Genomic DNA, 257,532 nt, shown 5'->3' with positions numbered 1-257,532 from the left:
AGTCCTGCAGCCAGTTTTCTTTAGGGGAGAGACATCTCGGGTGCCCATAGCCGTATTCCTCAAATATGCACTCTTTGGCTTCCCGCGAGAGGAAGGAAAAAAGCAAACGCAAGATAAATATTGGGGAAGCATGCGACTTTTGACCGTGCTGCCAATCTGGAAAGAGTGGCAGTCACTGAAGTGAAAGAGAGCTTGGCTTTTCAAGACTGTGGGAAGCACGGACACTGTCTCACTCATGCATCCATTTATTTGCTTAAGGATAACCACACAGCCCCTTGGGGTGTGCCAGGTACCGGGATGGGCACCAGGGTACCCTGATGCGTAGGAAACACATCCTGCTTGAAGAGTTCCTCCTCCATAGACAAACCCTTCATCCAGGACAGGGTTTCTCAACACCAGCACTACAGACATTTGGGGCTGGATCATTTTCTGGGGTGAGGGCCGTCCTGTGCACTGTATCGTTTTTAGTGGCATCTGTAGGCTGTATCCTCGAGATGCCACTAGCATCCTCCCCTCCAGGGCTGACAATCAAAGAATGGCTCCGGGTATTTTCAATGTCCCCTCATCACCCTTAGTTGAGAACCACCACCGTAGATCTAGATACAATTTGATAGATAGATAGATAGATAGGAAGAAAATAGGTAGATGATATGATAGATAAGACAGATAAATGATAGATAGATGAGATAGATAAATAGGGGTGTGGATGGATGGATAGATGATTGATAGATACGTACATAAATATAGATGATAGATATGATTGATAGGTAGACAATAGATGATAAGATACATGAGATAGATGGTAGAGATAAATAGATATGTGGATGGATGGGTGGATAGATGACTGATAGATACGTAAATATATAGTAGATAGATAATAACTAGCTAGATGATGATGAAGATAGATTGTAGACAGATACATGACATACATGATACATTGATGATAGGTAGATAGGTGACTGATAGATACATCAGTAGATGGTAGAAAGATAATAGCTAGATGATGATGGTGGTGATGATAGATTAGATTGATGATAGATATATAGATAGGGAAGATAGATGACAAATGGATGGATGGATAGGTGCCTAGAGAGAGACCAACAGATTGAGTCTCTCATGCTAAGGCTGTCTCCAAACCTCACCACCCTTGCTCTCTGGGGCTGAGTCATCCTCCATGGTGGGGACCATCCTTCACTGTGGGCTGTGAACAGCATCCCTGGCTTCCACCCACTACGTGCCAATATCACATTCCACCCTCCTCTCCCCCAGCTGGACAACCAAAAGTGTCTCCAGACGTTGCCATGTGCCCTGAGTTGTAGAATCACTCCTGGTTGGAAATCACTGTGCTAGAGAAATAAATGCAGCAAGGAATTTTAGAAACAGACTCATTTGGACCGACTGCCTCAGAAAATGAGACCCAGGGGGGTAGAGCAGCCAAGGCATAGGCTGCTACATGCACATCACCTAGGAAAAAAATGGTCCCATCATTCTGGGTTCATGTAAGGTTAAGAACTGGTGGTAAGTTTCTGTGAGTGACCTCAACATACATTCTTTTTTTTTGGCCGCGCTGTGTGGCTGGCGAGATCTTAGTTCCCCGACCAGGGATGGAACCTGTGCCCCCTGCGGTGGAAGCACGAAGTCCTAACCACTGGACTGCCAGGGATTTCCTTCAACATACATTCTTAAGGACTTGCCTTGTCCTGATGTAGGTGAGGTAGCATGACACGAAGAGGTATATGGTGGTCTACACTCTCCATCTTCTCAAAAGACATAAGACTACAAGTCAGGTTGCTACAAGGCTGAGACACTCAGAAGCATTAATGGTGGTTCTAGGGGGTGTTCCTGTCCCAGGGGACTCAAAGGCCACGTCATATGGAAGTCTAAGGGCTAGTTATTTGATGGAGAAGCCATTTTTACTGGGCTAAGAAAGAGGGCTGTCTGGGCAGGATAACATGCATAGGAGGGAAGCACTGCTCTCCCTGCAGCAAAAACATTTCTGAGAAAGTTCTAGCCTCCAGCAAGGTGACCTCGGGTCGAGCAACAGATAAAAAGTAATAGGCATGTTTGGACTAGAGTTTAAATAGGTGTTTCCTTTTTGGTTGAAAATGCTATGATATCGTAGTTGGTTGAATAATGTTCTCCAAAAATCCATGTCTACCTGGAATGTCAGAATGGGACCTTACATGGAAATTGGGTCTTTGCAGACGTGATGAAGTGAAGGGTCTGAGATGAGGTCCTCCTGGAGGAGGGTGGCCCTACATCCAGTGACAGGGTCCTTCTAAGACACGGAAGAGGAGAGACACAGACACAGAGGAGAAGCCCCGTGAAGACAGAGGCAGAGACGGGAGGGATGAGGCCACAAGCCCAGGGACGCCCGGAGCCCCCAGAAGCTGGAAGAGGCGGGAAGGACCCTCCCCTGGAGCCTCCAGAAGGAACCGACCGTGATGACTCCTTGATCTTAGACTTTTGGTCTCCAGGACTGAGAGAGGATGAATCCCTTTTGTTTTAAGACAAACCCGTTTGATATAATTGGTTATAGCGTCCGTGGAAAACAAAACACAAATCTTAAAAATGTTCTGGTGGAGACAGTCACGATGACAGGTACTCGAGTACTTTGAGATTTAGCCATCCTGAGTCTTTTAACAGTTCGCTCGGAATGGGGGTGTATGTGGTTGAGATCTTTCATCGCAATCACATACGGTTCTGTCGCGATTTGTAAATAATACACTAACTAAAAGATAGGGTTTTTCCCCTCCCAGATGACCGGCGTCTCACATCTGGTATATGCGCTTGTAAATCTGTGCACACAAGCACAAATCCTCGCTTAGCAGTCAACTGTCACTCTTCGGCTGTTCCCAGGTCCTCACTGAAAAAACAAAACCCAAACCAGGCTTTTAAACCCACTCTTTAAGACTTGGTGTGTCATTGCAGACGCAGCTCTCATTCTGAAGAATCCGGACAGGACTTGAGTCCCGGTGAGGGGTGACCTGCTACTGAATTCACACTGCAAGATGCCGAGCCTGCGGGAGATTTTGCGGGCACTTTTAATCGTGTCAGACCAGACTAAGGATGGGCAGCGTGGTGAGTTCCTGGATCCCAAGAGGACCTGAGGTTATGGGGGGTATGTCGGGGGGTGGGGGGAGCCCAAGGGTCCTTTTAGCTCCATCCTGAGCGTCTGCCTATTCAGCGTCCATCCTAAGAGACTCTACTGTACGTTAATCTTGTTATGACAGGGCAAACCAGTGGTCCTCCTTGGCTTCCAGTTATAATCACCTAAGGAGATCAAAAATTTCTCATGCCCTGGTATGTGCATTTCCTGCAGCTCCTGGAACCAATGACCACAAACCAGGTGGCTCAAAACAATTGAAATTCATCCTCCCCCATCCTGGAGACCAGACGTCTGAGGTCAAGGTGTCCCAGGTCCATACTCCCTCGGGAGACTCCAGGGGAGGGTCATTCCCGCCTCTTCCAGCTTCTGGGGGCTCCGGGCGTCCCTGGGCTCGTGGCCGCATCCCTCCCATCTCTGCCTCTGTCTTCACGGGGCTTCTCCTCTGTGTCTGTGTCTCCCCTCTTCTGTCTCTTAGAAGGACCCTGTCATTGGACGTAGGGTCACCCTCATCCAGGAGGACCTCACCTCAAGATCCTTAAGTTAATTACATCTGCAAAAATCCTTTTCCTAAGTAAAATCTTATTCATAGTTTCCAGGTATTAGGATGTGGACATATCTTTTGGGAGTCCACTGTTCAACCCACTAACTAGACCAGAATCTTTGAGAGAGAAGCCCCAGCGATAACATGTTCATCGAGGCTGAGATGAAGACGTGGAGGTTTTAGTGCTGGGGTCCTGCCAATGGTTTGGCAAATCTGTACCGGGATCCACTGCATTTCTTCATGGTTCAATGCTCCATGGGACATTCTAATGTGCTGATTTCCACCATACTGCAGGACCCCTCTCCATCCAGAAATCAGAAGCTTGGTGCGCGTTGCTTAAGCTCTCTATGCTTTTGTTTCCAGACTTCTGAGAAAGAGGAATTACTGCACACCCACCTCATAGGGTCATTGTGAAGGTAGGGAATAAGGTGCTTAGAACACAGCCTGATCCATTGGCCTGTTCTTAGTATGCATTGCTATTTCCATGATCCTTGCTACTTTTCTCCAAGGGTTTAAAATATATAACTGTGGTTTTCCAAAACACTTTCACACACTGGATTCCACTGAAGCTTCACCACTGCTCTTGGAAGAGTTGATTTCTGGGGAAGGGTGCATAGAGATGATATGGTTCGATCCTACACCATGCGACATTGGCTGTGACTTGTCCATCCAAAGCCATGTTGCAGAACCAGAATCAGAACCAGAACCAACCTGTGTACTGTGCCGGGCTCTGCGCAAACCATGGGGCTGATTAGAAGTTTGTGGCAGAACCAGCGAAGGCTTGAGTAGCTGAGAAGTGGGCTGGAATTTAGGCTCTGCCCCTTAACAAGCTGTGGGAACCTTGGTGTCATCTACAACTTCCATTTCTGTATGTGTCCGATGGCACTGATACCACTCACTTTATAGGATTACTGGGAAAACCGCTGAGATAAACATTGGATGGTGGAACAAAGGTTCAAAAGTCATATTTTAAAAATCCAACAGTTGTGCCCCCCCCGCCGCAAGTAGGGTGGCATAAATCATCGGAAAGATACGTTTTTGTTTTAGAAAACTCGCTAGGACACTGTTAGATTATGTAAAAAGTTTCCCATGGCTGAACTGTCAGAAGGAAGTTGAGATAGAGGCAAAGTAGTGAGGACACAAACGGGAAATCAGAATAGATAGAGATAGATAGACGATAAATGCATAGATGACAGTTACATTGATAGATAGATAATAGATGATAGATACATAGATATAGTTACACAGATACATGCATAGACACAGATAGATACATTGATAGATAGGTGACAGATAGATAGATAGATATAGATAGACAGGTATAGTATATAATATATAAATGTATACAATATATACAAATTAATATAAAATTGTATATGTGAATATGTATTGGAATTCAAGGACTCACATTTAAGCATGCTATACAATCAATTTTAAATTACCGGCCGAATTGTTTACTACACAAAATATTCACATAGATCTCACACTCTGCTCACCCACTGCCCACCTGGCCTGGTCCACACACCATAAAAATATCATACAGGATCCATTTGTCCCAGTTACAGCTTCTCATCTGTTTACAAAAGCTCTTCCATCCACAGAAGAGAATGTCACAATCCTTCATAGTATCCAGGTCCTTTCTCACGTCCTAACATCATCTTAAAAGTTATTTCTTATTTTAAATGTCTTTTCTCTTTGTCTTTGGAGTGTCTGTAGTGACACATGGAGAAGTAAACAGATGGGATTCCAACTGTAGAGTCGGATAACCCAAAAAGTCACACAGAGGAGGGAGCACGTAAACTTAGGGGACATTTCAACCCCAAAAAATGAATTTTAAAAATCTCGGTCCTACTTTTTTGGTATGCCACTCACATTTTAGTGCCAGAAGACGTATTTTTCAGAAGCAATCCTACCACATTGTAGCCTGGGTCTAAAATCTGGCTCCTAGTTATCTCAGTTCCTTCACTGCTAAAATGTTAAGAGCAATGCAAGTTCCCTGAGGCAGAGGTGCTTGGTTACCCGTCCCCCAAGCCTCAGGCACCAGCTGCCGGATGACAGAATGTTCGTGGGAGTACAGCATCCCAGGCAGAGTCTATATTTCCCAGGATCCCTTGCTTGGAGGTGGGGTCCCGTGACTAATTCTCACCAATGACGTGTGTCCCTTCCAGGCTGAGAAGGTGAAGATGCAGAGATGCCCTTCTGGCTCTTTTCCCATCCCGCAACTGAGTGAAGGGGTTACAAGGGACCAGGGAATGGAGGAGCCACAAGATAGGAAGGACCTGAGTTCCTGAATCACCATGGGCACAGACACCTGGCATGGGCTGCCCTGTGGGTTCTGTTGGGCTCTGGTCTCCATCACCTTTCCTCTTATGGCCACCATGGCTCTTGAGGACCATCCTTGCTCTTGAAAGTGGAAAACCGTGCTTATTGTGTTACGCGTCTGCAAGCCTGAGGTTTATCTCAGCCGTACCATCATCCCACGTGAAACATTAAGCCATTTATTTATCTTACCTATAGCATTGTCCCACGTGACATTAAGCCATGAAAACGCTGTGATGTTTAAATAAGATAACATTTCTCAAGGGCGTGCCATGGAAATTGTTTTTTAAAAAGTCAGTATTACTGTTATTATCATCTTGACGGATTGATAGTGGGACTCAAATTGGCACAAGAGTGGCAATTTTCAAAATCTTTCATATACACTGTGACTTTAGCAACGGAACTTTCACTATTATGTCTTTATTCAAGTTCATGGGATTCCGTGGCCAGCCCCAATTCTTGCCGTCTGCGAGCGGCAGAGAAAGACTGTCTGAAGTCCAGCTCAACATTTCAGTTGTATTATGAAACGTGGCATACGTTAAAATTTTGTACAATGTTGCAGTGAAGACATCTGGACTCTGAGGACCCCTTTATCATTTAAGAGACAGAACGAGTAAAGTATATTTTAATTCTTACAAAGTCCTAGAAAGACTGGGAGTCACGATGCATTGTTAGTGAAAAACCCAATTCAGCTTTTTGTTATTAAAAAAAAAAAATGTGGACGTGCTGCTTTTGGAAGGAAAAAACAAGGCTATTTTCCATTAATGTCTGGCGACGTGCATTGAAAAACAATGATAAAAAAAACACCAACAAGCACATCTAAGAGAAGTCATGTGTACCATGAAGGTTCCTGCAGTCTCTTTTTACTATTTTGTGTTGTATAGCATCTATGAAATATGTCAAAACAATTCAGTGATACATTTTCTGGGTCTGGGTGAAGAATTGGAGTTTATGGACTTCCTTGGCTCTGAATAATTATAAAAATAGATTCTGAATAAAAGCTCTCTTTCTATTTTCTTTCTGAATGATGGCAGGAGCTGGAGGTCTATTTTAAATCAATAGTTAAAGGAAGAGACTAAAAACACAATTTTCAGAGAACTGGATTAGTATCCACTGCCTTTTCATTTTCTTATTGTTGATTCTGGAAAGTGAGACATTTTGTCAAAGCTGGGATCTAAGCTAATAATTAAAAAAAAATAACCACTGAGATTTTTCCTGCAGAAAATACCACATTGAGTACATTTCAAAATGGAGGAAAATCATCTTTCTTGACATCTTTCCAGCAGAAACCAGAAAAGTGCACATCAGGCCACCCACCATGAGGCCACGTTGCTCAAGGGACAGAAGGAATTGGCCGGAAGGAAGGTGGATCTGGGAGTTGGGGGCCTTTGGGGAGGAAAAGACCAAGTTTCTAATGTTGTCACATAGCAAGCTTGTACTCTACTGAGATTTAAACCCTTATTTTATAGTATACATTTTATAAATAACTAAAAATAATATAGAAATATAGGAACAAATGGAAATTATTCATACACAAAAATTCACAATCCCATTACCCAAGGATAAACTCTCTGAACATGTTCAGATTTTGTGAAAATATATACCTATATATTTTATATATATATATATATTCTATTTATAAGCTTAACTATATGGTTTTAAGTCCACTTATTTTCCACGTAACAATATGATTTGCATCTCCCCATGTCATTAGTCAGGCTAATACCCCATTCAACGGATGTGCCATTAAGTATTTAATCCTATCTTGGTGGATATCTACATTGTTTTCCATTTTGGGCTGTCTCTGCAAAGACGGTCCCATAAATCTCTGAATTCTGAGATATATCATTGCAACAGTGAAGGGTGTGAACATTTTTAAGGCTCTTGCAAACCGTTTTGGAAGTGCTGTCGAAAACCTTAAAAGGCTTTCCACTTCCCGTGGCCACCGTACTGGCATGTAAGGATGCTACCTTTCCACCCTTTGTGCCTCAGAACTGCTCTCGCTTTAACAATTCCTAATTTTATACTCAAAGGTGGCTCTGTATTTTCTGTCTTTCATTCTTTTTGTCTTTCTTTTTTTTTTTGCGGTACGCAGGCCTCTCACTGTTGTGGCCTCTCCCGTTGTGGAGCACAGGTTCCGGACGCACAAGCTCAGTGGCCATGGCTCACGGGCCCAGCCGCTCCGCGGCATGTGGGATCTTCCCGGACCGGGGCACAAACCCGCGTCCCCTGCATCGGCAGGCAGAACACTCAACCACTGCGCCACCAGGGAAGCCCTGTCTTTCATACTTTTGAATTAATGGTCAAACTACATAAGTTGGCCATTTCATGGAGGAATTAGTTATTAGTTTTTGAGCTGTTTATGCTTTCTTGCTTGAGCAATGGAATAATTTACATAACAAGGCCTTAACGCACCCTAAGTGCAGCAAATACACAAGGCATCAATACTTGTTCTAAATATAGCACATGTTTTTTTTCCACTCATCATTTTTTCTTTCAGTTGTTTGGAGAACTGCAGTCATTGGAAGTACAGGCCTTTTGAAATTGTTTGTAGCTGTATCTCTCTTTTTTTCCCCTCTATTTTTTTTAATCCTTTTGTATGTTTAGAAAGTCCTTCTTCATTCTGAGATTAGGTATTCTCCTACATACTTTAAAAATATTTCTCATTTTTAAATATCAAAACTCAAAACATTTGTAACTCACTTGGCTCTACGGTATGAGATGAAAAAAACTAACTTTTTTGACTCATTAAGCCAATTTTTCTAACGCCATGTATTGATGTGTTATTTTCCCAGTAATCAGAAGTTTCCCTCACATTAAATACCCCTGCGGGTTTTGGTTCTCTCGCTTATTGGAGGGTATTTTATATCATATTTTAACATGACAAGGCAAGTTTCTTAGTATTTCCCATATTTTTTTTTTTTTTTCGGTATGTGGGCCTCTCACTGCTGTGGCCTCTCCCGTTGCGGAGCACAGGCTCCGGACGCGCAGGCTCAGTGGCCATGGCTCACGGGCCCAGCCGCCCCGCGGCATGTGGGATCCTCCCGGACCGGGGCACGAACCCGTGTCCCCTGCATTGGCAGGCGGACTCTCAACCACTGCGCCACCTGGGAAACCCAGTATTTCCCATATTGCCATCTGCATTCTGGCTCAATTTTGCCTTGAGATAAATTTTATTTTCCAATATTTCATAACGAAAAGTCATCGACATTTCAGTTGGAATTTTTAAAAAATATGAAGTAGTTTTGCAATATTTGTATTTTATGAGATTGAGTCTTCCCACACAAGGACGTGAATTGTTCCTATTAATAAGCTGCTTTTTATATCTGTCAGAAACACTGTGATCTTTTTTTCATGGAAGTCTTGAATCCTTTTGCTAAATCTTCTCATGGAGGTCTTTTTTACATACATCATTTTCAGCAGAGCTACTTAATTGATCGCATTGTCTGTGAAAAAATATAGCTTATTCTCTTCCCCAATTGTTAGATCTCTTTTTTATGTTTCTTGTTCTGTTCTATTGACTATACGTCCTAAAGCCACCGGTTGACAACATTTCTGATTGTTAACAGAAGGACAATGTGTCTGGAGCAGCATTTCTTAGGTAGAGCTCAAAACTCTGGTTTTGACAGATGCTCTAAAAAAGAAACAAGGGCTTTTCTACTTAAGAAAATCTGCATCAGGCAACACAAAGAAAATATTTATTTAAGAAGAATCTTTCTAGAGATACAAATGGCCAATAGGCACATGAAAAGATGATCAACATCACTAATTATTAGAGAAATGCAAATCAAAACCACAATGAGGTATCATCTCACACCGGTCAGAATGGCCATCCTTAAAAAGTCTACAAATAACAAATACTGGAGAGGATGTGGATAAAATGGAACCCTCCTGCACTGTTGGTGGGAATGTAAGTTGGTGGAGAACAGTATGAAGGGTCCTCAAAAAACTAAAAATATAACTACCATATAATCCAGCAGTCCCACTCCTGGGCATATATCCAGACAAAACACTAATTCAAAAAGATAAATGCACCCCTATTTTCATAGCAGCATTATTTACAATAGCCAAGACATGGAAACCACCTAAATGTCCATCGACAGATAAATGGATAAAGAAGATGTGAGATATATATATATATATATATATATATAGAGAGAGAGAGAGAGAGAGAGAGAGAGAGAAAATGGAATATTACTCAGTCATAAAAATGAATGAAATCATGTCATTTGCAACAACATGATACAACTAGAGATTATGATATTGAGTGACGTAAGTCAGAAAGAGAAAGATAAATGTTATATGATATAACTTGTACGTGGAATCTAAGATATGACACAAATGAACTGATCTACGAAAGAGAAACAGACTCAAAGACATAGAGAACAGACTTGTGGTTGCCAAGGGGGAGGGGGGAGGGAGGGATGGAGTGGGAGTTTGGGGTTAGCAGATGCAAAGTATATATAGGATGGATAAATAGCAAGGTCCTACGGTGGAGCACAGGGAACTATATTCCGTATCCTGTGATAAACCATAATGGAAAAGAATATTTTTAAAAAGGATGCTTATATATGTATACCTGAAACACCTTGCTATACAGCAGAAATTAACACAACATTGTGAATCTACTATACTTCAATTAAAAAATTAAATCAAGAAGAATCCTTCTGGGCTTCCCTGGTGGCGCAGTGGTTGAGAGTCCGCCTGCCATTGCAGGGGACACGGGTTCGTGCCCCGGTCTGGGAGGATCCCACATGCCGCGGAGCGGCTGGGCCCGTGGGCTATGGTCGCTGGGCCTGCGCGTCCGGAGCCTGTGCTCCGCAACGGGAGAGGCCACAACAGTGAGAGGCCCGCGTACCGCAAAAAAAAAAAAAAAAAAAAAAAAAAGAATCCTTCTGACCCTAAGTTACTAACCATGTTCTTTTGTTGAGAAGGGGTGTTTCCGTGCCCCAAAGACCTTTCTCACACACTGTGGATGAACTGCGTATGCAGTGGCTCACCTTGGCTCTGAGAAGCCAAGTCAAACAGGAATTCTGAGAGCCATCTGGTCAACCATGGATAGCTTGGCCTCAGCTCTAGTGGAGTATTTACACCATGGAAATTGTCAAGCTCTACAAATCTGAGTGCATGTGTTTGAAAGACAGTCCACTTCACACACCACTTATTATATAGCTTATCTCCTTCATGCATTCATTAAATGCATATTTTTGAGCATATCCTATGTGCCAAACAAGGTGAAAAGAGCATAATAAAAACGTCAAAAATGGAGGCGAAACTTTAATGAATAACTACACAGTAATCCATGGATAAACACAGTCGTGATACATCTCATAAAGAAGAACGGGACGCGATCAGAGTTTGTAAAGCAGGTATCTCGCCAAAGCTGAGCTCCCAAGTGTTCCCCGAGGACATGACGCCTCGGCTTTGACCGAGTTACTCACCAGAACTCTGGACCTTATAAATATATAAACAGTTCTTTTCTGACTGGAATTCCCTACATCAAACGCAGAGAGACCACTTTTTTTAAAAAAAAACAGCTTACCACAATAAACAGAACCCGCCTCAGTATGCAATCCAAGCCTCAGAATTGAATAATAAAGATTCACTCATATGGGAGAGATCCGAGATCAAAGGACGGGACAGAGCATTTATAGTGGACTCTACAGGAGATCCTCAGAACCCACCATGTTTCCTGAAAGATTCTCCAGGTCTAATTCTCACACATCAACCTACCACCAATTCTGATCCTTTTGGTTCCCAGATACATTATTGTCTCTGTGTAGCAGAGTGCTCCATGGAAAAGAAATCTAATGAGTTCCACATGGTTTGAAAAGAAGCAAAATAATAAAAGCATAACTTGGAATACTTCATATTCTCTCACTTACTGCCCAAATTCTGCATGTGTCTGCGTTTAGGAACTTGGGAATGTTTCTTTCCCCCCTGACTCTGTGTCCTGGGTTTATAAGCAGTACAAGGTAGGTTTCGCCCTATCAAGTGTTGTTTACGTTAGCTTTATGTGACAGAAGTACCATTTTTATTGTGTTTGCTATTAAAATAGCTGATAAAATGCTGTGCCAACTTGTTTACGATTTGAGTTTCCTTTTGAGATCCAACCTTTATTCTTAGCTGTAGAGGTCCACGGGCAGTCAGATTCACATGGACTTCTTAGAGAGAGATGATAATTCCATGTCCTTACGTATGTATCAGTGACATTGCTTTACGTCTTCTCATATTTAGTGAAGACCTACTATTGATCATCGATTCACAATTTGGTGGAGAAAAATGAGTGAGATAAACCAATGACCCCAAGGACAGAATAGACCACCAAGTAAACGCTCATTAACAGGGGTAGTTGAAAGAGTTTTAAAGAGGGCATACAATTGGATGAGAAAAGGGTCTTAGAAGAAGCGTCAATCAAGGAGGGTTACGATTCGATCAAGCACAGATGGCAGACAAACATCCTTGGAAGAAAATGACCTTAAGGAAGACACAAGGATGTGGATTCCTGGGTGTCTGAGAAACAGTGAGTGGCTCGATTTAGCTTAGGGCTGCGGTTCACGGAGTGTGGGGTATAAGGGGAAGCTAAGTGTACCCGTTGTGCTGTGTTATGACGAACTGTCCGTGATAAGATGAATGGAACAGTCGATATGGAACAGTTCTAGGGGTCTTGTTTGTTTTTTGACGACATACCATAGATTCTTTGACTTCTAGGAAACTTCAAGAAAGTTAATGGGGACATGGTAAATTGGCATGATTCCCACTGGGAAAAATTAATGGGGCTCCTGGTAAGATTCGTTGGGAGGTGATTGTCATCATCCAGACAAGAATTAATGAAGTCTTGATTGAAGGGGGTCGACCAAAAAGAGAAAGGAGGAAAGGTGGTTGTGAAATAGGACAGGAAGATTCTCTAAGATGTGGTGATTGCTTGCGTGTCAAAGAGGAAATATCCCCACCTAAAAACAGTTGGATGAGTGACTAACAGGAATGTATCTCCTTCAGCAAGAAGGGGTAAGTCCCAAGGTGAAGCTGCCTTTTTCCAGATGGTGAATTGAAGTTATCTGGCCAATAATTAGAAATTAACTAGATTCTATTCAATATCACCAGATTCAGAAATAATTACATCTTTTAAAATGTATCTATTCCATTATTTCAAAGTTTAACATTTTTGACTGTTAGACACTCATTGATATGATCTGAGCTAAAGATACCAAAAGAAGAATGGATAAACAAGAGGACCTACTGCACAGCACAGAGAACTCTATTCAGTGTCCTATGATAAACCATAATGGAAAAGAATATAAAAAAAAAGAATGTGTGTGTGTGTGTATATATATATATGCACAACTGAGTCACTTTGCTGTACAGCGGTAATTAACATAGCATTGTAAATCAAATATAATTCAATTTAAAAATATATATGTACCAAAAGAAGGAACATAGAGGTATTGGGGTAAAAATCCAACCCTAGCTGGCACGGTAGGAATGCGGAGCATCGGGCCGATGCATACAAGGGGGTAAACTGGAGATTTTGATTTTGATTTCAAGCTGCATCGTCATACCCCCAAGTGCATGCTGGTCGGAGATTGGTGAAGGGTTTCTTAGCCTCCTATAAAGCCTTTGTTACTTGGCCCAAGTGGGGGCAATAAAGACCCAACCCAGAAAACCTACGCAAAGTTGCTGCAAAGCCCAGTAAAAATCCACTCAGAGCACAGTCCCAGCTGGCCTGCAGAGCTGTGTGCCTGGACGTAGAGGACCCAGGGTGATTGGTTGCATATGGGGCTGGCGGGTGAGACCGGCTGTCCACCAGGAGGCCCGGACGCAGACCCCCTCCCCATTCTTTCTTTTCCTGTCGGCAAGAAGGAATCGCAGACGCACAAAGACAGCTCTGGAGCTCGGACTTCCCTCTCAGCACATGGCAGCGATGTGCTGACTGCTGCCGCCACTGCCCCCAGACACAGAAGCCAGCAAGAGAAAACACGCGGGGAGGGGGGCGGATCACAAGTTTCCTTTGCCAAGCCAGGGACACGAGCAAAAGAGAGAAGACCCAGTAGGTACAGATTTAAGAATCACAAAGGACCATGAATTCCATCCATGGTCGATGAATGGAATTCTCATTAGGCTGAACGTCGAAGTGACCTGATATGGTCGCCGTGCCAACTAAACAGCCAACTGCCAACCAATTTGCCAGGATAAATAAAGCAGGCTGGGCCCGTCCAGGTTTGGTGAATGGCTTTTGTCCTAAGGGTGGTACCTAGGAAAGCTTGGGCTTCTACCAAGAGCTCATTAAAGCTCGGTCCACATGCCTATAGGATGAATCAGGCTGAAGCCAAACCTACGATAGACGCACCGGCAGACCAGGAAACAGGATGACTTATACGCGTGGGCAGTGGCAGGCCTGGCAGACTTTTTTTTCGGGGACTGTCCCCATGGGATCACAAAGGAGGGGTCAGGCGGGACAACCGATACTGCCATAAGTTTTGGAAAACCCTCCATTATAATTTTCTTATCTTACTACGAGAGTAAAACGATGCATAATATCAGAAGCCACAGACACCAGGGACACCACAGACACGTAAACAGAAGTGCAACAGAGCACGGGGAGACGTCAGTAACCCAGGAGAAAGGAGGCGTGCGTTCCGAGCGACAGAAGGGAACGCTGTGATTAGGGGATAGACCGGCATTATTCAGACAAAAACTTTCATCAGAATCATACCTGTAAATACTGCAAATCGTTACCTTCATGAAGCTAAGATTGCCGTGTACATAGCTGACTAATGAGAGGCTTGAATGGCCGTGGGCATGGCTGACGTTAACAAAATGTTTGAAACCTAGGTGAATGCTGTAACATTGTACCACAAATCAAATCGTCAATATATTCTTTGGACAACAAAGGGGTAAAGCTTTTCTCCATTTGTAAATTGTATAATTTATAAGGGGCATTTACAACAAAATATCGTGCCACACCATGTGTTGCTTTTGGTCAGAGGTCATTAAAAAAACGACTACATAATTCACGGGAAAAGCGGGGTCCTCAGATTAAGACAGTGGGCGGTAACTCAGGTGTCCTGAGGGGCCAAGGCTGGCTCAACCCCAGGCTCACCCTTTCTCTAGATTCTCAGGAATGCCTGGTACAAGAGACATTATTTCCCTGTTTGCCAGGTGGGGACTGGGGCTTTCGGAGGCCAGGTGATACTCATAACGGTCAAACCTGGACCTCTGGAGTCAGAGCTGGGACACCTAAGCTCTGCCACTCCCCACGTCGGTGACGTGGTCCATTGTCGAGCAACGGGCACAGCCGTGAGCTGCAGATCTTGAATCAGAAATGAGGTCACACCAAGTGCAGACACTCTGCTCTGTCCACTGTACCGTGATGTCCCTGCAGAGGGTCTGAAATGGAAACAGGAGAGTTAAGGTCTGTACATACCTCTGCGTTTTAGTGCCATCTACCATCAGTGCCTACCAGGCTTCCCAAGACTTAAAGCATAGAGAAGGCTTCTAACCCTTGCCGATCAAATAGAATGGCCACATTCTGCAATTTTCCTTAATTCCCTCTCTCTCCCTCCTTCCCTCCCTCTGTATATTTTTAGGAAGGATTTACAGTCCTACAATATTATTCCAGCTTCTCACTGCAGCTCCACTTCTTGCCTGCACATACGGTCATTCACTATGGAAAATGTACGTAGAACTGACCTATGTACCGGCTGTCCAGAGAACCACACAGGCATTTCTTATAAACTGTCCAGCTTCAGCTCACCTTCCCCGGGGTTGCCTTTTCACTAAGTAGCCAGGAGAGCTCCCATGAATCCCTGACTACACAAATGCCCACAGGCACGGCTGCTCTGTGATCTTTATTTGCTGCATCCCACGTAACCTCTTCTTCTACTCAAAATATAAACCCCAGGCTACTTCGGCCAGATGGCAGGGATGACAAGCTTCAACACGCAGGGTGCTGTCAGTTCAGGGGCTGATTTTACCGCCGGGACGTTTGATTGTGCGGTGATTCAGGGCCGCTGAAGAGACACCACGGGAAGACAGAAGGTCACCTTAGAATGAACGTTCCTTCAGGGATTATCTGGGTGAGGGCACACTGGGAAGGGCTGTGTCAACATTCAGTTAAGAATCCTTCTTGCATGGCTCTAACACCAGCTAACGGGCAGAACTCGGGGCTTCTCTAGCAAACCAAAGGGACAGTGAATTAAAGACATTGCCAGAGATGTTGGGGAAAGCCTCAAGAAGAAGCATGTATCTGGAGAAAACCATAATTCAAAAGGATGCATGCACCCCAGTGTTCACAGCAACACTACTCACGATAGCCAGGACGTGGAAGCAACGTCAGCGTCCATCGACAGAGGAATGGAGAAAGGCGTGGTACATATACACAATGGAATATTACTCAGCCATAAAAAAGAATGGAATAATGCCATTTGCAGCAACACGGACAGACCTAGAGATTGTCACACTGAGTGAAGTAAGTCTGACAGACAAAGGCAAATATCATAGGATATCACTTCTACGTGGAATCTAAAAAAAGGGTACAAATGAACCTATTTGCAAGACAGAAATAGAGTCGCAGATGGAGAAAACAAACTTACCGTTACCAAAGGGGAAAGGGGGTGGAGGAGGCATAAACTGGGAGATGGGGACTGGCATATACACACTAGTATATATGAGATAGATCACTAATAAGGACCTACTGAATACCACAGGCAGCTCTACTCAATACTCTGTAATGATCTATATGGGAACGGAAACTAAAAAAAGAATAGATATATGTGTATATATAACTGATTCACTTTGTTGTACAGCAGAAACTAACACAACATTGTAAATCAACGATAGTCCAATAAAAAAACTAATTAAAAAAAGAAGCAAACCTGTCCATGAGAGGGATGCCTGTAGGAAGATGCTGACAATGTCAACTTCCCATCTTCACCCACTAGGGCGGGGCACGAACACCAGGGTTGTGGCTGGACCTGTAATTCATCTCGGGGTTTGACTGTATTACTCAAGCAGGTTCTAAGTGACAGCGTCCAACTTACGAACGGTCTAGTTTCAACAGGAAAGTTCTAATTACAAACAGGATGACACTGGGTTCGCACGCTGGGAAAAACATGGCACAAGAAAGGCTGCGAATAGGACACTTGTTTTCAGTAGGAGACCTGATACAAGGTGTCACCCCGTTCAAACTCAACTGGGAACAACAACACCCACTTGGGGAGACAGACAACAGACAGGGCATGTATCAAAACAAAAACAAAAAGCCAATAGCACAGGGAGATCAGCTTGGTGCTCTGTGATCACCTGGAGGGGTGGGATAGGGAGGGTGGGAGGGAGGGAGACGCAAGAGGGAGGGGATATGGGGATATATGTATATGTATAGCTGATACTAACACACCATTGTAAAGCAATTATACTCCAATAAAGATGTTAAAAAAAAAAAAGAAACTAACACGCCACTGTAAAGCAATTATACTCCAATAAAGATGTTTAAAAAAAAAAGAAACTAACACGCCATTGTAAAGCAATTATACTCCAATAAAAATGTTAAAAAAAAAAGGCAAAGACCAATAAAATATGTTAAGCACATAAAAAAGAATGAGGTAGTTGCAGCTGTATGGTGTTGACACTGCACAGACTGAGATCGGTTTGGAAAGGGACAGCTTATGTGTACTTTCTTTACTAATAAGATGGTACAACTGTCATACTTATTGAAACAGAGCAGGACCCTGTGGTCCTTGCCCCCCACATCCTTGGCCTGCCTTCTGTCTGTGGAAAACATTTTAGCCAAAGAAAAGGTTTAATCAGAGAAGCGAGAAAATGCAGGGACAAAGGAAACCAGTCCAACAGGACAAAATAGTAACAGTTTAGTCAGTCAAGGACCTTTAGTTCCTCCTCAAGGGCTATAGATCATCTTCTGAGCCACATCCTGTGAGCTGTCTTGTAAACACCGAAACACCCACCACGTGGAAGAAGTGAACTGCATGATGACCAGGCTGTAGCCATGATATAACCTGCTGCAATTCCGAGAACTGGCCTCAAAGAAGTGGAAACAAACCAACCCTGGAACTAAAGATTAACTGCACTTAAAACAGTCAAGATGACGCAGATCAGAGCACCGCAGGGCCAGTTTCAAGACGACGGGCAGAGCTGACTGTGCTGTTTCTGCCTGGGGCCCCCTCCGTCCGCCTATAAAAGCCCTTGCCCCCTGATTGTCGGGGAGGAGGGGGGGAATCGGCCTCTGGACTGGCGTCCACACCGTCCCCCCACCCTCGATCGCCGGCCTCCAAAATAAAGCAACCTTTCCTTTCCCCCAACCTGGCCTTTTATTGGCTTTGGAGGGGCAACCAGCCAGACCCGACTTTCGGTAACATTATAACAACAAAATCTTAAGTTTTTACCTTATCCAGATGTTTCGTGTGCTAGAAATAAGGCACCTTAACTGATTATTCAATCAATCCATTCACTTTCGGGCAAAAGACTCCGTTTAGTGAGTGGGGATACCATACAATACCCCAACCCTAACCCTAACTATATCATATGGTATCCTGACAATGCTTCTTCTAGGGGTTCGGTCACCTGGATGAAGGAGGCTATGAGCTCTAAGGAGGAATTTCCATCCTGAAGAGAAAAGTGCTCTGTTGCAAAGACCACTATTCCCCGGAAGACGCCCGAACCCCACCCTCTTGGACAAACAGATAAAGCGGGGAGCTATGAGTCCGAACCCTCCCCCCAACCTCGCCTGAAGCTTAACTTTTAATCTGATATTTTGAGCGAGGACAGTTCTTTGTTCCCGTAGAACTGGTCTGCCTGCCCTTTGCAGGACTCTGGGGCCGTATTCAGACACAGAAATCCCTTCACCAATCCCGTGAATACACCTGCCAATGTCAAGATTCTTTTCACTGTGTAGAGAACACTCTATGCGTGACTCCTCTTGGGAAACACAGGACACTGGGAGGACTGTTTAAATTTGGTCTTGACAGATCAGTAGGTAATTCAAGTAGGTTCTCAATCCTTCTTCCCTCACTTTTACCTGTCTCTTCTGCATCATCCTCTAGAAACTCCCAAACTAGGCAAGAGGGAGGAAGAGTCCAAGTTGAAACTCACTATTAGTTCTCTCCAAAACTCACACACATACACGCACACACACACACACAGTCCATCCTCATTATTCATGGATTCCATATTTGGTTTTTTTTTTTTTTTGTAGGGGGGAGACTTATTTTTTTTTGGTCACACCATGCAGCTTGTGGCATCTTACTTCCCCAACCAGGGATTGAACCCAGGTCTACCACAGTGAGAGTACAGGATCCTAACCACTGGACTGCCAGGGGAATTCCTGGAGGTAGACTCTTTTTTTTTTTTTTTTTTAAGAAATAAACATACTTACCTTATTTATTCCCACAGAGGTTCACAGGAACATTTGCAAATTTTAAGAAGAGAAATGTAAAAGTTTATATTTAAAAGAATATACAATCATTTCCCTGATTGACTATTTAGACCTAGCTATCCTTCTTTTGTTTTCATTGAAGTATAGTTGATTTACAATGTTGCGTTAGTTTCCAGTGTATCGTAAAGTGATTCGGATATATATATTCTTTTCAGATTATTTTCCATTATAGGTTATTACAAGCTATTGAATATTGTTCTCTGTGCTCTACAGGAAAAAAGAAATCAATGTTTGTGCCTTCACTTCTTCTCTAAAATCCATTCGTAACGCCCAAATCAATACTATTGATTGCACAGCTGTTTGTGACCATATGCTGAGTAGTGAAAAGCTTGTGTGGCCAAAGCTGAGGTTAAATGGTGACACTGTCTTCTTGTGTCATCTCTCTTACTGAAAACAGGTGTCCCTGTTGCAGCCTATGGAGTGCATTGTTTTTCCCATTTTTTGGTGCTTTTTTTTTTGGTGAGTTTTGCTGTTTAAAGTGGGCCCCAAGCATAGCACTAAATACCTGCCCAGTGTTCATGAAGCATGAGATGGTCGTGATGTGTCTTAGGGAAAAAAAAGGCTTGTGTTAGAAAAGCTTCCTTCAGGCATAAGTTTCAGCGCTGTTGGCTGTGAGTTCGATATGAATGAATGAAAATATGTACTCTATACAGTGTCTTTAAAGAGAAAAACACATAAAACCAGGGTGTGTTATGGATCGGCTGACGAAAATATTGTCACTGGAGACTCACAAGACCCTAACTCTGTATTTCCCCAGAAGCCATGGTTTAGTATGCCTGAGTTCAGAGTTTGCAGTGATCTCAGTGAACATAACTGCTGTGAATAATGAGAAAAAATATACATATTCTCTCATTTGTATTCTCATGTATATGCTCATGTATATGTTGTAATATATATTCTCATATATGTGTTTTAAATTATATGTTGTCATACATGTTCTCATATATATTTTCTCACATATTTTATATCTTTCTCATATATATTCATGTATATATTCTCATACATATTTTATATATATTCTCATATACATTTTATATATATTGTCATATACATATTCTCATATACATTTCTCCCATATTCTTATATATATATTTGTCAAATATATGCTCGTGTATATACTCTCATATATATTTTATCCATATTCCTGTATATATGCTCATATGCTTTTCTAATATATTGTTATATCTTCTCATATGTATTTTCTCATATATTCTTGTATATATTGTCATATATTCTCATACATATTCTCATATATATTTCCTCATATATTCTCATACATATTCTCATATATATTTCCTCATATATTCTTATACATATTCTCATATGTATTTTCTCATATATTCTTGTATATATTGTCATATATTCTCATACATATTCTCATATATATTTCCTCATATATTCTCATACATATTCTCATATGTATTTCCTCATATATTCTTTTCCTCCTCATATATTCTTATACATATTCTCATATGTATACGCTGATGATATAGGCTCATGTATATTCTTACATGTATGTATATGCACACACCATTTCATACACAGATGAATGGCTCTGAAGCCCCACCGTGATCGTGATCTTCACAGCCATTCCCCGCTGAGATGTCTCCCGATTTTGTAGCAATAACACAACCGTCACATCTTGGGTGGCCCCCTGCTGACTAAGGATAAGTTCCCAGCGCTCACCCCTGGGGCTGGCACGCCCTGGCCCCCAGCTCATCTCTTCTCGTCCTCCCAGCTGCCTCATGTCTGCCCACTGCCCCGAGCACACTGCAGCTCTCCCTGTGTGTGTTCTGAACAACTCAGGGTCACTCCCAGCTGCAAATCTCACGCGTTCCTCTGTCCCGGACCTTCTCGCCCAATGGCTCCATCTCGTAAGCTCCAGTTCATCCTCTGAGGTCTGGTAGCAGCAGGGCCTCTTCCGCAAGCTCGCATCACACCCACCCTGCTCGCTTTCCCCTTGACGATGTCCCTCTTACCTGTGTGAACGAGTCAAGTGTTCCTGCTGTTCTCCCCCTGTTGTGTTCCCAGCACTTAGCAGAGTTCCCTCTAGGTATTTTATGGCCACACTGATTCTAGGTACATTTATTGTCTTCTCTTCTTGGACCGGCTATGAAGCACACATCGCAAAGATTGCTTTCAAGGGTCTAAGACCCAAGAGAGTCCCCAGAATATGGTACCAGCAATGGTCCTATCATGGGACCACATCACCTGTTTTACAAAAATCAAAGACAAGGTCTTTGGGGAAAATATAAAATGCTATACGTAGGAGTGTAAGGTAAGACCAGGAAAAAGTACTGTGTCACCAAATGTATCACATCACGTCGAATGTACACCATCTGGGACCTAAGACAGTGGGTTTGTTAAGGAAACTGTATTTGAAATATCTTTGGATGAAGCCCAAATTCCAGTAACTTTGCTTCCCTTGTGAATCACACGGCCTTCGTAATCCGTGTTGACCATTTTTCACATTACAAGACGTTTCGTGTGTGTTTGGATCTTATATCCTAGACCAACCTCTAAGCCACCAGAATACACCACCCCCAAACAGGCCACTTTAGTTTAAGGATTATTTTGAGCTGAAAACAATTGAGAAACAGCAGATGCAAGACAGACAAACAAAAACAAACAAACAAACAAAAAAAACAGTAAAACAACTGTCTACCTTCCCCCTGTATGCCAAAAAGGAGGGCATTAACTTCCCTTTGTGTTAGAGCAGGATGAGAAGATTATAGACTTTCATCACCCCCAGAGACAGCACCGAAAGGAATCTGTATAACAAACCTTACTAAGATAACCCTTATCTCCTATTCATGTCCCCCGTATACTTACCTTCCCCCATTTTGCTGTCCCTAAAGCTCTAAACTTCTTCCCCTTTGCCTTGTGACTTCTCTACAAATGTATGGTTCTTTGTCAAAATGGTATATTATCTCTCAAGCCTAACTGCTTCTCTGGGGTTCTCACTTCTTTCTAGAGAGGTCTCCATGCCACCTAAGACTATTAATATCAAATGAAATGGGTATGCCTTTTCTCCTGCTAATCTACCTTTTGTCAGTTTCATTTACAGGGTCCCAGAAATAGAACCTAAGAAGTTAGGGTAAGTGTTTTTCCTTCCCCTAATAGGCCTCTAAAGGATGAACATCGTTATGTACGTGTGTTATGTGTTACGAACAACGTGTTATGAACATGGTTATGTACGTGTGCACACATGTATATCTGTGTGTTTTCATGCCCTTTACAATCTTCAACAATTTACACAAACTTTTACACTCTTTTTGTAATCAGACCCAATAATCAAATGTTGGAGTGATCTAAGAATGTTCTTCTGGAACTCTGGAAATGTGCTTTAATTATATGGTGCGTTTCTGCTGTCTTATTTTATACAATTATGTACTATTTAAAAAAAAACCCTCTTGATCTATTGTACGCTTAGATATTTTGGAAACCTCAGCATTTTTGTATAGATTATCAAGAATATTGGTCCTATCTTCCACTTCTCTGAGACCTCGCTATATATCAAGAGGGATGAGAGCTTGAACAAGCATTTGAATTTTTTTCTCTCCATCAGAGCTTAGGGGTGTGTCTATTTGAGGTAATTTTGGTGGGTAGCTGGCTTTTGTAACTTCTGCTAGGTTAAGGGTAAAGGTTATACAAGGTTTCCAGCTAGAAGGTCAGGAGAATGTCCACAAATGTTTTCACGTTGGCGTGTACAGAATTAGACTGACTCAGAGAATATGATTCATCCCTTGGTCCAACCCTTTTTCCCCCTTCCTCTTCCCTGCCTTGTCCTAGCCAACACCCCGTTCTTGAATTAGAGTTTAATAAGCAGCTTTGCCTTCCTTGTAGCCTACAGATACACACCCACATCTCCTCCTTGACAGGGGTGACTATGCCATCTTCTGCTTTTGAATCTTTGTGGAATGTCACACGTGAGGTAGACCAGTATTTTAACACAGAATCTGGTGGACGTGGGTGGCATTTTAGAGTACGCAGCCCCTACCAGCAATGCCCACATTTATACTCTGAGTGGTATATACCGCGTGTCTAAGGAGCAAACGCTTCTTTCTGAAAAGTTATTAAAAATAATTCTTTTCACTTTTTAAGGAGCAAGCATACATTTAGAAGTAAATTGCAAAGGGGGAGGAGGGATAGATTAGGAGCTTGAGATTAACATATACACACTACTATATGTAAAACAAATAAGCACCAAGGACCTACTGTAGAGCACAGGCAACTACATTCAATATCTTGTAATAACTAGAATTGAAAAGAATCTGAAAAAGAATGTATCTACATATAGATACAGATGTATACATCTGACTCACTTTGCTGTACGGCTGAAACTAACACAACATTGTAAATCAACTATACTTCAATAAAAAAAATTAAAATGAAAAAAATGTGAAAATGAAAGCAAATGGCATGTGTGGGTATAGAGTTTCCTGTTTGCAAGAGGACACATGTATGGATTAGGCGTTAACAGTGCAGTACTGAACAGTACATATAAAAATGGTTCAGAGGGTACATTGTATGTTGTGTGTGTTTTACCACAATTTAAAAAATGGGCAACCCTGAAAAACCATGACACATTGTAACAAAACAAAACTAAACTAAACTAAAAATGTCCTCCCTCTGGCTCCACCCCCACACACAAGATAACAGCAGATATATGTTACTGTGTGCATTTTGCTCTCAACGCCCCTTGGAAGATCGCCCACCAAATGCTTTAAATCCCCCTTTTCTGGTTCAGCGAGAGACAGAGAAAAGAATCCCGTGCTTCTATCAGAGCCAAGGAGACGGTGATCAATGCAGGTGTGTGTCACGGGTCAGAACCCGCAGAGACACCTGGATCTCATTGACCTGAGCACATAGGTGTTCCATTTGACAGACTCCAATGAAAAGCCAATTTTGAAAACCACATTCATTTCTTTTAGCCTAGCAGTTGAAATCAGAACCTCCTTTCCGATAAGGTAAGACAGCTTTAGAATACGTGCCCCCCAGGCAAACAATCGTTGTTAATATGATACTCACGGCTGCGTCAGCCAACACGGGCAGAGTGCGCGTAATACAAAAGGCAGTGTAGGCGTGTGACGCTTACCTGTTCTCTTTTAAGTCTTACGGTCAACGGTGAGGTAGGGGTTCTCGCTACCTCTCTTTTTTGGTTCAGTAGACTGTTCTAAGTAGCCCCGAGTCACCCAGTCAGGAAATGTGCGGTCAGAATTCCAACGCAAGGAGCTCGTGTTCCATCCCAGGGTCTGTAACAAGTCCAACGGCATCCCGGTCTTCACGACTCCAGGTGGAAAAACAGTCCTTTGGTGGCGTTTTCCCAGGATGCATAATCATACCCTCTTCCTCATAGATGAGGTGATTTCACATATGTGAAACCTGGAATTAAGGGTTTTGAGCCCATGCTGCGTGTTTCTGTCTTTACGATGTTAGGTTTCGATCAGTGCAACAAGTATGCGGGACTGCACGTATATTGTGACGTGTGAAGAGCTTATCCAAGCATGCACAACACAAACATTGCCTCTGCAATGGAGTCACCTGCAGACAGGTAACTGACACAAGGGAGACTGGGGTGGACCGTGTAACGTGTGAGTGAAGCGTATGGAAGAAGGAAAGAGGACAAGTTTATTTGGGATGGAGGAACTTGGTAAGGTTTCAGGGGCAAAATGATTTTTGGAAGCTGGGACTTCCAATTGTAGGAGTCGGTCCTCGAGAGAAGAGGGTGTGGTCCGAGAGAAGGGGCAGGGAATGGGCAAAGCAAATGGACCCCAGGAGGGCTTGCAGAAGTGAGACTGGGGGAAAACCGACAGGAAACCTAGAAAAGCAGACGGAGGTCGGGGACCCTTTCATCCCTAATAATAACTTCTGGGTGTTTGTCTGACCTGGGGTCGAGTCCCAGAGCAACCGCTTTCAAGGTTAGCCAAGTTTCCTAATTCCTTCCGGTGTCATCTTTAAAAACCAAAAAAAACAGTAGCGACTATTTCACAGAGTTTGTGTGGAGTAAATAAAAACAAGCAAACAAACAAAAAATGGCATGTAAAACGCTTAACACCATGGCTCTCACAGAATAGCTCAACACAGCAAAACTCCGAAGGCGTAGAATTGACTAACAGCCCAAACAGTTAATGATGTGTATTTATAAAAGTTGACGGAAAAAAAAAAGTTGATGGACCTGAGCTTTATGGCTATTCTCTAGTTGCTTTCTAAACACAACGCATCCTTATTATTCACAGATCCCATGTTCGTGAATTCACCTACTTGTTAAAGTGGATTTGTAATCCCCAGATCAATACCCCTGGTGCTTTTGCTGTCCTTGGCCGACACACAGAGAGCAGCGCCCCCCCAAAAAACAGAGAGAGAGAGAGAGAGAGAGAGAGAGAGTCTCCTGATACATTTCCAGCTGAGGTTGAAGAGGGTAACTTCTACCTTCTTGTTTCAGCTCTTAGATTGTAAACAAGTCTCCTTTTCAGGGGCTCTTGAGCGCCATGTTTTTCTCAGTGTGGTGCCTTCTGTTTATGATTTTGCTGTGTAAGACTGCCCCGCGCATCGTGTTGAAGAGCTGTCTGTTGTTTCTAAGCACAAGAAGGCTGCCACGTGCCCAATGGAGAAAATCCACACGTTGCATAAGCTTGGTTCAGGCTTGAGTGATTATCTAGCACTGTTGGCTGTGAAAGCAACATGGATGAATCACTAATATCTATTCAATACGCTGTCTTTAAATAAAAACACAGGTCAAACAAGGGTAGGTATTGGGGCGTTCCCTGGTGGTCCAGTAGTTAGGACTCAGCACTTTCACTGCCGTGGCCTGGGTTCAATCTCTGGTCGGGGAACTGAGATCCCACAACCCCACAGACAAAATTTAAAAAAAAAAAAAAAGTTAGATATTGATCATTGATGAAAATGTAATCAGAGGCTGTAGGAACCTAATCTTGCATTTCCCTTAAGGACACCGGTGGTAGCTTTATAGGACTTAACTACTACAAATAACAAGAATTGACTGAAATCCCAGTTTTTCTTTCTCCTGAACGGTGACCTCCAACATGGGACGTGTGGAGTCTGCACATCCTTGCAGTTCCGGTGCCCAAGCTGGGCTCGTTGTAGGCACTTGATAAATATTGGGTGACACAGTCAAATTAATGGTCTACATGCAGTCTTACAAGAAACATCTAATAGCATGCAAAAGGCGTCGCATTTGTTGAAGAAGCGGGATGCGGAGAAACAAAATGCACGGAATTTCTGTACTAAATCATGGCTGAATATCACATGAAATAGCCATGACAGGAAAAGAATGGTCCTTTGTGCACCGACATCATGACAAACGATGCTTGAGGGAAGCAGTCACGTTATTCCTATTGACTTTCACCAAGCGTCTGTTTCAGACAGCAGAACGCATGACATCAGCACAACCTAAAGAATGCAATCACCTCCCGTGTTAGTTTCCTGCTGCTGTGGTAACAAATGACCGCAAACAGGGTGATGTAAGACAGCAGGAATTTATCCTCTCACAGCTCTGGGAGCCAGACGTCTTCAATCAAGCTGCGGGTAGGAATGCACCGGCCCCCTGGGGACCCCAGAAGTAGAATCTCTTCTTTGCCTCCTACAGCTTCTGAGACCTGCTGGCATGTTTTTTGACTTGTGACCGTGTCACTCCAGTATCTGCCTTCACGGCCACATGGCCTTGTCCCGTCTGTCTTGTCCTCTGTGCCTGTCATATAAAGACGTTTGTCATTGAATTTAGAGCCACCTGGACAATCCACAATGATTTGTTTGTCTAAAGAGCTTTAGCTGAATTACACCTGCAAAGACTGATTTGTCCTAAAGTCCCATTCACGAGTTCCGGGGATTAGGAGAGAAACATCCTTTTAGGGACCGTCATTCAACCCACTACACCCCCTATGCAGAGAAACACAAAAGTATAGGAAAGGAGCACATAACATGTATTGGTTTTTTTTTAATTGAGATACGTTGACACAAAACATTATGCAGACGACATTTCTCTTTTTAAAGCTGAGATACAACTGACATAAAACATTGTATGCGTTTCTGGTGTACGACAGGATGATTTGAAATTTGTATATGCAGTTGATGTTTACGATTCAACACAAGAGTAGAGAGAACAGGCACACAAATGCCCAGAGAAGTAAAAGAAAATAAACCCAAGCCCTTCCAGCAGGCAACATGGGAGGATCCCATTGCAGTGCCATACCAAATTCCTACCCTCGTGTGTTCCCAGAATCTAGTTAAAACGGCATTCATTCCACAAAAACTCATTCAATGACAGTGTGTTAGAGCGAAAAGGAACGGGGTAGAATGTAAAAATCTGCATTCAGTGGAAACTACACCAGAAACACATGCGGACCAGTTCTTATCATCGGCGTTTCAGAATCGTGGCTGACAGACGGCGTGCATAAATCACGTCCTCTTTTTCGAAGACAATAAATGTAGAAGCCCAGCTAACACACAGTGAAGACAAGCCAGAAGGGTCTGGAAAGGATAAAGGTAAAATCTGGACTTGTCCTCAGGGGTGGGAACTATCAATATATTTAGAGAGAGTGCCTGGTGATCACTTTCACATGTTTGGTTTCTGGCAAGGAACATGTTTACACATTGGGTTGACGTGTGTGAACGCTGAACGCCCTGTTTGGAACTGTCTGCAATGCCTTGAAGGGTTTGGGTTATGTGATGCCAAATGCATTCGTTCGTTGTTGGTTTGACTCATTTTATAGGAGCTCCTGGAGTATGTCAGATACACCAGCATCATTCTGGACAGCTCAGAGAGACATGGATAAACACCACGAAAGGGTTCCATGCCCAGATCAACTAAGTCTTAACTGTGCGCTCCATCCAAGGTACATGGACTCCTTGACCTTCTGTCCTCCAGGGGATGGATGAGGGTAGAATCTTTTTTTTATTTTAATTTTTTACTATTTTTTAAAAAGTTTTTATTGGAGTAGAGTTGGCTTACAATGTTGTGTTAGTTTCAGGTGTACAGCAAAGTGAATCAGTTATACATACACATAGATCCACTCTTTCTTAGATTCTTTTCCCATATAGCTCATTACAGAGCATTGAATAGCGCTCCCTGTGCTATACGGTAGGTCCTTATTAGTTATCTATTTTATATATAGCAGTGTGTATATGTCAGTCCCAATCTCCCAATTTATCCCTCCGCACCCCTTCCGCCTGGTAATAATAAGTTTGTTTTCTACATCTGTAGCTCTATTTCTGTTTTGTAGATAAGTTCATTTGTGTCACATTTTAGATTCCACGTACAAGTGATAGCATGTGGTATTTGTCTTTCTCTGTCTGACTTACTTCACTTAGTATGACCATCTCTAGGTCCACCCATGTTGCTGCCAATGGCATTATTTCATTCTTCTTTATGGCTGAGTAATATTCCATTGTATATATGCACCACATCTTCTTTATCCATTCCTCTGTTGATGGACACTTAGGTTGCTTCCATGACCTGGCTATTGTACACGGTGCTGCAGTGAACATAGGGGGGCATGACTCTTGTTGAATTATGGTTTTCTCAGGGTATATGCCCAGGAGTGGGATTGCTGGGTCGTATGGTAGTTCTGTTTTTCGTTTTTTTAAGGAACCTCCATACTGTTCTCCATACTGGCTGCACCGACTTATAGAGGGTAGAATCATTTCTAAGCACAGAATTGGACAACCACCCAGAGACCACGCACGGAGAAACACAAGGGCTCGCGGAACGTGCCACGGCCCTACGCAGCCCCACCGCAGGCAGAGGTGTTGCTGGAGGAGCACGTGGGAATGCGTCTGTGTTTTCTGGGGGGAAATTCCTCTCCTGAACAGCGTCCAGGTTGGCGAAAACATCTCCCTGTTCCGCCACCTTAGGAAGAGCTAGGACTCCTTATAAGAACTGGGCAATTATTTGGGCCTTCCCAGCTCTGAAATTTAGATCTATGGTCCTTCAGTTGAATTACTTTATACTCTGGGCAAATATCTAGTGCTACCAAGGTGCAAATCTTTATAAAAAACTCTTAGACACCCATTTCCTACTCTAACCTTGCAGTGACCGTAGTGGATGATTTTGGCAAGTGGGGAACGTCATCTAGATTTAAGACAAGCTGACATGTCATCGTTGCTTGTGCTGCTGTTATTATTGTTTGGTTTCAGTACAAGGGCATTGGTGAAAAAACGGTGCTGGTGGTGATATAATCGACTCTGACGATGTGTGACCTACTCCTCGGTGAATTACCAGTAGTGTAGACTCCCCAGTGTGAGAAAAAAGGAAAGAAAGCAGGAATATTAAGACTTCACGTCATTTAAACACATCCTTGGGAGAAGATCAAAGGAGAGAGTTCAGTAAGAGCTAAGTTCCTTAGAACGGGTGGAGCCTTGAATGGGAAGATGCCCTCGTATCCCCAAAGCTTGCAACCTTATCAAAGCACCGGGCAGCCTGTATGCACATCCCTTAGTGAGCAACCAGAGTACAGTGTGTTGAATGGTGGCCCCAGAGAGACACATGAACACCCTGACACCAGGGACCTGGGAACGGGACCTTTTTAGGAAACAGAGTCTCTGCAGAGGTGATGAAGTGAAGGGTCTGAGATGAGGTCCTCCTGGAGGAAGGTGGCCCTACAGCCAATGACAGGGTCCTTCTAAGACACAGAAGAGGAGAGACACAGACACAGAGGAGAAGCCCCGGGAAGACGGAGGCAGAGAGTTAGAATCCCTCTGTGGCCACAAGTCAAGGAGTGACTGGAGCCCGGGACAAAAAAAAAAAAAAAAGCTAAAAGCCTAAAATTACTAAGAAACATAAATCCAGTCATATGTCTAAAGACACTTATTTCCAGTTCTTGAAGCATACTTGGTATGGCCTCGTTTGTGGGACCTCACCAAACACACTGCTTGCTCTTACCCTGGAGAGAGAGTTCCTTATCACTGCATCAGTAGGAATGCAGGCTGTTGAAACCCCACCGAGGCAGAGAGGCACACATATTGTGCTAATTTAAGATGTTTCTGGCTCCCCTACGTTTCATAGGAAAAAAGAAGGCACAGGACCAAGAAAGATTTTTGCCTGGCTTCACTGATTTTTATCTGGGACAGAGGATGGAGGATTAACCTCCCCGGTGAGGACCCCATTAACATCAGTTTGTCTTTGGAACCAGATTTTTGTGATGTGTCCCAGGGCCTTGCTCTTTCCTTTCTGGAGAAGTTTGCAATTCGCTTTCCCCTGAGATTCTGGGGAAGGAGAAACCGCGGTTCCCTGCCCGGCTCTCTCACATGGCTTGAGCAAAACGATAAAATCCCACAGCCCAGGGTCTCAGAGCGCTGGTAGAATGCCACGGACGGGAAAAACGGTTAAAGGGTGATCCCCCAAAGGGCAGCCACGTGGTATAAAAGATTCTAGTGCTTTTGGTGCCGGAATCCTTTTCACCATCGGTTATGGGTCGTTGAACAAAATATTTCAAAGCAAAGAACTTGAGTTGTTGCTTTTTTAATGGGTTCCGGAACTCGGCGGGGAAGAGGTGAAAGGATTCCATTGTCCACTTCTGATCATGTTTCATTCTTTCGAGGCACGTGCAAGAGTGTGACTCCACGCAGCCTTCAGGGATTTACATGCAAACAAAACCTAGACAGGAGTTTTCTGGCCACATCCATGAGCAACCAGCCGAGCCTCAACTAACATCAAGTTTCATGACCATCAAAGGCAATGTTTTCAAGTAGCGCACGCGCAGTTTTCAACCTGGACCCGTAGACCAAACAGGACAGGGGACCACATCCTCACCAGGTCAGGTCTCTTCTCTATATCAGCTGCAGCCTCCACAGCAGAGAAATGACCCAAAGCCCTCATCTCACCCAATAACCCCCTGTCCTTAAAGAGAGGCATCCCCGATCTGAGCAGACATTTCACGTCCTGCAAACCAGCCCCAGTTCCTCACATCAGCTCCATCTCTGCTTGGTCTCGAATCCACCACGCTGGCCTCTGCATCTCCCCTCTCTAGTCCCAGTTTGAAGAATCTCCAGCCTTCTCATATTATTGAAATTTAAAAACCCAACCGTAGAGGCTTAGTTAGTGCAAGCTCTTCCTTGAAATGTCTGCTAATCCCCCCAAATCGGGATGAACTTCTCTGTCCTCCTAACTCCCTCCTAACTCTCTTACTGCACTTGTGTTCTTTGATTACTTGCCGGTTGCAGAAATGCCTCTTTTTCCAGCTAGATTCTAAGACACTGAAGAATAAGGGTCCTTTCTTCTCTTCAGGACCTCCGCTGTCACCATCGTATTCTTGCTTTGAATCTGTGCGTTGTCACATACACGTATTCTGGCATTCACTGGCTTTTCTCTGGGGGTAGGACAATGACATTCGATCAGAAACATTAGCAACTGGATGGGAAAGGTCATTGCTCAGAGGTGTGAACCCAAAATAAACATGACTTCACTTCCCTGGGGGGCAACGTGAAACAACACAATCGCTAAATGTAGCACGAAGCAGAGAGGAAGAAATGTTGTCATTCCCATTGAATCAGACACTCACGCCCTGCTTCCAGGGGTCATTTTATCCCTGGCGGGATGCTGGCCCCATGGTACCTCCGAGCAGGGAGCTGACACGTGGCCACACTCACAGAGGTGTCACAGACACACGTCCTCTTTCTTCCCTCCAATCGTTGAAAGTATATGAAGGTCAGAACGCACATCGTAAAGGCAGCTTTAACACAAGCCAACGGATCCATATCAGCCTCGGGTAAAACCTAAACCATGAAAATGGGTGGTTTTATGGTGAGCGACGCACCAGATCCCTCCCTGAATTAAAAGTTATTTCACTTCACACATATTTTATTATCCGTTATGGACTAGACTGAAATTCAGGCAGGGAACAGGGTCCCACCCTAGACTTTTATCTCCCAGATGAAGACCCTGTAGATGATTTACTACGTATTACAAAATGATGCTCAAAACCAAAGGCAAACTAGGATCTACTGCATTACCCCTAAATTCACTGTCGATATCGTGTGTGTGTGTGTGTGTGTATCATGCGTTAGCGTATATAAATATTAGTATACACATTTATATATTTATTTATATTACATCTATGTATGTAAATATTTAATATGTGCATATTATTTTATATATGTACATGTATATAAATATATTTATATATGTTGCATATATACTTCTACCTATAGATAATGTACATATAAATTTGTTACTGTTCCTATTAATTCCAATTTATACAGGAATTTGTCTTTCCAACTAAACCTCTGAAATTTTGCCCAAGAAAGATTTGCAGCTACAAATAATAAAAAAATGGGTTTAAATTAGGTTTAAGGCTCTAGGGGATGTAGTCATGGCATCCACCACTTTTAATGAAATGGAACAATGTTTTTATAAAAGCTACCCTTAAGAAATGAAGGTTGACACAACCTTGTAATTTATAACTGCATCTCAATTTCTTACGGCTGGCGGATTTTCTCTGATTATCTCTGAAATGACTCTTATTCGACTCCTGCCAGATGTTCTTTCCAGCAGCCATGGGGGTGGAGAAAACATGGGCTGGATTTAGAGACTAGCCTTCCATCTGGAAACAAGCCAGCTGACCTCTCTTCCTAGATGTGGGACGAGCCATTATGTTCTCAGGGGACTTTTCCCTTCCTAACATTTTGGTGTGTGGACATGACCTCTGTGATTTATCTTACCCTCGCACAGCAGGATTAAATAGAAGGGGTATTTTTATCGGCTCTGCTCCAAGAGGACTCACTTCCTGAGACCTCAAGATGATGTCTTATAAGGTTATTTCAGCCGGCAGGCAAGCCCACCACCTACAGCCAAGAGATGTTATCCCAAAGCATCCCCATAGAGCTAGGATCAGGTTTCTTTCCAGGTATGAGAAAAAGGGATCTGACAGCCAAGCAACCAAAGACATCACTTCTCAAGGTCATCTTCATGACATGGTCATCGGAAAAGAGGCAGCTCATGAATGTGGTCCTATTGGTCTTCTAGCTCTAACCAAGCCTCACTCCATGCCCTGCCCTGTGACGAAAGTTAAACAGCTTGGGATTCCAATCCAAGGAAGGTGCGGGGTGCAGGCTCCCCTCAGCTGCTCACCCTGTTAATCATACATCCAACACGTGCCCCTTTTGCCCCTTTTCTAATTAGTCAAGGAAGCACGACTTTCCTTTCCTCCAAAACAGATCGGAAAATTCAGCGAAGGAATCAGTACATAGCATGAGTCGCACGAGACCTCTTTGTGTATGCCACACCTCGCTGAAAGTTCGGGGAATGACGGAGAGACCAATCGCAAACCTGCACATGTAGTTAAAACTTGAATATGAAAGTGTCCTTTCCGATCCTTTCAGCTTCCCTGTGAGTGGCAATTCGTCCTGGGTGCCCTCACCCCAGGACGGTCCCCTGGCATCCGATGCCTAGCTATTCCCCCCAGCCCTCCTCTGCCCTCCTTTCACGCAGATGCAAAACAAAAGCAGAGAATACCTCCAGGGACATCCCTGGGGATTCCTCCATCGGTGTTGCCCACGTGGTCCACGTCTTATATTTTCTTAGCCGTGTCATCCCTCAAACAGGCTTTCTCAACACAACTCACACATTGGCCTGGATAATTCTTTACTCTGGACGGGAGGGCGGGGGGGTCCCCCGTGCATGGGAGGGTTTTGAGAGGCATCCTTGCCCCCCCCCCGACACCTATGAAACGCCAGTTGGTCAATGATGACAGTTGTAATGCTTCTAAACTGTCCCCAGATGTTGCCAAATGTCCCCTGGAAGGAAAATTTGCCCCTGGGCTGTGAATCGCCACCATAGATAAATAGACAGATAGCAGAAGAGTCTCCCGTGCTAAAGCAGGGTTTTGCAACCTCAGTAAGGGTAACATTTAGGGCCAGATGACGCTGGGGTGAGGTCATCCTATGCCCTGTGGGCTGTGGAGCAGCATCCCTGGTCTCCACCCACCACGTGCCAGGAGCACCCCTCCCCCCAGCATGACAGCCACAAATGTCCGCAGACATCGTCACGTGTCCCAGGGAGGTGGAAGCACAGCTCCTGCTTGGGGACTAGTGCTCGAAACCCCACAGAACTCCTTAACAGCCATAGGCAGCATCTCTGTTCTGTTTCTCAAAACCGCACCCTGAATTTTTTCAACTCTGGGGGTTGAAGTGACCTGGTAAATGTCCTCACAAGTTTTGTGTACATTTGCCAAATTAAAGACGACACAGGGTGAGCTCTCACCCTTCCTAAAAGTTTTCTGCGTCCCTTATTTTGATTTCGTGTGACAACAAACACGTCTAAACCAGGCTTGCGTTCGAATGTGTGTCGCTGAGGGGATGAAGAATGTTTTGCTCTCCACATGTGACAAAGCCCACAAGCATGACACAGCTGTGCAGCCTGGTCAAAGTTCCTTAGAATTTTCAGCTAATTATATAGATCTCCTCTTCGCATACCGGAAGAGCAGGCTTTCAGGAGAGCTAAACAACCCGCGTCCAGATGTTACACTCAACCCTGAAATTGAACTAATTTCTGCCAGGATGAAAGAAATCCACTGCATCTGCCTCAATCCCACAGTTAAACTTAACCACGGGGCAAGAGCTCTCCAAGACCCCTGGGCATGGGTACTGACCCACAAGGGGAGTGGAGAATTGGCAGTTATCCATTTAACCCGCTGCGAATCGCCAAATTGAATAATTCAAAGCCCCAAAATAGATTCACGCTACCCTGTAACCACTTGGGTTTATCCTTCTCAAACGCCCATGTGTATGGGCTCCATTGTAAAGATTTGAATCCAAGTTTTTGTAATGTTGTCAATAGGTTTCACGAACAAAGACCTACAAGATGGATGCTTTGAAAATTCAGGGGCTATGGGAGAGAAACACCCCGTCCCCATTTCATTTCTGTACAAGTTCAGCTTAAATGAAGACACATCCATCAAGGAACCCCCCAACAGGGGGAGAAATCCTATTTTTCCATTGGGTTACTCTTGGGTACTTGTTAGACTAATGAAAGTAACTGATCCTCAGAAAACTGGCATGTCATATCTTTAAAAGCCCATGATCCCAGCAGGTCATTATTCCGTAAAATAAAACCGTTTTCTACCCCAAAATCACGTGGCCAGCGTTTTTGCTATGCTTTTTTTTTAATGCAAGAAAAAATATACACCCATATACACTCAGTAGATTTATAGATACGTAGACATAGATGATATACTATATTTAGATGGATGGTTAAATAGATGGATGTACAGATAGATGATAGATAGATAGATAAATAGGTAGGGATAGAGAGATATGATTGGGTGTGTCTCAAAGTGCAAACAATTACATCTCTCTTTATTCTCTGTTTTGGAAACTACATTTGATTTCAAAGTGGGTTTTTTCGATTAGAAAAAGAATCCAGCTTCTACGCTACATGCCATTTAGTAATTAAGTCTGTTAGCTTGAAGAGTTGGAAGTCAGTAGGTTGAATCTGCTTTTATGGACAGGACATCTCAGAAAGTTTAAAAATTCAGCTCCGTGTGAGACAGCCATCCAAGCGTGAGCTACAGCGCTGAACGCAACCACGGGCCGTCGAAAAATTCCACGCACTCTTCTATTTGGGGGAAATGTCTCTACGTGGCCCCGAAAATAAACACTTTTCTCTGAGGAAGCATTGCTTGTGCACTTACAGACACAAAATGTATTTGATTTAGCCAAACATAAACGAAATAGCTCTCATGGTCTGAGGGATAATGTGAAACAAGGAGGCCGTGCAAACGTTTTGGGTTCTTGGTGCATGTCACAAGACTGGTTTCCTCTGGGTTATATTTAGTTTGCAACATGTAATTAAAATACCATTTCGCCTGCATATTTTCCATCTTAATAAGTTCCCCCGGAGTCTAATATACGCCCAGCGACGGGGAGAAGCCACAGACCATCGTGCCTGCGGTCGCCAGCTTAATCTCATGAAAACGTACTTTTGATCACCTTAATGCAAGTGTAAGTCCTTAATCACCACCTGCAACTAACAGAAACACAACCACTGAACACAACCATTACCTCAAACTGTCCACCGTAGGGTCTAACTCATATTCTTTGTATCATCCTCAGTTTAGTGACCCCTGCAAGGATCCACCACCAGTGGCCACCTAGACCAGCCTTGAAAACTCAGAACAGCCGGGCTGAGCAAACCCAACCTCTCCTTCTATGCGAGGATGAGCCAGATGCATTTCATTTTGTTCCCTGAGGACTCTTCCTTTCTGCTAACACTTCTGTGAATGGAAGTGACCTCCTATGATTAGCTCACCACGGTACAGCAGAATTCAGTATCGGGTATTTTTACTGGCTCCTAGTCAAGAGGTTTTTATTTATAAAAATGTCAGAACAGTTTTCCTAGAAGGTTATTTCAGCCACAAGGCAGGTCTGCAATGGACCGTCATGCTATTGCCTCTATATCACAGGTCCCACAGCTGGGAAGGTGCGTGCGGTGAGAACGTTGCGTGAAGAATCAAGGAGCATCACTGAAGGTCAGAGGGAAGCCAGAGAATGCAAGGAGCGTTGGTGGAGGAGAGGGACCTACCTCGTCAGGAACGCCAGGGCCCAGGTGTCAGCCCGACCACGTGGCAGGACATGCTTGTCATTCAACGTCCCACGTCCTCGTTGGAAAACTCAAGCTGGGCTGTTACAAGGAGACGATATCAGAGACACAAAAACTGACCACTGAAACAACAATGCATTCCGCCCAGAGGCAGCTCACCAACCCACGAGCCCAGGCAGGGAGAGACGTTTGGGCTGGGAGGTGGACACCTCATGTCAGGATTGAAGACACACAGTGAGGAAGACGGCTTCCGTCCTCACTCATGGCTGGACAAGTAGGGGCCATCAGCCTTGCCTCAGCCCTCAGTGACCTTGACTCCTGTAGGACATTATCCTTTCCCGTCAACCCCCTTTACCTGTCCAGACCTACACTGATCTGGGCGTTCACAAGAAGCTCCAAATTCCCCGTGAACTTGCCCGTGGTCTTTGTAGCAGCATGTACCCTCACCCTTCTCCAGACTCCTAGAATACTTACAGCCAAGTCCATAAATGCCCCTCTCCTTACCTCCTGGAAAGTTCAAGATGTTTCATCTTTCTTACGTCTTGAGTACACCACCACCGGCACCCAGTTAGAGCCTGGGGTTTTGTAATGTGAGACACAGAAATGCAGCCACAGACCAGAGGACACGACTCTGAAAATGAAAAGGGCTCTGACGACCACCGGGTTCAATGCATTTTTTTTCCACATGAGCTTTCATCACTGCCCTTTCATTGCAATGCACGGCTGGAGGGGAGCAGGGAGGAATTCTCCAATGACTGTGGCACCTGCGTTCTCACCCCTACAACCACTGTCTCTGAAATCCAACTTATGACGCTGTATGCCTGGTATTTCTTGAGGACTCTTCTGGGGGAAGCGTATGTAACTGGTGTGTTAAACAATCATGACGCATTGGGTGTAAACATAAAGCAAATTTAATTTTGTCTCCTACCATCCCTTTCGAATTCAAGAGGTGGGAGGGATTCTTTGTACACCTCTGGAGGAAATCATAGGAGGTCTGAGAACTTTCTTTTGCTGGCTCTCCGTCCGCCCTCTCTCTCTCTCTCTCTGTCTCTCTCTTCCTGCACCTGCAACAGGTGTGCACTCCCATCCCTTTCCTCCTGCAGGGGGGCATCACCGAGGCAGAGGCAGTTGTGAAGGGAAGGACTTCACAGAACTGCCCAGCTGCCCCAGTTCCACCTGGGAGAATCAGGTCACTGTGGGGAGAAGGGGAGCCTGTTAGGTCCGTGCGCCGGGCCCCCTTTCCAGTCCAGCTGGAAAGGCGATCAGCAGAAGCCTTTATTTCTCTCTGACACCTGTGTGCACTTGGCAGTGGGCTTGCAATCCAGTGGGGAGGGGTGTGCATTAGTTGGCTTCTCAAAAGACACAGGTGAGGGTCGCACAGGCACCCCCAAAGTCATCGCAGGGGAGCAACAGACTCTGTACTGTGTTGAAATACCAGGGTTTCTCTTGTGGTCAGGCAGAGGCTGCAAAGACTTGTGCCCACGTGAGCCTGTGACCTTGCAGTTTGCAACAGCTCACACCGTGACTGGGAGTGTTCAGGGAGATTCCTCCAAACTCATAATTGGTGTCAGAAGTGAGGACGGTCACATGGAAGGTCCCCTCCTCTGAGGGTCCACCTGTTTCCTTGTTTCTTTGGCCTCAGGCATCTCACTGCCTCACCAGGATACGAGTGGGTACGTAGGTTCAGTTCTGCGGGGAAACAAGGAAAGTCCATCATGGGTCGTATCCAAGTTTTTTCTCCTAAACTAACTCTGACCTTCATGAAATAGCTGTTTGCGTCATGACCGCTGCCCCATAGATGTCTCCACTGGCCAAGCCCAGATTTCCCATCTAGGTTACTCTGGAAGCTAACACGCTGCAGGGTTTGGGAAAGAGAGAGTAACATAAATGTTACTCTTTGTTCATAACAGGGGTAAAAAACAAACACGCCACAGTGCCCTGTGGGGTCCAAACACTAGGCTCTGCTAAAAGAAATCCTGCCCAGAATTTGACCCAGAGTCTGTAGACTTGTTACCGACTCTTTGAATCGTAAGTAAAAATAACTAAAATGTGGTCTAGACACACAACGGGGTATCATACAACCACAAAGAGAACGGAAGCACCTTACAACCTGGATGAACCTCAAAAACGCGCTCTGTAAAAGAAGCCAGTTCAGAAAGGTTTTCGTCCCATTGATTTGAAATATCTGGAATAGGCAAATCCATAGAGACAGAAAAAGCAGATTCACGGTTGCCAGGGGCTGGGGTGGGTGTGGGATAGAGGGATAAAGGGGTGAGAGCGAAAGACTGGGGTTTCTAGTTGGGGTGATGAAAATGTTCTCAAATGAATTGCAGGGGATGGTTATGTTACAGAGAAGAGCACACGTGACTCCGCATCAGATCTGTTCCTTTAGCTCTAACCTCTGTGCTCTGTTTGCTTCTGCCTAGTAATGCTGGCTCTGCACCTCTGGTAAAAGAATGTTGCCTTTAGCTTGAAATATACATCATTGCTCATCTTCCAGGCTCCGCCTCCCAGGCTTGACATTTAAAGGTATTAACACTCTTCATTCATGTAGAGATAAAAAGTTGCAGAACAGAGAATAAGTCTGTCTTGCTGGAGGCTTTTAGGAGCGTCCTGACCTGACCCACGTGGACAGCTGCAAGAACAAGGGATTCCTGCGCCCTCTCCCATTTTAGCATAAACGAAGCCTGAGGGCTTCCCTGGTGGCGCAGTGGTTGAGAGTCCGCCTGCCCCAGCATCTTCTTTTGATTTATTGGCCTGTCTTAGCAAAATGAGCTTGGACTTGGTAGCAGTATCACAAGTCTGTGACAATACGAAAAACCATTGACTTGTGCAACTTCAAGTAGGTGGGCTGTGTGTTGTGTGAGTTATAGTTGTAAAAAGTTGTTAGAAAAAGAAAATACCATTAACTCTCCCTTACCACGTATCCACACTGCTTATTAGAGACACCTGCCCCTGGACATCCCAGGCTGTGTGTCCCCTCCTGCACTGTCACACACTGACACACACACACACTGCAATTCTCTTCCACAAACCAAAACACTGCCTATGACAGCCAAATGCATGCTCGTTTAGACGTGATTTCGACGCCACCTACTTCCACGTGGGATCAATGCATTTGAGATGGCTTATACTGAAATCACATCCTCGCATGCTTGTTAAACTAAAGACACAGCAATGCCACAGAGCAGGTGTGAGAGAGAGAGAGATGCTATTTTCCAGGCACCTGGAGGAACTCTCGTTTCAATCTTTTAAACCTCTTAAACACACACACCTGAAAGCCTTGGTATTCCTCCCATATTCTTGGGAGCGGCTCTGCAGACCTTTTCCCTGACATGCTGGAGCCTCTCTTCTCCTTAAAGCTGACCTGTATATTTATATACTAAAAACTGTGCATTGCTCTTTAAACCCTACCCAGAAATGCAATCTCATTCTCTACCCCAGCCCCGCAAAACTCTTCCCCAACAGGTAAGGCCAGCCTATGCAAGGAACAGAATTCAAGGTGATGATGGAGGGTGAGCCTTCCATGTCACAAACATTACAAATGATTTCAGAGTGGCGATACACCTTAAAAGTTATTTAGTGCCGGGCTTCCCTGGTGGCGCAGTGGTTGAGAGTCCGCCTGCCGATGCAGGAAACACGGGTTCGTGCCCCGGTCCGGGAAGATCCCACATGCTGCGGAGTGGCTGGGCCTGTGAGCCATGGCCGCTGAGCCTGCGCGTCCGGAGCCTGTGCTCCACAACGGGAGAGGCCACAACAGTGAGAGGCCCGCATACCGCAAAAAAAAAAAAAAAAAAAAAAATGTTATTTAGTGCCTATATTCCCATTGCAGCAAAATAAATAAATAAAAGGGTACCACTAGAAGTTAAGTTTCATAAAGACACAGAGGTAATAAAAGGGCAGGAATTCCTGCCTGGACATACCATGCTTTCCCAAAACTGCTGTGAGGTATTTCAGTGCCACACTTCAAACACTTCCTAACTTCGGTGGAGGAGACCCTTAAAATAAGCTTTAAAGAGACTGTAGAGATATAGAAAACAAACTAGTGGTGACCAGTGGGGAGAGGGAAGCGGGGAGGGGCAAGATGGGGTCAGGGATTAAGAGGTACAAACTACTATGTATAGAATAGATACAGCAACAAGGATATACTGTACAGCACAGGGAAATATACCCATTATTTTGTAATAACTTTGAGTGTAATCTATAAAGATATTGAATCACTATGTTGTAGACACTGAAAGTAATATAATATTGTAAATCAACTATACTTCAATAAAAAGAATAAAAAGAATGTCTAAGCAAATTCCATTTTCTTTTATGGAAGTGGTAGATCTCAGTACTGCTCATCACAGGTAACCCTTTGTGTATACGGGAGATAACTGTGTTAATCGCAGATGTACAACGAGACATATTTGCCCTAATTTTGGCAATAGAAGGCGAAGTCATGGTCTAATGCATTTTCTACTGCTGTGTAACAAATTATGACAAACTCAATGGCTTAGAACAATGCCTGCTAACTATTCTTACTTATTTATCTTTTTTTAATGCTTTAAAAATTTTTTTTATTGAAGTAGAGTTGATTTCCAATGCTGTGTCAGTCTCTGCTATATGGCAAAGTGACTCAGTTATACACACAGAGACATTCTTGTTTTATATTCTTTTCCATTATGGTTTATCACAGGATATTGAGTAGAGTTCCCTGTGCTCTACAGTAGGACCTCGTTGTTTATCCATCCTGTATATACTAGTTTGCATCTGCTCATCCCAAACTCCCATTTATCATTCTCTGTGGGTCAAAAGTCCCAAAGATTGGGTTTGGCTAAGTTGTGTCTTGGCACCTCACAAGGTCAAAATCAAGGTGTTGGCCAGGTAGGTAGGGTCTTTATCTGAAGGTTCTCGGCAAGAACCTGCTTCCTACTCATCCCTCTTCCCTACTTGTTGGCAGAATTCATTTCCTTGCTGTTGTAGGGCTGAGGTTTCCGTTGATTTCTTGGCTGTCAGCCGGGGTCTGCTCTCAGCTTCCAGAAGCCACCCTCATGTCTCGCCATGCAGCCCCGCCATCTTCAAGTCCACAAGCGTGGACAGAATCCTTCTCACCCTTGGAATCTCTCCCGCCTACAGTCAGCAGAGAAAAACACTCTACTTTCAAAGGACTCATGTGACAAGACTTGGCCAATCTGTATAATTTCCCTTTAGAGTACCTCTAAGCAAAGTTATTCCAACCTTCATTCCATCTGCACAAAGACTTGTGCCATGTAGTATCATCATGGGAACAGAGATCACGGTGGTCTTAAATTTCCACCTCTCACACCTACTGTAGGAAGGCTTAGTGGGGACAGGTGACATCTCTCTGAAAGACTGAGGCCACCCTGAGAACAGCCAAGGGTAATTGGATTTAAATGACTTGAACTTGGGCGGGGGGGGGGGGGATGTTTCCAGGACCTCTAAGTCACGGTGGAGGCCAAGTCAAACGATGGATGCCAAACCAGGGAGCATGATGAGATAGCATCTCCAGGGCTGTCCCTGGGATTTATATGGTGGCGATGAACAAGGACCAGTGCTTTGCCATCTGCAGTGTCTCCTCTTTGCCCTACTCTAGGCTTCTGACCTCAGTCATTAGTCGCCACCCACTGTTCCGAAGACGTCCTGGGGCTGGTGGGATTCTACAGGCTTTCCTTCCTAGGGTTCAATCACAACTCCATCATTAGCCTGCGTTAGAACTGTAAGATTTTTCATCTCAGTTTACTACGGAAACTTAACTAAGTCTGAGCTGCAGAGAAAGGAATAACAAGAATTCCTTCCACAAGTCTGTGGTGCTTTCAGTTAAAAGTGATTTTATACAGACAAAAATAAAAAATCTATGGGCTGCGCAAAAAGTTGGAGAGAAACAGAAAGAGAGTCTATCTTTAAGAATTTCTTGCCTTTGGAAAGTTAGGTGTGGGGAGAAACCCCAACTCAAGTTCTTTCCAATTAAAAGAGCTTTGAAGAGCTGATCTTATCTCTGGCCTTATCTCACTCCCCAGGGCAGCCAGGAGACTGCTGAGAGCCAAGTGTGAGCCCCTCCCCCATCCCAACATCTAAAGGGGAAGGGGGGTCTCCTCTAAAAGCCATGGGCTTGAAGCAGAACACGGCTGTTTTTGGGTAGCAACGCATGTGTTTTCTGGCAGCATGGGTTCTAACTAATGGTGAAAAAAAAGCCCAAAAGAAAACAAGAGGATAGCAGGGTTATCTTTCTTTATTAAAAAATTAATTTCTTTAAAAAAATTAATTTCTTTTTAATTAAATATAGTTGATTTACAGTATTGTGTTAGTTTCAGGTGTACAACAAAGTGATTCAGTTATATATATCTGTATCTGTATATAGAAATATCTATATAGAGAAATAATTTTTTTCAGATTCTTTTCCCTTATAGGTTATTACAAAATATTGAGTATAGTTCCCTGTGCTATCCAGTAGGTCGTAACTGGTTATCTCTTTTATATATACTAGTGTGTATCTCTTAATCCCAAATTCCTAATGTATTCCCCTGCTTCTCCTTTGGTAACCATAAGTTTGTTTTCCATGTCTGTGAGTCTACTTCTGTTTTGTAAACAAGTTCATTTGTGTCATATTTTAGATTCCACCTGTAAGTGATATCATACATTTGCCGTTCTCTTTCTGACTTACTTCACTTAGTATGACCATCTCTAGAGATGATCAAAGTCATCTTTCTTAAGTTACTTAAAGGATAGGTAGCAAAAGTCTAGGAAAAATATATGTCAGATGCTGTACGTAACCCCACTGAAAGAAGAATAAAGAACAGAACACGACTCAGACTTCAGGAATCTTGCAATTAGTCACCCAACCGTCTTTGAACGATGTGGCTGGTCTTCTGGTGTGTGGAGCTGGAAACCTAGCTTGAGCTTTTACCAGAATAAAGGAGAGACAAGAGACCCAGGCCTCCTGGCGACAAATCCACAGGCGCTGTAGAGCTCTGCCTGAAGGATGATGCAAAGGTTTTTTATCGCAAATGTTGATAGAGCCGCTTTCAAGTTCAGCTAAAGAGAGAGGCCAGAAACAGGCTTTTCGGCAAAGAAGCAAAAGCTCCTCTGGGGTACGTAGGTTCCATCCAAATGCTTGATGTCTTCTTCAGAATAAATAAACTCCAAAGGACCTTTTTCTAAAGCCAAAAAAAAAAAAAAGCCCTGCTGAGAGGCAGCATTTCACAACCCTGGTCTGCGATTTAAAATATAAAGCAATGCTAACCATTAAGGAAAAAAAAAAGACTGTGTATCGCCTGCCATTTGGAATGAGCGGAGTGTGTGTGTGTGTGTGTGTGTGTGTGTGTGTGTGTGTGTGTGTAGGCAAACACATAAAAAATCAGGAATTTACCAGGAAGAAAAAAAGAAGGGTTGTGGAGAAAGCAATGCGTTCTTTCCTTAAGGTTAATTGGTTAGATTCCCCCCTTAATCATCTAGTTTTCAGGGAACCCCTGGGTATTTTATGAGAACCCGTGGGGATGTAAGTCTTCAGATATGGTCAGGCATGTGGGACACAGTTCCAGGGGGAAAATGCAGTGTTTATCAATTACACATCTGGTCTTGCCTTGGTGAAGGATTAAGATCCCTATAATGGCACATTTTCTCTCTGAGTATTTTCCATAGATGCCCCCAGATTATTCCCTGAGAACGGAATTGAAGTAGGGCCTTCTCAGTAGTGATGGAAATGCATGCATACGGGCAGGGCCCTCAGGTTTCTTCCCCCTTTATTTATTTTTTGATTGAAGTATAGTTGATTAACAAGGTTGTGGTAGTTTCAGGTGTACAGCAAAGTGATTCAGTTATACGTATACATACACATGTATTTTCCATTTTAGTTTGAGCAGAGCTCCGTGTGCTATACAGTAAGTAGGTCCTTGTTATTCATCCATTTTAAATATAGCAGTGTGTACATGTCAATCCCAAACTCCCTGACTGTCCTTCCCCACCCCCTTCCCCCTTGGTAACTGTAGGTTTGTTTTCTACATCTGTGACTCTATTTCTGTCTTGTAAATAAGTTCACTTGTATCATTTTTGTTTAGATTCCACATATAAGGGATATCATACGATACTTCTCTTTCTCTGTCAGACTTACTTCAGTCAGTATGACAATCTCTAGGTCCGTCCATGTTTTATATTCTTTCCTATTATAGGTTGCTAGAAGGTATTGAATATAGTTCCCTGTGCTATGCAGTAGAGGGCCCCTCCGTTTTAACTAGATGGGCAGAAAAATTTTCCAACCTGGAGGCAAACCCAGCTGGGACTCTCCGCATCCCAGCATCCCAGCCATTGTGGGTTTTCTCACTTCCTTCCTTTATCACGCCCACCCTATAGCTTCTTCAGACTTTGCACATCAGCGGGACCACCGTCATCAACGGCCATGCCTCGCCAACAGCAGCAGCTGTCCATCATCGGTACCAAACCAGACACCGTGTGCACCAGGGTGAGCCGAAGTGGTGCCTTTACAAGGAATGCAGTCTGCTTGATGCTAGAAATGGCGAAAGAAAAAAACACAACAAAAAACAAACAAAAAAAAACAACATCTCCAGCGCTCCTCGGCACATAAATACTGTTCGTATGGAATCGTGCATGCTTTTCCAGAAAGCCAGCGTGCCTACACTGATTCTCTCAAGGCTACTGTGGAAAAAATAAATCCAACCCGTGAGTCAGTCCTGTAGGGTCTGGACATCACGGCTTTAGGATCTGAGTCAGAAACACACTCTGCTCGGCAAAGAGAATCTGTTCTCATCACTGCTATAGGATGGATCAAGGGGGCTCAGAGGTTTGCTAAGCGCTGAGTTCTTAGAGCTGTTATTGTAGATTACTGGAGGATGAAATAAGGATGATAATGATAACAATAACAGTAATAATAAACCTTTGGACTTGAGAGGACTGGGCAAAGGAAGAGAAGTCAGGAGATGTTTATCTGTGCTAAGATGCAGCTTCCTAAACCCCTTAAGGATTTGGGGTAGGAGGAGCGTTGCTCGGCCGAGGCTCTGGCTATCGTCAGCATGTGTTTGAAGCAGGGTTGGTGTATTTTCTATCAGCTGGTCCGTTAAACTTTGCAAAAGAAAACATCGGGGCAAAAAAAAGATTTTAAAGATGCAGTTTTTTAAACTGATTTTTATTGGAGTAGAGTTGGCTTACAATGTTGTGTTAGTTTCAGGTGTACAGCAAAGTGAGTCAGTTATACATACACATAGATCCACTCTTTCTTAGATTCTTTTCCCATATAGGTCATTACAGAGTATTGAGTAGAGGTCCCTGTGCTCTACGGCATGTCCTTCTTAGTTATCTATTTTATATATAGTAGTGTGTATATGTCAACCCCAATCTCCCAATTTATCCCCACCCCGCTTTTCCCCTTGGTAGCCATAAGTTTATTTTCTACATCTGTAACTCTGTTTCTGTTTTGTAAATAAGTTCATTTATACAATTGTTTTAGATTCCACATATAAGCAATATCATATATTTGTCTCTCTCTGTCTGACTTACTGCACTCAGTGTGACAGTCTCTAGGTTCATCCATGTTGCTGCAAATGGCATTATTTCGTTCTTTTTTTATGGCTGAGTAATATTCCATTGTATACATGTACATCTTCTTTATCCATTCCTCTATCGACGGGCATTTAAGTTGCTTCCATGTCTTGGCTATTGTAAATAGTGCTGCAGTGAACATTGGGGGGCATGCGTCTTTTTGAATTAGAGTTTTCTCTGGACATATGCCCAGGAGTGGGATTGCTGGGTCGTATGGTAGTTCTCTTTCTAGTTTTCTAAGGTACCTCCGTACTGTTCTCCATAGCGGCTGCAACAACTTACATCCCCACCAACAGTGTAGGAGGGTTTCCTTTTCTCCACAGCCTCTCCAGCGTTTGTTATTTGTAGACTTTTTAACAATGGCCATTCTGACCGGTGTGAGGTGATACCTCATTACAGTTTTGACTTGAATTTCTCTAATGATTAGCGATGTTGAGCGTCTTTTCATGTGCCTCTTGGCCATCTGTATATCTTCTTTGGAGACATATCTATTTAGGTCTTAGATACAGTTTTTTAAAAGCCAGGCTGCATCTGAAGATTAAGGTAAGCCAGGGTGTCTCAAATGCATATGAGACTCTTTGTGAAGAAAAACGCTGTCATAACCAGGTGCAGACTGGTCAGTCAGAGAGGTGAACCCATGCCAGGTCTCCGTGTCTGGGTCTCTGTGTCCAGGTCCCCACACATTCTGCTGCCCCAGTGATACTCAGCCACGGGTGTGCCCGGCGGGGACCCTCTCCGGGTCCAGCTGTGGTCTCTCACTTGGCCTTCCCTGTGGTCATGGTGGTTGGGATGATGGGACCGGCATCCACAGCACCTCTGGCTAAAGGTCCAGACAGCCTCAGGGCGGAGGAGACACCGGCCGGCTGATGATTAGACCCAAAGTGAGAGACGTACCCAAGCATCCTGCCCAGGTTCCCCAGCCCCATGAGAGCTCAGAGGAGCCAGAAAGAGAACTGGCGCCCATCTTTATTTTGTTTTATTTTGTTTGTTTGTTTTGCGGTACGTGGGCCTCTCACCGTTGCGGCCTCTCCCGCTGCGGAGCACAGGCTCCGGACGCGCAGGCTCAGCGGCCATGGCTCACGGGCCCAGCCGCTCCGCGGCATGTGGGATCTTCCCGGACCGGGGCATGAACCCGCGAGCCCTGCATCGGCGGGCGGACTCTCAGCCACTGCGCCACCAGGGAAGCCCTGGCGCCCATCTTTAAAGACAATAAAAGAACTCAGCGTGGATGGCTCTATCTCTAAGAAAGCACGATGCTTCCTCCTGATGGACCTTTGGGGAAACCAGTCACCATTCTATCGTAAAGCACAGGCTTCCTGGCTAGATTGGTGCTTTCTGACCACCTAGAGGGGTGGGTTAGGGAGGGTGGGAGGGAGAGAGACGCAAGAGGGAAGAGATATGGGAACATATGTATATGTATAACTGATTCGCTTTGTTATAAAGCAGAAACTAACACACCATTGTAAAGCAATTATACTCCAATAAAGATGTAAAAAAATAAAAATAAAAAATAGAATCCTAAAAAATAAAAAGATCGACACATGTAACACCTGCTTTCCATAATCTGTTGTCAAGGAAAATGCAAATAGCCCCTCATCAGAAACACACATTGAACAACCTCAGAGTAAAGAGCTTAGGAAGGGCATTCCAACGCACAGCTTCGGTAACCGAGTTTGGCATTCCCATTTGGGACCTCATCACACCCGGCATCCTTGTCACTGTGTAAAGAGAAAGTCTAAGGGATTCAGACAAATTCCTGGGCTCCTAACCCGATAACGAGGTTGAAGGAAGATGCTGGCTTCTGGTGGTACTTTGGAAAATTGACGGTAGAAACGCTAAACTCATTCAAAAATAATCCCCTCTACTACGGGACTGTCGTTCCCATTCTTTCCATGTCAGCTCACCCTGTTTCTTCCCGAAAAAGACCTTGCCTTTCGAGTGACCTCTCGGAAAGCCAAGAGCAAAGGATTTCAGAATTGGTCTCTCGCAAGCGACACTCTGAAGTACATAAGCCTCTGCTGTGGGATTTTTTAACTTATCTGGTGCCCAAGTCTGACGCAGACGTCGGAAACATTCACCTTATCTTTATCTGCCCACGTTACACATCTGGCACCAACAAAGACCTCCGAGCTCCCAGGCAAGAAATGAGGCAGGCTCCCTCTGCTGAGTTGCTTTGAAGACAAACACCAGCTCATAGCTCTTCATTTCTGATATTTCACTGAATACACATGCTTAATATGAAAAGATGTTTATTATAAGTATAATCATTTTATTTTTTTAAATTTATTTATTTATTTTCGGCTGCGTTGGGTCTTCGTTGCCACACGTGGGCTTTCTCTAGTTGCGACGAGCGGGGGCTACTCTTTGTTGCGGTGCGTGGGTTCTCACCGCGGTGGCTTCTCTTGTTGTGGAGCACAGGCGCTAGGCGCACGGGCTCAGTAGTTGTGCCTATTGGGCTCAGTAGTTGTGGCGCCGGGCTTAGTTGCTCTGCGGCATGTGGGATCTTCCTGGACCGGGGCTCGAACCCGTGTCCCCTGCACTGGCAGGCGGATTCTTAACCACTGCGCCACCAGGGAAGTCCCTATAAGTATAATCATTTTAAAAGAGCATTGTGAGGGTATGTTCTGTCAACCGCTGCACATCCTGGGTCATGTCCTTAAGCCTGGGGTAGCACGGTGGAAATCAAATACAGTACAGCAAGATGGAAAAGAATTATTGCAGAAATGTATTCTTGGTTTTGTGATGAATGGGCGGTTTAGCATAATCTAGAGATGATGTATTAATGGGATACGAAGTGAGAATAATGAGCTCCATCCAAAGATTCTGTCCCAGAAAGTGGTGAAGTGACCTAAATTGTTAAGTATTAGGACATTTCCAAATCATCTGCTTTTATTCTTCACCACTGCTATGGTTCAACCCAGTTAGAGAATCCTACACGTATTTCGCACAGGAATTTGAAAAGGAGGTTAAAAAATCCATGCTGTAGGCATCCTTCACCCTGCACATGATAATGCAAACCCCTGATGTCTTTGGTGTGCAGTGAGGGCGTTTCTGTTTGCAAAAATGCACAGATATTCATTTTAAAGGCTCTGGACACCTAAAAACATCTTCCAGATGAGCAATAAAATCCTGGTTACACCAAGTTTCCTGGTACAAGTTCAGTGACTTGTTTTTCCCAAACCTGATTCACAGGAGACCTCAGATCCCCAAGCTCTCCCTCCGTTCTCCCCAACTGCAAGAAAGAGTCACCCCCCGACAACTGTTCTGACTCCCCCTCGGGGCTCTCTCCGTTTCCTGTTTCAAATGAAGGAAAAGCCCTCCCAGATTTCTTTAAAGACCAGTCTCATGTGGTTTAAGCCACCATCCCAGCAATATTCCCTCGTGCTCCAAGGGAAATTCCAAACGCAGGTCTCTCTGCCAGGAGAAGATTTTACAATCCACCCCTGCAAAGAAGCATCTCACTTTAATGATGACATGGTGACTTTATCCACAAACACAGCAGGAACTCCGTGAGACGGGATATAAATTCCATTTTCAGAGCATCCTGGAGGATCAGGGCTTTTGGGAAGTGAACCATCCTGGCCCCCCTGCTTGGTACGTAGAATAAGGGTCGCCAACATTGAACACGACAAGTGGACGATAAATCCACACTAAAACAAAAGGTAAAACCAACATTTAGGTGACTCCTAAGTACAAGAGAGTTTGACAGTCTGGTTCAGAGCAAAGTTCTCCTCCCTGCTAAATGATATTTGTGAAAATGAACTCATGTTTTGGATGTAGAGATGACATACACCATTTATATCTGCTTATCTTGGCTTAGGTATTTGACATGTAAGAAGAAACTTGCTACAAACAGGAATGCTCGGTGTGACTGTACTTGGTAGGGTGAACGAGGGCAGGACAGGTCTTTTGCGAGGTAAGTAAGTATCAAGGCGGTCCTCAGAGTGAAGTCTTAATCTGATAGGACTCGTGTCCTTATAAGAGGAAGCGAGTGTGTTCTCTCCCTCTCTCTCTCTGTCTCTCTTTCTCTGTCTGTCTCTCTGCATGTACCGAGAGGCACGACCACGTGAGGACACAGGGAGAAGACACCCTCTGCAAGCCAGGAAGAGACCTCTCCCTAGAAACCAACCCTGCTGACACCTTGATCTCAGATGTCTAGCCTCAAACCTGGGAGACAGTAAATGTCTCTTGAATAAGCCAGCCCGTCTGGGCTCCCCTGATGTGGCAGCCTGAGCCGTCTCATGTGCGAGTCTATAAGCGTCTGATGCTCAAGCTTTCCTCTCCGTTCTCAACATCCTCTCCTCCAGGACAGCTAGTCAACAGTCAGTCAACACTCTTCTGAGTTTTCTGGGCCATGGCTGCCAAGAGAGGTTGAGGGAGCTGCTGAGAATTTTTTAAATGTTGCAGTTCTATGGCACATTACCCTGGACCCTGCTCAGTCGCTCAGACGTGGACTAAAGACTACTCCTTTAATCAGTCCCATTTCCTCCGAAGGGTGTTTCTCTCTTTAGACGTATTCTAGTAGCCTTTTGCCAAGACTTTCGTCATTTTCCGTTTCTCCCTGGAATCCGCCCAACCTCTCCAGGTCTCAGTTGGCTCTGACCCACCTGTCAGCTGAACGTCTACGAGCCGGCCCTTCTTGGAATGGAGATCTGAGGACACCAGAGATATTCTGAAGTTGGTGAGAGCTCTGAGAACGTGTCTCTTGTGTGTACATGGCTTGGTCTTGCTGTAGGACGAGGCTCATGCTTCAGTATCAGGAGTGCGCTGACCCGAAGAGGTTTAAGCCCTACAGACTCATTCGGTTTGTATCTGGTACTCCATGATATTTTCAACACTTAGGAACTGACTTTAGGTTACATGCTCTTGGCATTGCAGTCAACCCAATGGACTCCAATATCAGGTTTTCCCTTCTTCTATGAATTTATGTTGCTGTGTTGTTGTTGCTTTGTCTCTCATACCTTTTATTGGGTGGACTGTGTCCCTGAAAAAGGTTGAAGTCTGAAGCCCCATATTTATGAATGTGACCTTATTTGGAAATAGGGCCTTTACAGATACAAATAAGCCAAGATGAGGTCATCAGGGTGGGACTTGACCTTATAAGAGGAAGGAAATGCCATGTGATGACTCAGGCACACGGGGAGAAGATTGGAGACATGCAGCTACAAGGCCAGGAGCGCCAAGCATGGCCGGCCACCCCCAGAAGCTGGGAGGGACAAGGAGGGATCCTCCCCTACAGGTTTCAGAGGGAGCGTGGCCCTGCCAACACCTTCTTTTTGCACTTCTAGCCCCCAGATGGTACATTTCTGTAGTGCTAAGCCACTAGGTCTGTGGTACTTTGTTACAGCAGCCCTAGGAAACTCATCACGGTGCTCAACTCAGTTTTATCCAATCACATCCAAGTATTTATTGAAAATACCTTACATGCCCCCCGTTTTTCTCCGTGTGGCTGGTGAACGTTAAACAGCAGCTCTCCCTTGGACTGGAGGAAACGAGTGTTTCATTGATCTTAGACAAAATTAAGATGCAACCTGTCCGGGGTTTATCGGGAGACAGCTTACGATAACTGCTCCTAGCCCCGGGGCAAGGGGTATACGGTGGCGGCGAATGAGCCTCCAGGCTTCGCCCAGACTCACTCCCCCGAAGAAGGTGAGCAGCTGCTAATTTGGGGGCCATGTAGCCAGGATTCCTAAGGCAGCTCCTACTTAAAATACTCTCTCTTACTGATTCGTGGTTGCCAAGGTGGAGGGGGCGGGGAAGGGAAGGAATGGGAGTTTGGGGTTAGCAGACACAACTTACTATACATAGGATGGATAAACAACAAGGTCCTACTGTAGAGCACAGGGAACTATATTCAGTATCCTGTGATAAACCATCATGGAAGAGAATATGAAAAAACGAATGCATGTATATGTGTACCTGAATCACTTTTCTGTACAGCAGGAATTAACACAACTTTGTACATCATCTCTACTTCAATAAAAAATATTGATTAAACAATTACTCTCTGTCATTTTACCCACCGGGAGAAAGACAAGGAAGGGAGTTGCCCATAGAAGAGAAAGGGAGATGGGATGAGAGAAGAAAAAGAAGAATGGAGATGCATGTTTACTGAACCCGAACTCATGCCAACCTTACAAGGAAAAGGAGAAAGCAGATAGAATGGTGACCACTTTATAGATGAGGTGACAGGAGTTAATGAGGTAACCGGAGAGTCAAGGACACAGAAATGGTCAGTTCCAGGACCGTTTTCCTGGCCTCAACATCCTTTTTTATCCCGGTGCCCCCCACTTCCTCCTGGTGCATGTGGGCCAAGTATGATTAGGAAAATATAGCCACCATATTGCTGGGAAAGGACTCAGGATGAATTGTATCAACACCAGAGAAGACTTACTCCATGTTTATTTTTTCCCTTGAGTTGAAAGGCTCAATGCTTTCACTTCAGATGAAAAAAAAAATTTTTTTTTTTTTCAGAGAAAGGAGACACCCCAAGGGTAGCTGTCATGGCTCTGTAAACCCAACATTTTAGTCATTCAAAGAGAAGCATCATTGATTGCATATTTAGAAGAGAAACAGAAAGCCTCAATTACCCTTTATTTCTTTTAGGAGGACAGCAGAGAGAAACAAAGTGACAACCAACCAAGCAACACCATCTCCGTGATGGAGCTGTGTCTTGGTCACGCCACGTGTGTCTCCCAGACAGCACATGTAACTCACGGGACAGCCTGAGTAGATGGCGGAAAAGTCAAGCCATTGCTTCCAACACAATCACTGCAATATTGATTGCTGAAAAAGAAGGATGTACACCAAGAAAAAAAATCGACAGCAACCCACGGTGGTGCCGATAGGAATGCCCGTGTTTCACATTCTCACATTTTCGTATATTTAATTGTTTCTACTGTAAATAAGCTAGGAATAAACTGCAAACTTGGGATAAAGGTTTATATACACTCCCTTCAGTTATCAGAATGTAGTTTGCAGCTCACTAGAGTAGATAGTATAGACATACGTTTATCCAAATGTAATAATAGGAAATTCAAACATTAAGAATGGATGGACAGGCACTTCCCTGGCGGTCCAGTGGTTAAGACTTTGTCTTCCAAGGCAGGGGGTGTGGGTCTGATCTCTGGTCAGGGAGCTAAGATCCCACGTGCCTCACGGCCAAAAAAAAAACAAATAGCGAAAGGAAAACCTAAAACAGAAGCAGTATTGTAACAAATTCAATAAAGACTTTAAAAATGGTCCACATCAAAAAAAAAATCTTAAAAATAATTGTTGGACGAAAACTTTATAAAGTATCTCACTTTACATGGAAAAAGGACTAAGTTGACAGATAATAATGAACCCTAACAATACGACATTATGCAAGGTTGAAGGACACAGATGTGAATTATTACACTTTCTTGAACTCTTCGTAATAGCATCTAATGTTTTTCTTATGCTTAGTTTTACAGGCTGATGTCAGGCAATCAATTAACCCAAAAGTACCTAGACTCAAATTTGGGAGAGTTAGAAAACACGATTCAGAGCCCCAAAGAACTAAAATCTAACAAGATATTTTTTAAAAACACTGATTGTATCTTTGTGGTCTATTTCTAACAGATACCAGTATGGTCACAGATGAAATGTGAAACGGAGATTTCAATATATGTCTATTAAAATTACGTAGAGTAGGTTGACAGTTTACTGACAACAGCAGAATTTAATTTTTCTTCAATTAACTTTTATACCTGTAACTATCCAAATAATTGCATAATTTAATCTCTAACATTGAGACTGTTGAATAAAAATTATATATATATATATATATATATATATATATATATATATATATTCACAACCTAAAAGTTGAGAGTCATGTTTTATTTGGCGAAAATTTTTAGGACTTCAAGCCTGGGAGGCAGCATCTCAAGTAACCCTGAGAGAACTGGTCCGAAGAGGTGAAGGCATAGCTATGTTATATCGAAGTTTTGCAACAAAGGGCAGGTAGTGGGAACAAAAGATCACTATTAATGGAAGAAAACCAGATATCTCATGTTAAGAAATTTAGGGCTTTTCTATGTATGAGAAGATGCAAGAGAGTCTGGGCTCCTTTGATAGGCACCTCGGCTCTCTGGGGCAAGGGTCCTGTGTTTTCACATCCTGAGTTTCCTCAGGGCTCACCGTGGAGAGCGGCTGCAGCCTGATGGCTGCTAGACGGCAGGCATTCTTTCTTTTCCTTCCTGGGTTCCCTCAGGGCTCAGCGGCTCACCATATGCTGCGGCTGAAATTACTGATGACTGACATTCTTTGTTTACTGATATGGCCGGCAATATTCCATTTCTCAAGACACAAATGAAAATGGAATCACATGGAGGGTTTCTGACCATGTGAAATACTGTTGCTGTATTACTACGTCTGACCGGCCTATTCCTACACCTCAACAGGGATTTTCATAAGTAGAAAATTCTTTTCTTTCAATTTTTGAAAGGACAAATTCTCCCCCGTTTTCATCCAAAGATAATAAATGGTAGGGATTCTCCTTGCTTCTACACAATGAGACCAAATAGAAGTCACTCTATAAGGTCCAAGGGCATTATGAAGAAAGCAGTGCTTCACAAAAAGGGAATTTGGATGGAGTCTCTTCCTCTCTGCACCCAAAACTGACCTCAGAGCTGGGCTGGCTTCCCACACTTCGGTTCTGACAAAAGATAGGGGCTACCAGTGAAACTAAACAGATCACAAGATCTACCAACTGTGAAATCTCCCTGGGGGAACGACCACAGCCTTGTTGCCTGTACCTGTGGACCACAGTTATTCAGACCGATAGGAATTGGAATTTCCGTGATACTGGACGCACACCAGTTTGAAATTAGCCGAGGCAAGTGTTCGCACAGCTGTCCTGGCTAATTTTAACAAATTATGCAAGAAAGGAAATTGAAATAGGCCAAAGGATTTCTGAAGAAAGAAGCAAAAAAAAAAACTGTTCATACTTGAGTCTTCATAATCAGTTGGTACTCACAACTCTGGAGTAAAAATGATTGTTTTTTCAGGATACAGGTCCTATATCAATTTAGGAAACTCTTATTGAGTATTTGATGCCAACTTGCGTCCAATCTCCCCTTATTTATTGCTAGTAGACATCAGTGTTTGGGGGGGTATCCATATCTCCTTCCTGAGGTCATATATTCCAAGGGAGGATTTTGGTGAAATGCTGATTGTATCAAGGTAACCATGGGTGGTTCCATTTTCCACATCATGTATGAGTTAAGTATAGGCATATAACACAACTTTACGTAAAAACAGGAGATCAGGTCTTCCAGGGAGCTATTAGATAAGTTCCCTCTCCCTGGAACAGGGACACAGGAGAAGAGGGGTCCCTTTCTGCCACCTGTGGACATCCCCAGGGATGTCCAGTCTACATCTCAAGACCATGAGAGAAGCTAGCCTGTAGACAAAGCCACGATGAGGAAGATGGCCAAACCCAATGATTCCGTGCCTAGAACTCCTCATTGTGTGAGAGCATGCATTTCCTTATTGTGTGACCCTGTAAGGATGATTATTTTCTGTTAGTTTCCGCTAAAACTGATGAAAAGAGTCCAACTCTTCATAGGCACAATACTCGTTTGTGTAGACCCTCTGGCTCGGGACGGGATAGGAGGTGACAAGGAGGAAGGAAAGGTAGATTTGGGATGGTGATGACCCCAGTGCCAAAGGCCACTGCTTTTGCCACCCCAGGCAGAAACACCCAACTGTAAGGATGGTGTCCCCACCTTACCTGCTTTGGAAAAAGATGCCCTAAATTAATGAAGTGCTTTCTTTTCCAAGATTTGCCTTATCCCCAAAGATCTCGCTCAACTTGCATCTCTTCCTCGGGGTTTTCTTGGTGCCAACATATGTGACTGTTCTCCTTTCTGGATCTCTCACTTCTAATGTCTGAATGTTTTCATGTCCTGTTCAAGTCATTTGCAAGAACCCTGAATGTGTGGTTGACATCTACCTACATCTATTGGCTCCCTGGCCTACAGAATTCCAAAATTAGTGGTTGCTTAACTCACTATGTAAAACCAGAAATCAGCAAACATTTTGAGGCCTGATAGTCAATATTTTCAGTTCTGTGGGTCGTGTGGTTTTATCTATTTCATCATAGCAAGAAAGCAGCCACGCATGATTCATAAATGAATGAGCACAGCCGTTTGCCAATAAAACGCTATGTCAACAAATATCACCCTTCCTTTGAATTTTTAAAAGTATTTTAACATTTAGAAACCATTAGCTCATGGGCGAGTCTGATCCGGCAAGTTGTCGATGGCGGCAATACACCCATAAAGTTTAAACATTTAAGAAATCACGCAAAACTTCAGGCGACTAATGAAATCAGCTGAGCTTCGGTTCTCTCTCAAATCACGCTATCATTTTCGGAGAGGTATTTTGTTATTCTCATTTCCTCAGGTAGTAATAAAAGGCAATCATATCCGTGGGCGAATTGATTCCAAAGTAATGTTAGCTTTTCAGGTGCGCTGTAAAAAATTAAAATTCCCCTTCAAATCTATTCATGGAAAATTCCTCGATCCATTTTGCGTCCAAATGTCAAAACACTGCGTCAATGATTTAAAACGACACATACTGATGCCAACATGTAACTCCTTTTCTCCTCAGGTTAAAAAATAAACAGTTTTATAGAAATGCTAGCTCAGCGTCTGTGAACTTGCATATTCCTGAGGAACCACCGTGTTTGGTGAGGCTGGAGGAGTTCCAGGAGCTGTAACAAATTCATCATTTAGTCATAAAGCTGTGAAGAGTCCCAAGGGCACGCTTTCAAGCATAATATACTTTTATAAGTTTAAAATCTCACAAGAGGGCTTTGTTGCAGGGGAAACGCAGAAGCCAGTGCAAATATAAAAGATACACGCTCTCTTGGAAATGTGTCCATCACCACCGTGAAAGCAGAAAGTCGCCCATGATTTTTTTTTGACCTCGTCCAACGTTTTTTGAATTCATAGACATGGTCAAATCCTAACCGTTTTCAAATCTTCAAGATTGTTCCAATTCAGGGGCTCGGGATCTGCATCCAATGGGTTCCTTTAGGGCAAAATTGCCTGCAGCCTCAGGGAATCCACGTTTTAGGTAAAACAGATTATGTTTATAGAGCATAAAAGTCCTGGAAGTCAACACTGGTTCTTTCCAAAGATTATAAGTCAGCTATAACCAGAGCTTGTCACAGCACCACACACCTGTGAAATATTTGCCTAGGTCCATAAAAACGGTCGTACTGGAGTGGATGCATGCGTCTTTCTCTGCTCTGCGAATTAGAGAATGTTTTATATCGCCAAGCGTCGGCTTGACCGGCCACATGACATGTGGGTTTAGGGATTCCCGGGAGAACCCATGTCTTGACATCCCAGACTGTGCTTTCAACCCAGGCGACCACAGGCTGCCGCCCTGCTCACGGCCTCACCCACCAAAACCCTGCGTCTGCGAAAGTCCTCTAGATTTTTGTCCGTTATTTTTCTTGGAAAACCAGAACCCCAGCCATACCTTATAACTCATTTCCAATTTCACCAAACGCAAAACAAAGTCATACAGAGAGAAGACAGGTCTAAAGACAGTCTCCAAAATGATTCGGTTTCGGTACAAGTGCTTCTTTGTTCCTAAACTTCCCAACCGTTCAGAATCAATCACTTGCACCAGAAGACACGATGGGTCATAGCGGTGTATCACCTGTCCTGTGAAAAGTCACAGCCAGGTTGGGATTCAAGTTTATTTGGAAGTAAGTTGGATCAATGACAAAAAAAAAAAAAAAAAAAACACAACTGGGGCTTCCCTGGTGGCGCAGTGGTTGAGAATCTGCCGGCCAGGGGACACAGGTTCGAGCCCTGGTCTGGGAAGATCCCACATGCCGTGGAGCAACTGGGCCCGTGAGCCACAATTACTGAACCTGCGCGTCTGGAGCCTGTGCTCCGCAACAAGAGAGGCCGCGATAGTGAGAGGCCCGCGCACCGTGATGAAGAGTGGCCCCCGCTCACCGCAACTAGAGAAAGCCCTCGCACAGAAACAAAGAGGCATACACAGCCATAAATAATAAAAAAAATACACAACTGCCTATGGGGTGCTACAAGCGTGAGCGATTCAAATGTGCCTTGCGATTAACCGAGGTCAGTGTGACGGGGTGTTTGTGCCCTTCCTAACCCCCCATGAAAAACTGCAGGCATATCTCATTTTACTGTGTTCACAGATATTGCATTTTTATTTATTTATTTTTACAAATTGAGGTTTTGTGGCTACCCTGCTTTGGGCAAGTCGATCAGTGCCATTTTTCGAAAAGCATTTGCTCACATCGTGTCTCTGGGTCACATTTCGGTAATTCTTCCAGTATTTCAAACTTTTCCACTCTGACTGTGTTAGTTATAATCACCTGTGATCACTGAGCTTTGAAGTTAGTACTACAACTTACTGAAGGCTTGGAGGATGGTTAGCGTTTTTTTGCCATAAAATCCTTTGTAATGAAGGTACGTTGCTTTATTAGACGTCAGGATACCGCACACTTAATTAGACTGCAATCTAGCGGGCCGAGAACCAAAACCATTCGTGGGACTTGCTTTATTGCGATAGTTACTTGATTGCAGTGAACCTACAATATCTCCGAGGTCAGCTTGTAAATGAGAGCCTCCCAAACGTGCTTCATCTGGATATAGATACAAACAGATGTGTGGCTACAAGTCAGCAAAAAGGATAAATCGCCAGGAAGATAGGAAAGCCGCCAAAGGTCCCATCCACTTCAAGGCTTCTGGTGGACATTTATAAATTCCAATCATCGGACAACGTTATTATTAGAATCTCAGTAGATGGCTGCAAACCACACAAAAATAAGAAGGGGTCTGTCTTGCTAATCTCTCTCTCTCTCTCTCTTTCACAGACACACACGTATTTGTGAAGAAAAATAGAAAAGTATGATCAAAACCCCAGGCTCCAAAAAGGGAACCTTCCTACACTGTTGGGCATGTAAATTGGTGCAGCCACTATGGAGAACAGTATGGAGGTTCCTTAAAAAATTAAAAATAGAACTACCATAGGACCCAGCCATCCCACTCCTGCGCATATACCCAGAGAAAACTATAATTTGAAAAGACACATGCACCCCTATGTTTATAGCAGCACTATTTACAATAACCAAGACATGGAAGCCACCTAAATGTCCATGGACAGATGAATGGATAAAGAAGATGTGACACATATATACAATGGAATATTACCCAGCCATAAAAAGAATGAAATAATGCCATGTGCAGCAACATGGATGGACCTAGAGATGATCATACCGAGTGAAGTAAGTCAGAGAATGACAAATACCATAAGATATCACTTATATGTGGAATCTAAAATATGACACAAATGAACTTACTTACAAGACAGAAACAGACTCACAGACATAGAAGATAAAATTATGGTTACCAAAGGGGAGAGGGGGGGCTGGGGAGGGATAAACTGGAAGATACACACTATTAAATGTAAAATAGATGATTTATAAGGACCTGCTGTAGAGCGCAGGGAACCCTACTCGGCGCTCTGTGACGACCTACATGGGAAAAGAACCAAAAAATAACAATAATAGAGTGGATTCACTTTGCTGTACACCTGAAACTAACACAACACTGTAAATCAACTCTACTCCAATAAAAATTAAAAGAAAAACAAAACCAAAAACCCAGGCTCCAAAGAAACCTCCAGGCACTGCATTTCATTAGATCCAGCCAAGACAGGGTCAGTGCAAGACTTAGCCAAGGTCGGACTCAGAAGGAACGGTTCCCACAGACCACCGGTTGCAACCTTTGCGGGTCCCCAAGACCACGCTTGAGTTTGATCATTCACTAGAGGGACCCCAGAACTCACGGCAAGCTGTTATACACTTACGGCTCTCGTGTATTATATGCAAGGGACACGCAGTGGAGTCAGCCACAGGAAGAGGTGCACAGCTCAGGGTCCAGGGGAAGGGGTGCCCCACGCAGGGTCCAGGAAAGCACCCAGCGCAGAGCCCCTGTGGTCCTCTCCCCGTGGAGCACACACTCCTCCTGGTAACCCATGGTGATCATACATCTGCAGGAAGCATCGCCAACCAGGAAAGCTCACCCCACCCTCAGTGTTCAGACTTTATCGAGGGCTCCATGGTCAATGGCCTGCATGATGGACCTCAGCCTTCAGCCGCTATGGAGGTCGGAGCTGAAACTTTGGGCAGGACCCAAAGCTCCCACCCTACATCACAGCATCACTGCCAGTTTACCAGCCCTCACCCCCAAACTCCCTGGTAGCACCTGACCCCCGCCCACCCCATGTCACATTTTAGACCCTGAATCCAGTGATCCAAGGTCCCCAGGCAAAGAAAAAGACACCTCAGGCAGGACACTCCAAGGACTTCGAGGTCATCTCCAGAGCTGAGATCAGAAGTCAGGCCTCTGTTTAAACAAGGTACCACTGATGGTTAAAAAATCATATAGATGTGTGTGTGTGTGTGTGTGTGTGTGTGTGTGTGTGTGTGTGTGTGTGTATATATATATACACACACACACATGTATATACATAATATATACACACATATGTTTATACGTATATACATATGTGTATATATATAGTTGGTTACAATGACATCTGTTTCTGTACATACATATTACATTTTATACATATAAAAGTATGTATTTACTTCTGTATGGCTGGTTAAAATATACATTATATTTTATACATATTAAAAACTGTATACATATGTTTGTATGTATAATATGCATATGTCTGTATATATGACTGGTTAAAATTATATCTGTATATACATATAGTTAATACATATAAAATATATGTATATATAATATATTCATACGTGTATACTATATAGCTGGTTAAAAATTTTATACACATACACACAGGGGCACACACATTATAGTTTGATACAATTAACCAGTGTGGTTAATGTAATACATACTTATACATTTAAAATTTATATATTGATATAAATGTATGTATAAAATATCATATATATACATAAATATATTTTTTTTGGTGATTAAAATCAGTTTGTTGATGGCTAACAAACACAAGGAAAAGCTGATATAAATCTTGATGAGGCCCACAGCTGCTTGTCGACAATCACTCAGCTCCCAACCATGCTTTCTCTGAAGCACGGTGTCTCTCACTTTCCCCCAACTTTGTTTTGACCTAGTAATTCTATCCTGTTGCACAATTGCTCATCCTTTATCCACCTGTTTTTGATTACCAACTGTTCTTTATTTTAAATGTAGTTACTGGCTAATTAAATAGAAATTAACTACATTTAGAGACAGGGTTCCCAATTATTGGATTATTGCTTCTCCCTGTGGCAAATATTCATTCTTCTTTAGGCAGTTCTGACAGCAGAAATCCCAAAGGCAAAGTCCGACACCCTTTGTCAAGGCCCCTTAGGAAAACTACCTGCTATACCCAGAGTTTCGGGAAGTAGGGATGGGATGCTCTCTTCACCCATTAGGACCTAAGCAAGCTGGGCTGTAACCAGAGCTGTTTCCTGTTGTGATTCGGTTAAACCATTTCCGATTTAAGACTCTCCTACCAGAAGGTCAGGTTTATTTCACTGAAGAAGGGGGAAAATCTTCTGATTTTCTTCATTTTTGGAGACAGCTGGAATGCATCTTCCTTTCCACCCAAACACTGAACACTGTTTGGTTGAGTGAGGCAGAGGCTGGCTCCCTTCCTGGGTTGGGTGGAGCACGTGGACTAAATCAGTCAGATTCAGGGAAGAGCTGAGCTGAAGGCTTCCTACTTTCAGGTCAGATCCATTGTGCTAATCACCTAGATAATCTGATGCGGATATCATTTATTCTAAAATAAGAACCAGAAACACATCGGTGATAGAATTCAATAATCCAAGCCTTTTTCAATTTTTTTTAACATCTTTATTGAGGTATAATTGCTTTACAATGGCATGTTAGTTTCTGCTTTATAACAAAGTGAATCAGTTATACATATGTTCCCATATCTCTAAAAATATATGTATTCATACATAAATGCATTGTAACCAGCTATATATAACTCTGTGTGTGTGTGTGTGTGTGTGTGTGTGTGTGTGTGTGTGTGTGTGTGTATAGATAGATAGATATAATTTTTTAACCAGCTTGGTGCCCAGGGCAGGGCTAGGGTGAGGTGAGAGAAGCAGTCACCTTGGCAAAATTTTCAGGGGGCAGCAAAAAATTCAGTAGTCAAAACACGTAATATTTTAATGCAATATTATAATAAATCGGATGAATGCAAAAACAATCCAGGATGAACAAACCGTCAACATTTTAAGCAAAGACCATTTCCTTACTCTAAAAGAGACTATTTTTATGTTCACCCTGAAGGCTCACTGAATACCCACAGATGCCTGGAAAATGACATACTTTCCCCCTGTACTGCCTCGGGATCATTACTGGGGGGAAAAAACGTGATCTGGAGCAAGAAAACCATAATTGGATTAGAACGCTGAGTGCTTAATTAGGCTTCAATTTGGCCTAACTGCATGGAAACCAGGGTCCCTGGCATTGAAATGACCACATTAATTGCCCTTTTCGATGGCTGTTCATGGGCTGGACCTATACTGACATGGTCGCCTGGGGTTGACTTTCTGTGGAAAGTGAGCTCTGGCTGGGTCCCACCAACCCAGGAAGGAAGGCTGATTTCTGAGCAAAATTTGGAGAGAGAGGATTGGTTGGAAAGAAGTGACAGAGTTCTAGGACCCTTTAGCTCGGAATGGATCTTTTTTTTAAAATTTTATTTTGTTGAAGTATAGTTGATTTACCATGTGTTAGTTTCCGGTGTACAGCAAAGTGCTTCAGTTATACACATATACACATTCTTTTTCCTATCCTTTTCCAGGAGTTTGGGATTAGCAGATGCAAACTATTATGTACCGGAATACAGGTTCATCAGGAAACTTGGAAATAAGACCTTTCTCCAGTACCTTCTTGAACAAATCCAGAGAAACAGCAAACAATTGTTCTGTTCCTTGGGAAGCGTCCGGGAGCGCCACTGGAGGTAAAAACCATGGAAAACGTGGAACCAAGAAGATTGCATCTCTGAGTCCTCGAAATTTAAGAGCACGGAGAAGACTGGCCTGTCTCTCAAGCATGATGTTGGAACGTTGCCATCGGAGTTCTGAACCCTGAAACGTCAGACACACCAACGCCATGCATGCTTCTGTCGTTTGCTTATAACCGTGCTGTGTGTCAGCTGAGATTTACTTGGGAGCATGGGATGCCCTTCAGCACAGGCCGCCACAGACATGCCACGCGTGCATGAGAAGGAAGAAAGACCACCATAGTGAGATGCCTGCAGGGTCCCCAGAAAGGACACCATATAAGACCCCGCACTCGGAGTCGGCATCCCACCCCCATCCCTGACCACGTTCAGGGGAACCAGGAAAGGAGGAAATGTAGTCGAGGAAGCCACCCCAGGCAGAAGATGGAGGGTCTTGTTGGCAGGGGACCTACACTGGAGGACCACCCCATCTTTCCCATGGCCACATGGGGACCGCCCTTCCTCATGTAATAATGCAAGGGCACCTGTGCTCAGCGTCGCAAACGTACCCAATACCATCCAAAGCGAGCTCTGATTCCCTGGTAGAACCAACAATTTCTTGGTTACTGGGAAGCAATGACCCTGAGTGTGAAGAATTAACTCCTGCAAACAATCCTAAAAGGTACACAGCACTGTATCTGTCCTGTAATACCCTTGACAGGAAATCCTTCCAGCTTACAGGGCTCTTCTCTTGGCAAAGAGCAACTACCACGGACACGTTCCTGCCAAAGACAACTTCCCTTGAGAATGTGTATCTACTTAACTGTGGGATTTCTATTTACTAAACTTTGAAAGCTGATCCTTTTTCCCATAACCACAACCTAATACCCTCTAAACAATCATATTTAATTCTATACACCATTTTCTAAAGTATCCCATAAACTCCTCTCCCCCACCCCTTTTTTTTTGCTGTACTAGGGCCTCTCACTGTCGTGGTCTCTCCCGTTGCGGAGCACAGGCTCCGGACGCGCAGGCTCAGCGGCCATGGCTCACGGGCCCACCCGCTCCGCGGCATGTGGGATCTTCCCGGACCGGGGCACGAACCCGCATCTCCTGCATCGGCAGGCGGACTCTCAACCACCGTGCCACCAGGGAAGCCCCACCCCTTTTCTTTTAAATCGACCAACTTTAAGGCCAATATTTACAGAAATTCTAGGCATCACTTTCAACTTTTTCAATAGTTTTAGCTCCTAAGGACACCCAGAATGACTTTTAAGGTAATTTTTTTTTTAATGTATCACGATTTGTCTTTGGGTCTTATGCGATTTTGCCGGCAAAATTGACTCACTGACGGCATTATTGTCCTGAATAGGAAAAACACGAGTTACTCCCATAATGCTGAGGGGTGGTTGTGAAATGCCGTTGTGTCCTGCAAATAGCTAGTCGTCAGGACAAGTGCCTCAGACTCCCCGGGAGAACAAGGAAGTAGCCAGGTTAGGAGATCAGACACATCCCTTCACTGTCTTGCATCTTTGAAACCACAGCAGTGGTTACTTCACAGGAAGTGAACAGACTCTTGTTTAAAAAAAAAAAAAAAAAAACTCTTAAGTTTGTGAAAAAAAAAAAAAAACACACTTTTCATGCCAATTTCATTACTTTTCGTCTGAAATGATGCCCTGAGTCATCCACCACCAACAGAATCCCCACAAATAATTAACCAAATGAGAACGAAAATCGTGCTCTGAGCTCCAGAGAAAAACAGATGCGAGGCGCGCGCGCGGCTCCACAAAAATGGAACTCTCCCGGTATCTATGGAATCGCAGAAATTCATAACAGAAAAGGTAACCACCCAAGAGCAACCTTTGAACCCACACTCCCTTTCTCGATACACAAAAGGGAGGGATTTTGAATTATGCACTCTTATCATTTCCAAACAAAATTTAGAACTTCTCTAAGGGAAATCCACGCGGGCATCTGGCTTCAATCTGCCCTAATGTAATTTTTTGTGGGGACCATTGTTTTTGTTTGTTGTTTTTTTGTCATTGGCAAGACCAGTGTCTCTGTAAATTTACTCATTGGGAAGATGGTGGTGGCTCATTCCCCCATACATGTATTAAAATTTTTTTTTTAGAATTGATACAAATCTCAAAGATAAGCTTGGGATCTGAAGTGTGCATCATTCACGGAGGAAGGAATGGACACAAATGTCCATTCGTGATGATCTGAATGTAGACTAGAAAAAGAAAGACAGTAACATTGACCAAGAGTTGCCTGTGATTGGCATTTTTTGTGGTCACTTTCTGAGTCCCTTTTTCTCCCTTCTTCCACTGGGACGCAAGTATAAAGATGACCACAAAGGCATTTCTAAGGGTTCTGTGGCTGTCATGTGTGTGCTGAGCATCAAATATTTCCTGCTCTGTGCTTCTAGGTCCACAGCACCTCTTGTAGATGAGGGTGGCAGTGACCCTAGTTCTGGACCATCCCCTTTGAGCAGAAGTAACTCCAGAGAGCAGAATCCCTGCTGATGGCTTCATGCGTACAGGGTGACCTGAAGGAAATGAATCTTTGCTGTGGCTTCAATATAGACATTTAGGGGATGTGACCGCCGAAACCCTCTGTGTTCACATAGCTGCTCATGGCATCAGTGTTCTGGTCTTGACCCTTGAAGATGCCAGAACTTAAAGACCTGGAATGACTTATCCTAGGTCAGGAAACCATGGTGGTAGAGACACAAGTGGAACTCTCACTTTCTGATGGAACCTTTACATAATTACATGATGTCTTCTGTTACAAGGAGCTGTGATTAGGGAAGCTTTAGACACTGAGAAGGATCTTCCTTATACACTTCAACACACTTGCCCTTCTTGATCTTCCCTTCCCATGGAGCCAGACAAATTCTTAAACAGACATTGAACCAAAATACAAGTACTCCTGGCAGTAGAAACACACTGGCTTAACTTCCAACAAGGTGGTGGTCATCCAATCCCTCTTGGGGGAAAGCAGCATCTCAACCATCCCCCCATCCATCCATCCATCTACCCATCATATCATCTATCTATCTACCTACCCACCTACCTACCTACCAGGGAGGTGAGGAGGGACCCATACAATTTGGAAGGAGCCAAAGGCACCATGGCAGTAAGGCTAGTAGTAGGACAGAGTGAGGATAGGGGAAGGAGAGAAATAACATAGAGCTAAAAGATCCTATCAGTGCTGGTAGAATTTAATCTTGAGCAATGTTTTGTAGGAAAATATAGATGCTCTGGGTGGAAGCAATTTGGCCCTGCGTCTGACAAAGCCATGTTCTACTTGCCTTTGGGAGAAAGGATTGTGTCAGATGTGTAGACGATTCATTCCAGACTGCAGTTCCAGGCGGAAGGCACTTGAGGGTGAGCAAGGACTGTAAATGCATATTGTGGACTGCGTTGGGGAGTCCTCTCCTGTGTCTCCATGCTGGTAATCCTACAGAGCGAAGAATTTTCCTTGATGGATCGGATGCATGAAAATGGAAGGGATATCTCAACAATGGCTAGGGGGATGAAAAACATGTGCCTACATCCACATAGAGAACACTGTTAATAATAGATGATAGGTAGGTAGGTGGGTAGGTATATAGACAGAAAGATGATTGATGATAGATATTGATAGATTTAGTGATAGGTGTTGTTAGGTAAATAGATACATAGATGGGTAGATGGATAGATTGATAGATATTGATACATACTAGTGATAGATGTTGATAGGTAAATAGATACATATATACATACATACATAGGTGAATAGATAGATTTGATAGATGACAGATAGCTAGATAGTTGAATATAAATATATCGATCTCTAGCTAGCTAGCTACTTAGCTACCTATCTATCATCTGTCCATCTATCTTTCTCTTTGGTCTCTGTCCTTATATGTGGAATAGAGGTCTATTCAGAGCATTATGACAGGTCAGTTGGCACATAGAAAAGGGGAAAAACTACCTTCACCATGGAGAAATCTGACAAACACACCTGCACCAGGTGACAAAGGTCAACATCCACAGGGATAAGTCAGGTTGAGAGCAGGCACCCTGGACACAACGTGATGAGAAGTGCACTTCACCTCTGTGGTCTTCCTCCCAAGAACCCATAACCCTAGTTGAATCATGACCAAAGCATCAAGACAAATCTCAGTTGAGGAATATTCTACAAAATACCTGCCCAGAGTCCTCTTCAAAACTGTCAAGGTCATCAAAAACAAAGGAAGTCCTGGGCTTCCCTGGTGGCGCAGTGGTTGAGAGTCCTCCTGCCGACGCAGGGGACGCGGGTTCGTGCCCCGGTCCGGGAAGATCCCACATGCCGCGGAGCGGGTGGGCCCGTGAGCCATGGCCGCTGAGCCTGCGCGTCCGGAGCCTGTGCTCCGCAACGGGAGGGGCCACGACAGTGAGAGGCCCGCGTACCGGAAAAAACAAACAAATAAAAAACAAAGGAAGTCTGAGAAAATGTCACAGCCCAGAGAAGCCTGAAGAGATAGAAACACTCAATGTCATGTGCGAACCTGCATGAGCTCCTAAGACAAAAAAAGCTCATTAGGGAAAAACAGAGGAGATCTAAATAAAGTATGGAGTCTAGCTAATAACAATATAGGTTCATCAACTGTGATAAATGTACGACCTTCATGCAACACCTTAATACAGAAAACTGGGTATGGGGTATATAACTACTCTCTGTACAAGACAGTACAATTTTTCTGTAAATCTGCAACTGTTCTAAAAAGTTTATGTTTATTTAAATGCACCCAGGTGCATTTAAAGGTGCTAAAACAACCCAGAAGCTGTACCCCCGCACCGTAAGTCAACTAGAGACAGAGGGAATCCCCTTGAGTTAACCTTTGCCCTTCCAGAGATCCACGTACATTTCAAAGAGTCCCTCGGCAGACTTGCCCTGGCTCTGCACCCCTTTCATTTTTTATCTCTTCATCACCACACCACTTCCAGAGAAAATGGATTTCTCCACCCTGACGATTCCCATCAACATCAAAAAACAAATCTGCAACAACTTGCCTCGTGTACCTTGTCGAAAAGACGAAAGTGATTTTGAAAGCTGAGTTGGGCATCATTGCAGAGTGATTTAAAGATACTGTAGAGGGGCTTCCCTGGTGGCGCAGTGGTTGAGAGTCCGCCTGCCGATGCAGGGGACACGGGTTCGTGCCCCGGTCCGGGAAGATCCCACATGCCGCGGAGCGGCTGGGCCCGTGAGCCATGGCCGCGGAGCCTGCGCGTCCGGAGCCTGTGCTCCGCAACGGGAGAGGCCACAACAGTGAGAGGCCCGCGTACAGCAAAAAAAAAAAAAAAGATACTGTAGAGGACTTCCCTGGTGGCGCAATTGTCAAGAATCCTGCCTGCCAATGCAGGGGACACGGGTTCGAGCCCTGGTCCGGGGAGATCCCACATGGCGCGGAGCAGCTAAGCCCATGCACCACAACTACTGAGCCTGTGAGCCACAACTGCTGAAGCCCGCGCACCTAGAGCCTGTGCTCTGCAACAAGAGAAGTCACCGCAATGAGAAGCCCGCGCACCGCAACGAAGAGTAGCCCCCGCTCGCGCAACTAGAGAAAGCCCACGTGCAGCAACGAAGACCCAACGCAGCCAAAAATAAATTTATATAAAAAAGATACTGCTGATATTGTTTATACGTGTTTCATGTACAAATGAACCCAAAATATATTTCCGACGTTTCCCATATAGAGATTTTAAGCCCAAAGTGGGAGAAAAAAATAGATCATCCTTCTTCAACCGTTTTAATCATCTATTTCCCAAACCTTTCTCTTTATAACCAGTTTTGACAGGCTACCTGATCTCATACTTTGGAAGACTTGTCTTCGTAAAATATTTTAAACTCTAATTGCACACAACTTTCTTTTCACAAGTCCACCACTGGTATAAAAGTGCAGATAAGATTAATTTAGAAAGAAGTATAGTCTTATTTTTTAACTCATCATATATGAGTGATTTTATAAAATATTATGGGGACGTTCTACCACAAGATCATTTCTTTCACTTAGCAACTGGCTAAAAATAACTGAAAATGAAACTAATGTCTACATCTGCCATTTTGAAACTTCTGTCCAAAAGATCCGTAGTTGAAACACAAGAGTCGGCAATTTAAAAGATAACATAGCCATTTATATTAAAAGCTCATTTCCAGCCCCAAGGTCTGCAGTCAGAGAACCGAGGACTAGGGCAGAATATGTGTAAATGTTCAATCATAAAAAACAACATTAACTGGAGTAAGAAGTGTACATTTTTTACAAGTCTCCTACAGTTTGCAAATACTTTTCACATATGCAATCCTTTCCAGGGTCCTGAGATACATGTACTATTATACAGTTTGACACTCGACCAAATCTTCCAACAGTTAAATGGCTATAAGTGCAAAGCTGTAAATCCAATCCCATCTTACAATTCTAAATGCACGGCTGCATTTATTCTAATTAAGGGTCAGGCTAAATGGGAGATGTGCTTATATAAAGCTGAACATGAAAAGCCAGCTCTAGAATTCAGCCCTAAAAATTAAGAGCCCAGGCTCTGTAAAAAATAGATTCAGAATTCCACTGATATTCCTTTACTATTTGATCGATCCCAGCGTGACACTTGCCAGACGAGGTGATCCCACCCGCTTTCTTTTAAACAATGGAAGTGTAATTTACACTCCATCCAACTCACTTGTGTGGAGCAAAAGAGTTACTGAGTTTTAGCAAATTTACCAAGTTGTACAGCCATCGCCATAAAACAAATTTTTGAACATTTCCATCACTGCCCCCAAATTCCCATGTATTCCTTTATAGTTATCCCTGTTCCTAAGCGCCCCACACCCAGTTTCTGGCAGTCTGCTCCCTGTCTCTACAGAGTTGCTTTTTCTGGACGTTTCATAGAAGTGAAATCTACAACGTGTGGTCTTTTGTGACTGGCTTCTTTCACTTGGCATTGTGTTTTCATGATTAGTACTCTATGGCGTAGATTGTCTATGACGTAGTACTCCATCCCTTTTTTTTCTCTCTCTCCTTTTGTAAAGAGACTTTTTGAAGAGTCACTTTAGGTTCACAGCAAAACTGAAAGGAAGGTACAGAGATTTCCCATAGACCTCCTCGGTGCGCACACACACAGCCTCTCGCATTAGCAACGTCCCCCTCCAGACGGGGCACTTGTTACAACGGACGAACCTACACTGACACGTCATCTTCCCCCAAAGCCCATAGGTTTCTTTAGGGTTCACTCTTGGTCTTGTACGTTCTCTGGGTTTGGACAAACTTATGATGACATGTATCCAGCATCACAGCATCATACAGAGTAGCTTCACTGCCCTAAAAGTCCTCTGTGGTGCCCCATCCATCCTTCACACCTGCCCCTCCTAAACCCCTGGTACCCCCACTCATCCTCTGACGGTCTCCCTAGTTTTGCCTTTCCCAGAATGTCCTAGAGCTGGAATCACACAGTCTGTAGCCTTTGCAGGCTGGTCTCTTGCACCAAGTCACACTCATTTCAGTTCCTCTGTGTCTTTTCATGGCTCGATAGCTCATCTCTTTTTAGCCTTGATTCACTCACATTCCATGGCCTGGATGGACCACAGTTCCTTGTATGTATCCATCCAGTTCCAGTTCCAGTTATGTATCCATCACGTCCTGAAGAACATCTCGGTTGCTTCCAAGCCATTTCTCACTCTTGCTGCGTAAACTTCCATTGCATTTACGTACCACCTTTTTCATGCCCGTTCCCCAAACTCCGGCCCTAGTGTTTGCTGCTAACCGTGCACAGCCGTAACCTCTCCAGCAGGTTGGGGGCCACGCCCCCAAGGAGGACTTGATTCTCTGCAATCCTCTCTCTGCACGTCAGGAACCGCATTTAATCTTGCCGCTTTTTGACCCCAGCAGCAAGCATCCTTCCGCCCTCTGGCTTGGGACAGGAGGAAACAGCTTGCAGCCGAAGGAGTGCAGCAGACCTGATGCCATGGAAACCCTGGGGATTCTTGGTTTCTTCCTCATTCCTTCCTTAAGTGCATCTGGCAAGGCACATCGAAGTCCCCCACCTCTGCCGAGAGAAGCACTTTTGAAATCCTCCGTCGCCTCCCACTGTATGTGAGCTCACGGGCGTTGCCGCTCTCCGTGGATTCACCTCTGCGGTTTTGCTTCTCTTCAAGTCTTCAAAGCAGTTGTCGTTGTGCTGTGGATGGGATCGGCTCGCTCCACCCTGTAGGTGGCCGGTCCCAACGTGTGGAATTTGAGGGTCGCTGGACAGGAAAGCCGCGTTGTAAACAAACCGAATGTTAGTGAATTTCAGGGCAAACATATCAAACGTCTTCAGAGCTGGTGATGTTGCAATCAGGCAAGTTCACAGAGAGGACATTCAGAACAGACCATGCGGAGACTGCAGGAGGAAAACGTCTGTTTCCATAGGGAGCAGGGATGGCTACTTAATTCTCCACCAGGAAAAGAGTGAGAGAAACTCCTTCCTGTCTCTCTCCTCTCCCCCGCGAGGGAGAGGACGCGACCTGTTCCCTTGGCGAAGCCCGGGTTCAGACCACGCACATCCTTTCTGAAGTGTCTCCAAAAACAGGCCTGCATGTTCCTGTTCTGCGTTCATCCCGAAAGCAGCGGGTGCTTCCCTTAGACTCTGTGTATCTTTTTCTAACTAAAGTGATGAAAATATGCTCTCTGGCATGATTTCTTTTGCCCACGATTGTGATGACAGATCTCACTCTTGATGTCTCTCCTGTCTTTTCATGTCTCACCTAGATCAACTCTGGGGGACATTCATGGCAGGAGAAAGGATGCCAAGATGCATGTCCAGACCAACGTATGGATTTAAGAATGGAGAGGACAGAAAACTTTCCATGGGAGAAAGTGTAACAGGGAAGAACCAATCTGACTTCATGTTGGATCTGTTTTTTTTTTTTTTTTTTTTACTTTAACCTTTGCATTCTACTGTTTTTGCTATAAGTTAATCACTAAAGGGATGTTGCCTACAGCTTAACATATACATAATAGCCAGTCTCTGGGAACCCTGTCTCCCCTGCCTGAGGGTTAAGCTAAAATACCTTTGTTCAGCTCACAGGAAAGATACCAACCAGACCCACCTTGAATGAGTGCAGGAGAGAAGAAATTAACATCCCCCCAGGAGTCTGGCTAGAACCAGGAAATATTTGCAATAAGTTATGGCTTTTTTTTTTTTTTTTTGAAATTTACCTCTTCACCTCCTGCTCTTTGTTCTATAAAAAGAAGCCAGCATTCAAACCAGGGCAAGATGGTTCTTTGGGACACTAGTCCACCATCTCCTAGGTCTGCTGGGACTTCCCTGGTGGTCCAGTGGTTAGGACTCCACACTTCCGCTGCTGGGGGCCCGGGTTTGATCCCTGGTTGGGGAACTAGGCTCCCACAAGCCATGCGGTATGGCCAAAATGAATAAATAAATAAATAAGCTCACTATTCCTTGCCCTAACAACTCTCCTCTCAATTTACTGGTCTGTTGTGCGGCAACGGTATGGGCTTGGTCTCGGTAACAAAAGGTCTGAACAAAATCGAACACGGTCTCACTAAAACAGCCAAGTGGAAGTCGAACAGATAGATGCATGTCATCCACTGGTCGTTACAATGGATGGGCATTGTACTTGGACATCGTCAAGTTCAGCAGATATTTTTAGATATTTGCCATCTGGTTTTAATAATATCTGCTGTTTCTGCCTGGTGGTTCTACTAGGTTGAACAGTATTCCCCCCAAAGATGGTGACCCTAGGTTTAACAGTGTTCCCCCCAAATTCACATCTGCCCAACGTCTAAATGTGATCTGATTTGAAACGTACAAGTGTAATGAGTTAAAATGAGGGCATCCTGGAATAGGATGGATCCTTAATCCACGTGACCAGAGTCCTCATAAGAAGAGATGAGACAGGGAGCAGACATGCGACAATCGGGGCAGAGATTAGGATGATGCATCTCCAAACCGAGGTGCTCCAAAGATTGCCGGGAGCCGTCAGAACCTGGAAGAAGCAAGAAAAGGTTCTCCCCTACAGCCTCCGGAGAGAGCGTGGCCCTGAAGTACCTCGACTTCGGACTTCTGATCTAAGAGAGAACAAATTTCTCTTGCTTTAAGCTACTCAGCTTGTGATCATTTTTTACAGCAATACGAGGAAACGGGCGTGGTTGTTTGGTCCAGGTGTTAATGGAAACTTCTAAAAAAATTTTGACGAGTCTAGCTGATTTACAATGTTGTGTTAGTTTCAGGTGTATAGCAAAGTGAATCAGTTACACATATATCCACTGTTTTTTAGATTCTTTTCCACATGGGTCATTGCAGAGTATTGAGTAGAGTTCCCTGTGCTCTACAGCAGGTCCTTATTAGCTATCTATTTTATATATACCAGTGTGTATGTGTCAATCCTAATCTCCCAACTTATCCCTCCCCCCACCATCCCCTGGTAGCCATAAGTTTGTTTTCTACGTCTGTGACTCTACTTCTGTTCTGTAAATAAGTTCATTTGTACCCTTTTCTTTTAGATTCCACATATAAGCGATATCATATGATATTTGTCTTTTAATGGAAACATTTTAAACAACAGATAATACGTATATCTTCAATGGCCTGAAGATATGAAAAAGACAGCCAAATTACAGCTTCAAAGGAAAGTTACTTACTGCATACGGTGTGCTTCTTGTCATATAAGATTCTCTCACATTGTGGGATATGGCAGAAGCTTGGGACATGAGGTCCCAGGATGTTGAACCCAATGGAAGCAAAAGGGTGATTGATGAGCTCTGCAGCCTGTGGGTGGTGGGATCCCCGAGCCCTGTCCTTGGCACCTCGGTAAAGGTTCTTCCTGGGAATTAGTGTCTCCCATGAAAACGTAATTTGCTGGCTGAGATAGGATGAAGCTGGGCTGTAGTTACCCTAAGTAGCCCCTGCAACACCATCAGACTTTTCCAAATTTAATATCCATTGTTCAAAGCTTGGGGTTCTCTAAGGTAGCGTTTGTCAACGTCTGAACTCCTAACATGTGGGACGAGGTAACTCTTTGCTGTGCGTCCTGTTCAATAATGAGGTGTTGGACAGCATCCCTGACCTCCACCCACCAGATGCCAGGAGTACCCTCTCCCCCTCCAGCTGTGAAACCAAAAATGTTCCCAGGCACTGCCCAGTGTCCCCTGAGGAGGGTAGTGTTGGGGATCAGGACAGGCCACCCCAAAATAGGACTCAATGGCGTATTGATTATTTTGAATTCAAGTTGCTTAAGAAATGGCCAATGTACGAGGGACGCTCTGAACTTCCTCTTTGTCTCTATGAAGCAGGAAATACATCTCCCCTGTGAAAGGTGACCACCTTCCATCTGGAGATAGAAGGACATCCTTATTCCCAGAGATAGGGAATTGGGGCTGAGAAGCCTGTATCAACAGACTTGGCGACTTTATTAATTGAACACGCCAAGCCCAAACTCTGCTTAGATTCTTCCTTAATGAGGCATCCAATCTAAGCTTGTCTTTTCAATTCCTCACCAGTTTCTTGTTTCTTTGTCTAAATAGTGTAAAAGCCGCCTGCTGTGGCCACTTCTTAAGTCTCATTTCTATGAGAGCTCCAAGAACACGAATTAAAATGTGTTTCTTTTTCTCCTGTTCATCCGTCTTGTGTCAATTTTACTCTTAGCCCAACCACAAGACCTCAAAAGGGGGAGAGGGGGAAACTTCCCAGTTTCTCTCCCCCCAGTTGAGGACCTCTGCTCCGGAGAAGGTGGAACACAGGAATGGGGTGAAACACAAGAAGGCCAAGGACATTTCCTCAATTTCTCACACGTTAACTGAAATTCAAGAAATACTAAAAATTCAAACCTTGGGCAAGATGATGTGCGTATTAGTTTTCCAGGGCTGCTGTAGCAAAGTGCTATAACCTGGGTGACTTCGACACAGAAATGTATTCTCTCGAAGGTCTGGAGTCCAGGAGTCCTAAATCAAGGCATCTGCAGGGTTGGTTCTTTCAGGAGGCCCTGCGGGAGAATCCGTTCCACGCCTCTCTCCCAGCTTCTGGTGGTTTCCTGGTGATCTCTGACAATCCTTGGCTTGTGGACGCATCACCCCACTCTCTGCCTCCGTCTTCATATGGCTGTCTCCTGTACACATCTCTGTGTCCAAATGTCTCCTTTATATGAGGACATGAGCCATAGTGGATTAGCGTCCACCATAATAACCTCATTTTACCCTGATTAAGTCTGCAAAGACCATACTTCCAAATGCAGTCCCATTCTGAAGTACTAGTCCTTAAGACTCCAGCGAATGAATTTTGGAGAGACAAAATTCAACCCATAAAAAGAGGTTATCTGTAAAGCATATTGGGAATTATGCCAAATGATGGAATTATTTATATATATTTATATAATCTCACAATATTCCATCTCTAGCTAGGCAGTGATTTCTTTCTGTGTGAGTTGTGCTCCAGTGAACATGAGGAATCTGGTATTTCCATCTCTGGCTGGGGAAGGAACTCCAGGCCGGCTCTGTGATCTCATAGGACAGTTTTCAACACGTATGAACATATCAGAGCCGGCAGTTCCAGCAACGTTTCTCCTGGGGCAGCCATAAGGCTTTGCATATACTCCATCCTTTTCGTGCAAAGGGCATTCGTGAAAAAAAGATCAGAGACAGAGGGCAGAATGACGAGACTCCTCATTCAGAAACAAAGATTGGGACTTTCTAGAAATGGATTTTTTTTTGGAAAGAAATAATCATTTCAAACAAAACGATAATTCTAAGCTAAACTTTCTATAGACACGGCTCTTTGCTTAAAGAAAACATTCTATACAAAGAGAGAAAGAAAAGGAATCTAATGTCTTCAACCAAGTTCAGTCCTCTCAGCGATTTAGAGGAGAACGTCCCACCTCAATCTGGCTAAAGAGACTGAACCACGAGCAGCGGGGATGGGATGGTCAGAGGGGTAAAAGCATCTACGTGGACGGATTTCAGGAGAGACTCAGATGGGCCCCTGGCCCTTTGCCGTTCCACCTTCACAACCACCCAAGACAATCAAATTTCCGAGATTAGAGGCAAGCACACCTGTAAGCACGAGACATTGATTCAGGAGCCACCAGGGTTATTAGTGAGAACGTGTTTGCAACATTGCTTTGATCCTTGATCCGGCACCTGAAGACACAGATCAATGGGACATGTACAGACTGACCTGAGGAAGAAAGGGAAGCATGTGTAGAACATGCAAGACTGTGTAGGCAGCCCAGGCAGACTGAGCATCTCAGGTGGGCAGGGGGATGCCTGAAGCTTCTCTTTTGGGGGAGGGCAGAGTGATTGCAGGGGAAGGAACTACAGGAGTCCCCCGGACAAGCTCAGTCTTCTCTCTACTCAGCGGTTTGGCCAAGCGTGCACTTGCCAGGAAGTGTTGAGCCTGTTAGCTAGTCAAGCATTCTTGGACGAGAGGATGAAACGGAAAGTCCCACATTTCAAACCCCTGTTGTAATAAAACTCGGAATAAGATTATCACCAGCCACCGTCTCAGTCATGGACTATTTCTTCTGACTGAGGTGAGCGCAGTGATCACGGATCATTATCTTGGTCACAGACTGTTTTTCCTAGACAGAGGTGATCACCACCCATTATCTCTGCGATCGATTATTCTCCCTGGGATCGTAAGATCACCCCTCAATATCCAGGTCACAGCTTTCCTCCCAATTCGTAATGTTAAGTTCATCCCTGATTTTAGAGGTACAGTTGTAAGAAAATGACCCAGTAAGTACACAACATTATTTTTGTGTAGGAAAATCTTCCACAAATTTTCAAGTACGTGGTTGCCATCATTTAGAATCAGACGGAGCGTTCGTGAGTTTTTTTGAAGCTGGCTCTGTGGGCAGGATACATGGATACTTGGAAATAAAGAATTGCAAGAAGGAAGATATCAGAACAGAAAGAGACAGAGATCTTCGCCTTAAGGAGACAGAGGGACTCATAGAACAGAACCAAACTTGAACGTAGGTATTAGCATATCCAGAAAGAGACAGTGTGTCATCCAAGGAGTGTGGTGAAATAAAACAAAGGAAAAATAAATCCGTAGAGACCAGGTTGACAGATCACGCGTTACCCTGCCTGCAGGAGAGAACACCGCCCGTCTGAGGTCAAGTCCACACTTCCAAGGAGGTGCACCCCTTTTAAAAATAGAGATGGGGCTTCCCTGGTGGCACAGTGGCTGGGAATCCTCCTGCCAATTCAGGGGACACGGGTTCAAGCCCTGGTCCGGGAAGATCCCACAGGCCGTGGAGCAACTGAGCCCGTGCGCCGCAACTACTGAGCCTGTGCTCGAGAGCCCGCGAGCCACGACTACTGAGCCCACGTGCCACAACTACTGAAGCCCGCGCGCCTAGAGCCCGTGCTCCGCAACAGGAGAAGCCACGGCGATGAGAAGCCCGCGCACCGCAACAAAGAGCAGCCCCCGCTCGCCGCAACTAGAGAAAGCCCGCGTGCAGCAACAAAGACCCAACGCAGCCAAAAATAAATAAATAATAAAAATAGAGATGAACTCTGTAATCCTGTTGCATCTCAAGTCAGAAAAGATTCGCTTCACTTCCATCACGTGCCTTTGTGAGCACAAAATGATCAGCCTGAATATCCTTCAGCTTCCCATGTCCATCTCCCAGTTGGAGAAAATGGGTGGATCAGGCTGATACCTGACAGTGACCGTGAACACGTGTACTGAATTGATTTTACAAACTAATGGAAATACACGTATACAGTAGCCCTCTGGCTGGCGTTCTGTTTTTTGCCTGCAAGTCAATGGGTTCAGCTGGAGACAATGGCATGGACTCCAGCACACGCTCTAACCACATGACGTTTCTGGACGAGGCTCACCCACCCATAACTAACCCATCACACCACCGCTCCACGTCTCTGTCCAGCACTGGCCAGAAGCCTTGTCTCAAACGCCTGCATCCACCGATCAAGGCAGTGTGGATCGGTGACCTACTAGAGCCTGCCCGGTTCAGCAGCGTTTGCGTGTGGTGCAAGTCAGCTCACGTCATTGAGAAGGTATGGACCACTTAAAAGTATACGGGCTCGGGCTTCCCTGGTGGCGCAGTGGTTGAGAGTCCGCCTGCCGAGGCAGAGAACGCGGGTTCGTGCCCCGGTCCGCGAGGATCCCACATGCCGCGGAGCGGCTGGGCCCGTGAGCCATGGCCGCTGAGCCTGCGCGTCCGGAGCCTGTGCCCTGCAACGGGAGAGGCCGCAACAGTGAGAGGCCCGCGTACCGCAAAAAAAAGAATAAAAAGTATACCTGCTCCAAGAGTCTTGTGATAATCCTTTGGTCGACTTTTTTTTTTTTGTTTTTTTTTTAAGTTTTTTTGGCTGTGTGCCGGGTCTTAGTTGCGGCATGTGGGATCTAGTTCCCTGACCAGGGGTGCGACCCAGGCCCTCTGCATTGGAAGCGCGGAGTCTTACCCGCTGGACCACCAGGGAAGTCCCCTTTGATCAACATTCTGTATAAAACGCACTGTGGTTAGGAACAGATCCCAATTTTAACTCCATGAAAAATTATTCCCTAAGATGAGGATAGATAAAAAAAGAAAGGAAAATCAGAACAATAACAGAGTCCTTGGCAGGCATAGGAAATAATCATACTTATAGTTTCAAATCTTCTCTCTGTAATTACTTTGGAATGGAGCAATGCATACTGTCACATTTCAAGGAAATCAGTAAGTCAGGCTACAGGGTAACTGAGGCCAAGATAAAGTCAGAAGAGCAAAACGAAACGAAACAAAACAAAAACCAATTCCTAAAATACGGAACGTATTACCATGTTTCTCATCCCTTTTATGCTTTAGTCATAGAGATCAGTACACACACAGGTCAAACCCGCGACCGAGCCATAATTCTGCCTTATTTATTTATTTATTGCCAGAAGGCTCGGTTCTGGGGCTGAGAACTCGTAAGCAACAAACGTTTAAAATTCCTAGCACTTAACACATCAATCATTGCTGATCATTTACAACGTAGTATTTTACCCTTCTGTCTGTGGTTCGGAAGAGTCCCTTGATTTCCCAAACTGGATTTTATCCTTCTCTTAGTGGGAGCCACTTTGTTGGATACACAATTAGCATTCAAGGCCACTTCTTTTTCCTCTCTTTTTAAATTTAAGCCTGTTTCTATCAACACCTGGATGTTCTTTTTTTTTAATGTATTTTATTGAGGTATAGTTAATTTATGACGTTGTGTTAAATTCTGCTGTACAGCAAGGTGATTCAGTTATACATATATGTGCATTCTTTTTCATATTCTTTTTCATTCTGGCTTATTACAGAATATAGTTCCCTGTGCTATACAGTAGGACCTTATTGTTTATCCATTTTATATATAATAGTGTATATCTGCTAACCCCAATCTCCCCATCCATTCCTGCCCTGCCCCACCCCTTGGCAACCACAAGTTTGCTCTCTATGTCTGTGAGTCTGTTTCTGTTTTGTAAGTTCATGTGTGTCATATTTTAGATTCCACATATAAGTGATATCATATGGTATTTGTTTTTCTCTGTCTGACTTACTTCACTTAGTATGACAATCTCTAGGTCCATCCATGTTGCTGCAAATGGCATTATTTCATTCTCTCTTATGGCTGAGAAATATTCCATTGTATATATGGACCACATCTTCTTTATCCATTCATCTGTCGACGTACATTTATCTACCTGGATATTCTTATTACACGATGTTTACATTTTTTAACATGCTCTGTCCTTTCTTACTAAAGAGTCGTAGGTAGTAAGTAATCAAAACCTGGGTGAAGACACTATACTTCTTACTCTGTCCTAAAATCTGGTGGCAAATGAGTCATTCAACATTTCTCTGCAATGAATCATCCATTCTGATCTTTGAGGGGGAAGTCACCTTGAATAACCCATAGAAGTCCAATATCTCATTCCCCAAATTTTATTGGAAACAAAACATAGAAAGGAGGGAACTCATTCTACATTACAAAAAAAAAAAGAGTGATTTGGGGAAATTATCTTGCTTTTTGTCTTGTAGGACTCAGAGAATTTCATAAGGAACAGTCAAGATGATACAGGCACACCTTTTTGTTACGGAGCTAAGGAAGCTGAACTCCAAAGAATCAAGTGGTCCATCCTGCATCGCACAACAAAGGATGTGCACCAGAATGTAGATAATTATGTTAAAGCTCAGTCTACCCTCCACCCTGTTTCTCTGTAGCTGGAGTCTGACACCATCGATCCGTAAGAAGACAGAGACTGTGTAGGGCTTCATCAGTTACATCTTATTCTTTAATTCCTTCATGGATAACTTTCAAAGTCCCCCCACCACGCCCCGTGTGAATTTACTGGTTTTATTTATCCCTCCCTCCCCATCCTCCTTCTCCAATTTCCTTGGAGCAGAATAATACATTCATCAGCAGGGAGGCGAGTGAGGGAATCGGACCCCCTCACTTCTGCCTCATTTGCCTCACGCATTTTCTCCCCTTGCTTCCCTTTGGAGGCATGAACCTGAATTCTTTCCATGCATCCGCCGGCATCTGCCTCCTGGGGCGTGAGACATTCCGAACGGATGAAGACAGGAGCTGCAGGACCACAGACAACATCAGCCCTCTCCCAGCACGTCTGAGTTTATTCTCAATTAACGTATGAAACAGAGCTCTTCTCAAACAGAGGGAGGGGACGAGCAGGGTTGAGTAACCGTGCGGGGCAGCTGGTGAAATGTCTGGAAAAGAAATCACAGGCTGAAGTTAGAAGCGTGTTTGACTCCTTATGCAAAGGAAAGTTGAAAAGGACTAAAAACTAATCATGCAACAATGAAGCTATTCAGGGAAAAGGAAGGAAGGAAGGCAGGCGGGGGTGGGGGTGGGGCGGGGAAGGAAGGAAAGAAACTCATCCAGCGAGTAGAGCTTCAAGCATAATAAAATAAATATTAAGAGTTGTCCAAAGGAAAACTGAAACTCGCAGCCCCTGGCTTCAATAACTCACATGTCAATCATTTTAATAGAAGACATTATTAGCTCTACAGTATAATCCATTTAAATTAGCATAAGAAAAGAATACAGTTTTTATGAATTATGCATTCCACATGGCCCAGCAATACCAAACACACACACACACACACACACACACACACACTGTTATATAGCAGGCAAACAGGACCACGAAAATAAAATCAAATTTAAAAGTAACACCCAACAAAATACGCAAATACACTCACATTCGAACACACAGGGACTCTGGGTCAACACACATGACACCAGAAACACGTTTGCACGTGTTCTTTTCAGGTAAAAACACTGCATAGCAACAAAGCTCCCTTGGGGAAAAGTGAATGAAGGAATTTGGGACATGCCACCCCAATATGTGTTGCATTGGTGTATTGATTATTTCGAATGGGAGGCGCTAGAAAAATCAGCATATGCAGAAAGATGCTCTTTTGAATGTGTGTGCCTATTTCCCCAGAAGGAACTCAACTGCCACCAGTCCTCCCAGGGTGGGGGGAGGTAGGGGCTCCATCAACCAAGAAGATTGACTCTCGTCTCAAGAGCAGCCCCACACCCAGACATTGTCACAAATGGTCACACCTGCCACGTGTTTTCTAAGGACCCAGCATCTTTCCTAAAAACCATCCACTGTCCCCTGAAAGGCCCATACCCCCTCCACTCCCCCTATAAAGACAGTATATAACCTCTCAAATCTCACTACAGTTTATATTTTCTGGTATTCTGTAGTTTTTCTTTTGGAGATGCCCCCATGCATCTCAGGGAAAAAACTTTTTAATTATTTTTGTTAAACATTAATAAATTCCTATTAAAAATTAATACACGGGTATACCTTTTCTCCTGTTAAGCTGCTTCTTGTCAGTTTATTTCAGAGAACCGGACTTTCCTCCATGATGTGAACAAATTTAAATATTACCTGCGCCCAGAAAGGGAAACAAAGATCGGCCCGGATTCCAGCAGCCCTCACCAAGGAAACCGCGTTCGCGGTGCCGAGGGCAAGAGAGCTTGGCCTGGTAACGGGGCCTCCATCCAAAGGGCCTCCCTCCACAGGGCCCGAGAGGTGTCTGGCTTCTTTCACTCAGCATTACGCCTGGAAAATCCGTCTGTGCCGTTGCACGGAGTCCTCCTTTGTTGTTTCTCATCACTGTAGAATATGCACGGCCACACGGTGGTTTCTTTGTTCGTTAGATGGTTGCTGGACTACTGGGTTCCTGCCCATGTCGGGGAAGTTGTAAACAGTGCTGCTTTGGAAGGTCTAGTTCATGCTCTTTGGTGAAGATATTTACTCATTTCTTGTAGGTGTACTTGTATGTATTTATATATTTGCATATACGTATATACATGTGTATACGCACACTATATGTGTGCGTATATGAGTGTATATGTGTGTGTAAACGTGTGTATCTATATAGTTTGCGTGTTTATATATGTGTGTGTATATATTTATATGTGTGTAATATATTATGTGTGTATATATGTGCGTGTGTATATTTGTGTGTTCATATATAGTGTGTCTGTGCGTTTATACATAAGTGTATATATACTGTGGGTATATATATGTGTATATATATATAGTATGTGTGTGTTTATATATAAGTAAATATATATAGTGTATGTGTATATATATGTGTGTGTATATATACAGTGGGTGTGTATATTTATATGAGTGTGTGTATATACTGTGTGTTTATATATGTGCATGCATGTTTGTAGATGTGTATCGTCTATATATATGTGTGTTTACATATACAATGTGTGTGTATACATAGTGTACGTTTGTATGTGTGCGTGTGTGTATATATAAAATGTGTGCGTATGTGTGTGTGTGTGTGTGTTATTGCCGACTTTCTTTCATTCCCCATCTCTAGTAAAAGTATATTCTCTGCTAAGAAACAGGTTCACGCATCTCATTTCTCCCCACGTGCCAGTAACAGGCCTCCTTGCGGGTCCCGCAGGCTGGAGGGTTTCACGGGGGGATTAAGCCCGCTGTTTCCCTTCCTGTTCACCGCGGGGGCTGCCAGTGGAGACCCTGGGGGGCCCGGCTGCAGGAAGAAGCCCAGTCCGCCCGAGGGCTGAACGCTTTCCTACAGCTTCATTTGGACCATTTGGCACTAAGTTAGGAATATTGCTTTAGGGTCAGCTGACTGAAGTTTTTTTATGTAGAGAAATCCTCCCAAACAAGTTTTTACTCTCTAAGAAGCATGGTGCCCCTGACTTGTTTTCTTGTTCTCTACTCATGAAAGCAAACGCACTGCGAATTTTCGAGGCAGGTCCAGGCATATTTCTTCCTTCATATGTTTAACAAGAAGGGAACTATTCCTTGAAAAGAGAAACAGAGGGGTTCAGACAGTAAACAGAGGTGCTGATAACAGACAGTAACCTGAGAATCTGATTGATTCCCAGCATGGGGGCAGCCTCCAGATCCGTTATCCCCTCTATAAAACCTCAGTCTTTTCATCTGCAAAATGGGATTCATAATAATGACACCCTCCCGGGGCTGAGTGGCCCACGTGAGCTGAAACTTAACAAGGTTTTAGGAGACTCCGCACACAGCACGAGTTAGGGACTTAACTAGGTGTGCTGATACTAACAGGATTGCTTGTAGAGGGGTTAGCACGATGATGGACACACGGTAACCTCTCGTTATTACGAGGCATTCATTATTTTGTCAAAAAATGTGGAGTGGGCAAGCTTTAACTGCACCTGTGTGCATCCATCACCCAACATTCCCCCATCAGGAGGCCTGACATGGAAGGGCACCGCAGCCCTGTTTGTCCCTACGCGGTGCTTCTTCCTGGGGCTGCAAGAGGGGACAGCTGTAAGGGGTCATCCGTGGAGTTACATGTTTTATATATATATATATATATATATATATATAGAGAGAGAGAGAGAGAGAGAGAGAGAGAGAGAGAGACACACACACACACACATCCTATTTGTTATATATAAAAATATATACACATCTTCCCATTGGTTATATGTATACATACCCCCTCCTATTGGAGATATATATATAAAATCCTTTGGGATATATATATATATATATATATATACACGCACAAATATATGTAGTAAGTTGTCATATGTTATATTGCTTATATAGTTATACATATATATGCATCCTATTGGTTATATATTATATAGAGAGAGAGATGCACATCCTTCTATTGGTTTTATATATATATAAAACCATATATATGTGTGTGTGTATATATATATATATGCACACACACAAATATATACCTCCTCCTATTGAATATATATATATACATCTCATATATATGATATATATGTCACCCATCCTATCGATTAGATATTTATAAATATACATGCATCCTATTGGTTTTGGATAGATAGATAGATTCAAATCTTCCTACTGGTTCTATATATCTCTATATCGATATTGATATCTATTTCTATAGATAGATGGATAGACCCTCCTATTGCTTTTATATATATATATATATATATATATATATATATATATATATCTTGGTTTTATTTATATATCACATCCTATTGATTATACATTTATATCTCTATATATACACATTCTATAGTTCATATATCTATACGTACACACATTCTACTGGTTATATATATGTGAGTGTATATATATATATATATAAAGAGAGAGAGAGATTGATTTATTACAAGGAATCAGGCCACACAATTATGGGGACTGACAAGTCCCAAGATGTGCAGGCAGGGTGAGTTGTCAAACTGGAGACCCAGGAAGAGCTGCTGTTTCAGCTGACTCCAAAGGCAAGACAAAGCTGATGTCCCCGTTCAAAGGCAGTCAGGCAGGAGGAAGTCTCTCTTACTTGGGGGAGAGGCAGCTCTTTGTTCAATTTGGACCTTCAACTGACTAGACGAGGCTCATCCACCCTGGGGACGGCCTCGCGCTTAACTCATGCCACCGATCCAAATGCTAATCTCATCCTGAAACCCCATCAGAGACACACCCGGAATAATACTGACCAGACCTCCGGACAGCTGGTGGCCCTGCCATGGTCACATGTACAAGAAAACCATCGTACGGCCTTGATGCTCTCTTGTTAGCCAAGTGGTAATTGTGCGCCACTACCGACCTTACCTGTCCTCTGTTCCTCCAGTCTACAATCTCAAGGCAGGCTGTGCTGGTTAATTTTATATGACAACATGACCAGAGTATAAAGCCCAGCTGTCTAGTCAATACCTAGTCCAGGTGTTTGTTAAATACCAAATACCAGGTGAAAGTGTCTAGTCAATGGGATTAACATCTACAACCAGTAGACTTTTAATAAAGCGGATGATTCTGGGTAATGTGGGTGAGCCTCGTCTAATCAGGTGAAGACCTTCAACTACTGGTCTTTCCCAAAGAAAAGGCTATTTTTAAAATAAATTTATTTTTGGCTGTGTTGGGTCTTCGTTGCTGCATGCGGGTTTTCTCTAGTTGTGGAGAGCAGGGGCTACTCTTGGCTGCGGTGCACGGGCTTCTCATTGCAGTGGCTTCCCTTTGTTGCAGAGCACAGGCTCTAAGCTTCAGTAGTTGCGACAAGCAGGCTCAGTAGTTGTGGCGCACGGGCTTAATTGCTCTGCAGCATATGGGATCTTCCCGGACCAGGGCTCGAACCTGCGTCCCCTGCATTGGCAGGCAGATTCTTAACCACTCTGCCACGAGGGAAGTCCCCAAAAGGCGATTTCTACCTGAGTTTCCAGCTTGCTGCCCTGCAGAATTCTGACTCAAGGCCGCAACCTCAACGTGTACCTGGGTCTCCAGCCTGCCGGCCTGTTCTACAGATTTCACATCATCACATGAGCCAATCCCTTAAAACACAACTGCGTGTGCAGGTGTATCTGTTGGTTCTGTTTCTCTGGAGAGCCCTGGCGAGCGCAAATGTACACAGAAGCAACTGGGCCATCACCCTACCACCAGTGCATGTGTCCCCTCCAAGGAAGACGTCCGCTCTGCAGAAAAGCAACTCGAGGTGACTTCCAAGGAAGTGCCCGAAAAAGAGTCCACATCATAACTCGGAATCCCAAACTGGGTGCTGGAGTTTCCTATGAGTTTTTTTCACTATTTGACAGTCTCACACCCGGTAAGTGGAGTTGAGCCTCTGACTGCATCTACTGGATTGGGGGTCTGTGTAGGGTTTTATTGACCAAATCCACGTGCACCCATATCTGGAATGGAAAGGTCCTTGGATGACTTTAATGGTGTCATTATGGTCAGGGCTCTGCTACTATGATATATATGGTAGGTTATGTTCTGGGTCCAGTCTTCCAGGTGAAGTGGAGTCTACCGTATATATGAGAGTATGTGCCCAGTCGCCTGTTCTCCAGGTGAAGTGTGGTCTACCGTATATGTAATAGTATATGCCCAGATTTCTGTCCTCCAGGTGGAGTAGAATCCACCACATATGTGATAGTATATGCCCTGGCTCTTGTCCTCCAGGTGACCTGGAGTCTACCATAAATATAATAGTATATGCCCAAGCTCCTGTCCTCCAGGTGGAGTGGACTCTACCGTATACGTAATAGTATATGTCCAGCTCCTGTCCTCCAAGTGACGTGGCGTCTACCATATACATAATTGTATATCCCTTCATTGTTTTCTCTATGTTTCAGCAATCTTATTAAAAGGGGCATAGCCTTCATCTCTACATGTAAAATAAGGTGGCCTTTGGTAATTATCTAGTGAGGTTGACGGGTTAACATCACCAAAGTGCCGATTCAGCCCACCGAGTGTTCCTTCTTACTGTTTCTGTATTTGATAACACCCTTGAGATTTTTAACAGTTAAATTATGAGAGCATTTCTTTCTAATAGAATAAGAACATTTCACAACCTTTGTTGAATATGGCATTTTCCCCAAATCTTAATTTTATTTTCTTAAGTCATTTATCTTCTTAATTCATTTGTTTTTTTAATTAATTAATTTCTTTTTTTATTTTGGCTGTGTTGGATCTTCGTTTCTGTGCGCGGGCTTTCTCTGGTTGTGGCGAGCGGGGGCCACTCTTCATCGCAGTGCGTGGGCCTCTCACTGTCGCGGCCTCTCTTGTTGTGGAGCACAGGCTCCAGACGCGCAGGCTCAGTAGTTGTGGCTCACGGGCCCAGCCGCTCCGCGGCATGTGGGATCCTCCCAAACCAGGGCTCGAACTCGTGTCCCGTGCATCGGCAGGCCGATTCTCAACCACTGCGCCACCAGGGAAGCCCCCTTCTTAATTCCTTTCTGAAGAACCAATATTTCCCTCCCCACCTACCGCGATACAACGTAAGTGAATGTTTAGAGCGCCAAGTGTTTTCAGCTTTGAAGTTGGCACTGAAGTGTCTTTGATAAATTCCTTTGTCCATGTTTTTCCCCATTTATCCAAAACACACTTCTGAGAAAACCAAACATTACATCATTATGTGTTGGACTTCCTTACTCAGAAATGTTGAACAGTCACGGTTTGCCTGACCTCACGATGTCTGGGCTTTATCGGGTGCCAACAACAAGTAGACAGAGATTTCAAATTCATCACAACTGATTATATGAGTTGCAGCCCTTAAGCCTTCGTTACGGCATAGAAAACATGAAATCATAATTTATGCCATCTAATCAAGACCACTTCTCCCTACTTATACCTTTCCAAGGGCCTTGATGTTTCTTGCTCACAAATCCTATATATGGTGTTAAGAAAATCCACCAAAGGTGCAGAAGGAAAATATTAAAATATTTAAAATGACATATATATGCACAGTAGTCCATAGCTTTCTTCTCATTTAATTCCTTATGAGGAAAGTATAGTTACTGTGGAAGCGTGATTGACACTCAGGATCCCGGGTCGGCATGGCCCACCCCTGGGGCTCTGGTTTTATTCTTCCTCCTTATTCTGAAATATCACTACTATTTTTGGGTCTCAGAAAAGCATTTGACTGACAAGCCTAAGATAAGCCAGTAAGTTATAAATCTCTTTATTCAAACCTGATTGTAATTTGAACTGACATTCTCTTCAATGACCTGTAAAGTTTTGATCAATTACACACACACACACACACACACCCCTGCTAAGTTCCACTGCAGCCCCTCATTCATCACTGTCAGTTTTGTCATTTTATTCTCCCACGAGCTCATTCACATTTTCTTTTCCCCCATTTTCTGGGTCTGATCTCCGCTGAATCGGCTGTATAATTGGCATAGGTTGGCCAGCTGCAAACACATTTACAAACTGGGCGCATTTCTCTTGAATTCTCTCACCTCTGCTACTCTTTCCCCTGACTTTATTCCTTAAAATCCACCCCAGCCTCCCCCAAGTTCACACTGCAGGTCTTTGTTCTGAGAGGAACCTGACACTACTGTTGACCAAAACACCCAGCACTTTGGAGCCTATAGAAGAGTAAAAACACACCCCATCCTGACACATGGTTTTCATCAAAAGCACTGAAATAACTCAAACGAGGTCAGCATTTAAAAAATTAATTAGTGCACTGCCTCTTGGTGAAAAACCAAAGAATCGTCTATTTTGAAGCAAACTGAGGTCATTCTGTTTTCTTTTTTAATTGAACAGATGGTTTGCATTAAGAATGATACTTGCTAAGAAAATTCCGGTCTTTGGGGAGGTTCCCCAAAATGACAGTGCAATCTTCGGGAATGAGTAAAAGGAGTAAGTCCACACAGCGAGGCACCAGGATTATTTTTTTTTTCTCTCCCGCCTAAGAGCAAGTTCACTTAGCTGGAAGCGGAGCTGCGTGATTTGTTTTCCTGGAGAGGATTTTTTTTCTTTCATCCGAAAGAGGAATTTAATAGCTATGTATCATGTAGGGGAGTGAGATTTGCGGCCCCAAAATGCATCTCTTTGGATTGATAATGAGGATAAATGGTGGTTGACAACTCTTAAGAAACAGAAGACTCACGAGGTCTTTCTTTTACCTCCACCCCCAACTTAACTCCCTAGAAAATTTAGATAAACGTCTGTTCCCAGAACAGAGCATCGCCAGACGTGTCTGCAAAGAATACGGACCAGGCACGTAGGGGGATGGAAACTCAGCGGGGCCCAGAGATCACAGTCCTCTGTGCGTCCCCCTGTCTCTGCAGGCCCAGCAAACACTCGCTTACAAACACTTGCTTCTCCGTCTCCATGGGAACAGCCTTCCTCCCCTTTGAGGTCCCAAATCACTATCCCAACAGGCTTTTCTGTCTTAACTGAAGATGGTACTTACGGGGAGGGGTTCAGTCATCTTGGTGAGTGACTCAGTTTTCCCGGGTCTCTCCCATGTGTACGTGTGACTAAACGTTGTGTGATTTTCTCCTGTTCGTCTGTCTCATGTCCATTTCATTCTTAGACCAGCCAGAGCAGCCTGGAAGGGTAGAGGGAAATGTCCTCCTCTCGTCTGTACTGTCATGAGGCAGCTGGGGAGACTTCAGATCACAGGCAGCACCTGTTGCTGAAATTCCTGGGCTTACGAGATGTGTTCTGTGTTGCCTCTGGTTCAAGGAGTGTGGCCGTATCCCTGTGCTTCACTGACCCTCTTTCTACTTTGCTGTTCTGTCATTAGCAGCTTGTAAAAATCATATTCTTCTCGCAGAGGTGGCCTTTCCCTGTCAACACTCTCCAGAGCCGTCACCATGCATGAGAGAAAAGAAGTTAGGTTATTGAAAAAGATGAGGACTTCCCTGGTGGCGCAGTGGTTAAGAATCCGCCTGCCGATGCAGGGGACATGGGTTCGAGCCCTGGCCCGGGAAGATCCCACATGCCGCAGAACAGCTAAGCCCGTGCGTCACAACTGCTGAGGCTCCTTGGGGGGTCAAAAAGGAAGGGGCACCACCCCATAATAGGTGATGCTAAGGCCGTCCCATAGGCCTCTGGGCTGAAATCCATCTTGGAAAAAAGTTGCGCACGTGTGTTGAGGAGGGTCCTAGGCAGGGCAGGTGTGGAAAAATAAACCAGATAATTGGCCAAGGTAAACAGAGACCCGGAAGAACTGCCCTGTATACATGACTTAACCGCCTCTTTACTAAAGGGCTTCTCCTGGTTAGGGGGGACGCCCACACCCTTTCTCTCCAGGTGTGCGTCTCTGCCCTGCTTCTATCTTAACTAAGCAAACTGTTTCTCTGTGCGTTCTCCCACTTGTTGTTGTGCTGTGTCCCTAACAATAAACTTTGCACCTGTCTTTACAGTTTTACCCCTGTGAGAAATGCATTTTTAACTGGGGGCAAGAGCCAGGGGGTGTGGTGTCTAGCATTCCTGGTTTTCATCCAGGCTCCCCAGGTTCAACTCCGGGGCAGGGAATCAAGATCTCGCTTCACGCCACCGCTCCCTGCTGCCTCTGCGGGATCACTGCTGTGGTCTTTCCCCCGGGAGTTGCTCAAGATGCTTGGCGTTTGGGTCAGGGGTTTTTGTCTTCCATCCTTGACAGCTGGCCTCAGTCTAACAGAGATGCTTGGGAAGGCTTGAATTTCTGGATGCCATCCGTCTTGGGAAACCTTGGGCTCCTTGTATAAATGCGTCCACACCCTCCCCTGGGCTTCCATGGGGTGGAGGGAGATTTGGGTCAGCTCCACCATGTGCACGGCCCCAAATGGGAAGTATACTTGATTTACAATGTTGTGTTACTTTCAGGTGTACAGCAAAATGATTCAGTTATATGTATACGTATATACATATTCTGTTTCAAATTCTTTTCCCTTATAGGTTATCATAAAATACGGAGTAGACTTCCCTGTGCTATATAAAAAGTAGGTATAGCACAGGGAACTCTACTCAGTGTTTTATAATGGAAAAGAATCTGAAGAAGAATATATACGTTTATCTATTTTATTTATAGTAATGTGTACCTGCTAATCCCAGACTCCCAAATTTATCCCTCCCACCTTCTTTTCCCTTTGGTAACCATAAGTTTGTTCTTATGTCTGGGAGTCTGCTTCTGTTTTGTAAATAAGTTCATTTGTGTCATTTGTTTAGAGTCTACGTATTAGTGAAATCATATGGTATTCATCTTTCTCTGTCTGACTTACTTCACTTAGTATGTCATCTCTAGGTCCATCATCTTTTTCATGGCTGAGTAATATTCTGTTGTATGCATGTACCACACCTTGTTTATCCATTCATCTGTCGGTGGACACTTAGGTTGCTTCCATGTCTTGGATATTGTAAATAGTGCCGCTATGAACACTGGGGTGCATGTATCTTTTCGAATTAGACTTTTTGTCTTTTCCAGATATATGCCCATGGGTGGGATTGCTGGATCATATGGTAGCTCTAATTTTCGTTTTTGGAGAAAGCTCTATACTGTTTTCCACAGTGGCTGCGGAAATTTACGTTCCATCCACTCTCTAGTTTTAATTTTGATACTTGTATACATTCTGAGTCTACAAGGAGTCCTTTCTGAATGCCTTCCACCCTCTTCCCTCTCCTAAAAGTCTTCAGAGCGCTGGTTCTCAAGAGGGGTGGCATGAGGTCTCCCTGAGGAAGACCTGGAAATCTGGGGGAGCCGCTTGCTGTTTTCAGAATGATTTAGTACCTGACTGTCATCTGTGGGGAGTGTCCTCTAGACGAGGTACAGCAGGTTCATCACATGATGTGGAACCACCCACCGCTTACCGCACGACGGCTAATAGGTGGCGCGTCACACGCTCGTGTAGAAAAACCTTTCAGAATGATCGGAGGCTTGGACCCCACTCGGGTTTTACACGTGAAGCAAATTCTCATACAAACAGAAGACGATGTACTGAGAACACGTGTGAGGTTCATGAGTAATAAAAGAGTCAAAGAGGAAAGGTCACATTAAAAATTGTTGACAAGAGAGACAAAGGGTTGCCAATATTTAAAACTCTTGAGGTTACTTAAAGGCAATAAAATATTTTTCCCCCACGTAATCATCCGGGAAACAGATGGACCGTTAACCAGCTTTTGAGAAGTTCTGCTGGGCATGTAAGCAACCGATGGCCTGATTCAAATGGACGGGATGTGATGGCCAAAAAATCTTAGGAAAAAACTACAAATCGAAGAGTGTTCTTCTCACAGTCAGTGATGAAGTTCAGAGCATTCTGATGAAGGAGAGATTCTTTTTTTTTTTTTTGCGGTACGCGGGCCTCTCGCTGTTGTGGCCTCTCCCACCGCGGAGCACAGGCTCAGCGGCCATGGCTCACGGGCCCAGCCGCTCCGCGGCACACGGGATCCTCCCGGACCGGGGCACGAACCCGCGTCCCCTGCACCGGCAGGCAGACTCTCAACCACTGCGCCACCAGGGAAACCCAAGGAGAGATTCTTATACATCACGGAACAAGACAGTTCTCTAAATGAAATTGTTTTCAGACATTGTGTTCGCTATGTGGCATCTTTGTATAAATCTTGATTCAATTAAATAGTAAAATTCAAGTAGCTTCGTATGCATCTAACTGTCTAGCATCTGTTTATCTATTATCCATATATCTATTTACCTATCTATCCATCAGTCATCTATCTATCCATCTAGGCATCAATCATCTATTTATTTTCTATCTATCATCAATCTATCAATCTATCTATCTATCTACAGTGTCCAATGAGATCCTTCCTAAGCTGTGAAGACAAGAAATCATTTTTGTTAAAGTTACGGGGATTATCATAGGATTTATCATCATACTTACATTATTTATAAATAATCTTGCTGGTTACTTCTGTCGTTACGAGAGTTAGATGCAGATAGGCTCAAAACAAAAAGAAAAAACTTGACAGAAGTAAACTTCTCTCTTTTGGATGTTTAAAAACATTTTGCATGTCAATCTTTATAGATGATTTGACAACGTCATGTTGATTGGATTCAAAGATCAATTGGATCCTACCACCGTACTGGGTAATGAATCCATTTGCAGTGAATACAGAACATTAGCTGTATTTACTTTAGGATGAGCTAACAGCTTGAAAAATAACTTTGAATCCAAAGCACCATGGAATCAATCTAATCAGAAATGTTCTGAGACAAGTTGAGACCTCTTTCTCCTCTTTGGAGAGGACCTGCCCTGTTTGCATAGCTCAGCATTTGGCAGTGCGCCACTGATGGAATCTGAGCGCTCAAGAGCAGACCTGTTTTTGTTCTGGGGAAAAACCCAGGGCGGACATCACAGACGCACGTTGACACGTTTATTTTCCGCAAACACCTGAGCGCGAGAGTGTGGGGCCGCAAAGGCAGGGGAAGCGGTTGCTTCCTGCTGACCTCGGCATCCCTGCTTCCACGATCAAGACACGGGAACCTACCTGGATTCTACACGTAGAACCATGCCAGCTTCCAGGATGAAAACAGTCTCTGCTTTCTTTGACATCTCTTCACCATCTGTGCTTTTTCTTGGCCGCCTGTGGCTATTTCCATCTGATGTTCCGTTGGACTGTCCTACACAAATATTTGTCATCTGTGTTTATTTTCCTACCCCTTGATGATATTTGTGTGTCCATCCCTCCAGCTGTTTGTCTCATGTGTGCACCATCTTATACAAATGGCTTTTCCCCTTCCTGTGTCTCTTAAACTCAGATATATTCAGTAGAAGCTAACCCAAGCACGTGGTTACTTTAACATAAGCTTGGTGAAATCACAAGGCCAAGCATTTACGCGGACATACCAATGATAACAGAGCTCATTCACCTTTAATTCTCCTTTATTGTAGGTAGACATTGCATATTCCCTTCTTTATTTGCATGCGGTGAGGTTATAGGGACTTCGGTTGAAGGGCAGGAAGGGACTTGCAAGCTATTAATTATGAGAAGGGGCCCCAGAGAACTGAAGGGAAGGGGATCTGAAGAAGGAGGAAACTCTGGGATTCCCGTACAAATTCACACACTCTGGACAGACCCAATGAGTCCCCTGGAGCCCCTCAGAAATTTCTGAATCGCTGTCTTGTTTAATTTAGGCAGGATATGACAAGACCCATAACCTTTTTGTGTTTTATTTGATTGCCCAAAACTGTAAGGTAGGGTTAAATCCACATACAATGCCCAAGAGAGAGGAAAGAATTCTTTCCAATTATGCTACCAAATGAAAATTCAAGACTTCTCCCGTGTGTGCATAGAACCAGGCAGAACGTTTTGCTTGTTAAATTAGGCCCTGCCTCCTTTGATTTTTCTGATAGCTGTGTCTGCACAAGGCATTTGTCCAAAATTATTTGGGTCTTCCCCGCTTGTACGTAGGAAATGCAATCGAGCAGAATGATAAAACATGAATTGTATACTCAAGTAGCCTTGTTCTTGTTTCCTAAATAAGACCGCTCACCTCAGGACATTTAACTTCTATGAAATCTCAGCTCCGAGGAGATTTTAAGGGGTCTCAGAACACATGATTGGCTAGGGGTAGCGTGAGTGTGAGGTCACTGACCCTAAAAGTGAACAGCAGACTCTGGGGTGTCCTTAAGCAACGATGGAGTGAATGACACAGGGGTTGCAATTCAGAGCCCTCCCTCCCTCAGATCCTGCCTGAACTTGGAATCTCTGAGCTACGCTGATGTTAAGACCTAATTCACGAGGATGTTGGAATAATTAAATGAGGTAATGTCAATAAAATGTCGGACACATGGCGGCGGTTCAAGCATTGCTTTGATCAAAGAAAGAAACGTTTCCTTTCCAAGAAAAGAATTTGGTATATTACTTCAAAAATTGATTATCAGCCATGTAATGTAGGATTCCAACGCTATGACATTCTGGGAGAAGCAAAACTAGGGAGACAGTAAAATTACCAGTGGTTGCCAGGGGTTAAGAAGGGAAGAGGGATGAATAGGTGGACCACAGGGCAATTTTAGGGCAGTGAGAAGACTCTGATACTGTAATGTCATTACACATCTGTCCAAACCCATAGAATGTACAACACCAAGAGTGAACCTTAAGGTAAACTATGGCCTCTGGGTGACGATGACGTGTCCATGTAGGTTCATCACTCATAAAGAATGTACCATCTGGTGGGGATGTTGATAGTGGGGGAGATTGTGCATGGGTGCTGGGGTGTAAGGGATGTATGGAAAATCTCTGTATCTTCTGCTCAATTTTTTAAAAACTTTTGGTCACACTGCACGCGGCATGTGGGATCCTAGCTCCCCGACCAGGACTCGAACCCGCGCGCCCCTGCATTAGAAGATGGAGTCTTAACCACTGGACCTCCAGGGAAGTCCCTTTTCTGCTCAATTTTTCTGTGGACATAAAACTGCTCTAAAAAGTAAAGTCTACTAACAACAATAATAATACAGTTTATTATCTGTGAAAACTTTGACGTATATTGGAAAACGTTGTGTCGTACCCAGTGCCAAGCAAGGTCCGGAACTCAACACCAGTCATTTTGCATATTTGTTGATTCATTTGACAAACTCCACCTAGGTGTTCATTATGGAATACGAACTCTGCGTGCAAGGCATACAAGACAGAAAGCCCTAAGGACCTCTCCTATAACACAGGGAACTCTGCTCAGTGCTACACAACAACCTAAATCGGAAAGGAATTTGAAACAGCATAGATGCATGTATATGTATAACTGAATCACTTTGCTGTACCCCTGAAACCAACACAGCTTTGTAAATCAACTCTACTCCAATACAAAATAAAAAGTTAGAAAAAGAAAGTCCTCCGTGCTTCCCTACATCTATGTGTAAAACAAACTCTAAATACAATCACATATATTTTTAAAAACGGCTTAACTTTTTGACTGTATGACTTTTTTTCCTCACCGTAACTGGTTTGATGACGCAATTCTGCTTCACCAGAAGGGATGTCTGTGTTCAACAGGCTTAGCATATTCAAATGTGTTCACTTCAATCTGATTGACTTGTGAAGGAACGGTGCTACTAAATGCCGTGTCGGTCACTTATGGAATATTCTATGAATTTCCCTGTGGGTCCCTGTGAGGCATAAAGGACAGGGGCCCATCTAGAGCTGAGTCAGGGGGACTGCCTGGCCGAGGGCTGAGGTCACACAGGGCAGAGAAACAGACAGGACAGTTGCTACGGTAGCTGAAACCCAGTCCCATTGCCCGCCGTCCACCATAAGGCAGCTTCTGCGTTTACTTTTATGGTCCCATCTTAACTGCTGCTATATTCCTGGTGTAAATACACACCTCACTGCAGAGAACGGCCAGGTGTGAGGGCTCTGGGTGTGAAAAGTCTGAGCCTACCCCTTGTGCCCGAGGAAGAGGATGGCCAGCAGACGCAGGGGTATGTGGAAAGCTTAGGTCCAGTATACTTATTCTGTCCTTTATCTTGTTGGCCAGACATTTTGTGTTATCTATTTATATCTATCTAACTATCTATCTATCCATCATCTAATATCATTATTTTTCATCTACCTATTATCCATCCTCTAGCTACCTATCATCCATCTATCTATCTATCTACCTATCTGTCATCTCTCTATCTCTCATCTATTTATCTATTCATACATCCATTCTTCCATCCCACTTGTCCAGCCATTTATCTATCCTATGTATCTGTCATCTATCTCTATCTATCTATGTCTACCCCTATCTCTATCTATCTATCTATCGCCCTCTATCTATGTCTCATCTATTTATCTGTAGAAATTCATCACATTTCCAAGTGACCACATGGACACAAACATGAAATTCGAATAGCCACTGCATTTCCAAGAGAATGTGCTGCTTTCCCTTCAGGAAGTGATCAGAGCCCTTCAGCACGGAAGGCAGCTAAGCTGTGATTCCATTTGGACTCAACAAACAATTCCATGTAACTCTGCAAAAACAGCGAGTGAGTCTAGATTTCATGCACAACGTCACAAGATCTGGGATATGCATTAACTAGAGGCAATGATTAACTTAACATTTGTCTGATATAAATAAAATTTGCTATAGACCTTTTAAAAACATCTAGCTGTCGTTTCATCATCAAATTTTAAAATGACTCTCACCTGCTTTGGGTAAAGGTCATGGACATCTTATGGTGTATGGTATACCCATCTGTTCAGAGTTTTTCCAACATTTTAGCAATTTCCGTTAATATTTCAACTCTACAGCTGATGATTAGAGAACCGTAGAGTTTAGACTCTGAGTTGATCCCGTTGTTTCAAAAGCACCAGTTGGGCTTATACTATTTGAAATGGAAGAATTTTTTTTCATTGGAGTGGAATTTCCGCTTGGTTTTTGAAAATCTGCTCTGATCCTTGATGTGAGAGATAATATACATCCTCTAGAATTGGAGTTGAGTGTATACCAAGCGTTGGCAAACCCAGAAAGGCATGATGACCAAGAGTGTTTATTTAATTTTACCAATAACCTGTATTGAAAGACACATTTCTTTATACACAGAATCCCACATAGACGTGTAAAGCATGGGTCCCTATGGGTTTCCTGTGCTCTGATATTGCATAGATCAATCAGATTAACATAGGATATAAGAGGAGTTTCAAAGAACCATTGCAGTCACCTTGAACTAAGATAGCACTTTTATATTTCCAGCCACGCTTTTCCTGCCAATATCAAGCAGTTTACTCCAAATCTTAGGGTTCTTTCCTTTACCAAAAAAAAAAAAACCAAAAAACGCACTTTACTTTCCTTTATCTCTGAACCAGCAAGCTTTGTTTTTAATGAAAGGAAATCTTGAAAATTACTCTCTGTTCGTTTTCCTAGCCATGTCTACCGAGCTACGTTTTCCATTGACGTAGATGTCGACGTGGAATTCTGTTCGCTCTCTCTCTTGGAAATTATATTTCTTTTGCTGTTTCTGAAGCATGAAAGGTGTCTGGTGAGCCATCAGGAGGTAGTGAGATTTTTAATGACTTTTAAGATTTCCCTGCACTGCATCCAAGACTCAAATCAAACATGGAACAGTCGATTCCTTGCTGTTTATTGTAGAGATTCATTGAGCAAATCTAGGGAAATTTTATTGTGCTAAAATACCAAGAGGTATGTCAGGAATAACATTATTATTATTGCTGTCTTTTCAACCTTTAAAAACACACAGAAACCCACCTTAATCCACTGGCCGCCAGGCAAATACCTAATATGGAAACTGTAGTGGTTTGAATGGTGACTCCTAAAAAAATACGTCCAGGTTCTAAGCCCAGAACTTTTGAAAGTGACTTTATTTGGAAAAAAGATTTTTGCAGATGGAATAAAGTGAAGGATTTTGAAATGAGGTCATCTGGATGAGGGTGGCCCTACATCCAATGACAGGGTCCTTCTAAGAGACAGAAGAGGAGAGACCCAGACACAGAGGAGAAGCCCCGGGAAGACAGAGGCAGAGACGGGAGCGATGGGACTACAAGCCCAGGGACGCCTGGAGCCCCCAGAAGCTGGAAGAGGCGGGAAGGACCTTCCCCTGGAGCCTCAGGAGGGAGCATGGCCCTGGGACACCTTGACCTCAGACGTCTGGTCCCCAGGACTGGGGGAGGATGGATGCCTGTGGCTTTAAGCCCCCAGTTTGTGGCCATTTTTGTTACAGCCGCCCCAGGAAACTCATACAAACACTTTCTTGGAACTCCTGTCTTTTAAGTTTTTAGCTACACCCGTCTCCTTGGTCCCTTGACGCAGAAACCTCTCCTGGAAAAGAGGAAGAGGCTGTGTGGCTGTTTTGAAGTGATACTGTGTATGTCTGGGCTTCATCGGCACTTTCCCTAAACCCTTCCAGCTCTGATGCCAGGGGCCAGATTGAAGGTTTTATCATCTCTTACTTTCCTGATTACAATGCCTTTCTCATTGGCATCTCCTCAAGACCCACTCTTGTTTAGTTCAAAACCCACTTGACAGCCAGGAGGGTGTAACTATATGGCCATCCATCTTGCATCCTATGGAAACTCACTTCTCCCAGCATTCATTAGGTAGGAACAGTTCAAGTCCTCAGCACACTCTCTGTTTGTTGAATGAATATATAAAACAGGTGAAAAATCGGCTTCAAAGCTGCCTTGAATTCATGAGCTAAAATAATGACATCAAAACAGATGTGGTCATAAGTCGTGTAAATGAGAATTCTTTCGTCCTCTTGAGCACTGGAATCACGCATAAGAAATGGTTCTCTGCCTCTACTACTACTACTTTCTACTCCTCTGGAATCTCAATTCCATGCAATAAAGTTGGGTTTCGATTTCGTTGTCTGTTTTGAATTGTATTTACTTGCCTCTTTCACAAGGGTTTTTTTCTGGTAGCACTAACAGGACCTCTTTATCATGAATACCACGGCGAGTTCTTTGAAGTACCTGAAAAAGAAAAAAAGGGAAAAAATGTCATATTGCCACTCGGAAAAAAAAAAAAAAAAGAGGTGTGGTCATATTCTAAGAGTTGAAATGTAGAAACAGCCTCTGATTTTTTCTCCTAAAATGCCACCAGGAGCCACCACTTCACGACCCTCCTAGAAAAGTATTTTACCTAAGATCACCATAATGCTCAGTTCCATGTCACAATGCCATCTCATGATCTAGCTACAGACACAGCTCTGCTAAGGTAACACAAACTGCTCTACAGAAACGCGTTTATGAGATTTTGTCCATAGCGCAGTAACACTAAGGAAGGAGTCCTTTGGGCAACATATTTGGGTACCACGACTATATTTGTTTACCCAAAATATTAAATATTCTTAATTAAATTGGCAATGATTTTCTGGGGGAAAAAAAGAGAGATGGTCACTTCCTGATTTTACCTGGTCACGCATCTGTCCCTTTACCTACCTAAAGCTAGGTAATAACTTTATCGTCACAGATGGCAAATGATGTTGAATTTACTCTGTTCTTAAAAGGAGCATCGGTTGGCATTCTTGGAGCCTCAGAGGAGAAATAAAGAGTGAACTTGTTGAATTCATGTCCTCAGAAGGCAAGAGCCAGTTTGAACTAGCACAGGACATGATCAAGGAAACCAACAGGGGTGGCTGGAACCAGTCTCCCCAACAGCTTCTTTCTCATCTCCAGACCAACGGGGTCCTCACATCCAGCCTTCCCTTGGCATTTCCACTTGGGTCTCTTGGTGAGAGCATCTCGAACTCAGAGCCTGCCGTGTGTAGGTTTTTCCCTCGAGCACCATCTTTGCAAATGGCACCAGCATCCCTCCAGTGGCTCAAACAAGAAAACAAGAAGTCATCAGTGGTAAGTACCCTGTCCGTTCTTCTGCACCCCAGCCCACAGTCAATGACCAGCAAGTCTGGTTACTCCCATGGCCAATATGGGTCTCAAATATATGGGAGACTGCCTCCACCCACACCAGTTGGCTTCCTCAGTCACGGTGTTCTTTGGCATTTCTTGCGCCGTTACTCCGGGCACATCTACCATCCTCGCCCACGTAGCCTACTGTTGCCAGCATGTCCCCTACAGTCCCCGATTTACTGGGTATTACTTCCCACCACCCATTCTCTGCATCTCCCCACATGGCAGCTAGAATGAGTGTCAGGAAAGCCATGCTTTCCTTATAACCCACCAAGGTCTTCCCTTCCCATTTCGAACATCCCATAAGCTGCTTACCATAATCTTCGGGACCTCAACCATCATTCTCTCATTTTACAAATACCAGCACAGGGCTGCTGGACGCCACACCGCTTTGGCCATAAACCCCAGTTCCTCGACTTTTCCTCCACTCCCGGCTCTTTGCAATGCTGCTTCTCTTCCATCTCTCAGTGCTCAGCCAAAATAAAGCTCTTACCTTAAACATGAAAAGTCTAGGGACAGGTCTGTGCTTGTCCAGCCCCACCTAAAATTTCAGAGATGCTTTTGATAAGGACCGAAGCTTGTCCAAGAAGGCCACATTTCAGATGCTAGGAGAGATTCAGAGGGCCGACACCCACCAGCAGGGAAATGGAAAATGTCCATTGCTCCATCCAGAGGTGGCTGGACTACTACTAAGTGCTCAATTAACGCTCTCCAGCGACGGGATGAATGAGTCAAATACATTGTAATCAATATATTATTACTCAGAAAAATCCAGATATTAAGTCACAGACTTCGATTATTCCCTCTGTCTGTTTCTCTGTAAATTTTGCTTTCTGCTCTTCCTATCGGAACATTTACATCATACATCCTACCCCAGCAAAGTTATTACCGGTTTGAGAGGCATCTATAAATTATATTCTTTAAGATACACAAGGCAGGTGGGGGTGAACTTCTTGATCCAATTGAAGGCGAAAAGTTGAAAAGTGTGTCTGTCCCTTGCAAATTCCTTTTTTAGGCATGAAGTTTAAACTGACTTGTCATGGTCAGCTGCGTGACCCCAGCAAGCCCCTGGTAGTCCCAGAATCCATGTCAAGATCCATAAAAAGAAAAAAAAAACCTTATGCTACCTTTATAGAAATGAAAGAAAGGTATACATTTAAAAGAGTTGTTTCAGGATTTTGAATCAGACAACTTCGCAGCTGTATGAGTGTGCCCCCTAGTGGTTAAATAATCTAATGATTAAAAACACCTATTGGGCTTCCCTGATGGTGCAGTGGTTGAGAGTCTGCCTGCCGATGCAGGGAACACGGGTTCGTGCCCCGGTCCGGGAAGATCCCACATGCCGCGGAGCGGCTGGGCCCGTGAGCCAGGGCCGCTGGGCCTGCGCATCCGGAGCCTGTGCTCCGCAACGGGAGAGGCCACAGCAGTGAGAGGCCCGCGTACCGCAAAAAATAAATTAATTAAAAAAAATAAAAAAGACTCCCAAGGACTGCCTGAGAACGTTGCTAGAATATTTAGCCCTCTGTTCATTTCACGTAAAAAATAAAGTATAAACAAGGAGGTGAAGGGGCTGGTGTGTAGTCAGGTGCGTTCACAGGTATGTACTCAGAGGGGGCTTGAGAATGAGGCCGAACGGAAGGCTTGCCGTTTCTGCAGCTTTTTATTCAACATGTGACCAGAGGAACTAGAAAGGAAGAGCGAAACAATCAGAGTCCCGTTCACTCTACGACGTGGTCTTAATAGAAGCTTATATAACCTGTTTCCTTCACCCATCAAACAAGGGGTGAGACGGTCTCAGAAGAGCTTTCTTAGGCTAAACTTCTAAGATTCTGTTCTACCACATCCTAAATTCAAAAGGCATCTTCTCCTAAGGTGATAAAATAAGGATGTGTTGGAACCCCTAGGACAAGAAGCAGCAGAGAAATGCTCCCACCTTTTGTGAACTTATCTTTTTGTCAGTGGATCGCCCAGGATCTATTAGGATAGACATATAGATAGATATAGATAGACGTAGATGATAGATATAGATATGATAGAAAGATATGATACATAGATAGACATATAGATAGACATAGATGATGATAGACAGACATGTAGATAGATAATAGATATATAGAAAGATAGACATAGACGATACATAGATAATAGATAGCTAGATACATGACAGATGGATACAGGATAGATACATGGATGGTAGATAGACACATGATAGATAGATAGATAGACAGACAGACATATAGATAGACATATAGATAGATAGACATAGATGATAGATAGATAGATACATAGATACACAAATGTAGATTTTAATGATGAGGGATGCAATGAGTACGGAGGAACGTGTGTGTGGATGGGTATCTGGCTGGATGGAAACTCTTGGGTCTCCCACTGGAGTTCATTGAAGTAAGGGATTTATGCAGTAAAACTTGCCACACCTTGAACTGTGGATTCTAGGAGACTCTGACAACCCCAGGATTCATCCCAACATCCTAGAAATTTCTCCTCTGGCACCTCCACGATTCCAGTCTTTCCCAGGTAGTCCCTTTTCTTTCTGTACTTCGTTATTCTCCTCCTATATGTCAAATGCAGATGTCCTTTGGGGTCTAGGATCACCAGGATGCCCAGTCATACTGGTATTTCACATGAAGAACAAATAATTGTTTAGCATAGGTACATCCCCAATATCGTATGAGTCATTACTTGTACCAAAAATGTATTCATTGATTATTCAAAATTCAAAGGTCAATGGGCATCTCACTCTGAATCAGATCCTCAGACTTCAATTCTGAACTTCAATCCCCTCTTCCTACGTGACAAAAAATCCACGTCTTTACGTCTCCTCTGGTGTGTAGGTCCTATGCTCAGTTACCTACTAGACTTCTGTATACTTAGGAACCCAAGTCTCAGCATGTCAGACAAAGACGCCGTTGTCATCCTATTTCAAACCTGCCTCGACAAAGGACATCCTCACCCTCCCAGTCACCCAAGCCAGAAATGCAGGGGTTCCTGGACAATCTTCCTTCTTATTCAGCCTCGTCTCTCACATCCAATCTGATGGTAAGTTCTAATAGCTCTTCCTCTGTAAAAAAAGTTCCGATATTCACCTCCAGTGCCATAGCCTTGGAGGAGAGCTTCAGCGGGGCTGTGCTCTGGAATCCACCAGCTGTTGTCCCTTCTAACAGTCTCAATCACCTTTGGAAAGGCCCTTGTAATCCATGTCCCTGCCCCGGTCAAACTTCATTAATGGCCATCCATCACTCTCTGTTGAAATCGGAAATCTGGGTATGACTTAGAGAGTCTTTCATAATCTAAGACGTCTAGTTAACAGTGCAGCCACCGTATTCTCTGCACACACTCACACACGCCCGCGTTATCTTGCCACGCCATTTCCTGAGATGAACACACCCTTCCTCCTGACTCCCTACGTTTCCAGGAAGCTCTTCTAGGAGGACGTTCCTGGCATGATTTAGAGGACCCTATGGGTTTCCATGGCTCCCTGAACTATGGTTTGCATCTCAGCCACTAGACCACAAGCATCTGGTAGTGTCTGAGTCCTACTTAGGTTACAACTACAAAGAATAAACCTGTACATGAAATGTACCCAAGAAAAGTAGATAATGAACGAAAAACTCAAAATACTTCAAAACGGGGCTTCCCTGGTAGCGCAGCGGTTAAGAATCCACCTGCCAATGCAATGGACACGGGTTTGAGCCCTGGTCCAGGAAGATCCCACATGCCGCACAGCAACTAAGCCCGTGTGCCACAACTACTGAGCCTGCACTCTAGGGCCCACGAGCCACAACTACTGAGCCCACGTGCCACAGCTACTGAAGCCCGTACGCCTAGAGCCCGTGCTCCGCAACAAGAGAAGCCACCGCAATGAGAAGCCCATACACTGCAACCAAGAGTAGCCCCCGCTCACTGCAACTAGAGAAAGCCCGCGAGCACCAACGAAGACCCCAGGCAGCCAAAAATAAATTAATTGATTAAATAAATTTTTTTATAAAAAGAAGGAAGTCCTGCCTTTTGCAACAACACAGATGCACTGTGACAGCATTATGCTAAATGAAATAATCCAGATGGAGAAAAACAAATTCCATTTGATATTTATATGAGAAATCTAAGACAAAAAAAAAACAAAGTCATAGGAAAGGATGTGTGGTCACCAGAGGCAGCGGGTGGAGGGATGTGGCCGGGGATGAAGTTGGTCAAAAGGTACAAACTTTCAGTTATAAGACAAGTAAGTCCTGGGGCTGTAACGTGAAGCATGGTGACTACAGTTAACAGCGCTATAGGTTATATAAGAGAGTTGTTAAGAAAATAGATCGTGAGGGTTCTCATAAGGAAAATTTTCTTTTTCTTATTTTCTCTTTATTTTTGGATCTATATAAGATGATAGATGTTAAATAACCTTATTGTGGCAACATTTCACAATATATGTAAGTCAAGTTATTACTCCATACCCCCGAAACTTACACAGTGTTATATGTTGATTATACCTCAATGAAACTGGGGAGGTGGGGAAGGGGAAAAACAAGATTCAGTACAAAATAAAAGAAGGAACCAATTTTGCCAATACCTTGACCTTGGACCTCTAGTCTCCAAAACTGCGAAAAACTTAAGTTTTGTTATTTAACCCCTTCTCCCCCCGTCGGTGGTACTTGGTTATGGTAGCCTTAGCAATCTAATACATTGTATGATCCCATTTATATAAAATTTCCAGAATGGGCAAATTCATAGAAACAGAAAGGAGATGAGTGGCTAGGAGGAGGAAAAAAGAGGGAGTGACTCTTAATGGGTCCAGGGTTGCCTTTTAGAGATGATGAAAATGTTTTGGAACTAGACAGAGGTGTTGGTTGTAAAACATTGTGAATTTACTCTAAGCCTCTGCATTGCTAGCTTTAAATTGGTTAAAAAGATGAATTTTGTGTCATGTGTATTTTAGCACAGAAATAAAAACAGCAACAAGTATAGACTCAGGTGACCGGGATCCCAAATGCTCTCTTGATGTTTTGCACCTTTCCTAGGGCCCCCTCTGCCGTTCTCAGTGGAAACAGCTCCCCACAAGCCACGCTCCTCAAAGGCAGAGATGTGGCTGGCACAGCTACAAGCTACAGGCGGGGCAGTTTCTTTCTTTCCTCCTCTTTTTCTTTTTTCTTTCTTTCTTTCTTTCTTTCCTTCTTCCTTTCTTTCCTCCTTCTTTCTTTCTTTCTTGGAGGTTTCTTTACATCCCTGAGTTATTACCGTAGCAGCCTAAGTCTCCCACCCCGAGGTCGTCCGCCATCAAGAGGACAATGTTGGGTCTGGATTTCCTCGTCACGAACATTCCGTGAAGCCTCCCAAACAAACGGTTCGCCGGGCTTCCTCATCCCCAAGGCGTTTCTACAACACAGGATCCCTGTGGGTCCTCAAAATACTTTACCTGACTTGCCTCCGTGGGTTAATGTTAGTGGTCCTGTTTTACGGGACAGGGACTTGGGGAATCACACAGTTTAAAAGACTTTCACAAGGCTGGTAAATTGAAGACCAGGGATGCCGTATGAGGTCTCTGACTCAATTGTGTGTGTGTGTGTGTGTGTGTGTGTGTGTGTGTGTGTGTGTAATTCCCAGGGCCATCTTCTAGTCTTTGACCTCCAGTGAGGTGCTACAATGTAACACCTCTAGAGGCTGACAACCCGGGAGTGACTGGTGAAGCCCACATCCCAGCCTTTGACCGGTGGTCCATTCTCTCTGCCCCACGACCCCCGGTCAAGACTTGTGCTTTAGATTTGGTCCCCATTCTATATATACTAGTTTGCATCTGCTAACCCCACACTCCCACTCCATCCCTTCCCCACTCCCCTCCCCCTAGGCAACCACAAGTCTGTTCTCTGTGTCTGTGACTCTGTTTCTGTTTTGTAGGTAAGTTTATTTGTGTCATATTTTAGATTCCACACAGAAGTGACGTCATATGGTATTTGTCTTTCTCTGTCTGACTTACTTCACTCAGTGTGATCATCTCTAGGTCCATCCATGTTGCTGCAAATTGAAAAGCCATATTTTTTCATCTTCCCAACCCCACCGCTTAATATATTACACGGCATTTCAGTAAATGCACACCCAAGGAATCAAGAGTTTCCCAAGAGCTCGGTGACAGAGGCAAGAACCGCTTTTTTTTTAAATTCACCAATCATTGCCGTTTCCACCCAAATTTGATAAGTGCCTCTCCAGTCCACATGGGTAAGAGTCACAGCTGGCGGTCTTAGCCGCCAGTGGAAAGTTCTTTCTAACTGGCAAGGAATAAAAGTTATCTGTGAAATAGAAAGAAATAAAAGTTATCTTCATGATATAAGGGAGCTTCTATTGCCTCAAAATTTTGTACTTAACCATTCCAGATTTTAAGAAATATCAAGAAGACCCTTTCTGCCAAGAAGCTGCTTCACTTCTGCCTGTACTCCCACCCCATCCCCCGTAGCCTCCTATTTTTTTTTTCAAATTTTAACATAGAATTTTATTAAAAATAGGTAAGTAATGCATGAGGCTGACACATCATACACAAATACAATTTTACAAACCAGCGTTGTTTTTTAGCTATCTTTAAAGAGGTGGCCAAAGTCACCTACTTCATTAGAAGCACCCCCCAAAAAACTATTAGATAAGACTGTGTTATTAATGGTTTGCACCTACGAAAGAAGAGGAAACACATTAGCCAACACAAGAATTACATCCGCGAATGGGTGAAATGCTGGTGTAAAAATACTTGTGCAAATGTGCTTGTCCTATATTCCATCAGAGAGAGAGTGAGAGTCACAAACCCCCAGTATTTTGGATGGTGGAGTGGACCTTCCAAACAAGGGGAAAAAGCTTGTTAACTATGTGAGGTGTTGGATGTGTTACCAAACCTCAATATGGTCACCACGTTGCCATGTTTACAGGTAACAAATTGTCACCCCGTACAGCTTCAACTTACACAGTGTTATACGTCCATTCTGTCTCAATGAAGCTGGAAAAAACGTTTTAAAAATATTCCAGATTTTAACGTTTTCGTCTTTAGTGGTTAACTCCCAATGACTCAGAAATTGCAAAATGGATCAGTCGTGGATATCTCAGTGAGGTAGAGACGATTGGGTACTTATATGGAGGTTCCTGTGAATGGGACCTTATTTGGAAATAGGGTCTCTGCAGACGTGATGAAGTGATGGATGTGAGATGACGTCCTCCTGGATGAAGGTGGCCCTAAATCCAATGACAGGGTCCTTCTAAGACAGAAGAGGAGAGACCCAGACACAGAGGAGAAGCCACGTGAAGATGGAGGCAGAGACGGGAGGGAGGCGGCCACAAGCCCAGGGACGCCTGGAGTCCCCGGAAGCTGGAAGAGGCAGGAAGGACCCTCCCCTGGAGCCTCTGGAGGGAGCACGGCCCTGGGACACCTTGACCTCAGACGTCTGGTCTCCGGGATGGGGGAGGATGGATTCCTATTGTTGCCAGCCCCTAAATTTGGGGTTATTTGTTACAGCCGCCCCAGGAAAAAAATACAAGTAATTAAGAAAAAAGTCTATGTAACAAGAGATAAACACAGCAAAGCAAAAACGGCATGTTCAAAGAAGGAGACAATATCTACAATAACATCTATGAAAAAAATTAGAAAAGGAACAAAGTACAACAGAAAAGTAAGACATAGGGTGTCAACAGGCAATTCGTAGAAGACACACAAAAGATCGATAAGTACATAAATATATGCTTCGCTTCCTCAGCAACGAGAAAACAAGTCAGTTTTAAGAAGCATAAGGTAGTATGCCTCACTATCAAATCACCAATATTTTTTCGAGTTTGATATGTACGCGGTTTTCACAAGGATTCAAAGAACGTTACCTTCCCCCCGGCACTGATGAAAGATTTTATGAGCGTAAGTTGCCACTAAATATTTAAAAAAATTTTTAGTGATGGTGAGCTGAAACCGAGCATTTGTACCTTTCACCTTGGAGAAACAGACAGTTAAAAAGCAAGCGTAAGGAGGTTAATTGCAACACTGTTTTTGTATTGAGTCAAACTGAAACCACCTGAAACGTGCATTGTGAAGACGAAAGGCTACATAAATTGGAATGCATTCATTCTTAGAGAATTCCATGTAACTTCCTTCAAAATCAGAAGGGTGTACTCCTGATCTCCTGGGTCTCTTTGACGGTAAAGCTGTGTAATTCTATAAGCATTTCCCAATCGTAGCTGAACTGAAAAGAGTAATTACTTTTACGGGACGTTTCATCCAAGGATCTAGCAATGCCACCGGCATGGTCTCTCCCTAAGCTTTTCCACTTCTCCATGAGGCGGGACAGTAATCACATCCTTGATCCCATTTTCCACTGATGAAATGGGCTACAGGAGCAGGGTGCAACTCAGGGTCAAACTAATAAATTTAAACACAGCCCCTCCACGAATTAAAATGTTGCCTCCTAATTTATCCCTAAATTAGGAGTTAGGGATTAACATATACACATTACTATGTATAAAATAGATAAGCAACAAGGTCCTACTGTATCGCACAGGGAACTCAATAATTTGTATTAATCTATAAAGGAAAAGAATCTGGAAAAGAATATATATATAAAGAGTATGTATACATCTGAATCGCTGTGCTGTACACCTGAAACTAACACGATACTGTAAATCAAATACACTTTAATTTTTAGAAATTCCCTCTATTAATACTCACGAACTAAAATATTCCAGCTGACACCCATCTCAGAAGTGCCTGTATTCTTCCAATGAAAAAGAAGCACCTTCCCTCCTTCCCTAACACACCTGGAAAATGTGTAATTATCTACCAAACCCACAGTCGATCTGCAAAGTGGACCCCTAAAAATGGCTTGATGCGCAGTGGGACCCCCACGATATCCTGATGGGAACAGTCGGTGAGGCTAAGCCAGAATTACATGATTACGGGCACGATTCAGCCAAACTCGGCAGTTTCTACTAAAGCGGAGGAGAACAATTGACGCTACTCTCCATTTTAGCCTCTGCATCCTCTGTTTCTGCTCTGTGCTCAGAACCAAAGCTTGGAGGTGGGCGAGAGTCAAGTTGGACAAACCAAACCCCCCAGTGATGTATAAAGAGCTAAAAGTTCATGTGTGGATGTGACATGAAGGGAACAGGCACACCTGGAGAGTCAGGTAATGTCCTAGACCATTGTTTCTCCATCTCAACATTACTGGCATGTGGGGCTGGATGAGTCTCTGATGCGGGACGTGCTGGGCACTGTGGGCTGTGGAGCAGTTTCCCTGGTCTCCACCCACCACATGCCAGCAGCCCCCTTCCATCCCCAATAGTGACAGCCATAAGTGTCCCCATTTACTATTATCTTTTTGGGTAATATGAATGATGCAAGATTCTGACTTTTGCATTCAAAGGGTTATTGATTCAGGATAGAAGCTCTGTGATTCTATTCTTTTTCTAATTTAAATACATTAATAATGAAAAGTGAGGGGGTACTTTCCTCGTTGCTTTATTTTACTAATTCCCCACCGGAAGGAATTTAACAAATTGGATGATGTCTTTACCATACGGTTCCCCAATCATACAAGAGATTTCTAAAGAGATTCCCATAGATTCCAAAGGTCCTCCAAACCACCTGCTATGTGATGGACCCTGAATCATTAGTATTATAAAGTATTAAAGACAATACTCAACAAAATGGAAAATTTTAAATACATCTGTTACTAAAAACATTCTTTTTTTCCCTAACAATTAAGATAAATCCAGTTTTTGCATCGGCTGAGACAGACCCAATCCCTCTACATTTGCTCTTCACTAAGAAAAATTCTACTAATAAAAACTTAAATGAGAGCCATTACGAGGTAAATGTAACCTAAGAAAACCCTTGTCTCTGGCAAATTGTTAGGCTCTATGTCAACCAAAGATTTTTAATATTTAGAGCTAATTTATTCATTGCAATGATATGAGCTGCATATCTCCCTTCGAGAATTACAATAGATACCCTCTTAAAAAAATAATAAAAGACTAATTTTGAAGCTCACAAAAGTAACAGGTTCCCTTGCTTGCTGGGAACAAGGGGGGGCAAACTTGTTCCTTATATGAGGTGAGGGTAGGGGTGTGTCCAGGGGTCGGGCTGGAGGGGAGGCTTAGGTGGTCTGCCCACCCCTTAGGTGGTGCTGTGTGCAGGGGGCATGCGTAGTACCCTGCTTTTGCTCCCGACATCTGTGTTCGCTCCCCACTCTTCAATAGTGGCAGTTGTGTTTTTTTGGTCTCTTTGTATCTTTTGGGTGCAGAATTTGTCCCAACTGCACATGCAGGCAGTTATTTTTAGTCCCATAGAGTTTCTTTGTATTTCGTTGCTTAAGGAGAGGCGTGTCCAGGGGCAAGCACTGCAGCACTGTCTCAAAGGGTCCCAGGTCCCAACAAAGGGTCCCAGGACCCAGCGTGTCCTTATTAAAGGAAGGGGTCAAATTCAACATCTTTTCTCTCAGGGGAAGTGGCAGGATAATTAAGTGGACAAGTTCAGGTCAACCACTGCCGTGGATCAAACAAGTTACTAGAAATGGAATTTGGGGCAAGTTACAAACTCTGTTTTTATCTGTTCTACAGCAGACATTTTTATCCCCAGGTTCTTTTTTCATTTCTTTTATTGTCCTAAAATACGCATAACACAAAACTTACCATTGTGAACTCTACCGTTCAGAGGGTTTAGCACACTCACAATGTTGTATAAGCACCACCTCTATCCAGTTCCAAAGCATGTTTACCATCCCAAAAGGAGACCCGTTACCCAGTAAGAGTCCCACTTCATCATCCCCCCTCTCCAGTCTCTGGTGACCACTCAACTTCTCCAGCCCCAAATCTCTATGGATTTACCTATTCTGGACAATTTATATAACTGGACACTATGTGTCCTTCTGTGTCTGGCTTCTCTCACTGAGCAACACGTTTTTGAGGTTCATCCACGTTGAAGCCTGTGTCAGTGCTTCAATCCTTTTGATGACTGTAATATACCACTGTGTGGATAGACCCCTAAATTAACTCCAAATGGATCAAAGACCTAAAAAGGGGGCTTAAAAATACAAAGCTCTTACAAGAAAATACAGGGTTAAATCGTCATGACTTCGGATTTGGCAATGATTTCTTAGCTATGACACCAAAAGTACAAGCTATCAAAGAAGGAAAAATAGATACGTTTTACTGCATCAGAATTAAAAACCGGTGTGTGTCAAAGCATACCGCCAAGAGAGTGAAAAGGCAAACCACAGCACAGGAGATTTTATTGGCAACACCCTCATGATGGTATTTCTGAATTCGAGATGCATTTTACTGTGCAGCCAGGTGGCAGCCACAACCTACTTGTGCAGAAACTTTCTGCCCGCACCTTCTGGAAAGTTCAGGAAAGTGCTGGTGACCTAGCATCGGACGTGCATGAGTGACTCACAGTATGTTCACTGTTCTCATGACTGCAGGTTTTCCAAGTTGTCTTTTTTTGTCCCAGAAAGCTGCATCCAAAGTCCACCAACCAGGTATAAGTAATTTCAATCCCTGTTCTTCCCAGTTTTCACCAGCTTTGGGGTGCGATATAGTCACATCGACAAGGCGAGCTAGAGTCAGGTCTTCTCCTGCCTCCAAATACCCCCTTATTCCCCGGAGGGGTCTTTTGGGGGGTAACTGATTTGCTTGTAGATACATCGGGTACATCTATTAATGCAACCTTACTCAGCCATAAAAAGGAACGAAACTGCACCGTTTGCAGAGACGCGGGTGGACCTAGAGACTGTCCTACAGAGTGAAGGAAGTCAGACAGAGAACAACAAATACCGTATATTAACGCATAGATGTGGAATCTCGGAAAATGGTACAGATGAACTTATTTGCAAAGCAGAAATAGAGACACAGATGTACAGAACAAATGTTTACATTAGCGAATAGAAAAAGAAAAAGAAATTGGCGTGCAGCCAAAAACGAGTTTCCACCGAGAGGCACGTTATCAGGTAATTAAACATCATTTGTATCTAGAGGTAGTCGCAGCTTTGTCAGAGCTGTTTTCTGTCTTCTGTTTATTTTGAAGGCGGATGCCCCAGGGGGCAGAAAGAGGACATTTCAGGACTGTTCCAGAGGGATGTTCAAGGCAACTGCTTTCCTGCTTTGAGACACAGCCAGCAAATGCCCCGTCTGAATTGACCAAAGGCCAGGCGGGGTTCAACCTACTTGTGAATGAAAGACTCCCTGTTTCCAGCAGGAGTTGTCAGAGATCCCTCTGCAAGCGTTACAGTTTGTAAATGAGAACAGAAGGGCTTCTGTAGAAACCCGAAAAGCGCAGACAACAGACGCCAGGGACTTCCCGGCCCCTTCTCTGGACAACCTAACTTTGTTTCCGTACGATCCTTGTCGCTCTGAAGAGCGAATCAGCCGGCACATGCGTGCACCGGAGAGACGTCCTTGACTCAGAGCCGAGATCGCGTCTCCTGGCAAGAGGACCCAGAGGGCTGGTCCCCCCGGAGAAGCAGCCGTTCGCTTACCTACAGCTGGCCTGGCCCAGAGACAGCCCTTCAGGTAACCAGCTTTTCTTGAGATGCTAGCGAGGCCGCTCCAGCCCAGCCAGCGACCCTTGGCAGCCTCCCTAAGTACGCGTGGCTGCAGGGCACACTGCAGCATCTGGCCGTATTTTAGAGGCAACTTTCTTAAAAATGGAAAGCAAAGATATGCATGTCAGATTTTTGCCTTGGGTGATTTCTACAAGGAATGCAGAATTTAGTTCAGAAAGAGAGCGAACGTAACTCCGCGAGATGCTAAGAGATTTTGGAGCATGTGGATTGGACGTTGAAGAGATGCTAAGATTAGAAACTGAACCGGGTTTGGGAACAGGGCTCAAGTGTAGTGGAGAAATGAGACTTGCTGCCTGGGCTCTGGAGGACAGCGGGGAACCAGGGGTTGTAATTCTTTCTCCCCTGGAAGAGCATCAAAGGCTACATTATGGGTAATACTTCATTGCAGGGCTTTCTTTCTCTTTTTCTGTATCTTTTTTGCTTTTAAATGGTCAAAGTATTTGACTTTTTTTTTTTTTTTGGTAAGTGTTCTTTTTTTTTTTTCTCAAATCTTTATCGGCGTATACTTGCTTTACAGTGTTGTGTTAGTTGCTGCTGTATAACAAAGTGAATCAGCTATACGTATACATATATCCCCATATCCCCTGCCTCTTGCATCTCCCTCCCACCTTCCCTACCCCACCCCTCTAGGTCGTCACAGAGCATGCAGCTGATCTCCTTGTGCTTATTGAGATATAATTAGCAGATAACATTGTGAGAGTTTGCTGTATACAAAGGGTCAGTTTGATAACATTTCTATGTTGCAATATGATTGCGACAATAGCGTTAGCTAACACTGCTGTCACCTCCCGTAGTTGCCATTGCTTTTTTGTGTTGAAAACAATTGAGATCTAGTCTCTTAGCAACTTTGACACTTCACATTACAGCAGTGTTGAGTGTAATCACTGTGGGTGGGTTAGCTCTCCAGAAAATATTCACCTACGTGTTGCAAGTTTGCATCCTTCAACATCCTCCCATTTCTCCCACCCCTCCCCCACCCCCCTGCAACCACCAGCCTACCCTCTGCTCTTTCTTTGTCTCTTTCTTATGGAAAGTTTTCTCTGGTAGCCAACGTGGAGAAAAGCATGCAGTGTTCTAAGGGATAAGATGCTGTGTTCATTGGAACAGAAGAATACGCTCTTTCTGTGTAGCTAAATATAGAGAGCCTATCACTGAAGAGGTAAACCAAAGATTTGATAAAACTAAACCTCGTATGACATTTCCACCATATGCTCAAGCAGCGTATGTACACTCAGCTCTAACCCACCAGTAGAACAAGTATAACCAGTCACATTCCCTAGAAAAGTCAGAAGCAGCCCATAATATGCTTTTTCTGGGGGGAAAAAAAAGATTAAAATAGATGTAAAGAAAACAATCATATCTACTTTATACTATATTATATATTTTTATATATCATTATTGTGTATTATATATTTTATATATACATGTATCTATACATACATATACATAAATGTATTTATTTCATATATAAATACATATAAATTAAAATGTTCATATAGACCTCCTGAGAGGTAAAGATTTGTAGCCAAAAATTGCAAAATGGAACAAACGAAAGGGTACGGCGAATGCCGACGGTATGAAACGAAAGCATTTCCAGCCTCCCCCCTCTGCTCAATTTGAGATGTGCCATCCAAACTGTCTACATGTTAAAACAGGTCTAGTAGGCAAAGTCCCTGGTGTTCTGTCCTCCCATCAGAGAGTGGAGTAGTTTCATCCACAGCATACATATTGTATGAGTCCAACTCCATGACATTCTGGAAAAGGTAAAATTATGGAGGCAGTAAAAGGATCAGTGGTTGCCAGGGGATAAGATGGGAAGAGGGATGAATAGGCAAAGCACAGAAGATATTTAGGGCAGTGAAACTACTCTATATGATACTCTAATGGGCGGGGGGGGGGGGGGCGGGGCGTGGTACATGGCATTGTACTTTGTCCACCCATGGGATGTATAACAGCAAGAAAGAACCCTAAAGCTAACTCTGTGCTTTGGATGATACAGAAAGCAAACAGACACAATCACCATGCAACAGGTCACCCACCTGTACACCAGTTACCAGAAGCAAAAAAGAGGCACCAAGCCAGGCAGCTCACACCTCACTAAGATCCTCCTTCGAAAGGAATAAAGTAAATAAACAGCCTGGGCCTTTGCACAGTCACGGTCCGTCTCACCAGGAGTGATGGGAACCCTCAGCCTTGATCGCAACTGAAAGCTTCCCCGCTACAGAGGCAGTGACCACAGAGAGCCATCCAAAGAAACCTGTCTGCGGGGTTTCTCGCTGCCCAAGCCCTGTCCCAGTTGCATGCAATGGTCATCCGGCTGACCACAGGTGCACTGCCCTGTCCTTGTGCTGAGGAGGGCGCAGCTTGGGGAGGTGTGAGAAAGCACCTGAATTGCAAGGGAGCTTGGAAGGAGCCACCTCTGTCCTGCAGGCAAGGGCTAATGTCCAGAGAACATGAAGCACCAGGAAATGTCAGTCTAGCTCAGAAGGAGAAGGGGGGAAGCACACTGGGGCATTTCTCCTTGGAGAAGGCCCTGCATATAGTGATCCACACCTCTGCACACACAGCCAGCCAGCAGCTAGTCTGCACCTTCCCAGGGGACAGCTTAGATGGAGAGGGTGTAACTCTGAAAGGCTGGATGCCCCCAGCTCGGAAGCTCGCCCACCATGTGAGCCAACTTCTCTTCAAACAACTCATGAGCAGAGCTTCTGGATCACTGCAAATCCATGCCAGGTCAAGGGCCACTGACCCCCAGAAGCCCCAAGTTGGCTTCCCTCATGTCTTCATGGTTCCTCATGGGCACAAACAGGCTGCCAGGGACCAGCATTTTTACTACACATAATGTTGCCCAGTCACCCATTGACATTCTACCTTTATTGGGTTTCCAGGGAAACAGAGCTAGAAAGTTAGCCCAAGGTCTGATTCTCATGCATCAAGGGACAGGATTGCCAGTTATCTGCGGAAAGCAGCTGTTGTCACCAGATGGCTTTGTAGACAAGTAAATATGTGTTCTTCCCCTTTCCTATGATTGTTTTCTAGGGACAGCAGCATACTCTCTTGACTCTTTTTTTTTTTTTTTTTCATTTAAAATATATTGGATAGGGCTTCCCTGGTGGCGCAGTGGTTGAGAGTCCACCTGTCGATGCAGGGGACACGGATTCGTGCCCCGGTCCGGGAAGATCCCACATGCCGCAGAGCAGCTGGGCCCGTGAGCCATGGCCGCTGAGCCTGCGCCTCCGGAGCCTGTGCTCCGCAACGGGAGAGGCCACAGCAGTGAGAGGCCCGCGTACCACAAAAAAAAAAAAAAAAAAAAATGGTTAAGATGGGAAATTTTGTTATATGTGTTTACCACAATCAAAAATTTTTTTAAATATGAATTGGAGATCATTTCATATCAATATTTTATCACTTAATTTTGCATTTTCCTTTATACTCCTGCCTTCTATATCAGGAATCAGGAATCTCTGGTCTGTTTGGCAAACTCTGCCTGTTTTTGGAAATCAAGTTTAATTGGAGGACAACAAGGGCCAGTCATCTGGGTTGTCCGTGGCCATTTCCATGCTATGACGGCAGAGAGAAGTAGTAGCGACAAGACCATCTGGGCAGAAAAGCCCAAAATATTTACCATCGGCTCTTGATAAACACATGTTCTACATTCTTTTTTATTTTGGCCACGCCTTGAGGCTTGCAGGACCTTAGTTCCCCGACCAGGGATTGAACCCCGGCCCCGGCAGTGAAAGTGTGCAGTCCAAACCACTGGACCGCCAGGGATTTCCCCACATTCTTTTTTTTTTTTTTTTAAAGTCACATCAGGACTCAAACGCAAAGGCAGACACCCCAAACCAGCTGGTTTTTCCAGCTCGTCAGGCTGGAGCAGAATTCCAACCAGGACGGAGCCACTCCAGCTCTGCCCACAGCCTATCTCCTATATTCTGCTCCCAGATACGTTATTTGCACATTGGCTCTGTTTCACCCAAGGGCCTATCTCAAGGGTGTTCACAGCTTCCTCAAGCTGAAACACGTTCCACTGGAACGGAACACCCACTTTGTCCAGAGCTTGTGCAAGTGAGAGCCGTGAACCATGACCTTGGTGAGGCCCCAGAATTCCAGAACCTTCAGCGGAAACGTGGCTTTGCTTACTTGCTCCATGTATGGGATTTAAGATCCATCTGGACCAAACATGGTTCCTGGCAGCCACTCCTGGATCTAGAACGCCTCGGGAACTTTCACCTACAGAGAGATACGTTTCTGTTCTGACAGAGTGCCTCAAAACCAGTCACACTCTGACCTAAGCTAGAGCTAACAAAGGCCACGTTCTACGTTCTAAAGACAGTGTTCAGCATTGGTAAAGCTTTTTGAGTAGGGAAGAACATTCATTCCTTGATGAGTTTTTAGTAGTTAAGATGTTATTGATAGCATCAGAGAGAATCCACGGTTCCCTTCTTGTTACAGACTTACTGTTTGACTTCCTGCATTAGTTCATTTCCTGCTGCCTGTGTTAATATCAACCTTTTTATCTCTTACAGGAAATACAAGGACAGAGAGGACATGTTACATCTGGAACACTCTTGGTAAGATAGGATTATGGGCGCTCGTTCATCTTCTAGGTCTGCCTCTGTGTTACCTCATGTCGCTTTCTCAGAATGCATTGATAGTAAACTGATCTTTCTAAATTAGTAATTGATCACTTCCCTCCTGAGGATTCACGATTAATATACATGTTCCATGCACCCTTTCCTGGGAGGTACTCCCCGGCAGCTACAGAAAGAATTCCACCTCACTCTTTCCGATGCAGCTGTGCGTCAAGGCTTGCCATGGGGCCGGTGTCTGGTTTTCCGGGAAGCCCGCAGCACAAATGCCATCAGATTCAGATTTCCATCTTTATTTCATGACGCTGCTGGGGATTGGGACACCATTGTCCTGCTGTTTATTTGTGTGCCCAGGGTGGCATCCACGAAAGGATGAGTTGTTTTTAACTTAAAAAAAAAAAGCAAGAAAGAGAGAGAAAAAATTCAAATGCCTGAGAGGTGTATTCAAACTCTTCTGAAATGGGATGATAATATCAAAGTCCCCTAAAATAGTGAAGCCAACTTCCCACTTACAGAAGTAGTGTAAATAAGGTGGAAAGCAGCATGAAGCCTTGTTGTGTAGCTTGTTTTTCAGGAGCTGGCTGGCTCTGACAGTCAGTGTGCTTCTGGATTTGAAGCCCTCAGCTTGCCGCAGTCTATCTGGTTCCCGTCCAAATATCCTTCTTCTGATGGCAGACGATCTCGGCATTGGAGATGTCGGCTGCTATGGCAACGACACCATAAGGCAAGGACCAGAGAATTGCTCATCTGACACCCCGGTGCAGAGGCCACCGATATCGCATCTGACTCTCGGTCTGTGCGATTCAAACTATAACAGAATTGTACACACATCATTTCTCTGAATGCCCTTAATCCCGCCTTCTTCCCACACCTGCACGAACGCCAGCTCACGTGCATCCTGTGTGTGAATAATCGCTTCACCGTTAAGTATGATCGCCATCAGCACAGTCTCTGGTAGCACAGGCACTACCCTGAAGCTGCATCTGAATCCCACCCTCACGTACCACCGACAGTGTGCTGGTGGCGTGGAGTCAAATCTTCCAGTTAGGGTTAGCGTGCCCGCACAGCTGTGCTTCAAATGCGTAACCGACAAGGACCTCCGTAGAGCACAGGGGGCTCTGCTCAATCCTCTGTAACGACCTAAATGGGAAAAGAATCTGAAACAGCATAGATACACGTCTGTGGATAGCTGAGTCACTGTGCCGCGCCCCTGAAACTAACGCAACGTGGGCCGCCAACTCCACGCTAATATAAAATAAAAAGTTAAAAAAAAAGAAGACTGTGTGTCCTAAGTGAGAAGTCACTCTGGACTGTCAATCCTGGATCTCTTTTCGTGTCTGCCTCAGCAACAGTAGTATATTGTGGAAACTTGGTAAATAATAATGCAGGGGATACTTCTTTGATGTTTCAGAAGACATTTGAAGTTTTTCCACTGCCTTTTTAAAAATTACTAATTGTTATTGGACTATAGTTGCTTTACAATGCTGTGTTAGTTTTTGCAGTATAACAAAGTGAGTCAGTTATATGTATACACACAGCCACTCTTTTTCGGATTCCCTTCCCATTTAGGTCACCACAGAGCATTGAGTAGAGTTCCCTGTGCTCTACAGTAGGTTCTCCTCAGTTACCTATTTTCTATATAGTAGTGTGTCTATGTCCATCCCATTCTCCTAATTCATCCCACCCGCCCAGTATCCATATGTTCGTTCTCAACGTCTGTGTCTCTATTTCTGCTTTGCAAAGAAGTTCATCTGTACCATTTTTCTAGATGCCACATAGAAAAGATATTATACGGTATTCGTTTTTCTCTTTCGGACTTACTTCACCCTGTATGACAGTCTCTAGGTCCATCCCCAGCTCTGCAAAGCCGTTGTCTTTTGTTCATTCCTAAGAACGCATGCATGTGTTAATTGGTGACTGCCAGGTTTTCTATTAAGTAGGATGTCACTATGCTTGTGGGAAAAGCCTCTGTGTTTGTGCGCTGAGGAATAAGCAGTTAACGTCTCCGTCTGTAGGACTCCGAACGTTGACCGCCTTGCCGCGGATGGCGTGATGCTCACCCAGCACATCGCCGCGGCTTCCGTGTGTACGCCAAGCAGAGCCGCTTTCCTAACCGGCAGATACCCTCTCCGATCAGGTTTGTCCTTCCTTCCGTCTGACCACACAGTGGGCAGGAACATGCTCTTTTTGACTAATCACGCGCAGATTCTCTGGTACAGTGGGAAGAGAACGCTCTAAGTCCCCCATCAGATTGGAGTCAGTAAGAGCTGTAGATAATGAGGTGACACTGGTAGGACCCGGTGCATCTGATTGGCTCCTGTGATGTGGATAACCATATAAGGCAGGCGTTGGCAAACTCTTTCTCTAAAGGGCAAGACATTAACTACGTTCATCTTTGTGGGCCATGTAGCCTGTGATACAGCTACACAGCTCTACTGTTGTAGCTTGAAAGCATCTACAGACCTTACGTACATAAATGAGCATGGCTGTGTTCTGATAAAACTTTATTTATGAACACAGAAATGTAAATCTCATATAGTTTCATATGTTATGAAACATACTACTTCTTATTTTTTCCCCAACCATTAAATAAAACGTACAAAACCATTCTCCACCTGCAGGGGTTATGCAGTCGGGTGGTAGGCAGCATTTGCCCCAGGGGGCATAGCTTTTCAACCCTTAGTACAACATACATAATAATCTACCCCGAGGGATATTAAGGGACCTAACAGGCATTATCATGACTCTGGTTGTGCAAAAGTTTAAGTAACCAAATATGTTGAATCTGAAGAAGAAGAGATAGGGGACTCCGAAGATTGTTTTCAAATCTCTGCCCGCCGCGTGGAAAAGGAATTTCTTTTGCTCTCTGTGGCCCCAAGAAAAAGACCTGAGACCTCGGAATGATTGTAAAGCGGGAAATACGTCGACAAAATATTCCTCCCCTTCCACCTCAGGGGCTCCAAAATCATCCTCTTTTGCATTAAAAGTCATGTAGATCTTTCGTTATAAAGTTCTGGGGTTTTTGTTTGGTCGGTTTTGGGTTTGGTTTTAGTTTTGTGTTTTGAGGGGTTTTTGGTTTGTTTTCTTTTGTTTCTTTGGCTTTTTTTGGCTTTTTTGTTTTCTTTTGTTGCTTGTTTTTGGGGGGTTTGGGGCTTTTTTGGTTTGGGTTTTTTTTGTTTGTTTTTCAGAGGGGTTTGGAGGGTTTTTTTTTCTCCCAATCTTCTATCTCCCTGGGGATTTGGGTAGAAAGTAGACTAAAAGTTTGAAAGTCTGTATAATGTCCTTCTGCCCTTTGACCCTGAAGCTGACTCCTGGGAGTAGGGACAGACTTCAGACCCTACATCAGCCAGAGTTCTCCAGAGAAATAGAACCAACAAGATCTATCTATCATCTATCTATCATGTATCTATCTATCTATCCATCTATCTTCTATCTATCATCTATCTATCCATCTATCTATCATCTATCTATCTACCTATCTATTGTCTATCATTTATCTATCATCTATCTATCTCTCATTTATTTATTCATCTATCATCTATCTATCTATATATCCATCTATCATCTATCATCTATCTATCTATCTATCATCTGTCTATCTATCTGTCCATCTACCATCTATCAATCTATCAGCTATTTATTTAGGATCTACCATCTCTGTCTCCTACTCTGTAAAGAGATTTATTTTAAGGAACTGGCTAGTGTGACTGTGTGGTTGGCAAGTCCAGAATCCTCAGGGCAGGACAGCAGGCCGGAGACGCAGGTGGGATCTGGTGTTGCAGTCTTGAAGCAGAATCCCTTCTGTGTCTGGAAACCTCAGCTTTTGTCCTGGAGACCTCCAACGGACTGGATGAGGCCACCCACCTGCACGGGGGTCACCTCCTTTAGTTGAAGTCGATTGATTGCAGACGTTAACCCAATCTACACAAGACTTTTCACAAAACACCATGGGCTAGTGTTTGCATGGCTGGGGACCGTAGCCTGGTCAAGTGGACCCATCAAAGTGACCCACAGAGACCCTCCTATATATAGTTCTCTGCAACCTGCTCAGGGAAGAATAAATCCTCGAAAACATAAGCTGAAACACCCCAACTTTCTTTGTCCTGACCAAGAACTATTTGGTTTTCACTAGCCTTCACTGAACCAGACGCATTCTTGAGGTTTTGGAAAATCTCAGAATTCTCCACATTTCCAAAGCATGATCACTGAGAACTTCATTCGCTCTTTGAACCAAGTGGATCCTCTCTGATCAGACTGAGCTGCAGTCATCAAAAAGGTCTAGGAGGCAAAGAGCATCTTCTGAATCATTGGTTCTCAACTGTACACTGCAGAGCTTTATAAAAATATTGAACCTACATTTTTAAATGATTGGGTAGAGGTCCTGGATCTATCAGGGTCAGGATGAATTATGTCCGTGGTTCCCTACCTTTTCAGCACATTAGAATCATTCGGGGGGACCTTTTAACCATTCCAAATTCCACCCCAGACCAACAAATATCACAGTCTCTGGCGTGATATGATAACCAGGTGTCAGGGTATTCTGGAAACCCCTCCCATGATTCCAATGTGCGGACCAGTTGGAGAAGTACTGGATTCTATCAAGAGTTTGGTGAACTCATAAAATCATTTTTTTTTTTTTTTTTTTTTTTTTTTTTTGCGGTACGCTGGCCTCTCACTGTTGTGGCCTCTCCTGTTGCGGAGCACAGGCTCTGGACATGCAGGCTCAGAGGCCATGGCTCACGGGCCCACGGCATATGGGATCTTCCCGGACCGGGGCATGAACCCGTGTCCCCTGCATCGGCAGGCGGACTCTCAACCACTGCGCCACCAGGGAAGCCCCCATAAAATCATTTTTAATTCTGTTTTCCTTTTCATTTAATTCTCTTTCGGCTTACAACCTTGACATAGCAGGACCGTAAGTCTTCTCGCTAACATTTTCGATTAATGAATCATCTCCTTTGCCGACAAAAATAAAACCCATGAGGCCAACCCACGTTGGAAGTAAATTTTCAACCGAATTCTGAATAATGGAGATTTCCACCAAATGTTCTAAGTTAAAGTGATAATAATGGTGATACAAATCGATGTCTGATTGTAACATTTCTTTGAAAACGATTGATCAAAGGTATGGTGTCCAGTAATGGTTACCGTGTTCTTCAGTGGACGGGCGTATCTGGAGGACTTCCACCAAATGAAACAACTTTTGCAAAAATATTGAAAGATAAAGGCTATGCCACTGGACTCATAGGTATGGACGTTTTCTAAGTATTAAGCACATTACTTTTTTTTAAACATCTTTATTAGAGTATAATTGCCTTACAATGGTATGTTAGTTTCTGCTGTGTAACAAAGTGAATCAGCTCTACGTATATGTATATCCCCGTATCTCCTCCCTCTTGTGTCTCCCTCCCACCCTCCCCATCCCACCCCTCTAGGTGGTCACAGAGCACCGAGCTGATCTCCCCGGAGCACATTACTTTTATAGGGAGGTTATAGTCAAGTAAGAAGTTTGGAAATGAAATAGTTGGGACACAGTGGGATTTCTCATTTCTTTTCTAATTTTACCAAATTACCAAACATTTTCATAATGCTGTTTTTCCCCATTTCCTGTCTAGAAACGTGACTACACAGCTTAGAACCTTCCTGTCTGCTTCCGTAAAGAGCAGAGGCTTATCTTTCTATACGTCCGCAAACCACTTACGTCATGTGTAGAATGCATTAAAATTAGGGACTGCAGTTTCTTGAAAGGGGACCAAGGAGTCATCATCATTATCACGTTATAGGAATAAGTTTTGCTAACAGTCTCCTTTGTTGATCAGAAAGAGCGAAGCTAACTCTTTAGCTCTTTGAATATAGAATCCAATAGGTTCGTGGATATATTGCTCGGGAAATCACATGAGGTTTTCTGGGTGACGGACACCATTGGGCTGCTGAGAAGGTACGCAGAGCGTATCAACACTCCGGCAGTGACAGCAGGGGAGCTAATCACCTTCCGCTGACTGAACACGACACAGGTGGGGTCTGCAAAACCTGTCACCCACCACCACCCTGACTGTGATTATAATGAATTAGCCAAAGGGACGGAGAATTCTAAAGTCAGGAAACCTTGTGCTCACGCTGCTCACATCAGATGGAGTTTTCTGGAGCCGTGTGACCACTGTGTGCCTTGATTATTGCTCTCCTGTAGACAGTCGCAAAGTCAGGTGGAGTCGACTGAATAAGGGTCACCAAAGAGAGCAGGTCCTAACTGCTGGAACCTGCAAATAGAACCTTACCTAGGGAAAAAGGGGCTTTGCAGATGTGATTCAGTGAAGGATCTTGACATGAGGAGATGATCCTGGATTATCCAGGTTTCCTTATATACAAGGACAAGGGTCCTTTCAAGAGGGAGACGGACACATATCTGACTACAAAGAGGAGATAGTGAGACCATTGAGGCAGAGACGGGAGGGACGCGGCCACGAGCCTGGGGACGCCTGAAGCCCCCAGAAGCTGGAAGAGGCGGGAAGGACCCTCCCCTGGAGCCTCTGGAGGGAGCACGGCCCTGCCCACTTGCCTTGATTTTGGACTTGCCCTCCAGAACTGTGAGAGCATAAATTCCTGTTGTTTCAAGCCACCAGTTTATGGTACTTTGTTCCAGCAGCACAGGAAATGCTGCTACACAAGGTCCTCATTCCCTTGAAGTGACCCGGCCAGGCTGTGGTACAAACAACAGCAGACACTACCCCCACCTCCTCTACATCCCCACCTCATCCCACCACCCAGCAGAGAGCCTAGAACTTGGCAAGCACACCATACCGACGCCCCCAGGGATGGTCGGACCGTTGTCACGTGTGCGTACTTCTTGCTTTTCAGGAAAATGGCATCTGGGTCTCAACTGTGAATCCTCCGATGATTACTGCCACCACCCGCTCAGCCATGGCTTTGACCATTTCTACGGAATGCCGTTTTCCATGATGGGAGACTGTGAGCCCGGGGAAATGTCTGAAAAGCGCGCAGGCTTGGAGCATAAACTCAACGTCTGCTCGCATGTCATGGCGTTGGCCGCCTTTACACTCACCGCTGGGAAACTCACTCGCCTGGTAGCGGGCTCCTGGACTCTGGTCATCTGCTCAGCCACTGTGGCCCTGCTGTGCCTTACGACCTCCTATTTCATGGGTGCCCTGATTGTTCACGCCGACTGCTTTCTGATGCGAAATCACGCCATCACCGAGCAGCCCATGTCCCTTCAAAGGACGACGGCTCTTATGCTCAAGGAGGTCTCATCCTTTGTCAAAAGGTGAGTATCAAAGGTGGCTTCAGGATGAAAATGAATTCGGAATCTGCTTCTTCCGGAATGGGTACTGGCGTGGTGAAACGGTCCCAGCTCAGAAAGACATTTTTTTGGTAAAATGGGGCATAAATGATGTTCCCTGGAACTCAACTGGATCCGTTGAAACAACTGACCAGTCAGCTGAAATTTGCTGCTGTTCCTTCTTATTTTAGAGCCAGACCAGGGAATTCCCTGGGGGTTCAGTGGTTAGGACTCTGAGCTCGCACCGCAGGGGGCACGGGTTCTATCCCTCGTCTGCAAACCACGTGGCATGGCTAAAAAAATAAAAAGAGCCAGTCCAATTCTTTGAGCACCCCTGGTTACCACAGGGGTGATATTTAATGAACATATGAAACTGAATCACCGGTAAGTTTTGCAATAAATTCTAAGTATTTTTAAAGCTCTACCATCAGGACCAAGTGGTCCTGTGGTTAACTTCAGCCTGGATGTAAATGTGAGTGACAGTGACAAAGAGACTTACCAGGCCAGACCAGGAGGGACACAATGAAAAGCTACACCAAACAGAGGCCATTTCGTGCTCCCCAGAGGGGTTCCAGAAAAGTGGGTGACTCCATGGAACCCCAGCTTACCTGGGTGGTGGTCATGTTCCGGAATATTCTTAGAGAGCTCTTGATGGAATTGCCAAATCTGGGTCAGGTGTGAAGCGAATACTTCGCTTTCAAATTAGAACAAACTAACCTGACGTGTCCTTGTTAAGTCTAAGAGCTTCACCTTTGCTTCTGTCCTTTAAGGGTGTAGATTAGACCATAAAAATCAGGTGAAGACAGGGGAAGGTGAGGAATTGTCTAGATTGGGGAGAATCAACTTGAGATTAATAACCCCATATACATCATTTTGAAAGTGGGTTTTTTCATAACTATTCCACATCCTAAACTTCATTGCATAAGAGCAGTTGTAAAGAAAACTGAATGTGCAAATCACTTATTCTTTCAGCTAAGTTGGAAATCGAAAAATATACCGAAATAACAATAAAATAAAAGTCAGACCAGATGGCATCCTGGTATTCTATTTTACTTTCAGTCATCCGAAGTCCATAGAGTTAGAAAACGATAATCAGGAAGAAAAAGACGTATAAAATCGGTGTGGAGGGACTTCCCTGGCGGTCCAGTGGTTAGGACTCTGCGCTTCCACTGCGGGGGGCACGGGTTCGATACCTGGTCGGGAAGCTGAGATCCCACGTGCCGTGGCACGGCCAAAAAATTAAAAAATTCGTGTGGACTTTTCAAAAGACTTTAGAAGGAGGAAAGTCATCACACTGAAGATTCTCAGACACGAACATCGCGCCGTGGAACAGATCTACGCATTTGCTGCTGGTGGGTAGAGCTGCACAGTCACGTATCTGAGTAAGGACGTGACAATGGAGATTTGTATTTAGCATCTGTGGGAGCTCAATCTCAGGTTGACCAAAAAATAACTCCCATCACATTGTATCTACTTTCAGAAACAAGCAAGGACCTTTCCTCCTCTTCGTGTCCTTTCTACATGTCCACACCCCTCTCATCACTACCGAGAACTTCCGAGGGAGGAGTCCCCATGGGCTGTACGGGGACAACACAGAAGAGATGGATTGGATGGTGGGTAGGTACCTTTTCCAGATGAGAAAGTGATGGTTCCTCGTCCAGAAACTGCAGGAGGGAAGGATGTAAAGAATGAGAAGACCAGGGCTTCCCTGGTGGCGCAGTGGTTGAGAGTCCGCCTGCCGATGCAGGGGACACGGGTTCGTGCCCCGGTCCGCGAAGATCCCACATGCCGCGGAGCGGCTGGGCCCGTGAGCCATGGTCACTGACCCTGCGCGTCCGGAGCCTGTGCTCCGCAACGGGAGAGGCCACAACAGTGAGAGGCCCGCGTACCGCAAAACAAACAAACAAAAAAAAATGCAGACCCGGTCAGACTGTATAAAAAAGCAACACCCAAACACCAAAGAAATACACTCGTTTTTTTTAAATCTGTAACTTTTAACCAACCACCTTCACCCATTTTTTCCCACCCCTCACCCTCACCTGCAGTAGCCACCAATCTGTTTTCTCTTTCTGTAGGTGTGGCTTTTTGGATCCCACATATAAGTGAGATCACACGGTATTTGTCTTTCTCTGTCTGACATATTGCACTGAGCATAATGCCCTCAGGGTCCATGCATGTTGCTGCAAATGGCATGATTTCCTCCTTTCTCAAGGCTGGATAACAGTCCGTTGAATGTATACAACACATCTTCTTTATCCATTCATCCATCGATGGACACTCGGGTTGCTTCCATGTATTGGCTATTGTAAATACTGCTGCTATGAACACGGGGGTACAGATATTTTTTATGTGACTCTAAGAAACTTAGAACTGCCACTGAAAACTATTCTTCATCCATGTACAAATGCCTTTGTCAGCGTCCTTCCCATCCTGTTCCCTATTTTTCTCTGTAATCTTCTTTCGCCTCATTTGTAAGGGTTCACGACATTGTCCTATGCAGCATGTACACTTGTAGCTTTCCTGAAACTTTTTGGAAACGGGATTGGGCACATACAAAGACATATGTCAATCTTAGATCAAGGATGCTTAGAAGAGCACAATTATATTACTGACTCCCATTAAGCTTTAACACTAAAGACTCATTTAATGAAGCGTTCCAAAAATTTGGTGCAAGAGTTTCTTCTATTTTGACTGGCACAAACGCATCTATTCTTTGCAGGGCAGATCCTTGATACTTTGGACACGGAAGGTTTGACCAATAGTACCCTCGTTTATTTTACGTCGGATCATGGGGGATCCTTAGAGGCTCAGTTTGGAAACAATCAATATGGTGGCTGGAATGGGATATATAAAGGTAAGGGTGAGACATTCCCAGATCCATGTGTACTGTCTTCATCTCTTCCCAATAATTCCCAACCCTTTCTCTGGAATGGGAGTTTACAAAGCAAAGTCACAAAAACCAAAGGAACCCAAATGATCGTTGTGGTCAACAGAATAATGTCCCCAAAGATATCCATGTCCTGACCCCCGTGTGGTGGAAAACCAACACCCAGAATAATAAATAAAACAAAATCTATGCTCTGCCAGGGAGGAACTAAATGTCATCATGTAATTAAAGAGGGAGGGAGAGAAAGAGAGATTTAAAAAAAAATGGAAAGGTTAAATCACCCAGGTAAGCAACCACTTTGGATTTTCAATCACATTCTTTCCTGTTCATGTTTAAACACAGGTGGCAAAGGCATGGGCGGCTGGGAAGGTGGGATCCGGGTCCCAGGGATACTCCGGTGGCCCGGGGTGCTGCCCGCTGGCCGCCTGATCCACGAGCCCACCAGCCTGATGGATGTCTTCCCCACCGTGGTCCAGCTGGGGGGTGGCCAGGTGCCCCATGACAGGTACAGAGCAGCCCAAAGAAGGTAGTTGCGTTTTGTGTAGAGCCAACATGTATGTCAAACATCACTGTCACTTTTGTTTGGCATAAAACATCCGTGAGATCAGTATCTGGAAAAACACTCATCATTCTCTGCTGGGGTCCAACGTCTGCTTCATTTTATGCACAAAATGTCCTTCTCAGTCTTAAGTGGAGCCATTTGATTATAAGGACGATTGTCACTGAAATGCATCGATGAATTTACTAACGATTCATCACAAGAGATTCCTTTTGATGTAGTGTGGTAGGGACTTTTCACGATCCCAGTTTTTCTTATTTTTAAAATTTATTTATTATTTTATTTATTTATTTTTGGCTGTGTTGGGTCTTCGTTGCTGCACGCAGGCTTTCTCTAGTTGTGGCCAGCGGGGGCTACTCTTCATTGCGGTGCATGGGCTTCTCATTGCGGTGGCCTCTCTTGTTGCGGAGCACGGGCTCTAGGCACGTGGGGTCAGCAGTTGTGGCTCGCGGGCTCAGTAGTTGTGGCTCGTGTGCTCAGTAGTTGTGGCTCGTGGGCTTAGTTGCTCCACGGCATGTGGGATCTTCCTGGACCAGGGCTCGAACCCGTGGCCCCTGCACTGGCAGGTGGATTCTTAACCACTGCACCACCAGGGAAGCCCGATTCCAGTTTTTCTTCCTTTAAAAATTATAGAAAATTTGGGAGGAATAGAAAGAAAATAAAATTAGTTCATAAACTTGACAACGTAGAGATGAATACATAATTAAGTTATATGATACTTATATATTATATATATTTAGATATATTATATATATATTTTATATATTTGTATAAAATAGTATATATATAGAGATATATATGTACATATCTATATATATTTAGACCCTTTATGCATGGACAAAAATTTTAATGGCTTTACAGTATTCTTTCAACTAACCTCTTACAGGTGGACTTTAGCCGTGTTCATTTTGAAAAAAAATCTGGCTTTGTCATTTTACTACCTGTCATAATTACCTTCTTAGTAAAAATCCCTGGAAGTTGAATTCCTGGGTCCAAGTGTATGGCCATTTACGAAATCTCTTGATACATTTTGTCAAATTGTTCCCTAGGAATTGCTACTGGCTGTATGTGAGAGTATCTGTTTTTAAAATAATAGAACTAAAATCACTTTAATTTATACATGTAATTTATTTATTATATATATAAACGACACATACAGTATGTGTGTATGCACATATACATATATGTGTGTTATCATTTCCAGTGCTTTATCAGCAGAGATGTTGAATATTACGTTCTCCTCTTTTCTCTTCTCTTACATTGAATATGATGTCTCTGGTTGATTTTTTTTTCCTCCTGATTGGCTGCTAATTTTTAACATTAACTTATAATATCTCATTTGTTTTAAAAATAAAAATTTGTCCGTCATGTATATCACAAATGTATTTTGCTAGAAGATAAAATTCAGCCATATATTGTTGCTTGGTTTTATTTCTATATACATTTATATATATTTATACACACATATGTAAACATATGTGTGTATGTGTATATGAATACACATGTTTGGAAGTGAAATGATATATATTGTGTATATTCATGGTGTATATATATATGTGCTATATGTATGGTGTATCTATGCGGTATGCATATATTTTATGTATATATGGTGGGTATATATATCACCTATCTATGGTATATGTATGTGGTATGTGTATATGTATAGATATTGTATATACAGTGTATATATAATATATAGTGTATATATTGAATATATAATACATATATTGTGTGTATATTATATATTGCATATATAGTGTATATATATGTCTATTTGTATATAATATATAATGTATATATTTTTATATAATGATGTATATTGCATATATACACTACATATGCATATATATTTCTTTTATTATATATATTTATGAAATGATTCCAGGTCTTGTTGAAGAATGCCGCATGTTCTATAACGACTTAAAGCTCCAATCCATATAGAACCAAGCAGGTGTTTCCATTTTGTTCAGCTATTTGTGCCTTCAGAATAAGGCTGGGGGGACCATTACTTCAGCCGAGCAAGCTGGACCTTCCAACATCTTTTAGCCGAAGGCGCTGTGTGCAGGCGGATGGGGTGCTGACTGCCCCGGGGCGGCCCTGGGCTTGTTAAGGCCACGCCCACCTTCAGCAGCCCCGCCCTGAGTCCCTGTGCTCCTGCCTGTAGGGTGATTGACGGCCGGGACCTGCTGCCCTTGCTCCTGGGGACAGCCCAGCACTCGGAGCACGAGTTCCTGATGCATTACTGCGAGAGCTTCCTGCACGCAGCCCGGTGGCACCAACGGAACAGTGAGTAGCCTGCCTGAAGGAGTCATGTCTTGGCCTCCGTTCGCATTTTCTGCTTCTTTGTGGCTTTTGCATGCCCGCGCGAGCTCCTTTATTTCCTTCTTGGCGGTGTTTTTCTTCCGACGCCGGCAACGTCCTTTCACTGTCGATGATCCTGTGGTGATCGGAAGGGAATTCTCTGGTCTAGGCTATGGCTATGGCTTTCCCGTCCCCCAGCCCCATGAGGTGAGGTGCAACTTTTATCATCACACACACACACTTGTACACACACAGGTGTTCCAACCTGATTCTAACCTTTCCAGTCTGTCCTCTTAATCTATATTTGCTTTCCATGTGTCTTAACTTCATGACACCATCTCACACCTGTTATATTAACGATAACTTTGTAAAACAAGCAGTAACATGTTTAGTGAATAACTTTTGCATCTCAAACTTTTCTGGGCTGTTTTGGCCCAACAGTCCTTTCAAAAGAATTGTAAAATCACTTGCAACTATTTTTTTTAACCCCACAGGAATATCAATATCCATTGTCTTCAACATATAAATGATTTTGGGGGGTAAAGTGGTATCTTTACAGTATCAAGTGTTCCCAGACTGAGGCATGTTATGTCTCTGCACTTCTTATTGAAAAGCTATTCGTTTTACCAAGCCCTTTACTCCCTTACCAAGTCATTTCATTGTATTTTAATTGCTTCCATATTTATAGCTGGATTCTCCATCATCGTCTGACTGGAGTTGCTTGAGGTTTTCTGTTTCTATGAATCTTTTTAAATCCAGCTCTTGGATTTACTAAACAACTGTATTTTAAAATTTTCTAACTGCTTGAGTTCTGCCTCTGCCTTGGTCTGTGGTAACAGACTTTCAGCTATTTGAGTTTCTTCTCTTTTCTTCATTTCTGTTTGCCTCTCTATTATTCTGCATTTCGCCCTGACATTTTCTCCCTTCTTTGTGGCTTTGCCTTAAGGACTTGGTTTTCTTCCAGGGTTTGGGAAGGCCTATAGCCCTCTTGCAATTCAACTCACTCTTTTTTCTTTATGCCTCAAAACCATTCTCTGGACATGTCCAGTTGTCTGAAACAAGAATAAAAGAACACCTTTTGGAATCCCCCTTATTTGAGGAAGTTACCAATAGATTTTTAAAAAACCTCCCTCCTTTTCCTGTCCATCCTTTCCAGTAGTATCATCATCTGGGATGATTTTTATTGCTACATTTTTGGGTTTTTAAGAATTACATATCATCGATTTCCTCTTTTAAGATTAAAAAACCACTTTCATTCGGGGACTTCCCCGGAAGCCCAGTGGTTAAGACTCCACGCTTCCACTGCAGAGGGGGACGGGTTCAATCCCTGGTTGGGGAACTCAGATTCTGCATACCAAACTTTCATTCAGTTACCTAGCACAATCTACAACTAGTTATGCTTACGGATAATTTTTATTGCTACATTTTTGCTTTTTTAAATTTACATACTATAGATTTCCCCTTTTACGATTTTTTAGAAAACTTTCATTCAACTGGACAGTTCAGTCTACCAGCATTTATGCTTAGGGATGATTTCTATTGCTACGCTTTTGATTTTTTTAAGTCACATATTATAGATTTCCCTTTTTAAGGTTTTTTTTTTAAACTTACCTTCAGTTCCATAGCCCAACCTTCAAGCACTGCTGTGAGTGGCACCGATACCTGGGATCAACGTTCATCCTCTTTTCCTTTACCCCGTGGCTGCCCCATTACTGAACCTCTCTTCTCTCAGTTATTGGGCAAATATCTCAATTTTTTTTTTCAAGGTAGATAGGGAGTGTGTGCTTTCTTTTTTTTTTTTTTTTAACGTTTTGTTTTTCGGCCGTGCCATGCGCCGTGTGGGATCTTAGTTCCCCAACCAGGGATCGAACCCACGCCCCCTGAATTGGGACCGTGGAGCCCTAACCACTGGACTGCCAGGGAAGTCCCCTGTTCCCACTTGCCATGTCTCTTCGACAGCCCCCTCACCGGCCTCCCCAGGTCCACTCTTCATCCCACTCCCATTGTCCACTTAGCCCTCCATGAAAACCTTTCCAGGACCACCCACCATACCGATTCCTCCCTGTAATGTGAGCCAGCCTCTCCCCTTCCCTGGGGCAAGAGCTCGGACCCTAGGAGCCCCCAGTCACCAAGCTGCATCAGAACTATGCCCTGTGATTCTAGGACCTGCAGTTACTGCCTCAGGGCCTTTGCACGACCCGTCCCTGCCATCGAGAACACGCTCGGAAGGCTGACCATCCTCCGTTCTTGACCTTCCCGTCCCGCATCCACTACTACCCCACCCTGCACCTTGCCCACACACACACCTACCCCACCCTGCACCTTGCACACACACACACCTCCACGTCCACCTTCCATCACCTGGACCGCTTGTATTTTCTTCCAGGCATTCGGCGCTCTTGGCAATCTTCTCGTTTCTGGTGTCTATTGACCGCTCTCTGGCCTGAGTCCCCTCCCTACGACTCTGTCTGTCTTCTCTCTGTACTCATCTGCTGAACAATGAAAACAATCACGGACATTGAATGAGTGTCCGCCCGACGCCAATGAACTCGTTTTACTCTGAAAACCCCAGCAGATGACAATTCCTGTCCCCAGTTCACAGGTGAGAAAACTGACACTTGTTAAGACAACAGGTCGCAGGGCTTCCCTGGGGGTCCTTTGGTTAAGGCTCCGCGCTCCCAATGCAGGGGGCCCGGAGTTCCATCCCTGGTCAGGGGACAAGACCCCACATGCCACAGCTAAGACCCAGCGCAGCCAAATAAATATCAAAAAACAAACAAAAAAAGACAGGTCACCATAAATGCTTCGAAGGGAACGGAAGCCAGTGTTCCCATAAACACCAAACCACAGTGGTGCCAGCCTGGGAACCAGGGCTCGGGCAGGGAAATCTGGTGGCTGTGGGGACAAAGGGAACGGGATGCCCGTCTGAGCATAGGTCTTGGCTGCATGGGGACCCCTGGTCTCATTCTGACTCTCCTGTCCAGGTCCCAGGAGCAGCCCCAGCCATGCCCCGTCTCCTTCCCTGGTCCTCCTACACCAGGATCCAAGGGAACCCTCCCGCCTGGTCCTGGAAGAGGCATGGCCACCAGAGTCCCTCTCACCGCCCTCTGGTTACACGTGTGGCTTCCCCAGACTTGCTGCCCTGCGAGGATGCCAGGAGATGCCAGAGGGAGAGTGGGGGCCTCCTTCCCCATGCAGCAGGAAGCCGCGGGGCTCAGGCTGGGCAGTCCTGGGTCTGACCCACGGCCGGGGGCAGTGCTGGTGTGAGGACAGCCTCAGTCTCTCCTTCCGTTTGGTCAAAATCGCTTCCTGAGGCTGAGCTAGGTCTGGTGCCAGCTGACCTCTAGGTAGTAAGTCTTCTCAGACGCTGGAGACGCTGTTACAGATGCGTGCTACTCTCTCCCTCCCTTCTTTCCCTCCTTCCTTCCTTCCCTCGTTCCTCCGTTCCCTCCTTTTCTTGGTGGAACCTTCACAGCTAGAGAGAAGCTCAGGAAAAACATCACTGAGAATTCACTTAGGAAACCACCGACCAGAGAAGTAATTCATTCTTTTTTGTAAACAGCTCTGTGGCGCTCTCATTCACCATCTTAACTCGGGCTGCCATAACAAAATACCATAGACCAGGGAGATTAAAATAATGCACACTTATTTCTCACAGTTCTAGAGGCTGGAAGTATGAGATCAAGGTGCCAGCATGGTCTGCTTCTAGGGAGGACTCTCTTCTGGGTCAGATTCGGCCACCTTCTCCCTGTGTCCTCATGTTGGGGAGAGAGAGCTCTGGCCTCTTTCTCTTCTTATAAGGACACGAATCCCATCCCGGGGGCCCCACCTTCACAACATCGTCTAACCCTAATCACCTCCCAAGGCTCTATCTCTTAATCCCATCACGTTGGAGCTCAAGGCTTCCACAGTGAATCCGGGGTTGAAGGGGTGGAGGACACACAAACATTCAGTCCATGACATTCACGTAACCATAAAATTCACCCTTTTCGAATGTAAAAATTGAGTGACATTTAGCACATTCACAAACATTACCGACATCTAGCTCTATAACATTTTCATCACCTCCAAAATGAAACTCCAAACCCATTAAATACTCACTCCCCAATCCCCCTCCCCCAGCCCCTGGTAACCATGAACCCACTTTCTGTGTCTGTGGATTTGCCTGTTCTGGACGTTTCCTATCAGTGGAATCACACACTGTGTGTCCTTCTGTGTCTGCTTCTCTCACTGAGCATCGTGTGTTCAAGGTCCATCCACGCGGCAGCCTGTGTCACAGCTTCGCTCCTTTTCGTGGCTGAGTCATATTCTAGTGGGTGGATGGCCCCCATGCTGTGTATCCATCCATCACTTGATGGACACTTGGGCTGATTCCAGCCCCTGGCACTTGTGAATCACCCAGCTCTCCAGCAAAGTGCCCTGTTTCTCCATGCCAACCCTCCCCAATTCTTGCCCTTCCTCCAGGAGGGGCAGTGTGGAAAGTCCACTACGTGACCCCGATGTTCCACCCAGACGGAGCCAGTGCCTGCTACGGGAGAGGGGTCTGCCCATGCTTTGGGGACAAAGTAGCCCATCATGACCCACCGTTGCTGTTTGACCTCTCGAGAGACCCTTCCGAGGCTCATGCCCTCACGCCAGACACGGAGTCCTCATTCCATCAGGTGATGGAGAGAATCACAAAGGCCGTGGAGGACCATCGCCGGACGCTCAGCCCGGTTCCACTGCAGCTGGACATGCCGGACAACATCTGGAAGCCGTGGCTCCAGCCCTGCTGTGGTCGGTTCCCCCTCTGCTGGTGCGATCGGGAAGCTGACCCATAATAGCCGCCCGCCCGAGAAAACTAGGTCCCTGCTCCCTAGAGATCTCCGTTGGGGTCAAAATAAAATGGCCTGAAGACAAGCTGTCTGCTTGTGTGGGGCTGAATCCTTTCACCAACTCTAAAGAGAAAGTGTTAACCGAATTCAGGTTCAGCTTCTCACCGCTCAGGAATACAATACTAAATTGGTACAAACGAACTTATGTACAAAACAGAAATAGAGTCACAGACATAGAAAACAATATTATTGTTACGAGCGGGCAAAGGGGGTGGAGGGATACATTGGGAGATTGGGATCAACATATACACATGACTACATATAAAATAGATAACTAATAAGGACCTGCTGTACAGCACAGGGAACCCTACTCAATACTCTGTAATAACCTATATGGGAAAAGAATTGGAAAAAGCGTGGATATACGTATATGTATAACTGACTCACTTTGCTGTACACCTGAAACTAACACGTAAATTAACTATACTCCAATTTAAAAAGTAAAGTTATTTAAAAAAAAGAATCAGGGCTTCCCTGGTGGCGCAGTGGTTGAGATTCCGCCTGCCAATGCGGGGGACACGGTGCGCCCCGGTCCGGGAAGATCCCACATGCCACTTAATAGGAGCTGTGCTCTGTCACCTCCCTCCCAGACCCATCCACACCCTTGTCCCTGATACTTTGAAGCCACTAGAGTCTTCGCATTCCTTAAAGTGAATTCAGACCCATAAGATCAAGGCCAGACCCCAGGACTGTTACCCGAAAACTGGGGTCGCTTCTTGGTGGGTGTGCAGCCAAAAGACACATCCAAGCCAAAATCAGGAGAAGGAAGGGTTTATTATTTGCGGCAAGTAGGGAGAACACAGGGTCCCTTTCCCAAAGCAGTGTTTCCCCGAACAGCAGAACTGGGGAAGCTTTCATCTCAGGGTACATGCATATTCATGGAGGGGGCGGGGAAACGCTTGGGTGATACATGCATATTCATGAAGGGGCTTGAGCAGGGGAGAATTCAGCATTGCACTGGGGCCAAGGTCCACAGAGTCTAAGCTTTAGTTGAGTTGAAGTCACAGGGTCAGAAAAGGTCAGTAACATCCTCCTCCTTTAGGTCCCGGTGGATCTGGTGGTTGAGGCTCCAGACTAATCACCACTGAAACAGAACTGGGAGGCTTCACCACTGGTTTGTTATCTTTGCTACTGTTCCTTCTCTTGCCTGATAACAGTTTGCTCTTTGGTTCCCTTAAGATCATTAATGATCATTAGAGAAGTGCAAATCAAAACTACAATGAGGTTATAACCTCACGGTCAGAATGGGCATCATCAAAAAATCTACAAACAATAAATGCTGGAGAAGGTGTGGAGGAAAGGGAGCCCTCCTGCACTGCTGGTGGGAATGTAAATTGATACAGCCACTATGGAGAATAGGATGGAGGGTCCTCGAGAAACTAAAAATAGAGCTACCATATGATCCAGCAATCCCACTCCTGGGCATATAGCCAGAGAAAACCATAATTCAAAAAGAGACATGTACCCCTCCCCTCAATGTTCATAGCAGCACCATTTACAATAGCCAAGACATGGAAGCAACCTAAATGTCTATCAACAGAAGAATGGATAAAGAAGATGTAGTTCATATATGCAATGTAATCTTACTCAGCCATAAAAAAGAACGAAATTGTGCTGTTTGCAGAGACATGGATGGACCTAGAGACTGTAATACAAAGTGAAGTAAGTCCCAAAGAGAAAAGCAAACGTGGCATCTAGAATAAAGATACAGATGAACTTATTTACAAAGCAGAAATAGAGACACAGACGTAGAGAACAAACGTATGGATACCAAGGGGGAAAGGGGGGTGTGGGATGAATTGGGAGATTGGGATGGACATATATACACTATTGATACTATGTATAAAATAGATAACTAATGAGAACCTGTTGTATATCACAGGGAGCTCCACTCAGTGCTCTCTGGTGACCTAAATGGGAAGGAAATCCAAAAAAGAGTGGATATATGTATACGTATAACTGATTCACTTTGCTGTACAGCAGAAACTAACACAACACTGTAAAGCAGCTATACTCCAATAAAAATTAATTTTTTAAAAAAATCATTCATTACTAAGACCTGTTCAAGGGCAAGCATAGTGGCCAGGCTTAGATCCCAAAATGGCTCAGGCCAAAAATGGCTTCTCTTATGTCAACAAAGCCATGCCGGGTTCCTTCTTACCTGCTTATGCAACCTCCCCCAAATAGTACTTCTCGGGGCAGCAGCTCCCTGGCCCCCACCCCTCTTTGCCATTCCAAAACCCTCAGGACAGCCTGTATTTTGTTTGGGTACTTGGCCCAAGTGTCCCCAGGGCTCCTGTTCTGCACAGTTTGGGGGAATCTTGACTGCCTCCAATGCAGAATTTCTTCAACGGATCAAATCTGGTCTCCACCCTTGCCAAACTCCATGCAAAGCTACTCCTGGGCTCCTGGCTTCCTGCCCCTCCCTCCAGGCCTCAATCGGTGTGGTATTTCCCCAGAAGTCCTCCACTGATAAAAGCGCCCGTAGAATCATCAATAACCCAGGACAAAGAGTGAAGCCATAAACAACACCCAAGAATGAATCCAGCTAAAGTCATCACCCCGTCAAAAACAAGCCAACAAAATCTACCCATGAAAAGGCAAAGGTCTCTGCTCCAAACAGAATCTCCAGCCCCATTTCTGTAAATGCCAACACCCCGTTACGCCCCAGGCTTTTGGTTAACACGGATTTCCAATCCCCATCTGGTAAACACTGACCACCAGGCAAACTCCCACCGGCCCGCAGACGCACACACAGAAAGCCGGCTGAGGGGCCAACGAGGCTAACACATTTAAACGCCTCTCCCCTTGGCCATAGAGTAGAAGTCTGGCATCCTGGACCCTCGTGAGCCTGGATTCACATCCTGGTGGCCAGCCTGCAGGAGGAAGACCGGGGGGGGGGGGGGGGGGGCGGTGCTCACCGTGCCCAGCCCCGGCCAGGATTAATCAGCTCCTTCCTGGCCCCAGTCTCCTGGGAGTGCCCGCCCCGAGAAAGCCACCCAGGAAAACCTGTTTAGCAGAGCAATTCCCCGGAGGCCCCAGGACTTTAAGCGGATTAGGGAGGGAGGGGCGCCACACCCCGGATCTCGTGGGCGGGCCCAGGACAAGGAGCGCTCGCGGCCAAGTCCTGCGCTCCGGGCTGCGCTCGGCCAGGGGACCCACGGCGCACACGGGACGCGCCGCACCCACCCCCAGGTGCGCGGGACCCTGCGCCCCGGTGCCTACTGGATCCTGGGGCTGGGGTCACGGGAGTCACCAAAAGGCAGCTGGAGGCCGGCTCTCTGGCCTGTACACCCGCGGGACGAAAGCGCTTGGGGACAGGCGGGCAGTGCGCCCCACAAAACGGTGGGCTGGGGGTGGCGAGGAGACCGGAAGGGAAAGGAACAAGAGAGGGCGGGCCGCGAAGAGGAAGGGGACCTGGCGAGCCACGCCCCGGCAGAGAGCGGCCCCGCCCCGCCCCGCCCCTCCCCCCGCTCTCCATACACTTCCGGTCCAACCCCCAGGTCCCCGCCCCTCCCCTCCCCCGCTCTTCATACACTTCCGGTCCAAACCCAGGTCCCCGCCCCTCCCCTCCCCCGTTCTCCATACACTTCCGGTCCAACCCCCAGGTCCTCTCCCCTCCCCTTCCCCCTCCCCCCGCTCTCCATACACTTCCGGTCCAACCCCCAGGTCCCCGCCCCCCCGGCGCGGCCTTGTCCCCTCCCACACTCACTAGGGCGCCACCCACTAGGCTCCCTCCTCCTGGCGGCCCCCCAGCGCGACCACCTCCTCCTTCCTGTATTCTCTTGCCACGCCCCCCCCACATCCATCCCGAGCGCCGGCGTGTCCCCTCCACCCCAAAACGAAGATGCACCCCTTCCTGCACTGGGACAGCCCCCCCACCTCCCCCGGAAGGGTGGCGGTGTTCCCCAAACCCTCCAGGATACGCGCCGTCCGCCCCTGGGCCCCCCCTCCCCTCTCTAGCTGTCCGGCCGCGACCCGTCCCCGGAGCGCAGCGGAGACGCGGGAAAGGCGCGCCCGTCCTGCAGTGAGAATTTACTTACACAGCGATGGGAAGGTGGAGGCCTGCATGCATTCAGTGAAATAAACCGAATTTGGGCCGACCAGGACCTTCCAAACCAAAATCTAGCGCGTTCAACTTTCCTGCGGCGCGTGGGATTAGCCAGTCTTTGGGACCAAAGGACTCAAAAGCTGGAGGCCGTCCTTTGTTAAATCCTAATATAGTGGAAAAATACACACACCTTCCCAGCAACCTGGTTTGAAAGGCCGACTTTTCATTCCAAGGGAGAGACGTTTATTTCTGCGTTTTTTGTTTTTTCTTTTCTGTCCAGGGATTCTTTGGCGGCTCTACTCACTGTGTGTTTGTTTCTGAGGACTTGAGAATTCAAAGCAGCGAATGCGTTTAAACCGAATATCCTACTGACAATGGCAGATGATCTTGGTATTGGGGACCTTGGTTGCTATGGGAACGACACACTGAGGAATCTATTCCTACGCTGATGGATCATTTGGGTTCTTTCCACTTTTTCGCTCTGAGCAATAATGCTGCTACGAACCTTCCTGTACAAATCTTTGTGTGGACACAGCTTGTTTCATGTCTCTTGGGTAGAAACCAGGAGTACAATGGCTGGTCCTAGGGTCCCAATATCTTGTTTTACATCAAGGAAACCCTTCCGTTGGAACATCATCTCCTAGCTTTTGACCAAAGCAAGCAACAATTTAGATCCAAGTCGACCCCTCTGTGGCCAGTGGGTTTGGACTGACCTTGAAAACCGCCAAGACGTTGGGTCTGACTGCCCAGCACCACCTGTAGAAAGAGCCTCTGTGATTTTGTCTGTAGTTTGTCTCTTTCTACCCCAAATGCAGGCACATTGGGAGCAGGGTCCAGGGGGGGGCGCCCTATAGCCAGCAAGGAGGTTCTCTTAATTTTTGGTATTTTTTTGGCCGCACAGTGCAGCTTGTGGGGTCTTAGTTCCCCGACCAGGGATCGAACCTGTGTCCCCTGCAGTGAAAGCACAGAGTCCTAGCCACTGGACCGCCAGGGAAGTCCTGGGGTTGTCTTCATTTAAGTCATTGATTCGTTGAGGAAAGCACTGAGGCCACTGGCCACAGGCGTTGCTGCATGCCTCGTCCAGCTGTGGGGCTAGACCCCAAGAGCATCGTCTGCTAGGTGTGTTGGCATTCTTCCACAACCTACTGACTCGCTGGGTCCTCCATCCACCACCAGCCCCACCAGCCCGTCTGCAAGCAGGGCACACCCTATCTAGGCATTCTACCAACACAAGCTCATAAGGTGACAGGTGTACAACTCACCTGGTTTAGAGAAACTACCTTTGGTTTCAAGGCAGGAGGACGCCACGCCCAGTACACCATCCTTAACTTCACCTCTCAGTGATTTGCTATGAAATCCTTCACCCTTCCAAAGTAAGCCATTCTCCTGTTGTAAGTCAGTCCCATCTAATTCTTTCTGGCAACCAGGTATGTATCAGAAATACATACCAAACACGCTGGAAGACTTTTTCGTTCCAAATCCGGGGGTCGAGATCAGCAGTGCTTTTTCGTGAGGGGCCACACGGGACTCTGGTAGGCTGCATGGACCATATAAGGTCCGCCTTACGTATCCTTCTTTTTGTTCTGTTTATCTTGTCCAACTCTTGAGAAAAACGTGAAAACCATTCTTCGCTCCAGAGGGACTTACAAGAATAGACCCTGGGTCAGATTTGGCCGTCAATTGCTGACCTTTGTCGTAAATCATCAGACAATGAGGCATCCCTCACGGAGGGAGCACAGCTGGAGGATTCCGTGGCGACGTGGGTCCACAGGTATCCTCTTTGGCTGTGGTTAAACACTTCGCGCTTTCGTCTGCAGGCGAGGGTAGGGTTTGAGAGCCTGGTGACTCAATTTGGGTTTGGGATAGCGACACAGGCTCTCCCTCCTTGCCTAGAAGTGAGGTGATGCTGGACGTGACCCCTATAGCCCGCAAATGGTCAGGGGGACAGAGGTCCGGACAGGAGACCGAGCCCCGAGACCCCCAGCTCTCTGGCCACCCCCGCCGTGCTTCGGCGTAGCTGTGTGATCACTCATGCATCCCGCCCGTCTCTGGGCCTCACCATTTTTTTTTTTGCGGTACGCGGGCCTCTCACTGCTGTGGCCTCTCCCGTTGCGGAGCACAGGCTCCGGACGCGCAGGCTCAGCGGCCGTGGCTCGCGGGCCCAGCCGCTCCGCGGCATGCGGGATCCTCTCGGACCAGGGCGCGAGCCCGCGTCCCCTGCATCGGCAGGCGGACTCTCAACCACTGCGCCACCAGGGAAGCCCGAGCAAGGGTCTGCCTGAGCCCCTTGGAAAGCTCACTCGCTCTCAGAGCCCTTGCTGCTCCGTCCACGGGCAGGGCAGTGCGGCGCCGTGCACGGGCTGTTTCTGACCCCCCGTTACTGGCCGGCTTGCACGTTTGTCTTCCTGCCCCGTCTCCTCCGCCTCTGGGGGCCAAGAATGTCACCTGCCTTCTCAGGAAACAAGGGATGTTGCAGCCCTCAGCCTCTGCAGTGGCCCCCGACGGTGGGGATTCAGGGTGGAGAACAACAAGATGCTGGCCTTAGAGACTTAAGGTGCACATCAGAGGGATGCTTTCCCTGAGCCCAGACTCTTGCATCGCCCCCCACACAGAAAAGCGCTACATTCACACTTGAGATTCTGTTTTTCTTCAATTAGCAGTCATCTTTTCATGTTCAGCTATCTGGGATTATTCTTGTTTTTTTAATCTCCTGTCTATCCAGGCTCCTCCCGGACCGCTTGGGAACAGTCCTTCAGAGCGATCTGAGAACCTGTGTCCAGGGCTTCTGTCCTCACAAAGTCCACTGAATAAAGCATAATTCTCACCTTTTAGGTTGTGCTTTTTTTTCCCCATCCATACCTCTAAAGGAAAGCTTTGCAGGGGTGTGAGTACGCTCTGCGGGGTCTGGGGAACCCACTCAAATGTCCAAACTAGGGAAATTTCACAGAGCTTTGGCAGCCTGTTAAAACACGCAGTGGAGGATTCAGCAGACGGTGTTGACACAATTGGATTTTCAAAATATGCGAAAGGACAAGTTTAGCTCCTTATCACACCGTGCACAGAAATGAGCTCAAAATGCAGCACAGACCCACACAGAAGAGACAAATCGACAAAACTTTCCAAAGAAAACTTAGGAGAGGATCTTTGTCCTCTTAGGTTAGGAAGGAATTTTCTAGATAAGGCAGCAAAAGCCTGATCTGTCAGGGTCGGGGGGGATTAGAGTTTATCAAATTTCAAAGCACTCATTAAGAAAATGAAAAGATATACTGCAGACTGGGAGAAAATATGCGCAAACGAATGCAAGTCAATAATAAGACAAATGAGAAAAAGAAAAAAAGAGTGGATATATGTATATGTACAACTGATTCACTTTGCTGTACGCCTGAAACTAACACAACATTGTAAATCAACTATAGTCCAATAAAATTTTTTAAAAAATAAGACAAATGATCTAATAAATGGGCAAATGATGTCAACAGATATTTTACTAAAGATGACAGGAATGGACAATACGCACATGAAAAGATGCTCAACATCGTTACTTATCAGAGAACTACAAATCGGAACCACAGTGAGATACCACTTCATGCCCATTTGGATGGTTAGAATAAAAAAAAAAAAAATGACGAGTGTTGGTGAGAATATGGAGAAATCAGAACCCTCATCCACTGGGTTTTTTTTTTTTTTCCAGGGTGGTTAAAAATATGAGTTTGGAAGCAAGCAGTCTTGGGTGCAAATTTCTCGTTGTTTCTTCATCATGATGTCTTTGGGTTCATCCCTGAAACTCAAGTTCAGTTGATGCCACTATAGCATGAGATGTATACAGCTGTCTCTTTTCTTTGTATAAACTTTCTTACATTGAGATAATTATAGATTCACGTGCAGTTGTAGGAAATAACACCAGAGCTTCTATGTGCCCTTTACCCGTTTCCCCTCAACCATACAGCTCTAGTAATACAGTAACCATGGTAACCAGAATACGGGCATGGATGCAATCCATCCATCTTGCTCAGATTTCCTCAATTTTGCTTGTGAGGACACAGGGAGAAGACGGCCATCTACACGCCCAACAGAGACACGTCAGGAGGAACCAACCCTACCCACGCCTGGATCTCGGACTTCCAGCCTCCAGGACAGGGGGAAATAAATGTCTATTGTTTGAGGGACCCGGTCTGGGGTGCTTTGTTATTGCAGCTCAGGAAGACCCACCCAAGCGTTCTAAGGGTCCTCTATCAAGCTGTATCATTTTGCCTATGGATGTCCAGTGGTCTCGGTATCATTTGTTGAAAAGACCATCCTTTCTCTAAGGCATTGCCTTTGCACTTGGTCAAACCCTTACGGGAAATAGTAGGTGCCCGTGCCCAGGGTATTGGAAGATGAAATAATCAGGGACATCAAATGCTTGGTACACATCTGGTCCCCAATACTGGGTGCTTTCTCTACTGGTCTTGGCCCACTACTGAAACCTGGAAGGTCTATAAAAGCTTTTCTGGAGGAGGACACAGTCTTGATGAAGAGCTGAGATCTAGACAGGCTGACAGAGAGTGTGTGTATTAGTTTCCTGGGGTGGTTGCAATAGCTGACCACAAACCAGAGGCTTTAAACACTATAAGTCCATCCTCCCCCATCCCGGAGACCAGATGTCTGAGGTCAAGATGTCCCAGGGCCGCGCTCCCTCCAGAGGCTCCAGGGGAGGGTCCTTCCTGCCTCTTCCAGCTTCTGGGGGCTCCAGGCGTCCCTGGGCTTGTGGCCGCGTGCCTCCCGTCTCTGCCTGTCTTCCCGGGGCTTCTCTTCTGTGTCTGTGTCTCTCCTCTTCTGTCTCTTAGAAGGACACCTACCAGAGCAGATTGCTTTGAAAAGGAAGCAGTATAAGGGTTTCTTCCCAACTTGTTTTCCTACTGTCTTTTCCCAAACTGCCAAGGTTATATTTTTACAAATCTCTTGTAGAGGTTCCTGGTTCCTTGAACAGTAAATAATCGAAAAATAGTTCTTGGATGACTTAGTAAAGGACTCATTCCAAGAACTTACAGGAAAAGGCAGGGGGTAAAAAAAAGTCCTTGAGAAACTGCTCTAAAAGGGCATGTCTGTCAACATGTCCTACAAAGCACTTGGCCAGAGAAATATTTTTGTGCGTTTTGTTGATACCAAGGAGTGGCCGTCTAGAAAAGTTATTTCGCATAACAAGCAGCAACAAGCCGGCAGAGTTAACTAACCCCACCAGGAAATCCGTGCATGTATCACGCAGACTGGGGGTGTCAAGCCCAAACATGGTGGGGGACCCACCAGAGACCAATGCATGTGATTTGTTTTTTCTTTCTTCCCCAGCTCTATTATCATTGACATGCAAACATGGTGTGAGTTGAAGGTTGCAACATAATGATTTCATATATTTATTTACTTTTGAAATTCTGTGATCCATTTATTTATTTGTAGGCCACACTACATGGCATGTGGGATCCTAGTTCCCTGACCAGGGATCCAACCTGCGCACCCTGCATTGGAAGCTCGGGGTCTTCACCACTGGACCAGCAGGGAAGTCCTGATTTCATGGGGTTTTTTTTTGCGGTACCCGGGCCTCTCACTGTTGTGGCCTCTCCCGTTGCGGAGCACAGGCTCCGGACGCGCAGGCTCAGCGGCCATGGCTCACGGGCCCAGCCGCTCTGCGGCATGTGGGATCTTCCCGGACCGGGGAACGAACCCACGACCCCTGCATCGGCAGGCAGACTCTCAACCACTGCGCCACCAGGGAAGCCCTGATTTCATGTTTATAAATCTTGCCAAACGGTCACCACCAAGCATGAGCTCACACCTCCACCAGATCACATAGTTGCCCTTTCTTTTTGGTGATGAGAACTTTTAAGATCTACTCTCCTAGCGACTTCCGAGTTCGTAATACAGTACCGTCAGCTTTCATCACCGTGCTGTGCACTAGCCCATCCTGTTCCGTGTTCTGAATGTCTGTCCCCATCCCCAAGCTGTGTGAGTGTCTACGTGACATCAAGTCCCATCTCTCTCTCCCCCATTAGCGGTTTGTTCTGGCGACATTCCAGTGCTAGGTTGTTTTTCTTTTTTTTTTTTGTACGCGGGCCTCTCACTGCTGTGGCCTCTCCCGTTGCGGAGCACAGGCTCCGGACGCGCAGGCTCAGCGCCCATGGCTCACGGGCCGAGCCGCTCTGCGGCATGTGGGATCCTCCCGGACCGGGGCACGAACCCATGTCCGCTGCATCGGCAGGCAGACTCTCAACCACTGCGCCACCAGGGAAGCCCTGTTTTTCTTTTTTAACTTTTAAGAAAATTTAATTGGCATATAGTTGATTTACAATGTTGTGTCAGTTTCTGCTATACAGCAAAGTGAAGCAGTTATATGTATACATACGCCACCTCTTTTCGCGATTTCCTTCCCATTTTTTCCCCTTTTATAAATCATACAATTTGCTTATTATAGTAAACTTGCTGACTCTCTCTGCTTATTATCTTGGTTAACAATCGGTGCTGTCTACAGACTGTCATACAGAGCGAAGTAAGTCAGAGAAAAACAAATATCGTATGCTAACACATATATGTGGAACCTAGAAAAATGGTACAGATGAACCGGTTTGCAGGGCAGAAAGAGAGACACAGATGTAGAGAAGAAACGTACGGACACCAAGGGGGGAAAGCGGGGGGTGGGTGGGTGGTGGTGGTGGGATGAATTGGGAGATTGGGATTGACATGTACACACTAATATGTATAAAACAGATAATAAGAACATGCTGTATAAAATAAATAAATTTCAAAAAAAAAAACAACAAACAAACCCCGAACAACAAAAAATATTAAGACAGTAGTGGTATATAAGACATTACCGGGCTTCCCTGGTGGCGCAGTGGTTGGGAGTCCGCCTGCCGATGCAGGGGACACGGGTTCGTGCCCCGGTCCGGGAAGATCCCACGTGCCGCGGAGCGGCTGGGCCCGTGAGCCATGGCCGCTGAGCCTGGACGTCCGGAGCCTGTGCTCCGCAACGGGAGAGGCCACAACAGTGAGAGGCCCGCGTACCGCAAAAAAAAAAAAAAAAAAAAAAAAAGAAAGAAAGAAAAAGAAAAAGACATTACCTTAAGGCACTAAGGTAAAAATGGCATGGTACTCTAAAAGGGCAGAGACCTATGAAATCGGGAAGGAGAATTGGTCTACTTTTCCTAATTCAGGGGTGGTGGCTAAAAGAAACCCTATTTTAGTTCAAGTTGTTTGCAGTTCCACACCGAGACTCATCAGCATTAGGGTAACTCCTGTGCGTTCAAGCGCCAGGACTTGACCAAGTGACCTTGAATAACAAAAATACTTGCTGTGTTCCTGTAAAGCTACACACCTTAATCCAGCTGGCCAGGTCAATACATCTGGAAATGCTTTTTCTTCACCTGCCATTTCATCCTGCCCCAAAATAACTGGATAATATTTCTAGAACAATTAAATGTGTTTTTTTAAAAAAAAAAAACTCCTATGTACCAAAATATTAGTGATAGTATAGGTCAAATCACATCTCTCAAGGATTCAACTTATGCTAATTCTGCAGTCCTGACATTACACAGCCCGAATTCTGGCATTGGCATTCTTCAGGAAATAACCTCGTATGATACCTCTTGGATGGATATTACTTAGACGTCGTTAAAATGTTCTTATAGGTTCTTGTACGTTCTCATGTATTGATTTAGCACGTGTCAGAGTGCCCGCCATTTGGAGAGAACTCAAAAAACCATGTGATGGGTGGATAGATGGATGATGGATGGATGGATGGATGAAAGGATGGATAGATGATGGATGGATAGAGGGATGACGGATGGATGGTGGATGGATGGATGGATGGGTGAGATGGACGAGTCAATGCTAGGAGAGTAGGCAGCATGCCTGGAGAGAACTTATGAGATTTCCAAAGGTAAGAAGTAAACAGTTCTACTCATTTTACTGCTACCATCAATTCTGAAAAAACCCATTTGGTTATTTACGTTTATGGCAGGACAAAGGCGTCCCATTCCTGTGTTATTCCAATGGCTCAGAACACACCCCAACACACATCAGAAGGAGACCCCACTGCTGTCTTAAAATTTTAATTGCAGTGTGCTAGCCTTTATCCAAACGTGAGGACTGACCCTAGGACGCACGGCAGACGTCCATTTTAAGCGTACACTTTAAGCCAATGAGCGATCGACCATAGGCACTGGGAGAATCCTCTTCTCCAGAGAAGCTGGACCGGACTCAGATGTTCATCTCCTGGAACCCTCCTCTCACGGATGCCAGACTCAGGCTCCCGTTTCTTCTAGTCCAACCCTATGGCTCAGAGCACAGACGTTCCTTGCCCAACACAAAGTTACGGGATAACTCTAATGGTTGGTGATCACCCCATGCAACCCACCCAAGGACTATGTCCCTATGGCTATTTCCAAGTAGCCCCTGAAGCTATCTGTGTGAAACCAACCAAGACTACCGATCATTCACCCATAGATAAAAAGAAACAACCCCTCCACAGCTCACACCTCACACAAGTGAATGCCACAACGAAGCCCAGAAGTCCGCCCAGATCTCAGATGGATTTGAACACAGCCCTCTCAAGCTTCTTCCAAACCTGTGTCTAATGAACTCGTGCTTTTCAACTGCACACGTGTGATGAACCATTCGAACGTTTAAAAACTACATTTCCTTCTCTTCAGTACAGCGACTGACATCCAGCTTTAATTACCCTACGGTGGCAGCCAGCAATGACCCTGGGAGAAGCTCCAACATACCGCCTTCATGTCCGGATGCTTCTGGAGGTGAGGCTTTCTCATGGAATGAAGTGTCTAGTGTCGTCAAACGGAGAACTATCCCAAAAGAACCGAGTTGACACGGCTTGGAGGGCCCAGTGACTCCATACTGTGAAGTGAGGTAGTGTGACCCAGCAAAGGGCAGCCTGGTGTCCTGGGCCGCATACAGGTTTGCCTCGAAACAGCCTCAACCAGATCCAGCTACCGTGAGCACATGGCCACCAGACACCCCTCAGCGTAAACCCTTGGTTCTTCTACACCAGTAGGTCATGGAAGCGGTCACCTCTCCCAAGCCAGCTGGAATCTTCCTTCCAAATATCTCTGACACATCTCCATGGGGCATCTGTCAATGCACTTGGAAGTCCTCTTGGGTACTTTTGCCGAAGAGGAACCACAGCTGTGGTGTTTCTCAGCCATGCTGTGCCTTGGAGTCACACTCAAGGCATCCGAACGTTTGCTTCGTCTTCACAGAAAGGACTTTTCATTCTGCAAAGTCTCAAGGCACTGAATAAAGGTTCCCAGGGCACTCAATAGCTCTCCTCGTGTTACGGGCACTGGGACAGAAACTTTGCAGTGACATCTAACCCTACGTAGGACGGACACGGCAGGACCTGCCCAGGACAGAATCCTGAGTTCCTTCAAGCAAGACCAGAGACCCAGGGTTGACCAGAAGGTTATTCCTGTTCCCTTTTGCCGACAAGGTGTAAAGGAGATGCAACCTCCTGGGGAATCCCCAGGAGGCACGGGTAGCTGGGGTCACACAGACCTTTGAGCTGGGTTTTGGATGGACCATGTGACTGACATGAGGCACTCAAGCTGGTCAACCATAAAGAGAGGCACATCGTGGAAGAGTCTTTCCCTCGGAAAGGACTCGAGATGTTCATGGAACAGGGCCACCCAACGCCACGGCACCATCACTGCAGGAAGCGGTCCAGCTTCTCCTGAATCCGGACAAACGCATCCTTCCCCAGGTAATCGATGCATCCCTCCTCCCACTTCCTCCGCTCCTCATCGGGACTCAGTGCCTTTTCTTCGATGGAAATCTCGGAGACGGAGATGGCCAGGTCCACCTAGGGAAGACAAGCCCACAGGAGACGGTGTTAGAAAAACTGTTGTCAGAGAGTGAAAGCCGGCCCGGGCATCCACCTGGCTGAGCAGTCGGTTCCACAGACAGAAACCTCACCACGTCTCAGGGAGACGGTGCTGACACTTTGCTTCTGAACAAACCACACGCTGAATTTAATACGACCTTCTTACAAGAAGAGGCTTTGTTGGTCTGACTTTTTTGAATTGTATACTCTATCACTGTACTTGTGTCCCCTTGTTCCTAAGACTTGTTTTAATGTCTATCTAGCCACTAAACCCTTTCACACACGCTTATATGATGATCTTGATCTTTCCACCCACCAAAAAAAGGTTCTGTATCTGCTATAATTAAAAGGGATAACCAACAAGGACCTCCTGTAGAGCACAGGGAACCCTGCTCAATATTATATCACAACCTAAATGGGAAAAGAATCTGAAAAAAGAATAGATACCGATCTATGTATAACGGAATCAGTGTGCTGTATACCTGAAACTATCACAACATCGTTAATCAACTACACTCCAAAATAAAATAAAAAGTTAAAACAAAAAAACAAAAAAACGTTCTGTATCCCTGTGTGTAACCAAACTACGCGAAATGAAGAAAAGGTTCAAATTGTGTAAATAAAGCGTATGACATTTTGGACAGCCTGGCAAGACCATTTCAATGCTAATTTAAATCGTTTTTTTTTTTCTTGCCATGGCAGGGTTTCCATCTTCTTAAAGGATACGTATGAGGAAAATTATAAATACGCAAATGTGTACACACACACACACACACACACACACACACACACACACACCCGACTTTTGGTTGGCACGCAAATAGATCAGCAAAAGGGGGGGGTGGGGGGAGGACAGTGCTGGACACCAGACAGTTACGCTACTGTTTCTATCCGCTAGGCATGCAACACCTTCTCCACCGTTTATCCGCCACGATGCTTTCAAAGAGTTTTTACACACAAGGTTCTGCTTTCTACACTCATCCCCGCACATTTTATTGAAACACTGCCGACGTGTTGCTCAAAGAAACTGCGAGAGTGAACACAAGATCTTTTCCAGGATAACTCAGCACGTTTCCCCGCTAAGAGTGCTTGGATTGGGGCTCCGTGAGTTCCCGGGAATGAAAACTTTCTGGAAAGAGTGGGACACATTCAACTATATCTCAATTAAAAAATAAATTCAAAAGGAGAGAGACCCCAGAGAGCTCCCTCACCCCTTCCTCCATGTGAGGAACCAGCAACAAGACGCCCTCTGTGAGCCAGGAAGTGGGCTCTCACCAGACACCAAGAAATCCATCTCCTATTATTCATAAGCCACCCAGACTACGGTGTTTTTGTTACAGCAGCCTCAACAGACAAAAACACAATCCAAAAAGTCAATACGAATTTTCACCCTACACCCAACTCTCAGCTCTAGAGCTGTATTTGCTCTAAAAGACCAAAAGGTATTACGAGATCATGGTTAGAGGGAAATGAGCCTTCATTAAAAGCATCATCGCAGAGCCTGAAGTTTAAGACCAGGGCATCCGTAAGAGGGAGAGTCAGGAAGAAAGCATCTTTCACTTCCTTCTTCAAGAAGAAATCAACGCATGCTCGATTTGGATTGAAAGGTTCCCCCACCACCACCAAATTTCCCAGCTTTTACGCTCGTCTTTTTAGACAACGTGCATGAACTTCCAAGCTCACTTTGCAGGAAAACACAGCACAGCCCCATAACTTCAATTAACTTGTGCAGAACAGCTTTTGAAGAGAGAACGGGTATGATTATCAGAGCAGAGGACAGGAAAGAGGGTGGACCGACCACCGCGGGCAAACGCAAGACAAATGGGTCTCAGGCGGCAGGAGAAGCAGGCGGACTCTTCTCTCCACAAGCGAGGCTCGAAATGGGGGGAACGCCAGTGCGTGTACACAGCCGGCCCCTGAGTTAGCGCACAGCATCCATCAGGAGAGCTGGACAAGGCAAACAATGAGGACACCACCTCCAAAGCGTCCTGGAGACTGGGGTCCCTGGTGACATCCACAGGGGGCTCCCGGCGTGGCTCCAAGGCTTCCTCAGGTGGGCCACCTTCCACGCTCTCCACGGGCTGCTAGAAACATAACCGTTCCATCGTTAGTCTGCAGGGGGCTTCACAGCACCGCAGTCTTAACCAAAATGACAGAGAACTCTTTTTTCCTGGGAAAATAAGACCAAACGAATGGGTTGTGCTAAATAAGTAAGTCATTTAGTGTGCTTTGCCACTCTGAACTCCTCCCCAGCTTTTTCTTTCACAAGATGAGATGATGACATTTGTCACGCGATGTAAAGGTTAACTTTTCAAATCAGGAGACTGGGATTGACACATACACACTGCTATATATAAACTAGATAACTAATAAGGACCTACCGTATAGCACAGGGAACTCTACTCAATACTCTGTAATGACATATATGGGGAAAGAATCTAAAAAAGAGCGGATATATGTGTATGTATAACAGATTTGCTTTGCTGTACAGCTGAAACTAACACAGCATCGTAAATCAACTCTAGTAAAAATTTTAAAACAACAACAAAAATACTTTTCAGAGAGGCGCAATTAGTTTAGACCAAATGTCTACGGAAGCACTTGACTAAGATGGTCTGTCGGCGAGATTAAGAGTCTGTCTGGGTTTAATCTTCTGAGGCTGCTTGGGAACAAAAGCCCAGATTCATGTGGGTAAATTTAGGGGGGGCAAAAAAAAAAAAAAGGGAAAGCCATAATCCTTGAACAGTGATGTGAAACACGGGTGCAAAGTTGTCCCGAAAACTTAAGAAAAATTAAGGAAGACATATAGGCCGTTTTGATGTTGTATCTTTTTCTTTTCTGAGTCTTCCTAAAGCAAGATATAAGAGAATGACCAAAGGACCAACACAGAACTCAGTGATGGAGGAGGGAAAAAAAAATCTGAATAGACAACCGGTTCTCCTATCCACCTCGAAAATAAAGGGACTCATCACAACACAATGGGAAAACCTTTTAGAAAGGTCACAGGATGGCGAAGAAGCCCATGGGGCATCTCCTCTGGCGGTCGATGGACAGGCATGCAGAGACATGGTCATGCTTGAGGAGTAGAAGTAGGGAATTCCCAGGAGGTCCAGTGGTTAAGACCCTGAACTTCCAAGGCAGGGGGCGCAGATTCGATCCCTAGTCAGGGAACTAGGATCCCGTAGGCTGTGCGGTACAAAAAAAAAAAAAGAAGAAGAAGAAAGAAACAGAAGTGAGTTATACCGAGCCGGTTTGGGTCCCTGTGAATTCTGCGAATTGGGCGGAGGGTGGTGACAACGGGTCACACATCACTCCAGCGGAAGTCTCCATTTCCGGCCAACCTATCATCTAAAAAAAAAAAGAGCAAACGCCAAGTTAGGACAACCCTTCGTGCAAATAACGACAGACACCCAACTGATGCTTTTCTGCCTCCAAATACGGCAAATATGGCTCAGAGGAGCTCGCCAATGCCTGTGTCTGCTGCTTCGTCTTGGGCTCCTTGCATCTAAGCAGGACCACGTGATGAATTCTCACCCACGGCGTTGAGGAGATGTGACGTGAGTCCCCCCCAGACTGGGTGCTGAGGTGGGGGACACGTTTCCTACCCTCTGTCCCCACAGGTCAGGTGAAGAGCAATGTCCCTCGGCAGACAACCTCTTCCAATTTCAGCCGGAATTCCACAGGAAAACGAAACCCTACGGAAAACCATTTGAGCGACTAGTTTCTCGGCTCTCCCAAGGGTGGTACGTAGCAAAGATCATCCCAGATGCACAGGACACGACTTAATGCATTACAGGCGGTGGATGGCTTCCTCATGGGAGCCTAACCCTTTCTTAAGGAGCCACCGTGGACAAGGGCTTCCTTAGATGGTGATGGAGCAGGCCAAGGGGAAGAATCCTGGACGCCCACAAGACCGCGTGGACCATAGCACACCTTTACCACCTTGGCTGAGTGTGACACGCACCAGAAATACACTTGTATGTATTTGGGGGGCTACTTATTACAGTAGCTAGCCCACCCCGATGAATTCAGGGTCGGGGGCCGAGGCCGTGCCCCTAGGCTGGAGCCCATTCAAGTCCAAAGGCTCCAGCAATGTAACTAATGAATGTCGGCCACAAAGAAGAGAACGTGGACACACCTGCCCATCCTCACGGCAAACACACGGCAGGAATTGTGTCGTGGACTGGGCTGACCCCGACTGGCGGTCAGACAGAGCTACACAGGTCTCCATCCTGGGAAGGCAGATTCCCCAGCCACTGCCCCAGAGATTTTGAGTGAGGTGACCTGACGCGGAGGCTGGCAACTCATACTCCCAGCTCCCAAATCTCTGGTACCAGCTTTCCCGTTTTGGAGAAAGGGCAGGTCATCCCTGTATTAATGGAGGCACCTATGTATGCGTCCAAAGGATATTCACAGAGAGTGAAGTAGGAAGACCAAAGAGTGGGCCACCCTCATGCAGCTTACTGTCTAAGGAGAGAGATGAATGTTCCACAAATAACAACTATAAGATGACAATTCTGTAAAATTCTGCAAAGGAAAATGACAGAGAACCAAGGGAAGGTTTATCAAGGTCAGATCGACCTCGTCAGGAGGGGTAAGGACTCCTGAAGGAGTAACATCTGGAACAAAGTTTGAAAGATGAGTAGGAGACGTGGTGAGAAAGAGACAATGGTGAGAAAAGCAGGACAGCATGCACGTGCAAATGTCCTGAGGCAGAGGTAAAGGAGGACATTAGGAAACTGAAGTAAGTTGGCAGTAAAAAGTGCACAGAAGTACATTTTTGGTGAAATTCAGTAAAAAATTTTTTAATGTAGAAGATAACACTGTGTTCATAAAGTTGCTCTTTTTAAATTTTGCTTTTTCTATCTCGTCAACTTGAAAGTGCCAATTAAAATACAGGCTCATAAAAAAGAACAAAATAATGCCATTCGCAGCAACATGGATGGACCTAGAGATGATCATACTAAGTGAAGTAAGTCAGACAGAGGAAGACAAATATCGCATGATATCACTTATATGTGGAATCTACAATACGACACTAGTGAACTTATCTATAAAACAGAAACAGGCTCACAGATACAGAGAACAGACTGGTGGTTGCCAAGGTTGGAGGGGGGAGGGATTGATCAGGAGTTTGGGATTAGCAGATGCAAACTATTATATATAGGACGGATAAATGACAAGGTCCTACTGTAGAGCACAGGGCACTATATTCAATATCTTGTGATAAACCATAATGGAAAAGAATATGAAAAAGAACGTATATTTATACATATAACGAGTCACTTCGCTGTACAGCGGAAATTAACACAACACTGGAAATCAACTATAATTCAATAAAATATTTTAAAAAATAAATAAAAACAAAAAACATGGGCTCATTCTTCCTGATCTTGATTATGTACGTGAAAGCCAAAAATAAAATTAAGTTCTAATAATTACAGTAGAAAATAAAATGATAACTTTATCTAAAACATGAAAGGCCAGGATAATAACAGCTCCTTTTTATTAGGTGTTCAACACTGGTTCCTAATTTAAACTCATAAACTTGTTACGCATTATTCCTTTTAATCTCACAACACCCCCATGACGTCGAGAGTCTGATCCCTTCTCTTACTGAGGAAAAGTTGAACTTTCAGACAGAGATACTTGTTAAACATGCCAGACGTAGCAAGTGAGAGAGGGGGGATTTGAATTCACACCTCTCTGACCACCAAGCCCTCTACGAGCCCTATTCAATCCACATCATTAATGTATCCTAAGTCTCCCTGGCGTACAAAACACCAAAACAACCTTTAGGGAGAAAAAAATGACGAATGAGATAATTGCACTACCTACAAATAATAAATACCATAAAAATAAATAATTTCCTCACCCAATCAGGGTTGGGTAGTGGAATTTTCTAGTTTGAATCCTAACATCCATTGAAAAAAAGAAACTGGATAAATTACTTACTGTCTCTGAAACTCAAGTTATTTAATCATACACGGCAGGGACACTTGATGTAACGGACAGACGAAGCAGTTAGCCTGGCAAACGGTTAACTGCCAACAGATTTGAGTCATCTCAGAAAGATTAGTTGAACCGGATTAGGGAAAAAGTCAATCCTGTCAGCTTAATTTCTCTCAAGAAAGAACACATAAATAAATTCCACGTGGGCCACCATGAAACTTTATCCTTCCTTGGAAGAGATTTAACTCAGGATTATTTACTTGATAAGAAAGGATGAGCTAATAATACAACTTGTCCGTTTGTCTTCTGCAGATGTGTTAGACTCTTACAAATTTAAACAGGAAAAGAAGTTATGTCAAGTCATGCTAACATTTCTGAACAAGACCCCTAGACGTAGATACAAACTTCTGAACAAGACCCCTAGACATAGATGCAAACTACTATGTAGAAAATAGGTAAACAACAAGGATTTACTGTAGAGCACAGGGAACTATACTCAGTATCTTGTAATAAGCTATAATGGAAAAGAATCTGAAAAAGAATATATGTACATATACGTTTAATTGCTGTACACTTGAAACTAACACAACATTGTAAATCAACTATACTTCAATTAAAAAAAGAGGAAAAAACAATGAACGTTAACAGCTAAAATATAAACTGAAACAGTAATAGTAAAGATTCCCCTTACTCTTCCTAGCCACAAATAGGGACGTCCTTCTTCACACGTGCAGAAAGCCAAGGAGAGAATTCAAAGACAAGGATTTGATGATACGATGGTGCAAGGCCAGCCTTTCAGCCAATGGTTGGCAGGCTTACGAACACACCTACGTAAAATGTGACTTTTGCATTTATTTTTCTCCTTAGATGATCAGTATTTCACTGATCCATACCCCCTAACTAGCTGCTGGAAGCTTGGGTCACCTTGAAAAGAGAGACTCTCAGATCGGAAACAATTCGGAGGATTCCCAGGTCAAAGAAGACAGAGCAGCTGAAGGATGGAAAGTAGCTTGAGAGTCCAATGACTCTTAGCCCAGAAAGACGAAAGCAGAAAGAGAGTATCGTAAAGCCAGACTGTGTAGGGAACGGATCGCCAACAGACAGACACAGAATGCTCGCATACACAACCCGAGCAGGTAAGTTTAGAACACATGATGAAGACCCACACCTTTACACCACGGGCGATCATCTTGTGAAAGCTATGACTGCAAGAGGTGGTGAAAACTAAAAAATGTAAATATACAAATCTATTCAAGAACCGAAGAGGGATTTTTCCACTTTCATCAATGGGTGAAGCTACTTGTTTCCCAGTAAACCTTCTGCCAAAAGCAACTTAAAATTCTAGACCAAAAAAAGAAAAAGAAAAAAATATATATATACATATACACACACACACACACATATATATATTTCTTTTATTTCCCCTCGAGGCAAGTGAAAGGCTATAGCCCTGAGGAGCCCATAAATAATGAGGTACCCAAGAGGGACACTCGAAACACAAGCTTTCATTTAGGACTCCACTGAAAAGAGAACCAGAAAAAGACCAACCCTCACAAACACCAGAACCCAATTTCACTCCAACTCAACCTCTAATAGCATGTGGGCAAACCATCTCTATGAAAACTTCCTGCTGAAAAAAGAAAAACAACACATAAGAAATGCTCTCTGAGTCCGCCTGCCAATGCAGGGGACACGGGTTCGTGCCCCGGTCCGGGAAGATCCCCCATGCCGTAGAGTGGCTGGGCCCGTGAGCCATGGCCGCTGAGCCTGCGCGCCCGGAGCCTGTGCTCCGCAACGGGAGAGGCCACAGCAGTGAGAGGCCCGCGTACTGCAAAAAAAAAAAAAAAGAAATGCTCTCTGGGTGATACTATGATTCAGAGCCTCAGAGGACCCCTGCCATTTTTCCATACACAATGTCTTGCAGTCAATCAGAAATTAACCAGCATGCAGCCAGACAAGACCAAAGGCGTGAAAATCAAGAGAAAACGAAATCAAAGCACAAAATCAGATCCACACGAGACGCAGATGTATGGTGGTTGGCACACAGACTGTAACTGAATGTGGAAAATACTTTAAATGACGGGACAAGTTGGAGAGTTTCAAGGGAGTACTGAAAACTCCCTCGTAAACATTTGGCGTTTATGTGGACTAAAAACACGATAGTTGAAATAAAGTGTGCAGGATGTGGGTTTAACAGCTGATTTAACAGCCAGAGAGAAGACTGGTTAACTGGAAAATAGGCCAGTAGACTGAAGCATGGGAAGACAGATGGGAGAAGTGTGTCACAGACACATGGGATGCGATGAAATTCCTACTGTAGATGTCACTGGAATCACAGAAGGATAGGGAAGTGGGAAGAGGAGAGAGACACAGACAGAGAAAGCATGGGCAGAAGGAATACAGTTTCAAGAAGCGCTACAAACCCAAATAGGGTAAATTCAAATGATAATAAATAAGTCATTATGATAAAAACCGGAGCCTAAGAGAAAGATGTTAAAAGCAGCCACAGACCAAAAAGACACATGACCTTCAAATGTATAAACGTAAGACTGGGAGATGAATTCTTGGAGAAATAATGGAAGTCAGATGATTTTGAAAAGCCTTCTGAGTGTCATTGTAAGGTAATTGCCAAGTAAGAATTCCATACCCTTGGTGGGAATATAAATTGGTGCAGCCACTACGGAGAAGAGGATGGAGATTCCTTAAGAAACTAAAAACAGAGTTACCATACGATCCAGCAATCCCACTCCTGGGCATATATCCAGAGAAAACTAATTCCAAAAGATACATACACCCCTATGTTCACAGCAGCACTATTTACAACGTCCAAGACATGGAAGCAACCTAACGTCCATCGACAGATGGATGGATAAAGAAGATGTGGTACATACATACAATGGAATATTACTCAGCCATAAAGAAGAATGAAATAACGCCATTTGCAGCAACGTGGGTGCAACCAGAGATTGTCACACTGAGTGAAGTAAGTCAGACAGAGAAAGACAAATACCATATGATATCACTTATATGCAGAATCTACAAAAGGGTACAAATGAGCCTATTTACAAAACAGACTCACAGACATAGAAAACAAACGTACAGTTACCAAAGGGGGAAGGGGGGGGATAAATTAAGAGTTTGGGATTAGCAGACACACATTACTATATATAAAATAGATAAACAAGGACCTACTGTTTAGCACAGGAAGCTATATTCATTACCTTATAATAACCTATAATGGAAAAGAATCTGAAAAAGTATATATATATACATATGACTGAATCACTTTGCTGTACACCTGAAACCAACACAACACTGTAATTCAACTAGACTTCAATTTTTAAAATATACATATATACCATTTCCCAAGGAGGGGGGGGAAACCCATAGGATTAGAGACTCCAAAAATAGATCCACCTAGTAATGTGTGAGTATCTGACTGATGGCCAAGGAGACATGACAAAGCAGTGAAGATGTAACAGCTTTGACTGCAAACCATGCTGAGTTCACTACAGATCCACACGTAACAGGGATGTATGTGGACCCCAAACTGATTCATCACGTAACAGCAATTCCAGATCAATTATATACTTTAATGTAAAAAGAATAAAAAATCCGTAAGACGTCAGAGGTGATTAGCTTTATGACCCTGATTTAGAGACAGATTTCCTAAAAGGTAAACAAAACCCACTACTCATATAGGAAACATTAACAAATTGGTCTAAACTAGGTACTTCTTTTCATCCAAGGATACCGTTTAGAAATTAAACATAGCAAAAACAACCAACAACTTCAAAAACACAAGGAAAGGCATCCCTAATCTTTCCACTAACTGCATTTCCCAACCCAAGAGGCTATAGGACAGGACACTTGGCTGAGAAGATAACAAACTGCAAAAATATTTATCTAACACATGCCTTTATATGGGAAATAAATGAGATATTCAACTTTTTTTTTTTTTTTTTTTGCGGTACGCAGGCCTCTCACTGCTGTGGCCTCTCCCGTTGCGGAGCACAGGCTCCGGGCGCGCAGGCTCAGCGGCCATGGCTCACGGGCCCAGCCGCTCCGCGGCACGTGGGATCTTCCCGGACCGGGGCAGGAACCCTCGTCCCCTGCATCGGCAGGCGGACTCCCAACCACTGCGCCACCAGGGAAACCCGAGATAATTCAACTTTTGAAAACGGAGACCTACTCCTGGACACTGCCATGACTATACATACAAAGGCTGCTGTTTGCAATAAGGATCCCAGATCCAGACACCCAGCTCTTCCGCAGTTACAGGAATTTATGAAAATAATCGTTTTTGTTTTGGTTTTTTGGACTGGTTCCAAATCCCCAAAATAAAGAACGCAGAGCGAATCATTCAATGGATGGCCGGTAGGTGGCAGCAATGCTGCATAATTAATTGCAAAGATGGCCTGGGAGTGTAAAATAATGAAATATACACACACACACACACTGCAAAAGAGCACCCCTTCCTTATAGAAGGGCAAAGACCTTCTCATTTTTAGAGACACAAGCTAGGTGGCTTAAAACAATGCCATCATCAAAACATGTACAAACAATAAATACTGGCAAGCATGCAGAGGAAAGGGAACCCTCCTGCACTGTTGGTAGGAATGTCAACTGGTGCAGCCACTGTGGAGAACAGGATGGACGTTCCTCAAAAAACTAACAGTAGAGCTACCATATGACCCAGCAAGCCCACTCCTGGGCATAAACCCAGAGCAAACCATAATTAGAGAAGACACATGCACCCCTATGTTCACTGCAGCACTATTTACAGTAGCCAGGACATGGAAGCAACCCAAATGTCCATCGACAGAGGAATGGATAAAGAAGATGTGGTGCATATATACAATGGAATATTACTCAGCCATGAAAAAGAACGAAATAGTGCCATTTGCAGAGACATGGATGGACCTAGAGACTGTCATACAGAGTGAAGTAAGTCAGAAAAAGAGAATCAAATATCGTGTAATACCGCTTCTATGTGGAATCTAGAAAAATGATACAGGTGATCTTATTTGCAAAGCAGAAACAGAGACACGGATGTAGAGAACAAACTTATGGTTATTGCGGGGGAGGGGAGGTGGGGTGGGATGAATTGGGACATTGGGATGGACATACATATACTACTATATGTAAAACAGATCACTAATGAGAACCTACTGTAGAGCACAGGGAACTCTACTCAAGGCTCTGTGGTGACCTAAATGGGAAGGGAGTCCAAAAAAGAGGGGATGTATGGATACGTAGAGTTGATTCACTTTGCTGTACAGCAGAAACTCACACAACACTGTAAAGCAACTACGCTCTAAAAAAAATTAGTCTTAAAAAATGGACACAAGAATTGTGCTCTGGTGCTTTTGAACAGGAACAGTCTACCGTACAGTGTTCGGGGCTGCACCTGGCAAAGAATCAACCTTCAACAAGTGTGAAAAACAAAACAAAAACATCCAGTGCAGACTGATGACGTGAACAGTCCTGGAGGTCAGAAGTCCACGCTGGGTCTCGCTGGGCAGGTGTCCTCGGCAAGGCTGAGTTCCTTCTGGAGGTTCTAGCCAATGGCCCATTTCTTCGCCTCTTCCAGCTCATAGAGGCACCTGTGGCTCCTGTACACCTTCAAAGCCAGAAGCTCACATCTTCCCATCGCTCCCCGTCTCACTCCTGCTTCTCTCCCATCTCGTCAAGCTTCCTTTCGCCTCCCTCTTAGGAGAACCCTTGTGATGACACTGTGTCCCGCCCCCGGATAATCCAGGACCACGTCCCCACGTCAAGGTCCTTAACTCAATCCCGCCTGCAAAGACCCCGTCTCCATATAAGGCAGCATTTCCAGCTTCCAGGGATTAGGACGTAGCCGTCATTGGCTTTACCGTGACGTGCAATTTTGCCATTTTCTCTAAAGAAACTCAGGAGACCCTAATACCACAGAGCAAACTGAAGACAGGCTCCTCCCGTCCCCCCAGCCCCTCCCCGGGACCCCGGGGAGCACCCTCTCTGCTTCATCTCGCGGGGAAACCAGCATCTGTGTCCCCATCGCACCGGTGCGAAGAGCACGTACTTACATCTTCTGGAGGGCATGCGTCAGGCGAAGCGGGAGTCTCCTCCACCACCACCATGGTGCTCTCAGGCCAAGGCTGGCGGGACCCCTCCGCCCAAATGGTACCCTCAGCAGTGGGCGCTGAACTTGAACAAGGCACCCCAGCGCCCCCGAGGTGAGTCTGCAAGAAAAGGTATTCACATTTAGCAAGGTCTTCCTGACATCTTTGCCAATCTCCCGCTGCCCAACCCCTCCCCTATGTGGCCAGTGGTCCCCAGTGCCAACATCCGTGTTCACATTACTGCTCCAGGTGAGAAGGACCCCCAGGCACAGGGTCCCTAGACTGCTCTCCACGTTTTACTGCTTAGAACCACCTGACTAGGTCTTATTTTCCTTCATAGCCAACCCAGTACCTACCATACTGCTTTGCAGAAAAGAACAGCAACTTCCTATCAAGAATCGAATAAACTCCTACTCACCCGTGTCGCATGGTCAGAGAAAGCTTTAGTTCTCTTGAAAGGCAGCACCCAGCTGCACCAAACAGAAGCCACAGTAAAAACGCTAAAATATGAACTCGTTTCAAGATCCCAACGCAAGCATCTGTGGACACCGCACTCCGTTGTACCAATACATGCACTAATCAAAAACTGACCAGGAAATAAAATTTCCTGGGACCTTATTTTAAAAGGTCTTTGGCAAGGCAGGTGCCTCCCTGTTAAGTCCACTGCAGAGGGACTTCCCTGGTGGTCCAGTGGGTAAGATTCCGCACTCACAACGAAGGGGGCCCGGCTTCGATCCCTGGTCGGGGAACTAGATCCTGCATGCATGCCACAACTAAGAAGTCCGAGTGCCACAACTAAAGATCCCACAGGCCACAACTAAGACCAGTTGCAGGCAAAAAAAAAAAAAAAAAAAAAAAATTCACTGCAGAAACTCATACTATGGAGAGCATGTAGGCTTATAGTTATAAAAAATCAAATGGGGCTTCCCTGGTGGTGCAGTGGTTAAGAATCCGCCTGCCAATGCAGTGAACATGGGTTCGAGCCCTGGTCCGGGAAGATCCCACATGCCATGGAGCAACTAAGCCCGTGTGCCACAACTACTGAGCCTGCGCTCTAGAGCCCGCGAGCCACAACTACTGAAGCCCGTGCGCCTAGAGCCCGTGCTCCGCAGCCAGAGAAGTCACTGCAATGAGAAGCCCGCGCACCGCAATGAAGAGTAGCCCCCGCTCGCCTCAACTAGAGAAAGCCCGCGCACAGCAACAAAGACCCAACCGCAGCCAAAAATAAAAATAAAATAAATTAAAAAAAAAAAAAAGAAACCACCTCCGAATGCTACTTCAATCGAGGAGGGAAAGTGGAAAATGCCCCCTCCAATGACATTTGTAATCAATCATCTTTAGCCACTTAATCTGTGACTGGCTCTTTCTCTGATGAAGGTGGCTAATTTAAATAGTTATTTTTATGCATCAGCCCTGTTAAATCACAGCAGCAATTCTGCTTATGAAACATTTACGGTTTTACACCAAAAAAAAAAAAAAAAAAAATGTTGCCTGCCTCTTTCGGCATCCACCTGCATTAAATATAGGATGTAGATGCAGAAGGAAAACTAGCACAAGACCTAAAGTTTGGCTGGTCATTAACTTCCAACTATGGTCTTTCTTTCTTGCGACGAAATGACGTATCTTTCCTTGCCTGATCCCTTCCTGGTGTGTATCAACATTATTTACTATCTTCTAATTCCGTCCTTTTTTAATGAACATGTCTATAAACATTGAACTTTTTAAAAACCTTATTTCTTTCATTAATGTAGGCCTTGACAGATTTTTTTAAAATATGTAACTTGGTTAGGAATTCCCTGGCGGTCCAGCGGTTAGGACTCTGCACTTTCACTGCTGAGGGGGTGGGTTCAATCCCTGGTCAGGGAACTAAGATCCTGTAAGCCAAAAAAAAAAAAAAAAAAAGAATTTGGAATAAAAAGTGACATTTAAAAAATAAATAAATAAAAATATAACTTGATAATTGCTTAAGATATCCTAAATCTGTCTTTCCTAAAACATAAAAAATGAGAAGAGGGACTTCCCTGCAGGCACAGAGGTTAAGAATCCACCTGCTAACGCAGGGGACATGGGTTCGAGCCCTGGTCCGGGAAGAGCCCACATGCCACGGAGCAACTAAGCCCGTGCGCCACAACTACTGAGCCTGTGCTCTAGAGCCCGCGAGCCACAACTGCTTAACCCGCACACCTAGAGCCCGTGCACCGCAACAAGAGAAGCCACCGCAATGAGAAGCTCGTGCACGACAGCGAAGACTAGCCCCCGCTCGCCGCAACTAGAGAAAGCCCGCGTGTAGCAACGAAGACCCAACGCAGCCAAAAATAAACAACTTAATTAATTTTTGAAAAAGAATAAAACCACTTATTAAAAAAAATGAGAAGAGACTCCAAAAAAAGAGAGAGGAACGTGTATTTGAAGAAAACCCACAGGTGTGGATCACGGAGAGTTTATCCCTGGTCTGAACTCTTGGATGTCAAGGGTATTGTGTGCTTACTGTGTGTCCTGGAGATGTCTGTTCGTCCTCGTGCCGGATATTTTCATAAAGAGGCAGAATGCTGCGGTGGTAAATCCCCCACCAGAGGTTAAGGAAGGACGTCTGATGCTGGCTGACAGACCCAGAGCCCTCCTCCAAAACGGAGCCCGTCTGGGGATCGTACTTGTAGTTCCAGGGCTTCGAGGACCCCAAAAAGTGGACCACCTTCGCGCTCGAGCCGAATCTGAGGAGGAAACACAAAGCATCCGGCCTTCCTCTTGGAAGTGACCACACACAGAGAGCCTGTGACAACCACAGGACTCATCACAGACAGCGGGACGTAAAGATGCATCTCAACGAGTTATGGACGATCCTGTCATTAACGACCACCTAGACTTGCAGTAAAAATAACTGCTTCATCAATCTACGTTTGCAGCCTTTCATTTTCCACAGACCAAGAAACATAATCATAACTCACTTGGGATGTTCCCCAAAACGGGAAGAAGAAATCAGGAGTCTTTTAGAAAGATGGGCAGTACCGTAGCCCAAATCATCTTCTCCTGAAAACGATAAAAACTTTAAAACACCGATGTTATAGTAGATAACGCAAGCTGCAGACCAGAAAACTGGCTTCTTGTACAAGATGGTGAATTTTACCCTCTCGACCTTTTCTTTTTCATTATCACCACTCTCACCAACCTCGAAACTTTTTAAACAATTTTTTCTTAATTGCTTTTCTATGAAATTTTAATATCATATTTGCCCTGTTATATCTACGTTCTGTAGGTACAGCCGTGCTTTTTACATTAAAAAGGATATGATGGCTTTACACCCCACAAACCAGTGTCTGCCTCCTTGCGGGCAGTGCGGTCCCTATTATAAAAGCACGCTCAAAATCTTCTCAGATTTTCCGTTTTCACTTATAACAATGTCCCCTAGAGCAGTGGATCTCACACATTTGGTTCTGGGACCTCTTGACATTCTTACAAATCACAGAGGAACAAAAGATGTTTGTTCACGTGGATTCCATCTGTCCATATTCACCGCAACAGAAGTTAAAACTGAGAAATTAGCAACTCACTAAGAAACCGTGGGCCCATTATATGTTAACATAACTTTTATATTTTTCATAAAGTGTAACTATAACTATATATTACTATATGTCTTCTAAATGTGTAAAAACTGACATCTTTCATATTTCTTCATAAAAATATAATTATAACTATATTTTTTAAATATGTAAAAAGTGACAGCTTTCATATCTCTTCATAAAATATAACATATAACTATATTTTTTAAAAATGTGTAAAATGTCACATCTTTTGTATCTTTTCATAAAATATAACTCTCTATGTAACTATATTTTTAAAAATTTGAGTGACACTGCCTATTTTACGAGGAGACGGTAGGTTTCTCATATCTGCACCTGCATTGAGTGCAATGCTTTTTATCACATCACGTCATGGCGTTTCTGTAAAATCCCACTGTCCAATTACGAGAAAACAAGAGTGAAACGATGAAAATGACGTGTTAGAGTTAATTTTTTAAAAGTCACTTTGATTTCAAAGACCCTTGAAAGAGGGGCGGGGAACCCCTGGGGGTTCCCTGGGCAACACTTTGGGAACCACTCTCATTAAGCCTAGCTGCCTTGATTACCTATCATGTAAAGCAATAAATAAGCGAGCAGAAGGATGATCTGGGGTTTTTTTTCCCTTCAAAATGCCAAAGGGTGATATCAGATTCTGAGAGAGGATGGTTGACCAGGTATAGAAGAATTGGGCTTGGCATGAAACTTACTGTTTGAAAGCAGGGCTGTAGGTGTAGGCCGTGTTGCTACTCAAGTTATAAATGAATGGCAAGTGTTTCTGGATGTCTGCTGTGGACCAGTTACTGAAGAAACTGTTCAACAAGCCTTGGTCTGCCCCTAGAGAGTTAACAAACAGCCAAAGAAGTTAATAAAGAATGGTATAGTGCACCAAGAGAATGCAAGACATCTTTGAAGACATAATGGAAAGACACTGGTATCCCAGCGCACAAATTACATTTCCTCTCTCAACCCACGAAAACATGGTTGTTGTCTCAAAAGTGACTGATAACCCACACCATTCATTTAAAAAGTGCATAGTCTCGGGACTTCCCGGGTGGTACAGCGGTAAAGAATCTGTCTTCCAATGCAGGGGATGCGGGTATGATCCCTGTCCGGGAACCAAGATCCCACGTGCCATGGGGCAACTAAGCCCACGCGCTACAACTACTGAGCCCGCACACCTCAACGAGAGAGCCCATGTGCTGCAAACTACAGAGCTCATGTGCTCTGGACCCCGCACACCACAATTAGAGACAGGAAAAAAAAAAAACACAAACGCCACAACTAGAGAGAAGCCCGCATGCCGCAAAGAAGAGCCCACACCTCAACCAAAGATCCTGCGTGCCACAACTAAGATCCAAAGCAGCCAAAAAAAGAAAATAAAATGAAATGACAATAAAAAGTGCATAGTCTCTCCAGAATTCTCCACCGATGGTGCAAACAATTAATAATAAAATCGCACATTGTCTCCAAAATTCTCCACTCCTCCCCAGGGAATTCTATCTGGTATTGACAATCGCTGTTCCCATCATTTTTGCCAACTTTGTTACCTCGTCCTTACCTAGAAGGAGTTTTTCTATCAATGTTGACTATTATGTTGTTATTGAGGTATAGCTGCTGTAGAATAGTATGCAAGCTATAGGTGTATAAAACAGTGATTCACAATTTTTTAGACATTATACTCCATTTATAGTCATTATAAAATCTTGGCTCGGTTCCCAGTGGTGTACAATATGTCCCTGTAGCTTATTTTATACCTAATAGTTTGTACCTCTTAATCCCCTATCCCTATTCTGCCTCCCCATCACCACTGATAAACGCTCATTTGTTCTCTGTATTTATGAGTCTGCTTCTTTTTTGTTATAGTCACTAGTTTGTTGTATTTTTTAGGTCCACATATAAGTGATACCATACAGCACACAGCATTTGTCTTTCTCTGTCTGACTTGTTGCATTTAGCATCCTGCCCTCCAAGTCCATCCATGTTGCTGCAAATGGCAATATTTCATTCTTTTTCATGGCTGAGTAATATTCCATTGTGTGTATGCCACATCTTTTTTATCTACTCATCTGCGGACATTGATGTTTCTTCAATAGCTTGACTACTGTAAACAGTGTTGCTATGAACACTGGGGTGCACGTGTCTTTACAAATGAGCATTTCTGGGCTTTTTTTGGATATATGCCCAGAAGTGGAATTGCTAGATCCTACGGCAGCTCTATTTTTAGTTTTTTGAGGAACCTCCATCGTGTTTTCCACAGCGGCTGCACCAACCTACATTCCAATTTTTCAATAGTCTACCATTTTCTTTCACGTTACAAAAATTCTAGTATTTTTCCCATCTACTAATGCCTCTTCAGGCAAGTCTCTGGTTTCAGTTCATTCTCCCCTTTATTCTAATCGGGGTTGGCCGACGATGTCTTGCACCCATTTTTGTAAATAAAGTTTCACTGGAACACATCCACGCTCATTTAAGTCCTGTCAATGGCTGATTTCACCCTACAACTACAGGGATAAGTATCTGTCACAGAGATGATACGCCCCGCGATGCTGAAAACATTAAGTACCCGGTCCTTTTTTATTTTATTTTGGCTGCGCCGCGAGGTTTGCGGGATCGCAGTTCCCCATCCAGGGATGGAACCCGTGCCCCCTGAAGTGGAAGTGCGGAGTCCTAACCACTGGACCGCCAGGGAAGTCGCCTATCGGGCCCTTCAAAGAAAGGTTGTCCACACATCCTATGGGATCAGGACTGAGGAGCTCTCCCTTCTACCCATCGAAGATATTTTCAACGGTCCTCTCTACCGTGTACTTACTCACTTACATCTTCACCTCTTCCTGCACTTGTTCAAGCCCCAACTTTAACTTGCCACTCACGGATACGGGGTGGTGGGGACTATAGCCGTCGGTGGGCCAGAGGGATGCGTTCAGGCCCCATTCTCTCCCACAAGCGTCCAGCTGCCCTTCACCTACCGTCAAAGCTGCCGTGGTTGGTGGCATGCTGCAGCAAGAGGCCATGCGTCTCCAGGGAAGGTTGGAAGACAAATACCCCGCTGTTGAAGCAGTCCGGCCATCCGGGATCCGGGGCCGCCGAAAGCTCTCTCCTACTGAAGAGCTCATCGATATTGGACAGCACCTGGAGCAACAGAGGGTGGGGGACCCGTACGATCGCCCAGGGAAGAACCAATCTGACCCCATATGAGACCCGTTTCTCTTACTTTAACCTCTGTATTCTACTGCTTTTGCTGGAAGTTAAACACCAAAGGGAGGTTGCCCATAAGCTTAAACAATACATAATGGCCCATCTCCGGGAACCCTGCCTCCGGTGCAATGAGTGTTAAGCTAAAATACCTCTGTTTCGCTCACAGGAAAACCTCATCGGGCCCACCTGTGAATGGCTGCAAGAAGGAAGAAATTCTGACCAGTAGCAGGACTTCAGCCCCTCCCCTTCTAGTAGAAAAGCAGCTTGAATTCTAACTCAGGGAAGATGGGTCTTTGGGACACGAGTCCACCATCCTCCCGGTCTGCTGGCTTTCCGAATAAAGTCATTATTCCTTGCTCCAACACCTCGTCTCTCAATTTACTGGCCTGTCTCGTGTGGTGGGCAGTACAAGCTTGGACTCAGTAACAGCGACGCTTCTCTGAACCTCTGGGGCACAAGTGAGAAATGCAACAGGAACTTCACAATGGGCCAGACAACGTTCAGTGATGGGAAACTTATACCCAATTTTTTGACTGACTCTTTTTTTTATTTTTTTGCGGTACGCGGGCCTCTCACTGTTGCGACCTCTCCCATTGTGGAGCACAGGCTCCGTACACACAGGCTCAGCGGCCACGGCTCACGGGCCCAGCCGCTCCGCGGCACGTGGGATCTTCCCAGACCAGGGCACGAAGCCGCGTCCCCTGCATCGGCAGGCGGACTCTCATCCACTGCGCCACCAGGGAAGCCCCTGACTCTCTTCTTTTAGACTTATATTCAAAAGAGAAGAGTGTGTGTGTAAGACTGCTCCCTGGTTTATTTCAAGGGTTTGAAGTAACACCGTCACTGAAATGCAATTATCACCTCAAGGTTCTTAAGATCCTCCATGGAATGCTCTTAACTGTATATATTCTCTTTCCTCTAGCAAATGTGACCTACAAGACTGGAAATCCATAAACAGAGAGGTCTGCAAGTCAGTATCATATAATCCACTGTCTTCGAGAGCTTGACCACCAACAGCAGTTCTCTCCAACACCTACCGGCTTTCTGAATTGTGCTGTTTGGGAAAGAAATTACTCTGATTACGCACTTATTATTTTCCTCTCCACCCCCGTTTTCCTACAGAGCTGCTTTTGCACAACCAAGACAAGCTCGAATGTATCTCTGACACTCCAACCTCATTTTACATTTCAACTTTCCAATGGCTGTTTACGAAAGTGCCCATCCTGGGCTCCTACACCAAAGGTAACTACCCCAAATGACAATGGGGGATGCCACAGCTTCAGAAGACAGGTGGACCAGTCCCTTCAGGATTCTATAATTCACGGTACAATCAAGGAAGAATATTACTCTAATATTTCACTTCGTGTAGATGAAATAATGTGCTCACAAACCCCTCCTCGGGAAGGAACATGCCTTCAAGTATCCCAGTGTCCTCAGCAGGGGCCACTGCAGTAGGTGTGTTCTATCTGATGTTGATCGACTAAACGATGTTGGTGATAGTGATGGACGTTACCTGGTGGGGATCCACCGGCACGAGCTAGCAGCTTGCTTAAGGAGGGAGCAGCATGGTCTTTGTCGGGGGTTCCTCAACAAGTGGAGGGTCTGGTCCTTGCTCTCCCTTGTACTCACCAGGGTGTCTGCATCCAAGAAGACGCACTTGCTATAATGGGTGAGTGTCCAACAGTGAAGCTTGGTGAGGGTGACTCCGAGCTCAGGTCTCTTCAGAAAGGCCAGGTGGATGTAGTCTACACTGTCTATCAGGTTCACCTCGATGATCTCATCAAACACGCTCGAGAGGATCACCCTGGAAAAGACATGCCAAATCCCAGAACAGCCCACCATCTAACATGAGACATGCTGTCCCTTGCTGCTGCAGTCTTCATACCAGACTTTATTTTCCCCATGTGGGTCTCGTGGCTTTGCCCACCATTCACTCGCGCTTAACACTTAGGCAAACGTGAAAAGCAAGACATATTAAACCATCTTAACACAGACTGATTCGGGTCAGCTCTTAGGAAGGTACTTTCTCTTTCTAAAGTGCATGGGCAGCGAGAAGGGAAGGCTGAGTAGGTAGAAACCAACAGAAGATCTCCATCAGTTTTTACTTTACATATTCAAAACCTACATTGCTCGTTGCATACAAGTTTGAGACTCAAATTTTGAAAGAATGTACATTTCATCGAAATGAAATGTGCCTCTGTTCCATTAAAAATTTTTTTTGCTTAGGGAGGGAGGGAGACGCAAGAGGGAAGACATATGGGAACATATGTATATGTATAGCTGATTCACTTTGTTATAAAGCAGAAACTAACACACCATTGTAAAGCAATTATACCCCAATAAAGATGTTTAAAAAAAAAAAATTTTTTTTGCTTAAATTCTACTTCATTGTTGCCTGGAATATCTTTGCGATGACAAAAAATTAAGAAGGTGCTAGAAAAAGGATGGGGGCATGTCAAAAGGATACAGTAAGTCAATCAGGAGGAGGTCCCAGTAGCCAAAGCTGACGCAATTTGGGCAAGAAAACAGAAACAAACCCAGGGCCTTCCCTGGTGGCGCAGTGGTTGAGAGTCCGCCTGCCGATGAAGGGGACACGGGTTCGTGCCCCGGTCCGGGAAGATCCCACATGCCGCGGAGCGGCTGGGCCCGTGAGCCATGGCCGCTGAGCCTGCGCGTCCGGAGCCTGTGCTCCGCAACGGGAGAGGCTGCAACAGTGACAGGCCCGTGTACCGCAAAAACAACAACAACAAAACCTAAAGTATAAAATTAATATTCACGGATCCATACTGATATCACGAGTGAATACATAAGTAAATGGGGTAAAAGGGGTAGCTCTTCCTCCCAGAAGAATTCCAAGTAATAAACGTAGAAGGAATGAGGGAAAGAGAAAAATCACCATTAGATGAACATCACAGGATAAGTGTTGCAGACAAAATTCACTGAGGAACCCTAAAAGCAATGAGTAAAGGTTTTGAGGAGAAACAGCGTGTTTTCATAGTCTAAAAGTACCTCCCCCAAGATAGTTATCAATTACAAAGACAAAAATAATGATTTTACAGTAGAGATACCCCAAAGGAGACCAAGGTTAATGTCACCAGTAGCAAGACATCACACACTCCATATCACGCCCTGAAAAAGGTACTTTCTTCCTTGTAATTCTTTCCTACTTTTCACTGCTTGGTTTAGATTTTTTTCCTTCCCTCGTGTTTTTTGTTTATACCCTTTCTAGTCCTCTGGTGGTTGCCACCCTTAAACCCTCAACGCATCTATTTAACCTTACTATTTTCTATCAAATGTAACGATAGTTATCATCTATAACTTCACCCCAGACAAGACAGGAATGTTAGCGTATGTTCACCTGTCTCCCTCCTCTTTTATCCCCCAACCACCTCCCATGGGGACTGTTTATCCCAGATTATTTTCGTAATTATTCACCAATGCATTCCCAATTAACTCTCAATATTACTCATTTCTTTGTTTTGCACTGCTTCTTACATTCTATTTCTTCTTTCTTGGATTCACATTTCATTGTGCTTGAGTATATCCTCAAGTAATTTTTTCTCAAAGGTCCTTGAGGGGTAAAACGGCTGAGCTTCTGCATATTTGAAACATCTTGATTTTGCTTTCAAATTGCATTTAGCTGAATACAGACATTTCATTTCAAAATTAGTTAGTCTAAGAGCTTTGAGGCCTCAGCTGTCTCAACCAGGCTGAGACCTGAAACGCATTTATTACTTTTTCTTCTTTCTTCGTGCTCTGAAATGGTACCTTCTGTATCAACACTTGGGTTTCCTTCATTCATTCTGCCCAATGCTCAGGGAACACCCACAATCTAAAAATCCTTCCTCAGAGCTGAAATATTTCCTTGAATCCCTTCTCTCCACTCCTGTCCTTTCTGAAACTCCCAGTCTTAGACAGATGTTGGAGCTTCTGGGTCTGTCTTTTCTATTCTCTAGTAGCTTTTCCACTTCTACTCCACATCTGTGCTTTCACGTTACACAGTATTCAAAGTCACTCTCTAAGAAAATACCACGTCATCACCAATTTCCTCCTGTTTTTTACCCAGTTATTCAAGGAATTTATGGCATCCTCACGATTGTATAAAGAGGGAGGTAGAGGGCCAAGAAATGTCATTCTACGTTACTACAAGTAGCACCTGTGTCCTTACAGGCTTTTGTTCAGCTCTCCTTGCCTCCTTAACTTAAATTCCCGGAGGGAGAATTAAGTTTCAAGAATGCAATTTGTGTGAACCTACAAGCACGTGCTACTGGGTCCCCTTCCCTGCAGAAAGACTCCCCCAACCATGGATGCACCACCCAGCCTGGAGGAATGGCAGTCTCTTGAACACCGCCCCCTGGTCATTTGGAGTCACAGGTCACTGTTTACGTCCTACTGCCCTGACTGCATCATAGAGCACCGTTCCTCAACCCTACCAACGACCGCAAAATACGTAACTGGTTCTACAACAGTGCAACGAGGTCTGCCTCAGTGAGCCTTTCCCAGTCTTTCTGTAACCCTGTCTCTGAACATTTTACAGTTCATTGTGAGTACCCTGAAAGACTGAAAAACACGCACTGACAGCTTTGGACAGCTAAGGAGATAGGAACCTAGCAGAGAGCAGACATGTCTGGTTTTTTTGGCTTTATCAGTTCTATGTAACTGTTCCACGCACACCATGATTCAGGAGATGATGATGGGACCACAAAGAGGTCCCCCCAAGGATGCGTGGCTACCCCCAGGGTCACCGTTCCCAATGCTGGGTCCACTGCAGCCCTGGGTCTGACTGTGAAGACTCAGCGGCCCAGGCACAGGGAAACGTCCGCTGCACACAAATGTATTTTCTTCTCTTTTCTTTCTCTTTGGGGCCTGAAGGAATCATCTTAGGCAAGAAGAAATACACCTTGAGCATCCATTCATTTGAAACACTACTAGGAGAATGGGTGACAGCCAATTTGGCTAAAGACTAATGACATCACTTAATGTCAATGACTAAGGTCTGTGCACGCCCCCGCCCCCCCCCCAAAACACCGACGTTTAAAAACACATTTGCCAGCCTGACGGGTCATAAGTATCACTGAGCTGTTTGATGTGACATGACTTCAATGTCTGTGAAGACAGAGTACGTATCACTTGGTCATGCCGTCTACCCTGGTTGTATCCATCCATCCATCTCTGCTTATCATCTGGAAGAGTTCTTTCATTATTCTCTGGACAACACCCTCTCCTCGTTATAAAGTTTGTAAATGGGCTCCCTACTTGGCTTGTTTTGCCTTTTACGTTTATACAAATACATCTGACATACAGCAGTTCTGGTACCCTTTGCTTTGTGTAATTAAAAATGGCAGACACATGAAGCAATCATCTACGTCAGTGTCTGGAGACGTTTTTCATTATCACGAAAGCAAGGAGGGTTGGCGGGGGTGGGGGGGAGCTCCTGGCACCTGGTGGGTGGAGACCAGGGATGCTGCTGCACAGGGCACAGGGCGCCCCTCATCCGAGGGTCCTCCAGCCCCAGATGTCAGTCATGCCAAGACTGAGAAGCTATATGTCTCAACTTCTAAGATTTTCCTACACTTCAAATTTTACCTTTATCTTCAAAATCTACCTGGAAATCATGTGGGTATGTGTTCAACTTTTATATAAAAGGATCACATCATTGCCTTTCTCTGATACAGTGATGTGATGAATTACAATGATAGATTTTTATACAATGAACTATCCTTGTTTTCTTACAGCAAGCATCATTTCTTTCTTTTTTTGTCTTCTTTATTTTATTGAAGTACAGTTGATTTACAATGCTGTGCTAGTTTCTGCTGTATAGCAGTGACACAGTTATACATACGTACACATTCTTTTTCATATTCTTTTCCATGATGGCTCATCACAGAATACTAAATATACAGTAGGACCCTGTTGTTTCTCCAGCGTCATTTATTTCTTTATTCCAGGGCTAGAGTTACCTTGTTGATAATCTGTACTGGGGGGCTTTTCTCATCTATATGCAAACACAGTCAAATCTGTAAATCAAGTTTCCGTATCAAGATTAGCACAATGTCTTAAAATAAAGGAACACGTTGATTTTTTTTCCCCCTAGGCGCTCAGATAGTTCTTTTTGCATGGAAATCAATTTACTGTACCCAGTTTTACAGAACATCCCTTACAATTGCCCAGGCCCAGGTCCTTCCCCCAGATAAGCCTTTGATAACATTCTCCATTTCTCCCACTGTTACTGGTCAACAGAAGGGCTTCACTTCTCCTGGTGTCAAAGTGGATCATCTGAACTTCCCTAGAAGGATCAAGTATTTCCTACTTTCAATTTTATCAGCAAAGTGTTCTATGTAGTATTTAAGTTGCATCCAGCCACTGTGGAAAACAGTGTGGAGGTTTCTTACAAAACTAAAAACAGAGCTACCTTATGATCCAGCAATCCCACTCCTGGGCATATATCCGGAAAAAACTCTAATTCAAAAGGAAACATGCACCCCCCAATGTTCACAGCAGTCAAGACATGGAAGTTACCTAAATGTCTGTCGACAGAGGAATGGATAAAGAAGATGTGGTACATGTATACAATGGAATATTACTCAGCCATAACAAAGGATTAAAGGATGCCGTTTGCAGCAACATGGATGGACCTAGAGATGGTCACACTAAGTGAAGTACGTCAGAGAAAGACATATAACGTACGATAGCACTTATACGTGGAATCTAAAATATGATACAAATGAACTTGTTTACAAAACAGAAACAGACTCACAGACATGGAAAACAAACTTATGGTTACCGAAGAAGAAAGGGGGGAGGGATAAATTGTGAATTGGGGATTAAGAGATACACACTACTATATATAAAATAGATAACCAACAAGGACCTACTGTAGAGCACAGGGAACTCTACTCAATATCCTGTAATAACCTATAAGGGAAAAGAATCTGAAAAAGAATATATATGTATGTACATATAACTGAATCACTTCCCTGTACACCTGAAAATAATACAACATTGTAATTCAACTATATTTCAATAAAAACGTAAAAAAAAATCTTTAACTTAGCTTAGGACAGTTGCTTCTCAAAGATGCCCTCTCCCCCCCCAAAATAACTGGCATCTGAATTTCCGTAGTTGAGACAAGACACGGTACCCACACAGCGTGTTGTCTACAAGGATTCTGAAGTTGGCCACACCCCTGGCAGAGCCTCCTCCTTTAATAACGACCGGAGGGCACTGTGCAAGTGTCTGAGGCCCCCCAGGACAGCTGGTGGTCCGGGCCCACAAACCATGGCTGGGACCTGCGTCTTCAGGAGGAAGGACCAGGTGTGTGTCTGAGTCTTACCTGAGCAGGTTGGACACCTGAGGGGTGACCAGCACCACCAGCCTCCTGGTGGCCCTGTGGTCCCGCAATGATTGCCCCAGCACCAGGGCCCCCTGGCAGTAGACGTCATTGGTAGCCAGCGTGACAAACGCTTGGTCAGACACTGTGGATGCAGACAAAAACAACAGGGTTATGTTTTCGACGGGTCTCATGGGACGGTGGGGCTGAGGGTCACCTCCAACTCTCTCAAGCTTCACGACTCTAACTGAATAGCTGTTCTAAAATACGCATCAAGGACATTTCACGTGCATCCTTTTGTTTCAAAATAAAGCAAAAAAATTTCTTCTTCAAAACAAAAAAAAAGAAAAGAAACCACACACACACACACAGGAAAAGAGGAAACCCTAAACACGAGTGGGACAAAGCCGAGTAGAGCATCATTAAAATTCCCTGGTTCAGATTAACAGATACAAACTACTGTATATAAAATAAACATGAGGTCCTACTTGTATTGCACAGGGAACCATATTCATTATCTTGTAATAACCTATCAGGGAAACGAGCCGAAATAACATAGATATATACGTATAACTGAATCACTTTGCTGTACACCTGAAATCAACACAACGTTGTAAATCGTCCAGACTTCAATTTAAAAAAACCTTCCTGGTGCTGCCACAGGGCAAATGGGCGTAGCTCAGACCCCTTACGTGATTCTGCATTCAAGTCTCAAAAACTCACCCAAAATATTTGGGTCTTGGGCGAACGCAAAGCAACAGGTGGAAACAAATCTTTGGATTTTCTGAGTCACCGTGAGGACTCCCACCCAGCTCAAAAGAACTGGGCTCTCAGAAGGAATGGCCAAAGCCATTAATTAAATTCCACACAACCCACTTGTTGGAAAGACTTCAACTCGAGGATATATGAGGCCGAGGAGATGGGAGAAGGGAAAATATATTGTCTCATTAACCAAAAGGCTCTCGGTTTCCTAATGTCTCCACAGCAGAGGAAGAAACTCGGCCAATCCAATTTATGGCAGTTTTGAATCTAAGTGGGAACTCGTGACATTGACTTTAACGGGGACTTTGAAACAACGTGAGTCTGGGGCCCCCAGGAGCTGGTTGCCAGGATAAAAACAAAGGGATCAAGCAATCCAGGCCTTGGCTCTCCCGCTGTCGACAGAAATTAAAATTCACAGCCCACGGCTGGAACACACAGAGCTCAGTTCTCAAAGACCAGACGGTCCTCCCCTCCAGCCACCATGCCCTGCCCAGAGCACGGCCCAAAGACACCGTCACGCCAAACAGAACACCAGGACCCAAGCTTCTGGAGCCGGTTTTCCTGGAGCTGGCATCGTACCCTTGACATTCCGTTGGGGTAAACGCCCAAGTGTGCCTGTTCCAACGAGCTCCTGTCTACACATTATCCTGTATTAAGAGGGAATAAGAATTCCTGGCATTTCCACTGTGGGCAGAGTATTAACGACAGCAAACCTCAGAACTCAAGTCTGCAGCCTAAAAGATATCTGTCTTGCCATCCACCCATCCAGCCATTTTTCTACCCATCTATCATTATCTAACATCTGTCTATCCAACTGTTTATCATTCACCTATTACCTACATATCTATCTATATCACGTATCTCTATCTATAGACAGAGCCACATCATCTGGGAGGTCTCTGGGGACCCAGATGGCTGAGGCATGGGGCAGGTGGGCTACAGTGGGACCAGGCAGCAGCGACGGGCAACTGTCCAGAGCTTCCGATTCTCGGGGAGGAGACAGACACGGCTGGGTCTGCAGAGAGGGTTTTACGGAACTACTGGACTCTCCCTTTGCTAGGGGGAGGGATTATGGCTTCTGTTAACAGGATGACAAGACAGCCCCAGGGGAGAGAAGACCCCCTTTCTCCAGCGACCCCAAGACTCAACGTCACGTTCTAGGTCAAGGACACATGACTCCAAAGCCCGGCCCCCAGGGGCCGGGGCATGATGGTGCAAAATCATGCCTGGATAAAATCTCCATCTCAAGTGCAAAGGCAGACCAGTGGATGTTAATGTCACAAACGCCGAAGACTTCATGGACAAGTCTGCAGATTCCAACCTTACCTTTGAGAAACCCCCGTCTGTCAGGTTTGGGCGTGGCATCGAAAAAACACGCCACAATTATCCAAGCCTCCTGCATTGAAAGGCTGAGTTTCCACCAGGCAGGGCGCTGGCGAGGGGAATTTTGGCATGCGTGCAGGGTGGGAAAACAGAAATAGAACGGGTGGCTGTCCTCCAGCCCCAGGTTGGGGGGAAAAAAACTGCCGCAAAAACCGAGCTCATCCTGAAGACGGCGGCGGCTGACAGTTTTATAACAGGTCTGGGAGAAATGTTTACTTCTCTTCCTCGCCTTCCTCTACCCCACCCCCCTTACAACCAACCCCCCGACCCTCCCCCGAAATAACATCCCGACTTCCTCCTCTGCCCCTCCTCTTAGACTCAAAGGTGTTTTTTGTTCCCTGCAAAGGGCTGAACACCCAGATGGGCTCTTTCTAGCACATTCCGTGGCCGATGTGTCCGAACGACCCTCCTGAATGCTACCATTATATTGACCCCAGCGGGTTGGCAGAAAACGTGTTTTTCACTCTGCAGACCTCCAAACCGCCGCCTGGAACAGACAGACTTTTCTGCTTCCCTGCGAAGACTCTGACAGCACAGCGCAGCACACGGCAGGATACCTGCCTTTTCTGCCCCAACAATTCTCCTCTCTAAGGCACAGAGGAGGTACAGAAGCATGGAAACCGCTCCCTGAATTACCAAATCGCTCCTCTGAATAAAAAGTAACCAGATTTTTTTTTTTTTCCTGAAAAATGCGCTCGTGCATGTTCAGGCCCGGACTGGTGCAAGCACGGGATGTCTTCATGATAAAACCAGGATGGGCCTCTTTCCCACGGGTGGAGGTTATGTTTCATCACCACATTTCTTGGGAGCTTTTTTTGGCCATGTCGCAGCATGCGGGATCTTAGTTCTCCCACCAGGTATGGAACCCGTGCCCCCTGCATTGGAAGCACGGAGTCCCAACCACTGGATCCCCAGGGAACTTCTCCATCATCACGTTTCTACGCTTTGGAAGTCTACTGTCCAAATCGGATGTCCACTCCAGACCCAAGAGAAGGCAGACAGGACCGAACTGCAGCCCTGGGGGGCCAGGGCTCGCCGAAGTCCCAGCATCTGGCCACGGTCGGCCTGCCGCCCCGCTGCGGGATTAACCCTGGATCTTTACCGGAATAACCAGTTCCGCCTCCAGTCTGACCTCGAGGGGCGAGGCTGGGGGAGGGGAACCACAGGCTCTGTCTTCCCAGAGCCATAGGGGCATGAACTCCCACGGGTCTCCGCGTCCGTGAGACGCCCACGCGTTTCCACGCTGGCCAACAAACCAGCCCATTTCATCTCCAAGGGCTACTTTTACACAGAAGGAAGATTACCAAATCTCAGCGCCCCCTGACCATACTAAACCTCGCCCGCCTCCCAGCTGCTGAGACCCCCATCTCCACCTGCCCCAGGGACACCAAGCTCTCCAGCCCCGGGGGACACTGGGAAGGCGCACCGTGGGAGCTGAGGGGTTGGGGGCGACCTTGCGCGCGCAAAGCGGGGGGTGCCCCCAGCGCGGGCCAATCTGAACCGCGCCAGGAGAGCAGGGGGGCTGAGCACGAGGGGTCTTCCCGACTCACCCGGCATGGTCTGAGGCCCAGCGCTCCGTGGGCACCGGGCGGCCAAGTGCGCCTGGGCGCGGGGGCGGCCTCGAGCCGGGCCTGGCGGAGATGTCGTCTCCAGGCGACCCGCGCTGAGCTCCGGGCCTGCGGAGACAGCTCGGCATTCCAGACAGACCCCCGGGGCTGCAGCACCGCCCTACAGCCCCTCCCCCGGGTCAGCCCCTCCCCCCCCGGTCTCCCCACATTCCCTTTGCGCTCCGGGGCTGCCTCTGCCCACACCCCCGTCGTCCCCCGGCCCCTGCCCGCCCGGGTGTCCCCAGCGACCTCGCCGCGCCCCGGGCAGCCTGTGTCCCAGGCTGGCCCGGCGCCCCTCGCCCCGCAGGATACTCTTCGCCCCGCGACCACCACTGCGCCCCCCACCCGCGCCCTTCCTCAGCGCTCGGGCAGCTCGCGCGCCCCCAGGCCCCCCGAGCGCCCAGGCCGCCTCCGCACCCCTCCCCAGGCCCAGCACCTCCACTGCGCCCCCGAAGCTTCCGCCTGGCGCCGGCGCCTCCCCCGCCCCCCGGCCTTCCGCACCCCTGCGCCCCGCCCCGCTCCTCCCCCGCGCTCGGGCAGCTGCAGCGCCAAGTCCCCGCCGCGCCCAGGCCGCCTCCGCGCCGCGCGGCCCCTGCGCCCCGGCACCTGCGGCGCTCCGGCAGCCTCTGCCCGGGCCGGCGCCCCTGCCCTGAGCCCACCACGCGTCCCCGGCGCCCCAGCGCCTCGGCCCGGCCGGCTGGGCTGCGCTCCGGAAGCCCGCCCCCGCCCCCGCTCTGCCGCCCCGGGCGCTGGTCCACGCGACCGCCGCAGCCCCGCGCCAGGCCGGCGCCGCCTCGTGCCCGGCCCCTGGCGCCCCGGAAGGAGAGCCGGGAGGGGGCAGCGGCCGCCGGGCATCCTCGCCCCGCCCCGGCCCCCCGACCCCTCCCCGCCCAATCCAGGAGTCTGCGGCGTCTCCGCTCGGACATCTCACCTTTAACCGGCCAGCCCCAAAGTAAACGTTTGCACTGGCCTCCCGGGCCGGGCCCAAGGCCGGCGCGCTGCCCGGGCAGAGGCCACGCTGGAAACGTGATCTTACTGGAAGAACGCTCAGTGAGGGGAGGAAAGGGGCATGCAAGCGTGCACGGCGCGTGTACGCACGAGAGAGTAACTGAAAATCGAGGCGTGAGTGATGGAGGGATGGGCACCTCGGCTGCTGAATACGTGCGTCAGGGAGGGAGAGGATTATGAGTGAATGAATGGAGTAGGTAAACGAGGGCATACATTTATGAATGGATGCATATGCATGAGCGAGTGAATTAATGAACGTGTGAATGCAGGAGGGGACGGATGCAATGGATGAGTGCACGTGTGAGTGCATGCCCGCATGAGTGGACGCGTCGCCATCTGAACCCTGTGAGCCACGGCGGGTCGTAGAGAAGGAGAGAGGAGCGGGCCAGATGCTGTCCTCAAGGAGGGTGCAGCCACTGGCTGGGGCCGTAGGAGCGCGTAAGCACCAGGGGCCCGAGAAACCAGGCGGTATCTCAGGAATTCTCCCACCTGCTGGACCTTGCCCATCCAGCACGTTGTCATGTCCTGCGGGATCAAGGGTCCAGGGAACACGGATCGACAGAAGGAGTGGACATTCCTGAGTAACGGGGCTTCCTGCTCTGAAAATGTCACCTGGGGTGTGGGTGGAAGGCGTCCCAGGGCGGGTCATCTCTCCACTACACCAACTATAGCCCCAGCGGGCCTCACCCCCCGCACCCCCCCCACCCCGTGTTGCTTCTCCACCATCTGTGCAAACGTCAACATAGTTTTAACAAAGACAAAGGAGTTCTTCCCACGTGGATGTCCTGATCTCGGGGAACCCGCCCCCTCAGGGTTCCACACTTCACACTTTGGGAACCGGTACAATTTAAGCTCAAGAAGCGACAGAAAAAATCTTAAGAGAGGGCATAGCCGATGCTAAACCTCGTTAGTGATCAACGCAGTAAGGCGTGGATGTCACCCATCGCCCAGCAGACTGGGATATCTGTCTGGGCTTTCACGCCCCATGGGGAACAGGGGGCTTTGCAGGCTTAAAAGCCATCGGGGCTCACTTGCCTTGGAATAAGAAGGGGATTCCCCGTGCCATGTGGGGAGACAGATGAGGCAAGAGCCCAGAGCCTCAGGGCATCTGTCCACAGACACAGCACCGTGGATGGATAGCCATCAGCCTCGAGGGACAGATGCCGCAGGTGTTTTCAGCATCCCGTCACGGATGGGCTCAGAGCTGTCTCAGAAATCGCATCCAGGGGACAGAGCTGGGCCAGGCTGGCTGGAAAACGCTAGGGCAGGACCCCACCTCATCACGCTGTCTGCAGAATGCAGATCTCGTATGCGATGAAAGTGTGGCTGATGTCGCTAAGCAGGAAAAGAGCACGGACCCCTCTGCCCGCCCCCTGGGCACTATGTGCACGTACTTATTATCGGGGTGCTGCAAGGTGTCTGCGGGACTTACTGAGCCTCTAGAAGTCTCCCTGAAATCCCTGCAGCTTCTGAACCATTGGTGGAAGCACCAGGATCTGAGTAACAACCAGGGGAAGACTCTTCCTGCAGTCAGTGCTGGTTTGGGTTTGGTTTTGTTTTTTTCCTTAACCGTTTTTTTAAAATTGAAGTATAGTTCATTTACAACGTTGTGTTACTTTCTAGTAGACAGCAAAGTGATTCAGTTATGTTCTTTTCAAAATTCTTTTCCATTATAGAAAAGAATCTATTGCTTTTTAATAAAAGATTAATACAAAGAATCTACTTCTGTTTATTTTCCATCTTGTTATAATAGGATACTGAGTATCGCTCCTTGTGCTACACAGTAGGTCCTTGTTCATCTGTTCTGTGTACAGTAGTTTGTACCTGTTAATCCCGTACTCCTAATTTATCCCTCCCCCATCCCTTTCCCCTTTGGGAACCCTAAGCCTGTTTTCCACATCTGTGACTCTGTTTCTGTCTTGTACACGAGTTCATTTGTATCGTTTTTGTAGATTCCACATGTAAGTGACATCAAATGATATTTGTCTTTCTCTGACTTACTTAATATGACAGTGCTGGGTTTCTGTCCCCTGCCAGCCAACCTGAAAGAGGCCCAGGTGCTTCTGACGCAGCCGGACAGTCTCAGGAAGGGTCCATTCTGAGCCCCGAGGTCTCCTCAGCCCCCAGCAGCGCCCTGGCTTCCAGAGGAAGGGGACGGTTTCCCAGCCTCTGTGCTTGTCTGACTGTTGTCTCCAGTGTTTGCCAAGTGTCCCCACTCATCCGTGCCACAGGGTCATTCCCCTTGGTCCCATTCTGGCCTCTTTCTGCCCCAGGGGTGCAGTGCTCCTGTGTGACACTGGAGATATGGGGAAAAGGACCCGCCAGAGCGTTCCGACAACAAGAGGTCCCCTTTGAAACGTCCCAGACAGCGTCTGCGTCCTTCAGTCCACAGTGCGGGGTGGTGAGATTCTAAAATTTTCCCTTTGCCCTGGGTTAGAAGTTACCTGCCTGCAGGATTTCCACCTCAGGACCAGGGACGTTCAGAAGTGGGTGACTCTCAGATGTGGGGTGTCCTGTGCACTGGGGTTGTGGAGCAGCATCCCTGGTACCCACACCCCACAAAACGAAGCCAAGTACGACTCCACACATCACCAACTGTGCCCCTGGGGAGAGAGCCATGCAGAGTTTCAAACTACAATCGCAGATAGATCATGATAGACAGATAGATAGATAGATAAATCATAGATAGACAGATAGAGATACATAGATGATAGATCTAGCAGGTAAATGATAATAGAATTATAATAGATAGGTAGATGATAGATCCAAAGATAGAAAGATAGATAGCAAAGACCAAAGTCTTTGCTGTCATGGGCACGTCCTGTGCCCTGTGGGGGGCGGAGCAGCCTCCCTGCTCTCCACCCATCAGATACCAGTAGCTCTTCCCAGCTGTGACAGTAAAAGCGTCCCTAGGCATCGCCAAGTGTCTCTGGGGGAGTACAATTGTCTCTGGTTGCGAACTACAGCCAGAGAGAGAGGGAGAAAGAGAGATGATGGAAGATGATTGACATGTGGATAGATTGACAGGATAGATACACAAATAGATAATAGAAAATAGATAGGTTAATTACAATTATAATATATAGATGAGAGAGAGAAAGAGGTTGATTGATAAATAGAAGATAGAATCTCTGATGCTAAGTCAGGGTTTCTCACCCTCAGCACTGCTGACATCGGGGCTGGGTGACTCTGATGTGGGGCGTCCTGTGCCCTGTGGGGTGTGAAGCAGCATCCCAGGTCTCCACCCGCCAGGTGCCAGGAGCACCCCCTCCCCACTTGTGACAGCTTGACAACTGTGTCTCTGTTTTGACGCCAGCTGAGAGAAGGAGGGGATTTCTTTGGCCCCGAGGGGAAGAGAGGGTTAACAAGCTACAGTCCAGGTTGGGGGAGGGGGCGTGGATCACGGCACGTCCTAGCCGGGTCGGGGAGAAAATGAGCACCTTCAAGGCCAAGTTGAAACCCAGACACTGCGCAGGCGGATTCCTTCAACCCCATCCCTAAACGCACCATTTCATTATGCTTTCCCGCTGGTAAATAATCCTAGGAATTCCGAATTCTACCCAAGCCCCTGGAGGACGGAAAATAACGCCAGGCGGTTGATACACTTGGGAGAAGTCAGCAGCGACTCCCACCCACCCACCCACCCAAGCTGGTCCCCCCCCAGGCTGTGTTTCACTCCGAGCTCTCCCCCCCACCCATCTTTTGCTTCCCTGGGTCAGCCCTGGACCGGCAGCGGTATCAGCATCCCCTGAGAAATTCTGAGAAATGCGCATTCTCAGGTCTCCCGAACATCAGGAAACTGAGTCTGTCATACATACCCTGTGTTAACAAGCCCCCCTGCCCCGCACCATCCACCCTCAAGGTTGACAACCGTGGTTCTGATTGCTGACATTTGGGCTTTATGGGAGGGACCGGTGGCAGCCTGAGGGGCTAGAGAGGGTGGGAAGGAAGTTGCACCCAGACAGGAGCTGGGGGGAACTGCAGAGATGTTTAAAGAGAAGGCTCAGGACGCCCGAGCAGGTTGCCTCGCCTCCCAGCACCCAGTTCCGTAGACGCGCCCCCAGCCCCTGCCCCCACACTCGCCCACCCGGTCCTTCCAGCTCTGCCTTGGAGGCCGGAAAGCAGGGCAGAGGGCCGTCAGCCACAGGCAGTCCTCCCAGATCCCTGGGCAAAGGTTAGGTCCATTTTGAAACCCAGAGCAGGCATCCTGCCGTGGGCGCTGCCGGGTGTCTCTGGGGGAGGGGGAGGGTCTCCAGGAAGCCAGGAGGGTGGGCACCTGGTGAGCCGTGGGCGCCGTCAGCGGAAGGCGGTCTCTTCTCGGGGTGCCGCACGAAGGAGGTTTGCCCGCGGCGAAGGTGACCCTGCCTTCTCCCCAGGAGCCATTCAGAGAAATTGAGTCTTTCGTTGGTACGTCGGTTGCAACATTGTTGGAAAGTTACAGGGCGCTGTGGCGGACGTAGTTCAAGCCCAGGAGCCAGAAGAGGATGACAGCCAACTGCGTCACTTGCCACGTTTTTGTGACAAAGATCCTGTGAATTACCTTGAAAGATAAGTGAGAGAAGGAGAGAAAAGAAGTCTGCAGTACGTATACGTCCATGTATGTGTGCGTCCCAGCTGCAATGATAGATCCGTTTGTGTTCCTTTTTTAATCTTTTGGCCACGCGGCATGTGGGATCTTAGTTCCCCAGCCAGGGATGGAACCCACGCCCCCTGTATTGGAAGGGCGCAGTCTTAACCACTGGACTGCCAGGGAAGTCCTTATATATCTGTATTTTATCTGTACACATTAACCTAGCAAGATATAAAGGACCACAACTGCAAGAAAACAGGAAGCAAAGCATTTACGTCACATGCTACTGGTAACCACTCAACCGCCATTTATTTTTCTGTTATTTGTTTTTAACAGAACTGGATTGGGACGCGTAAATCCAGGATATATGCGTTCCAATTTCAGCGAGGGGCTGTGTGGCCCATTGTGTGTGAGCGAGGAAGGAGGCGGGGTCAGCTGCTGGCTTCTGGAAAGAGGTCTTCACTCTCAAAAGAGGAAATGCCCTTAATTGGGCGTGCAGCTATTAGTGAGTGGGGCTGTGATGGCTGGAGCTACAGACCCATTTTCTGCCAGGAGTGAAACTGGTTAATGCCCGGTGAACCATGAGAGAACACCATTAAATCCTCAAATTATCCCCAATCCAGACGCCCTAAACCTCAGTAAGTCCCCTTACAAGATACTGTCTTTTATAGTGTTAGCTATTTTGAGATGGCCTTTCTGCTACTTCAGCATAAAAGCATCCTAATTTATACCACATGGCAGAAATCCTCAAGCAGTTTGGTCACTGGATTCCCGACACTCTGAAAGACTAGTGCGAAACCCAAATAACTTTTGCTTATGTAGGTTTTAAAGAAACATGCTTTCTGTATTAGAAATTAAAACTGAAAATGTTAGATATTTATCTATAAATGTTTTCTGTATTCAAATTTAAAACTGAATTTTTTACATATTTATTTATAAGTATCCATATTTTCTGTATTAGAAATCAAAACTGAAATTTTTTTTTTTTTTTTTTTTTTTTGCGGTACGCGGGCCTCTCACTGCTGTGGCCTCTCCCGTTGCGGAGCACAGGCTCCGGACGCGCAGGCCCAGCAGCCATGGCTCACGGGCCCAGCCACTCCGCGGCATGTGGGATCTTCCCGGACCGGGGCACGAACCCGTGTCCCCTGCATCGGCAGGCAGACTCCCAACCACTGCGCCACCAGGGAAGCCCCTAAAACTGAAAATTTTTGATATTTATTCATTTAATAAGTTTAAAGATAACAATGATAAACCCATTCCATTTTGTATAAATAAAATATTTTTACAGAAAAATAAATTTATTTTCCCAAAAACTGGGGGAGAGGGAAAGAGTAGCATTAATTTACACATTTGTACATCTCTTTCCTATCTCGCTTAATAGAAGATGACTGATTTCTCATATTTACTTCTACATTTGTTCTCTTGCAGTAATAGTTTAGGTTGAAATGGGTAAAGAAAATCTGGCCTCCCCCAGATGGGTAGTTAGAAAAGAGAGGAATATTTTAATAGGGTTTTCACACAATTGACATTCTTCTTTGATGCCACACCAAAACTTGAAAATTGGTAGTTTCTTTAAGGTTCCATGATTTCAGCATGGAATCTGGATACCAATCAATGAATTCTGTACTCTATAAAGTTAGAATCCACAGCTTTATCTTGAACTTCAGACGGATCCTTTATCCACTTAGGATCTTGCAATATCATGCATGGGTCATCTGGAGGTGTTCCAAATGTTGGCGCATTTTATTTCATAATATATATTTTAAAACCTCACATTTGTTCATATCTCTATTAATCTCATCACATAAAGGTCTTTAGCTAGAATAACGAGAGGAAACACCTCCTCTGTAATGTGAAGTTTGTGGCCTAAATAAGAAATTCTGGACTTCACTGGTGGCGCAGTGGTTGAGATGCAGGGGACACGGGTTCGAGCCCCGGCCCGGGAAGATCCCCCATGCCACGGAGCAACTAAGCCCGTGCGTCACAACTACTGAGCCTGTGCTCTAGAGCCTGCGAGCCACAAATACTGAGTCTGCGTGCTGCAACTACTGAAGCCCGTGAGCCTAGAGCCCCGGCTCTGCAGCAAGAGAAGCCACTGCAGTGAGAAGCCTGCGCACCTCGATGAAGAGCAGCCCCCGCTCGCCGCAACCAGAGAAAGCCCCGCATACCGCAATGAAGACCCAATGCAGCCAAAAATAAAATACATCTTTTTAAAAAAAGAAATTCTGCTATGGACTGAATGTGTGTGTCCCCCAAAATCTACATGTTGAAGCCCTGACCCCCAACGGGATGTGTTAGGAGATGGGCCCCTGGGTAGGTTTGAATGAAGTCATGGGGTTGGGGCCCCCATGATGGCATTAGCGTCCTTAGAGGAAGAAAAAGAGGCACCAGAGCTCTCTCTCCACCATGTGAGGACACAGTAAGAAGGCAGCCGTCTATAAATCTGGAAGAGAGCCTCACCGGGAACTAATCTGCCCACCCGGTGATCTCAGACTACCAGCCTCCAGAACCGCGAAAAACAAACATCCGTTGTTGAATCCCCGCAGTCTGTGGTGTTCTATTACGGGAGCCTGACCTGAGACAGATTCATTCATTCTTCCAAGTGTTGATTGAATAAATAGTTATTGAGCACCTACTGCATGCCAGTCACTGCTCTAGTAGTTACGGACACACCCATGCTTTTACAGATGTACCTTATGGGGGTAGGGGGGAGGGGAAAAGCCCAGGCAATAAACAATAAAAAGTTACGGTGCATAAGATGTGGGCAGTGGATACAAGATTAGAGAACAAAAGTTTGGGCAGAGGAGGTGGGTGAGGGAATGCGCAGGGTCGGGGAAAGGGCTGGGACTGCAATGGTCCCATCTCGCTAACTAACTCCCCTTTGGTCTACGGCCAAAGGTGAGCGTGTCAGCTTTTGCCCCCAGCCCTCCACCCCAGGGGCAAAATTTGTTCCATGTTTGTCAGGTCCAAGTGCTGTTTTTATTTTCAGTTGAGGGGAGTTGGGAACGTCGTCTGTGCTTCCACAGACCATTTATCCATCCCCAGCTATTCATAGAGGAGCAGTTATGTTGGACGCATGCCAGTGTGAGAAGGGGTGTCCACGATGCAGAGGGAGATAGCTGCAAGGCACAGATGTGCACTGCATTTATATTTGGAACTGCGGGGGACATGCCTCCATTAGGAAGATGGGACTGGGGCAGAGGCCAACCCACATCACCGAAGCCCTTTAGTGTCAGGAACCAGAATAGTACGTGGTGGGAAACCAGACGAGCTAATTCTAATCCCTTATGGGTCTGACCTGCAAATAAGGGTTCACAGGATGGGGCTGGCCCATGAACGCCTTGACCCTCTTTCTTTCTTTCCCAGGAAATCTCACGAGCCTTTCACCAACAGGCTCAGACAGAAGTTGTGTTAGAAGACGTTGGATTTCTAAAGAAAGCAGAATAGGCAGCGAATAACCCCACCAAGACTTACATTTATGTTAAAAACACCATAGCAGATGGTGACCTTTTCCATGGGACATCCAATGAGAGTCTCTGATTCCCTAGTGTGCATGGGCTATAGCAATTTGCAAGGTATTGATGATTACCCATTTTTTTTTAACCGTGATTTTTAAAAGTGTTAAACTAATTTTAAAGCCATTTCACAAATTTACAATGGCTCGACAAGTAATTGAGCACTCTGGGGGAGACTTCTTTTGTAAATCTCCTGAATTCTAGAGTTACTACTTTGACCCTGGAGGGTGCATGGTGGGGACTACAATACACTGTACCTGCCCCGTCAACCCTGGAACTAGTTATACCTTTACTAACAATTTACTGTCAACGACACCCACGTGTATGTGTACATGTGTAAAATAGGTAACGTATCTTAAAAGTTTGGTTTTTTTCATGTCTTCCTACCAAAATAGAACATATGTATATGTCGTTGACGCTACTATTACTCAAACTGGCACTCGGTGTTTCTAATCAGAACATCAGTTATTTTGTTCACTTTCTAGATTGCTATCTTTGATAGATTTAACATTGACTTGATGATCTAATAAATCATTCTCTGTCTGCCAAACTGAAAATGTTTATTTCTTTCAATTGATTTATTTTTTAAAATGTTATATAATGAAGGTTTTTGTGTCATTTCTTCTTTTTTTAATATTCTTTTTCATACTTCTTTCCATGATGGCTTATCACAGGATATTGAATATAGTTCCCTGTGCTATATAGTAGGACCTTGCTGTTTATCCATTCTCTATATATAATAGTTTGTATCTGCTAATCCCCAACTCCCAATCCTTCCCTCCCCCATCCCCCCCCCCCCTTGGCAACCACAAGTCTGTTCTCTGTGTCTGTGAGTCTCTTTCTGTTTCATAGTTGAGTTCATTCGTGTCATGGAAAATGTTTATTTGTAAAAATAAAATGGAACTCGGTTTAACTGAATTAATTAATATAAAATGACTACGGGCTTTCGCAGTGTCAGAAGACTCTAATTTTATAACATTCTTGGGGATATATGAAGTGGAGGACCGCCTCTGTTTTGGGAAATTTTCATTAGTAAATTTAGTGAAAACTAATATCCAATACTTCCTCTTTTGTTTACTGAATTTTGAAACTGTTGTGCAGGTTGTTTTAAAAGATTTTTAAGACTATAGACCTAAGAATAATATATTGGAAAAAAATGAAATTTCTGCAGCTCTAAGGCTTAACTCCCCTTAAGTAAAACATATTTCTATTTTTACAGAATATATATACACATCTTCTCCCTTTACAGAAAAGTCATTAGAATGACAAGACAACACATGGAATTCTGCATCTCATTAATTCTTTTCTCCTCGGGTCCAAGGTCTCGTCTGCATGGAAAAGTTATCACATGGAATAAAATCCATGCACCATACAGTATCCCTTCTGCACAGACCAAAGCCCTGAACACTTTCAGGGGGCCGCCCGGGCAAAACGTGAAATGTAATTCTCTCATGGGCCGGAAGACAGCAGCCTCTGATGGGCTCAAAAAGCAACTATCACCTAGACCCAAATCCTCGCAAAGCTGCAGAATCTCTCACTTTACCCGTCTGCAGGGTAACTACCCACCCTGTGTTTTGAACCAAGAGACCAAGAGATGGGAAAGGGGCCATTTCTGCGTGAGCTCTGAGTAAATGCACTGTTGGCGTGTCGGGGTCACCTACACAACAGGCAGAGAACAGATCTCCGGACAAAAACCGGACCTGGATTCATGGATGGTCCCTCCACAGAATTCCTAACCACAGGGGTTTGGAGGACCCCAAGAGGCAACAAAAACCATCCCCTGGGAATAAAACAGGCAAAGTGCTGAAAAGGTCATTTGAAGAGATAATAATACTTTGAAAGTACTGAGACAGGCTGGGACCCGGGACCCTTTGCTGCAGGGCTTGTGCCCGGACAGAGATCTCTTGGAGTAGCAACACACAGAGAAAAGGTACGGGACTAAAAATAACCGCGTGCATGCGCAGTTGGGGCAAATGATGAAAAATAAGATACAAAGAGACCAAAAAGCCCACCTGCCACTTCTGAAGAGCGTGGAGCGAAAGCAGGGTCTCGGGCATGCCCCCTGCACTCAACACCACCTAAGGGGTGGGCAGCCCACCTAAGCCTCCCCTCCAGCCCCACCCCTGGACCCACCCGTACCCTCAGCCCACTTAAGGAACGAGCTTGCCCCCCCCAGGGAGCGAGCAAACAAGGGAACTTGTTATTTGTTCTCACTCCCCCCCACCCCCGCCCCGCGCTGCAGCAGGGGCCCCGATAAAGCCTGGCGTGAATTTCTTGTCTGGCCTCTGATCAATTTCTATTGCTTAAGGAGGCCAAGAACCCTAACTGGTAACAGTACCACCTGCTTTGGGGGCCAAGGTGAAAGCTGCCAGGGCTGGAGATGTGATGTACGCCAAGGGTGTGTCCCCAAAATGTGAAGATTCAAGAAATACATCGTTAACATAGAAGGCGGCTCTCCAAAGAAAAGTCTGCCCCATCAGAATGGTGGGTTTCAGGAACCACAAGGGCTTTCGTCTGCCTGGTTTCACGTCATCGTAAGAAACAGGATCAGAAGACAGTTTTCTGCTCTTACTACCAAAGCAGGCAGCTTTCCAGAGCTCATGTCCCCTCGTGAGTTTACGAGTGAAAAGAAGAATCATTTTCTCAGAAACGGTGGCTGAACCGTCGGTTTTTTAAGGCTGGTGATTAGCTTCTGATGACTTGCTTTACTATGGGTCTCACTATCTGAGTGGGCTTAATTGGGAAAAAAAAAAAAAATTCAAGCCCCCTGTGAAAATGGATTAACGTGTCCTGAAAAGGTTGATGGGTTCAGAGCAAGAATTCGAGGAGAGAATTACATGGTTGGTTGCTGCTATTAGAATTTGCGTTCTGAAGAGCTGTTGAAAACCAGCAGAACTCATCTGTACCTGCCCGAGGCTCGTGGTTTTACAGATGGGGATCCGAAGTCTGTCCCCTGCATCACGAGACATTTCAACGTGACACTTGTCAATGAATGAAAAGAAAGATCGGTGAGATTTAAGAATGACTATCTCAGGTTAACACAGCCCGAAAAGTAACAGAGGGTTTGGATGAATGTGTCCACCTTTGGGGGATCATAGATCTGCTTTCGTAAGAAACCAGAGGGTGCAAAGAAAGAGTGAATTCAATAAACAAACAAAATGTTAGAAAACATGCGCTGAAGGTAGAAATGATTCTACTAAGGATGATGGCTCCTTGCATTTGAAATGCGTGAGATGTTGGAGACCTTCTCGAACACAAATCACAAGGAGTTTCGAAGAAACTGATTGATGAGCTCAGATAAAGGAGTCGTCCAAATGTCTGCAAGAAAAAGCCACCAAATCTACACTAAATTATCTGAAAAAGATAAAAGAACAGATGCACACGCAGATCCTATTAAACGGTCTCAGAAATGAACAAGCTTCACCGCCGTCAGGAGTAAACATCATTTGAAAGTCAGATTCTGTGACGTCAGTAGAAACATATGGTCACTGAGTGAGCTGCACTCCCCCAGATACATATATGTGTGTAGAAAATGAACTATCACAGAATATTAAGTTTATAGTGAATGTGCCATGGAAAGAAAGAAGAAAATCTTGCCAAGGCCACTGAAATGAACATCTGTGCATGTGGAGTGCTGGATGCCTACGGAATCCAAGCAAAAAACGCTTCCGGAAGAAAATGTCAGAGAGAGCTTTTTTCCCCCCAGCTTCACTGAGATAATAATTGACACGTAGCATTGCGGAAGTTTAAGGTGTACATTGTGATATATACAATATATATACAATAAGGTGTACATTGTGTATACACTGCAATAGGATTTCCATCCTAGCCTTGGCTAACGCCTCCATCCTGTCACATAATTACCATTTCTTTTTGTGGTTAGAATAAAGTCTACTCTCTTAAAAACTTTCACGTATAGAATAGAGTATTGTTAACTAGAGTCACCATGCTGTACATTCGATCCCCAGAACTTAAAGCCTTAAAGAGAGGCTTCCCATCCCCAGAACTTAAAGCCTTAAAGAGAGGCTTCCCGAGAGAGCATTATTCACATACTTTAATTTAAACGACATTGAACACTAACCATATTTTCCTCTTGTCATCGGGGTGACGTTTATCCCGCTGTTCTCCAACTATATGTTTCTTTATGTGTTCATAATCCATCTTCTTCCACAGGGTACTGAGGACACCATTTCTTCCTTTGGAAGGTGACAGATGCCCCTCTGGTTCTCAAACGACTGCTGGGTCCATCGGAGCTGGTGTTGGGGGGGCGACCGTCTCAGCCATAAGCCTCCAAGGCCATGCGCCCAAAGGATGCACAATGGAGTAGAAAGGGCTTTCCTGGATGCACGCAGAGCTACGTAGCTTCATGACTTTTTGACCCTTTCACCGCTGTCTCATGGTCATACGTGCAAAATATAGAAAAGAGAACACAACCAACAAGGCCGATTTTTTTTTCTCTTACATGTATTTTAAATGATGAAAAGTTGCCCATGACAGTTACAGAAAATGGATGGAGTTACCTTTCAAAATGCTTAAGTTCCATTTATGTACATCTGTGTGTAAATCTGTGTGTGTACATACACACACTTTTGAACAAGAGTTAAATTGAACTCCCCGCTAAAACTCATATATGGGACATGTTTAGCGGGCATCCTCACTTATGGGGAAGCTTAACAAGATTTGGGAAGAGTCCTAGGACATTCCTATTAAAATAGGAAATACAGGCTGTCTTCAAATGGCTCAAATCTTTGTAAATCCAGGACGGGAAGGCATGCAATTCTGAGATGTCTGATCAGGATCTTTAGTTTTAAGTTCTTTTCCATTTTGGGGAAACTCTTTCAAACGCTTTCTGCTTTCAACTTCTCTTTGGAGACCCAGCTCTCAATCCTTAAGGGTGAGCTCAAGGCATGCATATTTGGAATGTTAATGTGTCCTCTTTACGAGATCCAGATTCTAGCGGACTGGCTTCCTCTTTGGTTCTAATATTTAAACTCTAAAATTCTATCAGCATTAATCTCAGTTGAATCAAACTATACTGATCTGCCCAAATCATCCTTTTTCCTCTCCCCTAAAGCATTACTAAAATAGAACCGAACAGCTAGTATACGTTTTAGATATTTGAGGATAGAAGATCATCTAGTCCAGTAAAAAGAAAAGTATAAACCAAGGAAGGCACTGCAGTCGCCTTAAGAACTGGTACCCACGGAGGATCAAAGACCAAAAATAATACGAAAAGCCACAACATCTGCAAATCTCTATTTCTACCCCACGTTCTCCCAAAAAATGTAGGAACTGGACTATTTCACAGGAAGAAAGCACCCCATGATCACTTCCCCGAGACGGTTTCCACATCAGCGATTTTGCACTTAAATTTCCCAAACCCAGCCTCCTCCTCTGCAGGTGACAGTACTCTTGGGAGCTGAAATAACGTTCAAATTCCGCCGTCAGTGTCGGGAATCACTCATTCCCGATTCACGGACGGTGGTGAACAGGTCTGGATTCCTGACATAACTAAGGAACTTACAGCATCAGTCAAACTTCTCACCCCAGCTTGTTGGAAACCCAAACAGCAGTCTGTCTGCATCTTTTAGAAGCCGATGGCATTCCCGCCCTACCCCGGTGCCATTCTCCTGCCCCTGTGCTTTGTGACCATGTCGATGGCCTGAGGTCACACCAGGAGGTAGTTTCAGAGCTCATTCCAGAGTTGGAATCTCCGTCCGGATTCACGATGGAACCAACAGATCAAGCAGTCATTTTACAACCCAAGGTCCAGCTGTCTCCCTTAGGATGATCGATGTGTCTGAGGAATTAGGAATTCTTGGTTAGGTAGCACGTCTATTGCAAACAGGAGAGAAAACCCTTCAGGGCAGCCGCTTAAGCCGAGAAGGAAAGGAACTTTGCACGGGAGTGATGAAGGTGGTTCTTGTCTGGGTGGAGCTTTTCTCAAAGCAAAGGGTGGATTTTGAAGGCCTCAGACGTTTTCTGGTTCTGTAAGGAAAGATTGGATGCAAGATGTCATAGCCAGGAAAAAAAGAGAAAAAAACTCTACGGATTGATCTCAAAGCCCTGCTATCTTTTTTGCTGCTTTCTATTTGTTCAGGATTTCGAACATTTTAGGTGAATCGCGTAACTCTAGCTTTTGGGTGACAACTCATAGTTGTAGAAACCCCTTTGGGGGATGCGGTCGAGTTAATCTTCATAACCTCTAAACGGGGAGTTGCTATTACGTCCATTTGACGAAATAAAGGCAAAGTATGATGCTCACACGGTCCCCTTGAGCGCATGGACCTCTGTCGCCATGTTAGAGGCCCCCATCCCCATCACTGTCCCTACAAGAGGCACAAGCTCCAGGACTGGGCTGCATACAGACGCACGGGTCGTGCATTGCTCCTAACCCCTGCAGAGCTGGCCAGTGTACGTGCCCGCCATCCTTCGGGAGAGAGTGGGCATTCCCTGGCCCTACTCAGGGATGCTAGCCAGCCAAGCAGCATCAACACCGGACCACAGAGAGAATGTCAAGCTGCCATATTTCTTAGACGGTTTACGGGTTTTGCACCCAGCAAGGATCAGTCCTGCGCACTGTGGGAGGGGTGCCCGAATGATGTCACAGCACGTCTTAACTCTCTGAGCTCGCTAACTTTCACAGAACCGCAGCCAAATTCGGTCCCTTAGTGGACCTGGTGAAGTTATCATTAAAGGATAATTGAGGAAGTAGACAGAATTTTTTTTTTTTTTTGGAGCGTAGCTGCTTTATAATATGTTGTATTAGTCTCTACGGTACAGCAAAGTAAATCAGCTAGACGTGTATTTTATCTAGTCCCGAAAAAGGCAGGAGAGAGCTTCAAGACAGGACACTGCTTTAACCAAAAAGGGCTTCCGCCTCAGATAAACGGGAAGGGCATGAACCAAAAAGAGCAAAAGCTGCCCCTGCTTCAGAAATTCAAATGGGGGGAGGTGAGTGGCCACCAAGTTGTAGCAGGCGCCAAAAAACTCAGGATGTGTCGTAATACTTGGTGTTTTTTTTTTTAAAAAAAAATCATAATGGATGCCCAGAAAAGCCCACCGTGAGCATAGCATCAAAACGTGAAATCAACGTGGGCTCCAGCCTTGCATCTGTATGCGATGCCTCATTTGCCTCTCGCCGCGGTAAAACTTTACTGACATAAACAGGCAGCAAGCCGGCAGGCTGTAGTTTGCCATTTTGTTATTTTTTTAAAAAAAAATATGGCACTAAAATAGTATTTATCTCGGTGACTTCGCTCGTTGGGGCTCCCTCCACCCCCTTACGTTTGAGCCTGAGATATTGCCTCACTTTGCTTGCCCATTTTCAGCCCTGAGCTCCCGGGGTCACAGGTGCTTACAGAGTGTGGCCGAAGATGCAAGCGAAATTAATGCACAGTGTCTCTGTAATGCTAAGGCATGTTGCCCAGAAAGTAACGTTGTTCTTCCTAATCTGTTTCCCCCCACCCGCCCCGCAAACTTTCAGGGTCCGGGGTTATGTACACCAAGGCTCGCCCCGGCCAGGGGGTTGCTCAGTACCACCCACCCACCAGCAGAGGGAGGCCAAGGGTAGGTTTTGGGATTTTGAAGTCGCCCAAATCCTTAAAAAAATACTCCCGGAATAGGCTTTTGTTTCACAGCTTCCTTCCTGGAGGTGGAGGCCCCCTGGCAAAACACAGACAGATTCAGACATGGTTGGTCTCAGGACCAAACCTTGGGAGACCCCGAGTTAACATCTGAGCTGTTGTTTCTGCGATAAAGCATTCCCCTCTCCACCCACCCCCCGGCCATCTTCCCTTTAGCGATGTCTTTAGGGCTTTCGTGATTCAGCAGACAGGATCTCTGCTCCCGAGGACGGCTACCCACCCGTCCTTGGGCGTGTAAGTCTTCAAACCCGGAAGCCTGGACCCAAAGGTGAAGCAGAAAGTCCCAGCACGCCCCCAGCCCTGGCCCCAACCCATTTCCCTGGGGTCTGTGCACCTTTCGACAGAAAGGTTTGCAATTTAGTCCTTCTGTGGTTTTCTTTTGGGAGAAGGGTCCAAACACTGCAGACTCCACCCACATATCTTTGCCGACTCCCTTGTGATTGAAAGTTCACTGAAAACAAAAGCAAGTTACTTATGTAAGGTCTGTGGCAGTGAAACCAAATCTTACAGATGAGAAAACCTTTTCAAAAGCATCTCTCAAGTCCCCCGTGCGTCCATAATAAAGGCCCAGCTTTAAAATCCCTTCATTATGCAAGGGGGTCTACCTTGGACAGTATCAGAAATAACATTACCAGCGAAGGACCCCAGAAAGTATTTTTTAATTCAAAATACGTTATCATTTATTGAGTGTGGCACTGCAACACAGCTCACGCAGATGCATCGCGGGTGGCTGCTTTCAACTCTATTTGCAATATTTTTAAGCACATTGCCTTGTTAAACAAAAGCAGACAGGAAACCTTTTACTCACGAAATCAAAGTATGTATTTTGCATGAACTTTTTTGATAGCTTGTATTCAAGAGGATTTATTCGGCCTTTCATTACATAAGTTAAATAAATTAACTAACATATATTTGTCAAATAATTTTATAACATAATATAGCCAATGTTCCGTAATACCTGTAAATGGAGTATAACTCTTAAAACTTGTGAAACACTACGTTGTACACCTGTAACATATAACACTGTACAGCAAATATACTTCAATTAAAAAAAATGTGTAACAAGAAGAGATCTTAAAAGCCATCATTTAGGTGGGGTTTCAAATCAGCTCTAAAGGCCTGTATTAAAAAAAAAAAAAAAAACTACTTTAAGGACTTTTTGAAAAGTAATCAATTCTAAATAAAATGAAACATTTTTCATCTTGAGAACAAATTTCCTAGAGACATATGATTCGTGGGAAGATGTGCCAGTGCGTCTATTGGACCTAAGTTGTTTTGGTTGTTATTTTATTAAAGTAATTTTTTAAGTGAAATATAGTCGATGTACAATATTATATTAGTTTCATGCATGCAACAGAGATTCAACATTTTTAGATTGTATTCCATTAAAGTTATTCTAAAATATTGGCTCTATTCCCTGTGCTGTACAACATATCCTTGTTGCTTATTTATTTTATACACAGCAGTCTGTATCTCTTAATCTCTTTGCCCCATCTTGCCCCTCCCCCCTTCCCTCTCCCCACTGGGACCCACTAGTTTGTTCTCTGTATCTGTGAGTCTGCTTCTGTTTTGTTACATTTCTTCATATACTTATCAGGCTTTTACACTTAGGGAAGATAAAATTGGGAGGGAAACTTGCCATTTGTCCTGCAACAATTCCTCTTCCTGTTGTACCGGAAATAGCTGGTCGTTGCCCCCACCAGGGTCACCAGCACCCCGCACAGGACAGGAGACACGATTTTTGCTATCCTGTTGCCTGCGGGAACCCAGAAAAGTAAGATGGACTGTGAAAAACACAGCCAGCCTGAACGCCGCTGGTTGTAAATAACTCTGCAATCACATCCCCGGCCCTCCCCACCCTCCTATTCACGGGCAGATGATGGAATGCACACAAGAAGCCCGAGGAAGTGATTCTGCTTCCAGGGGAGCTTACCAACCAGTCTTACCGGACTGGGGCATCCAACAGTTTTGCGCAGAAGATAGGCTTGATACGTTTTTTCATGTATTTGTGAATTTGGATGAATCTGTAGCTTTGGGGACATAGAATGTTCACTCATGCAAAAAAAATTTTTTTAACCAAGAAGTGCCTGATGGCCCGATCCTCAAATCATGCTGGAGCTCTGAACGCAACCATAGAGCAAACATCAATGCTTTAAGGGAAGCTTAGGTATTCCTGCACAAAATCCAAGGTACGGAAGCTTGATGGGACAAAAATCCACACTTCCCCAGAAGAACAAATCGTTGCTTCCATCTAAAATAACCACCCATGTCCTACATCAGATCCAGGCAAGCGCCCGGCGTGTCGTAGGGGACGGATGAGTGGCCACGCCGTGGATGTGGCTCCCGTGATGCTTGGAAGAGCGTTACCACGGTGCCCAGGGATCTATCCCTCCCTTGTGCTGCTGTCTCAACCCCGTCCCCTGCTGGACCCCGCTTTCCAGGGCTCCCCACCCCCCATGCACACCCTCTACCATGTGACTTGGTGGCATGGGAGGTGGGGGGGGGTCCGGGTCATCATCCTCAGAATTGGGTCTTCAGCCAATAGAACCGGCAGACATGAAGCTGTGATGCTTCTTATCCTGGTGATGCTCCTCTTTATTCTCTGGTACCGTGTCTGGCTGCCTTGTGGCCCAGCCTGGCCTGGCCTCTTGGATGGATGTGGGCTGGTTTTAGCCCAATTGCGACTCACATAATCATAATCAACGGTGGTTGTTTAAAATCACTGTTTTGGGGTCTTTTGTTACATAGCAGTGCTAACGGATACACCTCTTTCCTCTCTGCCATCCCATACAAATCAACCAGGTGATATCAACGGTGACTACCAAATGGTCCTCCAGGCTGACCTCTTATCCCCATGTCCACTGTCTCTACAACATCCTCTTTAGTCTGGGAACTAACTGGGTCTTAACACTGATCTCCCTGAGCGTCGCTGGCCCTCTGATCCATGCATCACATAAATAGGGGCAGGGTTTTTCCTGTGAAGCATGTATAAAGTGCAGACGAGCCCATGGGGTCGCCTGGCCAGTCACAAGTGTTGCTCTCTGCCCATCACACTCCACACCCTGGCTCCATACACTAGAGTTGTTCCCGGGGGTGTACCCAGCCTGACCTAGCACAGCACCTACCTCTCCTGTCCTGGCTGCCTCTCACCCATCCTTTAGACACGGCCTTGGAGATGGTCCCCTCAAGGAGCATCCTTACCCACCTCCATTCTGCCCCAGTCTAGGATGAGTCCCTCTGTCCTGCCGTGGGCCCCGTGAAACCACGTGTCAGACCTGGATTCTTGCCCTGAGATGCACCCCTCCTGCCCCACTTCCTGCCCACGAGAGAGAAGCATCCATGGACTTCCCCAGAATGTCTGTACACCCAGCAAAGAGCAGTACTGAGACTCCGCATGGGGATAGGGGCTGAAGGCTGGAAAGACACCTCAATACCTTTCTTCTTCCCAAAGCCTTGGGGTCAGCTGGGCGGATTCACTGTCACCCTCCACCCAAATGCCAGATGACCAAGAGGCTGGACCCCATCCTCCCAGAGACACACAACAAAAGCCCACCATCCGGACTCCAGCCCCCACTGCTGGACCTGTGATGGGGCCGGCAGTGCCCTCTGGGGGCTCTCCATGGCTGAATGCCATGACTTCCCCTCCTCTCCATTTTGGCTACCGGTCAGTAGTGGTCAATGAAAGGGACGCCATTAGTGGCCCAGCGGCAGGTCCACGAACCCCAGCCCTGCTCTCAGAGCTCCGAGGCATCTTGCAGCCTGAGGACTGTCCTCGCCCTCCTTCTCTGACCCCTACAGGATGGACCCCTCCCTGAAGGACAGACATGTGTGTTCAGGAGCTTCCAGACGAGCATGGGAACAGCAGGTGCTCCCTGAACACCCTCAGGTTGAAATCATTACACGTCTACCCCACTGCATCCCACAGTGACGTGGAGAGCTCGCTCCTGGGAAAGGTGGGCTGCCCCGCCCGTGTGTTACCTTGTGGGTTGCCGTACGAGGGGTAGCCATCTCCACCTAGAAGGGGACAAGCACACGGTCATTCATTTATTCGGAAGAGCGCCATGAAGTTGATAGGGGACACGGCCAGAGCAGAGCAGACCAAACCTCTGCTCTCACGGAGCTGGCCTCCCAGCGGGCAGGTGGGGACAGACAGAGCTAGGAAGGGGAGATGCAGGCGTTACAGCTAGGGGGGGAGCGGGACCAGTGGAGGTGGAGGGGGCGTGGCTCTCACCGGGCCGGGCCTGGACCCCAACCTGCTACTTCCACCCCTAGCCTCAAGCAAGATCTATAAAGAGGATGCAGACAGCGACACTGTGATTTTAATCAGAAATATATATACATATTTGGTTTTCCTCCCTAATCCAAACACAGAGCCCCTTGGAATTTCCTAAATGATAGGAATGATAAAGGGGTCTTTTGTGAAGTGACAAAAGAGATAAAGGTGTCTTTTGTTATTCAGAACCACACCTGAGTTTACGTGAATGAGGTGACTTTTGGAAACAGGGCAACCAAGCAGCGATGGGAGGCTTGGGACTTTCAGCCTCACCCCTGTCCTGTGGCCAAGGAGTTTGCATCAGTCAGGCTCACGTGACAGAGCCTCTGTTAAAACCCAGGAGACGGGGTTTGGAGAGCTTCTGAATGAGTGAATCTATCTACACGGTGGAAGGCAGTGCACCCCAACTCTAGAAGCTCCTAACTTGGGACCCCCTCGCCCTGTGTCTCTTCATGTGCCTGTTCACCTGTGTCGTTTACCATATCCTTTATGTGAAATAAAATGCAGGTTTTATGGCAGGGCAAGAAAAATGTAAACTTAAGAAATTTTCTCTTCCCTTTGGCCTCCTCTCTCCACCCCTCGCTGTGCATCGTGTACCTGCCTTAGGGAGGTCGGACCTCCCCCATCGGTAGGAATATCTGCTCAACCAAACTGCAGCATTCTCCCAGCGCCAGCCAGACCCTAACAAGGTAACCTTCCTTCTCCATCTTGTAAGGGGCCACAGTGATGCTCAGATCGTGTCACCTGTCGCTAGTACCTGCTGTGAGGTCCAGCCCTCTGTCTCAAAAAACTTCACAGAAGTGGGCCTTGACATCTAAACGGGGCGGAACAGCTCTCGGACTTTTCTGAGATGCTCTACCTGGGTTATCACCCTCAAATCTGGCTCGGATACACTTTTCCATGAGATCCCACATGACCCGTGGCCAATAATAATTAATAATAATAATGATGATAATGATAAAAGGGTGCCTCCTGAAACATCTTGGAACAGAGAACAGCTTTGTGAGAACCCCTTAGGAACATTGCTGGATGCTGTCAGTCAAAGAACACAGCCTTTTGGAGGCGGGGCCGTTAGACCTTTCAAGCCAACAACACAGTGGAGGGTATATGTGTCCTGATGCAGGGGTTTAGGGGTGAGCCCTCCGTCGCCGAAGTTAGCTAAGGCATTGCTCGTACAACTGATCTTTACAGGACCTACTGTGTGCCATGTCTGGCTTCTGGCTCTGGGGATGCATTGGTGGAGGAAAGGCAAAAATCCCTGCGTGCGTGTGTGTGTGTGTGTACTTTTCATTCTAACTCAAGGAAATAAATTAACCACAATTGCATGGCATTGCATGTTACAAAGTATAACCTGATCTCCTGCTGCAGCGCAAAGGGATACAGAGAAAGGATCACAGTTTAGGATCTAGAGGTCAGGTCTTGGAGACAGACATGCCCCCCACCCCAAGCTGAAACCTGCAGGGGAGAAATGATGCTTGGATCTCTCTGAAGGTTGTCAGGTTGGGCGTAAGCAACGGTGTTTTGCACCCTAGGAATTCAACGTTCGAATAATATCTCAAGAGAATCGGAAACAGGGGAACTCCCCATTGCCAAACCAGCTGGAAATGAGGATACCCGTAGAGCTGAGCTTTCCCCAGCACCCACCTGTCGGCACACGTGTCTGCCCAAGCCCTGGAATTCTTGCGATTCTCCCAACCACCATGAGCCGGCATCCCTTCCCGAGTGGTCCTCCCCCAGGTGCATGGATTCCCAACACGTCACTCAATCTATGGCGGGAACTCAGGCAACGTGGCCCCAAACGGCTCTTGACGAGGGAAGCAAAACTCAACGTAACACCCAAAACAGGGCAACCAAGGACGCAGAGAATCCCCTTCCTCCATAGTGACGTGAGATGTCTTTGGGGCGCATTGCATTCTTTCATCCCCGAACAAAACAAAACAAAATGCATCCTCCATCAACAGAGCGATTGGTAACAGCAGGTGGACTCCTTGTTAAAGAACCTCTGCATATTTCAAACACCAACGTATTTCACCGCCCGAGGACAGAATTCCAAGATGGTCCATTGCATCCCTCCCAATGCTTCCAGAAGGCGTCTCAGTACTCAGGACTCACCTGCACCGTTGTCAGAGCTGCCAGGCTGGGGACGTGGCGGTGGCTTTGGCCTTGGATAGATATCTGTTGGAAAACACCAAGGTAATGTTAGGAAAAGAACGACATCTTCCTGCAATGAACCATTCACACAATACAAAAGGCCAAAATACAACATGACATCCCGGTTTATTTATATTTGCTGTTTATCGCCTTCACAGAACCTCTGGTACTCAACATCTCCAAAGCTTTAAACACCGTGTTGACCTTGGCGCCCAGAACCTCCTCCTTTGGTTCTGAAAGCAAGAAGTTCACGGATTCCTGAAAAGAATCTGGCAGACGCTGCCCTGTGAATGTTCCAACGTTTAGCGTTATCGCAAACATCACGTTGTTTGCAAAAGCCCGTCATCAATACTAGGACGGAAGCATCTCACGTTTTTGATGACGTGTTACCCTTCCTGCTGTGCGTGGGTACGTTCCCTCACTGGAGTTAATCTTAACTTTTGTCACAAATGCCCTTAATCTGACCTTCAAACTTAGCCCAAGCTTCCTGCCCCAGAGCCTTGGCACAAAACACGGTCTCTGCCAGGATCTCCCATTGCACCTGCAGAGCCTTTCTTGCACCTTAGAATGTTCCAGAACACCCTGTATCCAAGGGACTGCTCACCACTGCCTTCAATGACTCACCTTTCTTCTCAAGAGACACACACAGGACCTGGGTGAGCCAGAGGGCAAGCGTGAAATTTAAGGAGAGCTTCTACTCCTGTATTGCTGTTTCCATACTTAAGTTCTAATCAAGTTCTTTCCCCTCTTCGTTTGCTGTGTGTGTTGAGTTTGCTGCGTCCCTGTTTTTACACGTTTTATCATTTCATTATGAATCGTTCCAAATGGGTTAGGCAGAAAGCATACTCACTGAGTCTCATCAGTGTTCCAAAACCCCTTAATCAAGACGTGTTCCCCAATACACAGTAAACCATCAGCAAAACTAGCTTCTAAGGGACAGTCAGGCTGATACCAAAAGCCATATAACTCATATCAAATATAAATGCATTATTTGGGGGCACCAATTGAAAGGCATCTCCCCACTGGGTTTTAGCAGAGCTTGACAACAAAGGCCAGAAAGCGACCTCCCTCTCATTTGGAATGTGTCAGCTGCTGGAACCCTGAGTCACAGAGGGACCCCTCCCAAGCATGAGGCTTGCCACCCACGCCCTGGGGTGGATGAGTCACCCTGGTCCTGGTGACTCATCCTACAGGATGGCCAGCATCCAACATTCTCTGGACCCCGTGGGAGGGAAGCCCATGGGAATACGTTTAACCCGAGATCCCCAAATAGACTGTAGCAAGAAACGCTCCCCAGGAGGGATTTCCATCGGTATCTTGTAGAACAACAGCGCTTCACTGGACAATAGTTTGTTGAAAAGGCTGGGAGGAATTTTTACAAGAAAGGAATCCATGGAGCTGGGATGTTAAAATTGGAGGGGAAAAAAAACCAAAGGGGATGAAAGTGAGCAGGGCCCTGTGGAGCTCCTGGGCACAAAAGCCTTCCTGTGTCCCCCGTTTCTTGATTACAGGAAATGGGCTTCATTCAGCCCCCATGACCTTCTCTGAGTTCCAACAGGGCAGATTCAAGCGGTTGCTAACCAGGGAAGGGAGGGGATGCAGAGACAAGGGAGGAACAGTGAAGAAACAATGGTGCAGCCTGGGGGCAGGTCCTGGTTCCCCCTCAAAGGATACACATGACAATACTGTTTGTCAGATATTGAAAACCCCAACAAATGGACGATTTTAACTACTTGATAAGGCATTCTTCATTCCAAAGAGAAGGCCACAGTTTGATACCCTCTGAGAAGCACAGAAGCCCATCAGGAGACCACCTGAGCCCAGGTGATGGCTAGACTGTGAAGGAGTGCAGGCCCTGCAGGCACCCTGGTACTTCTCAGCAGCCCCACCCTTTAAACCACTGCTATAAAACTCCTCACCGAATCCCACCCCAGGTAGGGACAGTTTTTTTTTTTCTTTTTTGCGGTACGCGGGCTTCTCACTGTCGTGGCCTCTCCCGTGGCGGAGCACAGGCTCCGGACGCGCAGGCTCAGCGGCCATGGCCCACGGGCTCAGCCGCTCTGCGGCATGTGGGATCTTCCCAGACGGGGGCACGAACCCGCGTCCCCTGCATCGGCAGGCGGACTCTCAACCAGTGCGCCACCAGGGAAGCCCAGGGACACAGTTATGAGGGCAGGAGCCCGCTGTGTCCCCCTTTGCCGGGCAAAGCAACGAAGCTACTCTTTTCTACTTCACCTGAAACTCTGTCTCTGAGATTCAATTTGGCACCGGTGTACAGAGGCCAAGTTTCGGTATCAAGGATGACAAAGTAGTGACGTAAGCGTCCATTAACTAACGCAGTTAGTGGCCTGGGTTGCTTTGCAATTAGGTAACAGCTTCGTAGAACCTTACGTCTTACTTTTCATGACATCTCCCTCACCATGGCCATCACCACCGCCGAGGAGATGAATTTCCACCCATCTCAAGGCCACACCAAGCTTCCAGGAAGCTTCCGCAAGCTCTCAACTTGGCCAGTGTCACTGGTCACTCTGCCGGGTCAGCTTTTAGGTCTTTAGGGTTTTTGAATTGCTGAGGACTTTATGGGCTATTGGGTCATATTACCCCCCTCCTGGCCACCCCCCTTTTTTTAAAAGTAATCTATAGGCGCAGTGTCTGCCAAGCTTTTAAAACAAAGGAGAAACTGAAGATAAATGACCTAAAACGCACAGTGAAAGGGAACTTATTAGGAACCACGGAAACAGCTAGAAGAAGACTCGTCCTCCAGCCTGATTAAAATTCCAGCATAATAATACACAACGTCCCCAAATGCTCAGTATTCTCCCAGTGTCTGAGCACGAGGAAATAAAATGATGCAAACTGCTCCCCCCCCCCACCCCCGTAAAAGCTGAGTTGGTTCTTACTTCAGAAGCAGTCAGATGAAAACTCATAGTTAAAAAAAAAAAAAAAAAAGGGGGGCACCTTTCATCAAACTTGCTTTGAAATGAATGAACTTTCTTACTTCCACTGTTGTCGGGATTTCCGGGCTGTGGCTGGTGGGGAGGCGTCGGCTTTGGGTAGATATCTGTGGGGAAGGCAACACTGCATGTTTAGAAGAGAAGAATGTCCTTCCGTCAGTAGCAGCCTATAAAATAAGAACTAGATCTTGTACTTTATTCACATTGCTGCTCACAGATCATGTAGCCGCTAGAAGGAAAACCTCAGAACGTAGAACTTAAAGAAAAAACTGCATGCACACAGTTACAAAAGTTGTAACTGTTTAGCCTTTACACTGTACGCCAGAAAAAAAAAAACACCTGTTTATTCCTTGAAGATTATTTTGTGCGACATTTGCTACGCGATGTCACTTTCCTCCGGTATCTGCCTCCGAATCTTTACGCAAACATTTACTTTCACTTTGTTTAATAGCATATAACTGATTTAAAAGTGCTTTAAGCCCTGTCTTTTAACAGTCATTAAATCGCTTTACATCTACAGTAATTAATGTTACGTTATTCCTACTATTTTATTTTTTTTTCCTTTCTTTTCTTTTTTTAAAATTTCTGGACCTCTAGTTAATCAAGTTTATTCTTCATTCAATCAACTTTATCATTCTTTTCATCAACTTTATTCTTAATTTTTCTCTCCTGGACCAATGTAGGAATTATACACGATCAACCTAAGTGTGCGTGTGTCTGTTGAAATCCTTGCTTTCAGTTCATTTGGGTCTATACCCAGGAGCAGAACTGTTGCGTCACAGGGAAATTCCATACGTAGCTTTCTGAGCAGCTGCCAGACTGTTTTCCGCTGAGACTGAACAATGTTCTATCCCCACCAGCAACGCACGAAGGCTCCAATGTCTCCACACCCTCACCGACACTTGGTATCGCCCACATTTTGATTCTAGCAGTCCTAGTAGGAATGATGTCTCACTGTGATTTTGATTTCCAGTTCCCCAAGGACTAGGCTTTGCTTTAAACACCTGCCCCTCTTTCACACACTCCACGTCCCTAGAAACCCCTTCAAAAACCTCATCTCAGGGGCGCAGCCTCATTTCTGTGTAGCCAGGTAGTCCCTCACCTGAGCTCGGCTCCTTGGTGGGCTCTGTGGACAGAGAGAACATACATTCAGTATGCATCGAGGATTTACATGCAGCTCCAAGAAAGAATCGTTAATGCCCTAATAAACAATGAGAATTTCAAGGCGCTAACACAGACATGATATGAACACAAATTCCACTCTGTATTCGGGGGTGGGGGGGAGAACAAAAGCATCTTTAAAACCCACGCCCACGGGAGCTATGCAGAGGTCCCGCTGGGGGAGCAAAACTTTCTTGGGGTGGTCAGCTCAGCTCCTTAGGAAGTAAGTTTCATCCGAGCCTTGCAGGAGGTGAGATAGCGAGATTTGGGACGCCAGCAGGAGGACCGACTGAGCAAAGAGCATCGAGGGCAGAGGGCGCAGCGCTGGTGCCCCACAAACGTGCAAGGTGACTACATGCCTGCAGGGCAGAGGTAGGGCGGGCGAAGGCAGATCTGGAGAGAAGCTTCCCCCGATTCCAGGACAACGCTTCTCTCACTTTCTTGCCCGTGTTTTTCACGTGACAAAAGTCTGCGGAGTGCCTGTTGTTGCCGGGGGTGCGTAAACGCGGTGGTCCACAGCTTCCCAGGTGGTTTCGGTTCCCTGAGGTCAGCACTCATGGACGGGGCATCAGGTGCAGAGTACCTGTCTGCCAGGCTCAGTGAGTCTGGGGGTGCAGTGTGGGTGGGCAGACAGGGGCAGGAGGAAGAGGTTGGGGGAAGGTGCTCGGAGGGGTGGCACCTGACAAGGGTGAGGGAGGTTGGAACTGCCGGGTGCACAGTGGACAGGGTCCTTCCTCTCTGCAGAAAGCCCTCTCTCACTGAGCATCGTGGGTTCTAGGTCCATCCACGTGGTAGCCTGGGTCAGAGCTCCACTCCTTTTCATGGCTGGGTCACATTCCACTGTGTGCATGGACCCCAGGCTGTTTCTCCATCCATCCGTCCAGGGACGTTTGGGTGGCTTCTGCCTTTTGGCGATGATGAGTTACGCCGGCGTCTGAGTCTCTCCTTTCAATCCTTCCCTTTTTCTAGGAGGGGAATTGCCAGTTCACAGGTTGATGATGTTTTTTAATCGATAAAACGCCTCTGGCGATTCTGCACCACAGCCCTCAGCTGCGTGTGCCCTACCCTGGGCGTGCTCCTTCTTTATCCATCCCAGACCCCATGCCGACCACCCAGGCTGAATGGGGGGGGGTACCTCCCAATGCCCCGCAGTGTGGCTGCAACCACTGGCCCTCCTATAACCCTGACCTCGCAGTCCGTCCACTCTGGGAAGGACTGAGCCCTTCACCATTGCAGTCAGATGGGGGAAGCAGTGTGTCAGCTTCGATCTGCATCACTAGGCTTGTCTGGTGCTCTGACAATAATCTCATATCTGCTCTGTCACGGTTACCGCTAGCAAAAGCCTCAGTTAGTGGGGAAAACTGGGGAGGGAGCAGGTCTTGCCTCCATTATTTTGTTCTTTCTATTTCTTACATGTCTGTACTTTTTCTGATTACAAAATAATACATAGTAAAAATTCCAACATATCAGAAATGTAAAAACTTAGATAATGAATATCTTTCAAAATGCCATTCTCTAGAGAAGAAATATTGTTAAAATTTTGATTCCTAAGGTGTATTTTCATTTTAAAAAGCAGCTCCTTTGAGAGTACAGGAGTGCTAAGTGTCGTCCCCTGGCTCATAAGTGGAGAAGTGGTGACAGGCTGCTATTGGAGGCCACACTGTCCCCTCGTCCTCAAGCTTCTTTTTTTTTTTGCGGTACGCGGGCCTCTCACTGCTGTGGCCTCTCCCGTTGCGGAGCACAGGCTCCGGATGCGCAGGTCCAGCGGCCATGGCTCACGGGCCCAGCCGCTCCGCGGCATGTGGGATCCTCCCGGACCGGGGCACGAACCCGCGTCCCCTGCATCGGCAGGCGGACTCTCAACCACTGCGCCACCAGGGAAGCCCTGGTTGTCATCCTTATTTAAGTTGAGTGGGTCTGGTGATCACGTCCCTTCTTTACTTCTCGGAAAATCCATCGTAACTGATGTGTGATGAGGGACCGGGGGTTCCCCTGATGACAGAAGAAGCTGGTTTTTCTGAGTAGACAAGCACTGATGTTTCTTCCCACTGTGCCTGCAGGTCACAACCTTTCCTTCCTCCCCAAGCCCCCAGGTCTGAACGCTCCTGCCATCCAGCTTGACTGTGGGCCTTAATCCAGACCTTCCTCCCGGGCCCAGGAGATGTACAGTCAGCCTTTCCGCTGGCAAGAAGGTCCAGCTGACCTCAAGGGTAGTGGCCACACACAGGTGGGGTGTAGGGGGGTCTTCCAAGTCGCAGATGCCCCGCGAGTAGAGGTGAACCACATTTAAGAGAAGGAAAACCCTCCAGGGTATGCGCGAACCCCTGGCTTGGGGAGCCCAGACCTACCAAGACATAAGACCGAGCCCCACAGCTAAGGCCGGATGTGAAGGTCCATCTCCCGGGGCTTGTGATCTTGGGTGAAACACAGAGCTCTCACTGCCTGGAATTCGGAATCCCCGCCACACCCAGCCCCGAGGCACCACAGAGCTGACACAGGCTGCGAAGCATAGCATCTACTAGAGAAAGACAGGCACTTACCGGGGTCATCGAGGGCGTCGGCCAAATCAAAGTCACCTTGACCTGTGGGGAGACATAGGGCGCCAGGTCACACCACAACGGGACCGTCGGGGCCCCCTGACACCTGTCTCCACCCCCTTGGCCCCACCTGCCCAGACATCCCCCCTGGTGCAAAGGTCAAGCCCAGCACCCACCGTGAGGTCAGCGGAAGACCAAAGTCCCCCTCTCTCTCTCCACTTCCCCTGTGGTGTGTTTGTGAAGCCAACATCTTGGCTCTCCTGGCAGGCTGTGCCCCTCACCAAAGACGCCTCTGAAGGAAGATGACGGCACCCCCGTCTTTTTTATTTTATTATTATTGAAGTATAGTTAAGCTACAATATAGTGTTAGTTTCTGCTGTACGCGAAAGTGATTCAGTTATACATATATATATTTTTTCAGATTCTTTTCCCTTATAGGTTATTACAAGATATTGAATTCAGTTCCCTGTGCTGTACAGTAGGTCCTTGCTAATTATCTATTTTATATACAATAGTTGACATCTGCTAATTCCAAACTCCTAATTTATTCTCCCCTTGCTTTCCCCTTTGGTAACCATAAGTTTGTTTGCTATGTCTGAGTCTGTTTCTGTTGTGTAAGTTCATTTGTATTATTTTTTACATTCCACGTATAAGTGATACCGTATGGTATTTGTCTTTCTCTGTCTGACTTATTTCACTTAGTATGATCATTTCTAGATCCATCCATGTTGCTGCCAATGGCATCCCCATCTTTTTTTTTAATTAAAAATATTTTTTTAGGGGCTTCCCTGGTGGCGCAGTGGTTGAGAGTCCGCCTGCCGATGCAGGGGACACGGGTTCGTGCCCTGGTCCGGGAGGATCCCACATGCCGCAGAGCGGCTGGGCCCGTGAGTCATGGCCGCTGGGCCTGCGCGTCCAGATCCTGTGCTCTGCAACGGGAGACGCCACAGCAGTGAGAAGCCCGCGTACCGCAAAAAAAAAAAAAAAGGAAAAAAAAATTTTTTTTTTAAATTATTTTTTTGGCTGTGCCGGGTCTTTGTTGTTGTGTGCGGACTTTTCTCTAGCTGCAGCGAGTGGGGGCTACTCTTCGCTAAGGTGCGTGGGCTTCTCATTGCAGTGGCTTCTCTTGTTGCGGAGCATGGGCTCTAGGCACGCGGGCTCAGTAGTTGTGGCACGTGGGCTCAGTAGTTGTGGCGCACGGGCTTCGTTGCTCTGCGGCATGTGGAATCTTCCCGGACCAGGGCTTGAACCCGTGTCCCCTGCATTGGCAGGCGGATTCTTAACCACTGCACCACCAGGGAAGTTCCTGGTATCCCCGTCTTAAACAGGAGGGAGATGCTCCTAGGATCTCAGCTGCCTCAAGCAAAACACATAGACGTCTTGGAAAGCCAAAGAACCCGTGCATTCTGCAAACATTTACGAACTGCGACTTTGATCCAGGCATGCTGTTACCCAATGGGGACGGGACCTTCAACGACACTAGCCCTGCTTCCTGGTTCTTTAGGGGAGAGAGACCCGTGAATGTCCCTAAAGGTGGGGACAGGGTGCAGCGGGGACCACAAGGCAGCGGGGGCAATTGCACGTCTTGTGTGAGCCGACCTGGAGGTCTGCCTGGAGGAGGTGACACGTGAGCCGTGTGGAAGATAGTGGTTTACGCACCGGGAGACACTCTGACCCCAGTTTACACCTCAGGGGATGCCTTCGGGAAATGCGGTACGGTGGCGGCTCTGTGGCTGGAACTGTGGATATTTTCCTTTATGGCTAAGACAGGATGCATCTTGGACTGAGGCCCAGAATCGCGCTGCCCTTGCCTCTCCGTGACACCCCCGCAAGCATTTCACAAACATTTCAACCGCGGCTCCCTCCCAGTGTTCGGGGGCCCAGAAATTTTGTTGGCGTGCGAGTTTCGGACTTGCTAAAAATACTATGAGGAAGTCTAGGGTCTGGAGAGAAGCGGAGGCTGGGTTTCAGTCTTCTTACAAGCTCAACTCGGAGAAACTTGGGTGGATAACAAGTGAGTCGGGGGGACTGGCACTGACTGCTCACGGGGACGGGGTTCCTTCTGGGGGTGATAAGAACATTCTGGCATTCCATGGTGGTGATGGTTGTACAACATAGTGGGCATGCTGAACAAAAATGTCTGCACTATTCACTTTCAAAGCGTTCACAGGGTGACTCTCATGCATGTGAATTTTATCTCAAAAAAAACCCACAAAACCTTTTTAACGAGCTGAGTGTCCCTTTCCTGCCAGTTTAAGGGCTTCTTCCCACACACATCCCACCCATCACCTTCGCCGCCTCTAAAACTAGAGAAGCCCAATCAGAAAACCTCTGAGCTCCTGACCAACTTGTATCTCATCTTTGGCTGATAAAAAAGAGCTTTTGAAAAGAGCTCTGTTGAGACAGAATCCATAGATTATACAATTCACTCCTTTAGAGCAGGCAATCCAGTGGCATTTAGTATGTTTATAATGAATGCTACGCAAACGCCACTGCTATCTGGTTCCGGAACATGTTCATCCCCCAAAAGAGACCCCGTCTGCATTAAGACTCACTCCCTATCTGCCCTGCCCAGCCCCTGACACCACAGCCCCACTCTCTGCCTCTGTGGACTGGCTTGTTCTGGACTCACACACGGTGTGTCCTTCTGTGTCTGGCTTCTCTCACCGAGCATCCCGTGTTCAAGGTCCATCCACGTGCTCAAGCATCTCTGCGTGAAATCCTAAATCTGTACGGGGCAGGGTTTCTTCAGGCAAAGACACTGCTTTCAGCCCCCATGACCTGCTTCCCGCTTGGTCGCTCTGGCCGGCGCAGGTGGGGGCCTGGAGGTGTCCCCCTGTGCCCCCGCTGCCCCGCACCAGCCCTGCCTCGAACACGTCGCTGGGGACCTATCAGGATGCTCAACCATCTATGAGCACCTACTATGTACCAAGTCCCACTTCAAACATCTGCAGGTCACCCGAGCATCCCTCTTTCCGCCCACGAGGGGCCGTCAGTGTTACGACCATGCCCTTGTCCCAGCCGAGGGGCCTGAGTTTCCAGGAGCCTAAGGGCAATGTCAGGTTTTGAACCCAGACCCTCCAGGAGCCCCAGTCCCAGCCCCTGTGCCTGGAAGGGGGCTGGCGGGAAGCGGGGGGGACACCGTTTTCCTAGACCCAGGGTGTCCTAGACTCCCCGAGTCTGCCTGGAGGTCGTTTTGACCCGTCCAGCCTGGGGTCAGGGAAGCGCTTGGCCTGGCCTGGCTGGGATGCCATGGGGGCAGCTTCTGGGGCTGCTTGTCAAGGGAACCGGGACCCCGGTGCGTGGACGCCCCCAGGCAGGGGTTTCCGGAGCTGGGGCCGGCCCAGGCACTGGACAGCAGAGGAGCTGAGGTCAGAGGGCACCCACCGGCAGCCTCACGGAGGCCTGGGCTGGAGGCCGGGGCTCAGTGCGTTTAGAGGCCAAACCCCGGAGAGCCGTCTCTAACACAGGGAGGTCCCGCATCTGTCCTCATTGCCCCTCTCTTTGGCCAGGGTCTGTGTCCCTCCAGCTTCTGCCAGGTCCTCTTTTGGGGACAAGCTGGCCGCTCTCTGCTCTGGGTCATTGTGCAGGGGCTGGGTGACAGGAATCAGCGTCAGCCTTGGGGACTCTGAAGACACATTCCTTCCAGGGCTGCCAGTGGGGCTGTGGCTGACCCTCCCTCCAGTTTGAAAGGACAGATACCGGTGCAGGGCCCCCAGTGCCCTCAGCTACAAGGGCAGCTCCGGAATTTGCATTCTAATCGCCAGTTGACAGTTTACAGATAACTCTCACCAGGCTCTTCCCAGGAGTTCCAGGCGTCCCATGAAGAAGCACCTACACAGTGTCCTCCAACCTGAGCATCAGGCCACTCCCTGTTCTGAGATGATCAAAGCCTCTGTTATCTGTCTCCTCCTGGCCTCTCCCGAATCCATCGCTCAACCAACCCACAGGGCTGGGCGGGAGCTGTTTTCCAAAAGGGCCTTGGGTCGTCTCTGGGGATGTGGTAGCCTTGCCGGCTGGCCTTCTTGCAGCCGAAAGCCAGGGAGCGCTGTCTGGGGCTTTGAGAACAGCCAAGTCCCTCCACCCTGCCCTAACCCCGTTCTGTGTCCCCTTCTCTTTCCAGCAGCCTCCTTCCGTTTGGAGATGCTTCTGACGAGGAGAGGTCGCGGAGGAAGCTGTCCCTAGCTGTGGCGCTACTGGGAGGCCCGTGGGCGTGACTCACGCAGAGAGCCGGCGGACCGCACCCAGTATGAGGCGCTCCCCTACCCTGGGCTTGGCGACGATCCGGTCCTGCAGGCCAGTGGTTTGGCCCAGAGGGGCTGCAGCCAAGACCCTCCCCATGTGCTTCAAATAGTAGCCCCACCGGGTGCAGCCCTGCCAGGGACATCACTCAGGTGGACGACGCTGATTCAGAGGTTCAACCTCGGTGGAGCTGGGGGGCAGGGGGGATGCAGCTCCCCAGGGCAATGACTTCCACTAGCTTTTTTTTTTTTTTTTTCAATCGGAGCCTAAGACGGGGCTGGGAACCTAAGACGTGTTTCTGATCTGCTTAGTTTAGCTGGCTCCGCGGTTTCTAATCGATCCCACATGTTCTGGGCTCTGTAAACACCGAGGGGAAAGGAGCCACCTGGGGTCTGCGATCATAAGGCTGGTCACCCATTGCTGACGTCCTGGAGATGGGCGTTGAAAATGACTCATGCAGCTGGGTGGGAGGTCTTAGCGCCATACCCAGGAACCCCTACCCTCCAAAAACAAAGCTATTTAGGAGGGATTTTGAGACGAAACCACCTGAGTGGCACTTGGAGGAATTCTCTCGTTATCTCTAGTAACCAATGCCCTCCCTCCCCAGTCAAATTCTACCCCAGCAAGATTCTAAGATGCTTTGTATCAGAGTTTGCTTCCCTGAACTTCTCAGACCCACAAGCCTACAGGACAAAGGGGATTTTTGCAAAGGGCAGAGCTGTTGGAATCATCACGGCACAGTGCTGAGGATGACACCATGCGCTAGAAAAAACCCACCGCTCCTCCACGGCGACCACGATAGAGGCACATGTCCCAGTTCCCACTAACTAACCCCCGAATTATTCCCTCTGAAGGAGAAAACCAGCCCCAGGCTAGCTCTGAGAAGAGGGGGGAAAACTGATGACTATCTAAAGCCCTGGCACCAAGTACAGCCGTCAGCAGCAGAATTTATAGGTGCTGAATTTAATTACCTTTGAGTGGGTCCATCAGGGGATAAGAATCCCACCCCTCACCGGCAGGCAGAATCGTAGATTTTATTATTCCAGCCAGTGTCGGGAACGGCTGCCCTTCAAGACAATTGCTTTCCATTCCTTTACATAGGAATTTACAGGCTTCATCTGAAGCGCGGGTTAATTTAAGCCAGTCCTTCCAGGGACCAGCGGTCACAGATTAAGCCACTTTGCACGCCATAAATCGGTAGGACTTTCTTGTCCTTGAGGGATTTCACCCAGCTGAAGCAGGACTCCCAGGGAACAAAGCCCGACTTCCTTCAGGCAAACTTAAGGTGCCCCTTTTGACTCTGGCTCAATTGTCTTTGAAAAATACTAAACTTCAGGGGACTTCCCTGGTGGTCCAGTGGTAAGGAATCCGCCTTCCAATGCAGGGGACACGGGTTCGATCCCTGGCCTGGCAACTAAGCTCCCGATGCCGCGAGGCCCGCGCGCTGCAACTACCGAGCCCGCACGCCTCAACTAGAGCCTGCGTGCCGCGAACTACGGAGCCTGCGCTCTAGGGCCCGCGAGCCACAACTACTGAAGCCTGCGCGCCTAGAGCCCGTGCTCTGCAACAAGAGAAGCCACCGCAATGAGAAGCCCGCGCACCGCAACGAAGAGCAGCCCCCGCTCGCCGCAACTAGAGAAAAGCCCGCACGCAGCAACAAAGACCCAACGCAGCCAAAGCTAAATAAATAAAATAAATTTATAAAAACAAAAAAATAAAGTCTACGGGAGGAAGTGCGTGGGTTATGTGCAAATATGACATCATTTTATATAAGGGACTTGAGCATCCATGGGTTTTGGTGTCCCAGTGGGTCCTGGAACTAATCCCCCTCAAATACCAAGGGATGCCGGTACTTTTTTAGTCTGTAGGTAGACTAAAGGAGCTCTGTTTAAGCACACACACTTTCGAAGACCTCACTTGGTCTCCTGGTCCTTCAAGTGCATCCAGGTTTGATAGCGAAAGGTAATTCAATACACTGGAAATCTGACACTGCCGAATTGTAAACCCCTATACCTCAGGACTGTAATCAAATTCTTATTTTATTTTATACACACAGTTTAGTCATTATAAGAACGCTTAAGTGACGTTCACCATGGTGATAGTCTGCTCTTCCGGAGCCTTGGTAACAAGCATCTTGACAGCCTTGCAGGAAGTGTTTGGGGACCTCGTGAACTCACTCACGCCGCCGACAGCTGCTGGTGGTTTGGGGTGTGAGGGGGTGGTCCATGCATTTAACAAACTACCCAGGACTCGGGCCAGCTGCACAACGTCTTCACACCGACGCACCCTGATCCAGACCTCATTACCTTTCCCGTCCCTCCTCCCGTCCCTCCTGCCTGTGCATGTTCCCAGCAATGTGACCTCAGACAAATGATGGAACACCTCTGTGCCTCCGTGTACCCATCTATAAGAGGGCATCAAGGGACTCCCCTGGCAGTCCAGTGGTTAAGACTCTGCGCTTCCAATGCAGGGATGCAGGGGACACGGGTTCAATCCCTGGTCAGGGAACTGAGATCCCACATGCTGTGCGGCATGGCCAAAAATAAAATAAAATAATATCTTCAAAAAGAAAAAAAAAAGTTCCGTGTTCGATCCAAAAAGGAAACATATTTAAAAAGAAAGAAAGAAAAAGTGCACCAAGCCTGGCAGCCCCAGCCCAAGTTCAAGAATGAACTTGATTAACACCCGCAGAGCCTGTCGCCAGTCACGCCCTCATCAAAAGAACGTAACCTGGGCATCCTCGGAAGCACTCAGCTAACGTCAGCCAAGGCCGGCTCCTGCATTTTCTTCTCTTCTGAAGAACAGCGGTTAAATCCACAACAAGTTTCCCCAGCACATACGGTGAGCCATGAGATGCGCTGAAGGAATCTGACATCCCATTATCCCCAGAGGAGCAAGCCGACCGTGCCTGGGAGGAGGCTGAGTTGCCTGAGCCCGCAGGTAAACCCACAGTTCCTACTGTGTGCACAGCTGCGGGAATAAACGCTCAGACAGGTTTTGCTGGCTCGGCTTCTGGGCGGGTCTGTGTAGAATCAGAGCTCTGCTCTCTTGCTCTTCTCAGCCCTGGTGCCAGTTCAGGGACTAACATCTCCCTGCCAACACAAGCGCCTGGACTGGGTTTCTGCGTGACCCACGTGCCGGGGGGCACGATGTGCAGACAGCAAGGATTCCCGGAAGGGTCTCGGGGAAGATTCTGGGCTCTGGGTGCCAGGATGTCTCACAAAAACCACATCTGCCCCTAAACAACCATCCTCAAACAGGATAAACAGGAAATGTCACAAGAGCGCCACCCAAATGAAATCCTTTCAATTCCTAACCTACAACACTTCTCACTCTTAAATCCTGCCTGGGCCTCCACCTCCTAAAATTCAAATGAGGACCAAAGGAGCTTATCCAATTGCGGTTAAATCCTACATGGCATGGGTAAATAATAGTTCCCAAACTAGGTCCCTCCCCACCTCTGCTCCCCGACAAACCAAAATCCTGGCATCACCAGAAGAACCTGTATTGAAGTTTGGGGCGTAAACAATTCAGATGCTTTTAATTTGCCAACAGGAGGGGTGACATTGGTGAGAAATGTCTAAAAACCTGAACGGAGGCTGCCCTTCCAGCAAACCCAATCTTGGGTGATCAGTCCCACAGAACCAAGCTGGGTCTCAGTTCCATTGTCCCCATCCAGAAACGCAGCACTGATTATTTTAAATCGAAAACAAGGAATTGAAAAATCCCAACACGCCCCAGGAACACGGGTCACTTTTTTCCGTGTGTGACACACAGAGATCAAAAGCAGTTCGCGTCTAAGTACTGAGTCCACATCCTACACTTCTGGATCCAATTCCCAGACCCTGAATTGGTACCCGGCCCCTTTTCCTCCCCTCAAAGCCATCATAATTGGTCTGTTTTTTTGTTTTTCTACAATCCGGCACCTTAGAGCCATTTCCTGAGTGGAAGTGGTTTCCGGCGGAGTTTTTTTTTTTTTTTTTAAAAGCAGCCAGATAGAAATGCACACCCACGCAGCTCTCCCCAGAGCAAACCCTCCCTTACCTCGGATGTGCATCAGAGAACACAGGAACGTGAGGTAGAAGAGGCCCCACCAGGGCTCCATCCTCGGTTTCCGTTCAGGTGAACCTTCAGGGCGCGCGCTGGGCGATCCGGCCACCCCACCCTTGCTGGACGGATGTGCTGACTTCTGCTTCCCAGTTTGCAAGGGAAACAGGCAATGTCTCCAAGCAGAAAGGATGAACCGAACTTGAGTGCCTCTGCCAGAATCCGAAGGGCTGGGCGTTCTGTCCCAAACGGCACGGCCCGGAGCCCGTGAGGCGTGTGCCTGTATATGCTGAAGGGCGTCCTGGGGAGCCCGCCTCCCCTGCGCTACGCTGCCAACCAGCCTCAGGACGCTGGGGAAACAGGTGGCTGCCCCGCACCAATGGGTGCTCTGGGTCTGCTTCCCGCGGGCATGGGAGATGCACCAGCACCAAAGGCGCCCACCCTGGGTGCAGGCAGGACACTCCCTGCCCGGGGTCCTTCCCCAGAACCCTCCTGCAGGGCAACGTCAACACCAGACCCAGCAGAGCGCCAAGGCAACGATCAGAGTATAGACTCATGTTTAATCTCTGCTTCTACGACTTGAAGACCCTGTACCTTTAGAGTCGCGCTGCATCCGTGGACCTCAGCTTCTTTGTAGGTGGCCGGGACAGTCAGTCTATCTGGGGATGCTGGGGCCAGAGAAGCGAATTTCACCTGGCCCTCTCTCCACGTTTTCCACCTGAGCTGTGTAAGAAGTGGTTGGATATAGGCTTCTAGAAAATAACCCCTCTGTGTGGAGGGAAGCATTTTGTTTCCAATTGCATGCACCTGAGTTACACCTTTCAGATAGAAATTATATTATATGCGATATATATATTATTTATATATAAATGTATAAATTTTACATACATCTCAGTATATATATTACAGTACAATCTGATGCAAACTATTATATACAGAATGGTTCAACAACAAGGTCCTACTGTACAGCACACGGAACTATAGTCGATACCCTGTGATACACTGTCACAGAAAAGAATATGAAAAAGAATGTATACATGTATAACCGAGTCACTTTCCCGTACAGCAGAAATTAAACACAACATTGTAAATCAATGATATTTCAGTAAAATTTTAAAAGAAAAAAAGAACTGGTTGGAAGCACCAGATTCTTTTTATTTTTTAAACTTTTATTGGAGTATAGTAGACTTACAATGTTGTGTTAGTTTCAGGTGTACAGCAAGTGAATCTGTTATACATATACATATATCCACTTTTCTTTTTTTAAGATTCCTTTCCCATATAGACCATTACAGAGTACTGAGTAGAGTTCCCTGTGCTATACAGTAGGTTCTTTTATTTTTTAATTTTTTTACATCTTTATTGGAGTATAATTGCTTTACAATGGTGTGTTAGTTTTTGCTGTGTAAGAGTGAATCAGCTATACATATACGTATATCCTCGTATCTCCTCCCTTTTCCATCTCCCTCCCACCCTCCCTATCGCACCCCTCTAGGTGGTCACAAAGCCCCAAGCTGATGTCTCTGTGCTATGCAGCAGTGGAAGCACCAGATTTATAAATTCTAGAGTTTCCAGCTCCACAGTGTGGGACATCAGATGAGCTCGTGCATTCATTCAACAAACATTTGACGCACAGCTGTTTTGAGCCAGAGAGGCAGGCTAGATGCCAGCTGTGTGGAGACAGAGAAAGAAGAGTTGTTTACAAAGAGGAGGAGAGAGTTGCAGTGTAATGTTCGGTAATATGGGGGAGCACACCAAGGCTGGGGGGCTCCTGGGAGGCTCTGCACCCAGCTTGTGTCCTAGAGGCTTCTGGGGAGGGTTGTAGCCGCACACTGATTTGATATGATTTTCTCTTCTCTTATTTTATTTTATTTTATACCAGCATACAGGATCTTAGTTCCCAGACCAGGGACTGAACCTGCACCTCCTGCCCTAACCACTGGACAGCAAGGGAAGTCCTACCTCACACTGAATTTAAAGGCTGGGTAGAAAGGGGAGGGGAAGGATGGAGAGTGGAGGCTGAGGAAGGGGTGGGGCAAGGGCACATGGTAGAAAGGGGGGACCCAGGGCTTCTGTGGGACCACCTCTAGGGGGTGCTGAGCACATCGCCCAGTGGTGTGGACCAAATGCTTGTGTCCCCCCAACACGTCATCTGTGGAAGCCATAAACCCCAATGGGATGGTGTTAGAGGGTGGTGTCTTTGGGGAGTGATTAGGGTTAGATAAGGCCATGAGGGTGGGGCCCCCATGATGGGATTAGCGTCCTCGTAAGAAGAGACACCAGACAACTCTCCACCGAGTGAGGACACAGGGAGGAGATGGCCGGCTGTCTACATGCCCAGGGGAGAGGCCTCAGGAGGGACCAGCCCTGCCCACACCTGGATCTCAGATTCCAGCCTCCAGTACTCGGAGAGAATATATGTCTCTTCTTTAAAACCACCCAGTTTGTGGTATTTTGTTATGGCAGCAAAATAATTAAAACTCTACTGTTTTTATTATAGCTGTTTTTTCATATTATAACTGGCCACTACCTGCTCCACCACGCCTAACCCCTGCAAGACGCAGTTTGAAGTACAAGTATTTTATGTATTCAAGCAGGTGTTACCAACCTTTTTCTGTAAAGGATCCCATAGGACAGAAAAAAAATAAAGAAATACTTCCTGCCCTGGGAGGTCCAGAAATTTAGTGGATGATGTAAACTGCATTTCAAATCAGTGGGAAAACATGGATTATTCAATAAATGGTTTGGGAATAATGGGATTATCCCATGGCGGTTTTTAAAAAGCTAAATACCAAGGAATCTCTTCCTCATTCCCTTTACAGAAACGCATTCCTAGGGGATCAAATATTTTAATGTAAAAAAACCCCCACAGAAGTGTTAGAAGTATGACAGCAAGCCCAGAAACCATTAACTAACTTCACTGTGCAAAAATAATAAAAATGAATGGGGGAAAATATCACTTCAGAGTTAAAAGGTGAAGGATAAAGTGAAAAAGAGTATTTGCTACTTACTTCACAGTCATATCTTTAATATGTAAAGAGTTCCTACAAATCAATAAGGATAGGACCGATAACACATATAAACATAGGCAAAACGCATTCATTTCCCCCAGAAATGGAATGCAAAAGGGTCCCCCCTACACAGATTCTCAAGCTCACTTGTGTTAAGAGAAATGTAATGTAAACGCAGTTGATTTGATATCATTTTCAACTTACAGATTGGCACCAATCAGAAAGTTTGCACGGCAGTGAGGAAACAGATCTGACATCACTGGGGGGTATCATGAATTTGCACCTCTATGGGGGATGACTGGGCAGTGTCCATAAAAATTAAATATACACACGCTTTTTTTCCTCACAAAGCCAACTTCAGGCACTAACGCAACACACACACTTGCACAGAGCCACAAAAATGTGCTTACAGAGATATTCATTGCAGCATCTTGACAGCAAAAACTTGGTCACAGCTTAAGTGGGTTAATCAAATCCATTATGACCCAGACTTGTAACAAATCCTCCACTGGTATTGTCTCCCTTTGGCCCTTAAATAAAATCTTTATGTTGATTTCAAAATCTGTTGGACTGTGATTTCTTCATATGGGAGCTCCAAAATGATTTTAAAAAGCAATCGTCATGCCAAGTATTTAATGATCCAAGCCACATAATTTAAATTCAATTTTTCAAAAGACAGACCTTTGATAAAATCATGTTTATTTTAATGTGAACATGAAATTAACCCGAGTCTACAACAATGTACATCCACCATCCATAAGAAAAGCCTAGCTGACGTATTTCTTAAATGTATCCTTATTTGTGAATGAGTCATAGTTTCATATCCTTAAAGAGATACCCATCCTTTCACTCTTCTCTTCTTTAATGAGGCATTTATGCTTATAGTATGATTGCAATGCTTATAAAAATGCCAATGTTATTCAGAGTTACAAAAAGACTTTATGCGTTTCTTGTTATTACGAAGCAAGTCAGTGAGCACAATCTTGACCTCAAAGGCAACCCGTGACGACTCACTGGGGAGAACATGGACGCTCTCTACCTTTGTACCCAGGTGCGCTGAGCCAGTTAGCGAGGGAACCCAAGCATATTGACCAACCTGGCCCTCAGCTCTCGACAACTGGCCGACCCCATCCATGGATGGATGTCATTTATTTTGTTCCATCCTGTAGAATCCCGAATGTCATGTTCACCACTGTGCACACCAGGTCATAGGTATTTGTTTAATGCAGCAATGAATGGATATGATAAATAGCCAATCCTTTTTTTTTTTTTTACACCATTTCATTTACTCAAAAGTTATCATAGTGTCAGAGACAGAGCAAGTTAAAGAGCCAGACGACGGTCTCCAGCAATACCTTGAGAAAGAAACTCCAAACGCTTTTAGATAACGCAGTGAGGAGAGGTCACAGAAAGGATACGGGCGTGGAGAGGGGTTGAGTCCTCAACAGCAGGGGTTGGCTCAGATGCCTACCCCTCAAACTACTGGCAGAGTTTCTGAGCTTCAGAAGTGAGAAAGACCCAGCATTCATGACTCATACCTCACAGGAGCCCTCTCCCAAGTTAGGTGACTTGCGGAGGCAGCCCACGCAGGCGAGCTAACGTCATACCTTTGAACCTGTAGAGGCTGATGTGAAACACACAACAGTTCTTTACACCATCATCCGTGACAAGAGGAAGTCTTCCCAGGAAACCGCCACTGCTCTGGGTTACTATCCTAAGAGCTTTAGACGAGGCAAGCCTGTGCCACTGGAAGCTAACATTTCCGTGGAGGGTAGTCTATGGGTGGGGTCCAGCCCATCTGCAACACCAGGGCTTCTGCACTTCCCGAGATGAACACAAGAGTCCACGCAAAGCCCTTCTGTATAAAAGCAAGCATTCTGGGCGCTGTGCAGTGCGTGCGCTGTCCTAAACGGGGGAAGTGCTTCTAAAGGTGGAGAAGTCATCGTTTGTTACCGGGAGAAGAGTAGGCATTCCGTTCGTTGCAAGATGTTATAAGGAGCGAGCACTTAGCGTGATCGTCTGTCTTACAGCCCCACAGAAGGGAACAGGGGATCCATCCCACTAGTTTCACAACCTTTTTTAAAAGTCACCCCATGGCAAAACATTAAGTAAAAAGTACTTGGTTTCTAATTCCTTTTTATTAGTTTGGTGTGGGCAAAAAAAAGAAATCCTAGTAAATGGAAGAACTTTTGAGGAAACTAGCTGAAGGCTTACCTCACTCTATAAAAAGGTCAATGTTGGCAGAGGTTCAGACGCATTCAATCTACAGGCAATTTGTAAACAGCGCGGAGTTTCTGTTTGGGGAACTTCAGTGGGGTTGAATGACGGGGACTTGGTCGGTCGGCCTTTCACAGCACACGGGAAACCCCTCAGGGCCGCGGAGAAGGTGAGTGTAATTCCCCTCTGGAGGCAAGACTCATCACAAGTCAATCTCACCCACCCAGCACGGTGGTGACGCACCTCAAGATTCAAACTAGGGATCCCAAGTTGAGCAAAGGCACAGACAAGCCGGGGCTTGTTTCCGGCGGGGCCGCTCTGTCCCTGCAGGCGATCTTTGGAGAGGCTCAGCAGGCCAGCTCGAGATCCTGCTATGAATCACTTGGCTGCCGACCTCCTACTTCTCCAGAAGGGTCTGTTGAACTGCAGAGGACCAAGACACGAGAACAGATTTTACAAGGCATCCCCAGCGGCCCCGACAAGCACGCGAGTACCTGCAGGTGGAAAATTCCAGAAGCGGGTGACTCTGTTTCTACAGAAGATAGAAGTGTGCTCAAAACTCGCTCCTGACAGAAAGCAAAAACTAAATCTAACCGGTTAGAAAAACAATTCAGTAAATTTCATACTAAGATGCCACGGTCACTCGTAAAAAACGGACACTTCGGGAAAAGTAGCAAGAAACTAAGAAGAGGCATTCTCTACTAGCCACTTCTCTGAGACGGTAAGAAATGTCTGTAAACTACAAACTTCAGAATAAATAACTCTGCAGATGAGGGTCCACGGCGTTGGTTCATTTACAACAAGGCAGGGCTAAGATTTTCGGATCAGTTCATTTCTGTTTTGGAGGTCTCTTTCGCATTTTCTTGTGCTTAAAAAACGATAGCTCATGTTACACATCCTTCCCTTACTTGAAAGAGCAACGAGCTAGACACTTCCTAAAAGTCCGTATTTTTAGAATTAAAACTATGTTAACTTTTCACTAAAAACTAATCTCGGGACTTCCCCGGCGGTCCAGTGGTTAAGAGTCTGCCTTACAACGCAGAAGGCATGGGTTCAAATCCCTGGTTGGGGAACTAAGATCCCGCATGCCGTGGGGTGTGGCCAAAAACTTTAAAAAAAAAAAACCAAAACTTAGGTCAATTCCACAGGCAATAAATGTTGCCTTTCTTGGGCAAAGGAGTGGGTCTCCACACATACACACACACGAAAGAAAGAAACACACACAGGTGTATAGACACAGAATTTGTGTTGTCCTGCCATTTTCAGAAGTGGTTCTAATCACTGAACGTCCCACCTCTGGCCCTGAGAAGTTTCCATCATTTGCACCACCTCCTGTTCTTGGTCCAATTCTCCACCAGGTTGGGAGGAGTCTGTAAAAGTGACCTCAGCACGTGAAAATGCTGTAAAAGGTGCATCTCAGAAGATGCAATCCGGCCAGCTGACGACTCCGGCCATGTGGCAGTGGGGCGACACTTGGAAAACTCTCCCAGCCGACATTTAAAGAGAACTTGAAGCAGACTTAGGTCTCATCAGAAGCCTCAAGCCCCGGAAAGTCTATGTAGCATCTCCCCAGAGAACCCCCTTGAAAACTTCGAGACACAAAGGATCCCATCCAAGAATCTGAGCAGGACAGTGGTGAGAGGAGGTAAAACAGACCCGCGGGGGGGCGGGAGGGGGCCACTCGGGGCGCTTCTTACCGGGTGGCTCGGCGTTGGTGCCCTGATGGTTCTCCATGTTCATCTCGCCTTGGTCAGCTGCAAGCAAGAACAAAACGCCCCAGGAGGGTGAATACCAAGACAACGCACCCTGATGGTCACTCTCAAGCTGAACTGGCCTCCCACCTCCTGTCTCCATCCGCTGCCCCCAAGCAGAGGACCCGCCCTGGTCATCAGGGCATGAAGGGCACCTCGCGGGGTCTGGTTTCTTCGCTCCCATGCTTTCTCGGTCTATCATTTCATTTCCCAATTTCTACTCCAAAAGTTTTCGAATACACTCACATCAACGCAAAGAGGACCATGCCGCGCCCCGCCGGCCCCCCCGAAACGATCTCCCAGCATACAGTGTGAGGCGACAGAATTCAAAATGCACGGGCGAGTGGGGCGGGGGACAGGACGGGACGACAGGGTTGAGGGCGGGATGGAGTGGGAGACTGAGATGAGCAGAGGATGGAGCCACAACAAGGCCCTACTGTAGCGCACAGGGAACTCGATTCGGTATCCTGGGATAAGCCATCACGGAAAAGCATATGAAAACGAACATATACGTGTGTAACTGAGTCACTGCTGTACAGCAGAAATTAACACAGCGTTGTAAACCAACTCTACTTCAGTTAGAAACAAACAAAAACGCAGGAGAGATTCCCAGTCAGAACACGTTTATTTCTTTACTGCATGCTTGGGAAGGGACACGGAAGCACGTATGACGTGAAGAGGACTGAAGTAGCTCACGGGACCCATGACGACCGTTCTCCTATATTCCCGAAGCTTTGATTTTTGCAAAACAGAAGCATCTGGGGTTAGCATCACGCGGGAACACCCAACACCACTTTTCATCCCGGTCCCAGAAACACGCATCCCCCCGTCTGTATGAAATGGATTCCGTGAGCCACCACCCTTTCCCCCAACCACGAAAGGAGACCCCAGTCAGAGACCAAAATTCTAAGATGACAAAGAAAGAAAGAGAAACACCCAAAGAGGAGAGAGTTTGAAGAGATCTGTGAAAACACTGCAGGGCGGTCACTGCCAATGTCACGTCTTCTGCTGGCCGGGTAGGAGGCAGGCTCTGAACACACTCACATTGTAGAGTCAACTATTATGACGCGAAATCCTAAATGTGCTTTAATTTCACATGACAAAGAATCTCCCTACCAAAAGAAAAACAAAGGAAGACAAAACCCGGTAAAAATATTCTAATGGGTCCCCAGAAACCCTATATCTAGGTATGTTCAAGGAAAAGAAAAAAAGAAATGCCCCGGGAAATAATAAAGTACAGCCGAACCCAAATCCATTTGGGGCCAAACGTTATTTCTAACAAGTAAAAGACATGTTCAATCCATTATCTGAAGAGACATTTGGGGAGAGGGGGAGGGGATGCCGGCACACCCAGTTTTGATGTTGGTGTCACCAACGCCCAGCATTTGGGGAGAGCCTGAGAGTGGGTGGGTGCTTCGTGGGCGGGGAAAAGGATCGGCCACCTGGGATCCCGTTTAGCCGGAGCCACGTGGTCAGGGATGCAGGGCCGGATTCCCCGATGCCAAGCGTCCAACCCAACCCCATGGACCCCTAAGAGGAGACCCGGGCTCCACCAGGTGCATCTTCCCGCTGCAACCCCAACACTTAGAAGGCCAAACACACCACATCTCAAACTCAAAACCAAAGCAACTCACATGCCTTTCTTTTAAGCCAGGAGCCACTTGAGCTATGAAGGCAATTACAGCAATGGCAGCTTTAGGGGTTACTCTGTGTGCGGGCTGTTTATGTAAACACAGCAGGCACTGGGGGCCAAAGGCAGACCCCAGAGACCACTGACCGGCAGGGTCTCATCTGTAGTCCACACCCAGGATTTCATTCTTGGGGCACAGAGATTCGATTTAAATGCACCCCTGTGCTAACCGGGACACGGGCTTTATTTCATCAGAACCAAGAAATCTGCAGACGCTTTCTTCAAAGACCCAGACGGCCGGCAAGGTGACCACTGTCAAGGCCATCAAGGTGACCGGTGGAAGATGACCAGGCCCACGGGAGGGGCACGAAGAGCCTCCGTTGCAGGGTTCTTTTTTTTTTTTTTGCGGTACACGGGCCTCTCACTGTTGTGGCCTCTCCTGTTGCGGAGCACAGGCTCCGGACGCGCAGGCTCAGCGGCCATGGCTCACGGGCCCAGCCGCTCCGTGGCGTGTGGGATCTTCCCGGACCGGGGCACGAACCCGTGTCCCCTGCATCGGCAGGCGGACTCTCAACCACTGCGCCACCAGGGAAGTCCGAGAAGCCAGCACAAGAAGGAGATGGTATGATGTTAAAAAGAAAAAAAAAAAAAAAAAAAAAATGCAGCGATGACTTCCATGCTTACGGGGATATACAAGGATGCAAGAATTCTAGGGTGTCAAGATCCCAACACTCACCTCTCCACTGACCTCAGAAATTTAAGATCGTGAGATTTTTAGGTTTTGCCTAAATATGTGGATTTTTTTTTTCACCCGCTGCGAACTGGGAAATTCACATAATTGGCAAAAACTGATCTGAGAAAGAGTTAGGAAATACTTCATGGAAATGGACCATAAAAATCCAGAGGCTATGGAATCAGAAGGTTAAAAATTCCATCATGAGCGTGAAAGATGAAACCCTATGACCCAGGGCCGGCTTTGCCCCAGGACTCTGAAAACAGGACAGCTCACCCCCTGCAGGATCCACTGGCAAGGATGGGGGATGCTGAGAAACCTGGTTTGTTCATGGAAGCCCCCGCCGGTACCATTTCTTTCCGTTGGGTTTCACTTTAAAAGGAAATGTCTGCATTTCTCTTCCTTATTCTGAAGTTACCTGGGCCTTAAAATATAATATCATACGCTTCTGTACACCGTGAAGGGAGAAAACATATAGGATTCAAGGTATGGCATCTGGTCTGGGAGAAACACATCACTGTGGCAGTTTTACTAATAAGGAAAAGGACAAACGACAAGGTCTGCTTTCGACTCTGCATCTTGGTAGATAAACATGGATCGGAAAGGATGATCTTGAGGCCCCGCCTGGGGTTTTCTGTTCATCCCTAGGTCTTCGACTCATCTGAAACGGAAGGTCAGAGAAGGAAAGTGAAAGAGAAACAAACAAACAACGAGAAGTAAACGTCCGAAAGATCTGCTTCCGGTGTGTGCCCACAGCCCAGGCAGCAGTGAGAGCTGTTAGGAAGATGCCCTCTGGGCTCAGAAGTTGAGGAGACAGGCTGACAGAGCAGAGCATCACAGAGTGGACACCAGAATTAAGTGGGGGGAGGGAAGGGGGGCAGGGAGGAAAGGAGGGAAGGAAGGAAGGGAAGGAGGAAGGAAGGAAGGAAAGAAGGGAGGGAGAGGACATGCCAGTAGCTCATTTCACCAAAGCCGCAAGAATCTGCTACCATCAAGGACAAGGGAAGCAGCTGGCGGATGTGCAGTGAGCAACGAGAATCAGCTATCGACCACATCCAGTGACAACAACCAAACACTGTGCCCTGTCCCAGCGGGTCAGTCTCAGCATCACCCATTATTTAAACTGGTGACTGGAACCCAACCCACGAAAACGCAAAGACACACATCAACCAGAAGCCTGCGTCCCAAAACGGCTTTAAGAGGCCAGCCTGCATCACTTGGAAGAAAACCAGATTAAACTCCTAGAGTCACAACTTCAAAGCTTTAGGAATAAAGGACAGAGCTACGAAACTTTGCTGGCCGTGGAGGTTTCCTCATACCTTCTCACAAAACGTAACACGGAGAAGCTCTTAACTAAGTATATATCAAGACTGACGGTACTAGATTGATGTATCTCCACGTCGGGAAAACACATCTGCTTCCCCCGTAAGTGCTCTCGAGAGGAAGCTTGGCGCAAATTCAACAGACACTACAAAATTCAATACAACAACGAGGTCCTGGAAAGTCACTCTGCAAACCGCCACACTCAGAGAATAATGGTTTACCCCAAACCACGCTTCCTCCAAGGACGCGAGCTCACTGTACACGCTGTAGCCACATCCCTCTGACGAAATCTCCAAGCTCACAACTGCACGCCTTAAGATAACCACCCCAGAAATAAAACCTATAACAGTCCTGCACGGACCTGAAAAGGTCTAGCATCGTCATGTACCCGATACCTGGCCATCTCGGTTCATAAAAACACGTAACTGACAACAAACGCTGAATTCATTTTATAAGGCAGGTCTATAAACAGCAATATCTACCCACGTAGTCAGAAAGACGCTCACTGTTCGCATTAGACTCGGTGCTTATATGAGAAAAGGGACCTAAGTTTCTCTGGGTCGATGCTGGACACTTTACAGCTGGAGACAAAAGTGCTTAATTACTGAAATCAGAAATACCCGCTCCCTTCCCTCATGAAGGTTCACCCCCCCTTTTTCTTTTTCCTTTTTCTTTGTGCATCTACATCAGCCCAAGACCATAGACCTGTGAAAACCACAAAGCAAAGCAAAAATTTTAAAAGTCACACCTAATGTTAATTCAGCCTACGAAGACAGACTGAAGGACATATTCTAGGGAAATGAATGTAGCCAGCCTCTCCGGAAGCAAAAGTTGAATCCTCGCCTGCTCTGAGCCAGTTCTTCAGAAAGTTCGCTTTTGGTTTTGAAAATCGTACGTTCAACTCTTTCTACCCGGGAAGCTTTCCGTTTCCATGCCCACCCCTTCCCCCTGCAATGGGGGAAGAGTGCCTGAACCCAAGACCAAGACCCAGGGGTGGGGTAGGGTGGGATGCAGAACACTTGGTTTTCCCAATTTCTGAATCCCTTTTCCAAATGTTAGATGATGTCAAGTCTATTAAGACTCTTGGGTGTTTCCTCAAATCCCTGTGTCTTGACATACGAACATCCAGAGAGTCATATATCCCATCCACACGGTAACAGAAATGCTTTGTAATTCCAGAGTCCAACTGGGGTTCACCTGAAGATTTTCAGAAAATCTTGGGGCCAGGACTTCCTGTGCATCTTGCCTAGAGAGCGCCTTCCTCTCCTGGCTGAGCGTCAAGCTCTGAGTTTGAGCATCTTCAGAGAAAGGGGAAAATGTGATTGAAAAGGAAACAGAAATTCACTTCTATCGAATCCCTAGTCTTTTAAGTCTTTGCTCGTTCTAGGAGAAGCAAAAGGTCTGCTTTCGACTCTGCGTCTTTGTAAACACGGATCGGAAAGGATGATCTTGAGGCCCCACTCGGTTCTAACTGTAGATCTTTTATAAGTATCTCCTGGAACTTGGTCATCTGTCCATTTGAGCATTGCTGGACGCTCGCCATCCCGCCAGCCAACCACACTTTCCTGAGTGCGGCCAGATGGAAGGCGACCCACTCACATGAGGGAAATAAGATGCACTCAGGCACCCTTACCCTCCACTGCTAGCAGAGGGGCACAAAAATGGCCTCTTATTTTAGGTGTCTGAATCCAAACGCTGTGTCAGACTTTTAATTTCAGGCTATAAGTAGTGTTTGTGAACCTAGGAATCTGGAATGATGGAAGATGAAGGCTAAACTCCATCCCTAGAGGGTAACTTGGCCTCCATCAAGTCTTCTGGGAATTTCCCAAGAACCCTCAGGAAAGGGTCCTTTAGGCAGATGACACCAATGGCCAATGGCAAAGTATGGATAAGGACTTAGGGTCATACACAGAAGGGAAGTTCAGATACCACAAGCCTCCTCCATGGAGGATGGGCAGCCACGGTCCATGGGGCCACCACAAACATCGCAACCCAGCCCTCACTGGTTCTCAAAGCAAGACCTAGACAGAGCCTTCCAGAGATGCACAAACATAAACTGTGCTCAGAACAGTAGAACTCACTGATGTCAGGACGAATCCTAAGTAACCTAGCATTTGAGTACAAAGTCCCAAAATGCCCAGTGATGGAATTCCGATCTCTGTGCTGGTAACGGTGGTATTCGGCGGTCCATGTAAATAACAATGAATGAATCGTAAGAACTAACATTTCTTCAACACTCGCTCTCTCCCAGGCAACGTGTCAAGACTTTCACACATGACCTTACTGACCTTCACACATGACCTTATTGACCTTCACACATGACCTTATTGATCTTCGCAAAAATTGTAAAGTGCAGACTATCCTCTCTCCTCGTTATGGGGACGCCCGCCCCCCAAAATGGAATGGTTAGTAACTTGCACCAGCTCACATGGCTAAATGCAGGAGACGCTGGGGTCAAAGCCACAGAGTCAGATCCCAGTTTTCTAGCCACTTCAGGACCCCCTCGGCCGCCTTCCACGTGTTTCGTGCCAACCTGAGTTCTGCTTTTTAGTTCTTTTTTTTAAAAGAAAGCACGCTTTTCAAAGTAGCCAGGCCCCACGGAAAGGACGTGGCGGTGAACACCTTACCGTTCTCTCTGAAGCACAGCTTCTTCTTCTGGTAGGCGATGAAGCTGGAGATAGCCCCGGCCACGGCGACTGCAACCGCACCGATGATCCCAGGGACCACCCCCGGGGACTCGGCTGTGGAAGGAAGCACAGGACACCATGACAGGCAAACACGTAACCCTCGCGGACGGACCACGGGGCCGGGGGCTGGCGGCCCTGCCCGGAGGAAGAGGGTGGGGCTGAGGCCTGAGAGGCGGGGGCTCCGGTAACCACGGAGGGCCTGTCACTCCGGAGCCACATCGGAATTCATTTTACTACGCGAGCTGTTTCCAATCCAAGAACTGGCTCCCAGTGGGATGCCAAGCCCCATCTCTTCCCCACCCCTAGGACCAGCTCAGCTGTCCTCCCAGCTCAGTGAGGAAGGTCTCAGGTGGGTGATAAATCCACAGTGGAAGGGGGCCCAGCGGGGACCATTCAGAGGCCGTGTGACCTCAAGCAGCCAGATGGCCGTCTCTTCATGTACCTTCTGAAAAATCAAAGTCGCCCACCTCTTCGTTAGTCTCACGTGCTCTACGGTGACGGGGTTTCCACCCCCCACCAAGAATTCTAAAACTACCTGCATCCGTCCCACATCTACAGCTGTTTCTTGACACGGCAGGTGCACAAGACATCCTCCCCCGTGAAAAAAAAGGAGGACGGTGTGATGGATGGTTCATCGTACGTGTCAGCTGGACTGGCCAGGGCCTGCTAGGCAGCTGGGAACACTTTATTTCTGGATGTGTCCGTGTGGCCGTCTCCAGAAACAATAACATTCGAACCCGTTAGCCGGGGTAAAAGCCCTCACCAACGTGGACGGGCATCGTTCAATCCATTGAGGGTCTGATTAGATCAAAAAGGGACAATTTGCTCTCTGCCTGAGCTGGCACGTCTGTCTTCTCCCGCCCTTGGACATCGGTGATCCTGCTTCTTGGGATTTTGGACTCAGACTGGGACCTACGCCATTCGCTGTCCTGGTTGTCGGTGTTTTGCATGGGGACTCACTGGCCACTTCCCTGAGTATCTGGCGTGCAGACAGCAGATCGAGACCCTTCTCAGCCTCCGTAACTACGTGGGCCAACTCCTTACAGTAAGTGTCTTTCTACTCATCTCTATACATCCTAGTGGTCCCGTTTCTCTGGAGGACCCTGGGTAATATGGGTGGCGTTCCTTCTTAGGGCACCTTGGGAGGGCGACTGAACTTAAAATGCAGGTCCCGTTGGTAGCAGGTAGACCTCAAGCTAGTGCGCTTCACGGACACTGGGTTTTTTTGTTTTTTGGGTTTTTTTGGCGGTACACGGGCCTCTCACTGCTGCGGCCTCTCCCGTTGCGGAGCACAGGCTCCGGACGCGCAGGCTCAGCGGCCATGGCTCACGGGCCCAGCCGCTCCGCGGCGTGTGGGATCTTCCCGGACCGGGGCACGAACCCGCGTCCCCTGCATCGGCAGGCGGACTCTCAACCACTGCGCCACCAGGGAAGCCCTGTTTTGTTTTTTTTTTTAACAAATTGAAGGTTTGTGGCCACCCTACTCCAGGCAAGTCTATCGGCGCCATTTTTCCAACAGCATTTGCCCACCTCACGTCTTTGTATCACATTTTGCTAATTCTACTATTTCAAGTTTTTCATTATGATTCTGTTTGTGACGGTATCCGTGATCTCTGATGTTACCCCTATGACTCGCTGAAGGCTCAGAGGGTGGTGAGCATTTATTAGCCATAAAAAGTTTTATAAATTTAGGCCTGCACGTGGTGTTTTTTCTTGGCCATAATGCCACTGCACGCTGAACAGACTACAGTGTAATGTAAACGTCACTTTCAGATACACTGGGGAACCATACAATTCATGTGACTTGCTGTATCGCGATATTTGCTTGACTGCGGTGGTCTGGACCTGAATCCCAGCATCTCTGGGGTCTGCCTGCGTTTCCGCTGAGCCCCCTTGGAACGCATGTCCAGAGAACCATTCTTCGTTCCAGTATCTTTCAGATGACGCTGCAAATACTAAAAGTGAGGCTGTGACCACTGGCTCCTGCTTTCCTCAATAGTACACGTGAGGAACCCAGGACATCAGGAACCAGGGGTACGTACCCTGCTCCGCCCCTCCAGGCCTCTGGTTGCCGCCATCACCGCCTCCTGTAAGAGAGGAACGAGGCTTGGTGACAAATGGCGCTGGGAAGACGTTCGGTAACCGAAAACTCATACCAAGGACCAGCTCCTCTGACCCTGGGTTGTGAAGGTTCCTTAAGAGAAATGACCGTGGGATTGACGAGGCCATTAATATCAGGGTGTCCCTTTCCACTGCTGGGAGGGGCTGTCCTCGTTCTGCGGGCGGTATCACCTGTCTTGCTCCCGTGTCCCTGAAATCCAGGCTTGGCACCTGACTCAACCCCCTGGCCCCATGGTGGGCCCCAGGAGACCCACTGAGTCTTCAAAGTCCCCCAGGGGTTCGGGGAGAAACCCAGCAAGGGCCTCAGAGCCCACCTGAGACCCTCGCATGGCTATGGGGTCATCCCAGGCACATTCCTGTTAACTCTCACGCCCCCCAGTCTCACTAGGGGTGGTTGTCAGCCATGTGCTATCCAGGGACCCACCACCTCTGGGTATGGTCTTCATTCGTCCTTTCCCCGGGGCTAAGGGATACCACTTCACCACCCCCTCTACTTTTTCCACATTTAATGCCAACGGATACTCGATGTTTTTGTTGTTGTTTGTCTCATTTTGTCTTTTCTTTTTGCCCACACTACTCAGCTTGTGGATCTTAGCTCCCCGACCAGGGACTGAACCCGCGCCCTCGGCAGTGAAAGCGAAGAGTCCTAACCACTGGACTGCCAGGCAATTCCTGGTACTTGATGTTAAGCTGATGCTTGTACAATTATTAGTGCACAAACCAGGAATCCGCCCAGTGGACTGTACACTTGTGAGGGTGCCTTTAGCTTTGTTTAATGTCAGCCGGTCACTCCCAGTGTGTCTTTACAGTATAGTCACACAGGCACTGCATGTTACATGGCTATGGAGCAACACTGCCTGCTACAAAGGAGGGGCTGCATGTTACGCGGCTACAGAGCCAGCGCACGGCCTGTTACATTCAGTGGGTAAGAGCACGTTACACGGGTATCAAACTAGAATCCTGTCTGTTACACTCCTCAAAGTGGGGCGATCTTGTACAGCACCTAGAGATGTAAATATAAACGGAAAACCAATTTAGAAGGTAGACAGCTAGCCACTGTAGACATGACTTTGGGGACCAGGGTAGAAGGGGTTTACTCTGAAAGGTATGTGAGCTCAAGAGGGGAGGTAGGGGCATTCCCGGTAGAAGGCAAACGAGATGATAAAAAAGCATGTGACCGTAAGGGCGTGACTGATAGAAACAGACTTATAACAGATGAACCAATGGCTGGTTCATCCATTGATGTCCATCAATGGCACTCCATCAAGCAAGGATTCAAAGCAAAAATGTTTCCAGTAACATTTAAGGCAGGCCAGAGAGGAATGAACCCAGCAATCTCTTACATGGTCCTCTTACCAGTGGGACCATCAACGATCCCAGCCATTCTGGAAAGCAATTTAGCAACCCATGAAGGCATGTAAAAGTGGGAACTCCTTTCAGAAACCCTACTTCTTAGAAAACACCTTAAGGGAACCACATGGAGGACATCCAATATCAAAGCGTAAAGATATGTACAAGAAACTGGTGCAGAATCTAAAAATCACAACAAACTAGTGAAAATAACAAAAAAGAAGCAGCCTCACCGATATAGAGAACAAACGAGTGGTTCCCAGTGGTTCCCAGTAGGGAGGGGTGGTTTCCAGCCTGTGCCCAGGGGGACGGGCAAAATAGGGGGAGGGGATTAAGAGGTACAAACTACTATATATAAAATCAATAAGCTACAAGGATAGACTGCACAACACAGGGAATAGAGCCAATATCTTATAATAACTTTAAATGGAGTACAACCTAGAAAAATACTGAATCACTACGTCATACACCTGAAACTTATACAATACTGTACATCCACGATAAACTCAAAAAAAAGTATTGGGCTTCCCTGGTGGCGCAGTGGTTGGGAGTCTGCCTGCCGATGCAGGGGACGCGGGTTCGTGTCCCGGTCCGGGAAGATCCCATATGCCGCGGAGCACGGCTGGGTCCGTGAGCCATGGCCGCTGGGCCTGCTCGTCCGGAGCCCGTGCTCCGCAACGGGAGAGGCCACAACAGTGAGAGGCCCGCGTACGGCAAAAAAAAAAATAATAATAAAAAAAAAAAGAAACTGGTATAACCTAAATGCTTAAAAAGAGAAGGGAGAATGAACAGATTTTACACGCAGGGGGAAGAACACGGGTCAGGGCGGGAGTGTGGGGAGACATCAGAGCATGGAAGTCCCTCCCCAAGGACGTCAGAGCCATGGGTCACCTCCTGGGAAATCTTCACATCATCTTATTATTATCATTCACCGTTTACGCTCAATTCTCCATGAAACAAACAAGAACCAGAGCTCGATGGCAGAGTTAGAAATAAAAGATTTCCCAAACTGGGGGCTGAAGCCAGGGTTTTCTACCTGGGGGGGGAAGCTGGAGTTAACTGCCATGGAAGGAGCTTCCCTGCAGGTGGAGGTCCTGAGGCTCTGAGTTTGCAGCCCTCCTAGGAGGCTGTGGGCCAAGAGTGACGCCCAATTCAAGGCTGACACACAATCTTTCCCCACCTCCTAAGGGTGACCCAAAGGAATCCTGGGGGAGAAGATCTTTACCTTGTGTCTGGCTCTGCATTATATATTACATACGCATATACTACACATATACCTATTTTAGATTACATATGCATAATAGATGAATATAGTAAAACACATTTATATGTAACATACATATATACTATCATTTATACATACATAAATACATAAAAATGACTATATTTCATCAAGTTATAACTATTCTAAGCATATATTAATTTTATACTTATTTATTTATTATATTTAAATACTGCTTTGCCTCCACATTGACCTAAGATTTTAAAGACAGAGGTGGAAAAAGGACCTACTGTAGAGCACAGGGAACTCTGCTCAATATTCTGTAATAACCTATACAGGAAAAGAATTTGAAAAAGAATAGACACATGTCTATGTAGAACTGACTCACTTTGCTCTACACCTGAAGCTAACACAACATTATCACCTCTACTCCAATATAAAATAAAAAAACTGAGGGACTTCCCTGGCGGCCCAGTGGTTAACACTCCGCCCTTCCTGGTGTGGGTTCAATCCCTGGTCGGGGAACTAAGATCCCACATGCCGCACGGCGCAGCCAAAAAAAAAAAAAAAAGAGAGAAAGACAAAAAAAGAAGGGGAACCCTACCTCCATCTGAAGTCCCATCAGTAAGGTCCGAATCCGAAAAGCCACCTAGAAGGAAAACGACAGCATCACGTCTCACATCAGAACTGTCGGGAGTGTCTTGATGTCTTGGGGTGAAGGGAAACATATCAGAATCAAAAGCAGACATGGGGTGGTGGGGAACCCCATAAACGTACTACTCTATGGAAGGAATCTTTCAAAGATACAATTACTGGACTTCCCCAGTGGCGCAGTGGTTAAGAATCCACCTGCCAATGCAGGCGACACGGGTTCGAGCCCCGGTCTGGGAAGATCCCACATGTCGCGGAGCAACTAAGCCTGTGCGCCATGACTACCGAGCCCGCGCACCTAGAGCCCGTGAGCCACAACTACTGAGCCCGCGTGCCGCAACTACTAAAGCCCGCGCGCCTAGAGCCCGTGCTCCGCAACAAGCGAAGCCACCGCAATGAGAAGCCCGTGCACCGCAACGAAGACCCAACGCAGCCAAAAATAAACAAATAAATAAAACTATTTATTTATTAAAAAAAAAGAAATAAAACCATAAGAAAGCATATGAAGATGGCTTCAACTTGCTTTGCAACTCATACTTCTAAAATAGCAGAGAAACATAACATTTTCAAAATTAGGGATTAGTTATGACAGTATATAACTGCCAAGAAAAGTCATATGATAAAAATTATTAAATGACATAAGAAAATGCTTATGGATACTAATAAGCAAAACATAATGTTATGACACAGTGTGAATAAAAGACTGACAGTTTTACTTAACAGCTGTTTCATTTAAATTGATATAAAATACTAGGGAGAATAACCATCTTCACTGTGGTAGAGGACGGACAGTATTTCTACTTTTCTGCATTAAAAATTAAACAAATGTATAAACGATCAAAAAAGCCAACTCAAAATCTGAAGTTTCAACAGCCATTCAACTCAGAACACTGATGTTGGTCAAATACTCAGAGAATACTATAATGTGTCCGAAAAAAGGCGGCAAAAACCTTTAAAAAAAAAAAAAAAAAACCAAGAGCTTCTCTAAAGGGAAAGAACAAGCTGATACTTTTCTCCATATTGATTCTCTATATTTAAAATCTTACATTTAATTTTTTAAAGTTTCCATTAAAACCTTGGAAGTTAAATCAGCAAACTAAAAATCAAACCCGAACCAAAAATATCTTTTTGAAAACTGTTTTCCACGACTGGAAGATTGGCATTACCTTGCACAGAGAGTTCACAGTAAGATTGTGCTAAATCTGAAATTACCTCCTTTCAGCTGACATGGAAATCGCTGTACTCTGAAAAACACATAAGGACCCACAGGGGCGAGAAGGTCTTACCAGAAGAGCCGGGCTGGTTGGGGTTTGGATTAGGTTTTGGCTTGGGTGCTTCGGGTGTCACTGGGTCATCTGTAAAAGAGGGGAGCTGCAATTAGGAGCACTTTGCAGTCAAAACAACAAAACGTGCGTTTGCACACAGATGGTTTACTAAACAGTTAGAAATGGAAGCATGTCCTTTGTCATGGCGGGGCAAGTACTTTGTCATGATGGGGATACCCATACACACAGGCACCTGTGGATTTCTTTCCATCATCATCCAGCTGCAATACTTAAATTCATGTATTTCCAATAGAAAATAAAGCAGACGGCTGGACCAGCTACAGAGTTTGTGGAGCCCAGGGCAAAATGAGAATGCAGAGTCCCTTGCTTAAACTGTACTAAGAAATTCAATATGGCGGCCACAGAGCAGTCCACCAAGGAGGGAAGTCCTTCTGAGTGTGGAGCCCTGTGTGACCCTACGCACCCACGAGGCCAGCCCTGGCAAGGATATTCAGTTTGTTTTATATCACCCCAAAGACTGTAAGAGCTTTAAAATAAAAGCAGGCAAACGGATAAAAGCCAAAAAAACTCAACCACAACAAACAATACATCTATTCCTTAGGTTTTCGTGGTAAAAACTAATTCGACTTATTTAAAAGAGACAAGCCTCTTTGCAATGATAAATAAGCAAGTCAGACACATAGGAGATTTAAGAGGTACTACTTACTGTTCCCTCCACCAAGGGCATCTTCTAAATTGAAGTTATCATCTAAAGAAGAAAAACAGAGAGTTAATACTGAAGTTCTGGGTCAAACGAGGAACAGAAATGACTTCCTAAATACATGGAGGAAACACTGCATCTCCACATCTCAAAACACTTTCCTGAATATCAGTCTGACCAACGTCTCAACAGAAAAAGCAAATTCCTGACCATATCCATATCACCCTTCTCTCCAAGGAAAGGAATGGAAAGGAATAAAAGGCAAAACCAAACCAAAACAATGGAAGTAACTTATAAATCAAGTACGCCCCATGGACCGAGTTGAAATTCCAACTTCCGCCTGCAGACAATTCTTCCCCGGGGACTGTTCATCCTAGCATCATCGCCTACCAAGTTGCGAACAACTTCTGCAAGGTAGATACTACGAGATAAGGGGGGAAGTCTGTGGCCAGATCTGGGCTTGTGCCTACCAAGAAAATGATTCAACTGACCCAGGTGTGCTTGACAAAATGGTGTGACAACTCCTGATGGCTTCTGAGGTTGCCTTCTTAGTTTTAAGGACTCTTCGCAAGTCCCAGCAACATCTAGGTGAGCTTGTGTATCCACCCAACACGAGGTCCTGACCCATCACGAGTCACGACTGGGAAACACCGCTGCTGCCCCAGCGAGCGCGTGATGGTACAAAGTCCATTGTTCAATGGACTGGTCCAGCACCCTCCGTGTGCCTGCACAGGTCAAGGACCTGGCTCTGAACGAGGCTACCTTTTTCCTTGTTAAGATGCCCTTCTAGATGAGAAGCCCAACATTTGAAGAGAGCTATCACGTTTTTTAAAAAATCAGTGATAAGAGCTCTGTAACTCTGGGCATCGATTTTACTGTGGGTGACTAACCACCAATGAATGTGACCCTTGGTCAATTCCATGATCGGTCTGATTCCTGACTTTTATTGGAAAGGGTGAGTGACAGCTAGTATGCTGCTCCTAGAGGCTGAGATCGAAGTTTGCTCATGGGTTATACGAGGGTCCCAGGGTCCTAAAACTGTTCCTCCCAAGAAATGAGTATCCAAAACCAGGGACAGACACTCAGGAAAAAGGCGTCCTGAGATGCCTCCCAGGGGACCCAAACGCATCTCGTCAAAGTGTCAGCGTCCGTTCTCTTACAGCCGCTGTGGACTTGAAAGCACCAGCATCACAGCATAATTGAAATATTAACCAGGCTGGATCCAGAGCCGGTGAATCGCTGACTACGTCTCACCCAGCTCTTGGGAAAACTGGGGCACACAACAACGATTTTCTCGGCTGTGTTTGCATGCTGGGCACCTTTGCTTCTTACCGGTGGCTTTTTTTGGTGGGGCCAGAGTGGGTTTCTTGTCTAAAGAGAAAAGACATTTCTGTCAGTAAAACTTGCAGCTGGGAAACAGAAAGCAACTCCCGACACTGTTCTGTTTTCCTTAAAGAGACTCAGAAAACGTCTGAAGCATCGTTTTTTCCTGACAGTTCAGGCAGTGGCCAAGCACTGGAGGACGAGTCTGAGCCCCTGAGGACCCACGGCAACAGGAACATAGGATGACGTCGACCATGGCTGCCACCGAGACCAAGGACCCCTCCCACCTCATGAGGCCAAGTGGGGGGGCTGTGAGTGAAAGAGGAACCTGGGAGAACACAGGACACGAGGGAGAGCCCGGGACCTGTGTGGGAGAAGGAGGGACACGGGACCCTCGTCTCAAAGGCTGTGCATGTTCACTACGGGTAGCACACCTTTTGCTCCTGGGGACCCCCAGGCAACCAAGGCAGTGTGGGCTGAGGCCATTAGGACCACAGACACCTCCCCGGCATCTCTCCCCACCAGCCAGTGAGGGTTCTATCATCAAGAACAAGACTTAACCCCCGCTGGCTTTTGGGAATATTACCGCCCTCACGGTTTTGACTCACACCTCTGCATCGGACCCCAGGAGTTGAAAAGATATCTTGGGGCCCTGACATACATACAGTACTATGTATAAACTAGGTAACTGACGAGGACCTACTGTAGAGCACAGGGAACTCTACTCAGTGCTCTGTGGTGACCTAAGTGGGAAGGACATCCAAAAAAGAGGGGATATATGTATACGTAGAGCTGATTCACTTTGCTGTACCGCAGAAACCAACACAACGGTGTAAAGCAACCGTACTCCAATTAAAAAAAAAAAAAAAAAAGATGTCTTCGGTTGAATACTGGGCCCCCAAATTCACATCTACTGGGAACCTCAGAACGTGACCTTATTTGGAAACAGTGTCTCGGCAGATAACACTGGTTAAGATGTGGTCACAGTGGATTAGCACAGACCCTTAGAGACGAGTGCCTTTATCAGAAGGAAATGGGAAAACATAGAGGCACGTGAGGCAGAGGCAGAGACTGGGGTCAGCCACCAGCCAAGGGATGGAATCAGTGAGCACACGGGGAACCAGCCCACGGGGGACCAGCCCCTTCCCCAAGCGCATGGCAACCCCGCGTGGCATTCATTCACCACCACAGAGCGTGGAAATTATTCCACCAAAAAAGATTTATTTACCCTGACAAGGGCATCTTGATTTTCCTCGTCCTACGTGAGTCTAGTTATCACAGTAAGACATATTCTAAAAGATTTACTATAGTCCAATAAAATATTCCCTGTAGTTTACAAAATGTTTTAATGTTACTCACCATCAAGGGCATGCGATAAATCAAAATCTTGGCCTAAAAGAAAAAGAGTCCAATTAGAAATAAGTCAAATAAAAGTAAATTGGGAAATTAAGAAGACAATTAAAAAAGGGCATGATTTTGAGATGTCTGGCGGCTTTGAAAATGCATCACATGCTGTGATTTCTCATTTGAAGTACTCTCATGCGTAAACGTAAGAATATGTCAGCTTATGTTTTACATTACGGACAACCTTAGAGTTTAGCAGCAATTCAATTAGGGGGAAACCATGATAATTCGGCACGTGCGTTAGTCTAAAAAAGCAGGTGTTTTGAAATAGGCGAGAAACAATTTCCAATACATGATGGAGAAAAAACATGGAGAGAAAAACCCCTTGGATTAGCAACATCTCTGTAATTACGCGACCAAAATGTACTTCTCGTAGACACACCAGGCAACCCAGAAAAAGATAAATTTTCTTTTAAATTTCCTGTGATCCCAGAGAAAGGGGAAAACTGCCTTTAATTCCACGGTTCTTCTATCCTGTTGCTACCGCTTTACTGAAGCAATTTCAATACTATTTCTATTTCTATCCAATTAATGATGGATTGAAGGAAAGCACAGTTAGGGAATTGGGGAACAGTCCACTTGCACTGGCCGGTCAGCGGAAAGGAGGGTGACAGCGGGTCGGAGGATCGTCCTGCAGGGGCAGAAGCAAAGAGCACACGTGTCCCATGTCAGGAAGTGCTGGGCGTGTAACAAGCCACCTTCATCCCCGGGGGCCTCAAGAAGGTTGCAATGTGTTCAGTGCCCCTGAATGTCTCACAGACAGGTGTCAGCCCGTAACACTCTCTCTCTCTCTCTCTCTCTCTCTCTCGTGTGTGTGTGTCTGTGTGTGTGCAGCTATGTGTGTGAGCGATTGGGTGTGTGTGTGTGTGTCCGTTTACTGAGTGCTTTGGGATCCATGGGGTTTTGTGTGTAGGTATGTGGGTGGTTTGTATGTGTGTATTTGTGTAGGTATGTGTGTGCGCACATGTGTGTGTCTAAGTGCAGTTGGCATGTGTGTATTTGTGGTGTGTGTAGTGTAAGTGTATATGTAGGGTTTTGTATGTGCACGTGCGTAGTTTGGGCGTGTGCCCACGTGTGTGTCTACGTGTAGTTTGGGAAGTGTATTTGTGTGTGTGCGATTTCCCATGTGTGTATTAGGAACAGGCAGGCAGGTAAAAAAGAATGAAATCACGCCATTTGCAGCACCATGGATGGACCTAGAGATTGTCATACTAAGGGAAGAAAGTCCGACAGGGAAAGACAAATACCCTATGATATCACTTCTACGTGGAATCTAAACTACGACACAAATGAATCTATCTACAAAGCAGAAACAGACTCACAGACATAGAAAACAAACTTACGGTTACCAAAGGGGAAAGGGAGGGGGGACAGATAGATTAGGAGTATGGGATTAACAGATACACATGACTATATATACAATAGATAAATAACAAGGACCTACTGTAGAGCACACAGAACTCTATTCAGTATCTTGTAATAACTTATATGGGAAAAGAATCTGCTATATGTATGTATATATATATATATAACTGAATCACTTTGCTGTACACCTGAAACTAATATTGTAAATCAACTCTACTTCAATAAAAAATACGACATGAACAATGAGATGTGCCCCCAAATTAAAAACAAACAAAACAACAGGCAGCAGAAGCAGCAGCATCTGGGAAGGCCCTGCGTTGGACGGACCCCAGCCCTCGCGGGGGGAGGGGCGCTGGTTTCTGGATCTCAGAGCCCGGAAGGGACAGGTGTGGTTTCAGCTGTTCTTGCAGCATGTGGCAGATGTCCACGCGGTAGCCAGGGCGGCTGGGGAGGGTGGGATTTGTTCAGCCCCGAAGAGCCCCCCGGGCAGGTGCAGAACCTACACATACATGCGCGTCTCTGGTCCTGTACGTCTGCCTGGAGACCCACAACCGTTATCACTCCCTCTACGCTCCCTCTGCCGAAGCGACGGCGCTGGGACCTTCCTGAGATATTCAGCGCCCCTGCCATCGGGACGCCTCCACACCTGACGGTGGGGGGGTGGGGCAAGTAACCCCAAACAGAGCGATTCAAGGAGCGGACGATGCTGCGTTTCGGACGGGGATTTGGAAAGAACAAGCAGACAAGGCTCTTTGGAATTGAAACCAACAGCAACACACTTGAACGTAAGATGTTGCTACACGTGATGCGTGCGCGCGCATGCTCCTGTGTGGGTGTGTCTGTGTACGGATGTGCACGTGAGTATACTCGTGTGCGCGTGTCTGTGAGCACGTGCACCCGCGGGCGTGCACACTGCATGTGGGTGAACTGCATGCGTGCCCACGTGTACCTGTGCACATGCATGTCCACGTGCACTGGTGCGTGTGCGGTGCAGGTATGTGCTCATGGGCGCACGCGCACGTGTGCGCGCAAATATGCATCGAGCGTGAGTGTTGTGTATGTATGCGTGTCTGTGCCCTGCGTGTGAGCATGAGTGCATGTGTGTGTGCACATGTCTGTGTTTGCCTGGTAGCTCCGTGTCCAGGGCCTGGAGCCTCCCCAGCCCACCTGGGCCCCGTGCCCCGCCCCGCTCCCCGCGCATCTGGGCTCCTGGGCACCGCTGACGTGGCCTCGCTTAGAGGAGAGGTCACGGCTCAACTCAGAGCCCTCTGCTGAGCCCCCGGGGTCCTGCACGAAAACCCAGGAACAGCAGACCCAGTGGGGCTGGGGGAGGGGCCGGGCATCCGAGGGGGACACCCAGGCATTTCTCTTCCTGCTGCCGTTGCCCAGCCCATCGGAGGCAGCCTGCACCGCCTCTGCAGCTTCCAGGCGGCCTCTCAACCTCCAGATGCGGAAGGGGACACCTTCAGATGTGAGGCAGGCCCGCCAGACGCAGGGCCTGAGTCATCCCCACAGCACACACACTCCCTGCCGTGCGCCCTCCCCCACCGCCGTGCACCCTCCCCCCCAGCCATCTGTTCGGTTCCCTCCTCCCGAGGACAAGCTCCAGGACGTCCCCAAGGCCACCCTGGGCGCCGGCTCCTCCTGGGGAGCCTGTGCAGCTGCACGTGCCTCACAAACCCGCTGAACCGCTTATCTGAGGTTCCACAACCATGAACTGTGCAAGAGACAAGCGCATAGCACGAGGCCCGAATCCGGTTTCCCTTAAATTCCATCAGGGTGGCGCACTGACGCAGACATCACAATGAGGATATAAATATACTACTGATAATACTTTGTAGAGATGATCAGTTACACAATTTATACACGGAGCTTATAAATTATACAAATGGAAATAGAAGTGAAATAAATACTGGAAACAAAACTAGAACAGAAACAAAATATAGATCGGGGCTTCCCTGGTGGTGCAGTGGTTAAGAATCCGCCTGCCAATGCAGGCGACGTGGGTTTGAGCCCTGGTCCTGGAAGTTCCCACATGCCACGGAGCAGCTAAGCCCGAGCACCACAACTACTGAGCCTGCGTTCTAGAGCCCATGCGCCACAACTACTGAGCCCGCGTGCCACAGCTACTGAAGCCTGCGAGCCTAGAGCCCGTGCTCCGCAACAAGAGAAGCCACCGCAATGAGAAGCCCGCGCACCACAAAGAAGAGTAGCCCCCGCTCGCCGCAACTACAGAAAGCCCACACGCAGCAACGAAGACCCAACGCAGCCAAAAATAATAAATAAATAAAAAATTAAGAAAAAAGAAAACTAGAACAGAAAAATATAGTTGCAATAATAATTACAGAAATTACAAACTACAGAATTTATCATTTATATACAGAACTTATAAATTATATAAATATATAAAAATAAGTAGAAATAAGCTTTAGAAACAAAATTAGAAGAGAAATTAAATATAATTATAGAAGTTACAAATTGTCATTTATACTTTAGACAGAATTTATAAGCTATATAAATATATACAAATAAAATAGAAATAAATTATACAAGCAAAATTAGAAAAGAAATAAGATAGTTGCATAATAATAAATTACAAATTATATAAATTATAATTTATACACAGAACCTATCATTATGTAAATGAATATATGTTTAAATAGTGATAAATTCTGGAAATAAAATTAGAAGAAATAAATTGTATAATTATAAATTAAATTATAAATTATGTAACATAATTTATACACAGCACCTATCAATTACATGAATGAACATATGTATACATATAATAGAAATAAATTCTAGAAATAAAATTAGAATAAAATTTTTATAATTAAATTATAAATTATGTAATTTATACACAGCACCTATCAATTATGTAAATGAACACCTGTATACATATAATAGAAATAAATTCTAGAAATAAAATTAGAAAATATAAATTTTATAATAATGAACTATAAATTATGTAATTTATACACAGAACCTATGAATTATATCAATGGATATACGTATACATGAAACAAACTCTAGAAAGAAAATAAGGGTAGAGATAAAATTTAAATTTTTATAATAATGAATTATAGAAATTATGAATTATACATAAATGTTATCATTTATACACAGAACCTAATAACATAAATACAGGCACAAATAAAATAGAAATAAATTCTAGAAATAAAGTTAGAATCAAAATAAAAATTAGGCAGTTAAAAGATTCCTTGGGCTTTCAGATTTTCCTACTAAAGAGGTAAGAATCACATAAAACTAACAGTAGCCATGGATGAATTTTCTGGACGGCCTGCATGCTCCTGGAGCTGTCTAGATAATACCGTTGATCTTCAAGACTCTCTTTTAGGGAGGAAGAAACGGAGACTCCAGAACTCGCCCCCAATCCCCTGCAATGTCAATGGCAACACCAGGGTCCCCCCGGCCCTGGCCCCATGCTGGCTGGTCACTGCTGTTCAGGGCTGGTCCAGGGCCAGAGGTGATGGTGAATGCTGTTTGATCCTACTTTAATTCTAAATATTAGAGATGCCCTTATTTTTCTGTAGCTAGGAAGGAATTGCTCCATAGTTTTGCCGTTTCTCGAGCCATGTCATTGAACATTCTGCCTTACAGATTTTGTGACAAGGAGGGGAAAGGTTCTTCTCTTGTACCGTAACCCTGGGGGTGCCACTCTGGGCTGGGTCAAGCTTTGGAAGAACCCAGAGCATCTGGGGACGCTGTGGGCTGGGCTCCGGGTGCCGTGGACCAGTGAGTTTTAGAATTTGGGGAGCCCAGATTCTTGGGCCCCGATCCCAAAGACACTGACTCAGTGGGTGGGAGCCGGGCCTGTGAATCTGCATTTCTAACAATCTCCAGGTGATGCTGATCCTGGTGGGTGGGCTGGGATGGCAAGAGTGGCCCAGGACCCTCATCCCGGCTGTAGCGAGGTAGTTCCAGGACCCCGGTAAATTCAGTCTCCCTGAGCTAGGAAACCAAGTCATTGTCACCCTGAAAGATAATCTCCAGGATCTGATTCAAAGCCCCAAATCCATTTCCAATTTTATCACCCTTCACCCTGGGTCACCGCCCTGCCCCTTCGCACTGGCCCTAAATGACCCGTCAGAAGGCCCCAAACTTGATCAGTTCACAGAGGCTTTGCCATCTCCAGAAACCGGTCCAAGGCCCCTAACCTAGACCTGACAGTTCTGTTTATTAATCACAGTCAAGGCACGTCATCCGTAGTGGTTCTGTTATTGCAGTCCCCGGAAATGCTGAACGAGCTAATAATATTCCATCATGGCTCCTGGGGAACTCCAGGGTCAAGTCCCTGCGCCCTCAGGTCACACCGCCATCAGCTAATCGCACATAACCTTGTTTCATGCGTGTTTCTGTGGAATTTGATCTTATTTAATCTAGACTGTTGATGCTCACAGCACTCTTTCTCCCGCCTAAAGGAAGCTCATCTCACACACGTATTTCAGGCACGCGGCAACCTTCTTGTGCTTAGAAGCAAAATCGCAAGCATAAAGCACAAAAATGCGGCATGACACAGATACTTGTTTACAATCTAAGACCGGAGAGGTGACTCCGTGTTTTTGCAGCTGGGCACAAATCCCCGAACTCAGTATCAATTTGGGAGTTATCAATAAATTGTAGCAAGTAGGCAGATTTGCAAATATGGACTCTGTGAATGCTGAGGATGGATGGTACAATCACTATTATGACTGGCCAAAAAGTTCACTCGGGTTTTTCTGTAAGATGTTATGGAAATACAATGGATGTCACTCTATGTCCCTCGAAAATTTACAATCCCCCCAGCATCCTGTGAATGATTTGAGGGGTCATACAGTTTGGGCACCTTGTCCGTCCTTGGGGCTTCCCTCAAATCCTCTACTTGGCCGTAAATGCCAGTCTCTTCTGTCCATACCAGGAAAACTCCTATTCAGGCCTCAAAGCCCCGATAAGATGCTGCCCTCCTACAGGAAGCCCTCAGCATCCCTCCCAGCCAGACTAAAGCATTTCCATGGGTGATTCCTATGCATATTACAGTTTCTGAAGCTCAAATACAGATCTTGGTTCTCATCTCTGGCTACACATACAAGGAGACCTCATAAGTCCCGAGACCCAGACTGTGCCCCAGGCCAATTAAAGAAAAAACTTTGGGGGCCGGTTTGCAAGCCACTAGTATAGATTTTTATTTCCTTACTACTCCTTAACACAGCTGGTCCCTTCTCTCTCATTTCTGCTGTCTTGGTCCAGGCTCTGCCAACACCCTCGGCTAAGGCCAGCATGTTCTTCCCCTGCACACTGAATAGCTGGTTTAATATAATCGGTTTCCCTGGCAGTCCTATGTATTTTATTTTATGCATTAAAAAGAAATGTTATTCTGAGGGGGAGTCCCCAGGCCTTCTCAAAGTACCTGGGCATCCAGGGAAGAAACTGGTTAAGGGTTTCTTGTATTCTTCCTGGAAGGATTTTGGGGGGGCAGGGGGAGCCTTAAAAATGAAAGCAGAAATGGAGACAGGAGCATAGGTGGGGAAAGATTTACAAAATGAAATCAATAGGATTCGCTAACATCGGATATGGGAGAAGGAGCTGGCAGGAATGAAAGGCGATTTTTCATTTTGAGAATCTGGGCAAACGGTCCTATCACAAGAAGCAGGAGTGAAGGAGGACATGCCGGCCTGGGAGAACATCACGAGAAGCCCGGGATATGGAGCAATGTAGACACCGTGGATGCATCCAGACGGACCAGAGATCTATCAGCAGTTACGGAAGTTAGCCTAGGGTGGAGAGAGATCTGGGGGCGGGACTGTAGGGGAACCGGCACCTGTCTTCCAAGAGGTGACCAGGAAAGCTTTCTCTGTGGTAGCAGGATGCAGTCCACACCCCAGCTGAGACTCAACTTATGCTCTGTCCTTCCCATGCCCTGATTCCTTCCCCAACTCTGAGTCAGCTCCTTATCTTGTAGGAATGCAGAGATTATAACCCACTGCCTGGTGACGTGCTTCTGGTGAGTCTAGGTGCTGATGGTTTCAGAGCAGTGAGATAATGGCCCCCTCCAACTGGCAACCACTTGAGATAGGTACTGCAGCTATCTATCTATCTATCTATCATCTATCTATCTACTATCTAATCCCTCATATCTATCTATCAACGTTTATCCATCCATTCATCCATCCATCATCTATCTTTTGACATCTCTCCATCCATGTTGTGTCTATCTATCATCTATTCATTATCTATCTTCCACCATCTGTCTGTCTATCCATCCATCCTCTATAAACCTATGATCTATCTATCTATCATCCATGCACCAATCAATCTTCAATCACACCTGTCCAGCGCTACCTCACTCCAGCCAGGCCACTAGTCTTTAATTAATTCCTCAGCATGGAGTCGAGTCAGGGCGGGGGGAGGGGGAGGGGAGGCTGCCCTCGTCTGTCCAGCACCGCACCTGGACCTCTGAGAGACAGCCTTTCACATGCATCTCCCGCTCCCTCTGAGACCCAGCCACACCCTTTCCTCTTCCTGCCCCACGGTGTTACTCTGTGTCAAACACCTAAGAATTGTCCTTCCTGAGTCTCCTTCATCTGGTGGGGCACATTCTGGGCCAACTTCACAGCAAACAGCACCCCTTTAACTTCCATTGAGTATTGACCCCAGACGCTTTCCTAAAAGAAAACAGCCAAGGACAGCAGACGCTGACCCGCAATATCTGAGGTCTTGCCAGAGGGACGAGGTCTAATGACGCCTTGTCTGTGTCTTGCCCCCAACACAACGTAATCGATTTACTCTTTGTGCACCAGTAGCTCGGGTCCAGTGCGTTCCTGCGGCCGCCGTGCATCTTCGGCGCCGTGCACAAGCGGACGCATTGCCAGAGAGCGCGATCGCACTGGGCGGTGCGGGGAGGGGGGAAGGGGAGGGGGAGGGGGAGGGGAAGGGGAGGGGAGGGGGAGGGGAAGGGGAGGGGAGGGGGGGAGGGGAGGGGGAGGGGAGGGGGAGGGGGAGGGTGGAACGCCCTGCGGATGCACAAACAGAAACAGCCGGAATTCGCTGGCTGCATTGTCTGCGGATGACGAATGCCTTCCAAGTCCCGGAATACAACAGGTCTGGCTTTTTGCCTTCTCACGAAGGGCGGTGAACAGGCAGCTATGAAAATGAATTCTCTCTCTCTCTCTCTCTCTTTTTTTCCTTCTCAAAAGCACCCTTGGGAGTCATTACTTGGCTCTTTGAAAAGTTGCTGATGCCCTGCGGCTTTATGGCCCTTCTTGAAAACAGAGGGATTCTATCAAAAACGTCCAAGTGCAGAAAGCAAGAGCGATGGAAAAGGAGTTCAGATCTGCAACGGGTTTTAAACGCCCCCGCCTGCCTTCTGCGGAAATAAAGACATTTTACGACACGGCCCAGTCCACCCAGACAGATGAACTGGCACCAAAGCCACACCGATGCTGACTTAGCAAAGCGTGGGTAAAGTATGCTGGTGTTTTCTACTCTAATCTATTTGATCTTCTCTGTTTCAACGCTGCTGGACGTGCACTACATTCCCAGCCTGTCCAAGGGTCCCTGATCGCCACTGGAAAAACACCGCTTAGAGGGCTTGTATCTAACTCTAGGGGGAGGAAAAAAAAAAGGAAGTTTCTGGTTTTCTGTTTACGGGATTTTTAAAAAATAATACGAGGAGCGAGACGGTGGCCACACCGAGTCATTCAAGACAAAGCTGAAACTAACACAGCCGTGTACCGACTCCCAAAAGTGCCATAAGAATTAGGCGAAGAGAGGCTTCCCTGGTGGCGCAGTGGTTAAGAGTCCGCCTGCCAATGCAGGGGACACGGGTTCGAGCCCCGGTCCGGGAAGATCCCACATGCCGCGGAGCAGCTAAGCCTGTGCGCCACAACTACTGAGCCTGCACTCTAGAGCCCGCAAGCCACAACTACTGAGCCTGCGTGCAACAACTACGGAAGCCCACGCACCTAGAAGCCGCGCTCGGCAACAAGAGAAGCCACCGCAATGAGAAGCCCATGCACCGCAACGAAGAGTAGCCCCCACTCGCTGCATCTAGAGAAACCCCGCACATAGCAACAAAGGCCCAACGCAACCATAAATTAATTAATTAATTAAAAAAAAAAAAAAAAAAAAAAGAATTAGGCGAAGAATACAAACAGGAGATTCCAAAAAGCAAAAAAAAAAAAAAAAAAAAAAAAAAGGAACTCCTGTGTCCCTATGTGGACAGATACAGATGCAGATGTGAAAGACACAGGCAGACCTCATTTTATTGCATTTAGCTTTACTGTGTTTTTCACAAACTGAGGGTTTGGGGCAACCCTGTTTCGACCAAAATTATTGGTGCCACTTTTCCAACAACTTTTGTTCACTTCGTGTCTCTGTGTCACATTTTGGTAATTCTCGCAATCGTTCAAACTTTTTCATTATGATATGTGTGTGACGGTGACCTTTGATCAGTGATCTTTTTCTTTTTTTTTTTTTTTTTTTTTTTTCGGTACACGGGCCTCTCACTGTTGTGGCCTCTCCCGCTGCGGAGCACAGGCTCCGGACGCACAGGCTCAGCGGCCATGGCTCACGGGTCCAGCCGCTCCGCAGCATGTGGGATCTTCCCGGACCGGGGCACGAACCTGTGTCCGCTGCATCGGCAGGCGGACTCTCAACCACTGCGCCACCAGGGAAGCCCCGATCAGTGATTTTTGATGTTACTACTACAACTCTCCGAGGGCTCAGAGGATGGTTAGCATTTTTTAGAAATAAAGTATTTTTCAATTAAGCCATGTTCATTGTTTTGTTTTTGGTTTTTTTGCGGTACGCGGGCCTCTCACTGCTGTGGCCTCTCCCGTTGCGGAGCACAGGCTCTGGATGCGCAGGCCCAGCGGCCATGGCTCACGGGCCCAGCCGCTCCGCGGCATGTGGGATCTTCCCGGACCGGGCCACGAACCCATGTCCCCTGCATCGGCAGGCGGACTCTCAACCACCGCGCCACCAGGGAAGCCCCATTGTTTTTTTTTTAAGACATAATGTCACTGCACATTCAACAGACTACAGTCTAACGTAAACATGACTTTTACATACACTGGGAAACCAAAAAATTCATGTGACTACCTTTTACTGGGGTGGTCTGGAACCGAACCCGCAATCTCTCTGAGGTGTGCCTGTCCTATTAATTAGGTAAATACACATAGGAATTCTGGTTAGTTAACCTCTTTCACCCAAGAGATTAGGCACTAACAAAAAAAGAACATGTAGTGTTGGGTGGGCAACCAGAACTACCGGGGAGGATAAAGCCAAAATCAGAAGCAATATGGCAGCATCCCGTAAGACCAACCATTTGTGTGTCCTACACAACCTGGCCATTCTCCCAGAAGGACACAAATATAACAGAATATTCACGGCTGTTGACTGTGATTGAAGTGTGTGTGTGTGTGTGTGTATGTGTGTATGTATGCATGTGTGTGTGTGTGTCTCTGTGTATGTATGTGTGTGTGCATGTGTGTGTATGTGTGTGGGTGTGTGTGTGTGTGTGTGTGATGTGGGTCTTTGTCCTGTAAGGTTGGAAGGGTGACTGTAAATTAAAAATAAAAGCCCTGGTGGAAACAAAGGAAGAGACTTCTCTTCCCTCGTCCTTTGCTTCCAGAAGATCTTACTCTGTCCTTTTCCAAGGTGGGTAAATATTTTTAATGGCTAAAGGAGCCTGTTTTGACAACCTGTATAGAACGGGTGACATTTATTTAGCTACTTTTAAAAGTGCGTCTTTGCAGCCTTAGTGGGTCACCTGTGATGCATGTCACATCCTGGCGTCATGCTCACTCAATCATAAAATGGGTCTCTTTCCCTTCTACCTTGGCAGAGAGGCTTTCTGGGTTGATGTTGGGTTGAATTCTAATTCCCCAACAACACCTTCCCTGTTCCACCAAAGATGCTCTGGTAAACACTACCGCCACGAAGGGACTGCCGTGACTTGTATCATGAAACCCATGTTGTTAACAGTGCTTGCGGGTAGTTCATTTTCAAGTATGTGTCATCCTCTGAGGGTTAGAACACACCCCTCTGTCTGCAGAAAACACTTCCAAAACCACTGTATCCCCCCAAAAGGACTTTCGGAGATCTGTAAACACACACTCCATCGTTAACCCTAAGAACTGGCAAAGGAGATCAAAGAGCATCTCCACTGATTTACATGGGACGGACACGCGGGTGTCAGAACAAACCACATGGGGACTCAGTGAGATGTCTTGTGCCAGATGTGTCTCCCCAACTGCCACCAGGGCTGGGCGTCCTCCAACAGCTGGGTGTCTGAAGGATTCTGTGGAAAGCCAGGACGCTGAATGAGTTGGCACCTCACCCCAAGACAACCTCCGTCTTCTTTCTAACCCCGTCTTTACAGTCATACACAGCATGGGATTCTTTTCTCCCTAAAAGAAGCCACCGTGATTGGAAAATCTCAGTAGGAACAAACACATGGGCTCCATGTGTGTGGTAGTCAGTCTCCTTTGGGAGGAAAACCTCAGCTGGAAAAAATTCCACATTTCATCCGTGAAAGCCCTGCCTCCTACACGTCGGATGGATATAACTACTCGACCACCTGCATTCTTTTTCCGAACAATTAGCATATCACCCAGATGAAGAAAAGTGCATCTCCCCCCATGAAGAAACCCCCCCAAAATCAAGTATTTTAATATCTCCAGATGGAAAAAAAAAGGGGGGGGGGTTGAACCATCATAAACTGAGAATGAAGAAAAAGCCAAAGTCCTAAAGGAAATAACACGCAATTAACTTTTTATCAGAGCCGAACATGTAGGCAGGACAATGAAACTCACTTTCTCTGCGTGGCAGGCAGAAACAGGAATAGTCGGACAGGATGCCGGAGAAGCCACACCTGCTTGGGCGGGGATGATGAGGGAATCCCCGGAAACCCGTCAGTTGCCCAGGAAGTGTCGCTTTCCCTATAGGCGTTTCTGGATTTCTGAACGGCACTGGCTACTGTGCAGAGGCTGGCATGGAGCGTGGGCTCCTGGATTCAGCACCTTCCTGGACCCATTTCCCACCCGGTCCGCACTTGGGTCGCCCAGGTGCCAGGAGTTCTAAAGCCCGTGATATGAGTGTCCTACCTGGAGGAAGACTACGGAAACCAAACCCCCAGCCACCAGCAACCTGGAACATGTGACACAAATTCCTGGGTGTCTCAGCCTCAGCACGAGTGACATTGGGGCTGGGTGACCCTAATACGGGGCGTCCTGGGCACTGCGGGCTGTGGACCAGCATCCCTGGTCTCCACCTGCCACATGCCAGGAGCACGCCCCCTACAGTTGAGACAATCACAGACATTTCCAGACATGGCCAAGTGTCCCCGGTGGCGGGAGGAAGCAGTGCTCTATTGAAAGCCGAAGCTGCCTCTTGCCTTCTAGGGCCCCTGCGTCTCTCCAGCCAACACTGTCCCACGGGGGTTTCCAGAAAAACCTGGGAACACAAGAGCCCTGGGTCCCAAGGCCTCGGAAACCGGGCCAGTGCTTTCTGCACCCCGATGAAGATCTACCCCTGACTCAATGGACTTCTGTAGCCAGAATGGAACCGAAGCCAAACCCTGATTTCTAGAGGGAAGTGTGTTCTGAACTTCAGCAACTCGAAAGCAAACTTTCCTGATAAAACCCCATTTGTATCTTAGGAACAGTCCGTTCCCTGCCTCTGACCCCAGAAGGATCAGGCAGGAGAGGGGGAGGCGCCCTCCAAGAGATCAGCACATATCAAGGCTCTGTTCTCCCTCTGCTCTTTCCAGGCGAGGCTGGCTCTCCACTCCCCCGCTGCTCTGTGCCCCCCTCCCATCCCCCTGCCATTAAATCCCCAACATCTGCTGGCTGAAAGCATCAACCAACCCCGAGTAGCTGGGAGCAACCTGCATAGAAATCAGGCAATTCTAGGCTAACGGTGCTCTGAGTTTCTTCTAAAAATTACACATTTTATATACAGGGTAGAATATAACCTGTATGTGAAACCTGTTAAAAACAAACAAACAAAAAACAACTGTCACCAGAGACAGCTTCCAACTCAGCCAAACCCTCACACTGGCCAAGGCTGTATTCCCCACCCCTGAGTTCTTGAACTGTCGGACTGTCACCATTCTTCGGCCCCGTGTCCTATCTGCCTGATGAGATGTTTCCCTTCCCCCAGCAGATGGCACCTTCTTGGGCGACCAGAACCCCTTGTGATCCATCTCCCTGGAGCGAGGCACACAGCTAAGGGCTCAGAGGGCAATTAACTCACGAAACATGAATGAAGGTGTAGCCAGGGGGGATGCACGAAAAATTCTTGTGAGCAGGTGTGACTCAACCACACAGCAGGAAAAAAAAAAAAAAACAACTAACGAAGAACTCTGTGGTGAGGCAGCTAGGTGGGATTTAGGGCAGGAAACAGAGAAACAGGAAACCCATCCCAGGCCCTCCCCACCAAGCTGTAAACTATTCCAAGAGTTCCCCATGGATCAGGTTGAATTTGTTCTAAAGCCTGCAACGAACACACAACTTCTAGAATACGTGGCACACATTTTAAAAATGCAGACATCGATTAGCAAATCCTCCCTAAAATAAAACTCAGGTGGGGGACCAGGGCTCAACCTTCAACCTCTAGCGCTGAGCTGGAAATTTCCAGGTAAACACCGGGCCTTCTCTGTCCTGTGTGTGGTTCCTAAAACGTGTCCTCCACTGAACAGACCGCTCCTGAAAAGACACTGCCTTAGTGGCTGTCCACTTAAAAATAACCACATAAGGACAGAAAACAACCGTTAGTCGGAGAAACCCGTTTTTTATGCCACGCCCAGCAGGATCCCAACTTTCCTTTTAAAAGAGAGAGACAGGAAAACTGGATCTCAACTTCCATTTTAAAAGGAGAAAGACAGAAAAACGCAGGCAAGAACCAGAAACAGGCCAGGTTGGCTGGGGGGTGTGGGCGTCCCGGGCGTCCTGTCCTTCTCCTGACACTTTTTTGGGTGCGGTTTTCCGAATTATCTACTCGGACACACGGACGACCGGCTGAGAACACGTGTCCCTTGGCGGCGTCGTTCTGCACCCGACCGCGCGCTCGCCAAAAGTCCCCGCGGCCCGGACACCGCAAGAGCTGCTGAGCGTTTCTAGAGACCCGAGTTTTTCCTGGCTTCCTCCCCCTTTCCCGGGTTTCAGGCTCCCCGGCCGAGTCCAAATTTAGTCCCGGGCCGCAGGGCGTGGCGCCCGGAGGCGGCCACCGAGCGCCTGAACAAAGACGCGGTCCCCGGGCCCTGCCAGCGCTCTGGCCGGGGCGCGGGGCGGCCGCAGAGGCGCACACCCGCGCCCGGGAACTGAAGGGAACCCCGGGGGGAGGAGGAGGGGGAGGGGACTCGGGGGCCACCACCCCACCCAGGGGCCTCCCAACTTTTAAGAGTCTGTGAATGTGAAAACAAACGCTGACATTCCGCCTGCGGAGTGAGTCCAAAGGCGCCCGGGAAGAAAGCGGGGAGGAAAGGGTAAGGCCGCCTCCTTGGGGCGTTGGCCACCCGTTGGCACAGCGGGTCCCGCTAGGCGGGAAGGACGGCTCGGGGCTCCCCGGCGCGTCGCCCTCCACGCGCCAGCCCTCCCCCACACAGTGCGCCCCCAAAATACGTCCCTCGCCATGCGTCTCCCAAGGTGTGTAGGCCCCGCACAGAGCGCCCCCGAGGTGCATGCTTCCCCTGTGCGCCCCCCAAACTGCGTGTCCTACGCACTATGCCTCCCGAAGTATGTCCACCCCACACGGAGCGTCCGTCCCCCAAGGTTCGACCCCCTCCCGCGGCCCTTCCCTGGGGCCCCGACGCGGGTCCCCAAGCCAGGCCCGCGCCCCCGTGAGCCCCACCGGCCGCCGCTCACTCACCCCGGGTGGGCACCTGGGTGCCAAGCAGGCCGAACAGCAGCAGCGCGAGAGCCGCCCGGCGCGCCATGGTGCGCCCCGCGACGCACAGTGTCTGTCCCGGGAGTGGCGCGCGGACGGCGGCGGCGGGAGGGACACCCCCGGGGCGGGGCCGGGTCAGGGTGCAGCGCGGTCGCCCCGCCCCGGCCTCAGCCCTCCCCGCTGGCGGCCGCCCCACCCCTGGGCCACAGGGAGCCGCAGGGGCAGGGCACGCGCTCGGGAGGCGGGGCGAGGCCAGTCTCTCCTGCTCCCAAAGTGGAGGGCCGCGTCTCCACCCTCCCACCCCTCTTTAACGGGGACCCCCCCCCGGGCGGCCTCTCTAAACAATGGAGTGAAGCCCCCGCTCCGGGGTCTGCTAAGAGTGGACCCCCTGCCTCGGGTGCAACAGCCCGCGGTTCCCAAAGTCCAGTCTGGAGTAGCAGAGCGCAGAGCACGGGTAGGGGTTTTGGGGCGCAGGGCCGCCCTTACTTCCCAGCCTGACCAAGGACCTCCTTTGCAGGAGCCTCCGCGCTCCGGAAGCGTCTCCCCGCCGAGCCGGAGGTGGGGAGGGGTGGGACATGTCTCCCCTCCCCCATCCGAGGCAGCTGGCGCCCAGGTTGTGGGGGGGAGGGGCATCTCTGGCGACAGTCACAAGCCACAGCTGCAATGTGGGTGCCCTTCCCTGTCCCGGGCTTACAATATTTTTAAAATTAAGGTATTAGCTTAAAATTCTATCCGTGTTCCTTCAGGACACTGGAACGAAGGTGTCAGACAGAAATAGCCCTGAGTCACATTCCGGGATTCTACCCTCCAGACCCTACCCATCCAGGGCCAGGTCTTACCCATCACACCCCTCCGGCTCCCGGGATGACTCAGGGCCCCTCCTCCCTGCCCTCCTGACACCTGTCCTTCCGCCGCCATCTGCCGCCAGACACAACGGACACGTGTACCCACTGGGTCAGACACACATCTGGCCAGAGGTGCCTGGACCCACACCCCAGGGCCCCCAGACTGCTTATCTTACAAGACCAGCAGTCTGAACAAACACACCTGGACCCAGGGAGGAGGTGGTTCTTTTTCTCGGCCAACTGAAACCCCGACACATGACTGTAGTCTACAGGCAGGAAGGTAACGTAATCATTTTCGGGGGAAACCTAAAACCAAAAAACCTGTCTTTGAAGTGTCCCTTCTTGTAGCTAACCTGGGTTGACCACTCAGCCAGAGAGCCCCATACCTCCAGGGAAATTTCTCTCTATATGTTTTTCTACCCCTCGCTTTTCAGCCTTGACTCTGCC

General features: G+C 46.2%; 5 protein-coding genes and 1 long non-coding RNA gene across 22 annotated transcripts; 2 read left to right on the top strand and 4 right to left on the bottom strand.

Moving 5' to 3' along the window:
• Positions 1–112,982: 112,982 nt before the first annotated feature.
• Positions 112,983–135,698, top strand: ARSL (arylsulfatase L). 3 transcript variants are annotated; one of them, XM_032620373.1, is made up of 11 exons: positions 112,983–113,112; positions 117,692–117,736; positions 118,317–118,478; positions 119,770–119,891; positions 122,880–123,002; positions 124,610–125,033; positions 126,529–126,665; positions 127,768–127,902; positions 128,278–128,440; positions 130,659–130,780; positions 135,260–135,698. In XM_032620373.1, the coding sequence occupies exons 2-11, from the start codon at positions 117,714–117,716 to the stop codon at positions 135,613–135,615; spliced, it is 1,767 nt and encodes a 588-aa protein (XP_032476264.1). In that variant the 5' UTR covers positions 112,983–113,112; positions 117,692–117,713; the 3' UTR covers positions 135,616–135,698. The 3 variants fall into 3 exon arrangements, with proteins under 3 accessions (XP_032476264.1, XP_032476266.1, XP_032476265.1); XM_032620375.1 differs by lacking the exon at positions 118,317–118,478; XM_032620374.1 differs by lacking the exon at positions 122,880–123,002.
• LOC116747829 lies at positions 130,790–138,679 on the bottom strand. The gene is made up of 2 exons (XR_004348120.1): positions 138,591–138,679; positions 130,790–133,284 (listed from the first exon to the last, which is right to left on the bottom strand). It is a non-coding gene; the product is annotated as an uncharacterized LOC116747829 (long non-coding RNA).
• A 9,106-nt stretch (positions 138,680–147,785) lies between these two features.
• Positions 147,786–180,186, bottom strand: GYG2 (glycogenin 2). Of its 11 annotated transcripts, none has more exons than XR_004348018.1 (11): positions 177,812–178,054; positions 175,727–175,868; positions 170,023–170,197; positions 168,165–168,327; positions 165,906–166,032; positions 164,130–164,352; positions 161,606–161,761; positions 153,191–153,280; positions 152,829–152,933; positions 151,562–151,669; positions 147,786–149,564 (listed from the first exon to the last, which is right to left on the bottom strand). XR_004348018.1 is itself a non-coding variant. In XM_032619440.1 (11 exons), the coding sequence occupies exons 2-11, from the start codon at positions 179,423–179,425 to the stop codon at positions 149,409–149,411; spliced, it is 1,362 nt and encodes a 453-aa protein (XP_032475331.1). In that variant the 5' UTR covers positions 179,426–179,544; positions 180,082–180,186; the 3' UTR covers positions 147,786–149,408. The 11 variants fall into 11 exon arrangements, 10 of the variants coding, with proteins under 10 accessions (XP_032475331.1, XP_032475330.1, XP_032475332.1 ...); XM_032619440.1 differs by lacking the exons at positions 153,191–153,280; positions 177,812–178,054 and adding exons at positions 179,419–179,544; positions 180,082–180,186; XM_032619439.1 differs by lacking the exons at positions 153,191–153,280; positions 177,812–178,054 and adding exons at positions 179,419–179,544; positions 179,912–179,948.
• On the top strand, positions 179,509–180,412 carry LOC116747747 (translation initiation factor IF-2-like). Its single transcript, XM_032620275.1, has 2 exons — positions 179,509–179,521; positions 179,721–180,412. Exons 1-2 carry the CDS (start codon positions 179,509–179,511, stop codon positions 180,410–180,412), a joined length of 705 nt encoding a protein of 234 aa, XP_032476166.1.
• Positions 180,413–192,321: 11,909 nt separating this feature from the next.
• Positions 192,322–218,082, bottom strand: XG (Xg glycoprotein (Xg blood group)). The gene is made up of 8 exons (XM_032619117.1): positions 217,577–218,082; positions 209,294–209,335; positions 206,695–206,718; positions 205,637–205,699; positions 202,600–202,662; positions 200,193–200,228; positions 197,854–197,970; positions 192,322–194,556 (listed from the first exon to the last, which is right to left on the bottom strand). The coding sequence occupies exons 1-8, from the start codon at positions 217,635–217,637 to the stop codon at positions 194,540–194,542; spliced, it is 423 nt and encodes a 140-aa protein (XP_032475008.1). The 5' UTR covers positions 217,638–218,082; the 3' UTR covers positions 192,322–194,539.
• Positions 218,083–221,268: 3,186 nt separating this feature from the next.
• CD99 (CD99 molecule (Xg blood group)) lies at positions 221,269–256,356 on the bottom strand. 5 transcript variants are annotated; one of them, XR_004347981.1, is made up of 10 exons: positions 256,223–256,356; positions 240,944–240,976; positions 239,594–239,632; positions 238,268–238,309; positions 237,562–237,630; positions 236,229–236,273; positions 232,974–233,018; positions 230,872–230,985; positions 224,505–227,582; positions 221,269–223,230 (listed from the first exon to the last, which is right to left on the bottom strand). XR_004347981.1 is itself a non-coding variant. In XM_032619113.1 (10 exons), exons 1-10 carry the CDS (start codon positions 256,287–256,289, stop codon positions 223,205–223,207), a joined length of 615 nt encoding a protein of 204 aa, XP_032475004.1. In that variant the 5' UTR covers positions 256,290–256,356; the 3' UTR covers positions 221,269–223,204. The 5 variants fall into 5 exon arrangements, 4 of the variants coding, with proteins under 4 accessions (XP_032475004.1, XP_032475005.1, XP_032475007.1 ...); XM_032619113.1 differs by having other exon boundaries at positions 224,505–224,561; positions 239,516–239,632; XM_032619114.1 differs by having other exon boundaries at positions 224,505–224,561.
• Between the last annotated feature and the right edge of the window lie 1,176 nt (positions 256,357–257,532).

The sequence above is a fragment of the Phocoena sinus genome, chromosome X, assembly GCF_008692025.1.
Source record: "Phocoena sinus isolate mPhoSin1 chromosome X, mPhoSin1.pri, whole genome shotgun sequence".
Lineage (NCBI taxonomy): Eukaryota > Metazoa > Chordata > Mammalia > Artiodactyla > Phocoenidae > Phocoena > Phocoena sinus.
This window is presented reverse-complemented; position numbering and strand designations above follow the sequence as displayed.

What these genes read in the sequence shown, in the direction of transcription:
- GYG2 (XM_032619437.1), bottom strand. Translation starts at nt 177,887, where the DNA reads ATGCAGGAGGCTTGGATAATTGTGGCGTGTTTTTTCGATGCCACGCCC. An exon ending in CAGACGGGGGTTTCTCAAAG is followed by an intron (nt 175,869 to 177,811) that starts GTAAGGTTGGAA and finishes CTGCATCCACAG; the next exon opens with TGTCTGACCAAGCGTTTGTC. An exon ending in TACAGCCCTGCTTTCAAACA is followed by an intron (nt 164,353 to 165,905) that starts GTAAGTTTCATG and finishes TTTCCTCCTCAG; the next exon opens with ATTCGGCTCGAGCGCGAAGG.
- XG (XM_032619117.1), bottom strand. Translation starts at nt 217,637, where the DNA reads ATGGAGCCCTGGTGGGGCCTCTTCTACCTCACGTTCCTGTGTTCTCTG. An exon ending in CGACGCCCTCGATGACCCCG is followed by an intron (nt 206,719 to 209,293) that starts GTAAGTGCCTGT and finishes CTCTGTCCACAG; the next exon opens with AGCCCACCAAGGAGCCGAGC. An exon ending in AAATCCCGACAACAGTGGAA is followed by an intron (nt 202,663 to 205,636) that starts GTAAGAAAGTTC and finishes GTTTTCCAACAG; the next exon opens with ATATCTATCCAAGGCCAAAG.
- CD99 (XM_032619113.1), bottom strand. Translation starts at nt 256,289, where the DNA reads ATGGCGCGCCGGGCGGCTCTCGCGCTGCTGCTGTTCGGCCTGCTTGGC. An exon ending in CAACCAGCCCGGCTCTTCTG is followed by an intron (nt 236,274 to 237,561) that starts GTAAGACCTTCT and finishes TTTTCCTTCTAG; the next exon opens with GTGGCTTTTCGGATTCGGAC. An exon ending in GCCTGGAGGGGCGGAGCAGG is followed by an intron (nt 230,986 to 232,973) that starts GTACGTACCCCT and finishes TTCCTTCCACAG; the next exon opens with CCGAGTCCCCGGGGGTGGTC.
- ARSL (XM_032620373.1), top strand. Translation starts at nt 117,714, where the DNA reads ATGTTACATCTGGAACACTCTTG. An exon ending in CAGATACCCTCTCCGATCAG is followed by an intron (nt 119,892 to 122,879) that starts GTTTGTCCTTCC and finishes GATTGATCAAAG; the next exon opens with GTATGGTGTCCAGTAATGGT. An exon ending in CTATGCCACTGGACTCATAG is followed by an intron (nt 123,003 to 124,609) that starts GTATGGACGTTT and finishes CTTGCTTTTCAG; the next exon opens with GAAAATGGCATCTGGGTCTC.